At 32.3% G+C, this 271,748-nt stretch overlaps 14 protein-coding genes and 5 pseudogenes across 31 annotated transcripts; 8 read left to right on the forward strand and 11 right to left on the reverse strand.

Moving 5' to 3' along the window:
- The first annotated feature begins 10,480 nt into the window (after positions 1 to 10,480).
- LOC7487548 (probable L-type lectin-domain containing receptor kinase S.7) lies at positions 10,481 to 12,964 on the forward strand. The gene has a single exon (XM_024609975.2). It carries the CDS (start codon positions 10,746 to 10,748, stop codon positions 12,738 to 12,740), a length of 1,995 nt encoding a protein of 664 aa, XP_024465743.1. The 5' UTR covers positions 10,481 to 10,745; the 3' UTR covers positions 12,741 to 12,964.
- Positions 12,965 to 20,875: 7,911 nt separating this feature from the next.
- LOC7487549 (poly(A)-specific ribonuclease PARN) lies at positions 20,876 to 25,067 on the reverse strand. Its single transcript, XM_052450732.1, is given in 8 exon segments — positions 20,876 to 21,404; positions 21,407 to 21,918; positions 22,476 to 22,749; positions 22,826 to 22,952; positions 23,400 to 23,513; positions 23,893 to 24,206; positions 24,377 to 24,507; positions 24,598 to 25,067. Coding segments are annotated over 8 exon segments (2,121 nt in total). The 5' UTR covers positions 25,029 to 25,067; the 3' UTR covers positions 20,876 to 21,186.
- A 581-nt stretch (positions 25,068 to 25,648) lies between these two features.
- On the reverse strand, positions 25,649 to 33,889 carry LOC7485114 (uncharacterized). The gene is made up of 18 exons (XM_002300345.4): positions 33,722 to 33,889; positions 33,221 to 33,292; positions 32,898 to 33,052; positions 32,576 to 32,689; positions 31,776 to 31,841; positions 31,100 to 31,183; positions 30,893 to 30,979; positions 30,152 to 30,243; positions 30,005 to 30,065; positions 29,699 to 29,758; positions 29,220 to 29,280; positions 28,728 to 28,835; positions 27,576 to 27,694; positions 27,396 to 27,467; positions 27,130 to 27,215; positions 26,833 to 26,929; positions 26,326 to 26,601; positions 25,649 to 26,034 (listed from the first exon to the last, which is right to left on the reverse strand). Exons 1-17 carry the CDS (start codon positions 33,837 to 33,839, stop codon positions 26,470 to 26,472), a joined length of 1,584 nt encoding a protein of 527 aa, XP_002300381.3. The 5' UTR covers positions 33,840 to 33,889; the 3' UTR covers positions 25,649 to 26,034; positions 26,326 to 26,469.
- A 38,077-nt stretch (positions 33,890 to 71,966) lies between these two features.
- On the forward strand, positions 71,967 to 87,026 carry LOC18095379 (E3 ubiquitin-protein ligase UPL1). 3 transcript variants are annotated; one of them, XM_024589927.2, is made up of 17 exons: positions 71,967 to 72,344; positions 73,289 to 73,384; positions 73,475 to 73,681; positions 73,878 to 80,481; positions 80,647 to 81,788; positions 81,863 to 82,180; positions 82,609 to 82,810; positions 82,896 to 83,179; positions 83,364 to 83,650; positions 83,889 to 85,014; positions 85,111 to 85,257; positions 85,387 to 85,467; positions 85,615 to 85,840; positions 85,923 to 86,062; positions 86,267 to 86,373; positions 86,481 to 86,645; positions 86,759 to 87,026. In XM_024589927.2, the coding sequence occupies exons 1-16, from the start codon at positions 72,309 to 72,311 to the stop codon at positions 86,581 to 86,583; spliced, it is 11,106 nt and encodes a 3,701-aa protein (XP_024445695.2). In that variant the 5' UTR covers positions 71,967 to 72,308; the 3' UTR covers positions 86,584 to 86,645; positions 86,759 to 87,026. The 3 variants fall into 3 exon arrangements, with proteins under 3 accessions (XP_024445695.2, XP_024445683.2, XP_024445690.2); XM_024589915.2 differs by having other exon boundaries at positions 73,878 to 81,788; XM_024589922.2 differs by having other exon boundaries at positions 73,881 to 81,788.
- A 13,681-nt stretch (positions 87,027 to 100,707) lies between these two features.
- LOC127904931 (small nucleolar RNA R71) lies at positions 100,708 to 100,818 on the reverse strand (annotated as a pseudogene).
- A 9,296-nt stretch (positions 100,819 to 110,114) lies between these two features.
- Positions 110,115 to 110,225, reverse strand: LOC127904932 (small nucleolar RNA R71; annotated as a pseudogene).
- A 5,578-nt stretch (positions 110,226 to 115,803) lies between these two features.
- LOC127905736 (uncharacterized) lies at positions 115,804 to 151,462 on the forward strand. Of its 3 annotated transcripts, XM_052455567.1 has the most exons (4): positions 115,804 to 116,020; positions 116,423 to 120,012; positions 134,357 to 135,715; positions 150,019 to 151,462. In XM_052455567.1, exons 1-3 carry the CDS (start codon positions 115,804 to 115,806, stop codon positions 134,723 to 134,725), a joined length of 4,176 nt encoding a protein of 1,391 aa, XP_052311527.1. In that variant the 3' UTR covers positions 134,726 to 135,715; positions 150,019 to 151,462. The 3 variants fall into 3 exon arrangements, with proteins under 3 accessions (XP_052311527.1, XP_052311524.1, XP_052311526.1); XM_052455564.1 differs by having other exon boundaries at positions 115,804 to 120,012; XM_052455566.1 differs by lacking the exons at positions 134,357 to 135,715; positions 150,019 to 151,462 and adding an exon at positions 149,623 to 149,808 and having other exon boundaries at positions 115,804 to 120,012.
- Positions 116,277 to 116,387, reverse strand: LOC127904933 (small nucleolar RNA R71; annotated as a pseudogene).
- On the reverse strand, positions 132,883 to 132,993 carry LOC127904934 (small nucleolar RNA R71; annotated as a pseudogene).
- Positions 139,093 to 139,203, reverse strand: LOC127904935 (small nucleolar RNA R71; annotated as a pseudogene).
- A 6,266-nt stretch (positions 151,463 to 157,728) lies between the features above and the next one.
- LOC7487550 (pentatricopeptide repeat-containing protein At5g55840) lies at positions 157,729 to 163,415 on the forward strand. 11 transcript variants are annotated; one of them, XM_052447872.1, is made up of 9 exons: positions 157,729 to 157,951; positions 158,070 to 161,431; positions 161,517 to 161,677; positions 161,804 to 161,873; positions 161,942 to 162,010; positions 162,255 to 162,389; positions 162,495 to 162,685; positions 162,773 to 162,856; positions 162,936 to 163,415. In XM_052447872.1, exons 1-2 carry the CDS (start codon positions 157,786 to 157,788, stop codon positions 161,306 to 161,308), a joined length of 3,405 nt encoding a protein of 1,134 aa, XP_052303832.1. In that variant the 5' UTR covers positions 157,729 to 157,785; the 3' UTR covers positions 161,309 to 161,431; positions 161,517 to 161,677; positions 161,804 to 161,873; positions 161,942 to 162,010; positions 162,255 to 162,389; positions 162,495 to 162,685; positions 162,773 to 162,856; positions 162,936 to 163,415. The 11 variants fall into 11 exon arrangements, with proteins under 11 accessions (XP_052303832.1, XP_052303834.1, XP_052303837.1 ...); XM_052447874.1 differs by having other exon boundaries at positions 162,954 to 163,415; XM_052447877.1 differs by having other exon boundaries at positions 163,143 to 163,415.
- A 3,344-nt stretch (positions 163,416 to 166,759) lies between these two features.
- On the forward strand, positions 166,760 to 169,867 carry LOC7487551 (protein NOI4). 2 transcript variants are annotated; one of them, XM_024597610.2, is made up of 3 exons: positions 166,760 to 166,902; positions 168,570 to 168,755; positions 169,527 to 169,867. In XM_024597610.2, exons 1-3 carry the CDS (start codon positions 166,897 to 166,899, stop codon positions 169,569 to 169,571), a joined length of 237 nt encoding a protein of 78 aa, XP_024453378.1. In that variant the 5' UTR covers positions 166,760 to 166,896; the 3' UTR covers positions 169,572 to 169,867. The 2 variants fall into 2 exon arrangements, with proteins under 2 accessions (XP_024453378.1, XP_024453373.1); XM_024597605.2 differs by having other exon boundaries at positions 166,800 to 166,954.
- A 1,230-nt stretch (positions 169,868 to 171,097) lies between these two features.
- On the reverse strand, positions 171,098 to 182,124 carry LOC7485116 (transmembrane emp24 domain-containing protein p24beta2). Of its 2 annotated transcripts, XM_024586784.2 has the most exons (12): positions 181,817 to 182,124; positions 181,389 to 181,716; positions 180,635 to 180,775; positions 180,364 to 180,495; positions 180,060 to 180,272; positions 179,650 to 179,874; positions 179,210 to 179,557; positions 178,483 to 178,980; positions 173,711 to 173,920; positions 172,009 to 172,195; positions 171,812 to 171,919; positions 171,098 to 171,388 (listed from the first exon to the last, which is right to left on the reverse strand). In XM_024586784.2, exons 1-12 carry the CDS (start codon positions 182,086 to 182,088, stop codon positions 171,255 to 171,257), a joined length of 2,796 nt encoding a protein of 931 aa, XP_024442552.2. In that variant the 5' UTR covers positions 182,089 to 182,124; the 3' UTR covers positions 171,098 to 171,254. The 2 variants fall into 2 exon arrangements, with proteins under 2 accessions (XP_024442552.2, XP_002300382.1); XM_002300346.4 differs by lacking the exons at positions 178,483 to 178,980; positions 179,210 to 179,557; positions 179,650 to 179,874; ... (3 more) ...; positions 181,389 to 181,716; positions 181,817 to 182,124 and adding an exon at positions 174,380 to 174,548.
- A 13,415-nt stretch (positions 182,125 to 195,539) lies between these two features.
- LOC7485117 (WEB family protein At5g55860) lies at positions 195,540 to 201,419 on the forward strand. Its single transcript, XM_002298840.4, has 3 exons — positions 195,540 to 195,986; positions 198,562 to 198,776; positions 199,374 to 201,419. The coding sequence occupies exons 2-3, from the start codon at positions 198,606 to 198,608 to the stop codon at positions 201,159 to 201,161; spliced, it is 1,959 nt and encodes a 652-aa protein (XP_002298876.1). The 5' UTR covers positions 195,540 to 195,986; positions 198,562 to 198,605; the 3' UTR covers positions 201,162 to 201,419.
- A 5,047-nt stretch (positions 201,420 to 206,466) lies between these two features.
- Positions 206,467 to 211,438, forward strand: LOC7487553 (uncharacterized). The gene is made up of 5 exons (XM_002298841.4): positions 206,467 to 207,059; positions 209,636 to 209,721; positions 209,805 to 210,110; positions 210,260 to 210,343; positions 210,778 to 211,438. The coding sequence occupies exons 1-5, from the start codon at positions 206,667 to 206,669 to the stop codon at positions 211,223 to 211,225; spliced, it is 1,317 nt and encodes a 438-aa protein (XP_002298877.1). The 5' UTR covers positions 206,467 to 206,666; the 3' UTR covers positions 211,226 to 211,438.
- A 668-nt stretch (positions 211,439 to 212,106) lies between these two features.
- On the reverse strand, positions 212,107 to 217,728 carry LOC7487554 (phosphatidylinositol/phosphatidylcholine transfer protein SFH1). 2 transcript variants are annotated; one of them, XM_024593658.2, is made up of 11 exons: positions 217,427 to 217,728; positions 217,289 to 217,314; positions 216,020 to 216,103; positions 215,842 to 215,895; positions 214,718 to 214,795; positions 214,392 to 214,445; positions 214,152 to 214,211; positions 213,971 to 214,066; positions 213,297 to 213,398; positions 213,106 to 213,186; positions 212,107 to 212,637 (listed from the first exon to the last, which is right to left on the reverse strand). In XM_024593658.2, the coding sequence occupies exons 1-11, from the start codon at positions 217,485 to 217,487 to the stop codon at positions 212,323 to 212,325; spliced, it is 1,011 nt and encodes a 336-aa protein (XP_024449426.1). In that variant the 5' UTR covers positions 217,488 to 217,728; the 3' UTR covers positions 212,107 to 212,322. The 2 variants fall into 2 exon arrangements, with proteins under 2 accessions (XP_024449426.1, XP_002300384.1); XM_002300348.4 differs by having other exon boundaries at positions 217,289 to 217,317; positions 217,427 to 217,727.
- A 15,932-nt stretch (positions 217,729 to 233,660) lies between these two features.
- On the reverse strand, positions 233,661 to 239,458 carry LOC7485118 (uncharacterized). Its single transcript, XM_002300349.4, has 9 exons — positions 239,164 to 239,458; positions 238,591 to 238,776; positions 237,506 to 237,635; positions 237,299 to 237,379; positions 236,939 to 237,123; positions 235,592 to 235,687; positions 235,392 to 235,485; positions 235,121 to 235,240; positions 233,661 to 234,062 (listed from the first exon to the last, which is right to left on the reverse strand). The coding sequence occupies exons 1-9, from the start codon at positions 239,341 to 239,343 to the stop codon at positions 233,959 to 233,961; spliced, it is 1,176 nt and encodes a 391-aa protein (XP_002300385.2). The 5' UTR covers positions 239,344 to 239,458; the 3' UTR covers positions 233,661 to 233,958.
- An 8,904-nt stretch (positions 239,459 to 248,362) lies between these two features.
- Positions 248,363 to 254,361, reverse strand: LOC7485119 (26S rRNA (cytosine-C(5))-methyltransferase NOP2B). Its single transcript, XM_002300350.4, has 18 exons — positions 254,201 to 254,361; positions 253,805 to 254,095; positions 253,543 to 253,721; positions 253,355 to 253,418; positions 253,125 to 253,258; positions 252,921 to 253,004; positions 252,769 to 252,843; positions 252,616 to 252,687; positions 252,462 to 252,535; positions 251,947 to 251,999; positions 251,392 to 251,501; positions 251,076 to 251,144; positions 250,910 to 250,984; positions 250,496 to 250,588; positions 250,327 to 250,406; positions 250,145 to 250,244; positions 248,865 to 249,091; positions 248,363 to 248,710 (listed from the first exon to the last, which is right to left on the reverse strand). Exons 2-18 carry the CDS (start codon positions 254,088 to 254,090, stop codon positions 248,647 to 248,649), a joined length of 1,839 nt encoding a protein of 612 aa, XP_002300386.2. The 5' UTR covers positions 254,091 to 254,095; positions 254,201 to 254,361; the 3' UTR covers positions 248,363 to 248,646.
- An 8,686-nt stretch (positions 254,362 to 263,047) lies between these two features.
- LOC7485120 (oligopeptide transporter 1) lies at positions 263,048 to 266,738 on the forward strand. The gene is made up of 7 exons (XM_052452630.1): positions 263,048 to 263,425; positions 263,814 to 264,256; positions 264,396 to 264,493; positions 264,611 to 265,183; positions 265,279 to 265,546; positions 265,629 to 265,811; positions 265,894 to 266,738. The coding sequence occupies exons 1-7, from the start codon at positions 263,368 to 263,370 to the stop codon at positions 266,512 to 266,514; spliced, it is 2,244 nt and encodes a 747-aa protein (XP_052308590.1). The 5' UTR covers positions 263,048 to 263,367; the 3' UTR covers positions 266,515 to 266,738.
- The last annotated feature ends 5,010 nt before the right edge of the window (positions 266,739 to 271,748 follow it).

The raw sequence follows: 271,748 nt of genomic DNA on the forward strand, positions 1-271,748 counted from the left end.
ATCTTCCATGTGCATATATGATGAGTCTGCAACAGAAAATTAGAGATGAATTTTGACAGGGACGCAATAAAAGTACTGGTTCAAGAAAAATTCCGGACCCATCAAACAGTTTTTTATTTTTTATTTTTAACAAAAACAAGCTGTTATATGCATGGTCAATAGGAAAATCCATCAAGTCCTAACTTATTTCTTTAACTAATAAAGCTTTTATGATTAAAGTTTGTCTAAAACTACCTGGTTCAACCAGATAAAAGCAAACTTGAAAAGTTTCAATTATTGCGTCAGTAAATTTATGTGGCTCAAACACAAATATTTTTTAATCAAGAATCGAAAAACATCTCTTAATGACAATTTAAATCCCAGTAAGATTTGGTGAGAAAAGATTTCATCTTTTTTTTTTAATTAACGTGAGTGTCCGGACTAGTTTGCGTGTAGTTTGACTAATTATATAGGCCCTAAAGTTAATGATCATGTAAGCCTCCAAGTCCTGAGAGGACTCGAACTCGTGATCATTGGAAAACAAATCCAAAACCTGACCAATTGAACTATCCCTTATATTATCATTCTTTATTACATGCATGGTCAATAGGAAAATCCATCGAGTCCTAACTTATTTCTTCATTAGTTTCAGCTTCACTACTTCTAACACTAATTGTCTTAATTGAACATATTCTTCAATTGTTTTTTTTTTTTTATTTTAAAAATAATAACTAATGACAAAACAGATGACCACAGAGCCAAAAGGAAACAACTCAATAAAACAAACAATGAAATCTCAATCCTTTTCCCAGCTCCAAGGATGTGCCTAAACAACAACAAAAGAAAAACAGGAGCTCAACAAAAGATGTGATTCCGGCGAAGAGGCTATTGGATCAATTTATGGCTATTTCTCGAATTAATTGGAGTTGAAGTTGTTTTATTGTTGACATGATTTTCAGTGATCCATGTATAATACGATATCATTATGCCGTTCATAAATCTGGCTGCTCTGCGGAGTGCAAACAAGGTGCATAAAGTTCTTGATTTTGAAAGGCTTGAATTGCGATAACCTCTCTATCAAGCTCAATTCTTGCTCTTGGCCCAAGTGTTTTTTCAGAAATAAAAGGGATCTTTTAGCTGCTGAAGAATGCCTAATTTTATTATATACCACTTTGCAAATATCTTAGGAGTGCTCTCTCATTAGAATTCTGCACACATGATTTCAGTGATCAGTAATCTTTACACGCCATAGAGACTTGGGTATGAACCGATGATTAGTTCTCCTTCATCAGAATTCAGCACTGCCTACTATGGTTTAGGTTTGTGCATGGATACTCAACAGATGCTCAATGGATACCTCAACAGATGCTCAATGGATACCTAAAACTTGATCGGGTTAGATTTGGTTTATAACCAATCAGGTTTGGATAAAAATTTTGATTTCGGGTTCAAGTATTGATATTGCAAAACTTGATCTCTGAATATCCATTACCATCCATATTAATTAAAATTAAAAAAAAATTCACAAGATTTTCTCAATAACAAAACAAATACAAAAACAAAACAAACCCAAAAGACACTTATTACCCAAAGAAAATTTCAAACATGTATTGCATAAAAAAAAGACCCATAAATTTCCTGCAAAAAAAAATAAAAATCAAAGGACACAACTTTCAAAAGAACAAAATAAAAAAAGCAATGCAGACTAGATCTGTAATTAACAAACCTTAATCTTAAATGCGTTTCTCTTTCTTTTTTTTCTTTTAAAAACAAAAAACCAACACAACAAGACTAAATCAATAGTGTTTTTGTTTTTTCTTTGTGTTATGCAATAAAAAAGTTAGAGATTAAGAGAGTGGTGACAATGAAAAAAACAAATATAGTAGAGACCGAAGAAATATAAATTGTCAATTTTATGCCTATTCTTTCACCTCCCTCTACAACTTTCTCTTCTTCATCTCAAATTGTTGTTTCTTTTTTCTTCTTTTTTTCTTTCTCCTCTTTTACCTTTTAGCTCAAATAATCTTTGTTCAGCTCAAAACTCTTTTCTTTCTTCTCTCTCTCTTGATATTTTTCTCTATTTCGAGTCCTCTTTTGCCTCTCTTAGTCCTTCCATTTATAGATGTCAATTTTATCTCTTATTTAAATAACCTTATATGTTATTTCTTATCAAAAGATATTGATTATTCAGAACATTTTAGTTTAGAGCTTTTCTATAGCTTAAGGTTATAATTTGGAGGCTTGAGAAATCTTAGAGCTATACATTGCATCAAGATTAGAGATATCTATAAATTTTAATCCCGTCATGACTATTATTAATATTATTAGGTGTCGCTAAGTAAATAGATAACAAGCAATAAACAAGAAGTGGATTATATAATACTTGGAATCTGATGTGACCTAAAAAAAGAATGTCATTGCTCGGAATGTCTAGTCAAGTGAAGAACCTTAAATGGAAAATGAGTAGGAATTATATAAATTTAAGGTAATCTCCATATACCAATAATCATGGGTCGTAGTTGTTTAAAAGTGTATTTGGTATTGTGGTAGCTTTGGAGATTGTAGTTTGAAAAAAATTGTTTTATAAAAAGTACTTTTAGTTGAGGTTGGTTTGATATTTATATATGTTTAGTTAAAACTGTGGTTAAAATTGAGGTTGAACAAAAAGTAGTTTAATGTGTTTGGTTAAAAGAATGCTTTTCAAATTGAGGTTATAAAATAATTAAGGTTATATATATATATTGATGGTTTTTAATTTAAATATTGTAGATTTAACTACTGTTATTACATCATGAAATAAATAATACTTACATAAAATATTTTTTTATTGTTCCATTAAACTATCTACAATTCCATCACGTACGAAATCCATCCGACAAGGACTACAGTTTTCTTGGTTTCTTTAAGCGCGCAACAACATCAAGTAAAATATCATCAGGAATAAAATTGGGATTGCGATAAAATTCCACAAATGCTACGTCATCAAGCGATCTCTTTCTAATTTTTTGAATAAAACACAATTAAAAATAAAAATAAAAATTGATTTTTTTAACTGGGTTGGACCCGGTTCAATGCAGCTTTGGACCGAACCCGGTCCAGCCGGAATAGTGGATACTACAGTTTTCTTGGTTTCTTTAAGCGCGCAACAATATCAGGTAAAATATCATCAGGAATAAAATTGGGATTGCGATCAAATTCTGCAAATGCTACGTCATCAAACGATCTCTTTCTAATTTTTTGAATAAAACACAATTAAAAATAAAAATAAAAATTGATTTTTTTTAACTGGGTCGGAGTCGGTTCAATGCATTTAGCTTTAGACCGGACCCGGTCCGGTCGGAACAGTGGAGTCACTTTTCACTGTTCACTTAAGTAAATAGTGGAGAGTTAATTATAACTCTTCACTGCATGGGACGTTGATGCGGGGAAGGGGAAGCAACTGAGAGCTGTATGGTTTTGTCATTACCAAACATATAAATGGTGCGATTTGCTTTAAAAGCTACCGCAGCCGCGTAAACAAACGGACACTTAAATATTGAAGTGTTAATTGTATTATATTATATTATAAAAAACTAATAAAAGATTTTTTTACTCTGTTTTATTGAGCTATCTCACTCAATTGTATGATGGAGTGTTATAGTGTAACTGAGACAAACCCCTTTTTTTTCCTTTAAATATTATACAATCAAGGAAGCTAAACTTTTTTTCTTTTTAGTTTCATTCTCTTATATTATGATGTCATGGTTTAAATTTTTATAATTTATTTTGATTTGTGTGCTCTAGCATATTCGTATTGACATTAAACAATTTGACTTTAAGTTAAAGGTCAATATTACAAAATATAAATTTTATTTATAGTTTTTAAAAATAAAACAATAAGAACTAAAACTAACACTAAAAAAAGCCTTTTTGGTTTTCTTTACTATTCATGGATTTTCTTCAAAGAGCCTCTTTAAGGAATTTATCCATTAATTTCTTATGGTCCAGGATGATTTCTTTCAATTCAAACCGAGTTTTGTAAGTTTTCACTAAAGCAATTTGCTTTAGGTCGATCAAATTTAGTTTCATCGCCTTAAGTTGGAGCTGCTGATCGCTTTGGTTTTCAGTTTCATATCTATAAGGGCTATTGAGAAACATAATAAAAGTGTTTGGAGGAGACTTCATGGGTCATTTACCCTGTACCTTGACTATTTGGTCTACCTCGTTTGGGATGTTCGGTAATTGATGAATAAAATCCTCTAAAACTCTCTATTATGTTTATTATTATAGTTTTTGTTCTTTTTGTTATTGTTTCATAATACTATAACTTCCACTAATTGAGAAACTCAGGTTTTCTTTGTTATATCCCGCTAAGAAAAGTTGACTCTGATACCAAGTTGTAACAAACCGGTTATAATTTTTCTGTGAGAATGGAAAAGTCAAGTAAAGTAATGGAAATGAATTTTGTACAATCTAAAATTTATTGAATTGGGGACTTAATTACAAAGCAAGAAAAGAACTAAATTAAAATAAGAATTGGAGATTTATGGGCGGATTTGAGGTAGCTTAGGCCTTCTAATCTAGAACAACTTGTCTAAAACATTCTTTAATACTAAACACTTCTACCTTATTCAATTCAAAATGAAAATAACTGGGATTTAAAGTTTGAATAGTATTGAAATTGAAATTGAAAAGATCTTGAATTGGTTTATCTAAGTCTTCAAAATTATTCTCTAAAACACTGTTTTTTTCCTCCAATAATTGCCTAATACCAAAACATTACTATTTTCCCATGAGTTTGCAATTCAAAATATAGTTGTTGCTTCATAATTAATAGATAAGTCCACGTGTTAGTCATGCAACATCTTTTTGCATCTTCATTATCCATATATCTTTAGTTTCTTCCAAGTATCATCTCAACCGTTATCGATTGTCTTTGTGTATTGTTCTTCTATCAACTCCCAAAACCTTTTTTTTTATGTGCAGATAAGGGAAGGGGGTGGGGGGAGAGAATGAACAATTCTCTTATTCTTTAGTCAACCACCTTTAGATATGTTACAAATACCCACAAGTTAAATAACCTAAAATACCAACAAAAATTGATGTATTAAAGAAATAAAATGAATTTTATATGTAAAAAAAGTGATAAGTTCCTCTCTTAAAGGTTTATTCTTTAAAGAGTATTTTTAAAATTTTGTTATTACTTTATTGTGGTCTAATGGATTTTCATTAAAAAAAAGCCTCTTTAAAGGATTTCTTCCATTAATTTCTTATAGTCTAGGATGATTTCCTTCAATTCTTTTCTTATTTTGTTTTCTTTGAATTTTGACTTAGACTCTCGTTTTTCTCTCAATATTTGTAGCATATAGGAGACTTTAATTTTTCAAGGTTAGTAGATTTTGGAGTTGTTATATCAAGCATAATCAAATTGCAGTGTCAAGAAGGTTTTTTAGACTATTATATGTCTATGAAGAAGATATACCAACTATTTTATTTTAGAAAACAATTTCGAGTAATGGATACTTAAATAGATATCCGAACCAAATCGCATAGGATTTAGATATTAAAAAACCATAGTCAATTATGGATAATAAAAAACCATAAGGTAATGAGTTGGGTATGGATAGTAGTTTTGAGTTTGGATTCAATTATGAATTACACTAAAACCTAACTTGTGGATATATATGACCATCCATGGTAGCTCATCAAAGTAGTACAAATTGTTTGTTGGAACTGAAATCATGGATACAAAGAATGGTTCAACTAAATACCAAAGTCTTGTTTATTTATGATAAATATAACTAAATTATGGAAAAGAAATTTGTATTTCTTTAATCAAAATCGTCATTTCATATTTATATTTGTTTTTCATGTTTTGACGAAACATGTCTCTTTTTTTATTATTATTAATAACATGATTTTTCTAATAAAAAAAGTTAAGGTATTTAAAATGAATATCCACAAAAATTTTAATAATTTAAATTCATGAGAGAAAAAAATATTTATATAGTCAAAATGCCCTTTCTCCTTATTCTTCTAGTTCTTTTTTTATGAAAACATGTCTTTTTTATGAGGATCATATTTTTTAAAGTAAAAGCTTATCATGATTTGAAAAGAAAGTTTTTTAAAAAATGATCTCTTGATAATTTTTATACGCTTACATGAAAAAAAAAAATTAATTTGTAAACGTTACATAAAATTCACAATAAAAAATATATATATATTATTCTCATTGAATATTCATGCGCTATATTCTTAAAGAAAATTTGTATATTAAATTTATATATAAATATTCATAAAATAATTGTAAATATTACAATGAAAGCTTTAATCTTTTTTAAAGATAATAACATAATTGGATGATTTTTTAAATATCATTATCATTATTTATTTTTAAAAAAATATTTTAAATATAAAAAAAAATTAAGAGCTAAATGAATATGTGTCCGGGACTCAAAGAATGACCCAAATGTGTCAAGCTTGCAAGGACAAGCTTGCAAGCCTAGTCTTAAAAAAATGCTAGGCGCTGTTGGATGTGAAAGGCCAAGCCTGTGCACTTTGTTTTAAGCGAAAAGAAGACACCATGTTATATGTCAAAGTTTTTTTAAAATATAATGGATGACATATTGTTCATCTAAGTAAATGAAGTGTCATCTACTAGAAAATTAGGTTTCGAGTTTTTGGATAACCAAAACCAAAATTCTAACATGTTTTCAATTAAAAACATCTTAGAAACCTCAATAATTTCATTTTCAACCCTAAAACCCATCTAACCAATCTAAAAAATAAAAAAATCAAATCAAATAACAAAAAAACTTCAACCTTGATCTATTTTTTTTTACATGATTAAAGAGCAAAATCACCTCCATTGAATTTATCTCTTTAAGATGAACTCATTGACACAAATTATTTTTTTTATTGTTGAAATGTGGCTGATCAAAATATTTTTCTCTCCTCTCCCATTTCTAGCGACTTTCACTCTCCCCACACAACATTAAGGGACTAATGTGATTAAGCTTTTAAAATCAAACTAAACTTTTGCAAGAAAAAAAAAAAGGGTTCAAATTGAGCTTTTCATAATAACAAGGGACGAGCATGAGAAAAATGAAGTTTTAAGATCAAAATGTAAACTCTTGAAACAACATGGACAAAACTTTTATGAAAAAATTAGAGATCAAAGTTAACTTTATCAATATATAGGGATTGAAATGAAGTTTTAGTAATGAAATGTAAATATCTAAAACTACAAAGTCCATAAACTATAAAAGTAAAAAACTTTAGGTACTAGAACAAACTTTTGCAAAAATTTCAAGGATCAAATTGAACTTTTCTAAACATATGGGGATTAATACGTGATAAAAAATGAAGTTTCGAGATCAAATCATAACTACCTAAATCTATAGGGACTAAAAATGTAAGATTAAAAAATTAAGGGATCAAATTGAATTTTTTTAGAAACTTTAAGGATCAAATTGAATTTTTTTAGAAACTTTAAGGATCAAATTGAATTTTTGAAGATTGCAATATTCATAACAATAGTAAAGTCGAAGGGACCAAATTAAACTTCTGAAAATTGCACTTTTCATAGATAAAGTAAACGTCCAAGATGGCTGATTCTTTCACGAGATTAAAAAGGATATAGTCACCGGCAACATTTAGATCCATGCAACGGCTAACTGACGTGTAAGGCAACAATTTTCCATTATGAATTAATAAACTTGGTCTTGGACACCTCACTCGCCCTCCTCCTGCATTGGCGAGTCCTCCAAAATCACATTTCGGCTTTGAGTGTGACTCGCATTCCAACGCTATTATTTTATAATATTAAAAATAATTATTTTAAATAAAAAAATAATTATAACTATACTATTGAGATGTTTTAAATCCATGACCAAAAAAAAAAGTATGATTCCACCAAAGCCATAGACCTTTATGCAAACACCCATGGGCCATGGCCATGATTAACAACTTTAATAAAAGCTGCGTTACGAAGTACAACAAGTGGAGTTTAGTGCCTCCAAAAAAAAAAAAAAAAAGTAATCTACTACATAATTGGCCGATTATATTCTTGTTGAATATAAAAAAATATTCATAATATATCTTCTAACAAAAAAATTAATTATATAAAAATTAATTTGATGTAACATAATTGACTTCGTAGGTTTAAAAACAACTCGAACGATAAGTAAAAAAATAGCTTGACTGGAAAAATCAAGACAAAATAATTTTTTTAATATTAAAACGACAACATATTGAATCTACTTGGATTTACTCAGATTGACTCGAATTCACTTAGATCAACTCAGGTCAACCTATCAAATCTCCAACCCAGATTATGAGACATTAATAACTCTGTAGAAAGCAAATAAAAAAAATCATTATACCTAATTCCCAATCAAATCAATATTGAATGATAAAATTGAAAAAAAAATCCGATTATAAAAATGAGTTGATTCAACCCATGTTAACTTTCGAAAACTTTATCATGAGACTGAGATAATCGCTCAATTCCTACTAAATTCAATATTAAATGATGAATTAAAAAAAAAAATTGAGAACCAAATTGTAAAATGCCAAAGTATTTCACTATTAATTGCTAAAGTAAAATATCAAAGCCTTTTAGTAAACCTTGAGGATCAAACTGTAAAAAGCCAAAATATTTCATTGTTCATTGAAGCATTGAAATACCAATGTCTTTTAGTATATGTTAATTATATTTATTAAATTGTTATGATATAAATTTAGTCCTTCTATTTTAAATGAAATTATAATTTAATATCTTTATTTTTATAATTAATATTGTAGTTAATTAACTATTTTTTTTATTGTATGATGCTTTTAGTTTATTAACAAATATTCAAAATGACTTTGGATTCCTATTTTGTCATTTTATCTCATCACCAACATTGTATCGTAGTGTTGCCTTCTCTAATTTTACGAGACAATAATATCAAATATAAAAATCATTTTAAATGAAGATATTTTTTTCCAACAAAAAAATTATACACATAGGCTTTTTCGACATGTTTTTGTAGTTAAAAAAAGTCTAATGAAAATTTAAAAAATTATGCATACAAGTTATCAAATAAATTGAGAACTATATGTGTTAATAAATGAAAAAAAATTCATAAACCATAGTAAAAAATAAAATAGGAAAAATCAAAATGTAGATATAGATCAAGATATTTAATCTCGCAATATAAGATATTTATCCAATTTTGTTTGCTAAATTTTTTAACTAAAACAAATTTTTTATTCAATCAAACAATAAAAAAAATAAGCACATACATTAAATTAATTGAATAAAATAAAAGGAGAAAAAATATCATGCGAGGTTGCACATATTAGAAATATCATTTAAAAATAATTATTTTTAATTTTCAAAAATAAAGTTCATCTATACAAAAGATTAAAAAATATATAAATGAATTGAAAAAATCTCTTAAGAAATTAAATGCAAACACAATAACAAAAAATAATTGTTATTTATAAACAAAATAAAAGAAAGAAGATGTATTAATTTAAATATAAATAAAAAATAATTTTGAAAAGGAATATATATATATATCAAATTTAAAATAGAAAAAAATAATTTAGAATAAATAGGAGAAAAGACCAAGTGCTGCTGGGCCTCGCTAGCCCAGTTCATAAGGACCCACGCCTGGGCTTTTTTTTTTGTTTTATCATGTCATTTGCCCTAATGTTTTTTGAAAATAAAAAAAACAAGATGATATGTCATACTTTTCCAAAATCCATCCATTATTGTGTCTAGAAAATCAGGAAAAAATATTTTTTTACCAAAAAACTCATTTTCAACTTATTTGTTTTACCAAAAACACTTAGAAAACACTCTAAAAACCATCCAAAAACTTGAAATTAGCTCGAGCTCATATCTATTTTTCTAGGCACGTTCAAGATAAAAATAAAATCACTTAATATGAACTTCTCTTATTAAATGGAACCATTTGATACAAAGATTAACTGTTTTGATGACCGAAATCGACGTCAACAATATTTCTCTCTCTACGTAGGAATCGAGCAACCACTCTCTCTCCCCTCTCAAACCATGGACTAAAAAATAAAAAAAAAATTATACCAAAATTGAATTGAAAAAATATTGAAGTACCAAATATTTATTGTTTTTAAAGTATGGGGATTAAATTAAATTTTTTGTGTGAATTTTGAAACCACCATCAATTTTCTACTATGATTCTTTATCTTTCAATTCCATCCTTAGCTAATAAATTTAATTCAATTGCCCTTGAATTTGGTCCAAAAAATATAAAATTGCACCAAATTTTTTTTTTTAATGAAATTAAAAAAAAATGAAAAAATCTGCCATAAAATATGAGAAGATTAACAGTGAATTTATGCTAGTTTATTACTTAATTGCTGGCTTACATAAAGGCTGCAGCAATGACCAATTGGGCTGGGTTAGGTTAGTCAAACAAACAATTCAGTAGTAAGAGTCCTCTCGTAGAAAAACCACAATCAATGATCACCAAGAGCATCTTCGACATTAAAACAAAAGGTCCAGAAACTGAGACCCATTGTCAGTTATTATTATTATTTGTTTGGCCAATCGATGATCACCCACGCTCCCATGTCTTTCAACCGTTTAAACCCCATTTTCCCACGAACCCTCCTTCCTCCTCGTCAAGTCCTCTAGTCTTTCATCCTTCAAGAAAGCAAAACAAGTCTTTACTGTCTACCATTCTTCATTTTGTTTCTTCGTTGAACTCTCTCTTAAAACTTGGAAAACAATAGAGAATCAAGATTCAGTGGGTATGAGTCCAAGAAAGATACATTTTTGCATCTTCCTCTTCGTTCTCTTTAGCTTCAAAGACCCTCCTTTTGTGTTAGCAAGTACTAGGAATGTAAGCCTTGAGTTCCCTTCTTTCAATCTCCGTAATCTCACTCTCCTCGGTGACTCTTATCTCCGAAATGGTGTGATTGGCCTCACACGTGATGTCACAGTGCCTTCTTCAAGTTCAGGCACTGTAATCTACAACAACCCGATTTCATTTTTTGATCAAGAATCCAATACCACAGCTTCTTTCTCAACAAGGTTCAGTTTTTCTATCCGTAGTGCCAATGAAAACTCTTTTGGTGATGGTTTGTCCTTTTTTCTTTCACAAGATAACCAAACTCTTGGGAGCCCTGGAGGGTACTTGGGTCTTGTTAATTCTTCTCAATTGACCAAGAACAAGTTTGTGGCTATTGAGTTTGACACCAGGCTTGATGCCCATTTCAATGATCCGAATGACCACCATATTGGTTTAGATATTGGTAGCCTCAATTCAATCAAGACTGCTGATCCAATTTTGCAAGATATTGATTTAAAGAGTGGAGATTTGATCACTGCTTGGATTGATTACAAGAATGATTTGAGGGTCTTGAAAGTTTATATGAGTTATTCAAGTTTGAAACCAATAAATTCCTTACTAACTGTGCACATTGACCTCTCTGAGTATCTTAAAGGTGATATGTATGTGGGGTTTTCAGGCTCAACAGAAGGAAGCACTGAGCTTCACTTGGTTACGAATTGGAGCTTTAGAATCTCAGGTTTCCTTCCTCTGAGCCCAAATTCAGATCCTTATAATGTATCTGATAGTTCAGTGACGGTAACAACACCTGTTATTCCTATATCAAATGCTGCAAATAAACGTCACAAGAGCCTTGGTTTCGGTCTTGGGATTACTGGTCCGGCTATCTTTTGTACGTTCCTGGTGGCTTTTGGTTATATTTCTTTCAGGAAGTGGCAGAAGATTGAAAGAGTTAAGAGCCTGAAAGCAGAGCTAATGACAGGGCCAAAGGAATTCAGTTACAAAGAGCTGAAATTAGCCACAAGAGGGTTTCAGTCAAGCAGAATAATAGGTAGAGGTGCATTTGGGAATGTCTATAAGGCCTTCTTCAAATCTTCGGGTACCATTGCTGCAGTGAAAAGATCGAAACATTCCCATGAAGGTAAAACTGAATTCCTTGCTGAATTGTCAATTATAGCCTGCCTGAGGCACAAGAATTTGATTCCACTACAAGGTTGGTGTGTTGAGAAGGGTGAAGTGCTGCTTGTATATGAATTTATGCCTTATGGGAGCCTTGATAGGATGCTATATGAAGAAGGATCTGAGCGTGAAATATTTTTAAATTGGGCACATAGGCAAAAGACAGCAGTTGGCTTGGCCTCTTCGTTAACATATTTGCATCACGAATGCGAGCAGAAAGTCATTCACAGAGATATAAAGACTAGTAACATAATGCTGGATGGAAACTTCAATGCAAGACTGGGTGATTTTGGATTGGCAAGGATAATGGAGCACGACAAGAGTCCTGTGTCAACGCTTACTGCAGGAACAATGGGGTACTTAGCTCCTGAGTATCTTCATTGTGGGAAAGCCACTGAGAAAACTGATGTTTTTAGCTACGGAGTGGTGATACTTGAACTGGCTTGTGGTAAGAGGCCCATTGAGAAAGAACCAGTTGGCCAAAAAATGGTGAATTTGGTTGACTGGGTTTGGGGATTGTATGGTGAAGGAAAGATCATTGAAGCAGCTGATAGCAGGTTGAATGGAGAGTTTGAGGAGGAAGAAATGAGGAAGCTGTTACTTGTGGGTTTGAGTTGTGCTAATCCGGATGACACGGGGAGGCCTACCATGAGGAGAGTCCTTCAAATCCTCAATGGTGAGGCTGAGCCTATTGCTGTGCCGAGGAAGAAACCAAGCCTCACGTTCTCTTGCGGCTTGGCATTCACGCTTGAGAACATTGTTTCTGATTGTGACTAGTCTCATATGAGACATTATAGCTAACTCAAGTCTTACTGATTGTTTGATTCCTTCAATTTTTCTCCTTTTGTTAAATTTGTTAGTTTGTTTTCAGTGGTCAGAGACCGTAGGGTTTCTTTCGGCCTTAGTTCAAAACTATTGTATTGAACTATGCAGTCTCTGCTATATCTTGTAACGCTTTGAATGTGTATTTGATCTTTTCCATCATCAAACAAGTTTTTTCAGCCCTGAAATCTTCTCTCCCGCGTTAGCATAATATCCTAAGAAAAAGCAACACGGTAAGGTAAAGAAAACTCTGACATTTTGGTGCTGCGGTTCCATGAGTTTAGAACTGTTTTTCTACATGCTTCAATTCAAATACAGGTTAACCATCTACTTCAAAATTGTTTGCATGGAAACTTCATGAACTTTTAAGGTGGCAGATGGTGATTTTGATGGCTACACTGACCTGAATAGTGTGGGAAAGGGTTAATTGTAATCAGCATCCTCCCTTACCAACAAGGCCACCTGCTGGCTTTCCATGCCTATAGATTCATTTAAATCTCCGGAACTTATATTTTCCTTTGTTAATGTAACCACTTCTAGGCTGCAACCAGATATATTGATATACAACACGCTTAGATTGTATTCTCCAATACAAGAACACTTGATCCTTTCTTTCTCTTCTTGCAAAATATGGAGCAAGATCCATCATGATTCCATTGAAATACCGGACATTTAAACTTAAAGGAAAAGGCACACGTTGGATTTGCAGAGGCTTGGTCTGTTTGATGATGTGCAGAGTAGGGGTTGAAGTGTGAAGCTGTGAGCAAGAGATGGAACCATCTTCTGGGGCATTATAGGGAAATTATTATACACGGACATTTCATATCACAGACAACGTTGCATTATAATTACATTACGTTTACAAAATAAACTAAAGCAAGGTGTTCTTTCACGGTTGTAGTTGCTGTGGTGCTAGGACTCACCGCTGTGAACTGCTACAATTAATGAAGTTGGGTATAGTTTTTTATTTTTTATTTTATTCTTTAATGTTATGTTCACGGGATTGGAACACTTATGATATTTTTCAGTTTATGTGAAACTTTGTTTTCGTATGATTTTGCTATGATGCAGAAAACTAGAGTCTAGTCCCTATAGTTTTTAGTTTTTCATTTTAGTCCTTTTTTTTTAGTTTCACGTTTCAATACTAAATTTTATTTGTTTTACATTTCAGTCCCTAAACTTTAAGATGAGAGAGGTCAAAAAATAAAGGAGAAGAGAGGAAGTGATAGTTTGAACATATCCTAACAAAAAACAAATATTGATATGGAAGAGAGAAATATCGTTGAGGTGTTTTTGAGCTTCTATCTTACTAGAAGAAATTAAACTGGGGTTAGGTTTCTAGTTTGATTTTCTTTACCGATCTAGGGGTGTTTTAGAGTTATAAATTGGTTTATTGAATTTTTTAGTATATTTATATGGTGTTTTTACATAAAAATAGAATGAAAAATAAGTTTTAGATCCAAAAAACTCATGACCAATTTTTTGGTTATCTCTTCGGTTACTAGAATCTAGGTAAGCTGACAACGCGTCATCTCTCACGATAAATGACACGTCGTCTATGTTTAATGTTTTTTATATATAAATAAAAAGGTAAATAACATGTTGCATGCTCTCTTAGACATAAAAAAGATCAAATGTATGTTCCTAGTCTTGGAGGCCCACTCATGCCATGTTTTTTTATATTGGGCTAATCTCTTTGACCCATGTACTTGACTTATTTCTAATGTTTTTTTTTTTTAAGAATTTTGATTGAAATGCACTGTAAATAAAATACTTAACATAATATTTAAATTATTATTCAATTTTGCTATAGTTTTTAAATAATGTTATAGGTTGTTTTTATGGGAATGTTAATAGTTTTTTCCAATTATTATATACTTAATTTGCAGAAAATTAAAACATTTCTCATGAATATTCAATGAAAATAATTTTTGGTTTTTTATTTTATTTTCTTAATAGATTTTGATATTAGTTTATCACATTAATTGATTTTTTTCCATGCAATCATATAAAACTTATTGAGATATTATTTTAATATTTTTAAATTAAAAAATTATTTTTAGATCATGGTAGGTTTTTATTTTAAAAAACATTGTATGTTGTCACACTACGGTTGATGTCAGCCTAGACTAAATATATATCTTGGATAATTTGTGTCATCACCTGGTAATTAGAGAAAACTAGGAATCCTAAAAATTAGTATTGGTTCCAGAGATTCAACTAAGGGGTTAGTTGCGTTTAAGGGAAGAATAATATCACCCTTACAACACTATTTTTGACAAAATATTACTTTTATTATGTGTTTTTTCCTAAATTAATTGACTTTTTTGGCACACCAGCTTGAGTATGTAAATTGTTATGAACATATAAACTTTGGATTATAAAATGTAATTTTTGAAAGAACAGAGGGAAAGCGGAAAAATAAGCAAAATATAAGATGTATTTTTATATATATAATTATATTTTTAAAAATAAAAAAACTACAAGAAAACAAATGATAATTCATTTGTCATTTGAATTTTTATATTCATGTTGACACATTAATCTCTTTTTAGGGTGTTGGGATATATTTCCTTGATATGACGAAAAACATGAGTTGGATCTATACAATCCTATAGTGAATTGCCATTTTTAAACTCATTTTAGACATAATCAATTTAAAAGGGCCAAAGCTCAATCAGTCATGAGTATCTTTTTTGGTCCAACACCTATATTTCAAAGGTTATAATTAAGTCTTTTAGCTAGGCATAGATCTCCATAATCAATTTGGATGGGTCAAAGCCCAATTAACTATTACCATCTTTTTAGGTTTAATGCTCATATTCTAAAAGTGAGAATTATGCTCTTTATCCATACTTTAGTCGTAAACCACTATTGTAGGTCTATATAGATATTTTCTTAACATAAAAAACAAATGCACTCATCAATTTAGGCAAATTCTTAGTATGTAAGTACAATATATACATTCTATCATTAAAAACAAATACAAAACATCTTACCCTATATAGGATGTTTTATAGTGATTTCATCTTCTCTTCAACATAAACAACTCCTTACTTCGAACCTTAAAATATCAGTTAGGGTTCCTTTTACTATAAAATTAGGTGGTGACTCATTTTTTTATTTTCTCCTTTTAACCCTTAGCTCATATAGATATCCTCTATGATAGAATGACAACGCCATTGAAACCATTTTAGTGTTAAGCTTTTTCTTTTTGATTTTTATGATAATATGTATTTTTGTGCTTTAATGCAAGTTTTGAATGTATTTATCATACTTGTTTGCCTAAACTAATCAATAAGTCATTTTACACTTCTTGTGTGATTGTTCTTATATGCTTGCGTTTCATGCATCATTTTATTTATTTGTTTGTTTGTTTGTTTTATTCAACTAGATTGGATGTGGATTGATGCCTATACATACACTACACACCACTTTCTTATTAGTGTTGCTCTGATGGTCATTGATATGAGAAACACTTATAAACCACCAAATTCTTATGGACAATCTGCTCGGTAGTGATTGGCTTCACCTCGATCTATGCTTTTTCCACCTAATAAGCTCAATTCAGCCTAATAAGCTCAGTTCAGTCTATTAAGACCGGTTAACCGAGTAGTTAGTTAGCCTACCCTTATATGTAATGGCTATAACCTTCTTTTAGGATGTATCCCTATAATATCACTATATACACATGATTTGCTTGAAATGTTAACATGGTGACAAGATCTAACATAGAGTAACTTTAACATATTTCTAAATACAAACAATTATAGGGGAGGAGGGGAACAAATATAAAATACAATTTGAAAGCTTAGTTTTTCTTGAAAGCCCATGTCAAACCAAACCATGGGAGATTAAGAGAGAGCTCATGCTAAGAAAAATCACCAATATAAGATTAAACCCTTTTAAAATAAAACAACTCAATTAATTGGTTTAATTGGACAAACTCTTCGATCCAAACAATTAAAGACCTTAGTGTATTAGAATAACTATATCATAACTCATTATGACAATGCCATCCTTTTACTTTGTTATATTGGTTAAAGCAAAATCTTTAACGACTCTCCCACCGTGTCCTCTCAAGTATTCTTATCATGAGAGAGTCTTGAATGTTTATCCAATAGATTGAGGTGTGTCCCTCACTAATCTAAATGCTCCTATTTTATTAGAGGTTCTTGTTACCATGACATAGAATCGAACCCAAGTTGTTCTTGGCCATCTATCTGATGTCACCTTGAGAATAAAAGCAATTAAAAGATGAATCATATAAGTTCTATGAAATTGAGGAAAACCTTAGTATCATTAAAAGAGTAAACTTGGATGACCTTGTTTAAGTGATTTAAATGCGCCTATAATTAAAGTTTGTTGTTTTTAAAATATTTGAGTTTTTTAAATATAAGTAGAATCCAAAAGTATAAAAAAAATCCATCAATAAGGTTTGCTAGAAGATGGACTTTAATTGGGAAGCCTTAGACATCTTGTTATCTCAAGTATCATTGAGTTTTATAGTATCATCAAATTTTTAAGTATCATTACCTAGGATCGACATGCACCTTCTACTTAGCATGGTTTACCAAAACCTTTTGAATACTAGATACATTGCTCCATTACTTGACAAATCCTATACAATAACCGGTTGGGTGTGAAGTATAAAGTTCAAAAGTTGGTAAATTGATGTCATATTGCATTTACAGAAGGAAATGGTGCACACCTTATCATTACTAACCTATCATTAACACAATAGATGATCAACCAAGATAATAAAAATATCATATAATGAATGTCACCAAATATATATTTTTTCTGAAGAAATTTATGAGAAAATGGAAGGAGTGTTGCATTTTCAATTCATTTTTGTAATTGAACTTTGCAAATAAAATCATTTTTATATTCGGTTTTTTTTTAAAAAAAAACTTTGATTTGTTTTTTGTCAAACCATACCTTTTAATTAAGTACATATTTTTCTGTCTTATTTTTGTTTTAAAATCAAGAGATGTTCAATTAAAAGTAACATGACAAATTCATTCTAAATTGGTCAAACTTGAAGATATGTCTTACAGATGCTAGGGGAAATACCTCTTCTTAAATCCTAAAATCTCATTTTTCATTCTCAATAAACATTAAAAACAAAGTCTTGTCTATAATTCCCTTTTGAACCACCAAAGTATCCTTTATATTCCTAATAACCTTCAAAAAAGTAAATGTTACTTGGAATTATACAATCATATCCAAAATAGTTAAATGATTTGATACTTAAATAAAAATGAAATGTGTGCATTCGATTCATGGATTGCCTTATCCCACCACTTCTTTTCTAAGGTTAATCTCACGGTTTTCTTGATTAACGATGTTTTTTAATAAGACTAAGATTTATTAATATAGGCATATTTGAATTTGAGATAAGGAAGTCCATTTTTGATTTATCATTCACAAACAAAAATAAATCCCTTGCCACCCTCCTTTGAGCCTCAAATATTTATTGGATAATAATCCTGACTAGAATCACCCCTCATATTAGAGACATGCTTTGAAAGTTTTTCCCTAGATGAAAAGAAATAAGAAGAATACAAAAGGAAAGAAATGTGTTACAAAAAGGAGCAAGAAAATGACCGAAGGAAAAAAAATGAAAAGCTCTCTAAAATATCTCTGATAATGATGCAAAAAGGATAAAATGTCAATGGCCAAACACGATGTACGGTTTGGAAAATTAAAGTGAGATCAATAATCAAAATGATAAAATTAAGGTGATAAGCCTACAAGATCTTCATAATGAATAAGTAATTCTATGTCTTTAAATCCTTAAACACCTTTTGAACCTTATATATCATATTCTTTCATAGACATGAACCTTAGTTTAAATTACATGCTTTTAAAAACTCTTTCTAATAAAAGATAATTTATTTATATTAATAAGTTTTAGCCTCTAAAAAGGAACAATATGCTTTTCAAGCAATATCATAACTTGTTTACGTGTTGTATATTATTTTTTATGACATTAAATCATGGGTTTTTATACATAACACGAAACAAGATGCTTCTTTTTGAAAACAAAAAGTTTCATTTTTAAAATTAGCCTTCCACTGCTGGAGAATCAATTTAAGCCATTTTTATCAAAAATAAGTAAAATTTTAGGGTAATTATTCTTTTTTTAAAAATAGCCTTCCACTATCAATTTTTTGTTCATTGTATGTCATTAATCACTTCATCCTCCAAGAAAACTTTGTAAAGGTTTTTGGGGAAATCAATCACCATGTGCAAATAGATAACCATCTTTCAACATAAAGAATCTGCATGTTATTATCTATTAGATGACTCAATTTCGATGAGTTTTTGTAAGTGACTAGCTACTTGACCCGCACTTCGTCGTGGGTCAGATATTTTTTTATCCAACAGAAACAATTGTATGCACAAGCTTTTTTGACATGTTCTTATAGTTAAAAGAATTCTAAGTGAAAATTAAAAAAAAAAATTATGTATACATGTAATCAAATAAATCGAGAACTATATTTGTTAATGAATGAGAAAAAAAAGTCATAAACGATAACTAAAAATAAAACTGGAAAAATCGAGAGATAGGTGTAGATCAAGATATTTAATCTCACAAGACAAGACATTTACCCGGTTGTGTTTGTTAAATTCGTTTATTAAAATAATTTTTTATTCAATCAAACAATAATAGAAATAGACACATACATTAAATTGGTTGAATAAAATAAAAGTGAAAAAAAATATGATGCAAGGATGCTCATATCAGAAATATTATCTAAAAATAAAAATAATTTTTTAATTAATCAAACAATAATAAAAATAGACACACACATTAAATTGATTGGATAAAATAAAAGGAAAAAAATATTATGTAAGGGTGCACAAATAAGAAATATTATCTGAAAATAATTTTTTTTTATTTTCAAAAATAAAGTTCATCTATACAAAAGATTAAAAAAAATTATAGATGAATCAGAAAAAACTTAAATTAAATGCATAACAAAAAAAAGCAATCGTCATTTAAAAAAGGCTCTATAAAAAAAAGAAAAGAAAGAAGGGGCAGTAATATAAATATAAATAAAAAATAATTTAAAAAACATAAGAAAAACATTAATTTTAAAAAAATAGAAAAAAGATAATTAAAAAAAAACAAAAGAAAAGGCCAAGCATTGTTAGACCTAGAAAGCCAAGCCAGCCCGTCTGGCCTATTTCGTTAAGACTTGTTCGGCTGGGCCCTTTTTTTCTTTGCATTGTCGTCCACCCCAGATTTTTTTGAAAAAAAAAAATAGATAACACATCATCTGTATTGTCCATTTTTTGACCACTATGATGGCCGAAAAAACAGGTTGATAGCTTTTTAGACCCAAAAAATTGAATTTTCAATTCATTATTTTTACCCAAAACACCTAGAAACCATCATAAGCAACTTGATAAACTTATTTTTGGCCTAAAAAAACAAAAAACCATCATAAAACTCGAAATCAACCCGAAATCAAAAATCTTATTAAAATCAGATCTATTTTTCTTGGCAATTTCAAGATAAACAAACCTCTAATGTAAGCTCCCCTCATTAAAAGAAGCAATTTGACACCAACTTCAACCTTTTTGGTATCCGTAATCGGTGTAAACGAAGATTTTCCCTCTCTAACGTTGGATTATAGTGACTTTCTCTCACCTCTCTTATGCCAGGAGCCAAAAAATAAAGAAATTAAAGTTTGGGACCAAAATTATTTTTTCCCTATATTTTTGGAAACTAAAAGGACCCAATATCAATAAGTTGTAAAGTATAAGGACTAAAATAAACATTTTACCTAAACTTTTTATTGACACTCATTCCCGTGTTTTTTAGTTTGGTCCCCCGTTTTTCAATCACACCTCTCCCAATAAATTAGTTTATAATTTGATCCAATAAGGATCAAATTAAAAAAGAACAAAAAAAATTAGCACAGTAAACCATCCATCGACAATGTCATGTGAAAGTATCCACAATGTATTTTGCACAATGAATCCCTTGCACCATTTAGTTTTTTAGTTAATAGTTAATAAAGGTACATGATATATAAAACAAATTTGGTGAGAAGGAGGAACTGAAGGAGCAGTGCTTTAAAAAAAATTACACTGGCATTGCACATCAACGACATAATTTGAATATACAAAGATGCCATTTGGCTGTAGAAATAACAATAAGAATACGGATATACAATTTAATTTCTTTTGCTACTTAACTAACATTTCGTATACAAGAAATCTCATTCTTAATGGCCAGTTTCCCTTGAAAAGTAATGCTGTAACTTTGAACATGCTTCAGGCCAGAATAAAAAAAAAAAATAGTAGCTCTAATCTGTTAGACTTCTGCAGCACAGAAAGAATCAATAACCTAGTACTTATCCTTTATTATATGTTCCCTTCCAGTCTAGTTCTGTTCCACATAAACTGATATAGTATTTGCTGCATTTTCTTCGTGAAAATTGTCTTGCTCTTCGGTTTCTAACTCTTCCTTTCTTTCTACCAACTTGGTCTTCCATCTGATACCAACTGCCTCTGCCTGATCTGCAAAGAGAAGTTTCGATGTAGGTGAACTGCAGATATCTTTATAAGTTTCATAACTAGCAGCACAAGTATTTCCTCCTCCAATATTGTTGACAGAGGATGCAAAACAGAGAATGCATCATTACTTCTCTCCAGGGTTTCTTTCACAACTAGAAAATCAGCGACCAATTTTAATTTACTGAATTGCACGAAAACTGCAGTTTCATCCAGACGACATATTGATGTAACAGATGTTGGGCCAAATACTTTGGAGATGCGATCTTTTATCACAGCTGTCTTGAGTTTAGATGGAAATCCCCAGATTAAAACAATGTTCTCAAACAGAATCCCTGTCTGCGACTTCTTTAGGTCTCTGCATCTCAAAGACTCTGCAGTTCTATGTCCGGTGCTTAAATCAATAATGTCTCCATTAATCCAACTGAGATATAGAAGGTTAGCATGCTTCTGGAGCCTCTCATTACAAGCCAAATTCTCAGATGGCGAATAAAGTTTAAAATCAATGCCTAGAAGATTGCAAGCCTGGGCAAAGACACACCCAGTCATGAATGCATCATATCCAGCTTCATGTTTGACTCCAGAAATCCAGCTGGAAGACCTGAAAATAGATATTCAATCTTGGTTAAAAGAGCAGCTTCTCCTCAGTTATAAGCACAAAAACAAAGAGCAGAGCAGTCAATTCATTCTTTTTCCATGTGAGATGCAAGACACAATTACTTGTGTTAACTTTTACTAGAACGTGATTTTGACTTGAAGACAAAACAGGCACCAAGTAGATGCATAAGTACATTGATCCCATAGAATAGACATTTTTGAAAGTTATCTTTCTAACAAGACAAAATCCCGTCGCAAAGTGATTCTGGCACTTACATACTAGAAATGGCAGGTGTTCATATCATGGGTTGGTAGGGGGATGATACCTTGTGCTTTTAACACCAAATTATCAAGTACTATAAACTCAATGGGGTTTTATTTTTGAATCGCTTCACTTAACATACATGAAAGACACTTCTTTTGTATGAGACAATATACATTTACAGAGTTCAAAAGTAAAAAGGGGAGGCAGCTTTTGCAACAAAATGAATCATGCAAGATCATTTTATAATTTACAGATAAAAAAAAAAGATAGAAAGAGAGAGATAGATAGAAAAAGACCTTATATCATCCACTTGAACCTCCACTTTAACAGATGAGCTAAAAGTCAGATTACAACTTTCCTTCGAAGCAAAAGCAATTTGTGGACAAAGTGATAAAAAGGCCGAGGAGAGTGATGTCTTTGATTTCTTCATCCTTTGCTTGAGTATATTGTTAGTATTCAAGAGTATTTTAGTGTCAATGATGTATGGAAAACATTTGTTAACAGAGTAGACAAATTCTTCAGCTTCCAACGGAAGAGGACCCAAGAATTTGCTGTGTATATGTGCTAAATCTGCATCACATAAAGCATCTTAATTAATACTGAATCAAGATGACACCATCTTGAAATGCACAACCAATATTCATACCCAAGAAGCAATTGTGACCGACAATCAACTTCTTTTCAGAGGAAAGGAGGTCAATAACATGTCGAAACCCAATTGCAGCTTTGATCTTCATCTCTGCTTGTCTACGATAGTCATCCATTACTTCTTTCTGGAAAAAAGAAAAGAAAAAAGAGGCTAAGCACTGAATTGTTGAGAGGGTTCAAGTGATGGCACTAAAGATACAGATTTCATATTGGTATTTTTATTTTGGCAATCTCCCTAACCAGTTGCAGCAGCAACGTGCTAACATATATGGTGGGCATTCTCTGTGCATAAGTACTTTTTTTCCCTTCTCTTACTTGGCATTTGTATCAGCTTGTGCTCCTTTCATCCATCAAAATTATTACTCAAAAACAACAGCCAATGTAAACTCAAAAACATTAAGACCTCAAGCAATGGCAGAACCACATTTGGACTACAAAGTAAAGATTAAAACTATTTTATCCAAAATCAAATATCAAATAATCTTCTAGGCAAGAGCAACTTTAGAAAACTCAAAATTCACATGAGTGATCTCATCAACCGATCTTTCTCGAAGTGATAGAATGTACTTTACCTTAAGCAAGTCCCTATCACTCTCTGAGTCCGTATACACAACTAGCTGCTGGGAACAAGAACTTTCACCTTCAACACGAACAGAAGCAAGATCTTTAAAATGCTTCTTTGTGACCTACATGTTTTGATTTTCATCAGTTACCATGCTTCAGTCCTCACCTAGTGTAGTATAGAACCATTATTCAAAAAGAAATAGTGGTATCAAAAGGATAACAGAGAATTTTTCTGCCCTAAGGGGAATAAAGAGCTTAGACTTCTACAGGGTAAAACATAAAACCCACATAAGGAACAAGCAATTAACAGCGTAAGAGATGAGAAAGATGCATAAGAGATGAGAAAGATGCATTAGAATCATCAACAAATTATTGCAGGTACATGCTGCTTATGTACTTAGCATAGTCAACAACATAGTTCCTCCAGTTCAATAGGTAAAAGCACCTTTAAGCGTGACAGACATCTGCAACTGAAATTAAGAGAAGATAGAGCAAACTTACCGATTGAATCAACCTAAGCTGATGGGAAGTGAACCCATTCAGAGAAAGAGCTGGACGCATCTTGTAAAAAATGTTCTGAAATTGTTGATTCGAGTCATTTAAAAATGACCCTTCCAACTGAGACCCCCCGCTAGTATCTTTCAACAACCCATCACGCCATTCTCTCAACCTATTCTTCATTCTTTCACTGAACAGGATATCCGTAATGCTGACCAATGGCACATCTCTAGCTTGTTCTGATAACTCATTCTCATATCGCAAATTCAAGAGCCTTAACGCTTCATCTTCTTGCCCTCTAGATAAATAAGACACTCCTGAGATTAACCAGCATGGAAAGTTCCCAAATTAATAAGACACTCCTGAGATTAACCAGCATGGAAAGTTCCCAAATTTACATACATATACATATGAAGTGCTGGCAAATTAAGCAGGAGAAGAAGAAGAGGAAGAAAGCAATCCATGATAGGAAGTTGCAAAGAAAAACCTTGGCGAATGCAGACATTGAAATCAAAATGATATTTAGCCAAGAAATCTATGGACGTCGTCTGGCAAAGGAACTCATACGAGGAAGAATCAATTGGAACCTCTTGACGCGGAAATATAAAGAAATTATGCCTGCACAACACAACACAACATTCTTCACTTCACTAAACATGGTTATTACAATGTTGCAAATCGAGAAATGTAAATTAAATATCTACTTACGGGTGAGCAATGAAGGAGAGACGAAGAGGGTCCCAACGAAAGGGGCAAACACCCAACTGAACAACAGCAAATTTCTCGGCAGAATCTTTAACTTTAAGGTACTTGACATCGAAGCGGTCAAACTCCAAGGACTCGCGCCATGGAGCGCTTGTGACTCCGGTCATTTCCAAGTCGATGGCCACGAAATCGGCGGCTTTCAGGTGGGTTTTCAGGTCAGCGACTGCGGTCTCGAAGTTTGATTGGGTCACGTGCTTTAGAGGGAACGAAGAGGAGAAGGTGCAGTAGTACGCACGTGAGAGTGCCGTCCTTAGCCATTGATGCTTTCTCATTCTCATTGTTTGGTTTGGTTTGCTTGGTCTGTGTAGGTCACAAGGGTTTTTGTTTTTCAAGGGTTTAAGTGTGGATAGTGGTGTGGAGGAGAAACAAAACATGAATCAATTTTTAGAGCTAACCCTAATATCATATTTACATAAAAAAAAATTCTATTAAAAAAAACTCATCAAAAATATTTTTGTGTCTATAAAACCCTAATATCATATTTACATATCAAAAGGACCCAAAATCTAGCTCTCACTTGACACTTTCAATCCATTTGACTTTTTTGGTATAAGAAATCTTGTTTTAGAGCCTTGTAGATTCAAAAAAAAAAAAATCGTCTTTGATTTGGATAATTTTTTGAATCATATTCATCTTTACAATATTTACATTGTATTACAATTGCACTATATTATATCACATTGCATAATTGTATAAGTGGATTATCAAATATAATTCAAATATATATATATAATGTTTAATGGCGCGCCTTACACAGATTACACATGAACATCATACAGATACTGGAATCATTTCCCGGCTGAATTCTTTAGTGCACGATTTTTTGTGCAAAATAGCATCACGCTTTCTATGGAACTTTTCCGAGTATATTTAGCACTAAAAATGGTGTGGTGGTGTTGGCCAAACCACCAGCCTTGTTGGGTTACTGCATTTTTTACTGCAACAGTGAGTTGATTAAGGAATCAATGACAACGACAGCTAAGATCATGAAGGATATGTAACACACAGCTTGCACCATCTTTTGGCTTTTGCACACAGCATAGGTTGGATATAGTTACAATATTACTTCTGTAAGGGCCACAAGCTTCCTTATAATACATGTTACCTATGAATTGTTTCAAGTAACACAAGAAGCCTGCCTTTGCACAATTAGGCAGACAAATCTTTCCAATGATTCCATGATCTGGTTAATGTACACAAACCGCTGCTGTGCCTCCTGGTCAAACTGGATTAGTTTGCGTTCTTAGTGGAGCTTCTCAAGCATTTCTCAAATGGCATCTCCTGGTGAGGTATTTCTGAAGTCTGAAGCAATAAAGCCCTCTGTATCAAGGTGGACTTTCACTGCCATGGTGGACCGACCATTCAAACACCAAGGACATCCTGTCAGGCAGGTAAAAGATAAATCAACAAAATCATTTAAGAATTGTCTGTCCCTAAATTATGCATATTTTTTCCCCTTGTAAAGGTGCATTCCAGAACAACTTCAAGCTGAATGGGACTTGTGGTTTAGCAATCATTATCAAACTTGAATCTAATGATTTCCGCATTCAATATATGCCAAGGCAGTGACATCATAATCCTACCGAACCAGGAATGACATGCTTTGTGGACATGATCAGAAAGGGCTTATTGTTGAAGGATAAATTCCAGCAATGCAGCTAAATTACTTACCAGATCTCCATATTTCCAAAGTTCATTGTGCTTCCAAGAATCAATGATCTGAAATACAACATTAGAAATCATAAAGTGAGGTCCCATGCAGGTTGCTCACTGAAGTGGCCTCACATTGCAATATTTGCATATATTAAAATTTCTTCACAAGGTCCGAATTAGGCGAGCTGCAAAGGCACCGTCCATTGAATGTTTTACAGGATCAGAGGAATAGAAACCACGTTTTGTTACAAAATCAGGTGGCACATATCTGTCAACAGGATCTATACGAAATTCCTGACACAAAAGATTGAAAAACTATTAAGACTTGACCAAAAAGCTTCAAGCCAAAATAAATTCTTTAATGCTATTTGTTGAGTGAGAAGTTGTCCAGGGGGATTAGTGCAGAAGAGTTGAATATTATCTTCTAATATCTCCAGATTATAAGAACCTTCCTATCTCTCCTTCTAATTAGAATGCAGACAAAAAAAAAATCAGACATGATAGCAGATGAGATTGAGCTCTTACAGGATGCCTGAGAAGAAATGCATCCACCCTCTCTTCATTCTCTTCAGGATCTATGGAACAAGTACTGTATACTAAAACTCCACCAGGCTTTACCAATCTGCAAATGCACAGCAAAAATTGTCAAGGAAACACAAGAAATAAGACGTTTGATCAAAAGGAAAAGTCAATGAGTATTGTTTTCAAAAAAAAAAAAAAGTGAATCAAGTATCCAGGATAAGCAACGGAATGTGTTAATAAAATTCTCTCCCAAAACAGATGATGTTATAGTGGTTATTAGAGAGAGAATTCTAATCTCACATGGAAGCCGCATCAAGAAGCTCCTCCTGCAATTTCTTAAGTTCTTCCAAATCCTCCAACCTCCTATTCCATCGCAAGTCCGCTCTCTTTAACAAAAAAGAAAAAAGCTTGCAACAATTATTGTGTATATCTTGTGTTCCGGATTAAGAAATGAATAGAGTAAGGAAAACATCAGATGATAAAAACAAACACTAAACAAAGTCCTTAGTATTATCAAAATTCAATGAAACTAATATTTTTATAAATATTAGTTAATAGACAACTACCTTGGACAGAACACCAAGCCCAGAACATGGAGCATCCAGCAAAACCTTATCAGACTTCAACTGATAACTTTCCTAAAAATTTAAGAAAAGAAAAGGAAAAGGAAAAGGAAACAAAAACCGATCTATAAAGGCTTTTATCTTGATGACATTACAGCTTTTTACAGTATGACAACAACTTACAGCGAAGGTGCGAAGATCAGAAGGGATGGTGGTAATGACACCATCGACTTGGTGCAACTTGGCTGTCTCTTTAACAATTCTCAACCGGCCTTTGTTTATGTCAATTGCATATAACATGCCTATAATCCATAAGATATTGCCACGCTATATAATATTACTTCACTAGAAAACTGAAGAATTAAAATAATCATCATAGCAGAACAGTTTAGTCGTTTTTTTTTAGCTCAGTCAATAACAATCAGAGAAAAAACACTTGGGCCACCGAGTTAAGGAACTTGATTTTTAGAGAGGAAAGGCTTGGTTCAAGAATTTAATTACAGATTCAAAATGGAAAGTAATTGTCATTAAAAAGAAAAGGCAAACCCATGGGATGGTGATGGTGGTTGGCATATTAATTGTAGAAAAAATGTTTTGTAACCGAGAAATTTTTGAGTTGATGGCAAAACACAATCACCTAAAAGATGCAGTCTACTCAGTAAAATTGTGTAAATGCCTGGAGGACTAAATGTTGTTCTAAATCCTTACAATTCTAAATTATCTTCAATGACAGCATTGGAAGTTCAGAAACATAATGTGTTTTTGTGTGAGTGTGTACGTGCACAAGGCTTCCAAGAGAGAGAGAGAGCAAACACACACACAGTCACACACAGGGGCAGACTTGTATGCAAGAGAAAGGGGGTGTAATTGCCCCAATTAAATTTTTCAAAATATTCACCATAGTCCTTAGTAATTTTGCAAGTTCAAATTTATCCTTCTTTGCTCAGACATTTTCTAATTTAAATGGATTTTTTTTTATGATTGCTTCAATTTTATTCTTAATCTAATAATTTTGTTCAAGTACAAAATTACTTGTTTAGAATAATATTGCTATTACTGACAGAGCTCGATTGGATAGAGTAACAAAAGGAGAGAAGCAATAATGTGGAACCGAAGGACATGTATATCTCACCTAGAAGCCAACTGCAATTGGCTTATAATGTAAAAGTAAGGAATAAAAATGCATGCTGATGAGATGAGGCAGTTGCTTTAAGCAATGAGCAGGTGCGAGAAAGATGTGATGCTGAAATGGCATAATAAAGGCTAAAAAGCACCAGAAAAGAAAGCAGTAACTCTTAGAACTAGCATATACGACCTTTCTTGGTTTAAAAATACCTTGGCCATGCATTTGTGATGCCATATAAAGCGTCTTTCCTCCTGGAGCAGCACAACAATCAATGATGCTATCGCCAGGTTGAGGATTAACTACAGAAACTATCAAACCTGCAATAAACTTGTGTCAAAATACTCTACGACATGTTGAGTACGCCAATATCAGTTGAACCAAAATTAAAAGCCAGGTCAATTCCAATTTTACTCGGCCTGTAGTTGAAAATGCAAGCAGGTTTAAACATGAACTTGACAAACACAGATTCAGTTATCACAGTGGTTGACCTTAGCCTTAATGTGATCATCATATAGTTTAGACATGAGAGCAGGCCTAGAAAGCAGAAAACTACAAATGTTTAGGATGTTTTATCACCGTATCCTACTGCATTCCAACACACAATTTTCATTTTCTTATATATTTTTCTTCTTCTTTGTTTTCATGCAGTGAATACCTAGTTTTTGTTCCAGGGGTAATCAGAAGGTAAGACAAATATCAACCTGCACTCTCATCCTGAACTGCACATAGACCTTGTTTCAGCAATCCAGCTTGAATGACAATCTGAAGCAAGGAAAAGTATCAGTATTCTGTAAAGTGATAGGTGATCTGAAAAGAGAAATGTGTTAACAACCATTAAATGTGTTCACATGTTCATGCACATGTTTGTGTGTTTCTGATAACAGATTGCATTGTTATTGAGTTTTTTACAATTGGAGAACTACAAAATAACAGACATCAAGGTCGAAACCAATTAAGAAAAAACTATTATAAAGGCTTATTATTCATTGATGTAAAAATCAGTTATCTAATGAATATTTAACAATAGCAGCTAGTCTCTCTACATGCATGCCTTGTGTTGGCCATTGAGTAGGGTTGATGTCTGCAACTTGCTACTGGATAGAACAATTTTCACTGTATACCTACTATGAAACAGTCATACCTTTCTGTGTAAATATGACTGAAATATCATAACTAATACCTGCAGTCCAGTTTTAACACGGACAAAATGGTCCAAGTGCAAAGAAAGCTCGTGAGGAACCTGGAGTTCAAGTAAAAGATCATTGATGTCAGCATCCCATGACATGTTCCCACATGTGTGCATGTGTGTGTGAGAGAGAGAGAGAGACCATAGTTCCAAACAATTGGGAAAAATGCAACCCCACTAAATAATGCCAATTATCCCATCCCATCCCATCCACTGAGGATCCATGAATAACCTTGATCTTTTCTGCACTAAAGGAAACCCAAAAAAAACCAAAAAGGAAAGAAAGAAATCATCATGCACCTTCAACATATTGAACTGCATCACAAGGTCAGCTCTTGTAACTCCTTTCCCGCTGTTTGCCCTGAGATCAGTATTGGGAAAGAAGCATCTGAGAACCATGCGATTTAATTTATAGAAAAAAAAAAAGAAAAAGGTTTAGCTGAAAACCTCAAGCTGAAACTGGGGTTATCGTTGTTCCACATCATCAGCTTAATTGCTTTTTCTTGCCCTAAAAGCTTCGTCCAACGCCTTACCATCCACTGAAACATTATAAAAAATCAAGAAATGGTGAGCATGAATGCCGCATGAATTAATTTATTATGTTTCCAATCTATGAATTACCATACTTCATTTTGTTTAAGAAAATAGAAACTCATACAATAAAATGCATATTTTACTATCACAACTAAATCAAAGGAGATCCTTCCCGAGTTAGTAAAAAGTGCACAGGAAGCCTAATAAACCCATTCATCTTGCAGATTCTGTTGCTTATCATATCAAACAAGAGATGTTGCAAGACAGGCATCTATCCAGATTTTGACACAGCCAAGGGGCAAGGAATTTGTGTACATGAATGAGGTTTATGACCACGATTTTGTTATTGAATTTCAGCTGAAACTGGTGGATTTTCTTGAGTATAAATTAAGGCTTATGCAAGTTTAGTGCATAAATGTCAAGTAGCATACAGAAGCTAACTCAAATTTCTGTTCTGCAAGTAGAGCTAGCTCCTTGAGTTTTTACAGAAATCCACAAACATCTCATGGGCTCAATTTCTTAGGAAAATGTAGATCATCAATGACTGACCAATTGATTTAAGAGGTTTTTTATGTTATGTCAACAATCACAGTGGCAATTTAACTTATCTTACGCTGACAACAAGGAAGGGCAACAGTTGCAATATGCACTCACCACAGGATGAGAATAAAGGGTGGCAAGGGCGCGTGCTTGGGCGCGATCATCACCTTCCAATTTAGGAAGGGGGAGTGAGTTACTTTCCTACATCCAAAATGTTTGTAACACATGATACCCTGATGCTTGCCACTTGATTTAACATATGATAAGATAAGTAACGAATCTTCTTTTCCTTGTCCTGGATTTGTGAATAAAGTGGCAAACCTTAAGCAGCACTAGCTTCCGGAGAATCCCATTGACCATGTTGCCAGCACCGGGCCTGAGGGAAACTTTTGCAAGCCTCACATTCTGCAGTCATGACATGCAATATCCAAAAAAAACTCCTCACTAAACAATTTCAATATACCAGATTATAAAATCCAAATATTGAAACATTAGATGAGAATTTAAGCCAGAATCTGACCTCAGGCCAGACCACTTGAATTAAAACTAGTACGTATGAAGTTCCTCTAAAATGAAGAAAAATTTTGATTGGTTCCTATAAGCCATATAGTTGGCCATGCTGTCATAGGAAATGCAACGTCTACCTAATCATTTTTCCCTTTTCAAAGAACATGAATATAAAATTACCTGGAACAACTAGTTTGCATATGACACTAACAATCTATTTCCAACTAACACGAGTTTTAAATAAAAGATTGATTAACATGTCCATCCTGAAAATACTTTCAAAATATGAGAGTTACTTCACATCAACATGTGTTTTATCTATTTTAGCAAAAATTCTGATTAACCTCTCCAAAATGATTACATACACCAAAAAGACACCTGACCAAGTAAAAACCGGTTTTATCTTCATGACCATAGGAAGATAAGAAAAATCTTGTAAGAAAAGAACTCAAGAGGAAAAGAGCAAAAAGAAAAGCTCTAACAAACTTACCTCATCAACAACAGCATATGATGGCATGTCTAGCTTCACAATCTCATAAAAGCCAATCCGGAGAATCTAAGAAAATGGGAAAAGAAATGTGAGGAAAGACCCAGTCCCAAATTTAAATTATTACATATTTTCCCTTAATTGTTTTTTATAAAATGAAACACTGAGTTTATATTCACCAAAAAAACAATCTTATACTTTATCTAAACATCAACAAAATAATTTTGAACACAATTTAATACTAGTTTATGTAATTCTTTCATTTTAAGATAAAATAGGTAGTAATAAATTGATAGTAGGCAAATGCATATACAGCTATTCTGTAAACACCATTGGATACTATGATGGCAGCATAAAGCTTGGATATATTTGTTACACTTCAGACCATGACAGTAAACCATTAGGTAGACAAGTCTGGCTGGTGTTATTAGTGTGATTACTCTCAGTCATTCCTGGTCCACTTTTTGTGAGCTGTGTTCTACACCTTGCACTCTCACAACCTCCTTTAAATGGACTAGACCACACATCTAACTTCCAAAGGTAATCTTACCATCTTGTGTCTACTGATGTACTCAGTCTTACACCTTCCACTCTCATGGCCACTTTTGCATCGACTAGTCCACACATCTTAAACCCAACGACACGCTTTCATGGACTAGATCATTCATTTTAAACACAGAAAAATAAGAAAATAACTTCCTTGTATATCTCAAAGTGCCAGCTAGCTATTATATTGCATTCCATGCTGCTCTAGTAAAAAATATCACACATAACAAAAAACAAAGTACACAATCCAAAACTACCTGCAAGAGAAGAGGTTCCATGCTCCTGAATGCTTTCTCATCATGGCACAATGATCCGATTAGATAATCAAGATATCTTCTCCAGCGAATGGTGCCTCCAACAATGTCCGTAACCTATGTTTCATAAGTGAATGAATAAAGAAAAGAAAATAGATGAGTTTACTGCAATCAAGTAGGATGCATTCCCTTAATCATAATAGTGACAACTGAATGTATAAACTATACTATGTTTTGAACCCATACACAGGTTTAAAATTCTTCCAAATAATACAGTGAAGGCCTTGAAAACCAGCGAAAATGGAAGCGCACAAAATATTAGTACCAATCTAAGATCACGATCATCCAGGTCCTTGGTTCGGAACCCAAGAGTTCTTTCAACGTATCCCATTTCATTATCACCAGACCCTTTCCCTTTATCATTCAAAAGATCAGCAAATGCACCACCCATCTCTATTCTCATCAACCTCACTGCAGAAACTGTATAAAACATGGGCAAATCCACATAAGTTTCAAAGTACTAAAAAGTAAATGAGTCCTATAGCATACACTATTAAAGCGAGCTAATCTTTCCAGCAACAAAAAGAGTGTGCACGGAGTGACATGTACAAGGCATTAAGTTTCGAGTTAACACAAGAGAGAGAATACCAGCTCGATGAGGCGAAACCTGTAAATTCAACTTCTGGGTTTTGCGCAAGGGACTCTGAGGACTCTGGGTTGCTGTTTAATCATGGGCAAGGAAACAAAACCAAATCCCATTAAGATCACATACACTAATAATGAACTAAAACAGCCTGAAAAAACACAATCTTTCACTTAACATCATAAAATGAAGCTATAAACTAACACAATTTCAGTTTTGCATACAGTTTTCTTTGCAGAAATGTAGCATTCTGTATTGCCGTGCAATGGTATAATTCCCATTTGGTTTCATTTTTATAAATGAAATTTCATTCATCAAAGAAAAAAAGACTAACACAATAAAGAAACACACCAGGATATATATATATATCGGATAAGGTAAATATTATATAGTGGCATAAGCTTGGTTGAGAATTTCTGAAATTGGGTGCTTAAAAAGAACAAAAAGTTGAAAGCTTTTTTCCTGTATTTTCTTGGCAACCAAAAAGAAAGTGATAGAGAGCTTACCTTTTCTACGGGTGCTAAGAGATGTTTTGGGCTTGTGAATCCTCTTCAGTGGCTTAGAAGGACCAACCTTGTGTATTTCTGCAGAGAAAAAAACATGGAGGGAAAGCACTTGTGCCATTGCTATTAACACTTGAGAGTGAGACTTCCTTTTTGCTAAGATATCTAGAAGGAAGCTTTTCTTAGATAGCAGCAAGCCAAACGACAGATCATCTAACTGACAGAGGGTAGGCTTCGAAATAAACGACAGTCGTCATTTTGGGTTCGACTTTGGTCTTTGAGACTCTTGTTAAATTTCTTTTTTGTGAATGTCCCTTTAAATATTTAACAATTTTAGTTTTTATCCTTACTCTTAAGAACTATGTTAGATTTTAATCTAAATATTGTTTGGGGAAGGAACCAAGATACAATCAAATTAATTTTTGTCATTTAATCTAAAAATTAGAAAATATAATAGCAAAAGTCATAAAAAAAAATGTTAGATTTTAACCAAAAAAAAATACAATATAGTTTTTTTTTTGTTTTTTTTCTAATTTTATCAGTTTTTCAGTTTTTTTACCTAACCCCGTTAGAAACCTTACTTTTTTTTTCATGATTTTGAATAGTTTTTGAAAAAAGAATAAAAAAGAGCGCAATGCTTCTCTATCTAAAAAGAGACTTGAACAAAAAAAATAATGTTAATTTGCAAAAACAGTCATCAAAGATAAGTAAATAAGCTAATTAAAAAGGTAGGGTAAGGAGTGTTAAAGTTTTCCTTTTCTTCACTATTTCTCTCTTTAAGAGAAAACCCTAGTCATCGCTGCCGGTGAAAGAATCAATGGCGGCAGCCTTTTCACTTCTCTCTCCTCTTCTTTTTCGTTGTAAACAAATCTAGATCCAGTTCCCACATGATTCGAGATCTATTTTTGTTTTTTGTTTGTTTTTACTACATGTGTGAGCTACAATAACCATCCTGTTTTAGAAAGCTCTTGTGCTTGAAGGAATGGCTAACAAGTGCTATGGAGGTCTATTTCCACATCCCAGTAAGGGTTTGTGTTGGTCCCAAAGGCTAGGGGTTAATTGGCTTGTTAAGACTTAAAAAAAAATTAATCAAGTTTAAAAATATATTAAAATAATATTTTTTTATTTTCAAAAAATAATTTTTAATAGTAGTTCATTAAAATAATTTTAAAATATAAAAAAATAAATTAAAATTTAAAATTTCATGGCAGATAACTTGCATAACATTGTTAAACAGAGGCACAGACAAACAGGTTATGTACTTCACAATGCCGTATGCGGTGGAAAGATAGCTTTAAACACAAAGGTGCATGTAATAGGCTAGTACTGTGAAAGCAGTGCTTCTGACAAAATTTACCCAACATAACTTTTTTTTTAAATCATATAAAAAACTATTAAATGCAAAATTTTTCACATCACGTAAAAATAAACATAATTATTCTTATAACAATATAGTAAATAATTCAGTGATAAAAACTTGGGATTAAAAAGTTTGTTCTCCCTGTAATCTCAAATTCGAGCCCTGTAATTACTAATATGATGGCCACTAGAGACTTACATGGTCATTAACTTCAGGACCCGTGAGATTAGTCGAGTTACGTGTAAATTGGCCCGAATACCAGTGTTAATTAAAAAAAACATTATTATTATTATAGTCAAACCTCACTCAAAATAAGACTAGAATCATAGTTCATAAAGTTAGCCTGATTAACCTTAAATTCATTTTTTAAAAATAAAAATAAATTAACATGTTTTAATTCAAAAAAAATAAAATATCATGAATCAATTCAAATTTTTTATATGATCAGACCAAGTTAATATTGTTTTTTTAAATCCGGAATAATTCAAGCCAAGACAAAGTTTTATAACTAAAATTTTTATTACTAAATAATAATATATAATTATTTTTAAAATATATAAATTGAAAAATAATATATAATAAAAATAAAATAAATTATTTTATATTTTATTATATCTTATCTATTATAAATCAAATAGGATACATCCCTATCACTATCCAGTACAATTTTGTTTTTATTTTTCATTTTGTTTCCACTGTATTATCTTTTCTATGTCGGAAGAGTAATTAAATGCTAAATAATAAAGGTTTGAGTGTGACCAACTAGAACTCTCTCTCTTGTTCACGAGTATTTTTCATGTTACAAGGAATGGACAGATTTAAAAAAGGACTTCCTCAATGTAACTTCAGTCCTGTTCTCATTGTCATTTTATCGAACAGCTTGTAGCTACAAATAGTCTTCTATAAAAATAGTCTATTGAAATCTCAACACTTGAGCTTAATCTCTGTGCTGATGTACTTGCTCCGTTTAGACAGAAAATAGTTTTCGAGACCATATCGGAACATTGTTCTCTAGAGAGGAAGGAAGCAGAAAAATCCGTGGTTTAGTTGGACAAAAATATTGCCTTCATCATCTGGGCTCGAAAACTTGAAGGAGATCGTTTGAAAACCCTTGATTTTGGCTGGGTTTTAAGTGATAACGATCTTTGGGGAGAATTACTCTGGGAAAAAGATGGAAGGAATCTTATGCCTCGCTTCGTTTGTTATTTATTTGATGGAAAATAATTATTTTATTTTGAATTTTTTATTTTTTATTTCACCTCTTAGGCTTTGATTTAATATAATTTTTATATTAACTTTTATCTTTATTTTTATAATTATTATTTGTTTTTTTCTTATTATTTTTTTAATTAAATTTTTTTATTTATCAAATTTGGTTTTCATTATTTTAATTGTTACTTATTTTATTTGAAATAATTTATAAAATTATAATTATTATTATTATTATTATTTCATCATCTTTCAATTTTTTTATCTATTAGATTTGATCTCCATTATTTTGATTGTTATTTATTTTATTTGAGATAATTTATAAAATTAGATTTTTTTTCAATTTCATTCTCATTCAACTTTTTAATTTGTAAGATTTGTTCATCATTATTTTAATAAACTTGAAAAAAAAATTAATAACTTATTTTTCATGACATAACCAAACACTGAAAAGTGTTTTCCAACTTTTTTTCTATGACACTACCAAACATCGAAAAATAATTCACTTTATAGGAATTTATTTTTTAAAAAAACCACTTAAACAGGGTTTTAAGAGGATGCTAATTTGCTTATAGGATAAAAGCTATTTACTGAGAAACTAGAATAGGAAAGAGTCGTTCGAAAGCAACAGTGTTTTTTATTGTTCATCAAGATTCATTAGAGTTCTCGCCAGATTATTCATAACTAGTTTTTTCTTTTCTTTTCTTTTTTGTCTTTAATTTTTTTTTCCTACTATCACTATAAGTTTTGTTGGCATAATTTTATATCATGAGATATGTTAGACTTTGCATGCTCTCACTTATACCATATGTCAGATGTTATTCTAGCATTATAATAAATTACAAAATAAAATATTAGATCATGGTGAAAATAATAAATTGAAAAACAAAAATCAAAATTAAAATTAAACATATAAAAAGAGACATTTTCCATTTTTATGGTTCATTGGCATGAGAAACTTTAGTTTGGTCCCTTAAGTTCTCAATTTTGCATTACTTGGTCCTTATTCTTTTAAGTTTTTATATTTTTGTCCTAAACTTCATTTTTATTATATTTCAATCTCTGAATGTTGAGAGATGAGAGAGAAAGTATCTGGTTGGCTATAAGGATGACAATTTAATCTAAACCCGATGGATACCGATTAATCCAACCTGAATTGGTAGGTTTTTTTAGATAGTTACCTTACTCAATTGGTAATGGATATGGCATAAGTATTGTCAAACCTGATTCAAAACCCGATACGAACCTAACCCAATATATATATATATATATATATATATATATATATATATATATATATATATATATATATATATATGAATTCAATATAATGTATAAATATCTTATTTTGAATAATAAATAATAGTCGGATAATGAATATCCATATGAATATCTAAAACTCGATGGATAAAGCATGAATATCTAAATTTCTTACACAATGGATAATGGATAGAATATGTATATCAAGAAGCCTGACCCATAGATATCTATTGTCATCTCTTGGTAATAAATATAAAAATCAATCTTGGTGTCAATGAGTCATCTTTGCTAGAAGAGTTAAATGGAGGATGGGTTGCCTTTTCCATAGATTGAGACCTGTTAAGTTTTTTTATTCGATTTGATTTTTGTTTTTAGAGTAATAAAATGTTGTTTCATGATTGAAAATGAGTTTATTGAGTTTCCAATGATGTTTTCAGAGTGTTTTAGGTGAAAACAAATTGAAAATTGAGTTTTTGAACCCTAAAAACTTGGACCTTACTTTTTGAGTTACCAAAAATAATCAAAAATTGTAATAGTGGATGACACAACATCTACCTAAGCGAATGACTTATCGTCCAATCAATTAAAAAAAAACAAGATATTAGATGAACGATATGTCATCCACCCATTTGTTTTCTTAAAAAAATAAAACAAGTGTGATGTTGATGCGAACTCGGAGTGTTAAACCTTATAAACCACAATAAAATTTGGAATACTCACCTAAGAAAGATAAAATCAAATTAGAGAATCCCCCAACCCAATGATTGTTTGAACCAAAAACCAACTTAGAAACCACGATCAAGAGTTGGAATACTAACCCAAGAAAGATAAAATCATATTAAAGAACCTTGACCCAATGATTGTTTGAACCAAAAACTAAAGGTACATGGTTAGAATGCCACAAAGATAATATCTTCGATAAGTTGTGGAAGTTCAATAAAGAGCCCAAAGAAGAAGAATATTAACGTTGTTTAATTCATAATGATGATAAAAAAAGGTATAATTTCTATGTTATTTCAGTTGTTTATATAAGATGGCTATCAAAATAAACACTACTTGGTTAATAAGCTTAGATTAAATCCACATAACTAACTAATTTGAAACCAAAACAAGAATAGAGTACAAAGTCCATGCTTTGTATATAATGAAGTCCAATTCGTACAAGTCATGTATGCTTTGTATATAATAAGGCCTGATCCGTATAAGCTAGGGGTGATTATTTTTGGTTCGGTTCGGTTCGGTTTTTACTTATAAAAACAACCAAACTAAAATTTTGTAAAATACAAAAAATAAAACCGAAACCGAACCGAAACTGGTTCTAACCGACCGGTTTCGGTTCGATTATTTTATATTAAAAACCAAAACCCAACCGACCGGTTTTGGTTTGGTTCGGTTATTTTATATTAAAAACCAAAAGCTATAATGTTTTTTGGGCTTTTTTATGGAATTTCTGATGGGATTGGTTTCAGATCGGTTCAGTTAGTTTTTTAGTTCGATTCAATTTATTTTTAACTAAACCGGTTCGGTTCGATTGAGGTTTTTTGATTTCAGGCTTATGAAACCGAAACTAAACCGAATATTTTTAAAAAATATTCTAATTGGTTTAATCAGTTTTTTTTCATGGTTCAGTTTTTTCAATTATTTTTTTTGTTTTCTCGGTTTGTCAGTTTTTATTCACCGCTAATATAAGCCTTGTATATCCAACCCTATATGCGGTATATGTTAAACAACCTTATCTTTTATTTGGATCAATTGATTAAAGCTTGATCTTTTTTTAAACTCAACTTTATGCTTGACACCATCTTAGAAAGAATTCTTAAAGCTTACTCAACCCAAATATCATGAATCAACCCATTGAATATCTCTTTGATCATTTTAGCTCTTGCCATTATAATAGATCCAATCGGCACATGTAATGGATCTTGTAGTGTTACTTATTGATTCTCATCACTCCCCTTTTCTAAAAAAGATTCAACCATAAATCATTACCTACATCAAAAAAAGAAAAATTAGAAACATTAAATATAACACTAACATTATACTCACCTAGAAATCTCAACTTGTATACAATGTCATCATTCCATTCAAGGACTTAGAATGGATCATCCATTCTAGGATGCATCTTAGATCACCTATGGGTTAGGAATTTTTCCTTTCTCGTATGCACCTAAATCAAATCACAAGGTTCAAAGATAACACACCTACTATTCTTGTTGGCTTAAGATGTACATTGATTATTCTTTATTTCTATTTGCTTTCAAACACTCTTATAGTGTTTCTTCAACATTTTAGCCTTTTTATTTCAATCAAAACAAACTCTTTCACCAACATATAAAGGCAACAAACCCAAATGAGTTAGAGAATTAAAACCATAAATAATTTTAAATGGTAAATGATTAGTAGTAGAATACAAACTCATATTATATTTAAACTCAAGAAACAACAAACACTCCTCTCAAGTTTTCAAGTTTCTTTTAATGATAGTACGTAATAAAATAGATTAGGTCTTATTCATTACTTACGTTTAACCATCTATTTGTAGATGACAAGTAGCTAAAAACAATATTTTAGTTCCTAACTTTTCCCATAAAACTTTCCAAAAATAACTAAGAAACTTAACATCTTGATTTGAAACAATACTTTTAAGAACACCATAGAACCATATTATTTATCTAAAGAACAAATTAACAATATCGTTTACATCATTGGTCTTACGACAATGTATAAAATATGTCATTTTAGAAAACCTATCTATAATTATAAAAATTGAATCTCTACCCCGTTTTGACCTATGTAAACCTAAAACAAAATTCATGGAAATATCTATCCAAGGTTCATTAGGTACAGGTAAAAGAGTATATAACTCATGCGATAAGACTATATATTTGGCTTGCTTATAAGTGATACATCTATTACATATCTCTTTTGTATCACATATTATCTTAGGCCAAAAGAAAGGTTAATGTAACACTTTTAAAGTCATTCTCAAGCCAAAATAGACCACCAAACCACCTCTCATGGGCTTCATGCATAAGCACCTCATACATAGAACAATCAGGTACATAAAGTTTATTCCCTCTAAATAAATACCTATCAAGCCTATAAAATTTCCCATAAGTTAATCAACAAAGTCATTATCATTAGCATACAGATCTTTAATATACTCAGATCTCAATAATCTTACATTTAGATTAAAAATAAGAACATATCTTGTAGATAGAGCAACAACTACAATATTATCCTTATTTTGCTTGTATTTGATGACATATGAAAAGGTCTCAATGAAATCCACTCATTTGACATGCCTTTTATTCAGATTACCCAATTCTTTTAAATGCTTCAATGATTTGTGATCTGTATCGATAATAGACTCTTTTGACCACAAGTAATTTTGTCGTATCTTTAAAGTTTTAACCAACGCATAAAACTTCTTGATAAATTAGGGTAATTCAAAGTTGTCACATTTAGCTGTTCACTAAAATAGGTTATTGGTTGCTTTTCCTACATCAAAACAGCTTCAATACATATCTCTAAGATATCACATTCAATCTCAAAATATTTTAGAAAATTTAGGCAATACTAATAAAGGTACGAGATATAACCTTTATTTAACTAAATAAACGCATGCTTTTATTCACTGGCCCATTTAAAACTAACAGATTTCCTTAACAATTTAAAATTGAATGCATACTCTTATTCACTTTCTCATTTAAAACCAACAAATTTCTTAACAATTTCAGTGAGTAGTGCAACTAATGTACTAAATTCTTTAACAAATATCCTATAAAAACTAGTTAGACCATGAAAACTCCTTATCTCGGTAATTGATTTAGGCATTGGCCATTGTTCGATAGTCTTTAACTTTTCTTCATCTATTTTTATACTTTTTGCATTGACAACGTAACCAAGAAAAACAACTTTATTCATGCAAAAATTACACTTTCTTAAGTTGGTATACACTTTTAATTCCTTAAAATATAAAACACACAACACAAATGGTTGATATGCTCATCAAACTTTCACTATACACCAAGATATCATTAAAATGGACTATAAAAATTTATTTATAAATACTCGAAGTAATGATTCATCAATCTCATAAATGTGCTTGGTGCATTAATAATACCAAATAGCATAATCAACCACTCATATAGCCTATATTTTGTCTTGAAGGTAGTTTACCATTCATCTCATTCTTTTATCCTAATTTAATAATATTTATTTTTTAAATTAATTTCTATAAAGATATATGATCCATGAAACTTATTTAACATGTCATCTAGCCTAGAAATATGATATTTATAATTTACCATAATATTGTTGACAACCTTGCAATCAACATACATCCTTCAATACTCATCCTCCAATACTTATCCTCCTTAGCGCGAGTAGTATTGGAACTGAACATGGACTCATACTATATCTTAAGTACTCCTTTGCCAAAATATTCTTAATTTTCCTTTGAATCTCTTTTGTGTCTTCTAGATTACTTTTATAAGATGATCAGTTAAGAATTATGGCTCTAAAAACAAGATCAATTTAATGTTTTATTCTTTTAATGAGCTGTAAACTATTAGGAGCATCATTAGAAAATACATTTTCATAAAATAAAATAAATAAATAAACAATAACACAAAGAAGAGATTGGTCAAGATTATTAGTATAAAAAATGCCTCATTGTATAAAAGTATAAACATAGGCTGGTTTGTATAGAAAATACTTTTTACATCACTCTCTTTTGCATAAAAGCTCACTTACTTATTTTTTCCCTCAACACCTCATTTTATTTCCTCTCATGTAGCTCATCTCTCTTTCTTTTTTATTGATCACCTTTTTCTTTTCACTCCTCTCACTCTTTATCTCTCTCGGTTGTATAAAGATAATGGATTTATTATCTTTTACAAAAGAGTAATTGTTCTTGAACCCATCATGAAGGGTTTTCATATTGAATTGCCATAGTTTGCCTAATAATATATGACTTCTATGCATGAGAACAACATTATAAAGTACCTCATCATTATACCTCCCAATTGAAAAGGAAAATAACACTTATTTGCTTACCTTTAATTCATTACACTCATTCAACCATTGCAGCTTATATGGCTTATGGTTTTTAGAAGTAGGTAAATTAAGTTTTTCAACTAAAGTAGTGCTAGCTATATTGGCACAACTTCCCACATTGATAATCATATTATATACCTTGTTATTGATGTAATATTTAGTATGAAAGATGTTTTCCCCTTGCTGCTCCAACTCATCCTCATTAATTTGAGCACTCAATGAACTTTTAACCACAAGTGACTCACCCTCAACTAGATACTCTAATCTATCATCAATAACATTATCAAGTAGCAATATTTAATTATCCTTAATATCATTTTTGGTTTCTACTTCCTTATTATCACCAAGATCATAGATTTGTTTTTTGGATACTAAGAAGCTAAATATCCTATTTCTAAATAATAAAAATATTTTATGTCATGATTATAAGGTGGTTGAGAATAAGAGTTATCTCTAATGTTGGTGGAGACGTCTTTCTTGCCCTCAGGTGGTTTGGTTTTGCCTTTAGAAATAACCCTATCATCCTTCTTTCAATTTAGTTACCATGAAGAGAACAAACTAAAATTTTGGCTTGGCTTTGAATTGTCTTTTTTATTAAGTTTTCGTTTCACTTTCGTAGCCATATATACCATGTCTTTTAATTCTATATGGTGTTGTAACTCTATAATATTTGTTATCTCTCGGTTCAGATCATTCAAAAATTTTATCATAGTAGTTTCCCTATCTTCCTCTATTTTTACTCAAATCATAGCAACCTCCATCACTTTAAAGTAATCCTCTATCATAGCTAACTTTTTTTTTTCCTCGGAGCAATCATGGCAATAAAAAATCAGCTTTACTTTTATTTTCCATTCTAGAAAGGTTTTTGGATCATGCTTTCAATGGAAAAGGGAATATTTATTTTAATACTCTTAAGATTCTAGTCTACACCATCATGACCTCTAATATCCCTTTTAAACCTTTTATCATGCCTATCACCTTTTTGCCTAAATCTACATATATTAAGCATTGATGTTTAATCATTTTTATCTTTATCTTTATCTTCATTCTCAACATAAAATCTTTTTATGGGTATGAGAGCATGTCTCTCTTACCCTCCAACCTTAGAAACCCGTCAGGGTTGTCCCTATTACAAGTTAGTAATCATAATGTCTTATTTATTCACCTGATCCCTTATATCACCAAATACAATATTCATACACTCAAATTATTGTTACATTACCTGTAACACAAAGAATTTGTTCTCCTTTTCTCATTGGGTGTTGACTTGTTTTTGAAAGACTTATTCAAGAGCTATACAATATGTTAGTAATAAACCTCATACACTCTTTTATGTGTTTGCACTCAATGATATATCATTTCGCTCGTGTTTCACTTTTGACTCAGCTTTTCTCGATATTAATCTCACACCTTCTTATCTTTTTTCCACTTTTAACTTCCCCTTTTTAGTTCTTTATTGAACTAAATGAACTTAAGCGGGAAAAAAATGATCATAATGTTCAAACCCTAAGATTTAAAAACAAATAAAATAAATAAGAAACAAAAAAAGAATTTAAGAAGAAAAAGAAAAATAAACAAAATTAAAAGGGAAAAAGGCTAGGTCTAAATCAAATAGAATATGGAATGACAAAAGTTTAGCACTAATAACTATTTCAAATGGAAAATTAAACACTAAAGATCAACAAATTTTTATTTTATTTTAAAAGTAACTCAAAAACATAGATTCAAGATTAAACTTCTTGACTGACATTTATTTAACTTTTTTAATCATTGTAAAATAGAATTGAAGAAGAGAAAACCTAAAATTAAGAGCACAAGTTAGAATAATTTGTGCTAACTATTTTGATGAATGCGTATATCATGAATTTTAAACCTAATTGGTGCAATTTGATGTAAACAAAAAATATTTATATTCTAATTTTGAAACAAAAGAAAACATTAAATTAAAGATATTATTTCCAAACGAAAAATACTTTGAAAAGTAACATTATCACATTATTACAGTATCATTCGCTACCAAAATAGGCCAGACAACTTGTGTTTAGGAATTCTTCAATACGGTCCACTTTAGCTTAGGGACTTTGCTTTTCATTACACCAGGACATGGATGACTCTTTAACCAAAGAAATTTTTTTCTTGTGCATTCAATATCCCCCCCCTTTTTCCCTAATCAAGAAGACCAGCACAAAGTAACATATGATTTGGTAACATAAAAATGATAGTTTCGAGTTTTTTTTATATAATTATTAAGTAAGCTTTAGTTTTGACCCAGTAATTCTTTAATGTTCCACTCTTACTCTTAAATTAAAATTTTTCCAACGTTACCTTTTTATTTTTCAAAATGATTAAATAGGCTACATTTTGAATTGATTTTTGATTTTTTTTATAGGTTCTTAAGTGTATTGTGAGATATTATAATATTTATGTAGATTTAAGAAGAAAAAAATATGAAAAAAGTGAACTTTTCATTAGTCATTAATAGTAAAGAGCATTAAAAGAATTTAGATTGACTGCACTATACTATAGGTTAGATGAATTGTTTTAACATAAAAAAATATCTAGGTGTTACTAACATGTTTTCTAGTAGAAAAAAAATATAAATCATGTAGGGGTTTGTCCAAGTGACCCGATCAACCTGAAAGATCAAGAGACAACCCGGAAAACAATTAAAAATATAGGTAGTTTTTTAATTGTTTTCCAACGTTACCTTTCTAGTTTTCAAAATGATTAAATAGACTACATTTTGAATTGATTTTTGATTATTTTTTTATAGGTTCTTAAGTGTATTGTGAGATATTATAATATTTATGTAGATTTAAGAGGAAAAAAAATATGAACAAAAGTGAACTTTTCATTAGTCATTGATAGTAAAGAGCATTAAAAGAATTTAGATTGATTGCGCTATACTGTAGGTCAGATGAATTTTTTTAATATAAAAAAATATCTAGGTGTTACTAACATCTTTTCTAGTAGAAAAAAATATAAATCATGTAGGGGTTTATCCAATGTGACCCGATCAACCTAAAAGATCAAGAGACAACCTGGAAAACAATTAAAAATATAGTTTGACTACAACAAAAATTCAAGACAACATGTTTTTTAAAAGAATATTGAGACAAAAATATATTTAATTGACCTCGGGTTAACCCGGATTAACCTTTCAAATCAACGACCCAGATCATGAGAGCAAGATAACCATATAGGAATCAAATCAAAATCAAATATGAAACCCAATTCCTAATTAAACCAATGTTAATTGATGAAATTTTAAAAAAAATCAATTAAACAAAGAGACTAAAAAACAAATAACTCGAGTTAATCTATTAAAGCTGTAACCCAGATCACGTGACTGAGAAACTTCATATAAAGTAAATTGAAATAAATTATCAAACACAATTCTCAATTAATCCAATGTTGAAGGATGAAACTGAAAAAAATAACAATTAAAAAAATGATAAAAAAAACCCTAGTCAACCTGGGTTAACGAGCTAAAGTCTTGACTCGGATAATGAGACCAAGATAACCTCATAGAAAGAAAAACAAATATGAAGCCTGGTTCCAAATTAACTAAATGTTGAAGGATAAATTAAGAGAAAAAAATTCAATTAAAAAAAGAACAAGAAAACCCGAGTTAACCCGTAACTTAGGATAAACAACTCTAATGTTAAATGATGAAATTAAAAAAAGATAAAAAAAGACTCGAGTCAACCTAAGTTATCTTACCAGGCTTGTGAACCGGGTAATGAGATCGGGATAACTTTATAAAAAGCAAAACAAAAAACAATTATGAAGTTTAATTCTAAATCAACCAAATATTGAATGATGAAATTAAAAAAAATAAATTTAAAGATAACAAGAAAATTTGATCTGAGTTAACCTATCATGCCCATGACTTGGGTCATTTGATCGGGATAACCTCATAGAAAGTATACAAAAAATGACCTAAGTCAACCTAGTTAACCTATCAAACTCGTGACCAAGGTCATGAGACTGTTATAACTCCAGAAAAAGTAAAATCAAAGCAAATTATGAAACCCAATTTTCAATAAACTCATTGTTGAAGGTTAAAATTTAGAAATATTCAATCTAAAAATATAACACAATAAAACGACCTCAGTTTACACAGGTTAACATGCAAAACATGTGACTTAAGTCATAAAATCAAGATAACCTCATAGAAAGCAAACCAAGATAATTGAAAAAATACCAATTAAAAAAAGACAAAAAAAAACTTGAGTCAACTAGGTTAACCTGTCAAACTTGCAACTTGAGTCATGAAACTGAGATAACCTCATAGAAATTAAACCAAAATAAATCATGAAGTTTAATTCTCAATCAACCTAATATTGAAGGATGAAATTGAAAAAAAATATCAATTAAAAGAAGACAAAAAAACTTGAGTAAACCAAGTTAACTTACTAAACCTGTGACACGAGTTATGAGACCGAGGTAATCATGTATAAAGCAAACCACAATAAATTATGAAGCTCAATATTCAATAAAGTAAATGTTGAAGTATGAAATTAGTGAAAGAAATATAGATTTAGGAAAAAAAAAAAACCAAGGGAAAAAAACATAATTGAAATAAATAGTGTTTTGTGAGGTGGTAAACAATAAAATCATCAACTCTTTTAGTTTATATTAGTTTATTGGCCCGCACTCTGCCATGGGCGGAACTATTTTTTTTTAAATGCAAAAAACTAAAAGCATGGGATTTTATTGCAATGCTATTAAACCCAAGAAAAAAGATAAATCTTGAAATCCCTTAACTTGGATCTTTGCCTAGCACGAGTTTCAATAAAACTATATAAGAGTTAATTCGATGTGAATTGGTTTATTTAATAAATCAAAGAAAACCTAGATGACTGGTTTTTATTTAAAAAAACTAATGTTGAACGATGAAATCAGGTAAAAAAAAAAACAACGAGGCAAAATATAAAAGAGGACGTTGGGTCAAATAAACCTTTTCAAACCTGTAACCTAGGTTATTAGACTGAAAATACCATATATGAAAAAACAGTGAAACTTAATATGTGGCAAATCTAACGTCGAAGGATGAATTATCACTATTACTATTATCATCTTTAATGTTATTATCGCTACTATTATTACTACCATTACAACAATTACTATCACTATTATTATTAATAAGTAATAACATTATTACTATAATTATTACTATCAGTATTATTATCATGATCACTATCACTATTATTATTGCCATTATTATTATTATTATTATTATTATTATTATTATTATTATTGTTAATACAATTATTGTTGTTGTTGTTATTTGTATCACTATTATAATTATTATTATTATTGTTGTTGTTATAACAACTATTATTACTACTATTATTACCATCATTGTTATTGTTAATAGTATTATTATCAGTATCATTATTATTACTACAATTAGTATCACTATTATTAGTGCTACTACGACTATTATTATTACTACTATCATTAGTGTCATTATTATTATTATTATTATTATTATTATTATTAGTACTACTACTACTACTACTACTACTACTACTAGTATCATCATCATTGTTATTATTGTTATTGTTACTGCTGCTGCTGCTATTATTATTATTATTATTATTATTATTATTATTATTATTACCGTTATTATTATTAGTCTTATTAGCATTATTATCATCATTACTATTATTATTACTATTACTATTACTATTATTATTATTATTATTATTATTATTATAGCATTGTTATTACTACTAATATCAATATTACCACCATCACTACTACTATTATTATTGTTATTACTGGAGAGAATCAGTCATCACATTTGGTTTTGTCCTCATCCTATCCAAAATCAAAGCGGCCAATGAGTGGATTTGTTAGCTAGGATGATTCTTGGGATAACAATGGCAGAAAAACTAGCGATGATTTGTCATTGGTGATTTACTCTCTGGATTGTAGGAAGATGGGTTATGATTTGAATCGATTGGGGGAAAAAATGAGAAATTAGAAAGTTTGAGCGTCGTTTTGTTACACTGAAATTCAGTTTGGTCCCTCAAATATCCTCTCATTTGAAATTGGTCTTATTTTGGAAGTATTATAAACAATCTCAACTATCCACTAATAAAAGAAAAATTCACCTGTTTGCAAATTTATTGGACCTTATTTATCTACTTTTTTATGCAAGGATGGTAAACTAATGTATTTCCATGGCGTCTAGCAGAGAATTTGCAAGAGCAATTCACCTCAGTGTCGTCAACCCAAACTGTATGAGCTAAAAGTAAGTTGTTTTGAAGAAAGTTCATTTTCTCCAAAGTTGTGTTTGTTTTCTGGAAAGTAGTTTCCAGGAAACCACTTTCCAAACTTTCCTGTGTTTGTTTGTCATTAGGAAAGTTGGTCAACGGAAAACATTTTCCGGTCAATGAAAAACACTTTCCAGTCAAAGGAAAATTTGGTTTGGTTTCCAGGAAAGTGTTTTCCTTTTATTTTGAGCGGAAAACACATTCCAGAAGTTGTGAAAAATTTAAAAATATCATATTATTTGCTGATTATATCAAATTTGGTCCTCAAACTTTTAATTGGTATATCATATTTTGTTTTGAATATTTGTTTTTCAATTTCATCCCTTAGAATTTAATTTTTATATTAATTTTGGTCCTCATTTTTATAATTGTTATTTGTTTTTCCCTTATCATTTTTTAATCGAAATTTTTTATCTATCAAATTTGGTCCTCATTCTTTTGATTGTTACTTATTTTATTTGAAATAATTTATGAAATGTTAATTATTATTATTTTAATTTCTTCATTTTTTAATTTTTTAATTTTTTTAAATTTGATCTCTATTATTTTGATTATTATTTATTTTATTTGAGATAATTTATGAAATTTTATTTTTTTTCAATTTCATTCTCATTCAACTTTTTAATTTGTAAGATTTGTTCCTCATTATTTTAATAAACTTGAAAAAAATAAAACATTAATAAGTTATTTTCCAGCTTATTTTCCATGACATAACCAAATACTAGAAAGTATTTTTCAATTTATTTTTCATTACACTACCAAACATCAGAAAATAATTTACTTTCTCGAAATTCACTTTAAAAAAAATATTTTCCAACAAACAAACGAGCCCAAGTACGTAACAGTCTCGTGTTCAACTTTCCGATTACCCTTCACGGATTGATTCTCATAAGGTATCTCTGCAACATGCTAACAATTGGAAAGATTATCCCAACCTATTTCAACATCTTCTTTCTTTGGCAGGACTTTCGACTTCTGAACCAAGTAACGTTTCTCATGACGGAAAAGGAATTAACAATATTTTTCATTGCCTTTAATTTATCATCATTATTATTATTTTGGAAGGAAGGAAGGAGAAACATTGTCATGATTGTTTCAAACAGAGCATTCTCCTTGCAGTTGACAGCTGACTTGAGTGTTGCATCCTAATTTGGATGGGATATATCCACAGGATCACTATTAATTAGACAAGCTACCTTGAGTAATTGTGGCATAACATCAAGGAGTCTTGTCACGCTAAAAATTGCTGTTTATTTGGCAAATTCCAGTGCATCTATACTTCCAATTACTCACTGGATTGTAGGAAGATGGGTTATGATTTGGAAAAATTGAGAAATCAGAAAGTTTTAATATTGAGAGTTTCAAACAACGAAGTCGTTTCGTTACACTTAAGTTCAGTTTGGTCCCTCAAATATCCTCCCGTTTAAAATTGGTCTTATTTTGAAAATGTTTCGCTTTAGTCCTTATTGACTTCAATCTAAAACTTTTTTCTTTCAATTAAGCCCTTATCTGACCTAATTAAACCCTCGTATTAGGCGTGTTTTGCACTTACACCATTATTTTTTCAATTTGTGCAATTTCAAATACATTGGCTTTTAATTCTAGATTTATTTTTCAATTAAGCTCTTAAATGACTTAATTGGACCCAGATTCATCCACTTGTACATATTCATTCTTAATCTCCAAAATTATACAGTTTTGATCAATTTGACTTTCAATTTCAATTTTATTTTTTAATTAAACCTCTAATTGATTTTCTGATTTTGTTATTTATTCTAAAATCATCCTCGATTCCCTAATATTTCAACCTTGGAAAAATTAAACCATATTAAGCCATTTTCCTCAATTCATCTATAATTAAATCCCAAATTGAAATCCAATTCATTCATGAATTTTTTTAAAAAACTTCAAAAACTCAATCTTCGACTTGTAAAACTCAATTATAGGTCCAATTTTGCCCCAGTTATATATTTTTTTTGTTTTTATCTTTTTTTTTTTTGTACTTTTATGATTTTTAACTTTATTTGATAGACAAAATTAAATAAAAGTGACAAAATTAATGAAATAATTAAATTTGATTAGATTTATTGAAATTTAGTGTAGATACTTGTTAATCTAGGATTTGAGTCGATGTTTGAGGAGTAGAGGAAATCTTTCTAGCTTTCTTGGATTAACAAGGTGACGAGGGAGCTCACAAGTACTCTAATAGTTTTTACATTTATAGTAATAATTTCAATAAAGGTCTTTGCTTGACATTTATAGCCAAATGTTGATACCTTACTTGCAATTTTATTGCCACGTGGCAACTTTCTTTTTGCCTTTAAATTATTGCTAAATAGATTATAGTTTCATGAAAGTAAAAATAATCACAGAGAAAGTTAACTATCATGTATTTAATATCTCATATAATTGATATCGAATTTGATTAGAGAATTATTGTGGTAAAGTGCAATTTCCTTGCCTCAGCTTTAGTTGCAAAATCATGTACCTCTTCTTCTCCTCCCTATTAAACTATCTATAATATACAAAATAATAACAATAATACCTAATTGAAAAACTTATTTTTTTTATTTGATAAACCTATTTTTAACGAGCTTAAAAAACCCTTATGACTCTCCTTCTTTAAGCATGCTCAAGATAATGAGTATGCTTTTAAGTGGGGGCCAAGCCAAGTCACTCTGGGGCTTGGTAGTGTGTCAAGCCCCAGGCAATTTGGGTTTGACGTCAGCCAAACCTAGATGTCTTTTAGGTTTGGTAATGTACCAAGGTCAACACTTAGACTTGACAGTCAGCCAATTTCAAGGTAATGTGGGTTTGTCAAACATGCTAGACCCAAGACACTTGAACTTAATATTCCGCCAAGTTCAAAACAGATGAATTTGACAGTCAGCTAAGTCCAAGGTAATGTGAGTTTAGCAAACATGTCAAATCCAAGGCACTTGGACTTCGCCGTTAGCCAAGTACAAGGTAACGTAGGTTTGACAAACATGCCAAACCTAAAGCACTTGGACTTAGCGGAACCAATTCCAGAGCAGTTGGACTTGACAATCAGTTAAGTGCAACGTAACGTGAGTTTGACAAACATGTTAGACTCAAGGCTCGTCAAAAGCATAATGATTCGGTTTTCAATGTTATTGCAATATAATAATTAAAAAATCATATTAATATGCTTGTTAGCAAGAGTTAGACTTGGACATCTGATGATGTTTATAATAATATTTATGTTTTAGTTGTGACTAAGATGGTGGTGATTATTTGTAATATAGATCATGTTATGGAGGTTGTTGAGATATTATATAGAGTAGAGAGCAATATAAATGTGCGTTAGATTTAATGGTTTGCAACACCTTGCTTATAAGTGAGGGGAGGATAATGAAAGTTGATCATGATTTATCAAACAAAATGGAGAGAAAAAAATGTCTCTTAATATAGAAACCTATAATACATTTATTTTTTATTTTAAACTTAGTTTTTTATATATATATTTTTAATGATATACAAACATTTGGAACAAATTGAGATTTTATTATATCATTTGGATATTAATCAAAGTTTAGTTTTTAGAAAGTAGGATGTTGAAGCTGGGTTAAATATCTTAAGAATGAATATGGAGAAGATTAAAGGGGTCATGACAGTAACATTAGTTATTATAACTTTTATATTTGTCATCATCTAATTTTGACTTTATTTTTTAATATATTTTCAAAAAAATACAAAAATTTCTAAAAAAGTGTATTTTTTCAACGTGATTCGGCCAATTACCAATCATTTCATAATTCTCAATCAATTTATCTATTGTTTTATGTTTACAATTTTTTTAAAAATAGAAATTAAAAAAATTAAAAAAAAAACAAGATGTACACAATGCATTTAGTGGCAGTCCCTTAACCACGGTGCATTAAGTGCACTTTGATATAAAATAAAAGAAGAACACATGAAAAAAAAAAAAACCTAATGTATTATGATTGTGAATGTATTAATTTGTCACTTTTAGTATATTGATGTTTTTAATCAGGAAATCTTAGTGTGCTGATGTTGCTATTAAACTATTGATTTAATGTGTTTGATGTTTAATCGTGAAATTTTAATATGTTGATGATACACTAAACTATCAATTTTGCTATGCTTGATATTTCTTAATTGTAAATTTTTAACATGTTGTATTGTCTTTACACTATCAATTTGAACAAGTTTGTAAGTTTTAATTGTGAAATTTTTATGTGTTGATAATTTTAAAACTTTTAATTTTAATGTGCTAATTTTAATTGTGAAAGGTTAATATATTGATTTTGTTTTTTAAAATTATTAATTTTAATGTGTTTGAATTTTTTAAATTGTAAAATTTCAATGTGTAACATTTTAGTTGTGAAATTTTAATATGTTTTAATTTTCAATTATAAAATTATATGTATTGATGAACTTCATTGAGGCTCCTCCTTTTATGGACCTTCCATAGGATTTGGACCAGGTTTAATGAGTTTGTCGTAAGCTCAATGGGTTAACTCACTGGCATGATTTGATTGATAAAAGTCACAGGTTGAGATTAGAAGGGCCCAACTTTGGAACTGTCAATTCAACAGTATTATCTAAAGGTAGTAACTGAGGACGAAAAAAACAAATCAGATCATAGAATGGAAGACAAACTCTATAAGTAGACCATCAGTATAACAAACTCTTAGCAATGAAAGATAACCAATGCAACTTACTTTAGGTAGAATGCTTTAGGGTGATAGTATATTCTCTCTATTATAACTAGTCTCGTACCCAAAAACTTTGAAAGACCAAATAGGGTTTATAATTACCATAAAAATAGGTGGTGATTTTTTTTTCATAATTTTATCCTTTCACACGATTCAGCTCGCTGCGATGTCCACTGAGGTGCGACAATATCGTTTATATAAAAAAAATAGAATGAAACACTTAGTTTCTAATGAAGGTCTTGTTTATTTACTAGATCTGTTGATGGGTGACACAATATGTGGTGGGATAAGTAGAGTCTGTTAGTTCCTCAAAACCCTAAAAAATAAGAACAATATAAATTTATAAAGCAAGTCTCAAAGTCTATAGATTATTATTCAAATATAAATTAGGTTAAAAAGTTATTTAAATAGCCTATCCTATAACAAATATAATAGAAAAATAAGAAAGAAATACATGACCAACAAATCTAAAAAATAATCAATAACCTAAGAAATAATAAGAAAAATAATAAATATGAAAGCTATAATTCATAAACAACAGCAATTTAGGCTTTATATACGAGTTTGAATCATAAAAAAGCCTAAATTTTGGTCTTTAAAGTAGTTTTTTTACCTTAAAAATGATCTTTGACAACTTCACTATCACCATTAAGATACGAGCTTTCGAATCAACATTCTCGATTGATGAAATTTAAATTAATTAGACATATAGATCAAAAGTTATGGCTCATCAAAGAAGTAATGTGCATTTTCCCTTTTACATTTTCTTATTTGGCTTGGATTTATTAATCTAAACCATAAACCACAAACTAATCAACTAGGCATCCTATATTACTAGGATCTCAAAGATAGTATGATTATGTTGGGAGGATGCAATTGAGGATAAAAAAAAGAATTTAAAATCAATTAAGGGTAAAGATGGAATTTCAATTGCTTTTGTTTATGGATGCTAAATCCATGAATTTTGACAAAAAAGATATTATGCCTAAGAAATAATAAAGTTGATGAAGAGATTGTTTTTACTTGTTATTTTCATCTAGTCTTAACATCCAAGACTTTAAAAGGTGAATTTTGTAAGCAAAGAAATATTTAAGTGTTTTAAAGCCATTTAAGGACATTAGTAAAAAAGAATGTATGTCTGGTATAAGAAGTTATAAACCTCTAATAAATATTTTTTAATAGAAAAGAAAATATAAAAAACAAACTATAATTTTGTTCAAACAAATTGTAGAAAGGTTATAAATCCTAGTCATTTAATGTTAGAAAGCAAGAATTTATTTTATGTACATAATCTAATAAGCAAATTTATTGAGATTTGAATTATTAACCCAATTATGAGATATTAGTGTTGACTTTAAAAATATTAATATCTAAAAAGGTTCATCTACATATTTAATTACTCATGATCTGTAACAGCCCGGCCCAACTTGCCATATATTGTCCGCTTTGGGCCTTACCATCCTCACGGTTTTGTTCCTGGTGACGCGAGCCCACTTCTGAGCCTGACGCCCCAAAACGCATATGACAAGTTAGCAACCAACACTCTTAATAAGGCTAGCCACCACTCCCTCACCCGTCGATGTGGGATATTACAATCCACCCCCCTTAAGGAGCCCGACGACCCCGTCGGCACAACCGGACAGCCAGTGAGGTCGGCTCTGATACCAAATATAACAGCCCGGCCCAACTTGCCATATATTGTCCTCTTTGGGCCTTACCGCCCTCACGGTTTTGTTCCTGGTGACGCGAGCCCACTTCTGAGCCTGACGCCCCAAAACGCGTATGACAAGTTAGCAACCAGCACTCTTAATAAGGCCAGCCACCACTCCCTCACCCGCCGATGTGGGATATTACATGATCCATTAAAAGTAAAGGTGCCAAAATCTGTATACTTAGATATTTGATAAAAACAAGCTATTTGTTGGATTTTTCTCATAAAATAATAATAATAAATAAATCTTATTCATTGCCCAAAAATCTTATAAAAAAATATATGTTGACTTTGGTTACTTTTGCAAGAGAGGAATTGTATATTGTATTTATGCACTAGTAGTTCTTAGTGGTTTAGCTAGTATATTGAGAGGGATTATGTTCGATTATGTAAATGACATCTCAGTTAATCAATCAAAGACCTTATATTTTATTATATTAACTAAAATAATGATGAATTATAGTTTGTTAAGCATCAAAGGTAATTTATTAAAAGGGTTAAATTCATCATACTCTTTATATTAATAATTCTTCCGACCAATACATAATAAAGGCAAAATGGAATAACAATGAGAAATTATACTACAAATAAGAAGATTGGAAGCTTATTTATAACAGCTTTTTCTACTATAATAACAACAAAGTTCAGTTGTAAGAGCTTAATGTTTGTCATAACCAAGGTTGTCAATTCCGTTCCGTTTTGTTCGAAATGGCCGAAATATTTCATACCAATTCAAAAAACGAAACAAAAAGAAACAATTTTCATCTCATTTTAAATCTCAGTCCGTTCCGGATTTTTCGGCTAAATTTCGACCGGAATGTTCCGGTTTCATTCCACATGTTCCGTTTCGATCTTGAAAAGCCATTGAATCAAATTGAACCTAGTTCAATTTAATTAATTAAACCACCCAAGTATAAAAGGCTCTTTTTCATTGCTATTTTCAATAACAGTGATATTAATAATAATATTAAAAATTATTATTAATATTTTCATTAACAATGATATTAATTTTTTAAAATTAAATTTATCACTAATATATATGGTTTATATTCATGTTTTTTTTTTCATGTTTATACTTTGTAGGAATTTGAGCAAAACAAGGTATGCTTTAGATCCCATTAACATTGATAACATTGACCTAGCTTTATATTTAAAATATTTGTGTTAAAACATTTTACTTTCATAATATTTTGTTTAAATTGAATTACTTTAAGTTAAAGATCTATTTAATCTAGACTATTTAGAAATATTTTAAATTTTAAAATTATATTTATTTGACATTGTGTTTGTATTGCATAATTTATAATTAATTTATCTTAAATTTGAATTATGTTTGTTGAACATATATGTGTGTGTGTGAACAGTACAACCCTGAAACGGCACGCCGAAACACTCTGAAACTGAAACATTCCATTCCAATTGAAAAAACAAAACACCTACCAAGACGGAATTGCAAACCTTGGTCATAACCTAAGGTTTTTTTTTTTGTAAAAAAATGTTATTAGTTGAGTTGCCATCATTACTACTTTTTTGTTGACCATTTGATTCTTGGTCTAGGTGTTGGATTAGCTAAATTGGTGAGAACATTTTATTTTTGTATCATTAGCAGAGATTAAAGGATGCTTAAGGATTGTGCATCCATTAGAAATTGCAAGTGATAATCTGATTGGTGATGTCAGTAATTATGTAGCTCAATATATAAAGGCTAAAAAGGTTAGGAAAATATTTTAAGATTGCATGCAATCTTACTCTTCATTGTTTTTTCTTCATTCCTCAAATCTTCATTTCCCTTATTAAGAAAGGATGTTTGAAGGAGGTAAAAAGTGCATTACAGGAGATCAAAAAGAGTGTTGATGTTAACGAGGAGTTCCAAGATCTAATTAATGCTAGTGAAGCTACAGAGTGAGCTCATCATACTTGGAGGAACATGTTCTTACTAAGATACAAACCTCAACTCATCATGTGTACTTTGGTTCCTTTATTCCAACAACTTTTCAGGATATGCACAATCAATCTTTATGCATATATATTCTTTAAAGCTTTAGGTTTTTGTGTCGATGCCTCCCGACGACCTATAATTATATTAGATGGCGTGAATATCCTAGCCATTGATGTCGTCATCTTTTCAATTGAGAAGTTAGGTTAAAAAGTTTATTGCTTAGAGTTGGAATTCAAATGATCATATTTAGGACAATACAAGTTTTATAATTTTTATATGTTTATATTTTAACATTTCCAATTCATTTATTTTATTACAAATCATTGTTGGGATTTTAATGGACATTCCTAGAACGGGTCATATGTCATATATTGAAGGCTATATCACTTTAGATCTTAGATGTCTATCATCAATGCCTTTCACTAAAATATATATATCATGTATCTAATTATTTAGTTACATATGACACTAACTTTGTTCATGCAAAAATATATTTATTATTAATAAGGGCTTTCTTTATTTTTAATGTTTATTTTTGTTTGATTAATAAGTCTAGAGTAAAAATAAAGACTTTAGGACAAAAAAGCTTTGCAAAGAAAATATAAAAATGGTTATAATTATGAGAATTCTTATTACATCAAATCATTGTTCTTAAATATTCATGGTCAATGCTCAACTAAATCAAGACATTAATTAGAGTTGTTAAGACTAATACATATTATGTTATTTTCTTTATGAAAGAAAGCAAATCTTCTTATACAATGAGGTGTAGAGGATACTTAGAACTAATATGTAAGTATTTGTCAGTTGGCATGCATACTAAATTGACTTGCATAAGGATTCAATATGGAGAGATTATCCATATTTATGGAAAAATTCATATGTTACTTGTGTAAGTAATTTTTAGACTTGAAATCACTAGTTGTGTAAGTGATTCTTAGACTTGAGATCACGAAGTTATTTTATTGATATAATAAAACTAGTTTCAACGAGTCATGTGATTTCCTTTTTTATACAACCAATCATACTCGGATCCATTCTTTACGGAGCCTATTTGTATGAATTAAATGTAGGTTTAATTGGTAATAGATGTTCAACCAAATTTTTATCTAAATTAGACATTTCATCATAATTCTAAACAAAAAAAGTCTATAAATGAGAAGTAACAATACAATATCTATTTTATAAACTTATATAAGTTGGTCTTGGTTTGTCTTCAGTCCCTAAGTTAACTTCAATTATAGGTAACTAAACTTCATCCTGTTAATCATTCAATTTAGGTGGTTTTGGAGGAAGCCTTGTCATGCTAGACACAATTGATAAATAATCTTGATCTAGTTCCATTAAAAAAATTATGTTCTTATTCTCAATATGTATGTAGACTTCATTAAAAGCCTCAAAACATATCAATAAAGTCTTAGTGCCTCATTTTTTTCCATGTCTTAAATCTCTATACCTTTTAGTTGCAAGTCATTTGACATAGCAAAGTCTACTATTAATCCTCTCTCGTGCACTATTTTCTTACCAACTAAAAAGATAATTAGGCAACCCATATTATATACGTCTATGACTTAGATTAGACCTACATCATTGCTATAAAACCATGCATTTGTTATCTTTAAATTCATCATAAATAGCTTGTCATCTACTTCAACTGTCTCAGTTGACCTATGCTCATTTAGTTATTGCATCAACATTGCAAATTCACTAACTTTTCCTATTTTAAGGTGTGCACTATCATTTAAGAAGGGTGCAATTCCTACTTTTATTGTATCTTTATCTAGAAAATCATTAGCATCAACTATCATATTGTTTTGTTCTTTAAACTTATCTTCCTTGTTAATAAAGTTATCTGTTAATGCCATTATTGGTTTAAAAAACACTAAATTGAGTTATTGGATAACTATAGGTTCTAACTGAATGATCTCGATAATTTCTATATTTTTCTATGTTATATTCATAACCATTATTGAGATAAAGCAATTGGCTAGCTTGGCCCTCAAAGGCCTAGGGAAGAGCAAAAACTATGTTCATTGATACAACATTTTTGTGGTTTGTCATCTCTATTTTAAAAAGATTTTCTAATCCATGTGCTTTTAATATTGCATTTTGTCCATCAATTTGTTACATCAAGATTGCAAATTCATTAATTTCTCTTTTTTTAGGAAATGCACTATCATTAAAGAGGGTGTTAGTATCTTTTTCCATTATGTCCTTATCTAAGAAATCATTAGCAGCAATTATAATCATTAATATCAACATTTACAGTATCATTAGGTTTTTCTTAACTATTATTAAGTTTTCAACAAGTTATGGTTGTTTTTATATTTAGGTGGCTTATTTAGGTTTTTTAATAGGAATGTCCCATTTTTATTCCTTTTGAACACATGAATATCCTTTTCCTTTCCTATTGCTTTACGATCAGTCTTTTTGGCCAATATTGTTTTTTTATTTATTTAAGTTTCTTAATATTGCCAAATACGATGGACAAATTTATCTTGCTTCTAAAGGGCCATCATTTTATCATCATTAAATCTCTTCAATGTTGATATGAGGGTCATCTAGATAGAGATGGAGAACACAATGAACATACCCTATTATAATAATATTACAATGGTTAATAGGATCATACATGTCATATTTGATTAATTAAATTAAATATATAATAAGCTATGACAAAGTAGATCTAGAACTTCATGGACCCATAAACTTAAAGGGTAAGTCCTAATAAGTTTTGTAGTCACAAGTTCTCTATCATGGGTGTTTGGAACTACAATGCTCTGTTCAAGGTATCACATACAACATATCGGACGTTACAACAACCATAACTAAGCCTGGGCATAGTTGTGCCTATTACACTAGTTGTCTCATAAATGTATAGGAAACTACAAGCAATTACATAGCCTTACAACCTTATTACCAATTATAGCAACTTGTCACAAGGCTTTAATGACCCACAAACTATTTTATAAAAAGAGAGCCCTAATCCTCATGTGTAACAACCCCCACTATCGATTAGTAAGCTAGGAAAAAGATAAATAAGGTTGAACTAGCCTAGCACTTATAAGAAATGAGGCTACGAATTAGACAAATTGCTAGATTTACATATAATCATTCATGTCCAGGAAGGGTTGATAGGTTGTAATTGATTTATAAAGGTGTAAAAATTAATGGTTTTAAATAGTTCTCTAGGAAAACAACCAATCCATAAAAAAGTTCATCGTTAAAAATTCACTAACTAATATGGTAACTATACAACAAATCCCTTTGTAAAGTTAAGATTACTTGGTTCATCATTGATCAAAATACCCTTTTATTTATTTTTTATGTTTCCATCCAACTTTATCAATAGTTAAGAAGAGATGGAGACTTGTTTTCATGAGCACTTCTATAAAATAGAGCTAGAGATGACATTGGCTAACTTAGCTGGGACAATTCAAGATCTATAATAGTCTATTTTCTTTTCATTTTAAAACTCCAACACTATATGTAGTGCAAGTATAATGGAGCAAGGGTGCATTAAACTTATTTTGAAAATGAAGCAGTGGGACATCAAGAAAAGGTTTGTGCGAACCAAACACCAAGACATACACACCTTTACAAATGATGTTGATCATTATAAAAGAATAAGAAAATAAGTCATTAATAGGGATTTACCCAATTAGCTATATGAATGATATCTCAAACACTCACTCAATAATTGAATCAGACTTTAATAAGAAGTTTAACAATAACTCATATAAGTTACAAAACTTAAACAAGGAAGACCATTTGAAATTGCTTCATTAAAAAAGCTTAAAGTTTTGAAAACAATGCAATTAAACATCATATAGAGGTTTGTAGGAACCAAACACCAAGAAATATACACCCTTATAGATGGTGTTATTCATTATAAAAAGATAATAAAAGAAGATAAAAATAAGCCATTGAAGGGAATTTATCTAATTTGTTATATGAATGATGTCTCAAACACTTATTCAATTGCTTAATCAAGTTTCGATAAGGAGTTTAATAACAACTTATATCAGTCACGATGCTTAAGGAAGACCCTTTTAAATTACTACATTAAAATAGTTTTAATAAGTTAACAAACCTAGTAACAAAAAAGCAAAAGTTACAAAGGTGGTCGATGATAACAAGAAATACTCTTTTAACATAAAAAAAGCTGAAGAAACCTGACTAGTTAACATACATGGAGGAAATCAAGCTTTTTAGCAATATACATTCTTTATTGTTGATTAGATCAATAGAAGAAGCATTACAAGTGACATGAATTATGAAGACATGACACTAACAATTGTGTTGTCGTCAGAAACAAGATTCAGGAAGTATTAAAAGTTAGTCGCATTTTATTTATAGATAAAAAAAAGATGAAAAGTAGATAATAATTCATTCCTTAAAGTAATAACAATAATGGATGCCCTCAAGTTAGAAAGACTTATTGGGAAAAACAATTATAAATGATATAGCCTAATTGATTATGATAGAGGCTAGGACTAGTCACAATTACCATTATTGGAATGATATATATATTATGGTAAGATATACCTCTTGTAGGTGCCTTACCTAATACATATCCTTCAAAATGGTGAAGACTTAGAGCACAAAGTTGAGTAAGTTATAAGTCAGTTATAGGCTAACACATTTAAACCTAAGAGAATAACTGATACTGAGGAGCATAAACACAAGCCAAAATAAAAATCACCAACATCTCCTAGATTTAGAAAAGATATAGAAATAAGGATTATGGTTCAAGTTGTATTTTAGGAGAATGCAATGCCTAAACATATCGGTAAAGAAAGATAATGAAAGAACCATACTTTTTAACAAAGAAACAAGCTTTGGATGATAAATAAACTAGTAAATTGGTCAATAAAATAGCCCCAAACACTATTCAATCCACTAATAAAAAACATATAAGATAGATTTAAACTAGATAAGTTGCACTTAATCTTATTCAAACTAATAATAATGATTGGTGCTCACTTTTTATTAAGGATGGAATCACATAACAACCATAAAACATTGGTAAAATAAGTAAAGAATGTTCCTACCTCAACACCTTCATCATTTTAAAAGGTTACATGAGACAAATTATTGAAGAAATCTTTAAAAAGGTAGATAAGGCTATCATAATGATAATTAAAAAATCTATAAAAAATAATCATCTTAGAGTTAAAGAAATAAAGACTAAACTTAATGCTAAGGTAAGATTTGATGTCAACCAACAATAACAAGACTAAGTTATCTAGCATGTTAGGCTAACACCTAAAGAGATTAAACAAAGGAAATAAGCAACATAACACTAGCAAGCTTTTTGGTTTAGCAATAAAAAAAATAAAGGTTGCATCAACTAGTCATAAAAAAAGAAGATTTAACTCCAACAATTAACACAACAAGGAACAAACCACTACATGTGATGAAAATATCAATAGTGGTAAAGACTGTCGGAACTTGATTTTTACCTCTTGTTTTGATCATTTTTTTCTACTTTGTTTTAAAATAGAAAAAATGCAAAAATATGAAAATTTCTAAGAAAATACATTTCCGATGCAATTTGACTAATTCACAGTCATTTCATGAGTTTCTAACTTTTGTGTTTATTATTTTAATGTTAATGAATTTTTAAAAAACACATTAAGCATTGAAAAATTCCAAAGAAATGGAAGAATAAAGAGACAAACGACCATGTTTTTCTTTTTTTCTTTCTCACATCCACAATAAAAATGAAAAAACCTTCCCTTCGCTCTATCATGTTCATTTTTTCTTTCATCAAAACAAGTCAAAACATTGTCCCTCTCACTCTCTGATATCGTACACTAATCGTGGTTGTAAACTAACCTTTCATACCTATAGAAATTACTGAAAAATCAATCCATAAAAACACACATTAGAATCCAAGTTTATACATGTAAAAGACATAAGAACACACCTTTTTATTTCATTTTTCTTGCTGCAAACCTTGTACGAACATGCTAAAAAAACACATTTTACACCTTCAAACTAATTACCATTCTAACAAAAACTTCAATTTTTGCACCTTTTTTATGCCACATGAACATGTTAAAAGATACATTATTGCAATCCATGCAATTTTTGTATAATTTTTTTTATATTAGAAAAGCCCTGCAAGCCTTATTTCTTGTTACAAATTTCATACACCTAGCTATAAAAAACCACAATATTTTCATAACTTATTACAAATATTAAAACAAGCCAAGAACACCTTTATTTCATCCTAAAACCAATTGCACTATCACCATAAAAAAAACTCTCTAAGTTAGTTGTCATACTACCATAAAAAGGTATAGCCGTTATCATAGTTTTTAAACCCGACCCGGTATAATGATCGGGTCACGGGTCACGGGTCAGATGAGTTGACCCAGGTTAACAAAAAAAAATCTAAGCATACGTTCCTGAGGCGTGAATTAAATTAACTCTTTAACTGTTAAACACATATCAACTCTTTAACACAAAAACCCAACCAATAAAAAAAATCTTCTTGACCTATTGGCACCATTTAGCAAGGACATTGACTGTTGAGTGTGAACCAAGTACTTCAAAAGACTAATCTTCTTGTTAGAATCATATTGTTGGGTGGATTTGGATTTGTCCACCAATTCTTTCAAAGAAAGAAATGAATCCTCGGCAGCTCAACTCATGAGAATTGAGAATTACACAGTTTGTTGCCCTAACTCAGCCATTCCAGGTCTTTAAGAGTTAGGGCTTTATTTCTTCTTTTGGTTTATTACTGGATCTGCGTATACAATTATTGTTATGAAGGCATAATAGAAGAAGCAAGGGTTTTTGGAGACAGAAACAGAAGAATAGGTTTTGTTTTCTTTTACTTTTGTGTTCTGTGTTATTTTTTAGGTTTTGGAAGGAGAGAGAGATGGGGACTTACCTGGTATGGCTTGCGTGTGGCTTAAACTAATCTGCAATTGATATGGCTGCTGTGAACTTCGAAGAGAGACGGGGATTAGGTTTTCTGCTAAAGCCAAAAACAGCTGATATATATATATAAAAACAGTCGGGTTTACTCGGGTCGACCGAGTTTTTCCGTGCCAATTCCCTTACCGGTTTTTTCATCAACCCGACCCCGTTCTAGTCCCGGGTCAGCCGGGTCCCGGGTCGACCCACCGGGTTGGGCCAAGTTTTAAAACTATGGCCATTATGCCATTTTACTACTGTAAAATACAACAAAAAGACACTCTAAGCTAGTTGTTATTTTTCTCTAAAACAACCATAAAAAGATATATTTTTCACACCTTATTCCCTATTACAAAACATTATACAAGAACAAATAAGATAAAAGAGCTATATGACCGAGAATTTTGTGGAAAAAGTGAGAGCCAAGATAGAGAGTTAAATGAGATATTATATGTCCCTCTTTGGGTCTTATAAAATAACACCAACTAGAATGAGAAAAGGGGCTAAAAAAGACAGGGGAGATGATACATATTAAAGGAGATTTGATTTGGAAGAGATAATTTAATCTAGTCACACTAGAATATTATTTGGTGTTTTACTTTAACTAGAGCTAAATGACTTGGTTTTAGACATTCTTTAGCTTGATGGAATGATAAGATGTAGGCATAAAACTTTTATGTAGATTCTAAAACTCAGTTCTATAGTTTTGAAGCTCAAAATATAAAAGAAATAGAAAAGCCCAAATTTGTCCAGAAACCCACTGTAACTCATACCTTATTTAAGTTTTTAGCCTGTATATAGAGTTATAAAAGTTAGAATAAAGCAAAATTAAGTGATCTGGAAAGTTGAGAATAAGATTTAAAACTTTTGTAAAGGCCAAACTCCAAACTTTATCGTTTTGAGGCTCTAAATCTATAAACAATAACATCTCTTTTCATAGTAGCAATAACAACTTCATAAAGGTATAAACCCATATCCTATTTGGAATAAATATCTTTTTTCATGTCTAATCTTTCTTTTTATAATATGCATATACAATAACATACTTCATTTTTTTTATTTTTTTTTATTTTTTCCCCTCATGACAACCCAAATGGTAAAAAGTTTAATTAAGTTGATTGGTTATGTATTGATGTTCTTCTGAACATGCTTTAAATAACTTTTTTTTTAATTTTAACAATTAGGTTAATGAGTCTCGTTTAGGGATCAATACATAAGCCTATTTATTAGTTTTTTACTAGTATTATAAGCTTTGACTGCTATAACTATTGACCTTACTACTGAAGAAACCTAGAAGATTAAGATGGTAGAAGACTTTAACTCTGAAAAATTGTTTGAAATAGAGGAATGATTTTGAGCAATAGAAAGAGTAGACTTTTATGACCTAGTAAAGGTAGTTAAAATATATCTCGTGCCTAGTATCATAATTACTAAAAAGTTCAAGGTGCTAAAGTTTATTAAGTATAGTGGCACATAATGTCTCATACCATATCCATAGGGGTATTGTAATAAAATGGTTGCAGTAGTCTATAACAAGAAGATTTTAATCCATTATTTTCATGAAAGCTTGAACAAACCTGCTTCTAGTTGGTACACGAGTCTTGATATAACCAAAATCAAGAAATGGAGTTATTTGGTCAAAGCTTTTATCAAACAATACCAACTAAATCTAGAATTGGTATATGACCGAATAATCTTTCAAAGAATAGAGAAAATAGCTAACAAAATTGTTAAAGAATATGTTCAAAGATGGCGAGGAATCGTCATTCAAGTTAATTTCTTTCTTTCTAAAAAGAAATGGTCTTCATTTTTATGAACACCTTTAAGGATCAATATTTTAAATACATGATTTGCAATACTTCAAAACAATTCTAAGATATGGTAGTAATAGAAAAAAAGCCAAATGAACTCTAAAAAAAAAGAGGAAAATCCAGGATGAAAGGATTCCACCATCTGAAACAAATCCACTAGTTGATGACATTCAAGGAAATGGCCATAAAATTAAATACCATGAACAACCATCTGCCTTCTTAGTTCAACTCATTAATATTTATTAGCACTTTATGAATGCTTGTTAGATAATACCTCGACCTTAAAACCCAATCCAACTACCTTTTTCTTAAATAATATAACAAAAATACTATATGTGAATATCATGAAGGAGCCATGGGTCATTCCATTAACTATTATTAGGGGTTTAAGAAACAAATCAACAATTTGATTCAACATGGATGGTTATTATTTGAAGAGAACAATAGTGAATACAACATTATCATAAAAATATTTAGGGTCACATGAAGAGAATAACCAAAGCATGATGTTAAGCAGATCATGTAATCGATGTATGAATAGAGAGGTGCGGTTTGGCCTTTGATGAAGTGAACAAAAGAAATCATGACTATTAGAAAATAGGTGCTCGAACCTCACAAATACAGTTATATTACTCTTGTTATACATATTTAAATTTTTGTTATTTTTTTGTATGTTTTAGGACTACATTGCATCTTTTAATGAATTGTACTTTTTTATATGTCTTATTGTTGTTTTGAAATTAATAAATGTTTATATGAAAGTAATATTTAGAATTTTATTTTCATCAATTATTAAGGCAAATTCATTCAAAAAACTTTCAAAATTGGTCAAATTTCAAGGCATCCCATGCAAATTTTAAGGGGCAATCTCTCTTTTTGAAACCTAAAATGTCACATCTACTCCTAATAAACCTAAAGAGGTAAAGCCCTACTCCTATATATTTTGAAACCTCATTTTCATTTCTAATACACCTCGAAAATTAAAAATTTTACTTAAAATAATATAGTTATATCCAAAATAAAATAAAATGATTTGATAACATAAATAATGATAAAAAAATATATGAATTCAAGTCATGATCTTACCGATCCAACCCCTTTTTTTTTCCAAGTTAACCTAATGATTTTTCTCATTTAATATAAAAAGGCTATGAATCTACCAACTTGAATAAATTTTCCTCTTTAAATTTTTAGTATAACAACAAGGAATAAAATTTAAATTAACTTATACCTTTTGCTATAATATCATGCAACTACTTAAAACTAAAATTCATTTTTAGATTTTATATTGTATCTCTATATTTGTTTTAACAAATGATGCTTTTTCTCTACTTTTATAAAAGTAACCATAGGTCTATTTGGTGTGGTTGTGTTGTGTTCTTTAATGTTGTGTTTCGGGGTAAAAGCAATGTTTGGTAATTGATTGCTATATTGTGCTTATAAATTTTTAAAGTAGCTAAATAGTATTTGGTTAAATTTTATTATTATGGTTCGAAGATATAAAATAACTAATAAAGATTATGATATCGTAAAAATATTTTAAAAAATATATTTTTAAATTATTTATAACTTTTTAACTTACATGACTTGTACGTTTATATTTTTTGTGAGGGTAATTCTTAAATTTGAAAAGATTAAAAAAAATTATAAAATCAATTACATAAAATATTATTTTGAAAATAGAATTGTGTAAGAACTAACATCAAATGTGTATTTCAAAATAATGAATAAAATTGTCATTTTAGTATAAAAAATTGGATCCCACCATGAATAGTTATGCTTTTGAATCAAAAAGTAAAGATACTGTATTTTATTTTAAAAGCTAAACAATATATACTTGCTTTGGTTTTAAAACAGAGTGGATCAAACATCAATTTATTTATTTTTAAAAAAACTAAAAGTAGTTGTGTTTCAAAAGCATAAAAATACTAAATTATTAATTAATAACCTGTAATTTAAATGGTGTGGGATTTTCACTATGCACTCTTTACTATTCATCCTCTCACATTTTATTGTGGATGGACTATGCAAAATTTTGTTTTTTTTCAATTTGATCATAAAATTTTTTTTAAATGATTTTGTCCTAATTAAAGAGCAATTGATTTTAATTTTTTATGAAATAGTAGAATTGGAAGAGGAGGGACCGAAATGAAAAATGTGGCAAACATGAGTGGCAAGCTATAAGTTTCAGAAAAAGATGCACTTTTGTCCTCCAACTTAAAAATCATGCAAATTATACAATTTTGGTCCCTCAAAATTTTCCCAATTCTTTTTTGGTATAAAAGTCTATTTTTGTTATTTTTTGATCCCTGGTTGAGAGAGGAGAGAGAGATTGCTAGATTTCGGCAGTAGAGAGAGAACATGTCGTTGACATCAATTTAGGACACCAAAATAGACGATATTTATGTCAAATTGTTTCATATAATGATAAGAGTTCATATTAGGTGTTTATGGACCTTAAAAGTTTGTAAAAAAAAAAACAGATTTGAGATTGGGTTTATTTTTAGTTTCGAGTTGAGTTTGGTTTTTGGGACGATTATTTAAGACCATGAATAGGTTTATCATGATTTCTAAGGTGTTCTGGGTCAAAAACGTGTTGAAAAATAGGTTTTTTGGTAAAAAAAACATAAATCCTAATTTTCCAGCCACCATAGTGGCCAGAATCCAGGGAAAACAACCAGACGGGTTAGCCTGGCTTACCAGGCCCAATAGCCTTTAGCCCTTTATTTTTCTAATTTTTTATTTGAATTAATGCTTCTTTTTTATTTTTTAAAACTTAAATATATTTACATTAATACTCATTCTCTCTTTTATTTTGTTTAGAGAGTCTCTTTTAAATGATGATGATTTTTTTGTTATACGTTTAATTTTCAAAGAGATTTTTCTTATTTATCTATGATTTTTTTTAGTCTTTTGTATAGGTGAACTATATTTTTAGAAATAAAAAATATTTATTTTCAGATGATATTTCTAATATGTGTAGCCTTGCATATTATTTTTATTATTATTTTATTCAATCAATTTAATATGTTTGTTTATTTTTATTATTGTTTGATTAAATAAAAAAATATTTTAATAAACAAGAATTAGCAAACATGATTGGGTAAATGTTCCGTCTTGCGAAATAAAATATCTTAATTTACATCTATCTCTTAGTTTTTCAAGTTTTATTTTTAGGTGTTATTAATGATTTTTTATTTATTTATTAGTGTACATAGGTCTTAGTTTATTTGATTACATATGTCCATAAACGTTTTGATTTGCACTTAAATTTTTTAACTACAAAAATGAGTTGAAAAAAATTACATGTAGAAATTTTTTTATGGAAAATAAAAATATTTGACTCGCGACGGGGCGCGGGGCGTGGGTCACAAAACTAGTAAAATACTAAAGGGTGTAGTTAAATCATTATGGCCACACTCATAAAATGTTATTCATTAGAATAGTGTTCTGGTGTTTTTTTTTTTTTTTTTAGTTTCACCCTTCAACAACCTTTTTTTTTTTAGCTTTTTTTTTAAAAAATTTATCCTTTAATATTAAGTTGTTTTAGGAATCGTGCTTCATAATATTTTTTGTTGGGTTAAATATCGGTCTCATAGATTTAGTTTTTTTTACAATTAATTTTAACCATTAACATTATATCTATCGGAAGTGGGGCTTCATGATTTTTTATTTGATTTTTATGAGTTTATCTCGATCTTATAATTCAGATCGTCAATTTAATAAGTTATCCCAAGTTGACTTGAATTATTTATTTTGCTATCTTTCTAATTGATTTTTTTTCTTGATTTTATCCTTCAACCTTGGTTTGTTGGAAATTGTGCTTTATAAGTTTTTAACTTGTTTTCTATGCGGTTATTTCGATCTTATTACTCGGATTACAAGTTTGACAGATTGAATCAAATTATTTTTTGGGTTATTTTAAATTTTTTTATATATAATTTTATCCTCCAATAACTCAATCTTCTTTTTGGCATTTAGTTTTTTTTTTCAATTTTATCGTTAGGTTATTTGGTAATTAGGCTTTATAATTTTTTTCTATTTGCTAACTATGGAGTTATCCTAGTCTCAGGGATTTAGTTTTTTTGTTTTTCTCGATTTCAACTTTCAACATTGCATCTGTTAGAAATAGAGTTTTGTAAAAAAAAATTATTTTGTTTTTATGAATTTATCCTTTTCTTATGACCTAGGTTGCAGGTTTAACAGGTTAGTCCGAGTTGATTTGAATTATTATTTTTTTCTTTTTTAATTGATTTTTTCTTGATTTCATCCTTAAATATTGAGTTAATAGGAAATTAGGTTTTGTATTTTTTCTTAATTTATTTTTCATGAGGTTATCTTGATCTTATAATTTAGGTTGCAGGTTTATCGGGTTAACTTAGATTGACCCAAGTAGTTTTTTTATTCTTTTTTAATTTAATATTTTTGTTTTTAATTTTGTTCTTTAATATTGAATTGGTTAGGAATTAACACTTATAATTTATTTTGATTTACTTTATATAAGGTTATCACAGTTTTATGATCTAGATCAAAGATTTGACAATAACTCTAGTCAATCCAATATATTGCTGTTTTATTATTTTAAAAAAATCTCATATAATATATTACCGTATTAATATTTAAAAAATATATCAACTAATATGTATTATATTTTTATTTCATGATTAATTGTTTTTATTAAAAAATACATTAGACTAGAATATTTTTTTTTAAGTTAAAAGAATCTGACCCGTAGTGTGGGCTAATGATATAGTTACCTAAACACTCTATGAGAAATAGGATTCCTTATGATGCTTTATAATTTAGTGTCGTAACTCAATTGATTAGCAGACGAGACATACCAGAAGTCGCAGGTTCTAGCACTAAGGGCACCAATATTTTCTACATTGTAATAACCGACTTGCCATTTGTCTTTTTTTTTCTTAAAAAAAATTAAAATAATAAAGAAGGGCTAGGAGCGCATGCATGATTAGGCATGTTTGAGAGTGTAGTTGTGGTTGCTTTTCAAAGTGTTTTTTACTTGGAAATATATTAAAATAATATTTTTTTTATTTTTTAAAAATTATTTTTGATATGAGCGCATCAAAATAATTTGAAAACACTAACAAAATATTAATTTAAAGCAAAGACAAAAATAAATAAAATTTAAATTTTTCAAAAACACTTTTAAAACATAAAAATAAACAGAGTTTTATGCGCTTAGACTAATGGGCTAGGCATTGAACCTGACTCTTTGTTATATTCTTTTTTCTTTTCCTTTTAGAAAATAAATTACTATATTTACTCCCTGTTTATTTTTGACATGGTTTAATAAATACTATTATAATTGATTTTCTAATTATTATTTATATAATAATAATAATAATAATAATAATAATAATAATAATAATAAATTGTTCATGAAAATTCGATTCAAATTATTGTTTTTAAAATTTTTTTAAATAAATTTTAATCATAATTTTATTATATTTGCAAAGATAAACAAGAGATACTTTAATAAAAAAATTTATCTTAATAGAAAAAAATAATTCAAAACATTGTACTTTAATATTTAATAATAATACTAAAAAAATCTTATTTGTAATTTTTTTTTGTTTAAAACTTTTTTAATCCTTGAAACATAGCACGCAAACAAAAAATTATATAATTTAGTAATTTGTAGTATTACTCATTATAATTTAATTTTTTTAAAAATAAATATAAAATATAAAAGAACATAAGATTTTTCATTCATTAAAAATAAAAAAATATCTCCACTTTAATTTTTTTTTCTAATTATAGATATCTGTAAATTTCTAGTTACTAAGATAAAATTACTTGCACGCAAAGTAGTACACAGTATACACTAAAATACATAATTTCTTTTTTGTTAATAAAAGTCATTGTTCCTGTTAATTAATGTATGGATTAAAAAAAGAAAAAGAAAAAGAAAAAGAAAATAGAAAGCAACACCCTTTTTCTTTTTAGCTTTCATCTCCTAGTTAGTATCCTTCTCTACTTCTCTCTCCTTCTCTCTATATGAAAACCTCAAACCCTCTCTATCTTTCTATCCGATAATAATACTTGCAAATTCTATACGCATGCGATCTCACATAAAACCCTAGTCTTCTATCGGAAACTCAATTCCATTCCCAAAATCAAATAATAATCTCTCTCTCTATAGGTAATTTTGGGATCCGATCATTTTGAATAGTGAGTGAATAGAAGACAGCCCTAGCTTTTGTTTTTCTTCAATTTTGGAGAAAGCTGCTCGATCGATCCTCGATTATAGAGAATTGATCAATTCTTGATCGGTCGCCCCGTGCAAATGCTTGTCTGAATCATGACGAAGCTTAAGAGGAGGAGGTCTTCAGAAGTGGTCAGTCAGTGTTTTGTTTCACCATTTATTTTATCGATTCATGTATTTATTTTTAATTTGATTTTGTTATGGAGTATAGTTATGGTTTCTATGCTATTGATTGGTCAGAACTTGACTTTAGAGTAATTGGCTTCTAAGCAGTAGAATTTTATGCTATGATTTTTGGGTAATGATTGAAATTTATTTGAGACCAATAACTTTATGCTTGTGCCTGTGTGTTGGTTTTTGTTCGTTTGGTTATTATTATTTGAAAGGGTTCCGGTTTCGAATTCTTTATAACAGCTGTTAAATGATGGATATAGCTGAGGAACTCGATTTGCCTTGTTTTTCCTCATCCTCTTTTTATGTTTTAAATTCGGTATTAAAAAGAATGAACTTACAATTACTTTAAAGAAAACTTAATTGGGAAAAGTTGGTTACCCGAGTGCTTTTTTGGGTTAAATGGGGGTAACTACTAAAATGATAGACATTTGTATGTCCCTTGCAGTTGAATTTAAGACGCACTTTATTTTTTTTTCTCTTCAAATTTTTGTATAAAATGTTGTAAGTTACGAGCATTTTAGTCTGGAAAGATGAATTACTTGTTGAAGACCTATATGAGGAAGGTGGATAATAGTGTTAGAATATGATAGCTGGAGTACTCTTTTCAGTTAAATTTTTTAAGTTAGTGTGTTCCCTTCAGCAGTCGAGTCATATCACAATATTTACCAGCATCATGGTACATTGTCAACTCAATCACTAAAATCTGTTTACTTACTGTATGTGGTTGCTAAATTTGAATTGTTTCTTTCTAGAGAATTTCATCTCTCTTGTATGGAAAAGTAAATTTGTTGGTTTGCAAGTCCAGCTTCCTTTGTGTCTGTACATTAAAATTTTGTTTGAGTTTGATTTCCCATACTGTTTTCACAGTGTTATATAACTTTGTGTCCTTTGATTTGTATCAGCCTCCCAAAATTAAGTCCTTCATCAACAATGTTACTACTACTCCACTTGAGAATATAGAAGAGCCCCTAAAAGGTTTTGTTTGGGAGTTCGATAAGGTAACTTTACAGCCTTTTTCTTGCAAAGAATAATGATTGCTTTTGTGGATTTATGTGTGGTTTGATCTACTCTATTTCATGATGATGCAGGGAGATTTTCATCACTGGGTTGATCTTTTTAATCATTTCGATTCATATTTTGAGAAGCACATAAAGCCAAGAAGAGACTTGCAGGTTGAGGACAACTTTTTGGAATCTGATCCTCCCTTTCCAAGAGAAGCTGTTCTTCAAATTCTCTGTGTTATCAGAATAATTTTAGAGAACTGCACAAATAAGCACTTTTATAGTTCTTATGAGGTATTGTTGTTCCTATACAAAATGCGTTGTGCGTATTGGCATTACTTTTGTTTTATCAGTTAGGCTTTAGTCTCTATGCAGTGTCTGTTGTATATGTTTTTAGTGGTGATAAACTTCAGTATGGGCGCTCTTCTTTGACCTTTGTCTTTTTTCATCATCACATTTCTAAAAGTTTTGGTTCTCTATTTCCTCGCAGCAGCATCTTTCTAACCTTCTTGCTTCCACTGATGCGGATGTACTAGAGGCTTGCCTACAGACTCTGGCAGCTTTTTTGAAGAAGACTCTCGGAAGATATTCCATTAGAGATACGTCTTTGAATACAAAGTTATTTTCTCTTGCACAAGGCTGGGGTGGAAAGGATGAGGGTCTTGGATTGATTGCATCTACTGCACAAAATGGGTGTGACCCTGTTGCTTATGAGCTAGGCTGCACCCTCCATTTTGAGTTCTATGCATTGGATGAGTTGTCAAGTCAGGTCAGTGCCACAGAACGGTCAACTCAGGGCTTACAAACTATCCATCTACCTAATGTCAATGCTTGCCCAGAGACGGATTTAGAACTTCTGAATAAGTTAGTTGTAGAGTATAAAGTACCTCCCAGCTTAAGATTTTCTTTGTTGACGAGATTGCGGTTTGCAAGGGCTTTTGGCTCTTTGGCTTCTCGACAGCAGTACACATGCATTCGTTTGTATGCTTTCATTGTTCTTGTTCAAGCAAGCAGTGATGCTGATGATCTAGTTTCTTTCTTTAACTCTGAGCCTGAGTTCATCAATGAATTAGTTTCACTTTTGAGCTATGAAGATGAAGTCCCTGAGAAAATTCGAATTCTTTGTCTGTTATCATTGGTTGCCCTTTCTCAAGATCGGTCCCGCCAATCAACTGTCTTGGCTGCTGTCACATCTGGTGGGCACCGTGGTATCCTGTCCAGCCTCATGCAGAAAACCATTGATTCTGTTATCAGTGATACATCTAAGTGGTCTGTTGTTTTTTCTGAGGCTCTACTATCTCTTGTCACTGTTCTGGTGTCATCATCATCAGGTTGCTCAGCCATGCGTGAGGCAGGGTTTATTCCTACTCTTCTACCCCTCCTCAAGGATACAGACCCTCAGCATTTGCATTTGGTAGCTACAGCCGTGCATATTCTAGAGGCATTCATGGATTACAGTAATCCTGCAGCAGCATTATTCAGAGAGTTGGGTGGTTTGGATGATACTATCTCTCGACTGAAGGTAGAAGTGTCTCATATTGAAAATTGTTCAAAGCAACAAGGTGAAGATTCTGATTTGAGGAGGAATTTGCGAGTAGTTGCAAGTGCTTCCTCAGAGTTAGATAGCATGCTCCCGCTGTATTCTGAAGCATTAGTTGCATATCATCGACGTTTACTGATGAAAGCTTTGCTACGGGCTATATCCCTTGGAACATATGCTTCCGGGAATACTTCTCGTATTTATGGATCTGAAGAGAGTTTGTTGCCCCAGTGCCTATGTATAATCTTTAGAAGAGCGAAAGATTTTGGTGGAGGGGTGTTTTCACTTGCAGCCACCGTCATGAGTGATCTAATTCACAAAGATCCTACGTGTTTTCCTATCTTAGATGCAGCCGGTCTTCCTTCTGCATTTTTGGATGCTATAATGGATGGTGTTCTATGCTCTTCAGAAGCCATAATGTGTATACCTCAGTGTTTGGATGCCCTGTGCCTGAATAATAATGGTCTTCAGGCTGTAAAAGATCGGAATGCTCTGAGGTGCTTTGTGAAAATATTTACATCTAAAACATATTTGCGTGCCCTTTTTGGTGAGGCACCAGGGTCCCTGTCTAGTGGACTGGATGAACTCATGCGCCATGCTTCCTCATTAAGAGGACCTGGAGTGGATATGGTGATTGAGATACTAAATGCCATTTCAAAAATTGGGTCTGGGGTTGATGCTTCTTACTCGCCCACTGATCCATCTTGTTCTGCTCCTGTTCCAATGGAAACTGACGCTGAAGAAAGGAGCCCGGTTCTGTCAGATGAGAGGGAATCTTTCAGGATGGAGACCTTGGAGCAGACCACTGAGCAGTCATCTGATGCCTCTGTAGCAAATGTTGAGTCACTCTTTCCTGAATGTTTAAGCAATGTTGCTCGTCTTCTTGAAACAATTCTTCAGAATTCTGACACATGTCGTATTTTTGTTGAGAAGAAGGGAATTGATGCTGTTCTGCAGTTATTTACTTTGCCCCTAATGCCTCTTTCAACACCGATTGGTCAGATCATATCTGTTGCATTTAAGAACTTCTCACCACAGCATTCTGCTTCCTTGGCCAGGTCAGTATGTGCCTTCTTGAGAGAACATTTGAAATCAACAAATGAACTATTAGTTTCAATTGGAGGGGCTCATCTTGCTGTCGTTGAATCTGCTAATCAAGCTAAGGTTCTGAGATATCTTTCCAGCCTTGAGGGTATCCTTTCTCTCTCCAATTTTCTGTTGAAGGGGAATAGTACTGTTGTCTCTGAATTGGGCACTGCAGATGCTGATGTGTTGAAGGATCTTGGGAATGCATACCGGGAAATAGTTTGGCAAGTTTCTCTGTATAATGACTCCAAAGTAGACGAAAAGAGATGTGCCGAACAAGAGACTGAGAGTGCAGATGTGTCTTCATCAAATGCTGTTGGAAGAGAAAGTGACGATGATGCAAATGTTCCAGTAGTGAGATACATGAACCCTGTTTCTATTAGGAATGGTTCTCAGTCCCTTTGGGGTGGTGAACGTGAATTTCTCTCAGTCATTCGTTCAGGTGAAGGCTTGCATCGTCGTAGTCGACATGGCTTGGCACGCATACGCGGCGGGAGGACTGGTCGGCACTTGGATGCTTTAAGTGTTGACTCTGAGATCCCATCAGACGAACCAGAGACATCTTTGCCGAAGTTGAAAAGGAGAACTCCTGATGAGATTCTTAACAAGCTGGCTTCTATATTACGTACTTTCTTCTCTGCCCTTGTGAAGGGATTTACATTACCAAACCGTCGAAGGGCTGATGTCGGATCGTTGAGTGCAGCTTCAAAGACATTGGGAACCACCTTGGCTAAAATATTTCTTGAAGCTCTCAGTTTCTCTGGGTATTCTACTACTGGACTTGATACATCACTGTCAGTTAAGTGCCGATATCTTGGAAAGGTAGTTGATGATATGGCAGCCCTCACATTTGACAGCAGGAGGCGTACTTGTTATGCAGCAATGGTCAATAATTTTTATGTACATGGAACCTTTAGGGAGCTGCTCACCACATTTGAAGCTACAAGTCAACTGTTATGGACACTACCTTACCCTTTTCCTACACCCTCAGTTGACCAAGAGAAGGCAGGTGAAGGAAATAATTTGTCTCACAGTACATGGCTACTTGACACTTTACACAGCTACTGCCGTGCACTCGAGTATTTTGTAAACTCCTCTCTACTTTTATCTTCAACCTCTGCATCCCAAGCTCAGCTACTTGTTCAGCCTGTTGCAGTTGGTTTGTCAATTGGGCTATTTCCTGTTCCTAAGGACCCTGAAGTCTTTGTTCGCATGCTGCAGTCTCAGGTTCTGGATGTCATATTACCTGTCTGGAACCACCAAATGTTTCCAAGTTGCAGTGCTGGCTTCATTGCTTCTATTGTATCACTTGTTACACACATATACTCTGGTGTTGGAGATGTCAAAAGGAGTCGCGGTGGCATTGCAGGAAGTACAAACCAAAGGTTCATGCCCCCACCACCTGATGAAAATACAATTGCAACAATTGTTGAGATGGGCTTTACAAGAGCAAGAGCTGAAGAGGCATTGAGACGGGTGGAAACAAATAGTGTTGAAATGGCTATGGAGTGGCTGTTTAGTCATGCTGAGGATCCTGTGCAGGATGATGATGAGTTGGCTCGGGCACTTGCGCTGTCACTAGGAAGTTCATCAGAAGGATCGAAAGTTGGCAATGTGGATAAGTCTATAGATGCCTTGACAGAAGAAGGACAAATGAAGGTGCCTCCCATTGAAGATATTCTTGCTGCATCCGTGAAGCTGTTCCAGAGTAGTGATACGATGGCATTCTCGTTGACAGATTTGCTTGTGACCCTTTGCAATCGGAACAAAGGAGAGGATCGTCTAAAGGTGGCATCTTATCTCATTGAGCAACTAAAGCTTTGCCCGTTGGATTTTTCAAAGGATTCCAGTGCATTGTGTATGATATCACATATTTTAGCATTGCTCCTTTTTGAGGATGGAACTGTTCGAGAAATTGCTGCACAAAATGGTATTGTTGCTGCTGCAACAGATGTCTTGATGAATTTCAAGGCTAGTAATGCATCAGGGAGTGAGATTCTTGTCCCAAAATGCGTAAGTGCTTTACTGCTCATCTTGGATAACATGTTGCAATCCAGGCCCCGAATCTCCTCTGAAACCATGGGAGGAACCCAGACAGTATCTCCACCTGACTCATCAGTTCCGGCATCAGGTACAGAAGAAAAAGTGACTTCAGACTTCACCGAGAAAGAATCTGGCACAGCACTTGAGAAAATATTGGGGAAGTCCACTGGTTACCTGACTATTGAAGAGAGTCATAAAGTATTACTTGTTGTTTGTGACTTGATGAAACAGCATGTTCCTGCTGTGATCATGCAGGCTATTCTGCAGTTATGTGCTCGCTTGACAAAAACTCATGTTTTAGCATTGCAATTTCTTGAAAATGGAGGGTTAACTGCTCTCTTTAATCTTCCAAGAAGTTGCTTCTTCCCTGGATACCAAACTGTTGCATCTGCTATTGTTCGACACCTCCTTGAAGATCCTCAAACCCTGCAAACTGCTATGGAATTGGAGATACGGCAAACTTTGAGTGGAAATCGCCATGCTGGGCGTTTTTCCCCTAGGACATTTTTGACGTCTATGGCACCTGTTATCTCCAGAGATCCTGTGGTTTTTATGAAAGCTGCTGCTGCAGTTTGTCAGTTGGAATCATCAGGAGGGAGGACTTTTGTGGTGTTATCGAAGGAAAAAGAGAAGGAAAAGGACAAATCAAAAGCTTCAGGTGCTGAAGAATCTGTCCGGATTTCTGAGAGTAAGATGCATGATGGTTCTGGTAAATGTGCCAAAGGCCATAAAAAGATCCCAGCCAATCTTACTCAAGTAATTGATCAGCTTCTTGATATAGTTCTGAAATACCCTTTGCAAAAAAGTCAGGAAGGTTGTGTTGGTGACTTGAATTCTATGGATGTGGATGAACCTGCTACCAAGTTAAAGGGAAAATCCAAAGTTGATGAGGCAAAGAAAACGGAGTCTGAATCTGAAATATCTGCTGGACTGGCGAAGGTGAATTTTGTTCTCAAGTTGTTGAGTGATATTCTTCTTATGTATGTGCACGCAGTTGGGGTCATACTCAGACGAGACTTGGAATTGTGTCATTTGCGGGGATCTAATCAAACAGGTAGTTCAGGGCTTGGTGGGATAATTCATCACATCTTACACCAGCTGCTTCCAATAGCTACAGATAAATCTGCAGGACCTGATGAATGGAGAGACAAATTGTCTGAAAAAGCTTCTTGGTTCCTGGTGGTTTTGTGCGGTCGATCCGGTGAAGGGAGGAGGCGAGTAATTAATGAACTTGTGAAAGCTATGTCCTCATTCTCAAACTTGGAGAGCAATTCACATAAAAACATTTTGTTACCTGATAAAAAAGTTTTTGCTTTTTCTGATTTGGTATATGCAATTTTGTCTAAAAATGCATCCTCCAGCCACTTACCTGGTTCTGGATGTTCACCGGATATAGCAAAAAGCATGATAGATGGAGGAATGGTGCAGTCTCTCACCGGCATTCTTCAAGCAATTGATTTGGACCATCCTGATGCTCCTAAAATTGTTAATCTTCTACTGAAGGCTTTGGAAAGCCTGTCAAGGGCTGCCAATGCTAGTGAGCAAGTTCTTAAATCTGAGGGTCTGAACAGGAAGAAAACTACAGGGTCAATTGGCAGGCACGATGAACAGACAGCTGCGTCAGCTGCAGAGACCGTAGAGCATAATCAGAATGTGGGGGGCACACAGGAAGTCCCAGATGAGGAGGGGACTGACATTCAGCAACAAGAAGGAACTACTCATGTTGACGGTAATCATGCTGTACATCAAAATGAGTCAGCAGAGCAAGACATGAGGTTAGAATCGGAAGACACAATGGCAACCAACCCATCAATGGAGGTTGGACTGGATTTCATGCGTGAAGAAATGGAAGAAGGTGGTGTGTTACACAACACTGGCCAAATTGAGATGACTTTTCATGTTGAGAACAGGGCTGATGATGATATGGGTGATGAGGATGATGACATGGGAGATGATGGTGATGAGGACGAGGACGAGGACGAGGACGAGGGAGAGGACGAGGATGAGGATATTGCTGAAGATGGTGCTGGCATGATGTCTCTTGCTGACACTGATGTGGAAGATCATGATGATACTGGCTTGGGAGATGACTATAATGATGAGATGATTGACGAAGAAGATGATGATTTTCATGAGAATCGTGTTATAGAGGTAAGGTGGAGGGAGGCCCTTGATGGGTTAGATCATTTGCAGGTACTTGGTCAGCCTGGAGCTTCAGGTGGTCTCATTGATGTTGCTGCCGAGCCATTTGAAGGGGTGAATGTGGATGATCTTTTTGGTCTTCGCAGGCCTTTGGGTTTTGACCGTCGGCGTCAGAGTGGCAGGTCTTCCTTTGAGCGTTCTGTCACAGAAGTAAACGGATTTCAACATCCTCTTCTGTTAAGGCCATCCCAGTCAGGGGATCTGGTTTCTATGTGGTCATCAGGTGGGCATTCATCCAGGGATTTAGAAGCTTTGTCATCTGGGAGCTTTGATGTAGCTCATTTTTACATTGATGCTCCTGTTCTTCCATATGAACATGTACCTAGTAGTATATTTGTTGATCGTTCGGGTAGTGCAGCACCCCCACCTTTGTCTGATTATTCTGTAGGTATGGACTCGTTGCATACACAGGGACGAAGAGGGCCTGGTGATGGCAGGTGGACAGATGATGGTCAGCCGCAAGCAGGTGCCCAAGCAGCTGCAATCGCACAAGCAATAGAGGAACAGTTCCTGTCACAGCTGTGCAGTGTACCTGCAACCAATGTTCCCACTGAGAGGCAGTTCCAGAATTCAGGAGTGCAGGAGAATCAACCATCTGATCCTCTATCCAATGATGGTCAAGTTGTGGTGGATGGCGATAACACCAGCAACCAGCAACTTGAAGTTCATCAAGAAAATGGCAATGAAGATACCCGCTATCAGCCTAATCCAACAGTTGAAACCGTTCCTTGCAACGAGCAGGTTGATCCTCGGCCTTCATTCAGTGGTGCAGGTGAAGGTCCACAGGTGGATGAGCCTATGTTAGTTCAACCAATTTCTCTGAATAGTACACCAAATGGTCTTGATAACATGGAAATTGGAGATGGTGATGGCACTGCATGTGATCAAGTTGAGACAATGCCGGAGCTTGCCAACTCATCTGCAGAACAACATGCTGCTTTGCATTATGAAGGGGTCCCTGAAGTACCTGCAAGTCTCAATGAAGTGCCTATTCAGGCTGTGGGATCCGCAATAGGTGGTCTGTCCGATAATCCTCTGTTGGTTGATTCTGTTTCAGCGATGCCTAATGTGGATCATGTGAATGCTGATGTTGAAATGAATGGTGCTGATGCTGATGGAAATCAGCTCGAGCAATCCACGCTTGCTTCTGAACGAGGTGCCGACGAGCCATCATCCAGGCAAGAGACATTGGTTGCTCGGGATGCTGCCCAGGCTGACCAGACTGGTTTAGATAATGGGGCTCCTGCTACAAACGCAATTGATCCAACCTTCCTGGAGGCTTTACCCGAAGATTTACGAGCAGAAGTTCTAGCTTCCCAGCAGGCTCAGTCTGTTCAACCTCCAACTTATGCTCCACCTTCTGTTGATGATATTGATCCTGAATTTCTGGCTGCCCTTCCTCCAGACATCCAAGCAGAGGTTTTGGCACAACAAAGGGCACAGCGGATTGCACAGCAGGCTGAAGGACAGCCTGTTGACATGGATAATGCTTCAATAATTGCGACTTTTCCTGCTGATTTGCGTGAAGAGGTTTGTGCTTTTTAATTTAGCCTTCAATTATTTCTTGAGTTATGATAACCATTTTGTGATTGCTTTTGTTCCAGGTGCTTTTGACATCTTCAGAAGCAGTATTATCAGCATTGCCTTCACCATTACTTGCCGAAGCCCAAATGCTAAGGGACCGAGCAATGAGTCACTATCAGGCTCGCAGCCTGTTTGGTAGCAGCCACAGGCTAAGTAGTCGTAGAAATGGTTTGGGGTTTGATAGGCAGACAGTGATGGACAGGGGTGTTGGAGTTACAATTGGAAGGAGGGCTACTTCTACTATTGCAGATAGCATGGAGGTGAAGGAAATGGAAGGCAAGCCACTTTTGGATGCAAATGCATTGAAAGCTTTGATCCGCCTCCTAAGGTTGGCACAGGTAATTTATGGTCTATAAATATCATGTTTCACTGGGAACTAATCTTGCATCCTTGCTATTTGGGAAAAGTTGAACTTTTTATTGCGTGCATGTTCTTTTAACTTGGCAAAATGGCTTAGAATTACTTGATTTGTAGTTTCAATTAATTCTAAATTTTAGTTTTTTGATTACTTCTAGAAGATTAATAGCCTGGTTCTACATCCATAAATTTTCAAAAGAATGAATTAGCTTCCAAAATGGCTTTCTTTGTTGTTTCACACAAAAGGTCCAGTAACATTAAGGATATGTTTCTCTTAAAATTTATAGAATTTGTGTATAAAAATGTCTATTGTTCAGAGTGCAGAATGCCAATTTTTTTATTTTTAGATATATTTTTAAAGTTTGTTCTGCTAACCTGTTGATTTTTTTTTTTATTTCTATTATGTTAGCCTCTTGGGAAAGGTCTTCTACAAAGACTTCTGTTGAACCTTTGTGCACATAGTACCACAAGGGCAACTTTGGTTCGCCTTTTGCTCGATATGATTAAACCTGAGGCTGAAGGGTCAATCAGTGGATTGGCAACAATTAACTCCCAGAGGCTTTATGGCTGTCAGTCAAATGTTGTTTATGGTCGATCACAGTTGTTGGATGGTATTTCTTTTTTCTATTTGTTGTAATCATTATTTTCGTATTGGCTTTTGTTTTAAATTATTAATTTTGATTATTTGCTTAATAGGTCTTCCTCCCTTGGTTTTGCGTCGAATTCTTGAAATCTTGACCTATTTGTCTACAAATCATACTTCTATTGCCAATATGTTGTTCTACTTGGATCCCTCAATTGTTTCGGAGCCTCTAAGTCCAAAATATCTGGAAACCAAGATGGATAAAGGCAAGGAGAAAATTGATGATGGAGGTGATTCATTAAAACCTCTGGGTGACACTGATGATATTCCTTTGATCCTGTTCCTGAAGCTTTTGAACCGACCACTTTTTCTACGCAGCACTGCTCATCTTGAGCAGGTATGAGCAATCTGGTTCTGAAGTGGTTTTACATCTCTTACCTTTCTTGATTTAATTCAATGTGTTTAGAAGTTTGGCTCATATTTCTCTGTAGCATGTTTTCCCCATATTTGTAGTACAACCTTGATCCTTTCTTCTAAAGTGCTCTTGAATGTATGCATGAGACAAATTCCCTATGGTGCAGGTCATGGGATTGCTTCAAGTAGTAGTTTTTATGGCAGCGTCAAAATTAGAGAGCCAGGCTCAATCTGGACAGGCGAGGGAGACTTCCCAAAAACAAACTGTTGGTGAAGCTTCTAGTGATGTTCCAAGTGTTCCGCCTGTGGTTGCAGAGTCAAGTGAAGAAGACAAAGCTGCCAGTGCTGGGTTATCCGTTTCTGATGGAAAGAGGAGCATTGATGCATCCAGTGTTTTCTTGCAGTTGCCACAAGCTGATTTGCGCAATCTGTGCAGCCTTCTTGGTCGTGAAGGGTACTTTCAGTTTTTCACTCTTGTACATTTTGAAAGTTCTGTTTTATCAGTCAACTTTCACACTATATTTTGGTCAATCCATCATTGGCTATCTGCCATTCATTTATATATTATCTTCTACCAAAAAAATCTATTTTCTATTTCCTTTTTAGTCATCTCCATTTTCCTATATTTTTGTTTCCCCAGCAGCTGTGAATTGGACAATGAATCACTAATCTTTTCCATTGATAAATTTCAGGCTGTCAGATAAAGTGTACATGCTAGCTGGAGAAGTGCTTAAGAAGTTGGCCTCAGTTGTTGCAACCCATCGTAAATTCTTTACTTTGGAGCTTTCAGAATTAGCTCATGGGTTGAGCAGTTCAGCTGTCAGTGAGCTTGTTACCTTGAGGAACACACACATGCTGGGTCTAAGTTCTGGCTCCATGGCTGGGGCAGCAATCCTACGTGTGCTACAGGCACTCAGCTCACTTACCTCACCCACTGTTGATGAGAATATGAACGTGGAGCACAATGGGGAACAGGAGGAGCAAGCTACCATGTGGAACTTAAGTATTGCACTTGAGCCATTGTGGCAGGAATTGAGCGAATGTATTAGTGTGACAGAGATGCAGCTCATTCAGAGCACTTTTGGTCGGACTATGTCAAATATTACTGTAGGGGAGCACGTACAGGGGAGCTCTTCTTCATCCCCTCTTCCTCCAGGAACCCAGAGACTCTTGCCCTTCATTGAAGCTTTCTTTGTTTTGTGTGAAAAGCTACAGGCAAACCAATCCATTGTGCAACAAGATCACATGAGCATAACTGCGAGAGAAGTCAAAGAGTCTTCTGGGAGTTCTTCCTCAACCACAGCATACATGGGGGATTCTCAGAGAAAACTTGATGGTGCTGTCACATTTTCCAGATTTGCAGAAAAGCACCGCCGGCTTTTGAATACTTTTATTAGACAGAATCCTGGCTTGTTGGAGAAATCACTTTCTATGATGCTGAAGGCTCCCAGACTTATTGATTTTGATAACAAGAGAGCATATTTCCGCTCCAGAATAAGGCAACAGCATGAGCAACACCTCTCTGGCCCTCTGCGGATAAGTGTTCGGCGGGCATATGTTTTGGAGGATTCATACAATCAATTGAGGATGCGACCTACTCAGGATCTCAGGGGAAGATTGAATGTGCAGTTCCAAGGTGAAGAGGGTATTGATGCTGGGGGTTTGACAAGAGAATGGTATCAACTGCTGTCGAGAGTTGTATTTGACAAGGGAGCATTGCTTTTCACAACTGTGGGGAATAATGTGACTTTTCAGCCAAACCCTAATTCTGTCTACCAGACAGAACATTTGTCTTACTTCAAGTTTGTGGGCCGTGTGGTAATGCTCCAGAACTTGGTTTTTCTGAACTAGATTTTACTACTGTTGTTGAAATAGGCTGTTTTCTGAATTTATTGCTTGTGAGCTTCTGTGTAGGTTGCCAAGGCATTGTTTGATGGGCAGCTTTTGGATGTTTACTTTACTCGGTCTTTCTACAAGCACATTCTAGGTGTAAAGGTGACTTACCATGACATAGAGGCTGTTGATCCTGATTATTACAAGAATTTGAAGTGGATGCTGGAGGTTAGTGAATTTAATCAGTCATGCCCCCTCTTCTGAATTCATTTGTGCTTTTACCCACATGTTGCTATGTAGCAAGTTTTTCCTCCAGCGAATGACAGTATAACTTCTTCTGTATCTTGTCTGTTTCAGAATGATGTGAGTTGTGTACCTGACTTGACATTTAGTATGGATGCTGACGAGGAGAAGCACATCCTTTATGAGAAAACTCAGGTACTCCCAGCAATTTGATACCATGTATTATTGTTAGTAGTCTTGTTATTATGGACGGGGTTTTCCTCTTCCGGGGCATGAACATTGTCTTCCAAGTTTTATCTGGCTCCCAAGCTTGCATTTATTAGTGCTGTTGTGGTTGAAAAGGTTACTGATTACGAGCTTAAACCTGGAGGAAGAAACATAAGGGTTACTGAAGAAACAAAGCACGAGTATGTGGACCTTGTTGCTGATCATATCCTGACAAATGCTATTCGTCCTCAAATCACTTCATTCCTCGAAGGTTTCAATGAATTGGTCCCAAGGGAACTTATTTCCATTTTTAATGATAAAGAGCTTGAGCTACTAATCAGTGGACTTCCTGAAATTGATTGTGAGTTGGCTTTCTTTTTATCTCGTTCAATTTGTGGTTTGTTTTTCTTTGCAATTCCCGAACAATAGCATGGATGTTGCAGTGGATGATTTGAAGGCCAACACTGAGTATACCGGCTATACCTCAGCATCTAGCGTTATTCAATGGTTTTGGGAGGTTGTCAAAGGTTTTAACAAGGAAGACATGGCCAGACTGCTGCAGTTTGTAACTGGAACATCAAAGGTGATTGGTTGTACTGTATACTTGGCTATTCTATAAATATATTTCATATGTATTCTAACTGATACAAAATTGGTTACTTCATTGTATATTTTGCATGATATTGTTGAGTTGGTCTCTAGGCTTAGGCATGGTTATAGTGTTTTAGCAGTTTAACCATGTAAAACTTATTTGGAATTTAGTAAAAACTAACTTGTGGGTTTTCAGGTTCCATTGGAGGGTTTCAAGGCTTTGCAGGGTATCTCTGGGCCTCAGAAGTTTCAGATTCACAAAGCATATGGGGCTCCCGAGCGTTTGCCTTCAGCTCACACATGGTTAGTTTAGAATACATGATACCCGATGCTGTTATGGTTACTTTAAAGCCCAAAACTTGCTCCTGATATTGGAATTTCTGTTTCTGTATGCTCTTTTTTGTTTCCAGCTTCAATCAGCTAGACCTTCCTGAGTACACCTCCAGGGAACAGCTTCAAGAACGCTTGCTGCTTGCCATTCATGAAGCCAGTGAAGGCTTTGGCTTTGGCTAACCTAGTTGAACACATTGGCGGCCTGGGATTGTCAACAATTTGTCTTAAGAGATGATGTACATGTCAGTCACCTTTCTTTTTCCCAACTTCTTTTTTTTTTTTTTTTTACATCTGTTCATGTATTTTAGTATCTTATTATCACTGACGATTTGTTCCTGATTTGATTTGCACGCAGACAGAGGAGGATTGACTAAAAGTGGATAAGGATTAGAATAATTTAAAGCCAGGAGTCGCGCATCAAAATTGCATTAGCACAGCAAGTGAATTCAGCTGGGAAATAGATAATTTTTTGGGTAACTTGCCATGTCAGGGCACATTCTCGCATACAAAATATTGATGGATGAATCTCTCGTTCCATTGTTTATATAGAGTTTCGTTAGTTGATACTTGCTAATATTCCCCGCTATCTATTATAATCTTGATGGAAAATTACCTTTTATCGATTTCCTATCTAGAAGTTTCATGTCTTTCTTGATTGCATTTTTGTTTATGCGGGCAGGTGCAAGTCTGAATTTATTTTTATTTTTTTTCCATTTAATGACCCCATGTTGGTAGCTTATTTGCTCTCAATTTGTTATACAAGTCTAAGATCTTACCAGCTTCTTTTGCTAAGAATAAAAAGATTTGACTAGTTGCAAAACTCGGTCAGTTGGTAGTCGACCATAGTCGAAGGCAAGAACTACATCCACCTAAAACCAGTCATTTAGGGGGCCTTTGATGTTTTCTAGAATTGGATGGCAGATAATATACCTTTTTGCTTTTAGTGTTTGGTTCATCTTTACAGATTCATGAAGAATTTAAACTAATTTATCATTTTAATCTTAAAACAAATAGTATCAAATTTGTAAATATTAATATTTGGCTTTTGTTTTGATGCGTACACACAAAAAATACATGCTACTTGTGTTAAAAACTAATATATTGGAATGGATCCAACAAAAAAATTAACATAAATTATTTTTTAAAAAAATTTAAATTAATTAATAATACATCTTCCATATTATTATTATTATTAAATTCTATTTAATTTTACTTTATACATGAATATAATAGAAATTTTTTGCACAACCCATTATATTTCTTTTGTTTTTTATTTTGCTTGGTTACTTTATTGCGACCATCTATTTTTGCTATCATATAATTAAATAAAAAATATTTAAAAAAGATGAAGTTATTAAACCCAATACATGAAATGCAAAAAAGAAATGTTATAACTCCTCCACCAAATATGAAGACATATCCATCGGTAGATTTTAAATCCTTAGAGTTAGATATCTAATATGCATCATTATACATTTCTAGTATTGTTGGGTAAGTAGTATAATGAAACTCATTGTTCAAGATGTAACTTAAATATTTAAGCACCCTATTTATTTTTTCTAATAATTCATACTTATATTATTTATAAATCTATTCATTTTACTAACCGAGTCAACAATATATGGTCTTGTTTATAATATATATTAAGCTCCTAATTATTCGAGAATATTTCAATTTATTTATTACCTTCCTTTTATTTTTAGATAAATGAATACTTATGGCCATTAGTGTTCACTGTGCTATTGTCACTTTTAAAAAAATTATTTATTTATTACAAATCTAGTCCATCAATTGTCCTAGTGATTTTTATTTCTGGTATGACATTTGCAACTCTCAAATATTTCATGTCAAATTTGTTATTAATTTTGACCTCTATTTCTAAAATATTTTTCAAAAATAAAAAAAAAAGCAAAAAAAAATCAAAAAAGTGTTTTCAACACATTCAAGCCATTTACGCACCCATTTATCCTTTTTACATCTTTAAAAAATATTCAATCCATAAAAAAAATGATAAAATAAGAAATAATATTAAAAAAGAAGATTGGTGGGTGAAACGCAAAACAAAAAAAAAAGAACCAAAGTGAAATTTGGTTATTTGCTCCCCACATAATAATATTAAGAGGAAATGAAAAAAAATTACTATAAATAGAGAATAAATTTTAGAAAAGAGGGAGAGGGTGTTGATCTCAGAAGATTTGAACAATAACTGTGTACTTTCATTAAGAGAGGATTGGCTATTTAATAGCCTTACAAACAGAAGCAAAGCAAACAGAAAGAAACTGAATAAGCTAAAAACGTGCCCACTCCTTTTGTGACGTGGAGAGCAACGTGGACAGTTAAAGACAAAGACACACTACAGCTAAGCAAACTACAGCTAAGTGTTCCTATACAATAGGAATTATTAATGACCCAGTTTAACTGGTAAATCAAATCCTAATATTTAACATCCTCTCTTAAACTGAATGCCAAGTGCATCAGTTTACACTTGACACAGAACAAACTCCCATCAGACCCCGTAATTTTACAAAGGCATCATTCTTCAATGGTTTGGTCATTATATCCGCAACTTGACTTTGAGTTGGACAGTGTGTTACTTCTATGATACCCATGCTAGTAAGCTCTCGAATAAAATGAAACCGAACATCAATATGCTTACTACGTCCATGTAAGACTGAATTTTTGCAAAGCTTGATGGCAGAGCTATTGTCACAAAGAATTGTCGTAGGACCTTCTTGATTATGTCCCAGCTGCTGCAAAATTCTTCGGAGCCATATTGCCTGACAAGCACAAGACGTTACTGCTATAAACTCAGCTTCCGTGGTGGACAATGTCACTATGGGTTGTTTCTTTGAAGACCATGAGACAGCTCCTGAGTTTAACATGAAGACATAACCTGACGTGCTTTTCCGATCTTCAATATCGCCAGCGTAGTCACTATCAGAATACACATTAAGCCCTTCAAGTCCTCCTCTCTTATAGAATATCCCATAACTGACTGTCCCCTTTAGGTACCTGAAAACCCTTTTTGCAGCCATTAAATGAAGTTCAGTGGGGCTTTCCATGTACCTGCTGAGAAGACTTACAACAAACATCATATCGGGTCTAGTGGAGGTCAAATACATTAGACTACCCACAATTTGTTTGTATAGTGTGCTGTCTATTCTTGATCCACCATGATCCTTGCAAAGCTTCATACCAGGAACAATCGGAATGTTAACAGAATTGCAGCCATCCATCTTAAATTTCTCAAGAATTGATTGTGCATATTTCTTTTGCCCAACAAATATTCCATTTGAACTTTGCAAAACTTCAATACCCAGAAAGTATTTCATCCTCCCCAAATCAGTCATATCAAATTCATTCATCATGGATTGCTTAAACTCATCAAACATATTCACATCATTACCGGTGAATATTAAATCGTCAACATAAAGGCATACGATCAAGATATTACCTTCATCTCCTGTTTTTATAAACAATGTATGTTCATAAGGACATTTCTTGAAGCCTTGATCAGCAAAGTATGATTCGATTCGGCTATACCAGGCGCGAGGAGCCTGTTTGAGTCCATACAGTGCTTTCTTTAGCTTGTATACCATTTGCTCTTTTCCTTTCTTCTCATATCCAGGAGGCTGCGCAACATAAACTTCTTCATTTAACTCCCCATGCAAGAAAGCCGATTTCACGTCCAATTGATAGATAACCCATCCCTTTTGAGCTGCAATTGAGATGACTAATCGAATGGTATCCAACCGAGCTACCGGTGCAAAGACTTCAGCATAGTCTATTCCATGTTGTTGCGTATATCCCTTTGCTACGAGACGAGCTTTGTGTTTATCCACCTCACCGTTCTCATTCAATTTTGTCTTGAAAATCCATTTAACTCCCACTACTTTTCCTCCTGCAGGCAGCATGGTGAGCTCCCATGTGTCATTCCTTTCAATAGCATTCAATTCTGCTTCCATAGCTCTCTGCCATATGTCACTCTTCACTGCTTCTGTGTAGCTTAATGGATCATTATCTGCATACAAAGCAAAAAATGCAAAGTCATCTGTATCAGATAGTTGTTCACTACCAATGTAATCTTGCATCCAGCGTGGTGGTCTTCGCACTCTTCCTTCTTCTGTGTTGGATTCTGTGGCAGTGGGCAAGATGGTTTCTGCATGCACACCATCATGCACACGTCTCCCAGCATTCACACTTGATTCGGCATGCACACCACCATGCACACTTTTCCCAGCATCACTTCTCCCTGCATTTACACGTGATGCAGGTACTGATTCTTCAGCAGTAGCTTCATCAGCAGCAGCGACTTCAACACCTTCATGCGTGTTGATTGGATGAGTACTAGTGGCAGCTACATCACTGTCACTTTCAGGAATTGCATTGTCTCCGTGACTGTCAAGTGCATGAACATGAACATCATCCCAGTCTAAATCAGCCATAACAGCCTCTGCATAGCCATGATCCCAATCCCAGTGGCCATCTTCTTCAAACTTTACATCCCTACTGATGATAATAGTTTTGGACAGTGGATCAAATAGTCTATATGCCTTTGCTTCCCCACTAACACCAAGAAAGACACATTTCAAGCTTTTGTTATCTAACTTGGTTCTTTTCGCATCAGGAATATGGACATAGGCTGTGCACCCGAAAATCCTAAAGTAGGATACCGAAGGCTTAATGTGACTCCAAGCCTCTTCGGGGGTTACATTTTTGACAGCTAGTGTGGGACTTCGATTTAGTAAATGAACAGACCAATTTACAGCTTCTGGCCAGAAATTCTTGGGAAATTTCTTCTCATTCAACATACTACGAACCATATTCATAATGGTTCTATTTTTCCTTTCCGCCACACCGTTTTGTTGAGGTGTGTATGCTGCCGTAAGTTGTCGTCGTATGCCATGTTCATTGCAAAAATTGTTGAATTCATTTGACGTGAATTCACCTCCACGATCAGTCCTTAGCCCACTCAAATACACCCCTGTCTCCTTTTCCACAAGATTTTTAAACCTTTTAAAGGTATAAAAAGCTTCCGATTTTTCTGTCAAAAAATAGACCCAGACTTTACGGCTAAAATCATCTATGAAACTGATGAAATACCTCTTGTTGCTGTTTGAAATAGGTTTGATAGGTCCACATATGTCCGAATGCACCAGTTGAAGAATTCGGGTGGCTCTCCAAGTACTGCTCTTCGGGAAAGGATCTCTCGCTTGCTTTCCAAGCATGCATTCTTCACACAGTATCACAGGAGGCTTGATATGTGGCAGTCCCTGCACCATGTTTTTCTGTTGAAGAGTCTTCAATCCATCATAGCTTAAGTGACCATATCGACGGTGCCAAATTCCAGCTGAGTCATCTGTCAAAGAGCTATAGCAAATCTGCTCTTCGGATGGACGTTGATCAAGTAGAACAAACATTCTATTTGAGGACATTTTAATTTCAATAATCAGCCCTCGATTAGGATGATAAACCTTGCATTTTCCATTTTTTATTAGAATTGCAAGCCCCTTCTCTTGAAGCTGCCCTATACTCAGCAAATTACTCTTTAGCTCCGGTACATAAAAAACACCAGTGAATACCTGAGTATTTTCGTTGACTCTGATCCGTATGTTGCCTTTCCCCATTACTGTCATGCAAGAGTTGTTCCCCAGTTTTACCGTCTCTCTGAAAGTCTCATCAAGATCAGAAAAAAGTTCCTTCTTCCCGCACATATGGTTGCTGCATCCTGAGTCCAAAAACCAAACTTCAGCAGTACTGATTTGTTGCTCTTCGACATAGGCCATCAACAACATTTCTTCACTTGTGTCAGCAAAGTTTGCTCTCAGTCCTTTCTTTGGACATTCATACTGAAAATGCCCAAGATCATGGCAATTGTAGCATTCCACAGTGGACTTATCAAAGCTTGGCCTGTGACGTCCTCTTCCTCTTCCTCTGTAAACTCCACGTCCCCGTCCTCTTCCTTCAAAGTTTGCTTCATAAGTTATCTTCAAGGCGTGTTCTTCTGCAACCGTATGATAATTCATACGTTGCTCATGCACCAGGAGGCTACTTTGCAATTCATCTATGGACATGACTTCCACATTATTTGATTCCTCAATAGCACAGACTACATAATCAAATTTTGGTGTCATTGATCGTAAAATCTTTTCAATGACAACAACATCATTCATCTGTTCACCATGAATTCGTTTCTTATTTGCTATCGTCAAAGTCCGAGCAAAATAATCATTCACGGATTCACCCACCTTCATCTGCAGAATCTCCCATTCCTTTCGAAGTGCTTGTAACTGGGCACGTTTGACCCTAGCCGTGCCTTGGTATTTTTGTTTCAATGAGTCCCATATATCCTTTGCTGAGTCTTTCTTGAGAATCGTTTCCAGGAGGGATCGATCTATTGCTTGGAACAAATAGTTCTTAGCTTTTAGATCCTTCAATTTCTGATCTTGAATCACCTTCATTTGGGTCTCTGTGAGAGGTGCTCCTTCTACTGCTGTAGGCACTCCTTGTTCGATTAAAGACCAATATTCTTTCGAGCGAAAGAAATTTTCCATAAGCATGGACCAATGATCATAATGCCCATCAAATTTTGGAATTGATGGCTGCACAAAATTCCCTTCTGACATTTTTCTCTCTGTCTCTCGTGTTTCTCTCTGTCTCTTGTTTTCTCTCTAATTCTTTGGTTTCTCTCTAACTCTCGTGTGGATAGCTGCTGCTTCTCACAATTTCAACTGCACACCCTGTGACACAAATTGAAAAGCTCTGATACCAAATGTTGATCTCAGAAGATTTGAACAATAACTGTGTACTTTCATTAAGAGAGGATTGGCTATTTAATAGCCTTACAAACAGAAGCAAAGCAAACAGAAAGAAACTGAATAAGCTAAAAACGTGCCCACTCCTTTTGTGACGTGGAGAGCAACGTGGACAGTTAAAGACAAAGACACACTACAGCTAAGCAAACTACAGCTAAGTGTTCCTATACAATAGGAATTATTAATGACCCAGTTTAACTGGTAAATCAAATCCTAATATTTAACAGAGGGGTGGTAAAAAAAAAAAAACTAGCCTCCATTGAAGGAGAGCTAAAAAATACAATTATGAGAGAAAAAAAATAGATAAACTGTTAAGAGCTACAAAATGTGTTGAAGAGAGAGAAAGAAGGAAAAAATAAAAATAATAAAAATATGCCACAAAACAAAACCTAGCATACCCTTCTTCAACCTCTAACCATAGCTCCAAAAAAACCTTAAGCATCTTTAACAAAAGCTCTGGCCCTCGCCATATCTCCTATTCATTTTCTTCATTAAAATTCATCTCATCATGTTCACACATAATTCCCTGCTTGAATCTAGACCAAACCACCTTCATTTTTTCACTACCACAACAACACACATTCATCAATGATCCAAATCATCTAATGCAGACCTTTTGATCACATGGTCAAGCAACCCTCAACGAAGTATATAACAACTAAAAAAGCTGAAAATCAGGTTTGATAGAACTTTGACATAGAGATAACCTTGACATAGAGATAACCTTATAACTAAGAACCGAAGGTATTAAAAAAGACTTAGACTTAGAGATAACCTTGTATCTAAAAATCCTATGCGAATGATGCCACAAAGCCAGATAATCTTTGATAAGTCAGTGTATGATCTTTGTCCCTACAAAGAAATGTTGTTTTGCCACAAACAAAGAAAAGAAAAACTCACGTTTATTCTCCAACTTGCTCTTAAAATTTGAAGTAAAAAAAAAACATAATAAAGTCTTCTTTAACTAACCCAAATAGACTCCTTTTAGGTTGCAAGCTAATTGACCTAAATTAGTAATCAACTAACATAAGTCCAATAATGAAATAAACCTTTAAACAATATTTAATAGGTTAGAACAAACCCAAATTAAAAATAATTATTCAAAATTAAATAAATAAATAAAATGGAATAATAAAAACAAAGTCTTCATCATGCTAAAATTCCTCCATATAGCCTGAATCTCCAATTTTTGCATATTCTTGGCAAATTTTCATTCCTAACTTCAAACACATTGTTCTTTCTTGTCTAGATGAATTAATGGGCCTATCATATATGGTTGAAAAGCTTGAGATATCTAGTTTCCAGAACAACCTGAATCACAACAAAAGTCCACCTTTAGGTCCAAATATGTCCTAAATAGTACACTAAAGGTCTAGTCTGGCAGATTTGACAAGATTTATCTAGTAAATTCAACCCTTTGAAATAAAATGTTCTTGAACTCCATTTGACCTGAAATTTTAAAAAAAAAAACATATTTCCATATGTCTAGTATCTCCCTGTAAAATTTTAGCTCGTTTTGATGTATAGTTTGAGAGATATGCTCAGTCTTGCAAAACTGGTTAGGAAACATTTTAAGGTTAAATCCAAACTTGACTTGGTTTGTATCATACTTTCCTTTTTAAAAAATATTTAACTTCGAATCTGTATTATCAAAAACATCTTATAAGGTCAATAAATCAGTATCAAACCGAAGAATAACATCACCATCAAAACCAAGAAGAACCTTGTTACCAAAGAAGGTCCCCCTGATATACAAGCTCTACTCCTCGACCATCTTCTCCTTCTTCAATTATAGTTGCTCATCATATATTTACTTAGGTGTCAAAGATACAAGATTTACAGGTCTTCCATTTATTTTAAAGGAATACCTATTTTTCACTCCATCATGCATAGCTCTGCTATCATACGGTCATGGTCTACCAAACACAAATGACTAGCTTGCATTGTCACAACATCACATAACACCTCATCACAATATTTATCAATATAAAAAGCAACCAAAACCTGCTTATTCACATTTACTTCACCACCATCATTCAACCACTATAATTTATAAGGTATGAGATGTTTGGTAGTGTGCAAGCTCAACTTTCTCACCAATTCAGTATTAGCTATATTAGTGCAACTACCATTATTTATAATTAAACTACATACCTTATTATGAACATGACATCTCATGTGAAATATGTTCTCTCTCTCTAACCTTCTAAATCATCCACCTTGACATGCATACTCAGTGCTCTCCTTACCACAAGAGCCTCTCCCTTAATCGGATACTCAATATAAACATCATTAAAATCCTCCAATGGTGGCATCTTCTCTTCATCCTCCCCATCGGTCTCAACCTCATTATTAGCTTTCATAAATATGACCCTTTTGTTTCGATATTATAAAGCAACATGACCAAAACCTAGACAATGAAAGCATTTAATGTCACGGTTATAAAAAGTAAGAGTAATATTGCTAACTTTAACAGTGATCGAGGTGTCTTTCTTCTCTCTAGAGTATTCGACCTTGCCGTTCTCATTCTGCTGTGATGGATCACCCCTAGTATTAGCCTTCCAATTAGGTTTCCAAGGTTTCAAAGGGCTTAATGGTTGTGTTTGCCAAATGGTGCCCTTTCATTTATGTTATTTCTTCACTTTCACGGTCATATGCACCATCTCCTCTAACTCTACATAATGATACAACTTTATAATATGAGTTATATCATGATTAAGGTCGTTCATGAATCTAACTATAGTATCCTACCCAACATTAGCTTGAATCTAGCTATAGTATCCTCCCCAATATTAGCTTGAATCATAACAAGTTTCATCTCGTTGAAGTACTCGTCAACACTCTTTGTTTCTTGACTCAAACTTTGCAACCTTTGATACAATTCTCTATAATAGTGGTTTGGCACAAATCTCCTTCTTGTAAAGGATTTCATCTCATCCCAAATATCAACTTGCCTCTCATAATTCCTCCCGCAATTTGTCACGAATTAATCCCACCACACAATGACATAGTCAGTAAGAGCAATCACATCAAGCTTGACTTTCTTGGGCTCTAGATAATTATGACACTAAAAATCCACTCAACATTCTTCTCTCATTCTAATTAAACTTTTGGATCATTCTTCTCTTGAGAAGCTAATATTTTCAACTTAATTTTACCAAAATCTCCACCTAACTTAGCAATATGGTCTTGGTACCTATAATTACCTATCTGGCCAAAATTATCACCATATATTTCCCTTACAAACTAACAATTCTGCTATTATCCAAAATGTTCCCCATTTCTCACAGACACATTTTCAAAATAAACATCACGTATGTCTGTATTATCAGCCACAAACTCATCTACATTAGTGTTAACTCGCCTAACAGCCCTTCTAACATTAAATTATCTTCGCTCAAGCCTAATTTGAACCCCACTATGATCATTAAAATGTTGTCTCTCCAATATATTCAACCTATCTCTAAATTAATTGGTCAGTCGACCCATTGCTAATTTATAATGCGTAACTAAGTTACAATTTCATTATCTCCTCACTATGGTGCTATGTTGTTACTTGCCTTTGACATCTTTGAATCTAAAAATTAGTTAGTTGACAAGAAATATATATATTTCTCACTCACTCCCTCACGTGTTTACACTCCTCTCATGTTTCACTCAAATATAGACTCTTCACTCAAATATAATAGCCTTGGTAGCATATCCAAATATTTGTATATAACTCAAGAAGAAATAAAAATATGAAAAGAAGCAAAGACAAAACTATGATTATAATTTCATGAGTAACAAACAAAGTTGTACAAAAAATAGATGTTTTTGAAGACGCGAAAGAAAGAAAAAAGATGCCAAGGTTATATAAAAAAAATTAAATAACACCTAAATATATCAATTATGATGTTATTATACTGTCATAATTGAAAAATAATAGCAGCAAAACAAGTTTGAATTACTGACATGAATTAGACCCGTTACGACAAGTTTCAATCCTGAATTTAGTTCCTATAGCAAACAAACTTAAAATGATCTAAAGTTTTATTTGGGGTGCTATTAGAATATTAAAACTAATTATATAAAATTTGAGAGTTTTTGAATTTATTTGACACAAAACTCCCTTCTGATATAAATCTGACATGTTATGACAAGTTTAATCCCAACCTTGGTTGCTATAGCAAACGATCTCTAAATGAGTTTGAATATTATACGGGGTGCTATTAGGACTCTTAGAACCAGTATACAAAATTTAAGCATTGTTTGAGTTGTTTTAGTCTAAATTCTCCCTTGTTTGTGTATTGTGGAAGATTCGATGAAAGTGACTTTTAGACGTTCTTTTCTTATTTTTTTACTCTTTATTCTTTGGATATATTCTGAGACAACAACAAACTAAAATAATATCTTTTTTTAAGGAACCCTAGGTGCAAACTACTAAGCTCTAGACATGAAATAATTAAAAATTGAATCAAAGACAACTAAAGCTAAGAAAGCTAAAACTAACAAGAAAAAAAGAAGGATATAACCTGATTTTTAGAGCCTAGCTTTGATACCAACTAATATAGACCTCTTGATCACATGGTCAAGCAACCCCTAACGAAGTAAATAACAACTCGGAAAGCTGAAAATCAGATTTGATAGAACTTTGATCTAGAGGTAACTATATACCCAAGAACCAAAGGTATTGGAAAAAAACTTGGACCCAGAGATAACATTGTATCTAAGAACCGTAAATATGCGAATGACACCACAGATAATCTTCAATAAGTCAGTGTACGATATTTTTCCCTATAATGAAAGGTTGTTTTGCCATAATAAAAAAAAAAACAAAAGGAAAACTCACGTTTATTCTTCAACTTGCTAATGAGATTTGCAACTAAAAAAAACATAATATAATCTCCATTAATTAACCCTAATAGACCATGTTTGGATTGCAAGTTAATGCGCTTAAGCTAGTAATCAACTAACATAAGTCCAATAATGAAATAAATCCCTAAAAAATATCTAATGGGCCAGAACAAACTCAAATTAAAAATAATTATTCAACATTAAATAAATAAATAAATAAAATAGGATAATAAAAATAAATTCTTCATGCTAAAATTCTTCCATTTAGTCTGAATCTTTAATTTCCATTCTTGACTTCAACACGTCATTCTCTCTCGTTTGGATGAATTAATGGGCCTACCATATATGGTTGAAAAGCTTAAGATGTCTAGTTTCTAGAACAATTTGAATCACATCAAATTTCGACATTTAGCTCCAAATATGTCCTAAATAGTACATAAAAGGTTTAATTTTAACAGATTTGTCTAGTAACTTCAACCCTCTGAAATAATATGTTTCCGAACTCCATTTGACCTGAACATATTTCTATGTATCTAGTATCTCCTTGTAAATATCAGCTCGTTCTGATGTACAATTTGAGAGATATGTCTGATCTTGCAAAACTGGTCAGCAGACATTTGAAGGCCAAATTCGGACTTGACTTAGTTCGTATCACTATCTCCTTAAAATTCATGTCATCCACTCTCATCTTTCTCTCCCTCAAGGTCTTGCCCCTCTTTTTAGCACTGGATGTTGTCCATGGCAACACAGACCACCACAACCATCAATGTCGGCCCCTATAGCAACAATAATATCCATCTAAAAAAGAGAAAGAAGAAGTCACGATAAAGAGAAGAAAAGGGATAAACTGATGAAATTTCTATGGCTTGTTCTCTCACTTTAAGTGGCAATAGTCAACATTATCGATATAAAAAGGATGCTGAAAGGGCAGAATTTATGATAAACTAGGTTATGTGACCTATAAATGGTGGTAAGTGGGTCCATGCACCAATATTGCCCTCTCTATTCCGGGAAATTCTTTTCCTGAGTCCAGCTGCTCTCATTGACTCCATGCACTCTAAAAGGTCAATATCGAACCCTAAATTGGCTTTTGAATAATTTTAACATGTTGTTGAATATTGGATTTGTTATTTTTTTTTATGATTTTACTTGTTTGATATTGTGTATATGTGCCGATAATTTTATGCATGGATGTGATTTGTGTGTACATGTTTGATTTTTTTTGTGTTTAATTTTTCAATATAATGTGTTTTTGCGTATAAATGTACATTGTGAATGTGTTCATTGTGTTTTTTTTTAAAAGGATGGTAGGAGCATTTTCATATAAAAAAACATAAAAATATAAAAATAATTACATATTATTTTGATAAATTACAGTTTTATTTTGTTAAGCATGAACATGAATCAGATAACAATACCCTCTAGATTTATTTTTTCATCATACACTAATTTTTTATCCTATCAACGGGGTCACTCTCAAAGTGATAACATATGATTTAAAAAAAAAACTTCCTTTTTGTTATCTTTATTTGTAAATATGTTTTTGATAACTTTTATGTGTTACGACATATTATTCCTTGTTCTTGCGAGTATACCCGGGCTAGGTCAACATGATTCCATATTGGCCCAATGAGTATAAGTGGCACCCATAGATTTATTTTTTTCATCATACACTAATTTTTTATCCTATCAACGAGGTCACTCTCAAAGTGATAACATATGATTTTAAAAAAACTTCTTTTTGTTGTCTTTATTTGTAAATATGTTTTTGATAACTTTTATGTGTTACGACATATTATTCCTTATTCTTGCGAGCACCCATACATAGGGTCTATTTTGGATATTTTTAAAAAGTGGAGCCAAAACCTTAGTTTTACCATCCATACAAATTCATTACCCTTTTTAGAAATGATCAATTTAATGAGTCTCATATTTTTAAGAATAGACATTGGTTCGACCCCGGTCTTGCCGGGTTATTTATTACTTCGACACTCCTGCACTTGGGAGAAGACATCAATCTTTTGGTCGTGTCAAGTTTTTGGCGCCGTTGCCGGGGAGGTAAGTATTGTATCAATTTTATATTTCTTTTATTTTCTTTTGTTTTTTACTTTTATTTGTTTTTCTAATTTTGTTCCTTTTCTTTTTCTTTTTATTTTTCTTTTCTTTTCTTTTGCACTTGCATGAGAGTTTGGACACGTACATTAAGTGGTAGACTTTCTAGGAAATCCTCATTTTCTTTACAAAACATGGCCGAAGAAGATAACCAGTCAATTCATAATGAGAATAATGAGAATAATCATGTGAGAACACTTAGAGATCACATGAATCCAACAAGAACAAGTGCACCATCATGTATAGTTTTTCCTCCTGATGCTTCTCATTTTAATTTTAAGCCAGGTATTATTCAACTTTTACCCACTTTTCATGGCTTAGAATTAGAAAATCCATATTTGCATTTAAGAGAATTTGAAGAAGTTTGTAACACCTATAATGACTTAAATTGTAGCATGAACACCATCAGATTAAAGCTTTTTCCTTTTTCATTAAAAGATAAAGCTAAAACATGGCTACAAAATATTAGGTCAGGATCCATTCGTGCTTGGGATGAAATGCAACAACAATTTTTAAAGAAGTTTTTTCCATCTCACAGAACAAACTCTTTCAAAAGACAAATCACCACTTTCACTCAAAAACCAGGAGAAACATTTTACAAGTGTTGGGATAGATATAAAGACTTGCTTAATACCTGTCCTCATCATGGTTTTGAAACATGGAGATTGGTCTCACAATTTTATGAAGGGTTAACACCTAAAGATAGACAAATGGTGGAATTGATGTGCAATGGAACTTTTGAAGATAAAGACCCTGATGAAGCAATGGAGTACCTAGACTTGCTAGCTGAAAATGCTCAAAATTGGGACACCACAGGTACGTGTGAGGCACCAGGTAAAACTCAACCTCATACATCTAATGGAGGCATGTACAACCTTAGGGAAGATCATGACCTCCAAGCCAAATTTGCATCTTTAGCTAGAAAAGTTGAGGCACTAGAATTAAAAAAGAGTGGTCAAATAAAATCTGTTCAAGAAATTGTGTGTCAAATTTGTGAAACTAATGAACACTCAACCAATAATTGTCCAACTTTGCCTTCTTTTAAGGAGTGTCTCCATGAACAAGCCAATGCTTTAAATAGTTTCCAAAGGCCAAGTCATAACCCATACTCGCAAACGTACAACCCTGGTTGGAGAAATCATCCAAATTTCAGTTGGAAGAGTGGTAACAATAATGCACAAACTTCACAGCCACCATTTCAAGCACAACATAATTTTCAAAATTCTCATGGATATGCACCTCCTTATATTCCCCCTCCTAGAAGAAATCTTGAGGAAACACTGCATGCATTCATTGAAAAGCAAGAGACAATCAACTCTCAAAATGCTCAAACCATGACAGATCTAAAAGATACTCTTGCAAAGTTCACATCTGCTCTTAGTTTTCAGGAGAAAGGTAAGTTTCCATCTCAACCCCAGCAAAATCCCAAAGGGCAATACAATTCAAGTGCAAGTGGTTCCGGAAGCCAACATATGGATCAAGTCAAATCAGTCACAACTCTCCGCAGTGGTAAGGTTATTGAAAAACCCGTTCTTGAACCTTGTGAGAAAGAAGATGAGTTAGTCTCTGAGGGTAAGGAAAGGGTTGAACCTGAACACTGCAAGGAGGAGACTGATTCCCCACCAGCACTTCCATTTCCTCATGCCATGACCAAACAAAGGAAAGTCAATCATAATTCTGAAATCTTTGAAACTTTCAAACAGGTAAGGATCAATATACCTTTGTTAGATGCTATTAAACAGGTACCGTCTTATGCTAAATTTTTGAAAGATCTGTGCATTGTGAAGAGAAAACTGAATGTGAAAAAGAAAGCCTTTTTAGCCGAACAAGTAAGTGCCATTCTTCAGAATGATAATGCTTTGAAATATAAAGACCCTGGTTGTCCTACAATTTCTTGCTTTATTGGAGAACATAAAATTGATAGAGCTTTACTTGATCTTGGAGCTAGTGTGAATTTACTTCCATATTCGGTTTTTCAAAGTCTCAATCTAGGTGAGTTAAAACCTACTTCTGTAACTCTTTTACTTGCCGATAGATCTGTAAAAGTGCCTAGAGGAATAATTGAAGATGTGTTAGTACAAGTTGATAAATTCATCTTTCCTGTGGATTTTATTGTCTTGGATACACAACCTATTGAAGCATGCAATTCAATTCCTGTTATTTTAGGACGTCCATTTCTTGCAACTTCTAATGCATTGATTAATTGTAGGAATGGAGTGATGAAGTTATCTTTTGGAAACATGACATTGGAGATGAATGTTTTTAACATTTGCAAGCAACCTGGAGATGATAATGATTTACAGGAAGTAGATTTTATTGAAAAATTAATTTGTGATCAATTTGAAAACACTTCCAGTGAAACTGAGTTTAATGAATCTGATGATTTGCAAATGGTTTATTTTCAGGAAGAATCAAAGGCAAATAGTTGGAGACTAAAAATTGAGGAATTGCCACCACGATCAATTGAGTCCATACCTTCAAGTGTTCAACCACCAAAACCCGATTTGAAGCCATTACCATTTAATCTCAAATACTCATTTTTGGGAGAAAATGAAACTTTTCCGGTAATAATTTCTTCCAAACTTAATGTTCATCAAGAAGGTAAGTTATTACAAACTCTGAAAATGCACAAAAATGCATTAGGATGGACCATAGCTGACATAAAAGGAATTAGTCCTTTGATTTGCACACACAAGATTTATTTAGAGGAAAATGCTAAACCCTCTAGAGAAATGCAACGAAGGCTTAATCCTAATATGAAAGAAGTAGTGAGAAATGAAGTCATTAAGCTTCTAGATAATGGAATCATTTATCCTATTTCTGACAGCAAATGGGTAAGTCCTACCCAAGTTGTACCTAAAAAGTCTGGAGTTACTGTGATAACAAATGAGAAGAATGAGTTAATTCCAACTAGGACTATTACTGGTTGGCGCATGTGCATTGACTATAGAAAACTTAATTCAATGACTAGAAAAGATCATTTTCCTTTACCTTTCATGGATCAAATTCTAGAAAGAGTTGCAGGTCATGAATTTTATTGTTTTCTAGATGGCTATTCAGGTTATAACCAAATTGAAATTGCATTTGAAGATCAAGAGAAAACTACTTTCACATGTCCATTTGGTACATTTGCATACCGAAGGATGCCTTTTGGATTATGTAATGCACCAGCCACGTTTCAAAGATGCATGCTTAGCATATTCAGTGATATGGTTGAACGTTTTCTTGAGATTTTTATGGATGATTTTTCTGTTTTTGGTGATTCATTTGATGATTGTTTAACTAACTTGGAAAAGGTTTTGAACAGGTGTGAAGAGAAGAATCTTGTGCTAAATTGGGAAAAATGTCATTTTATGGTAACAAACGACATTGTACTTGGTCACATTGTTTCATCAATAGGAATTGAGGTTGACAAATCTAAAATCGAGTTAATTGCTAACTTGCCAACACCAAAATCTGTTAAAAACGTTAGATCATTCTTAGGACATGCTGGTTTTTATAGAAGGTTCATCAAAGATTTTAGTGTAATATCTAAGCCATTGTGTAACCTTCTAACAAAGGATAATGTTTTTGAATGGACTGAACATTGTGAAGAAGCCTTTGTTAAACTTAAAAACTTGCTTACTTCTGCTCCTGTCATTCAACCTCCTGATTGGTCATTACCTTTTGAAATAATGTGTGATGCTAGTGATTATGCCGTGGGTGCTGTTTTAGGACAAAGAAAAGATAAGAAACCCTATGTGATTTACTATGCAAGTAAAACTTTAAATAGTGCTCAAATGAATTACACCACCACTGAAAAGGAATTACTTGCAGTAGTATTTGCATGTGAAAAATTCAGATCTTATCTTGTTGGCTCACCTGTTATTATTTTTAGCGATCATGCAGCGTTGAAATATCTTCTTTCTAAGAAGGATTCTAAGGCTAGATTGGTGCGGTGGATTTTGTTACTTCAAAAATTCGATATCACAATCAAGGATAAGAAAGGCACCGAAAATGTTGTCGCGGATCATTTGTCAAGATTGACAACTGATTCGAGATCTGACATCACACCAATCAATGACTACTTTCCTGATGAATCTTTACTTTCTGTCTCTACGATGCCTTGGTTTGCTAATATAGTTAATTTTCTTGTTTCAGGACATTTGCCAGCTCATTGGAGTACCCAAGACAAAAGAAAGTTCTTGAACGAAGTGAAGAACTTTTATTGGGATGACCCTTACTTGTTCAAATATTGTCCTGATCAAATATTTCGAAGATGCATTCCCGACAATGAGGTAAGTAGTGTCATTAAATTTTGTCATTCTGAGGCATGTGGGGGTCATTTCTCATCAAGAAAGACAACTGCAAAAATCTTACAATGTGGATTTTATTGGCCCACCATGTTCAAAGACACGCATGCATTCTGCAAAACTTGTGAAAATTGTCAAAAGCTAGGATCTATTTCAAGACGTCACATGATGCCTTTAAATACTATTCTTGTCATTGAAATCTTTGACTGTTGGGGTATAGATTTTATGGGTCCATTTCCTCCATCATTTGGTTTTGTGTACATATTAGTCGCAGTAGACTATGTTTCAAAATGGATAGAGGCAATTCCAAGTCGTAACAACGATCATAAAACAGTGATCAAGTTTTTGAAAGAAAATATTTTGAGTCGATTTGGAATCCCTCGGGTCATGATAAGTGATGGTGGAACACATTTCTGTAACAAGCCATTTGAGTCTTTAATGAAGAAATATGGAATCACACACAAAGTTGCCACCCCTTATCACCCTCAGACAAATGGACAAGTAGAACTTGCTAATAGGGAGATCAAACAAATCTTGGAAAAAACAGTGAACCCTAATCGGAAGGACTGGTCTTTAAGACTTAATGATGCACTTTGGGCTTATCGCACTGCTTTTAAAACATCATTAGGTATGTCACCTTATAGGTTGGTTTATGGAAAACCTTGTCATTTGCCTGTGGAACTTGAACACAAAGCTTATTGGGCTATTAAAGCTTTCAATTCAAACCTGGATGATGGTAGCCATCTGCGTAAGTTGCAAATAAATGAGCTTGAGGAAATAAGAAATGATGCATATGAAAATTCAAAAATTCATAAAGCAAGAATCAAAGAGTTTCATGATAAGAGAATCTTGAGAAAAACATTTGATGTTGGTCAAAAAGTTTTGCTTTATAATTCTCGACTCCATTTATTTCCTGGAAAGCTAAGATCAAGATGGAGCGGTCCATTTATTGTGAAACATGTGTATCATTATGGGGCCTTTGATATTGAGAATCCAAAGAATGGCAATGTTTTTAAGGTAAATGGACATCGTTTGAAAGCTTACTTTGATAATTTTCCTAGTGAAATTGAATCCATTGGTTTGAATGATCCTGTATATAAAGGTTGATTATATTATTTTTTTCACATTGTTTTTGTGTTTCTTTTTATGTGACTCTTGTTTTGCTAGTCTTTCTCCAACCCCGGTCAAATGGCGGATAACGGTACTCCGTGACTCTTAAGTCGGTTCTTTCAGTTTCCCATGATAACTGATATCTGTGTATATATTTGTTCAATTTCTTGTTCCTTCTCTTTTCTTTGCATCTCTCATCCACTTCTCTTTTGAAAAATGGACACCACTCTTGAAAAATTGAAAAAGTATTTTCCCGCCCTGCCTCAGAATGCGATTACAAAAATTTACCGTGCTAGGTGTGAAAGATTGAGGTTGTTAATGAACCATGGAATTCCTGAAGATATTCGATGGCTGATTGAAGCAAAGGTCCGATTGTCAGGTGGTTTGGGAACTTTAGAAGAGATATTTCATATTTCATCTTGGGCTCAGCTGAACATTCACCAGAAACCTATAGGTTTGCTAAATGTTAATGGTTTTTATAATACTTTACTGTCTTTTCTTGATCATGCTGTGGAACAACAATTTCTAACATTTTCAGCGCGACAAATCCTCATCTCTGCTGCTACTGCTGAACAATTGATTGATGAACTTCAATCTTTCATCCCTGTAGTTGATTCCTCTATGAGTCGACTTAATTGGTCAATCACGGAACGCCGTAAAAAGCTTAGATTGGATTTGAGCCTTAGTTTGTGAAATATTGTGTCTTTTGGTTTTATTAATGGTATAGTATTTGTGTTTTGTTGTTTCTTGTATTTGTTTAAGTGTGTTTCAGGTTTGTCAGTAGTCGCTGTTTCAGGTGATGTCTTCTATACTCTATCTTTCTACCTTACAACATTGAGGACAATGTCTCGTTTTGGTTGGGGGGAGAGGGTAGTAGTTGATATTACAAAAAAAAAAAAAAAAAAAAAAAAAAAAATTATTAACTAACTGTGTTTTCTATTATTACAACCATTTGCAAACCTGTTGTTACTAGGATGGCAGAGTAAAGGATGAACTTTAGTGACTCTTGAGACGCATCTTAGTAAACATTCTTAACAAGGTCTATTATAATACTTCTTGAAATATTCAGATTTACAAACTCTCGCATTGTTATCACTTAAATTCTGCTCATATACTTATTTAACAAGTATTCTTAAACCTTCATTTTCACACACACACTTTAACATATGATTGTGGGTTGCATATTGGATTATTACATTATTTATGTTCTTTTGTTAAAGGTAACAACTAAGGGAAAGGGACAGTATATATATAAAAACAAAAAAAAAACAAAAAAAAAACAAATAAATAAATAAAAAAGTAGATAAGTTTGGTTTCGTAGCCTCCTTGACTTAAGCAATTAAGCCCGAAGGGGTGTTTTAACACCTAGTACCCTAAAGTCAACTGACTTGGGAGCTATTGGCCTAGTGCTTGTTACATGGGTTAAGGAGAAAAGCTTAAGGGAATCAAACATTGCACTATCTACGTGTCAGTATCTGCAACCCGAGTTACTAAGCTCGTAGGGGTGTCTCAACACCTGATGCCCTAAGACCAACTGGTCTGGGAGTCATTAGCTAAAAGCTCGTTACATGGGTTCAAGATACATTGTATTATAAATTCTTGCTTTCAAAAAAAAAAAAAAAAAAAAAAAACAAAAGAGATAATAATCCCAACCCAAGGAAGTTAACCTTAAACATTGGAACAAAAATTTTGTTTTCTTCCATGAAAAGCTCCATAGCTATGTTTTGATTTACTGAGCACAAAAAGAAGGTTTATTAATATCTTGTTTAAGAAGTATGAAGCAGATATATAAATTTAATGAGAGTTTGTTTATTTGGATAGATTAATGGAAGTTAAATGATGAATACCTTGCTTTGTGGAACTTGCAAATTGTTTTTGTATTTTAACGCTTTGATTACTAGGGACTAGTAATAAGCTGGTTGGGGGGTGTGATTAGTACTTAAAAGTGCATTCTCATTAAGGCTTTATATCATCGTATTGCACTAAAGTATCGTTAAATTCCCTAACTAAAGCATGTTTTATAATAACAAGTCTAATAATATAATATATCTTTAATTTATGGTAAATGCTTGTTTTGAATGCAGGTATATCTCACAATTCAAAGGATTGATTGCTGTGATTAACAATTGAAAGTGAAGAGACAAAAAGAGGACTAGGCTAAGAGAAGAGATGCTGGTTCAATTCCAAACTGGAACACTATTCGGTTATTTGATCATAACTGGAGTTGTAGAACTCGGATTTAGGTCCACTTTATATGGATGGAAAGATAAGACATAGACCTAAAACGTTCATGAAGGGTCCAAAACTCAATTCTGCCATTTTCAAGTTCAAATATTAGCAACAACGGAGAAGTCGGAACCTGTCCTGCAGCTCAAACACTGTTCGGTTTTCAGCTCATATCTTGAGTTCTAGAAGTCCAAATGAGCTCTGGTTTTTTTTGTTGGAAAGCTGAGACAATTGCCCACAGCTTTCATGGAACAAAGGGCTCAAATTCTGATGTTAGCAATGACGTTTTGGCCAGCCAACAATATCAAAAATCTGCCAACAATTTCAAGAACCAGCAGCCAATAATGTCAAAAACCAGCCACCAAATCAATGGTTGGCCACCAACTATTTTCTTAGTCCACCAATCAATAGTTCTGAATCTTAGCCTATAAAAGGAGGCATTTGCCATGTATTTAGATATATTATTTTTCAGATCAAAATCATGTTCTTGTTTTCTCTCTTTATATCTTTGTAATGTTCAAGTTTTATTTCATGTTATATTAATCTCTTGTTTATGCTTTTTCATTTCCTTTCCTATAATTAGTTAACTTATATCATGTTTATGTTCTTATGTTGTTTATTTATGTTTTTCTTCTTCATTATGTTTAGCTAAGTTAATTATGTCAAGGTAAAAAGGTTTTACTAATGGTGTTAGAATATGTATAATATAAACTCAACATGGACTTTAATGTTTATATTCAAGAAAAATTGTTATTAGCATGTCTTATCTTTTTATCTTAATAATCCTTAATACCTTGCTTGTTAAATGGTTAATCTAGATTTGTGTTGTATAACACTTGGTACATCAAATGCTTGATCCTTCATAGTTTTCGGCCGACATCGTTGTTATGATAGGAACTTGATTTGTTGTTAACATAAGCTAGCAACATGAATGCCTGATGATATTTATAAGTATGGTGTTACTTAGACAAGATAATTAATATGATCATGTTAATACTTTATAATGAGCCATTAATGATAAATCATCCGATTAGAACCTCCTTTGTGTGTGGTTTCTAGTTGAGTAATAAAAATAGTTTATATTATATTTATTTGAAATACCATTAGTGAATTCTCTAACCTTGACATTTGTTTTTATCATTGTTTAATCCTTACATTAATCTCCCATCTCAAAGTTCTCATTAATTTCTTCCTCTTCTTCTTTTTATTATTATTATTACTACTACTACTACTACTACTACTACTATTAATATTATTATTACTATTATTATTATTATTATTATTATTATTATTATTTACATTCTTGTTATATGTTATGTACGTTAAGTATGCTCTGTGTTTGATCAAGGATCCTGACATTGTTGGTCTTGCCTTATTCATTCACATCAGAAATCTGTTTATATTATATAATATATCTCTTTGATCTTTTCATAAAATCAGTATATAGGCTGGAAACCTGTGACCCGATCTTTTAGATCATTCTCAGGTATAACAACGCCACGTACTGAGTATTATTATTATTATTATTATTATTACTATTATTACTATTATTGTTATTATTGTTGTTGTTGTTGTTGTTGCATTGTTATTTATAATTTATACAATTAACCTCTCTGTGGTTCGACCCCGGTCTTGCCGGGTTATTTATTACTTCGACACTCCTGCACTTGGGAGAAGACATCAATCTTTTGGTCGTGTCAAGTTTTTGGCGCCGTTGCCGGGGAGGTAAGTATTGTATCAATTTTATATTTCTTTTATTTTCTTTTGTTTTTTACTTTTATTTGTTTTTCTAATTTTGTTCCTTTTCTTTTTCTTTTTATTTTTCTTTTCTTTTCTTTTGCACTTGCATGAGAGTTTGGACACGTACATTAAGTGGTAGACTTTCTAGGAAATCCTCATTTTCTTTACAAAACATGGCCGAAGAAGATAACCAGTCAATTCATAATGAGAATAATGAGAATAATCATGTGAGAACACTTAGAGATCACATGAATCCAACAAGAACAAGTGCACCATCATGTATAGTTTTTCCTCCTGATGCATCTCATTTTAATTTTAAGCCAGGTATTATTCAACTTTTACCCACTTTTCATGGCTTAGAATTAGAAAATCCATATTTGCATTTAAGAGAATTTGAAGAAGTTTGTAACACCTATAATGACTTAAATTGTAGCATGAACACCATCAGATTAAAGCTTTTTCCTTTTTCATTAAAAGATAAAGCTAAAACATGGCTACAAAATATTAGGTCAGGATCCATTCGTGCTTGGGATGAAATGCAACAACAATTTTTAAAGAAGTTTTTTCCGTCTCACAGAACAAACTCTTTCAAAAGACAAATCACCACTTTCACTCAAAAACCAGGAGAAACATTTTACAAGTGTTGGGATAGATATAAAGACTTGCTTAATACCTGTCCTCATCATGGTTTTGAAACATGGAGATTGGTCTCACAATTTTATGAAGGGTTAACACCTAAAGATAGACAAATGGTGGAATTGATGTGCAATGGAACTTTTGAAGATAAAGACCCTGATGAAGCAATGGAGTACCTAGACTTGCTAGCTGAAAATGCTCAAAATTGGGACACCACAGGTACGTGTGAGGCACCAGGTAAAACTCAACCTCATACATCTAATGGAGGCATGTACAACCTTAGGGAAGATCATGACCTCCAAGCCAAATTTGCATCTTTAGCTAGAAAAGTTGAGGCACTAGAATTAAAAAAGAGTGGTCAAATAAAATCTGTTCAAGAAATTGTGTGTCAAATTTGTGAAACTAATGAACACTCAACCAATGATTGTCCAACTTTGCCTTCTTTTAATGAATGTTTCCATGAACATGCCAATGCTTTAAACAATTTTCAATGGCAAAATCATGATCCATACTCACAAACGTACAACCCTGGTTGGAGAGAACACCCAAATTTCAATTGGAAGAGTGGTAACAATAATGCACAAACTTCACAACCACCATTTCAAGCACATCATAATTTTCAAAGTTCTCATGGGTATGCATCTCCTTGTGTTCCCCCTCCTGGAAGAAATCGAGGATGAAAAAGGCACCGAAAATGTTGTCGCGGATCATTTGTCAAAATTGACAATAGATTCGACATCTGACATCACACTAATTGAGAAATACTTTCCTGGTCAATCCTTACTTTCTCGTAGTCCGATGCCTTGGTTTGCTAATATAGTTAATTTTCTTGTTTCAGGACATTTGCCAGCTCATTGGAGTACCCAAGACAAAAGAAAGTTCTTGAACGAAGTGAAGAACTTTTATTGGGATGACCCTTACTTGTTCAAATATTGTCCTGATCAAATATTTCGAAGATGCATTCCCGACAATGAGGTAAGTAGTGTCATTAAATTTTGTCATTCTGAGGCATGTGGGGGTCATTTCTCATCAAAGAAGACAGCTGCAAAAATCTTACAAAGTGGATTTTATTGGCCCACCATGTTCAAAAACTCACATGCATTCTGCAAAACTTGTGAAAAATGTCAAAATGTGGGATTTATTTCAAAGCATCGAGAGTCTTTAGTTAATCTTCTATTGACTCTTAAGTCTCATCATAGTGGAGATATGCATCGTGCAATTCATGATTTATGGCCTCATTTTCATAAAGAACATGATCGACTTAGTCTTGGGAATCTGACTAAAAAAGACCCTGTTTGTCAGTTTTTAAGAAAACTGGATGGGAAGCCTATCCCCGACCCATAGAGGGCGTTTAAGCCGTTCTTGGACGTAAAACCAAGGGAAGATGTGAGCCACAATCACAGCTGCTTGTACATACACATGCTTTTTCAAAAAAAAAAAAAAACAAAAAAAAAACAGAGAGAGAGAGAGAAAGTGAGACTCCAGCTAGCCTACATATAGGTGGTATGATTGCATTTTCAATTTCTCATCTATAAAATCTTCTCTTCCTTCCCATCATTTCTACTCTACCCATTCATTTAATAGATATAGAAGTGTGTAGAAATGGCCAGTTCCTCTGTTCCTAAAATAAAAACTATTTGTGTTTTTTGTGGATCCAATCCTGGGAAAGAAAAAGAGTTTTTAGAATCAGCAAATCATCTTGGTCGGGTACTAGCTGAGAGAAAGATTCATTTAGTGTATGGGGGAGGTAGCCTTGGGTTAATGGGGAGTGTTTCAATAGCTGCATTTTTAGGAGGCAGTCAAGTTTTGGGGGTCATCCCCAAAGCTTTAGCCGAAGGGGACATCATTGGAAAAACAGTCGGAGAGGAACTACAGGTCTCCACAATGTCTGAACGACTATCTGTAATGTTTAACCATGCTGATGCCTTTATTGCTTTACCAGGTGGTTTGGGAACTTTAGAAGAGATATTTCATATTTCATCTTGGGCTCAGCTGAACATTCACCAGAAACCTATAGGTTTGCTAAATGTTAATGGTTTTTATAATACTTTACTGTCTTTTCTTGATCATGCTGTGGAACAACAATTTCTAACATTTTCAGCGCGACAAATCCTCATCTCTGCTGCTACTGCTGAACAATTGATTGATGAACTTCAATCTTTCATCCCTGTAGTTGATTCCTCTATGAGTCGACTTAATTGGTCAATCACGGAACGCCGTAAAAAGCTTAGATTGGATTTGAGCCTTAGTTTGTGAAATATTGTGTCTTTTGGTTTTATTAATGGTATATTATTTGTGTTTTGTTGTTTCTTGTATTTGTTTAAGTGTGTTTCAGGTTTGTCAGTAGTCGCTGTTTCAGGTGATGTCTTCTATACTCTATCTTTCTACCTTACAACATTGAGGACAATGTCTCGTTTTGGTTGGTGGGAGAGGGTAGTAGTTGATATTACTAGTTGATATTACAAAAAAAAAAAAAAAAATTATTAACTAACTGTGTTTTCTATTATTACAACCATTTGCAAACCTGTTGTTACTAGGATGGCAGAGTAAAGGATGAACTTTAGTGACTCTTGAGACGCATCTTAGTAAACATTCTTAACAAGGTCTATTATAATACTTCTTGAAATATTCAGATTTACAAACTCTCGCATTGTTATCACTTAATTCTGCTCATATACTTATTTAACAAGTATTCTTAAACCTTCATTTTCACACACACACTTTAACATATGATTGTGGGTTGCATATTGGATTATTACATTATTTATGTTCTTTTGTTAAAGGTAACAACTAAGGGAAAGGGACAGTATATATATATAAACAAAAAAAAAACAAAAAAAAAAACAAATAAATAAATAAAAAAGTAGATAAGTTTGGTTTCGTAGCCTCCTTGACTTAAGCAATTAAGCCCGAAGGGGTGTTTTAACACCTAGTACCCTAAAGTCAACTGACTTGGGAGCTATTGGCCTAGTGCTTGTTACATGGGTTAAGGAGAAAAGCTTAAGGGAATCAAACATTGCACTATCTACGTGTCAGTATCTGCAACCCGAGTTACTAAGCTCGTAGGGGTGTCTCAACACCTGATGCCCTAAGACCAACTGGTCTGGGAGTCATTAGCTAAAAGCTCGTTACATGGGTTCAAGATACATTGTATTATAAATTCTTGCTTTCAAAAAAAAAAAAAAAAAAAACAAAAGAGATAATAATCCCAACCCAAGGAAGTTAACCTTAAACATTGGAACAAAAATTTTGTTTTCTTCCATGAAAAGCTCCATAGCTATGTTTTGATTTACTGAGCACAAAAAGAAGGTTTATTAATATCTTGTTTAAGAAGTATGAAGCAGATATATAAATTTAATGAGAGTTTGTTTATTTGGATAGATTAATGGAAGTTAAATGATGAATACCTTGCTTTGTGGAACTTGCAAATTGTTTTTGTATTTTAACGCTTTGATTACTAGGGACTAGTAATAAGCTGGTTGGGGGGTGTGATTAGTACTTAAAAGTGCATTCTCATTAAGGCTTTATATCATCGTATTGCACTAAAGTATCGTTAAATTCCCTAACTAAAGCATGTTTTATAATAACAAGTCTAATAATATAATATATCTTTAATTTATGATAAATGCTTGTTTTGAATGCAGGTATATCTCACAATTCAAAGGATTGATTGCTGTGATTAACAATTGAAAGTGAAGAGACAAAAAGAGGATTAGGCTAAGAGAAGAGATGCTGGTTCAATTCCAAACTGGAACACTATTCGGTTATTTGATCATAACTGGAGTTGTAGAACTCGGATTTAGGTCCACTTTATATGGATGGAAAGATAAGACATAGACCTAAAACTTTCATGAAGGGTCCAAAACTCAATTCTGCCATTTTCAAGTTCCAATATTAGCAACAACGGAGAAGTCGGAACCTGTCCTGCAGCTCAAACACTGTTCGGTTTTCAGCTCATATCTTGAGTTCTAGAAGTCCAAATGAGCTCTGGTTTTTTTTGTTGGAAAGCTGAGACAATTGCCCACAGCTTTCATGGAACAAAGGGCTCAAATTCTGATGTTAGCAATGACGTTTTGGCCAGCCAACAATATCAAAAATCTGCCAACAATTTCAAGAACCAGCAGCCAATAATGTCAAAAACCAGCCACCAAATCAATGGTTGGCCACCAACTATTTTCTTAGTCCACCAAGCAATAGTTCCACATCTTAGCCTATAAAAGGAGGCATTTGCCATGTATTTAGTCATCTTGGTTTTCAAATCAAGATCATGTTCTTGTTTTCTTTCTTTATATCTTTGTAATGTTCAAGTTTTCTTTCATGTTATATTAATCTCTTGTTTATGCTTTTTCATTTCCTTTCCTATAATTAGTTAACTTATATCATGTTTATGTTCTTATGTTGTTTATTTATGTTTTTCTTCTTCATTATGTTTAGCTAAGTTAATTATGTCAAGGTGAAAAGGTTTTACTAATGGTGTTAGAATATGTATAATATAAACTCAACATGGACTTTAATGTTTATATTCAAGAAAAATTGTTATTAGCATGTCTTATCTTTTTATCTTAATAATCCTTAATACCTTGCTTGTTAAATGGTTAATCTAGATTTGTGTTGTATAACACTTGGTACATCAAATGCTTGATCCTTCATAGTTTTCGGCCGACATCGTTGTTATGATAGGAACTTGATTTGTTGTTAACATAAGCTAGCAACATGAATGCCTGATGATATTTATAAGTATGGTGTTACTTAGACAAGATAATTAATATGATCATGTTAATACTTTATAATGAGCCATTAATGATAAATCATCCGATTAGAACCTCCTTTGTGTGTGGTTTCTAGTTGAGTAATAAAAATAGTTTATATTATATTTATTTGAAATACCATTAGTGAATTCTCTAACCTTGACATTTGTTTTTATCATTGTTTAATCCTTACATTAATCTCCCATCTCAAAGTTCTCATTAATTTCTTCCTCTTCTTCTTTTTATTATTATTACTACTACTACTACTACTACTACTACTACTATTAATATTATTATTACTATTATTATTATTATTATTATTATTATTATTATTTACATTCTTGTTATATGTTATGTACGTTAAGTATGCTCTGTGTTTGATCAAGGATCCTGACATTGTTGGTCTTGCCTTATTCATTCACATCAGAAATCTGTTTATATTATATAATATATCTCTTTGATCTTTTCATAAAATCAGTATATAGGCTGGAAACCTGTGACCCGATCTTTTAGATCATTCTCAGGTATAACAACGCCACGTACTGAGTATTATTATTATTATTATTATTATTACTATTATTATTATTATTGTTATTATTATTGTTGTTGTTGTTGTTGCATTGTTATTTATAATTTATACAATTAACCTCTCTGTGGTTCGACCCCGGTCTTGCCGGGTTATTTATTACTTCGACACTCCTGCACTTGGGAGAAGACATCAATCTTTTGGTCGTGTCAAGTTTTTGGCGCCGTTGCCGGGGAGGTAAGTATTGTATCAATTTTATATTTCTTTTATTTTCTTTTGTTTTTTACTTTTATTTGTTTTTCTAATTTTGTTCCTTTTCTTTTTCTTTTTATTTTTCTTTTCTTTTCTTTTGCACTTGCATGAGAGTTTGGACACGTACATTAAGTGGTAGACTTTCTAGGAAATCCTCATTTTCTTTACAAAACATGGCCGAAGAAGATAACCAGTCAATTCATAATGAGAATAATGAGAATAATCATGTGAGAACACTTAGAGATCACATGAATCCAACAAGAACAAGTGCACCATCATGTATAGTTTTTCCTCCTGATGCTTCTCATTTTAATTTTAAGCCAGGTATTATTCAACTTTTACCCACTTTTCATGGCTTAGAATTAGAAAATCCATATTTGCATTTAAGAGAATTTGAAGAAGTTTGTAACACCTATAATGACTTAAATTGTAGCATGAACACCATCAGATTAAAGCTTTTTCCTTTTTCATTAAAAGATAAAGCTAAAACATGGCTACAAAATATTAGGTCAGGATCCATTCGTGCTTGGGATGAAATGCAACAACAATTTTTAAAGAAGTTTTTTCCATCTCACAGAACAAACTCTTTCAAAAGACAAATCACCACTTTCACTCAAAAACCAGGAGAAACATTTTACAAGTGTTGGGATAGATATAAAGACTTGCTTAATACCTGTCCTCATCATGGTTTTGAAACATGGAGATTGGTCTCACAATTTTATGAAGGGTTAACACCTAAAGATAGACAAATGGTGGAATTGATGTGCAATGGAACTTTTGAAGATAAAGACCCTGATGAAGCAATGGAGTACCTAGACTTGCTAGCTGAAAATGCTCAAAATTGGGACACCACAGGTACGTGTGAGGCACCAGGTAAAACTCAACCTCATACATCTAATGGAGGCATGTACAACCTTAGGGAAGATCATGACCTCCAAGCCAAATTTGCATCTTTAGCTAGAAAAGTTGAGGCACTAGAATTAAAAAAGAGTGGTCAAATAAAATCTGTTCAAGAAATTCTGTGTCAAATTTGTGAAACTAATGAACACTCAACCAATGATTGTCCAACTTTGCCTTCTTTTAAGGAGTGTCTCCATGAACAATCCAATGCTTTAAATAGTTTCCAAAGGCCAAGTCATAACCCATACTCGCAAACGTACAACCCTGGTTGGAGAAATCATCCAAATTTCAGTTGGAAGAGTGGTAACAATAATGCACAAACTTCACAGCCACCATTTCAAGCACAACATAATTTTCAAAATTCTCATGGATATGCACCTCCTTATATTCCCCCTCCTAGAAGAAATCTTGAGGAAACACTGCATGCATTCATTGAAAAGCAAGAGACAATCAACTCTCAAAATGCTCAAACCATGACAGATCTAAAAGATACTCTTGCAAAGTTCACATCTGCTCTTAGTTTTCAGGAGAAAGGTAAGTTTCCATCTCAACCCCAGCAAAATCCCAAAGGGCAATACAATTCAAGTGCAAGTGGTTCCGGAAGCCAACATATGGATCAAGTCAAATCAGTCACAACTCTCCGCAGTGGTAAGGTTATTGAAAAACCCGTTCTTGAACCTTGTGAGAAAGAAGATGAGTTAGTCTCTGAGGGTAAGGAAAGGGTTGAACCTGAACACTGCAAGGAGGAGACCGATTCCCCACCAGCACTTCCATTTCCTCATGCCATGACCAAACAAAGGAAAGTCAATCATAATTCTGAAATCTTTGAAACTTTCAAACAGGTAAGGATCAATATACCTTTGTTAGATGCTATTAAACAGGTACCGTCTTATGCTAAATTTTTGAAAGATCTGTGCATTGTGAAGAGAAAACTGAATGTGAAAAAGAAAGCCTTTTTAGCCGAACAAGTAAGTGCCATTCTTCAGAATGATAATGCTTTGAAATATAAAGACCCTGGTTGTCCTACAATTTCTTGCTTTATTGGAGAACATAAAATTGATAGAGCTTTACTTGATCTTGGAGCTAGTGTGAATTTACTTCCATATTCGGTTTTTCAAAGTCTCAATCTAGGTGAGTTAAAACCTACTTCTGTAACTCTTTTACTTGCCGATAGATCTGTAAAAGTGCCTAGAGGAATAATTGAAGATGTGTTAGTACAAGTTGATAAATTCATCTTTCCTGTGGATTTTATTGTCTTGGATACACAACCTATTGAAGCATGCAATTCAATTCCTGTTATTTTAGGACGTCCATTTCTTGCAACTTCTAATGCATTGATTAATTGTAGGAATGGAGTGATGAAGTTATCTTTTGGAAACATGACATTGGAGATGAATGTTTTTAACATTTGCAAGCAACCTGGAGATGATAATGATTTACAGGAAGTAGATTTTATTGAAAAATTAATTTGTGATCAATTTGAAAACACTTCCAGTGAAACTGAGTTTAATGAATCTGATGATTTGCAAATGGTTTATTTTCAGGAAGAATCAAAGGCAAATAGTTGGAGACTAAAAATTGAGGAATTGCCACCACGATCAATTGAGTCCATACCTTCAAGTGTTCAACCACCAAAACCCGATTTGAAGCCATTACCATTTAATCTCAAATACTCATTTTTGGGAGAAAATGAAACTTTTCCGGTAATAATTTCTTCCAAACTTAATGTTCATCAAGAAGGTAAGTTATTACAAACTCTGAAAATGCACAAAAATGCATTAGGATGGACCATAGCTGACATAAAAGGAATTAGTCCTTTGATTTGCACACACAAGATTTATTTAGAGGAAAATGCTAAACCCTCTAGAGAAATGCAACGAAGGCTTAATCCTAATATGAAAGAAGTAGTGAGAAATGAAGTCATTAAGCTTCTAGATAATGGAATCATTTATCCTATTTCTGACAGCAAATGGGTAAGTCCTACCCAAGTTGTACCTAAAAAGTCTGGAGTTACTGTGATAACAAATGAGAAGAATGAGTTAATTCCAACTAGGACTATTACTGGTTGGCGCATGTGCATTGACTATAGAAAACTTAATTCAATGACTAGAAAAGATCATTTTCCTTTACCTTTCATGGATCAAATTCTAGAAAGAGTTGCAGGTCATGAATTTTATTGTTTTCTAGATGGCTATTCAGGTTATAACCAAATTGAAATTGCATTTGAAGATCAAGAGAAAACTACTTTCACATGTCCATTTGGTACATTTGCATACCGAAGGATGCCTTTTGGATTATGTAATGCACCAGCCACGTTTCAAAGATGCATGCTTAGCATATTCAGTGATATGGTTGAACGTTTTCTTGAGATTTTTATGGATGATTTTTCTGTTTTTGGTGATTCATTTGATGATTGTTTAACTAACTTGGAAAAGGTTTTGAACAGGTGTGAAGAGAAGAATCTTGTGCTAAATTGGGAAAAATGTCATTTTATGGTAACAAACGACATTGTACTTGGTCACATTGTTTCATCAATAGGAATTGAGGTTGACAAATCTAAAATCGAGTTAATTGCTAACTTGCCAACACCAAAATCTGTTAAAAACGTTAGATCATTCTTAGGACATGCTGGTTTTTATAGAAGGTTCATCAAAGATTTTAGTGTAATATCTAAGCCATTGTGTAACCTTCTAACAAAGGATAATGTTTTTGAATGGACTGAACATTGTGAAGAAGCCTTTGTTAAACTTAAAAACTTGCTTACTTCTGCTCCTGTCATTCAACCTCCTGATTGGTCATTACCTTTTGAAATAATGTGTGATGCTAGTGATTATGCCGTGGGTGCTGTTTTAGGACAAAGAAAAGATAAGAAACCCTATGTGATTTACTATGCAAGTAAAACTTTAAATAGTGCTCAAATGAATTACACCACCACTGAAAAGGAATTACTTGCAGTAGTATTTGCATGTGAAAAATTCAGATCTTATCTTGTTGGCTCACCTGTTATTATTTTTAGCGATCATGCAGCGTTGAAATATCTTCTTTCTAAGAAGGATTCTAAGGCTAGATTGGTGCGGTGGATTTTGTTACTTCAAAAATTCGATATCACAATCAAGGATAAGAAAGGCACCGAAAATGTTGTCGCGGATCATTTGTCAAGATTGACAACTGATTCGAGATCTGACATCACACCAATCAATGACTACTTTCCTGATGAATCTTTACTTTCTGTCTCTACGATGCCTTGGTTTGCTAATATAGTTAATTTTCTTGTTTCAGGACATTTGCCAGCTCATTGGAGTACCCAAGACAAAAGAAAGTTCTTGAACGAAGTGAAGAACTTTTATTGGGATGACCCTTACTTGTTCAAATATTGTCCTGATCAAATATTTCGAAGATGCATTCCCGACAATGAGGTAAGTAGTGTGATTAAATTTTGTCATTCTGAGGCATGTGGGGGTCATTTCTCATCAAGAAAGACAACTGCAAAAATCTTACAATGTGGATTTTATTGGCCCACCATGTTCAAAGACACGCATGCATTCTGCAAAACTTGTGAAAATTGTCAAAAGCTAGGATCTATTTCAAGACGTCACATGATGCCTTTAAATACTATTCTTGTCATTGAAATCTTTGACTGTTGGGGTATAGATTTTATGGGTCCATTTCCTCCATCATTTGGTTTTGTGTACATATTAGTCGCAGTAGACTATGTTTCAAAATGGATAGAGGCAATTCCAAGTCGTAACAACGATCATAAAACAGTGATCAAGTTTTTGAAAGAAAATATTTTGAGTCGATTTGGAATCCCTCGGGTCATGATAAGTGATGGTGGAACACATTTCTGTAACAAGCCATTTGAGTCTTTAATGAAGAAATATGGAATCACACACAAAGTTGCCACCCCTTATCACCCTCAGACAAATGGACAAGTAGAACTTGCTAATAGGGAGATCAAACAAATCTTGGAAAAAACAGTGAACCCTAATCGGAAGGACTGGTCTTTAAGACTTAATGATGCACTTTGGGCTTATCGCACTGCTTTTAAAACATCATTAGGTATGTCACCTTATAGGTTGGTTTATGGAAAACCTTGTCATTTGCCTGTGGAACTTGAACACAAAGCTTATTGGGCTATTAAAGCTTTCAATTCAAACCTGGATGATGGTAGCCATCTGCGTAAGTTGCAAATAAATGAGCTTGAGGAAATAAGAAATGATGCATATGAAAATTCAAAAATTCATAAAGCAAGAATCAAAGAGTTTCATGATAAGAGAATCTTGAGAAAAACATTTGATGTTGGTCAAAAAGTTTTGCTTTATAATTCTCGACTCCATTTATTTCCTGGAAAGCTAAGATCAAGATGGAGCGGTCCATTTATTGTGAAACATGTGTATCATTATGGGGCCTTTGATATTGAGAATCCAAAGAATGGCAATGTTTTTAAGGTAAATGGACATCGTTTGAAAGCTTACTTTGATAATTTTCCTAGTGAAATTGAATCCATTGGTTTGAATGATCCTGTATATAAAGGTTGATTATATTATTTTTCTCACATTGTTTTTGTGTTTCTTTTTATGTGACTCTTGTTTTGCTAGTCTTTCTCCAACCCCGGTCAAATGGCGGATAACGGTACTCCGTGACTCTTAAGTCGGTTCTTTCAGTTTCCCATGATAACTGATATCTGTGTATATATTTGTTCAATTTCTTGTTCCTTCTCTTTTCTTTGCATCTCTCATCCACTTCTCTTTTGAAAAATGGACACCACTCTTGAAAAATTGAAAAAGTATTTTCCCGCCCTGCCTCAGAATGCGATTACAAAAATTTACCGTGCTAGGTGTGAAAGATTGAGGTTGTTAATGAACCATGGAATTCCTGAAGATATTCGATGGCTGATTGAAGCAAAGGTCCGATTGTCAGGTGAGTCTTCCAATACTTTTATTTCATACATGCCTGGAACAGGTAAAAGCACTTTTGCAAAGAAACGTCGTGCAAAACGACTGAAAGTCTGTCACCGATGTGCCAGATGGACTTGTAATGCAAAATGTCGTTCTTTAGGAATGGTATCTATAAACCGTGAAGATAAAATACAATTCATTAAGGATGGCCTGAGTAAGGAGTCTTTAGATAATCTTCTATTAACTCTTGAGACGCATCCTAGTGGAGATGTGCATCGTGCAATTCATGATTTATGGCCTCATTTTCATAAAGAACATGATCGACTTAGTCTTGGGAATCTGACTAAAAAAGACCCTGTTTGTCAGTTTTTAAGAAAACTGGATGGGAAGCCTATCCCCGACCCATAGAGGGCGTTTAAGCCGTTCTTGGACGTAAAACCAAGGGAAGATGTGAGCCACAATCATAGCTGCTTGTACATACACATGCTTTTTCAAAAATAAATAAATAAATAAATAAATAAATAAAAATAAACAAAGAGAGAGAGAGAGAGAGTGAGACTCCAGCTAGCCTACATATAGGTGGTATGATTGCATTTTCAATTTCTCATCTATAAAATCTTCTCTTCCTTCCCATCATTTCTACTCTACCCATTCATTTAATAGATATAGAAGTGTGTAGAAATGGCCAGTTCCTCTGTTCCTAAAATAAAAACTATTTGTGTTTTTTGTGGATCCAATCCTGGGAAAGAAAAAGAGTTTTTAGAATCAGCAAATCATCTTGGTCGGGTACTAGCTGAGAGAAAGATTCATTTAGTGTATGGGGGAGGTAGCCTTGGGTTAATGGGGAGTGTTTCAATAGCTGCATTTTTAGGAGGCAGTCAAGTTTTGGGGGTCATCCCCAAAGCTTTAGCCGAAGGGGACATCATTGGAAAAACAGTCGGAGAGGAACTACAGGTCTCCACAATGTCTGAACGACTATCTGTAATGTTTAACCATGCTGATGCCTTTATTGCTTTACCAGGTGGTTTGGGAACTTTAGAAGAGATATTTCATATTTCATCTTGGGCTCAGCTGAACATTCACCAGAAACCTATAGGTTTGCTAAATGTTAATGGTTTTTATAATACTTTACTGTCTTTTCTTGATCATGCTGTGGAACAACAATTTCTAACATTTTCAGCGCGACAAATCCTCATCTCTGCTGCTACTGCTGAACAATTGATTGATGAACTTCAATCTTTCATCCCTGTAGTTGATTCCTCTATGAGTCGACTTAATTGGTCAATCACGGAACGCCGTAAAAAGCTTAGATTGGATTTGAGCCTTAGTTTGTGAAATATTGTGTCTTTTGGTTTTATTAATGGTATATTATTTGTGTTTTGTTGTTTCTTGTATTTGTTTAAGTGTGTTTCAGGTTTGTCAGTAGTCGCTGTTTCAGGTGATGTCTTCTATACTCTATCTTTCTACCTTACAACATTGAGGACAATGTCTCGTTTTGGTTGGGGGGAGAGGGTAGTAGTTGATATTACAAAAAAAAAAAAAAAAAATTATTAACTAACTGTGTTTTCTATTATTACAACCATTTGCAAACCTGTTGTTACTAGGATGGCAGAGTAAAGGATGAACTTTAGTGACTCTTGAGACGCATCTTAGTAAACATTCTTAACAAGGTCTATTATAATACTTCTTGAAATATTCAGATTTACAAACTCTCGCATTGTTATCACTTAATTCTGCTCATATACTTATTTAACAAGTATTCTTAAACCTTTATTTTCACACACACACTTTAACATATGATTGTGGGTTGCATATTGGATTATTACATTATTTATGTTCTTTTGTTAAAGGTAACAACTAAGGGAAAGGGACAGTATATATATATATATAAAAAAAAACAAAAACAAAAACAAAAAAAAAACAAAAAAAAAAAACAAATAAATAAATAAAAAAGTAGATAAGTTTGGTTTCGTAGCCTCCTTGACTTAAGCAATTAAGCCCGAAGGGGTGTTTTAACACCTAGTACCCTAAAGTCAACTGACTTGGGAGCTATTGGCCCAGTGCTTGTTACATGGGTTAAGGAGAAAAGCTTAAGGGAATCAAACATTGCACTATCTACGTGTCAGTATCTGCAACCCGAGTTACTAAGCTCGTAGGGGTGTCTCAACACCTGATGCCCTAAGACCAACTGGTCTGGGAGTCATTAGCTAAAAGCTCGTTACATGGGTTCAAGATACATTGTATTATAAATTCTTGCTTTCAAAAAAAAAAAAAAAAACAAAAGAGATAATAATCCCAACCCAAGGAAGTTAACCTTAAACATTGGAACAAAAATTTTGTTTTCTTCCATGAAAAGCTCCATAGCTATGTTTTGATTTACTGAGCACAAAAAGAAGGTTTATTAATATCTTGTTTAAGAAGTATGAAGCAGATATATAAATTTAATGAGAGTTTGTTTATTTGGATAGATTAATGGAAGTTAAATGATGAATACCTTACTTTGTGGAACTTGCAAATTGTTTTTGTATTTTAACGCTTTGATTACTAGGGACTAGTAATAAGCTGGTTGGGGGGTGTGATTAGTACTTAAAAGTGCATTCTCATTAAGGCTTTATATCATCGTATTGCACTAAAGTATCGTTAAATTCCCTAACTAAAGCATGTTTTATAATAACAAGTCTAATAATATAATATATCTTTAATTTATGATAAATGCTTGTTTTGAATGCAGGTATATCTCACAATTCAAAGGATTGATTGCTGTGATTAACAATTGAAAGTGAAGAGACAAAAAGAGGATTAGGCTAAGAGAAGAGATGCTGGTTCAATTCCAAACTGGAACACTATTCGGTTATTTGATCATAACTGGAGTTGTAGAACTCGGATTTAGGTCCACTTTATATGGATGGAAAGATAAGACATAGACCTAAAACTTTCATGAAGGGTCCAAAACTCAATTCTGCCATTTTCAAGTTCCAATATTAGCAACAACGGAGAAGTCGGAACCTGTCCTGCAGCTCAAACACTGTTCGGTTTTCAGCTCATATCTTGAGTTCTAGAAGTCCAAATGAGCTCTGGTTTTTTTTGCTGGAAAGCTGAGACAATTGCCCACAGCTTTCATGGAACAAAGGGCTCAAATTCTGATGTTAGCAATGACGTTTTGGCCAGCCAACAATATCAAAAATCTGCCAACAATTTCAAGAACCAGCAGCCAATAATGTCAAAAACCAGCCACCAAATCAATGGTTGGCCACCAACTATTTCCTTAGTCCACCAAGCAATAGTTCCACATCTTAGCCTATAAAAGGAGACATTTGCCATGTATTTAGTCATCTTGGTTTTCAAATCAAGATCATGTTCTTGCTTTCTTTCTTTATATCTTTGTAATGTTCAAGTTTTCTTTCATGTTATATTAATCTCTTGTTTATGCTTTTTCATTTCCTTTCCTATAATTAGTTAACTTATATCATGTTTATGTTCTTATGTTGTTTATTTATGTTTTTCTTCTTCATTATGTTTAGCTAAGTTAATTATGTCAAGGTGAAAAGGTTTTACTAATGGTGTTAGAATATGTATAATATAAACTCAACATGGACTTTAATGTTTATATTCAAGAAAAATTGTTATTAGCATGTCTTATCTTTTTATCTTAATAATCCTTAATACCTTGCTTGTTAAATGGTTAATCTAGATTTGTGTTGTATAACACTTGGTACATCAAATGCTTGATCCTTCATAGTTTTCGGCCGACATCGTTGTTATGATAGGAACTTGATTTGTTGTTAACATAAGCTAGCAACATGAATGCCTGATGATATTTATAAGTATGGTGTTACTTAGACAAGATAATTAATATGATCATGTTAATACTTTATAATGAGCCATTAATGATAAATCATCCGATTAGAACCTCCTTTGTGTGTGGTTTCTAGTTGAGTAATAAAAAGAGTTTATATTATATTTATTTGAAATACCATTAGTGAATTCTCTAACCTTGACATTTGTTTTTATCATTGTTTAATCCTTACATTAATCTTCCATCTCAAAGTTCTCATTAATTTCTTCCTCTTCTTCTTTTTATTATTATTATTACTACTACTACTACTACTACTATTATTATTATTATTATTTACATTCTTGTTATATGTTATGTACGTTAAGTATGCTCTGTGTTTGATCAAGGATCCTGACATTGTTGGTCTTGCCTTATTCATTCGCATCAGAAATCTGTTTATATTATATAATATATCTCTTTGATCTTTTCATAAAATCAGTATATAGGCTGGAAACCTGTGACCCGATCTTTTAGATCATTCTCAGGTATAACAACGCCACGTACTGAGTATTATTATTATTATTATTATTATTATTATTATTATTATTGTTGTTGTTGTTGTTGTTGTTGTTGCATTGTTATTTATAATTTGTACAATTAACCTCTCTGTGGTTCGACCCCGGTCTTGCCGGGTTATTTATTACTTCGACACTCCTGCACTTGGGAGAAGACATCAATCTTTTGGTCGTGTCAAGTTTTTGGCGCCGTTGCCGGGGAGGTAAGTATTGTATCAATTTTATATTTCTTTTATTTTCTTTTGTTTTTTACTTTTATTTGTTTTTCTAATTTTGTTCCTTTTCTTTTTCTTTTTATTTTTCTTTTCTTTTCTTTTGCACTTGCATGAGAGTTTGGACACGTACATTAAGTGGTAGACTTTCTAGGAAATCCTCATTTTCTTTACAAAACATAGCCGAAGAAGATAACCAGTCAATTCATAATGAGAATAATGAGAATAATCATGTGAGAACACTTAGAGATCACATGAATCCAACAAGAACAAGTGCACGATCATGTATAATTTTTCCTCCTAATGCATCTCATTTTAATTTTAAGCCAGGTATTATTCAACTTTTACCCACTTTTCATGGCTTAGAATTAGAAAATCCATATTTGCATTTAAGAGAATTTGAAGAAGTTTGTAACACCTATAATGACTTAAATTGTAGCATGAACACCATCAGATTAAAGCTTTTTCCTTTTTCATTAAAAGATAAAGCTAAAACATGGCTACAAAATATTAGGTCAGGATCCATTCGTGCTTGGGATGAAATGCAACAACAATTTTTAAAGAAGTTTTTTCCGTCTCACAGAACAAACTCTTTCAAAAGACAAGTCACCACTTTCACTCAAAAACCAGGAGAAACATTTTACAAGTGTTGGGATAGATATAAAGACTTGCTTAATACCTGTCCTCATCATGGTTTTGAAACATGGAGATTGGTCTCACAATTTTATGAAGGGTTAACACCTAAAGATAGACAAATGGTGGAATTGATGTGCAATGGAACTTTTGAAGATAAAGACCCTGATGAAGCAATGGAGTACCTAGACTTGCTAGCTGAAAATGCTCAAAATTGGGACACCACAGGTACGTGTGAGGCACCAGGTAAAACTCAACCTCATACATCTAATGGAGGCATGTACAACCTTAGGGAAGATCATGACCTCCAAGCCAAATTTGCATCTTTAGCTAGAAAAGTTGAGGCACTAGAATTAAAAAAGAGTGGTCAAATAAAATCTGTTCAAGAAATTGTGTGTCAAATTTGTGAAACTAATGAACACTCAACCAATGATTGTCCAACTTTGCCTTCTTTTAATGAATGTTTCCATGAACATGCCAATGCTTTAAACAATTTTCAATGGCAAAATCATGATCCATACTCACAAACGTACAACCCTGGTTGGAGAGAACACCCAAATTTCAATTGGAAGAGTGGTAACAATAATGCACAAACTTCACAACCACCATTTCAAGCACATCATAATTTTCAAAGTTCTCATGGGTATGCATCTCCTTGTGTTCCCCCTCCTGGAAGAAATCTTGAGGACACTTTATATGCATTCATTGAAAAGCAAGAGACAATCAACACTCAACTTGCTCAAAGCATGACAGATTTTAAAGATACTCTTGCAAAATTCACATCTGCTCTCAATTTTCATGAGAAAGGTAAGTTCTCATCTCAACCACAGCAAAATCCCAAAGGGCAATACAATTCAAATGCAAGTAGTTCTGGAAGCCAACACATGGATCAAGTCAAATCAGTCATTACTCTCCACGGTGGTAAGGTTATTGAAAAACCAATTCTTGAACCTTGTGAGAAAGATGATGAGTCAATCTCTGAGGGTAAGGAAGGGGTTAAACCTGAATATTTCAAAGAAAAGACTGATTCCCCACCAGTACTTCCATTTCCTCACGCCATGACCAAGCAAAGAGAAGTCAATCACGATTCTGAAATTTTTGAAACTTTCAAACAAGAAGAAATCGAGGATGAAAAAGGCACCGAAAATGTTGTCGCGGATCATTTGTCAAAATTGACAATAGATTCGACATCTGACATCACACTAATTGAGAAATACTTTCCTGGTCAATCCTTACTTTCTCGTAGTCCGATGCCTTGGTTTGCTAATATAGTTAATTTTCTTGTTTCAGGACATTTGCCAGCTCATTGGAGTACCCAAGACAAAAGAAAGTTCTTGAACGAAGTGAAGAACTTTTATTGGGATGACCCTTACTTGTTCAAATATTGTCCTGATCAAATATTTCGAAGATGCATTCCCGACAATGAGGTAAGTAGTGTCATTAAATTTTGTCATTCTGAGGCATGTGGGGGTCATTTCTCATCAAAGAAGACAGCTGCAAAAATCTTACAAAGTGGATTTTATTGGCCCACCATGTTCAAAAACTCACATGCATTCTGCAAAACTTGTGAAAAATGTCAAAATGTGGGATTTATTTCAAAGCATCGAGAGTCTTTAGTTAATCTTCTATTGACTCTTAAGTCTCATCATAGTGGAGATATGCATCGTGCAATTCATGATTTATGGCCTCATTTTCATAAAGAACATGATCGACTTAGTCTTGGGAATCTGACTAAAAAAGACCCTGTTTGTCAGTTTTTAAGAAAACTGGATGGGAAGCCTATCCCCGACCCATAGAGGGCGTTTAAGCCGTTCTTGGACGTAAAACCAAGGGAAGATGTGAGCCACAATCACAGCTGCTTGTACATACACATGCTTTTTCAAAAAAAAAAAAACAAAAAAAAAACAGAGAGAGAGAGAGAAAGTGAGACTCCAGCTAGCCTACATATAGGTGGTATGATTGCATTTTCAATTTCTCATCTATAAAATCTTCTCTTCCTTCCCATCATTTCTACTCTACCCATTCATTTAATAGATATAGAAGTGTGTAGAAATGGCCAGTTCCTCTGTTCCTAAAATAAAAACTATTTGTGTTTTTTGTGGATCCAATCCTGGGAAAGAAAAAGAGTTTTTAGAATCAGCAAATCATCTTGGTCGGGTACTAGCTGAGAGAAAGATTCATTTAGTGTATGGGGGAGGTAGCCTTGGGTTAATGGGGAGTGTTTCAATAGCTGCATTTTTAGGAGGCAGTCAAGTTTTGGGGGTCATCCCCAAAGCTTTAGCCGAAGGGGACATCATTGGAAAAACAGTCGGAGAGGAACTACAGGTCTCCACAATGTCTGAACGACTATCTGTAATGTTTAACCATGCTGATGCCTTTATTGCTTTACCAGGTGGTTTGGGAACTTTAGAAGAGATATTTCATATTTCATCTTGGGCTCAGCTGAACATTCACCAGAAACCTATAGGTTTGCTAAATGTTAATGGTTTTTATAATACTTTACTGTCTTTTCTTGATCATGCTGTGGAACAACAATTTCTAACATTTTCAGCGCGACAAATCCTCATCTCTGCTGCTACTGCTGAACAATTGATTGATGAACTTCAATCTTTCATCCCTGTAGTTGATTCCTCTATGAGTCGACTTAATTGGTCAATCACGGAACGCCGTAAAAAGCTTAGATTGGATTTGAGCCTTAGTTTGTGAAATATTGTGTCTTTTGGTTTTATTAATGGTATATTATTTGTGTTTTGTTGTTTCTTGTATTTGTTTAAGTGTGTTTCAGGTTTGTCAGTAGTCGCTGTTTCAGGTGATGTCTTCTATACTCTATCTTTCTACCTTACAACATTGAGGACAATGTCTCGTTTTGGTTGGTGGGAGAGGGTAGTAGTTGATATTACTAGTTGATATTACAAAAAAAAAAAAAAAAATTATTAACTAACTGTGTTTTCTATTATTACAACCATTTGCAAACCTGTTGTTACTAGGATGGCAGAGTAAAGGATGAACTTTAGTGACTCTTGAGACGCATCTTAGTAAACATTCTTAACAAGGTCTATTATAATACTTCTTGAAATATTCAGATTTACAAACTCTCGCATTGTTATCACTTAATTCTGCTCATATACTTATTTAACAAGTATTCTTAAACCTTCATTTTCACACACACACTTTAACATATGATTGTGGGTTGCATATTGGATTATTACATTATTTATGTTCTTTTGTTAAAGGTAACAACTAAGGGAAAGGGACAGTATATATATATAAACAAAAAAAAAACAAAAAAAAAAACAAATAAATAAATAAAAAAGTAGATAAGTTTGGTTTCGTAGCCTCCTTGACTTAAGCAATTAAGCCCGAAGGGGTGTTTTAACACCTAGTACCCTAAAGTCAACTGACTTGGGAGCTATTGGCCCAGTGCTTGTTACATGGGTTAAGGAGAAAAGCTTAAGGGAATCAAACATTGCACTATCTACGTGTCAGTATCTGCAACCCGAGTTACTAAGCTCGTAGGGGTGTCTCAACACCTGATGCCCTAAGACCAACTGGTCTGGGAGTCATTAGCTAAAAGCTCGTTACATGGGTTCAAGATACATTGTATTATAAATTCTTGCTTTCAAAAAAAAAAAAAAAAAAAACAAAAGAGATAATAATCCCAACCCAAGGAAGTTAACCTTAAACATTGGAACAAAAATTTTGTTTTCTTCCATGAAAAGCTCCATAGCTATGTTTTGATTTACTGAGCACAAAAAGAAGGTTTATTAATATCTTGTTTAAGAAGTATGAAGCAGATATATAAATTTAATGAGAGTTTGTTTATTTGGATAGATTAATGGAAGTTAAATGATGAATACCTTGCTTTGTGGAACTTGCAAATTGTTTTTGTATTTTAACGCTTTGATTACTAGGGACTAGTAATAAGCTGGTTGGGGGGTGTGATTAGTACTTAAAAGTGTATTCTCATTAAGGCTTTATATCATCGTATTGCACTAAAGTATCGTTAAATTCCCTAACTAAAGCATGTTTTATAATAACAAGTCTAATAATATAATATATCTTTAATTTATGATAAATGCTTGTTTTGAATGCAGGTATATCTCACAATTCAAAGGATTGATTGCTGTGATTAACAATTGAAAGTGAAGAGACAAAAAGAGGACTAGGCTAAGAGAAGAGATGCTGGTTCAATTCCAAACTGGAACACTATTCGGTTATTTGATCATAACTGGAGTTGTAGAACTCGGATTTAGGTCCACTTTATATGGATGGAAAGATAAGACATAGACCTAAAACTTTCATGAAGGGTCCAAGACTCAATTCTGCCATTTTCAAGTTCCAATATTAGCAACAACGGAGAAGTCGGAACCTGTCCTGCAGCTCAAACACTGTTCGGTTTTCAGCTCATATCTTGAGTTCTAGAAGTCCAAATGAGCTCTGGTTTTTTTTGCTGGAAAGCTGAGACAATTGCCCACAGCTTTCATGGAACAAAGGGCTCAAATTCTGATGTTAGCAATGACGTTTTGGCCAGCCAACAATATCAAAAATCTGCCAACAATTTCAAGAACCAGCAGCCAATAATGTCAAAAACCAGCCACCAAATCAATGGTTGGCCACCAACTATTTCCTTAGTCCACCAAGCAATAGTTCCACATCTTAGCCTATAAAAGGAGACATTTGCCATGTATTTAGTCATCTTGGTTTTCAAATCAAGATCATGTTCTTGCTTTCTTTCTTTATATCTTTGTAATGTTCAAGTTTTCTTTCATGTTATATTAATCTCTTGTTTATGCTTTTTCATTTCCTTTCCTATAATTAGTTAACTTATATCATGTTTATGTTCTTATGTTGTTTATTTATGTTTTTCTTCTTCATTATGTTTAGCTAAGTTAATTATGTCAAGGTGAAAAGGTTTTACTAATGGTGTTAGAATATGTATAATATAAACTCAACATGGACTTTAATGTTTATATTCAAGAAAAATTGTTATTAGCATGTCTTATCTTTTTATCTTAATAATCCTTAATACCTTGCTTGTTAAATGGTTAATCTAGATTTGTGTTGTATAACACTTGGTACATCAAATGCTTGATCCTTCATAGTTTTCGGCCGACATCGTTGTTATGATAGGAACTTGATTTGTTGTTAACATAAGCTAGCAACATGAATGCCTGATGATATTTATAAGTATGGTGTTACTTAGACAAGATAATTAATATGATCATGTTAATACTTTATAATGAGCCATTAATGATAAATCATCCGATTAGAACCTCCTTTGTGTGTGGTTTCTAGTTGAGTAATAAAAAGAGTTTATATTATATTTATTTGAAATACCATTAGTGAATCCTCTAACCTTGACATTTGTTTTTACTATTGTTTAATCCTTACATCAATATCACTTCCCAAAACTCTCTTCAACTCCTTTTCTGTTATTATTATCTTCAAATCTTTCTCTTTATTTGTAATTTATACAATTCACCTCTCTGTGGTTCGACCCCGGTCTTGCCGGGTTATTTATTACTTCGACACTCCTGCACTTGGGAGAAGACATCAATCTTTTGGTCGTGTCAAGTTTTTGGCGCCGTTGCCGGGGAGGTAAGTATTGTATCAATTTTATATTTCTTTTATTTTCTTTTGTTTTTTACTTTTATTTGTTTTTCTAATTTTGTTCCTTTTCTTTTTCTTTTTATTTTTCTTTTCTTTTCTTTTGCACTTGCATGAGAGTTTGGACACGTACATTAAGTGGTAGACTTTCTAGGAAATCCTCATTTTCTTTACAAAACATGGCCGAAGAAGATAACCAGTCAATTCATAATGAGAATAATGAGAATAATCATGTGAGAACACTTAGAGATCACATGAATCCAACAAGAACAAGTGCACGATCATGTATAATTTTTCCTCCTAATGCATCTCATTTTAATTTTAAGCCAGGTATTATTCAACTTTTACCCACTTTTCATGGCTTAGAATTAGAAAATCCATATTTGCATTTAAGAGAATTTGAAGAAGTTTGTAACACCTATAATGACTTAAATTGTAGCATGAACACCATCAGATTAAAGCTTTTTCCTTTTTCATTAAAAGATAAAGCTAAAACATGGCTACAAAATATTAGGTCAGGATCCATTCGTGCTTGGGATGAAATGCAACAACAATTTTTAAAGAAGTTTTTTCCGTCTCACAGAACAAACTCTTTCAAAAGACAAATCACCACTTTCACTCAAAAACCAGGAGAAACATTTTACAAGTGTTGGGATAGATATAAAGACTTGCTTAATACCTGTCCTCATCATGGTTTTGAAACATGGAGATTGGTCTCACAATTTTATGAAGGGTTAACACCTAAAGATAGACAAATGGTGGAATTGATGTGCAATGGAACTTTTGAAGATAAAGACCCTGATGAAGCAATGGAGTACCTAGACTTGCTAGCTGAAAATGCTCAAAATTGGGACACCACAGGTACGTGTGAGGCACCAGGTAAAACTCAACCTCATACATCTAATGGAGGCATGTACAACCTTAGGGAAGATCATGACCTCCAAGCCAAATTTGCATCTTTAGCTAGAAAAGTTGAGGCACTAGAATTAAAAAAGAGTGGTCAAATAAAATCTGTTCAAGAAATTGTGTGTCAAATTTGTGAAACTAATGAACACTCAACCAATGATTGTCCAACTTTGCCTTCTTTTAAGGAATGTTTCCATGAACATGTCAATGCTTTAAACAGTTTTCAATGGCAAAATCATGATCCATACTCACAAACGTACAACCCTGGTTGGAGAGAACACCCAAATTTCAATTGGAAGAGTGGTAACAATAATGCACAAACTTCACAACCACCATTTCAAGCACATCATAATTTTCAAAGTTCTCATGGGTATGCATCTCCTTGTGTTCCCCCTCCTGGAAGAAATCTTGAGGACACTTTATATGCATTCATTGAAAAGCAAGAGACAATCAACACTCAACTTGCTCAAAGCATGACAGATTTTAAAGATACTCTTGCAAAATTCACATCTGCTCTCAATTTTCATGAGAAAGGTAAGTTCTCATCTCAACCACAGCAAAATCCCAAAGGGCAATACAATTCAAATGCAAGTAGTTCTGGAAGCCAACACATGGATCAAGTCAAATCAGTCATTACTCTCCACGGTGGTAAGGTTATTGAAAAACCAATTCTTGAACCTTGTGAGAAAGATGATGAGTCAATCTCTGAGGGTAAGGAAGGGGTTAAACCTGAATATTGCAAAGAAAAGACTGATTCCCCACCAATACTTCCATTTCCTCATGCCATGACCAAGCAAAGAGAAGTCAATCACGATTCTGAAATTTTTGAAACTTTCAAACAAGAAGAAATCGAGGATGAAAAAGGCACCGAAAATGTTGTCGCGGATCATTTGTCAAAATTGACAATAGATTCGACATCTGACATCACACCAATTGAGAAATACTATCCTGGTCAATCCTTACTTTCTCGTAGTCCAATGCCTTGGTTTGCTAATCATATCAATTTTCTTGCAACAGGAGATTTGCCAGCTCACTGGAGTACCGAAGACAAAGGAAAGTTTTTGAGCAACGTGCAGAAATTTTATTGGGATGACCCTTACTTATTCAAATATTGTCCCGATAAAATATTTCGAAGATGCATTCCCGACAATGAGGTAAGTAGTGTCATTAAATTTTGTCATTCTGAGGCATGTGGGGGTCATTTCTCATCAAAGAAGACAGCTGCAAAAATCTTACAAAGTGGATTTTATTGGCCCACCATGTTCAAAAACTCACATGCATTCTGCAAAACTTGTGAAAAATGTCAAAATGTGGGATTTATTTCAAAGCATCGAGAGTCTTTAGTTAATCTTCTATTGACTCTTAAGTCTCATCATAGTGGAGATATGCATCGTGCAATTCATGATTTATGGCCTCATTTTCATAAAGAACATGATCGACTTAGTCTTGGGAATCTGACTAAAAAAGACCCTGTTTGTCAGTTTTTAAGAAAACTGGATGGGAAGCCTATCCCCGACCCATAGAGGGCGTTTAAGCCGTTCTTGGACGTAAAACCAAGGGAAGATGTGAGCCACAATCACAGCTGCTTGTACATACACATGCTTTTTCAAAAAAAAAAAAAACAAAAAAAAAACAGAGAGAGAGAGAGAAAGTGAGACTCCAGCTAGCCTACATATAGGTGGTATGATTGCATTTTCAATTTCTCATCTATAAAATCTTCTCTTCCTTCCCATCATTTCTACTCTACCCATTCATTTAATAGATATAGAAGTGTGTAGAAATGGCCAGTTCCTCTGTTCCTAAAATAAAAACTATTTGTGTTTTTTGTGGATCCAATCCTGGGAAAGAAAAAGAGTTTTTAGAATCAGCAAATCATCTTGGTCGGGTACTAGCTGAGAGAAAGATTCATTTAGTGTATGGGGGAGGTAGCCTTGGGTTAATGGGGAGTGTTTCAATAGCTGCATTTTTAGGAGGCAGTCAAGTTTTGGGGGTCATCCCCAAAGCTTTAGCCGAAGGGGACATCATTGGAAAAACAGTCGGAGAGGAACTACAGGTCTCCACAATGTCTGAACGACTATCTGTAATGTTTAACCATGCTGACGCCTTTATTGCTTTACCAGGTGGTTTGGGAACTTTAGAAGAGATATTTTATATTTCATCTTGGGCTCAGCTGAACATTCACCAGAAACCTATAAGTTTGCTAAATGTTAATGGTTTTTATAATACTTTACTGTCTTTTCTTGATCATGCTGTGGAACAACAATTTCTAACATTTTCAGCGCGACAAATCCTCCTCTCTGCTACTACTGCTGAACAATTGATTGATGAACTTCAATCTTTCATCCCTGTAGTTGATTCCTCTATGAGTCGACTTAATTGGTCAATCACGGAACGCCGTAAAAAGCTTAGATTGGATTTGAGCCTTAGTCTGTGACAACTTGTGTCTTTTGGTTTTATTAATGGTATAATATTTGTGTTTTGTTGTTTCTTATATTTGTTTAAGTGTGTTTCAGGTTTGTCAATAGTCGTTGTTTCAGGTGATGTCTTCTATACTCTATCTTTCTACCTTACAACATTGAGGACAATGTCTCGTTTTGGTTGGGAGGAGAGGGTAGTAGTTGATATTACAAAAAAAAAATTAACTAACTGTGTTTTCTATTGTTACAACCATTTGCAAACCTGTTGTTACTAGGATGGCAGAGTAAAGGAGGAACTTTAGTGACTCTTGAGACGCATCTTAGTAAACATTCTTAACAAGGTCTATTATAATACTTCTTGAAATATTCAGATTTACAAACTCTCGCATTGTTATCACTTAATTCTGCTCATATACTCATTTAACAAGTATTCTTAAACCTTCATTTTCACACACACACTTTAACATATGATTGTGGGTTGCATATTGGATTATTACATTATTTATGTTCTTTTGTTAAAGGTAACAACTAAGGGAAAGGGATAATATATAATATGAAATTAAAAAAAACAAAAACAAAAAAATAAATAAATAAATAAAAGTAGATAAGTTTGGTTTCGTAGCCTCCTTGACTTAAGCAATTAAGCCCGAAGGGGTGTTTTATCACCTAGTACCCTAAGGTCAACTGACTTGGGAGCTATTGGCCCAGTGCTTGTTACATGGGTTAAGGAGAAAAGCTTAAGGGAATCAAACATTGCACTATCTACGTGTTAGTATCTGCAACCCGAGTTATTAAGCTCGTAGGGGTGTCTCAACACCTGATGCCCTAAGACCAACTGGTCTGGGAGTCATTAGCTAAAAGCTCGTTACATGGGTTCAAGATACATTGTATTATAAATTCTTGCTTTCAAAAAAAAAAAAAAAAAAAAAGATAATAATCCTAACCCAAGGAAGTTAACCTTAAACATTGGAACAAAATTTTGTTTTCTTCCATGAAAAGCTCCATAGCTATGTTTTGATTTACTGAGCACAAAAGGAAGGTTTATTAATATCTTGTTTAAGAAGTATGAAGCAGATATATAAATTTAATGAGAGTTTGTTTATTTGGATAGATCAATGGAAGTTAAATGATGAATACCTTGCTTTGTGGAACTTGCAAATTGTTTTTGTATTTTAACGCTTTGATTACTAGGGACTAATAATAAGCTGGTTGGGGGGTGTGATTAGTACTTAAAAGTGTATTCTCATTAAGGCTTTATATCATCGTATTGCACTAAAGTATCGTTAAATTCCCTAACTAAAGCATGTTTTATAATAACAAGTCTAATAATATAATATATCTTTAATTTATGGTAAATGCTTGTTTTGAATGCAGGTATATCTCACAATTCAAAGGATTGATTGATGTGATTAACAATTGAAAGTGAAGAGACAAAAAGAGGACTAGGCTAAGAGAAGAGATGCTGGTTCAATTCCAAACTGGAACACCATTTTGTTATTTGATCATAATTGGAGTTGTAGAACTCGGATTTAGGTCCACTTTATATGGATGGAAAGATAAGACATAGACCTAAAACTTTCATGAAGGGTCCAAGACTCAATTCTGCCGTTTTCAAGTTCAAATCTTAGCAACAACGGAGAAGTCGGAACTTGTCCTGCAGCTCAAACACTGTTCGGTTTTCAGCTCATATCTTGAGTTCTAGAAGTCCAAATGAGCTCTGGTTTTTTTTGTTGGAAAGCTGAGAAAATTTCCCACAGCTTTCATGAAACAAAGGGCTCAAATTCTGATGTTAGCAATGACGTTTTGGCCAGCCAACAATATCAAAAATCTGCCAACAATTTCAAGAACCAGCAGCCAATAATGTCAAAAACCAGCCACCAAATCAATGGTTGGCCACCAACTATTTCCTTAGTCCACCAAGCAATAGTTCCACATCTTAGCCTATAAAAGGAGACATTTGCCATGTATTTAGTCATCTTGGTTTTCAGATCAAGATCATGTTCTTGCTTTCTTTCTTTATATCTTTGTAATGTTCAAGTTTTCTTTCATGTTATATTAATCTCTTGTTTATGCTTTTTCATTTCCTTTCCTATAATTAGTTAACTTATATCATGTTTATGTTCTTATGTTGTTTATTTATGTTTTTCTTCTTCATTATGTTTAGCTAAGTTAATTATGTCAAGGTGAAAAGGTTTTACTAATGGTGTTAGAATATGTATAATATAAACTCAACATGGACTTTAATGTTTATATTCAAGAAAAATTGTTATTAGCATGTCTTATCTTTTTATCTTAATAATCCTTAATACCTTGCTTGTTAAATGGTTAATCTAGATTTGTGTTGTATAACACTTGGTACATCAAATGCTTGATCCTTCATAGTTTTCGGCCGACATCGTTGTTATGATAGGAACTTGATTTGTTGTTAACATAAGCTAGCAACATGAATGCCTGATGATATTTATAAGTATGGTGTTACTTAGACAAGATAATTAATATGATCATGTTAATACTTTATAATGAGCCATTAATGATAAATCATCCGATTAGAACCTCCTTTGTGTGTGGTTTCTAGTTGAGTAATAAAAAGAGTTTATATTATATTTATTTGAAATACCATTAGTGAATCCTCTAACCTTGACATTTGTTTTTATTATTGTTTAATCCTTACATCAATATCACTTCCCAAAACTCTCTTCAACTCCTTTTCTGTTATTATTATCTTCAAATCTTTCTCTTTATTTGTAATTTATACAATTCACCTCTCTGTGGTTCGACCCCGGTCTTGCCGGGTTATTTATTACTTCGACACTCCTGCACTTGGGAGAAGACATCAATCTTTTGGTCGTGTCAAGTTTTTGGCGCCGTTGCCGGGGAGGTAAGTATTGTATCAATTTTATATTTCTTTTATTTTCTTTTGTTTTTTACTTTTATTTGTTTTTCTAATTTTGTTCCTTTTCTTTTTCTTTTTATTTTTCTTTTCTTTTCTTTTGCACTTGCATGAGAGTTTGGACACGTACATTAAGTGGTAGACTTTCTAGGAAATCCTCATTTTCTTTACAAAACATGGCCGAAGAAGATAACCAGTCAATTCATAATGAGAATAATGAGAATAATCATGTGAGAACACTTAGAGATCACATGAATCCAACAAGAACAAGTGCACGATCATGTATAATTTTTCCTCCTAATGCATCTCATTTTAATTTTAAGCCAGGTATTATTCAACTTTTACCCACTTTTCATGGCTTAGAATTAGAAAATCCATATTTGCATTTAAGAGAATTTGAAGAAGTTTGTAACACCTATAATGACTTAAATTGTAGCATGAACACCATCAGATTAAAGCTTTTTCCTTTTTCATTAAAAGATAAAGCTAAAACATGGCTACAAAATATTAGGTCAGGATCCATTCGTGCTTGGGATGAAATGCAACAACAATTTTTAAAGAAGTTTTTTCCGTCTCACAGAACAAACTCTTTCAAAAGACAAATCACCACTTTCACTCAAAAACCAGGAGAAACATTTTACAAGTGTTGGGATAGATATAAAGACTTGCTTAATACCTGTCCTCATCATGGTTTTGAAACATGGAGATTGGTCTCACAATTTTATGAAGGGTTAACACCTAAAGATAGACAAATGGTGGAATTGATGTGCAATGGAACTTTTGAAGATAAAGACCCTGATGAAGCAATGGAGTACCTAGACTTGCTAGCTGAAAATGCTCAAAATTGGGACACCACAGGTACGTGTGAGGCACCAGGTAAAACTCAACCTCATACATCTAATGGAGGCATGTACAACCTTAGGGAAGATCATGACCTCCAAGCCAAATTTGCATCTTTAGCTAGAAAAGTTGAGGCACTAGAATTAAAAAAGAGTGGTCAAATAAAATCTGTTCAAGAAATTGTGTGTCAAATTTGTGAAACTAATGAACACTCAACCAATGATTGTCCAACTTTGCCTTCTTTTAATGAATGTTTCCATGAACATGCCAATGCTTTAAACAGTTTTCAATGGCAAAATCATGATCCATACTCACAAACGTACAACCCTGGTTGGAGAGAACACCCAAATTTCAATTGGAAGAGTGGTAACAATAATGCACAAACTTCACAACCACCATTTCAAGCACATCATAATTTTCAAAGTTCTCATGGGTATGCATCTCCTTGTGTTCCCCCTCCTGGAAGAAATCTTGAGGACACTTTATATGCATTCATTGAAAAGCAAGAGACAATCAACACTCAACTTGCTCAAAGCATGACAGATTTTAAAGATACTCTTGCAAAATTCACATCTGCTCTCAATTTTCATGAGAAAGGTAAGTTCTCATCTCAACCACAGCAAAATCCCAAAGGGCAATACAATTCAAATGCAAGTAGTTCTGGAAGCCAACACATGGATCAAGTCAAATCAGTCATTACTCTCCACGGTGGTAAGGTTATTGAAAAACCAATTCTTGAACCTTGTGAGAAAGATGATGAGTCAATCTCTGAGGGTAAGGAAGGGGTTAAACCTGAATATTGCAAAGAAAAGACTGATTCCCCACCAATACTTCCATTTCCTCATGCCATGACCAAGCAAAGAGAAGTCAATCACGATTCTGAAATTTTTGAAACTTTCAAACAAGAAGAAATCGAGGATGAAAAAGGCACCGAAAATGTTGTCGCGGATCATTTGTCAAAATTGACAATAGATTCGACATCTGACATCACACCAATTGAGAAATACTATCCTGGTCAATCCTTACTTTCTCGTAGTCCAATGCCTTGGTTTGCTAATCATATCAATTTTCTTGCAACAGGAGATTTGCCAGCTCACTGGAGTACCGAAGACAAAAGAAAGTTCTTGAACGAAATGAAGAACTTTTATTGGGATGACCCTTACTTGTTCAAATATTGTCCTGATCAAATATTTCGAAGATGCATTCCCGACAATGAGGTAAGTAGTGTCATTAAATTTTGTCATTCTGAGGCATGTGGGGGTCATTTCTCATCAAGAAAGACAACTGCAAAAATCTTACAATGTGGATTTTATTGGCCCACCATGTTCAAAGACACGCATGCATTCTGCAAAACTTGTGAAAATTGTCAAAAGCTAGGATCTATTTCAAGACGTCACATGATGCCTTTAAATACTATTCTTGTCATTGAAATCTTTGACTGTTGGGGTATAGATTTTATGGGTCCATTTCCTCCATCATTTGGTTTTGTGTACATATTAGTCGCAGTAGACTATGTTTCAAAATGGATAGAGGCAATTCCAAGTCGTAACAACGATCATAAAACAGTGATCAAGTTTTTGAAAGAAAATATTTTGAGTCGATTTGGAATCCCTCGGGTCATGATAAGTGATGGTGGAACACATTTCTGTAACAAGCCATTTGAGTCTTTAATGAAGAAATATGGAATCACACACAAAGTTGCCACCCCTTATCACCCTCAGACAAATGGACAAGTAGAACTTGCTAATAGGGAGATCAAACAAATCTTGGAAAAAACAGTGAACCCTAATCGGAAGGACTGGTCTTTAAGACTTAATGATGCACTTTGGGCTTATCGCACTGCTTTTAAAACATCATTAGGTATGTCACCTTATAGGTTGGTTTATGGAAAACCTTGTCATTTGCCTGTGGAACTTGAACACAAAGCTTATTGGGCTATTAAAGCTTTCAATTCAAACCTGGATGATGGTAGCCATCTGCGTAAGTTGCAAATAAATGAGCTTGAGGAAATAAGAAATGATGCATATGAAAATTCAAAAATTCATAAAGCAAGAATCAAAGAGTTTCATGATAAGAGAATCTTGAGAAAAACATTTGATGTTGGTCAAAAAGTTTTGCTTTATAATTCTCGACTCCATTTATTTCCTGGAAAGCTAAGATCAAGATGGAGCGGTCCATTTATTGTGAAACATGTGTATCATTATGGGGCCTTTGATATTGAGAATCCAAAGAATGGCAATGTTTTTAAGGTAAATGGACATCGTTTGAAAGCTTACTTTGATAATTTTCCTAGTGAAATTGAATCCATTGGTTTGAATGATCCTGTATATAAAGGTTGATTATATTATTTTTTTCACATTGTTTTTGTGTTTCTTTTTATGTGACTCTTGTTTTGCTAGTCTTTCTCCAACCCCGGTCAAATGGCGGATAACGGTACTCCGTGACTCTTAAGTCGGTTCTTTCAGTTTCCCATGATAACTGATATCTGTGTATATATTTGTTCAATTTCTTGTTCCTTCTCTTTTCTTTGCATCTCTCATCCACTTCTCTTTTGAAAAATGGACACCACTCTTGAAAAATTGAAAAAGTATTTTCCCGCCCTGCCTCAGAATGCGATTACAAAAATTTACCGTGCTAGGTGTGAAAGATTGAGGTTGTTAATGAACCATGGAATTCCTGAAGATATTCGATGGCTGATTGAAGCAAAGGTCCGATTGTCAGGTGAGTCTTCCAATACTTTTATTTCATACATGCCTGGAACAGGTAAAAGCACTTTTGCAAAGAAACGTCGTGCAAAACGACTGAAAGTCTGTCACCGATGTGCCAGATGGACTTGTAATGCAAAATGTCGTTCTTTAGGAATGGTATCTATAAACCGTGAAGATAAAATACAATTCATTAAGGATGGCCTGAGTAAGGAGTCTTTAGATAATCTTCTATTAACTCTTGAGACGCATCCTAGTGGAGATGTGCATCGTGCAATTCATGATTTATGGCCTCATTTTCATAAAGAACATGCTCGACTTAGTCTTGGGAATCTGACTAAAAAAGACCCTGTTTGCCAGTTTTTAAGAAAACTAGATGGGAAGCCTATCCCCGACCCATAGAGGGCGTTTAAGCCGTTCTTGGACGTAAAACCAAGGGAAGATGTGAGCCACAATCATAGCTGCTTGTACATACACATGCTTTTTCAAAAATAAATAAATAAATAAATAAATAAATAAATAAATAAAAATAAACAAATAGAGAGAGAGAGAGAGTGAGACTCCAGCTAGCCTACATATAGGTGGTATGATTGCATTTTCAATTTCTCATCTATAAAATCTTCTCTTCCTTCCCATCATTTCTACTCTACCCATTCATTTAATAGATATAGAAGTGTGTAGAAATGGCCAGTTCCTCTGTTCCTAAAATAAAAACTATTTGTGTTTTTTGTGGATCCAATCCTGGGAAAGAAAAAGAGTTTTTAGAATCAGCAAATCATCTTGGTCGGGTACTAGCTGAGAGAAAGATTCATTTAGTGTATGGGGGAGGTAGCCTTGGGTTAATGGGGAGTGTTTCAATAGCTGCATTTTTAGGAGGCAGTCAAGTTTTGGGGGTCATCCCCAAAGCTTTAGCCGAAGGGGACATCATTGGAAAAACAGTCGGAGAGGAACTACAGGTCTCCACAATGTCTGAACGACTATCTGTAATGTTTAACCATGCTGACGCCTTTATTGCTTTACCAGGTGGTTTGGGAACTTTAGAAGAGATATTTTATATTTCATCTTGGGCTCAGCTGAACATTCACCAGAAACCTATAAGTTTGCTAAATGTTAATGGTTTTTATAATACTTTACTGTCTTTTCTTGATCATGCTGTGGAACAACAATTTCTAACATTTTCAGCGCGACAAATCCTCCTCTCTGCTACTACTGCTGAACAATTGATTGATGAACTTCAATCTTTCATCCCTGTAGTTGATTCCTCTATGAGTCGACTTAATTGGTCAATCACGGAACGCCGTAAAAAGCTTAGATTGGATTTGAGCCTTAGTCTGTGACAACTTGTGTCTTTTGGTTTTATTAATGGTATAATATTTGTGTTTTGTTGTTTCTTATATTTGTTTAAGTGTGTTTCAGGTTTGTCAATAGTCGTTGTTTCAGGTGATGTCTTCTATACTCTATCTTTCTACCTTACAACATTGAGGACAATGTCTCGTTTTGGTTGGGAGGAGAGGGTAGTAGTTGATATTACAAAAAAAAAATTAACTAACTGTGTTTTCTATTGTTACAACCATTTGCAAACCTGTTGTTACTAGGATGGCAGAGTAAAGGAGGAACTTTAGTGACTCTTGAGACGCATCTTAGTAAACATTCTTAACAAGGTCTATTATAATACTTCTTGAAATATTCAGATTTACAAACTCTCGCATTGTTATCACTTAATTCTGCTCATATACTCATTTAACAAGTATTCTTAAACCTTCATTTTCACACACACACTTTAACATATGATTGTGGGTTGCATATTGGATTATTACATTATTTATGTTCTTTTGTTAAAGGTAACAACTAAGGGAAAGGGATAATATATAATATGAAATTAAAAAAAACAAAAACAAAAAAATAAATAAATAAATAAAAGTAGATAAGTTTGGTTTCGTAGCCTCCTTGACTTAAGCAATTAAGCCCGAAGGGGTGTTTTATCACCTAGTACCCTAAGGTCAACTGACTTGGGAGCTATTGGCCCAGTGCTTGTTACATGGGTTAAGGAGAAAAGCTTAAGGGAATCAAACATTGCACTATCTACGTGTTAGTATCTGCAACCCGAGTTATTAAGCTCGTAGGGGTGTCTCAACACCTGATGCCCTAAGACCAACTGGTCTGGGAGTCATTAGCTAAAAGCTCGTTACATGGGTTCAAGATACATTGTATTATAAATTCTTGCTTTCAAAAAAAAAAAAAAAAAAAAAAAAAAAAAAAACAAAAGAGATAATAATCCCAACCCAAGGAAGTTAACCTTAAACATTGGAACAAAAATTTTGTTTTCTTCCATGAAAAGCTCCATAGCTATGTTTTGATTTACTGAGCACAAAAAGAAGGTTTATTAATATCTTGTTTAAGAAGTATGAAGCAGATATATAAATTTAATGAGAGTTTGTTTATTTGGATAGATTAATGGAAGTTAAATGATGAATACCTTGCTTTGTGGAACTTGCAAATTGTTTTTGTATTTTAACGCTTTGATTACTAGGGACTAATAATAAGCTGGTTGGGGGGTGTGATTAGTACTTAAAAGTGCATTCTCATTAAGGCTTTATATCATCGTATTGCACTAAAGTATCGTTAAATTCCCTAACTAAAGCATGTTTTATAATAACAAGTCTAATAATATAATATATCTTTAATTTATGATAAATGCTTGTTTTGAATGCAGGTATATCTCACAATTCAAAGGATTGATTGCTGTGATTAACAATTGAAAGTGAAGAGACAAAAAGAGGATTAGGCTAAGAGAAGAGATGCTGGTTCAATTCCAAACTGGAACACTATTCGGTTATTTGATCATAACTGGAGTTGTAGAACTCGGATTTAGGTCCACTTTATATGGATGGAAAGATAAGACATAGACCTAAAACTTTCATGAAGGGTCCAAAACTCAATTCTGCCATTTTCAAGTTCCAATATTAGCAACAACGGAGAAGTCGGAACCTGTCCTGCAGCTCAAACACTGTTCGGTTTTCAGCTCATATCTTGAGTTCTAGAAGTCCAAATGAGCTCTGGTTTTTTTTGCTGGAAAGCTGAGACAATTGCCCACAGCTTTCATGGAACAAAGGGCTCAAATTCTGATGTTAGCAATGACGTTTTGGCCAGCCAACAATATCAAAAATCTGCCAACAATTTCAAGAACCAGCAGCCAATAATGTCAAAAACCAGCCACCAAATCAATGGTTGGCCACCAACTATTTCCTTAGTCCACCAAGCAATAGTTCCACATCTTAGCCTATAAAAGGAGACATTTGCCATGTATTTAGTCATCTTGGTTTTCAAATCAAGATCATGTTCTTGCTTTCTTTCTTTATATCTTTGTAATGTTCAAGTTTTCTTTCATGTTATATTAATCTCTTGTTTATGCTTTTTCATTTCCTTTCCTATAATTAGTTAACTTATATCATGTTTATGTTCTTATGTTGTTTATTTATGTTTTTCTTCTTCATTATGTTTAGCTAAGTTAATTATGTCAAGGTGAAAAGGTTTTACTAATGGTGTTAGAATATGTATAATATAAACTCAACATGGACTTTAATGTTTATATTCAAGAAAAATTGTTATTAGCATGTCTTATCTTTTTATCTTAATAATCCTTAATACCTTGCTTGTTAAATGGTTAATCTAGATTTGTGTTGTATAACACTTGGTACATCAAATGCTTGATCCTTCATAGTTTTCGGCCGACATCGTTGTTATGATAGGAACTTGATTTGTTGTTAACATAAGCTAGCAACATGAATGCCTGATGATATTTATAAGTATGGTGTTACTTAGACAAGATAATTAATATGATCATGTTAATACTTTATAATGAGCCATTAATGATAAATCATCCGATTAGAACCTCCTTTGTGTGTGGTTTCTAGTTGAGTAATAAAAAGAGTTTATATTATATTTATTTGAAATACCATTAGTGAATTCTCTAACCTTGACATTTGTTTTTATCATTGTTTAATCCTTACATTAATCTTCCATCTCAAAGTTCTCATTAATTTCTTCCTCTTCTTCTTTTTATTATTATTATTACTACTACTACTACTACTACTATTATTATTATTATTATTTACATTCTTGTTATATGTTATGTACGTTAAGTATGCTCTGTGTTTGATCAAGGATCCTGACATTGTTGGTCTTGCCTTATTCATTCGCATCAGAAATCTGTTTATATTATATAATATATCTCTTTGATCTTTTCATAAAATCAGTATATAGGCTGGAAACCTGTGACCCGATCTTTTAGATCATTCTCAGGTATAACAACGCCACGTACTGAGTATTATTATTATTATTATTATTATTATTATTATTATTGTTGTTGTTGTTGTTGTTGTTGTTGCATTGTTATTTATAATTTGTACAATTAACCTCTCTGTGGTTCGACCCCGGTCTTGCCGGGTTATTTATTACTTCGACACTCCTGCACTTGGGAGAAGACATCAATCTTTTGGTCGTGTCAAGTTTTTGGCGCCGTTGCCGGGGAGGTAAGTATTGTATCAATTTTATATTTCTTTTATTTTCTTTTGTTTTTTACTTTTATTTGTTTTTCTAATTTTGTTCCTTTTCTTTTTCTTTTTATTTTTCTTTTCTTTTCTTTTGCACTTGCATGAGAGTTTGGACACGTACATTAAGTGGTAGACTTTCTAGGAAATCCTCATTTTCTTTACAAAACATAGCCGAAGAAGATAACCAGTCAATTCATAATGAGAATAATGAGAATAATCATGTGAGAACACTTAGAGATCACATGAATCCAACAAGAACAAGTGCACGATCATGTATAATTTTTCCTCCTAATGCATCTCATTTTAATTTTAAGCCAGGTATTATTCAACTTTTACCCACTTTTCATGGCTTAGAATTAGAAAATCCATATTTGCATTTAAGAGAATTTGAAGAAGTTTGTAACACCTATAATGACTTAAATTGTAGCATGAACACCATCAGATTAAAGCTTTTTCCTTTTTCATTAAAAGATAAAGCTAAAACATGGCTACAAAATATTAGGTCAGGATCCATTCGTGCTTGGGATGAAATGCAACAACAATTTTTAAAGAAGTTTTTTCCGTCTCACAGAACAAACTCTTTCAAAAGACAAGTCACCACTTTCACTCAAAAACCAGGAGAAACATTTTACAAGTGTTGGGATAGATATAAAGACTTGCTTAATACCTGTCCTCATCATGGTTTTGAAACATGGAGATTGGTCTCACAATTTTATGAAGGGTTAACACCTAAAGATAGACAAATGGTGGAATTGATGTGCAATGGAACTTTTGAAGATAAAGACCCTGATGAAGCAATGGAGTACCTAGACTTGCTAGCTGAAAATGCTCAAAATTGGGACACCACAGGTACGTGTGAGGCACCAGGTAAAACTCAACCTCATACATCTAATGGAGGCATGTACAACCTTAGGGAAGATCATGACCTCCAAGCCAAATTTGCATCTTTAGCTAGAAAAGTTGAGGCACTAGAATTAAAAAAGAGTGGTCAAATAAAATCTGTTCAAGAAATTGTGTGTCAAATTTGTGAAACTAATGAACACTCAACCAATGATTGTCCAACTTTGCCTTCTTTTAATGAATGTTTCCATGAACATGCCAATGCTTTAAACAATTTTCAATGGCAAAATCATGATCCATACTCACAAACGTACAACCCTGGTTGGAGAGAACACCCAAATTTCAATTGGAAGAGTGGTAACAATAATGCACAAACTTCACAACCACCATTTCAAGCACATCATAATTTTCAAAGTTCTCATGGGTATGCATCTCCTTGTGTTCCCCCTCCTGGAAGAAATCTTGAGGACACTTTATATGCATTCATTGAAAAGCAAGAGACAATCAACACTCAACTTGCTCAAAGCATGACAGATTTTAAAGATACTCTTGCAAAATTCACATCTGCTCTCAATTTTCATGAGAAAGGTAAGTTCTCATCTCAACCACAGCAAAATCCCAAAGGGCAATACAATTCAAATGCAAGTAGTTCTGGAAGCCAACACATGGATCAAGTCAAATCAGTCATTACTCTCCACGGTGGTAAGGTTATTGAAAAACCAATTCTTGAACCTTGTGAGAAAGATGATGAGTCAATCTCTGAGGGTAAGGAAGGGGTTAAACCTGAATATTTCAAAGAAAAGACTGATTCCCCACCAGTACTTCCATTTCCTCACGCCATGACCAAGCAAAGAGAAGTCAATCACGATTCTGAAATTTTTGAAACTTTCAAACAAGAAGAAATCGAGGATGAAAAAGGCACCGAAAATGTTGTCGCGGATCATTTGTCAAAATTGACAATAGATTCGACATCTGACATCACACTAATTGAGAAATACTTTCCTGGTCAATCCTTACTTTCTCGTAGTCCGATGCCTTGGTTTGCTAATATAGTTAATTTTCTTGTTTCAGGACATTTGCCAGCTCATTGGAGTACCCAAGACAAAAGAAAGTTCTTGAACGAAGTGAAGAACTTTTATTGGGATGACCCTTACTTGTTCAAATATTGTCCTGATCAAATATTTCGAAGATGCATTCCCGACAATGAGGTAAGTAGTGTCATTAAATTTTGTCATTCTGAGGCATGTGGGGGTCATTTCTCATCAAAGAAGACAGCTGCAAAAATCTTACAAAGTGGATTTTATTGGCCCACCATGTTCAAAAACTCACATGCATTCTGCAAAACTTGTGAAAAATGTCAAAATGTGGGATTTATTTCAAAGCATCGAGAGTCTTTAGTTAATCTTCTATTGACTCTTAAGTCTCATCATAGTGGAGATATGCATCGTGCAATTCATGATTTATGGCCTCATTTTCATAAAGAACATGATCGACTTAGTCTTGGGAATCTGACTAAAAAAGACCCTGTTTGTCAGTTTTTAAGAAAACTGGATGGGAAGCCTATCCCCGACCCATAGAGGGCGTTTAAGCCGTTCTTGGACGTAAAACCAAGGGAAGATGTGAGCCACAATCACAGCTGCTTGTACATACACATGCTTTTTCAAAAAAAAAAAAAACAAAAAAAAAAACAGAGAGAGAGAGAGAAAGTGAGACTCCAGCTAGCCTACATATAGGTGGTATGATTGCATTTTCAATTTCTCATCTATAAAATCTTCTCTTCCTTCCCATCATTTCTACTCTACCCATTCATTTAATAGATATAGAAGTGTGTAGAAATGGCCAGTTCCTCTGTTCCTAAAATAAAAACTATTTGTGTTTTTTGTGGATCCAATCCTGGGAAAGAAAAAGAGTTTTTAGAATCAGCAAATCATCTTGGTCGGGTACTAGCTGAGAGAAAGATTCATTTAGTGTATGGGGGAGGTAGCCTTGGGTTAATGGGGAGTGTTTCAATAGCTGCATTTTTAGGAGGCAGTCAAGTTTTGGGGGTCATCCCCAAAGCTTTAGCCGAAGGGGACATCATTGGAAAAACAGTCGGAGAGGAACTACAGGTCTCCACAATGTCTGAACGACTATCTGTAATGTTTAACCATGCTGATGCCTTTATTGCTTTACCAGGTGGTTTGGGAACTTTAGAAGAGATATTTCATATTTCATCTTGGGCTCAGCTGAACATTCACCAGAAACCTATAGGTTTGCTAAATGTTAATGGTTTTTATAATACTTTACTGTCTTTTCTTGATCATGCTGTGGAACAACAATTTCTAACATTTTCAGCGCGACAAATCCTCATCTCTGCTGCTACTACTGCTGAACAATTGATTGATGAACTTCAATCTTTCATCCCTGTAGTTGATTCCTCTATGAGTCGACTTAATTGGTCAATCACGGAACGCCGTAAAAAGCTTAGATTGGATTTGAGCCTTAGTTTGTGAAATATTGTGTCTTTTGGTTTTATTAATGGTATATTATTTGTGTTTTGTTGTTTCTTGTATTTGTTTAAGTGTGTTTCAGGTTTGTCAGTAGTCGCTGTTTCAGGTGATGTCTTCTATACTCTATCTTTCTACCTTACAACATTGAGGACAATGTCTCGTTTTGGTTGGTGGGAGAGGGTAGTAGTTGATATTACTAGTTGATATTACAAAAAAAAAAAAAAAAAATTATTAACTAACTGTGTTTTCTATTATTACAACCATTTGCAAACCTGTTGTTACTAGGATGGCAGAGTAAAGGATGAACTTTAGTGACTCTTGAGACGCATCTTAGTAAACATTCTTAACAAGGTCTATTATAATACTTCTTGAAATATTCAGATTTACAAACTCTCGCATTGTTATCACTTAATTCTGCTCATATACTTATTTAACAAGTATTCTTAAACCTTCATTTTCACACACACACTTTAACATATGATTGTGGGTTGCATATTGGATTATTACATTATTTATGTTCTTTTGTTAAAGGTAACAACTAAGGGAAAGGGACAGTATATATATATAAACAAAAAAAAAACAAAAAAAAAACAAATAAATAAATAAAAAAGTAGATAAGTTTGGTTTCGTAGCCTCCTTGACTTAAGCAATTAAGCCCGAAGGGGTGTTTTAACACCTAGTACCCTAAAGTCAACTGACTTGGGAGCTATTGGCCCAGTGCTTGTTACATGGGTTAAGGAGAAAAGCTTAAGGGAATCAAACATTGCACTATCTACGTGTCAGTATCTGCAACCCGAGTTACTAAGCTCGTAGGGGTGTCTCAACACCTGATGCCCTAAGACCAACTGGTCTGGGAGTCATTAGCTAAAAGCTCGTTACATGGGTTCAAGATACATTGTATTATAAATTCTTGCTTTCAAAAAAAAAAAAAAAAAAAAAAACAAAAGAGATAATAATCCCAACCCAAGGAAGTTAACCTTAAACATTGGAACAAAAATTTTGTTTTCTTCCATGAAAAGCTCCATAGCTATGTTTTGATTTACTGAGCACAAAAAGAAGGTTTATTAATATCTTGTTTAAGAAGTATGAAGCAGATATATAAATTTAATGAGAGTTTGTTTATTTGGATAGATTAATGGAAGTTAAATGATGAATACCTTGCTTTGTGGAACTTGCAAATTGTTTTTGTATTTTAACGCTTTGATTACTAGGGACTAGTAATAAGCTGGTTGGGGGGTGTGATTAGTACTTAAAAGTGCATTCTCATTAAGGCTTTATATCATCGTATTGCACTAAAGTATCGTTAAATTCCCTAACTAAAGCATGTTTTATAATAACAAGTCTAATAATATAATATATCTTTAATTTATGATAAATGCTTGTTTTGAATGCAGGTATATCTCACAATTCAAAGGATTGATTGCTGTGATTAACAATTGAAAGTGAAGAGACAAAAAGAGGATTAGGCTAAGAGAAGAGATGCTGGTTCAATTCCAAACTGGAACACTATTCGGTTATTTGATCATAACTGGCCAAAACGTCATTGCTAACATCAGAATTTGAGCCCTTTGTTCCATGAAAGCTGTGGGCAATTGTCTCAGCTTTCCAACAAAAAAAACCAGAGCTCATTTGGACTTCTAGAACTCAAGATATGAGCTGAAAACCGAACAGTGTTTGAGCTGCAGGACAGGTTCCGACTTCTCCGTTGTTGCTAATATTTGAACTTGAAAATGGCAGAATTGAGTTTTGGACCCTTCATGAACGTTTTAGGTCTATGTCTTATCTTTCCATCCATATAAAGTGGACCTAAATCCGAGTTCTACAACTCCAGTTATGATCAAATAACCGAATAGTGTTCCAGTTTGGAATTGAACCAGCATCTCTTCTCTTAGCCTAGTCCTCTTTTTGTCTCTTCACTTTCAATTGTTAATCACAGCAATCAATCCTTTGAATTGTGAGATATACCTGCATTCAAAACAAGCATTTACCATAAATTAAAGATATATTATATTATTAGACTTGTTATTATAAAACATGCTTTAGTTAGGGAATTTAACGATACTTTAGTGCAATACGATGATATAAAGCCTTAATGAGAATGCACTTTTAAGTACTAATCAGACATTTAGATTTTTCTTGAATGGCTAAGCCAATGAGTCTCCTACTTTTACAGATGAACGTTGAATTTTTTGAATGGCCTAATTGATGAGTCTCATATTTTTAGAGATGGATGTTGAATTATTTGAATGGTTTAATTGATGAGTATCCTACATTTTAGAGATGGATATTCAATTTTTCACGAATAGCTAAGTCGACGAGTTATTTATTTTTAGGGATGGATGTTGACTTTTTTGAATGACCTAATTGATAACTCTCTTAGTTTTAGAAATGAATGTTCAATTTTTCATGAATGGCTAAGTCGACAAGTCTTTTATTTATAGGGATGAACGTTTAGTTTTCTATGAATGGCCAAGTCAATAAGTCTCCTATTTTTTTAGGAAAAACATCAATTTTTTTTGAATTGTCTAATTGAGGAGTTTTCTATTTTTTAAGGATGAACGTTTGATTTTTCATGAATGGCGAAGACAACAGGTCTCCTATTTTTATGGATGGACATTAAAATTTTCACGAATGGCCTAATCAATAAGACTTTTATTTTTAGAGACCGATGTCAAATTTTTCACAAATCATTATAAATAAATTAAAATAAATTGTGAATAAGCTTAAGAAATAATTTAAACAGATAATGGCATGGATGAGATAAATTTAGAAGAAAACGCATAGCTAAGGTAACATTTTGTTTGAAAGGGTAGTAAGAGTGATGTTTATCTTCCCTTAAGCATAACTACTCCCTTACATGAATATCTGAAACCAGTGCATAATTTTGAATTCATGGTTGCCTTTAACTTCTAGGTGCGACTTTATTTTTTCCAAGTTTCCTATTAATTTAGGAGATCCTAATGTCGTGCCAACTACGACACTTGTTAGTTAGCATTTTCTTAGTATACTTAATTATGTACCCATTGCTGTCCAAAATAAACATATTGTCTACATAGACATACAATAACAAAATCTTTATATTTGTGTTTTACATAAATACATTTATCAATTTCATTGATTTTAAACTCGTTTAACAACATAAATTTATCAAAATTTTCATACCATTATTAAGTGTTTGTTTTAAATCATATAATGACCTGACAAGCTTACAAACTTTATTTTCTTTCCCTTTAATCATGAACCCTTCAGGGTGTTCTATATAAACGTCATTATCAAAGTCAGCATTTAAGAAAGTTACTTTTACATCTATTTGATACATTTTAAGTTTTTTAATAGTTACAAAGACTATAAACACTCATATAGAAGTTATTCTTAAAACAAGTGAATATGTGTCAAAATAATTCACACTTTCTTGTTGTTTGAATCTTTTAACAACAAGTCTTGCTTTGTATTTGTCAATAGTTAACATTTATATCCTAATGGTTTAGTTTTGGGTAGAAGTTTCACTAGTTTTCATGTATGATTATTCATTATGGATTCAATTTCACTATTGAATGCCTCATTTCAATAGAAAGCTTCAGGACAAGACATTACCTTTGAGAATTCCAAGGTTCATTCCCTAACAAATATGTTAGAAAATCATGACCAAATATTTTGGTTGTGTTTTCCCTTTTACTTCTTTAGGATCAACTTCATCATCCTTTAAATGATGATAACTATATGAGCCAGCTTCAATCGTTCTATTAAATGAATAATCTTCTTGTGCTTTCTCAAATGAAAACACATCTTTTAAAAATATAGCATTCTTTGATTCTATTATAGCATTAGGATGAATGTCCTTGAAATTTAACTTGTGTAAAAGAAAAATATACACTACTATTGTAACCATATCTGATAAAAACATACTCCATAATTTTAGGTCATATCCTGATCTTTTTTAGATCAAGTACTGCCACATTTGCAAGACACTTCCACACTTTGAAGTATTTATAGAAAAGTCCTCTGCACTTCCATAATTCATATGAATGTCTTTTCTTATATAGTTGGTTGTTAGAATTGAGATCTCTTATAAGTCCTTTGGTGCTCTTAAACTTATCAATATGACATATATTGTTTCTTTTAAAGTCCGGTTTTTATAATCCACAATGTTATTTTATTGTGGTGAATAAAAAGTAATAGTTTGGTGAATAATACCATTTTGAGAATAAAATTCACCAAAAAGTATTTTATATTCCCTAACTCTATCACTTCTTATTGCCTTTACTTTTTTATTGAGTTCATTTTAATTTTATTGTTGTAATGTTTAAACTATTCAAGAGTCCTATCTTTGCTTCTAAATAAATATGTATAACAATACTTTTGTAATTATATATAAAAGTAATATAATGTTTTTTTCTACTTCTAATATGTATAAAATTTAAATTATTGATATCCGAGTGAATTAAATCTAGAGGTTCACTACTTTTTTTAATTGTTTTAAAAAAAGGTTTTGTGAATTTTGATTCTATACAAACCTCACACTTATGATTTTTCTCAAAAATCATACTTGGTAATAATTCAATATTAATTAACCTTTATATAGAATTATAACTCACATTATCTAATTTGTCATGCCATAATCATAAGACTCGAGCAAATAAGAAAAAAAAAAAAGGAATCATTGTCATCATCATTATTGGTTACCACAATCATTACATTTATTTTGAAGATGGTATTACTAAAATACATTTTCCCCTACAAATATACCACTTTTAGAGAGTATAAACTTATCACTCTCAAAGACTATCTTGAAATCTTTTTTTATCAACAATGAGTCAGACACTAAGTTTTTTTTAATGTTAGTAACATGAAGTATATTTTTTAGGGTAAGAAGCTTTCTAGAAGTTATTTTTAGTATGACCTTTCTAACAACTAGTACCTTGGATATTGATGAGTTCCCCATATATAGGTGTTCTTCATCCACTTTTTTGTAAGTCAAAAACATCATCTTCTCAGTACATACATGTCTTATGATACAAATATCAACCTTCTACAACTTAGAATTATTGATTAGGTTGACTTTTGAAACAATAACAAACATAATGAGGTAATTAACCTCGATAATATTCACTTGAGTAGTCCTTTTGTTTTTTAGGGTTCCCTTAATGAGCCTTATTTTTGCAATCATAGTTCAAATGTACAGTCTTATTATAGATAAAATATTTACCATTGAATTTCTTAGCAATTCTTTTCCCCTTCACAACAAATTTTTTATATATATTATTATTATGAGACTTCACCAATTATTTCATAATGTCTCTCTACAAGAACTAAACTTAAGCTCTAGATTGAGAAAAAAAAATGAAGAAGGAAATTAAGTTTAAAATAGGAGAGTATATGTTAAAATATAGAGCAAAAACAAAGGTGAATAAGAGTTATAAAATTTGTAAAAAAAGAAAAAAGAAACTATGTAGACAACTCTTCCTTAAATCCCCCCTTCCTTTTATACTGGATTTTAGAATCAAAATTGATAAAGAATTGATTATGATAATTCCTTCCATTATCAACTTTAACTACCCTCCATAAAAATAAAATAGACTTGACAGTTTTGACTTTAAATCATACATTTTTTTAGGCTAAAAAAATTGTTTATGTGATGAAGAAACAATTTTAGAAAAACTGATGAAATTGATCAAACTTTATTCATGAACTTTATAAAACAATGGGCTAACAAAAAATAATTTTGCATGGACCCAAGCCCGAATTAATTTGGTATAAAATAAAAAAAACCTTTTATAGTCTAAAAAAATTTCACAGCAAGCCCAAGCTCAGACTTATGAGTTGAGCATGCATGTGTGATTAAATTCAAAACTCACTTTACTTAGAACCTCTCTCCTTTAAAAGCTTAGATGTTTTTTTGTTCTAATTTTAACATGCATTATATCAGTATAAAATTATATAAACAAATTACATAATCAGCATGAACATGTTATTTAAGATAGCAAAATTACTTTTATGAATTAAACAAAGATTAGAAAGTAGATTTAAAAATAGATTAAATGTTTTATTTCAAAGAATTTATGACATGTATCAAATATAAAAAAAATATTCATACAAATTGCATGAATATGACAACAAGTTTAAAAGTTAAAGTTAAAATTAAAATTAAAATTACAATTAAAGTGGTTAAAATCCTTCTTCATAATTAATCAAATATTCACAAAGAATTGTAAACTAAACAAATTGTAAGCAAAATAAAGCTTTAAGATTGTTGTCCAAATTACTATTGTTGAGCATGAATTGTTTAGTGTATCAATACAACAAGAGCATATGGATTAAATTATATGTCCAAATATAAACTAGAGATCTTGCAAGTTTAGATAAAAGCTTGTAAATTTTATATATCATGACAAACTTGCAATCAAAACTAAAAACATATAAAGATTTAGTATACATACTTGAGCATATATCCAAAGTTCCATAAGAAATTGAAACACTATCTTAGCATGCATACTAATCATATAACATATGTGTTTAAACTAAAATAAAGTAGAATATTTACTTGTTGAAGCAGTTTTTAATATAATGAAGTTCTGTTGTTATTAAGGATATTAATCCTTTATTTTTAAGGTTTTATTGTTCATGACTTGCTGCAAAAGAGATGTATACACAAGCCCACCACGATCTTAACACCACTTTCTTATTTAGATGCACTTCTAAATAATATCTATGAACAAATAAAATACAACTCAAATGTCTCTCTATAAGAATTGCACTTAAGTTCTAGATTAAGAGGAAAACAAAGAAAAAAATTTTGTTTAAAATAGGAGGGATAGGCTAAAATAGAGGTGAAGAAGAGTTGTAGAATCTATATATAAAAAAAAAAATTGTGTAAAAAACTATTCATTCAGTCTTTTTATAGTGCATTCGGAGCCAAAACTGATAAAGAGTTAATTCGGGTAATTCTAGCCATCATCAGCTTAATTACTTGCCATAAAATTGAAATAAATTTCATAGTTAAATATTACATTGATTAGGCTAAAAAAACTGTCCACATTATGAAGAAACAATTCTGAAAAAATCAATGAAGCTTATCAGACTTTATTCATGAACTGGACAAAATAATGGGTTGATAAAAAAATAATTTTTCATGGACCATACCCAAACTCAAATTATGTTGACAAAAAATAAATAATCTTTTGTAGAATAAAAAATTATTTTACATCAAATCAAACTCAAACCTAGACTTAAGCGGTACATGTGAGTTTAAGCTCAAACTCACTTTGCTTTTGACATCTCATCTTTAAAAGCTTGGATATCCCATGCATTTTCTATTAAACTTGTTTATTTTTTATATGGAATAAAAGTTTTATTGGATTTTTGAGTTTATTAAAATCATGCCAATCAAAATCACTTAGATCAATTTCTCATTTATTCATTAATTATTTTAATCAAATTAATATTTTATGTTAAAAAGTTTATATTGAAGAATAAAAATTAAAAAAAAAATTAATTGTACAAAGTGAACCTTAACCCCCACTGCAAGATCATTTGAGATCAATTTTTTATTTGTTCATCAATTATTTTAATTAAATTAATATTTTATATTAAAAAATTTATATTAAAAAAAAATTAACCGTACAAAGTGACCCAACAATTGAAATAATAATTGGGAAATAAGAAACAACTATTGATTATTAGCAAATCTTAAGACATTAGGATTAAATATGTTGTTCTTGAAACTACAAGGATTAAGTTATTAATTTAGATAAACTAAAGAACTAATATGTAAATAATTTGCTTTAGATAGTTCTTCCCTTCAATATTGAGTCTTGAGTTGAAACAGAAACAGAGCCTTGTTCTGCAAACGATGATGCCCTGTTTTATATCTTCTTCAACGGCCAAAACAATCTCTAAAATCCCACTTCAGTTATCAAGATTTAGACCCTTTTCCCACATACCCTTCTCTGATTATACCAAACAAAGTTTCACATATGATCACAAAAACTCTGCTTTCACCCACCAACAATCCCCAGGTACCCTCCTTTCCTCTCTCCCTTCTTCTCTTTCTGTGTGTGTGGTGGTGGTATTTTCTCGTTCAAAGTTTGTTTTTTTGAAACATTTTCTCATTCAAAGTTAGAATTTTTGGAACAGCAGAAATGGAAAAGAGCATATACATAATGCTGACTCTAGACCGCTGGGACTCACTAAACCACATGGAATACAGGTTAGCTTCACTGAGGCCAGTCCATGGGAGGCTAACTTTGAAATTTCTCAACTGGGTCATTAAGCAACCTGGTTTGGAACTCAATCACCTTACTCATATACTCTCCATCTCTACTCATATACTTGTGAGAGCTAGAATGTATGAAGCTGCTAAGTCAATTTTAAGGCATCTTTCTAAATTGGGTGTTGGTTCAAAATCTGTTTTTGATGCTTTAATGAACACTTACCCACTTTGCAAGTCCAACCCTTCAGTTTTTGACCTTTTGATTAGGGTTTATTTGAGAGAAGGAATGGTTATTGATGCTTTAGAGACTTTTTATTTGATGGGTTCTAGAAGGTTTAACCCTTCTGTTTATACATGTAATATGCTGCTTAGTTCAGTGGTAAAGGAACGGAGGGTTGGGTCGGTTTGGTCTTTTTTTATGGAAATGCTAGCTAGGAGGATTTGTCCAAATGTTGCTACTTTTAATATATTGATTAATGTTTTGTGTGTCGAAGGGAAGCTTAAGGAAGCTGGTTATCTTTTAAGAAAGATGGAAGGGAGTGGTTATGTTCCAACTATAGTTACTTATAATACTATTCTTAATTGGTGTTGCAAGAAGGGGCGATATAAAGCAGCCTCTGATTTGATTGATAGAATGGAATCTAAGGGTATTGAAGCAGATGTCTGCACATATAATATGCTCATTGATGATTTGTGTAAAAACAACAGAAGTGCAAAAGGGTATTTACTGTTGAAAAAGATGAGAAAGAGGATGATAGCTCCTAATGAATTCACTTATAATACTCTAATTAATGGACTTATGAAAGAAGGAAAGATTGGAGGTGCTACTCGAGTTTTTAATGAGATGTTGATGCTTAACCTTTCACCAAACCGTGTTACTTACAATATTTTGATTGATGGGCATTGTGATTGTGGTAATTTTGAACAAGCTTTGAGGCTTTTGGATGTGATGGAAGCAAAGGGACTAAGGCCTGATGAAGTTAATTATGGGGCTCTTTTAAGTGGGTTGTCCAAGCTTGCGAAATTTGACATAGCCAAAAGCCTTATGGAGAGAATAAGAATGAGTGGGATGGTTGTTGGCTACAGAGCATACACAGCCATGATTGATGGGTTATGCAAACATGGATTGCTTGATGAGTCTTTGCAATTGCTTGATATGATGTTCAAGGATGGTGCAAGTCCAGATATTATTACATTTTCTGTGCTCATAAATGGATTTTGCAAAGCAGGAAAAATTAAAAATGCAAAGGAAGTGATATGTAAAATGTTTAAAGCTGGACTTGCACCAAACTATGTCATATACGCTACTTTAATTTACAATTCCTGCAAGAAGGGTGATATCACAGAAGCATTCAGGAACTATGCAACAATGACTCGCACTGGCCATGATGTGGACTATTTCATCTGTAATGTGCTGATTTCTTCTCTTTGTAGAGCTGGAAGGGTAGCAGAGGCAGAGGATTTTATGCGTCATATGAGCACAATTGATCTTGCCCCTAACTCCATTACTTTTGATTGTATTATAAATGGATATGGAATTTTGGGTGATGCCCTGAAAGCATTCTCAATGTTTGATGAGATGATTAAATTAGGTCATTGCCCTAGTCATTTCACATATGGTAGTCTGCTTAAAGGGCTATGCAAGGGTGGAAATTTGAGGGAGGCAAAGAAATTACTGTATAAACTTCACCATATTCCTGCTGCTGTTGACACTAATATCTACAATACAATTCTCACTGAGACATGTAAACGGGGGAAGTTGTCAGATGCAGTGGCCCTTTTTGGTGAAATGGTCCAGTTTAATGTGCTGCCTGATAGTCACACATATGCTATCATTCTTGCTGGGTTAAGTAGGAAAGGCAAAATGGTGCCTGCTCTTCTTTTCTTTGAAAAAGCACTGGCAAGAGGAACTCTGTCCCCAAATAAGGTCATGTACACTAGCTTGTTTGATGGTTTGTTCAAGGTTGGTCAATCAAATGCTGCTTCATATATTTATGAAGAGATGGAGCACAAAGGCATAAACCCAGATACTATTGCAATTAATGCAGTACTAGATGGATACTCAAGGATGGGGAAAATGGAAAAGGTTGAAAAGCTCTTCATAAAGATGCAGAGTGGTAGTCTGACCCCTAGCTTGGCTACATATAATATTCTCTTGCATGGGTATTCAAAGAAAAAGGATTTGTTGAAATGCTCTAAATTCTACAATATCATGACAAGGATGGGTATTTCACCTGATAAACTAACTTGCCATTCTATCATTCTTGGGCTTTGCAAGTCTGGTATGCTGGACGTTGGTTTTAAAATGTTAAAGAAGATGATCATGGAAGATACTTTAGTTGATCAACTTACACTTAACATGCTCATCACGAATTCATGTGAAACTGATAAAATGGGAAAGGCATTTGATCTGTTGAATATTAAGAATTTACTTGGAATTATTCCTGATGTAAATACTTACAATGCCATCTTTACTGGACTCAACAGAGCCTCTGCTCTCCGAGAATCTCATCTTCTTTTGCATGACATGTTGGAGAGGGGTATTACTCCTACAAGCACACAGTATATTTCATTAATTAATGGTATGTGTAGAATGGGGGATATACAAGGAGCATTCAGGCTAAAAGATGAAATGGAAGCAATTGGTGTCAGTTCCTGGGATGTTGCTGAGAGTGCTATGGTAAGAGGGCTTGCCCAGTGTGGGAAGGTTGAAGAAGCCATGCTGGTTCTTGATTGCATGCTTCAGAAGCGGCTCATTCCAACCGTCGCTACTTTTACAACTCTAATGCACATGCTCTGCAAGAAAGCTAAACTGTCTGAGGCTTTAAAGTTGAGGGGTAAAATGGCGCTTTATGGGGTGAAACTCGATGTTGTTGCATACAATGTTCTCATATCAGGCCTTTGTGCTGATGGTGATGCTTTGGCTGCATTTAATCTGTATGAAGAGATGAAAGAAAGGGGCCTTTGGCCCAACACCACAACCTATTGCACTCTCATTGATGCTATTTCCACCAATGAGGTTAGTCTCGTAAAGAGTGGAATTCTTTTGAAGGATTTGCAGGAGAGGGGAATGATATCTTGGAATTTTAATGGAAGCACAGATGAGGGTTTGATAACTGCCATGAAGAATTTGAAGTCCTTGAGGCACAACAGAAGGAAATGATGCAAAAATCTAGTGGAGTAGTAATGTAATTGGGCTGGGAAACAAAGATTTAAGCCGCTTTATGGAGAGCAGAAGAGGCTGGAATGAACCTCCATTATCTATCAGTTGTGCTACTCATTATTGGTTTGTCTTTTACTCTTGAACAATTCGGTACCTTTTCTTTTTCATTTTTATTGCCTATATAATCTACTAGTTTCTGCCTTTTCAGGTGAAATACATTGGTCACACTCAGATATAATGGTAGTCACATAATAAATATCCTTTAAGACAAGCTCTTAAACTATGCCTTGACATGTGGAATGTGGTGCCTTTTAGAGATTGGGGGCGTTGGTCTTAATGTTTGAGGCTTTTAGCAATGCCAACTTGAATGTAGGTGCTGTGCAAGTCCATTCTTTATTTGTGCTAGTGTTTTCTTGTATCATGTTTTCTTTAATAACCAAGGCCTCAAAAGTTTCATTCTTGACCTTTCTACCCCTATAATTCTCTTATTAGCAGGTGCTTGTAGTACAACATGCCACTGGAATTTATTGAAAATGTTCTTACTTGATTGATTAGTTGGCGGGAGGTGCGTTTGTATCGCCTCAAAGTTTCCAGTCTCTACCTTTCTACACCTAATATTTCTCTTATTAGCAGGTGCTGGAAATTGGAACTTGCAGAATCAACTTGAAAATGCTCTCATGTGGTTTATTAGACAGTTGACAGGTAATTTGCAATTTATTTATTTTTTTGTATTAAATTCTTTTGTGTATGTTTTTTTTTTCTTGAACAATTCTTCATAGAGAGCTTTGATTGTCTCAATAGAAATGAAAATGAAAACAGGGGCACATCAATGTGCTAGATGATTTGCACACTATTGCAGTGATTGCAAGTGACAGCATTTGTTTTTCACTAACCAATTAGTTAATTTATATCACTGCTGATTAGTTCTTATTTTGTTTTCCTGGAGGGTGAGGTAGAAGAAAGATTGCTAGTGTATCTTGAGCAATTTGAGAAACTGGTGGGCATATTAAAGCATAGAATGTAATTTCTCAAAAAATAAAAAGAAGAAGAAGAAGAAGAAGAAGAGGTTAGAATGTTACAGGTGTTCATCCAACCATGGTCAATATATATCTTCTCTCTTAGTTTTTCTTAAAATGATCCAGTAGAGTAAGTAGGTGGCTGGTTCATGCTTGTTATCCATTATCAGGGTTGGAACAAAATTGAAGTTGAGGGTGGAGCCATGTCCTCCCTGCATGTGGGTGTCATTAGCAACTCTCTGGCACATGCAGAATATCCAACATAAATTAGCAGGTCAGGATTTTCTAATCAGCACGGCCATGTGGCCTGCAAATCATATCAGGATTGGTGATCTATGCCACGGCAATAACCAACCAATTTGTGAGTGGCACTGATACTAAGAAAGCCATGCCTTTGTTTAAACTTCTCTTAAGGATCTTCCTTGTTTAATTTATATCTTCTGTCCAGATCCCGGGAAGAACAGCAAAGGTGGAGGAAGCAGCATTTTGCCAAGGAGAGATGAAGATGGCTTTCGAGGGAACCAAATCAAAGGTGTCTGAATCATTTTCTTCAATTTGCATCATATAATGGAATCATGAGGAGGAGATTTTCATAAAAAAATTGTTGACAGGGTACACCTTTCAATCAGGCAAAATACAAGTATTGTTACAGGCGTGGCAGACAGAATCTAGCAATATCAAAAGGGATAGAGTTGCTATGATTGACTTTGTTGACATTAATTGCACTCGTGTTGTTAATTTGAAAGGCATATTTCTCTATATTATTAACACCCCCCAAAAAAAAAATTTATACAGCTCTCTTTCACGTTCTCCTACAGGTTCCATCAGAATGAGGAGTAAGAGAAGAACATCTACAGAGGGTTATGCTTGATAGGAGTAGAAATAGGAAAGCAACAGGGTGGCTCTGAATTCTGATGGAGAAAACCATTATTATTGTTATTTAAATAAATTAAAAGCATATCCCCAAAAACACCAAACTTAGAATTGTTTATCAGATCTATAGATCACAGTTCACATTCTGATGGAGAAATATATGTTGTAGGTATCTATGGATTATCACTGAGCACCATGAAATCTTTCTATTTTGTCTATGTATTTGTTTCACTTATTCAAAATTGCTTTAATTGATAATTATTTTGTGTTTTTAAAATTCACTCAATTATAATCAATTGTTATTTGACATCTAATTGCCTTGTTAATGGGGATTGACAGAAACAAATAATTTTCATTTAAAATGAAAATTGGATGTTACATTATAATTATAATATATGCTAAAACAGTTAGGTAAATTATTGTAGCAATTCACAATATCATAGTTTTTATTTTTAATTTTATCTTTGATTGTAGCTTTTTATGGTTAAATTAATGATCATTTTTTAAAAAAATCTGTCAAGAAAATAAAAAATTCAACAAAAAAGAATCAAAACGTAAAACAATGAGAAATTTCATGAACAAGCTTAAAGTTGTGTGAAAAAAGTATGTTTCTAGTCTATCTATTAATCTTTTTCTTTCTTTAACAATCCCTACAATTTTTAAAATTTTAGTTTTAGTATAAAAAATTATTTATTTATGTTTCTAGTCTCTACCACAGTTATTAAACCCGGCCTGGCCCGGCGGGTCGACCCGGTGGCTGGACCGGTCCGGGTTTAACAAAAGACCGGCTGTGGCAACAGCCCGGCCAAACCCGGGTGACCCGGTGGGTCGACCCGGGACCCGGGCGAACCCGAATGAGACCCGGTTTTTTTTTTTTCTTTTTTCTTTTTCTTTTCTTTTCAAATGTGGGATTTGAAACACATTAGTATATATACTCTATGTTCCCAAGAAAAAAGTCATGTTTTTTCATTGTGGGATAAAAAACATTTTGGTTTAAATACTTCAACTTAAAAGGATAACATAATATTTTTTCAATGTGGGATTTGAAGCCCTTTCATATATATACACTATGTTCCCATGAAAAAAACCATGTTTTTTCAATGTGGGATAAAAAACCTTTTGGTTTAAATACTTCAACTTAAAAGGATAACATAATATTTTTTCAATGTGGGATTTGAAGCCCTTTCATATATATACTCCATGTTCCCATAAAAAAAGTTATGTTTTTTCAATGTGGGATAAAAAACTTTTTTAGTTTAAATACTTTAACTTAAAAGCTTAACATAATATCTTTTTAATGTGGGATAAAAAACTTTTTAAAATATTCTTTTAAACTTCATAATATGTATAATTTATATTTACATGGATTTTTTCATATGAAATATTAAAACTTTATTTTTTTTTTAATTTTTCCGGGTTAATCCGAGTTGACCCGAGTTGACCCGGGTTGACCCCTAAAACCCGGGACCCGGCCCCTTGGCCGGGTCAACCCCCGGGCCGGGTTTAATAACTATGGTCTCTACATGTAAGAGAGGAAAGAAAAAATCATTGGTTAGTTATAATATTACAATAAAAAAATTTGATCTTAATATCAACAAGTTCTGTTTGATAATGAAAGTTTTATTGGGGTGGTTTTAGACCTTAATCTTGCTTGAAAATATAGATTGAGACTTAAACAATTTTTTGATTTAGGTTGATTTTATGTTTTTTAAACTGGTTTTGTGTTAATTTAATGCCACAAATAGATTTATTTAGGTATTTAGAGGGTTTTTTAATGAAAAATATTGAAATTTAGCTTTTTTTTTTTCCTAAAAAGCCAAAGTCCTGACTTTTCAGCCAAGGAAACTGGCTAAAGATATACTAGAGATAATATTATTTGCATCTCTTTTAAAAAACAAAATGAGTGTAAGACCATTTTATCCATTAATTTTGAATAGGTCTTCATAATTTAATTTGTATTACTTTATGTAGGTTTATCTTAGTCTCAAATAAACGACTTGATATTTGATTAATATTCAATTTTGCGAGCATTTATCTTTGTTCTCATGTATTAAATAAAAATCAGTTTAAAAAAATAAAATTATTAAATATAGTAGAGTCCATGACCCGAATAGAAAGTTTGACAGGTGAACTTTGGTTGATTGAGAATTAAACTTTATAATTTGTTTCAATTTGCTTTATATTGAGTTATTACGATCTCAAATAAACATTACGACATTGAGTTGGTGCTCGATTTTTTAAGTGTCTATTTTTGTTACGTATAATTAGATAAAAATCATTCAAAAACAAAGTTATTAAACTCAATGGTCCATGACCAATGTCGCGGATTTAACAGGTTAAGCTATGAAACTCTCAATCCAATATATCGTCATCTCAATATTTTAAAAAAATAAGTTTTCTAGATTTTTTTAAGTCAAACCATGTTTTGTTGGTTGTCCGTGTTGTTTTTGGACCTGTCAAGTCAATTGAGTCACGTCGAGACAATTCCTACATAGTTTAATTTGAAACCCAATTTAAACAAGGAGCCAAGTTAGGAAATTTTAAAATTAATCTGCTATGACAAATTTAATAACACTATTAAAAATTTTCTTCCCGCGTTTATATATTTTTTACATTTTTTTGGTTCGACACGCCATGTGGGCAAAATATATACTTGGATGAATAATATATGTGCACTAAGCTATAAGGCTAAAAGACCATAAAATCAAAAGGGATTATTTTCCAATATCGTATAAATTTGATTAGTATTATAATTTGATAAATATTTGAAAGGATTTCTAATTATTTTAGCGAAAAAAATATTGTGAGCTGTAGGTACCTTTATTTAAATATTGGAATAAAGGTACTAGAGAGAGAGAGAATGACTAATCATGTGATTAGCATATGATCACAATCTCTAATTTTTTTATTTTATTTTTATTTTTGGTCATGGCAGGTCGCGTGACTGACACCATCTATTTGATATATGGGTTTTGTCTTTATCGAATGTGAAAAATTGTTTGTCCATATCCTTACTGATTAATGAGGCAATCAAATGACATTTAACTATTGATTTTAATTGAAATAAACACAAGAAATGGGTTAAGCGCTCTTAATCACCTCTTTAATTAAAATCAATCTTGATTTTTCATAATTTACATTTCCAAGACTTCCTTATTTTAATCATGTTTACCACAAAAGCATATCAAGAGTAATAAAAATATCATAATTATTAATTTTAAGACCTGTAAAATTAATTAAGGTGTGCGCAAACTGATCCAGAGATCCACTTTAATAAATAAAAACAAGAAAAAATAAAAATCTAAAACTAAAAATATATATAAATTGTAAAAGACATCGATGGTTTAATTATTGGCTAAAAAAACAAAAAATATATATAAGACAAAGCAAAAGGAGTGCCAGCAAGTCAATTGTACAGATTGCCTCCAAGCAGCCCAACATCTCTCCCAATTACGCCGTTTTCCAGCTCACTACCCGTGCCGTTCTCAATCACTCTTGCCACGTCATTGATGACGACGGACTAACGGCAGCCTTTAACATCTCCGTTACTCTCACTCCTTTATGTTTTATAATACAGACAGGCCCGCTTCAGGCCCATTTTACACTCTCTCTCTAAAAAAGGAAACTCTCTCTTTCCCTGTCTCTCTGCTCTCTCTGATTAGTATTTTTAGCTGAAAAGTCTCTCTCTCTCTCGAATTCATGTCGGTATGTAGTTTCTCTCTCTGTGGAACATATGTATACTGATTCCTGTGTGCAAGTATGTGCGTGTTTTTATGCGTTACAGCTTCTGTCTATATTTGTTTCTTTTTTTTTTTTTTGCTGGTTTTTGATTGATTTGTGTCAGATTTTTGATGGTTTGGCCTTTTCAGTTGGTTACAAATTTTTTTTTTTAAAAAAAAAAAATTATGTTGGTTTGATCTCGGTTCTTATTCTTTTTATTTTTAAAGGATATAATCTTGATCAACTCATTTTGTGTCCCTTTTTTTCTTCATTTCCACTAATTTTCTTTTTGTTAGAGCTGTTTATGAAATTATATTTAATGTGTAGAGAAGTGGAGTTTTTTTATTATTATTTTTTGGTTTATGTTTATGACTTGTAATTAATGAACTATACATGTTATGTGATGCCCAGAGCATTTAAAAAAAGAGTAAGTATGTTGGATTGACATATTTGTGTCTGTAATTGCTTATTTAGAAAATTTTCATTTTTGCTTATCCCTTCAATATCATTGTGTTAATTAAGAGAGTTACAAGCTCTAAGAGCAATATAGGAGATGGGGAAGCTATTCATAACTTTCATTAGGGGGTGATTTTAGAGCCTTTTTGTTTTTGTAAGAATCAAGAAAGGTCATTTTGTGATGTAGAGGATTGCTGTTCAGGTATGCTGTTGCCTTACCAACATAAACATGCATGTAGTTAGGAAGCGACTAGAATTTTGGAAGTGTGTTGAATGATCGAAGGCGATGAGTTGAATATGTTAGCATTGCTTAAGAAATGAGCCATTTTTATCTCATGTCTCATCCATTATACTACATTTTTTTTTTCTTTTGTGGCGATCATCACCGGATCTTTCCAGTATCTAAGTCATCACCCAATGTTTGAGTGATTTGGTACGATTCGGCACACACACTCACTTAAATCCCCCAAGGCCCAATAGGCCATTTAGTTTCTGTTTTTTTTTTCATCCTTGCCCTTTTCTGTATCGATATAGAATTGAAATAACAATGCAAGTTGCATTTTGTAGAACCCTTGTGAGATTTGACATTTCTTACTGACAATTACAGGATAATTACTTGGAAGGTTTTGGCTTATATGCACGTGTTTTTAGCCATGCATATCTGTCCCTTGCCAAGTTTTGCATGCTGTAGCAGATAATCAAAAGGTGTTGACTGTAATGGGCTATTTGAGCTCTATCAGATAGATAATAGAGTTCTTGATCCTAAGTTATCTAGAGGTGGTGTTCATGTATATGACAATGGGCATTAAGAATTATAAATGTTTGCTGTTAAGCTTCTTCTGCTCCTGCATATGTGATGGCATACTAGATCATTTGAAACCTGATTTGTGGTTTCCTCATTATCATTTATTTTAGTACTGTGTTTTCAGTTCTGGTGAATTATTTCTATAGAACAAGAGCACATGGTTTGTTAGTTTGGTGGTTGTGTTTATTATTTGTTGAGATTCCTTTGACTTCATTGGACCACAGTGAAACTATGATGTTATTGTACTGAACATCTGTAGTTGTATTTCTAAATTTTTGTAGTACTTGATGTTAAATTTAAAACCACTGCTACTTGATGTATGGCTCTCCCCTGATCTATACAACTGTGAGGGTCTTGACAGCAACTCTCTTCTTGTCTTTCTTCCCACCAGGACACAGGTCGGCCACTGCCAAAATTTGGTGAATGGGATGTCAATGATCCTGCATCAGCTGAGGGATTTACTGTGATATTTAATAAGGCAAGGGATGAGAAGAAGACAGGTGGCAAACCGGAGTCACCAGGAAAGGTTGATGATTCTCATGTTAAGTCTGGAGTAAATCCTGCCAAACCTCAGCCTGTAAGTTTTAATTTTATCACACAACCACGCATTTTCTTCTGCGACAGTGCAGGTATGTGTCTCGCAAATGACACATGCATTAGGCAGCCAAGATATCATGTCCTTTCCCAGTAATGTATAACAGCTTGCTTGAATGGCTATTTTTCCATGCCTGTGTGTGCGTCAGTTTTCAACTGTGAGGAATTTACCATTGCTTTCACCTACTAAAGAAAACCCGGTTGAATATGCAACAAAATAGAGAGAAAAAAACTGATGTAGCCTATCAGGTAGATATTGGATTGGATTTTGTTGAGTTTCATGTGGCCAATCATATTGTGTATGTCATTTTGCATCAGAATTCAAAGGATATCATTTTTAGCTGTAACAGAAGTTAGGATGATTGAGGAAAGTTGCAAAATTTATGGCCACATAAATCTGGGGGAAAAAGGTCAGATAGTCTAACCATGTCATCTGAGCAAGCGATCACTGCTTGGAAAACTTGTGGGAATGGAGCATGGAACTCTCTGATCTGGTCTTTCTCCCACTTGGATGCTGCTATCATCTTATCAACTGTAATGCAAACCCCACCATCTAGATGGTTGGAAATGGAAAGATAATAAATATTGTGAGATATTATTCAGTGCTGCATTTCAAGTTCCGTCTAAAATTATCAGCATAGAAATGTCACATATAATTCATGGGTGGGCTACAGTTTTTTTTTTTTTTTTCTAACAAGCTCATGGGTGTTATGTTTATCATTCTTTCTAACGCGGATAATTTACTGATTTTCAGAAAAAATGGTTCTGCTGTATCCAAAGTCCTCCTGCGGACTCTTGACGGTGCCTCTCCCACGTCAGAGCTTCAAGAGAAGTGTATGTTCATCTATCTGTGGCCCCACAATGTATTTACCAAAGAAGATAGGAGCTGTAGAGTGTCGACGGGTACTCCTGGAATTTGTTTTTTGTGTTGTAAAACTGAGTTGTGGTGGGGGGGGAAGAGCAAATACACAATTATTGTATCTATCATGCATCGACATGTTTTTCTTCTCTTTGCTTTCTCTCATGTTGTAAGCTGTAGAGCTTTCGTGTCGTTTTGTTTCATGTACAATTATTAAATGGGCTTTGTTTGTGAAATACATATTTTTTGAATTCTTTTCTGAAGAGCTTTTATAACTTGGCAACACAGGAAGGTGGTGCATTGAAGATCTTAAAGCAGAGTTGCAGATGTTACAGCAAAAAATAATTGAAATTATAAAAGGTCAGGCTTCAAAGAAATGGTTTTAGAGAGCAAAGAAGAGTCACCAAGAACCAAATTGATTTTTTTTTTTTAATTCAAAATGAAAACCAAATTGAAACTCGTTTAAACCGATTGATTTTGGTTCAGTTTGGTATATGTTGTTAAAAACCAACAAAACCAAAAAAAAAAATGTTCATTAAAGACTTTTAAGATAACTTCATTACTTTGGCTGTTGGTTTAATAGCATTTTTTCAATGTACTCTCGATGATTATCTAAAAAAAAAAAACCTTTATTGCTCGAGCTCTTGATCCAGAGAAACTAATACCTTCAATCAACAACGTAAATAGTTTTATTTGATTAATAACCATTTTCGATCATTGTTGCTAACATTTCAATAGCATCATCAACTATATATGCTTTGCATAACCTAAGAATAATTTTATAAATGACTATATTTGGCTATAACCTTCCATTTAGAATGTTTGCCAACAACACAATGGTTTCATCTACCATTCCAAACATGAAATAGATGACTATATTCAGATGTTGAGAATTACTTTTGGATTTAATTAAAATCAAACCAAATTGGAATTGTTTTAGATTTTTTAATCAGTTAATTCAATTTTATAAACTAACAGATATTATCAATTATTTTTTTTAGCTTTCTCAGTTTAATCAATTTTTCAATATTTTTACTCATCTATATTTTAAATTTGTTAACTTGACTCTCAGATTATTAGGAAATCCTTCACCTCCCTTGTTCCAAGGCACTTGGTCATTCCTCCATCATTTGCTACTAGTACTTTAGATCTAAACCTTGAAACAGTTTTGGAGGATTGGATAAAGAAAGCAAACCCTTGCGATGCATTAGGTTATCCTTCTGCTCTACTGGTTAGCTGGCCCGTAGCCAGTTGTGGGCTTGCTTTTTATAAACTACGGAGAAAATATTTCTGGATGGCCGAAGAAATCCCACTTCAGTTGGCGGCCGATGGTGAAAATGCAAAAACAGTTTTAAGACAACATATTCTCTAAAGAGAAGGCCAAGTTCGAATCCCGTTTCCACAAGTAAAAAACTTGTGGGCCTTGCTCAAGGGCAAAGATTGCCTGAAGAACAGCTAAAATCATCTGAAAAACCATAAAAGTTAATTCCATTATCAAAAACAGTTTTAAAAGGCGGTGTCTACAGGTGCTCTTTTCCCGCTAAAACATCAAAATATAATAAAAAAAAGTTTGAAATCCTGCTCAGCTTGCACTTGGTACAAGTAACATGCAGCATGCCCAATCTAAACTCTGGACATCCCAAGCTTTCGCTCAAACAGGCGGCGGAGCAGGTAAACTTGCAGAATACTAGCAGCGACAAGCGCTGCAGATTCAAAGAAGGCCTTGTGAATCGTCCTCCGGCTCATTGCATCATTTACTGCATCCACAACCAGTGAAATTTGTTAGACAACAAAATGATTATAGGAAATTCATTCTTTTGTCTAAAAGGGTTATATATGCTTTTGGAAGCTTGGGAATACAAGAATCAAGTGTATTTGGGTGTGTTAACTAATTTTTATTTCCACCAACAGCAACCCCAGCATAAAAGGTGAGAGTGAGGGGCAAGGAAATTACAAATTTAAAAGTTTTTGACAGTTTAGGTAGTAAGAAAATCTAGCTATGCAGCATATCTTATTCAGATTGAAGCCAATAAAATGTCCTACTAACAAGACTGAAGAACCGAAGAAAGATAGGTAAGTGTGATTAGTGAAGTCTCGGCATCAAAAAAGGAAAGAAAAAGTGAAAAAAACAGACCTTACATCAATTAAATAACAAAAAAGGGAAAAGATCTTGAACATACTAATTGCCTGGCGATCAGTCTGAGCCTCTAGCCAATGTTGTTCAAACTGAATGTTGTAAAGAGCCTCCTCTAATTTAGATATCTGTTCCAACAATGGTTGAAAATGCTCTGCAAATATACAACAAAACAACACCACCTCACCATTCTCAGGATTCAGTGCAAGTACAAAACATGAAGTACACCAAATTACTGCTTACCATCCTTTGCATGCTCGTCATAGTATGAAAAGTGACCAACATGGACATCAAAGTCAATGGTTTCATGGTAAGGAGACTTGTTAGTGAAGCAAAAACGGTGGACTCCTTTCTGATGTGCCACAAACTCAATTTTCTCACTTATCTTGTCACGGAAATCATGAATCTGATCACCAGAAGGTCCCTTCACCTGCAATTTCAAAACCGTTGATGGGTCAGGACAGGAATGATTGACAATATAACAATGTATCAACTGTTACCAGCCTGATAAGACTTGAGACATATAATAGTTGAAATCTCATCATTGAAAGCCATTAAAATCTAAATATAGAAACATGAAAAATCATCCTACTTCCGAGAAATCTGTTAGTTTGGCTATATCAATCTAGAGAAAGCCTTCTGAGTTAAGACAACTGTGTTCCAACTAAATATCCGAGTGACAAATAAGAGAACATGGGATTTCTGGTCATTTGTAAGTTTGTGTTCCTGGCAGCTTTCAATATTCTACTCCATCTACATAATATGGAAGCAAGATGCCTGTTGTAAGCTTCTTATTAACTGCTGTTCTCCAACGGTGTGCCTTAAGAATTTAGGCTTCTTTCCTGTAAAAGTAACCAAAAAACTCCAAAAATGATTGTCATATAATCCTTGTCCATTCATCTGATGGCATCCATCCAACATACCATTATTCGTAAATCATATATGAATGGCTCTACCTCCATGATTTCTATCATTCCAATCACTTTTGCAAGCACTTATAGATGTCAAAATAAAAAAGTAAAGGGAAAGCCTTATTCCAAACATGTTTATCAGATATAAAATCTCTGCAAGTATCAACTATGTAAACCTTCTCCTCAAAATAAATTTTTTCTAGACTAATACATGATATTGCCACACATGTCAGGTATGCTGGTTTAACCTTTAGCCTTCATGGCTACTAGTCTAACCATTTCTCCTTGTGAACACCAATGATGGTTCGTATAACACATTTAAGTTGAAAGGGATACAAAACACCATTTTGCCAGTATTTAGAAGATTAAAAAAAAAGAAAAAGGTTTGATTCCAGAGAACTACAAGATGAGGAAAATCTTTCCAAAGCAGAAATAAATAAATTGTCAGGCATGGAACAGAAGAAACATGTCAGAATCAGCACGCATCCAGTGCCTTATTGAAATGATCTAAGTGGATTATAGACTAGCTTCATAAACATTGCTGCTTCTACCATAACATAATAACCTCAAACATGCTAAAGATACCAAGCAAAAGGAAGTGATCCTTTGTTTTACATTTCATATGACACGGAAAGATGATGAACTGCAGCCCAGAAGCAAGCCTCACTTAGGCCTTTGGATTTTTTACCAGTAAGAAAGAAGAGCAAGATGGGGTGAGGGGAAGGAAGGGGACATGTTTAAGAGATGCAGAACTACTGCTAGTACAAGGAGGTCAAGGGATTGGGAACAATCATGCAGATTCACGGAAAAAATAAATAGTAGGACAAAAGGTTGCTAGAATAGTTATCTTCACATTGCTTCAACTGCCAAAAACTGAAAGGCCAAATTATATCTCACGCAGTTGAATTGAACTTCAAACAGTGATGCCTGCTTATGCATAACGCAAATCAAAAGATAGTCCTAGGAAATTAATCTACCTAGGAATTAAAAAAAGAAGAAAAGAACCAGCTGTCAGAAAGATAGAGAGGGCTTACCACAAGATCAACACCATCATCGCTGTAATGCCAAGACGAATCAACCTTAACTACAACAAAGGAAACATGAACTGTATCTCCTTCATATTTAACATCATGAGAGAAGCATTCTTCCCTATCAATCACAAATCTAATTCCAAACACGGCTTCTGGGCTTGATAACAGTGCCAGCAATAAAACAACAAAATATCCTTTTAGCGCAATTCCCATCTGTGGATCGAAAGGAGAATTTCTAAGTACAGGGTCTGTAACTTATGCAAATCATCAAAATATACAGAATTAAATAACCCCCAAATTGTAATGAATAATACACAAACGTAAGACACATAATTAACTGCAGAATAAAAAAAAAAACATAAAAAAACGAGGAGGAGTTGTAAACGAAAAAAACTAAAAAACCCCATAATTAAATTTAGCTCATAAAAATAAAGATTAGATGGTGTTTCAAAGAGAAAACAGAAAGGAAGGGATCAAAATAACCTAACAATCATAGCAATAATTTACATTAGATCTTATGATTGCTTGCCAAGAGAAACAAGGAAATGAAAAGGGTTTTCTTCTTCTGAAGCTAAAACAACAGCAACAATAATAATTAAAAAGAAAGGGATCAAATCACTCCTTCATTAACAAATCGATCAAAGAAAGAAAAGATAAGTGAAGGTAATTTACCATTGAATTATTGGAATTTAAAGGATTGGATTTGAATCGATAAGCTGAATGATTAATAAGTTTATCGAAATGTAAGAGAGAGAAAACCCTTCGACTTTTGAACCAAAGAGGACACCAAAGTACTTCTCTTCTCTTCTGCTCGAGGATTTGGTTTGTCTCCGTCTAGCCTTGATTCCCTGTGCTTGAGTACACTATAAATCTTTTTCTATCTGCGTGGCATGTTCTTACAGGCCAAACCAACTACTCTGTTGACCTTTATAAGGCATTGGACTGCCAAAGAGGGGGTAAATTACACCTCTAATCCCTCGCGTCCTTGTATAAATAATTAATTAGTAATTGTTGATATTAAAATTAAGTAATCCCTTGATTAATGTTGACCATTCTCTAAATTTTTGTAGTAAAAGGACCTTCTTTCTTGGTCAAATTTCCTTATTTACCTAATTCTATTTTCTTTATTATATTTGTCAAAGGAAAACAAATTAAAAAGAAACATGAAATTGATCAAAGATAGAGAATATTTGGAAGTGTGATAGTATTTGTTTTTTAAAGTGTTTTTTATTTGGAAATAAATTAAAATATATATTTTTTATTTTTTTAAAATTATTTTTTATATCAAAACGATCTAAAAATATAAAAAAATATTTTTTAAAAAAACAAATTTAATTTTGTTTTAAAAATGTTGTTTGGAATGAATTCCAAACAGCTTTTAATCGCAAACAAATTTAAGAATACTAGTTATATTTATTTTTGTGTTTTAAAAACGTTTTTGAAAAAATTTAAAAATTTTTATTTTTTTTTACTTTAAATTAATATTTTTTTAGTATTTTTAGATCATTTTGATGTGCTGATGTCAAAAATAATTTTTAAAAAATAAAATAAATATTATTTTAATGTATTTTCAAGTAAAAAATATTTTGAAAATCAACCATAACCACATTTCTAAACAAGCCCTTAGATGTATAGATTCTAAAACCACAAAATAAATTATTAATTTTGTTAAACTACAATGAATAAGTTATAACTTACTATTGTTCAACTCCGGTCAAGCCTTTCATATTTTTAGTTTTTGGTAACACGTGCTCTCTGCATATAACTCAAATATGCATTACAGATACACGTGGCAAACATATAATGAACACAAATGGTATAAAGGGCTATCTTTGACTTAGGAATGTCAAATAATCCTTGTTTATATACCCTTCTCATTAACTAGACATATATTCATTTATATTATTCAAATAGAATATTGTAATTATGTTTTTATTCTTGTAAAAAAATCAAATGCTTTGATTTGGAGGGTATTTAGATCTTTTCTCAAGATTTATTAGTTACTAAAGGATTGACCAGGTATGTATGTGTTTTTTTTTTAAGTGTAGTAAAATGACTCAATTACCTTTTAAGTTACAATCTTTGAAACTAACAGACAAAGATATTTATATTTTTTTCACTTTTTAAAACACGGTAAAATGGCTACTTTACCCTTAAAATAAAAAATAAATAAAACATGTGTCCAGGGGTCTTTTGGTCCTTTCACTTTGTTTTTTTTTATTGTTACTTATTTCATAAAGAGCAATTTGATCTTTTTGCATAGATTAAATATTATTTAAATGGAAAAAAGATGTCGGTGCGTGTGACACAAGCGCATGCTCATAGAGGAGCCCGCGCATTACGAGTTGCATGTGTGATGCCTCTCAACATTCAAAAAATACCCTTCCATCGTGTTATTGAAAGCGTTGTCATGTCCTTTTCCTGTTGGTATGGCGCGTGTCGACGACGGCGAGGCATTTTGTTGCCAATAGGGCTTTTTTTTGTTTTTTTCTCTCTCCTCCCTTAAAAATTGCAACTTGGTCCTCTTTGTTGTTGGTATTTCAACTTCAGTCCTTATTCTTTTGATTTACTAATTTTTGTTATTAGCCCTATTGTAGAAGTTTATTTGTTTTCAATTTCATCATTCAATCCTAATTTGTCATATATATTTTTTTTCAATTTGGTCCTCATTCTTTTTATTTTTTATAGGTTTTTTGTTAAATTGATTTTTCTTTTAAGTTTCACCATTCAATCAAAAATTTGTTTGTATTTCTTATTTCAATTTTGATCTCCATCCATTTGATTTTTTTGTTATTAAATTGATTTTTTTTTCAATTTCACCCTTTAATTAAAGATTAAATTTATTTTGTATTTCAATTTAATCCTCAATCTTTTAATTGCTTTTTTTTAATCCTTTTGTATAATTAAAATTATTTTTTTAGTTTCATCCTTACAATAAAATATTATATATGGGCTTTGTATATCCTAACTATCAATTAATTAAAATTTGGTAAAAACTATAGTTGAATAATTAAGAAATACTCTAAAAGGCTTAGGGGAATTACTGTTCCCCACACCACTGTTCAACTAGAGACAAATCACTGTGGATTGCCACAATAATTTGTATTTTTAGTCTTTTTTCTTCTTCTTCTTTTTTTTACCTAATCACACTCCTAAGACCTAAATTGATGGTCAATTAAAGCACATCTATTAAGGAAGGGCAAGATTCAAATAAATGAGACTAAAATAAAATAAAATAAAATCAAAAGCAGCAAAAAATATGGTTTTTCTAAACTTGTAGCTGTTTACACTTTGTTCCTCCAACTTTTCAAATTATATACTTTTAGTCCCTAAAAATTCATGAAAACCAATTTTGGTTACAAACTTTCTTTTTTTTTTTTGATCCCTGATTTAAGAGAGGAGAGAGAAAGTGGTGGGATTTCGGTGGTAGAGAAAGTTTTGGTTGAGACCGATTCTGGCCACGAAAACGGGTTATTTTGGTGTCAATGAGTTTCTTTTGATGGGAAGAGTTTATTCAAGGTGTTTTTATTTCCCTTAAACTTTCCTAAAAAGGTAGATCAGAACTCGAAAGGAATTTTCGTTCCGAGTTTATTGTGGATTTTTAAGTCAATTTTTGGATTGTCAGAGGCTATGAATATGGTTGAAAAAAGATTTTAGGGTTTGTTTTTTTTCAAGTCAAAATACGGTTGAAAAAATAATTTTCTTTGTCTGAAACATATTAGCTTGGTTTTTCAGCAACCCAGAATTTGAGCAAGGTAGGCGACGCGTCATCTACCTCGGTGACTTTTTCAAAGAATTAAGGAGCGGATGACAGGTCGTCCGTCCATTAAGAAAAATTTTAAAAATAAGGCCCAGGCGTGTGGGCTGCTCTAAGCCCTCGCGCCTGGGCCTTTTTCTGGAGGCAGAAGAGCTTTGGGGCTTTCTAACTCGAGAGACTGAGTCTTTTTTTTTCTTTCAAATTTTTATTCATTAAAATTTGATTTTTTTAAAATTTACTTATTTTTTTTCAATTTCATCACTTAATATTTGATTGATTATTATCTAGGTAACGTAATTTGTTTCATTTTGATATTTTTTTCTTCCAAATACCTTGATATTTGATTGGTTTTTAATTTTATAGATGTCTATTATAGATAAAAAAAAAATAGAAAAAAAAATTGTTGAATCCAGTTAATTCCATGACCTAGGCAATGAATTTGGCTGGTTACCTTTGGTTGAATAGGGATCAGGTTTTATAATTTTTTTCTTAATTTATTTAATTAAATATATATATAAATTTTTTGAATTTCACTAGAGATTTTTTAATATATAAAAACACGTCGTAAAAACCTGTTTATATATTTTTTTAAAAGAAATATTCAATCCATAATAAAACACTCTTTAAATAGCAAGTTTTTCAATGAAGCATCATTCATATCACACAATAAACAGCAGCATATAACATGTATCCATCAAACCAATGGAGATAGCGAGCAGCCACTAAGACCAACAATCTCATCAAGCATACAAAGTATAATTTTCATACCCAAGTAATCTTCGATATCAGCCTTCGCAATGAAGAAAGATGATTCTTCCCATTTACTTTTTGCTTGGGTATTACTGTTAAAAAAAGCATGTATGAATGAAATATGGGTAGGAGATATTTCTTGCAAGCACATCTTATTAATTCCTTAGATTGAACTTGGAAATTATAATATAAAAAAAAAAGGAAGAGGAAATTATTATAGGAAAGAAAAAGTGGTACAAACAAGGAGAGCTGCTAAAGAAGATTTAACTGCAACAGAGCATGGCATCCGGCCCTTGTCCTTCCTTAGAAGAAGGCCTTGATACAGAGGCAAGTTGACGATGACCAAAACCCCACAAAGTAGAATTTGCAAAGGCATTGTCTCATGAAGTCTATCAATGCTGTCATTCATGATCACCTTTTTCACTGTTCCGGCAAGGCAAAATAAATTGAGCATCGCAAGCGTGGATAAGATTTCGAACATTGGAGAGGTGGCTCCAAACTCCATCATCTCTTTCTCGTATCTTTGCGAGACGTCTTCATCTGCTACTTTGTCTGTGATTACAAATGCTGTTTCACCAAATCCTAGTGTCTTTAAAATGGTGTCGATAGTGGCGAAGAGATAGGAGCTTGTTCTTTTATATAGCCAAATTCTTTGGTCGTTCCACCAACCTAGGACTGTCCCGTCAGCCCAGAGAAACTCAACTAGGCTGTAAATGTATTTGGCAACTATCACATATGCAAATGGTAGGAACCATGGGCTTGAAACCTGGAGCAGTAGCAGCAAAATATAGTCAAGCTCATCTTCTACGGAAAAAGTAATTCTCCTATATATTCAAGGATCTCCCTTAAGAGTCCTCCTAGCTAAGCCAACTAGTGCAGCTGTTTTTAGAGGGTCTTTTTAGCACTAGTAAGAAGTCAATCGTGTAACTGCGGAATAGGGATATTAGGTGAAGGCACGTTTGATAGGAAATGGGATAAACAAAAGAAGAAAATACCTGGGGAAACAAGGATATGCCTTTCAGGAGAAAAAGCGAGGGAACGATGGAGTAGTACAGAGTTGCGAAGCAGTTAGAAGCCCAGAAACAGTAGCAGCAATACCCCAGTTGAAGGCCAAGTCTGATCCTGCCATGTGCATACCATGCAGGGCTGTACTTGGAGAGCAAAATCTGAAAATCACCTTCAGACCATCGTTTGTGTTGCACAAGTACCTGAGGTAAGGTGGTTGGTGCAAGACCTAAGAATGCTTTCCTTTCTGGATTGAAATATGCTGATTTCCATCCTTTGCATTGGATAGACAACCCTGTAATCACGTCTTCCACTGGACATCCATATTTCAACCCCGTCTGTAATCAAACATTCATTTCATGAAATTTTAACTATGTTTCTTTTACTTTTATAATTTCAAATGATAAAAGCAGGCAGGCTGTATGTTTACCTCATTCCCCCATTTTGTATTTTGCTCATAAGTGCAGCTTGCAAGAGTTTTTGTTTCTTCTACTAATTCGTGAACACTTTGTTGTCTTCTATGATCGTTATGTTTTTTCCATTCAATCTTAGAATCCTGACTGAATTCCCTTCCACAGAGAGTATCTCTCCTGTGAAAGCAGCCAGTTCCAACATAAAGAGGGCCTCCATAACCATCCGTACCATGGAATTCCACCTTCATGATCAACATGTGAGAAAGAAGTGAAATAATTAATGACATAACATGAAATGAAAGGTAGCTCAGCTGGCATTAGATCCAGCTCCTCCTAAGAGATCTCTGAGTTCGAAACTCGAACCTCTCCTTTGAAATATTAAAAGATTGAACAATGATGTACATACAACGTATATACTACTACTCACATTGGTGATTACACGCAAGGAACTGCTGTATAGGTCATTCTTAGTAACGTTTGCGAACCACTGTGGGAACTGCACAAAAGCAATGTCATGGCTCTTTTCTTCATCCATGAAGAAGCAAAGTGCATCCCGCACAGTTAGTGGATCGTTTGAGTACATATCACAGTCTAGACTGAGAACGATCTGTCCATTGCTAATCTTTGATGACACTCTTATCTGCACATTTATTTTCGTAAATGTGTTAGTATCCTTGCTTGGGGGTACTGCCCACGATAAGCATGTAAACGAACAAGCATATACAGCTTACCAAAGCATTCATAGCCCCAGCTTTGAAATTGTGGAAATGTTGGGGTCTCTTTTCTCTAGCCAAGTATACTAAAGTAGGCAATGCACTCCCATCAGTATCCGTGGAACATGGATCTTTCCCGTCAATCAAAATCTGGCAGCAAGAAGAGAGAAAATAAACAATTATCAAACAGCTAGTTCGGAGAAATTATCTGGTCGAGTTTCTAGCCATAATTATATAAATTGAAATAAGAAAAATAATGCTAGCATATACTGGTGTCAAAAGTTCTTGCTTTTAGAATGGTGTCATGATCTCTTTTCGATGAGTAAGAATCCCACTGAGAAAATCCCTCATGTTCCAGGCGTGCTTCTTCAGGGATTCTTCCTAACATGGTTGCTGTTTCAATTCGATCCGCCATTTCTTGGTACAAATTCTAGGAAGAAGGATAGCAAGCTATATTAATTATACATGACTAAATATATATATGGATTCTATCAATTTAAATGATTGGTTGTATGAAAAATCAATTTACATGCTTGATTATATGAAATCTGTTTAAAAAGTTTTACAGCATTCCTCTATTTATATTAATCACAGCATCTTTTACTTTTAAATTTTTTTTAAAAAAAAGGCTAAGTGTCACACATGAAGTATATATGAAACATATTTGTAAGAAGTTGTGATCACTTCCAACGGTCTAGACAATAATTTAAGTGGTGAAGAAAATAATTAAAACAAAAACATCAGCAGAAGCTGCTCAATTATTCATCAATAATGCAGGCAGGAAGTTTATTTGTACAGAAACAATTAACTATTGCACATCAACTGCAGATTCATTGGAGCAAATCTGTTCTTGCTTATCCGAGTGCGTCATGGATGACCCAGTCCTCTGTTCCTTCTTCTATTTTAATCCTAATTAATTGGATAAATTATATGTCAATCCCACTCTCAGCGCCTTCGGACACCCGCAAGTCAAGAAAAAACAAGAAAGATTATAGCACTCAAGGTTTAATTAGGTAAATAGGGGCGAAAAGGTTGACTTTTACCTTGATTGCCATAAAGTCCATAGTCTGACTCTGACCGCCACCGTCTCCTGTAGGAGACTCGGATACAAAATAAGCAGCTGGTGACCTTGGTTGCACGTTGAACTTCTTGCAATATGGTAGCCATTGTTTTGCAAATCTAGATGCCTCCAAGAGAGCATAGAAAGTTAGATCCGATCCGGCATCATCCGACAGGTAAATGGCAAGCTTCTCCGGTGGGTAATCATAAGCCATGACCGATAAAACAGTGTTCATCACCATTATCGGTGGCTCTATCACGGGGTCTGCCGTGCACACAAATACGTCCACCCGAGGCAAGTCTTTCTCATATCTGTTCGGACACAATAGAAACGAGAACATTAATGTGAGCTCCGTAGAGCTATTCTTTTCCCCTTTATTTCCTGCACGAAGAGAAAAACTTTGTTGTTTACCTTAGAGAGAGCCTGTCCTTGAAGGTGAGCCTGTAAACCTGGTTCCACCTGAGAGCTTGTGTGAGGATCCAGTAAAAACCGAACCAGAGCTCAGCTCCAAGCAACCCAATCCAAACCCATCTCCCTTCTTCTCCATCTCTCGGTATGTTGCTTACTCTGTAAAACAATATCAAACATATGCCCACAAACAAAGTCACTGCAAAGGACCTAAATAAGACCAGACCCCTAGCTCTCTTTGTCTCGAACAGAGGAAGATACTTCTCACTTCTCATCTCTCTATAATTCACAAACAGATCAGAATCACAAATGACCCTCAAGTTAATACCTCGACATATATAGATAGATATACTTTTGTCTGAATATGGACCCATGCAAACAGGGGCGGAAGGAAGAGGGGCAAGCATGGGCCCGGACCCTCCCTGAAATATTCCACTGCTGTAATATATATATATATATATATATATATATATATATATATATATATATATATATATATTATTAGGTAATTAAGTGTGGAGGAGGTTTTTTATTCTATAAAAAAGAGTTTTCTTACTATAATTAAGTGTGATTTTTCAATTTGATTTTTTAAAAATTAATTTACATAGTCCTAATATAAATCTTGTAAATATAAAATCATTACTTTGCACAATAAATTATGCAGCCGGTCAAAAACAAAAATATAAATATAAATCATAAATACAATTTTTCAACATAAATATTAAAGCAGAGCCATCAATTAATTTATTTTTCATCAAATAAAACAAGGTAATTTAAATTTAAAATCTATTTTTATTTTGTTTTGAGATGTTTGTTAATAATTTGATGAGGTTTTTTTATATAATTCTATCATTTTTGCTTTATTTTTTTCTCAGATCTGCTAATTTTACCAATTGTTTTTTGAATTCTTGTTATAGTGCTTTTTTTTAATTAATTAGATATATTTTATTAGTTTGTTTTGATTATACTTTGATTTTTTTTATGTTTTGTTTTTAGCAGAATCACCAAAATTATCAATTTTTTCTCACGATATATGTTTTGATTTTAGGTTGAACCATGAACAAAATAAGAAGAATTTGATTTTTTTTCAAAAAAAAATATTGATAACTCGCAGCCTAGTGAACCAACTCCAATGTGTAATGTTAAAGTTATGGTTGAGTAACTCCAATGCGCCTCAGTTTACAAAGAACCTGCGTTGACTAGTGAGAATAGTTCTTTATTATATTTTTCTTTATTTCAAAGTTTATCGAACATAAATAATGTTTCGTTTTAGCTAATGTTTCTTATATACTTTGTATGTTTATATTTGATAGATATAAAGACCAACAACATTAAAGTGATGAATATATTATGAAAATGAAATTAACTTCGTTGCTTTGACTCAATTTGGTATTTCTTCGAACCTTTTACCCTATACAAAGATCATTATATGTTTATAGTAAGTTATTTGAATAAAACTAAATTATACAGGTTTTTTTATAACTCATATATAATAAAATAAAATAAATATTATATTTTATTATATTAATTATGACCCTCCTAACAAATAATTCTAGCTCCGTTCAAAGTTGTTAAATGAACATGCTTGGTTTGGGTGACAGGTTAGGTAGGTTATATTTTTATTTTAATATTTTATTTAAAAAAAGTTAAATTAAATTATTGATTAATTATTTAAATCGATCAAATGATTACATTATTTAATTTGAAATCAGACTCAGACTGGCTCACCGAATTAAGCTGCCACATCACGCTGAATTTAATAACAATATCCAGTGATAGCAATGTTTGTTCCACAAAAGATTCATAATAGCCAGATTTATCTTTGAGTGGGAAAAGGGTGATGGAGGGTTGGTGCTCGAAAAAGGAATATATTGAAGCCAAAGTTTTCACGCAATTCTAGGAGTTGAAAAATTGAAAAGTGAATCCATGCGCGGATTCCTTGAACGGAGTGGTGCCGTGAGAGGAGCCGGAATGTGATCTAAATACAAAATAATTTGGTAGAAGTTTGAAGGGAATAATATAGGTTGAAAAGTATTTGAAAAATAATATAGTTTAAATATAATTGTGCTTTTTAATATTATTTTTGTATATTGTTGTTATTTTTAATAATGGTTGTTTAGTCATGTTTCAAAATACATGTTTTATTTGTAAATTAATTAATTTAAACAAAAATCAACATAAAATTTTATAAAAATTCAATGATTAAAAGATGAGATTTAAGATCCACCGATCAAGAAAAAAAAATGAGATAAGGTAATGTGGTAAAAAAAAGAAATGGAGAAAAAAAAAAGAATAAGTCACTCGTGATATACTAGAGCTTCGTTTTCGACACACCTGATACCTTTATAAAGACCTTGACAATACAATTCTAACTACATACTAGAAAACCATCAAACGAGGTTGTAATTAACCCTAACTTACCCCGAACAAAACCCCTAACCAATCATGATTTTTGTTTGGTGGTCTTTCAATGTGTGGTTAAAATCATCTTGTCGAGATATTTTTAATGGGATCATGTATGTCGAAAACAAAGTCCTGGTGTGTTCCCGGTGACCCATTCTTTCTTTCTTTCTTTTTCCCTCTTTCTCTCTAATGCTACATGAGTTTATCTCCTCTCTCTTTCTTAATTATTAGATCCTGAATCTCATTTCGTGGTCATTGAATCTTCATAAAATTTTGAGTTGATTTTTGTACAATGTTAATTAATTTAAATGAGACATGAATTTTAAAATAACTATTATTCTCAATAGCGGTTGTATTCATGACCTATGTTATTTTCCCAAAAAATTTATCAAACTATATTAGAATGGTAAAAGACCCTAAATTATTTTCTTTTTCCCACCAATTCAAAAGTGGCATGCCCTTGCTTTTTTTAAAATGATAACGATTAGTTTTTTTCTACTATTAAAATGAATAGTGTTTTATTAGGTGGCACACAGTAAAAAGACCATTTCTTTTAGTGTTTTGTTAAATGACCCTATTTATATTAATACATAGTTTGAATTATTAATACATAGTTTGAATCCTATATAAACATGTACCAACAATTTTATACAAATATTGTTATCAAGTAAAGACACTTGATTTAATTCTAATACAAACTAAACTTCTCTTTTATTAATACTCGTGTGAATCCCAAGTTAATATGTGACTTTTGATTAGTTATTTTATTGAGAACTTCTTTTTTAAATAGAATTAAGCTTTATAGTTCTTTATGTGTGTTCAAACTCTTATGGTTGATCGCTCTCCCTTAGTCGATCATGACCTCTAGTCACTGGGTTCTTTAATTATCTTAGCCAATTAAGACTCTTTTAATGTCCATTTTACTAGATTGATTTCAACTTCTTTCCCATGTACTTTCCACATTCATTTTTCTTTTACAATTTACATATGCATATTTAAAGAGGTTAGGTGACAAGTTGGCCATATACTACCAACATATTTATACTTGAAATTGATAAATTTAATTGGCCTTATATGGCATGTCAAGTGATAGTGTTCACTAAAAACTATGAATCATGTTTTTTTTTTAAGATATGTTTAACATGTCAATAACTTTATATAATCAGTTAAATTTTAAAACATAATGTACATTTGTCTTTAGACGTGATACCTAAGACTCTATAAATTATACTTGATCTTTCATTTCCTACAAAAAAAATCTATAATCCCTCTTTCAAACTCAAAGACTTCTTCATGAAAAAAATTAATCAAGAACCTTAAGCATTGTTTTTTTATTTGAAAAATAGCACTCTCAAACTCTATTTCAATAAAATTTACACTCATAACTCGATATCAAAATTAAATAGACTATATGCCCTTTATTAATTGTTTCATAATTAGTGTCACAAAGAATACAGAAGAGGAACACCTTAGTCTATTTTTCAAGAAGGTACCTAAAGAAGAAGAAAATCATCACTTTACTCTAGACATTGAAAATGAAAGACTTCACCTTCAAGATAATCACATCAATTTAAGCACCTAAAAGAAATCCATTCTATTATGGTCAAGTGTTTCTTTTATTGATTACAATAAATGGCAAAATAGAATGCAACACCATTTTGGCGATCAATGGAGGCATAAAAGGGTTTTTGACTTGATTTAGGTATCTAGAGTTTTTTTAAAGCTCAATAAGAAACTTTTAACCACCCTTTATCTATTTTAATTAAAGTCTAATGTGTTCTTATTAAGATATTGAATACATATCATCTCCTTATATGATTTGGTTATAATAAGTGGCCTTGACCTAGCTGATAAGGAGATTTATGCTTCCATACAAATTGATACAAGTTCATTTGAGAACTTAGTGGTGGACATACCTGAATTCAACTTGTTGATGGAAAAGAAAGAAAGAAAAAACCGATCTTTCTACTTTTAAAAAACTTTTGGCTTTTATGCTATATTAGGTGTCATAACTCAATTTTTAAATTTTAAATAATAGTAATAAAAAATAAATAAAAAATAATTTGATAATTGGATCAAGACAATACAAATTAAAAGTTTAAAGACTAATAAGGATGAATTATAAATTTGGAAGTCAATTTGGTCAAAATTGAAAGAAATGATAAGTTTGGGAACTTAATTAAACTTTGATTTAATCAATTAATGCAATCAAGGGCTTAATTGAAGAAATACCAAAGTTTGAGGCTGATTTTGGATCGAAATCGCAAGTTAAAAGTCCAAGGAGCAAATTGAATAGGTGGTGATACCATAAGGGAGTTAATTGATTTTTTTATGGGTAATTTTGAAAGAATTAAAAGTTGAAGAGCCAATTAAGGAATAAATTGATTAAATTGGAAATTAAGGACTGTTTTATAAATAGCATTGAAATCCAGGGGTTCAATTGCAATTGATCCAGGGGTACAATTAAAAAAAAAGATTTTTCCAAGAACAAGGGCCCAATTGCTAAATGTCAGAAGTTCAGGGGCAAAATTAAGAATAGCCATTTTAGTAAAAACAAAAAAAAGGCACCATTTCTAAAGCCACTGTTCATCACCTTCTTCATTACCCCAGGGAAAACTGATTCAGTAGGAAGAAGAAACGATTTGTCTCTGCCAGCTGCCCACGATGCATCTCCCAAATGCCATTACCAGGGAACGAACTCATGGCATTCTCTGGCTTTATAAAAGCAAGAGAAAGGCCAGGAGGACAGAAGAAGAAAGAAAAAGACAGAACACACAAAACACAACAGGGGGAAAGAAACACACAGAACACAACAGGGGAACGAAACACACAGAAACACAACAGGGGAACGAACAGGAGAAAAAAGCAGAGGAACGACAGGAAAAAAAACAAAGAAAAAAGGAACGAAAGACAGAGAGAGGAAGAGGGAGAGACGGAACCCAGAGAACCAAAGAGAAAACAAACAACAACAGAAGCAGAGGAAAAAAGTAGCATCGGGCAGCCAGCACGCCACCATCATCCATTTCGTCTCCAACAGCGTATGAAGCAGGTAAGTCACTTTCCTTCCCTCGCTTGCAAATTTAATTACTCTGGCACTGTTGCAAGCGTGCGTGAATAATTCACGCTTGCCTGCAACAGTGGCCAGCCCAGTGACTAGGCTAATTAAACTGGGTTCAGCCAGCTTGGATGAGCTGGGCTAGATCTAACCTAAAAACAGAAAACAAAAAAATTAAGACTGGGCCGGGTTTAGACTCAGCCGGCCCAAATTATTTTTATGCTAAGGGTGTGTTTGGTAAAACACACCCTTATACCTTCTCCTTTTATTTCTCATCTCTTTGTTTTGATATTTGACCAAACGAGTTCTTTTTGAATATCAGAAAATTCTAGAAAAATTTAGGGGTCTTCTTTGATTTATTTATGGGTCCCTCGCATTTGTTTTGTTAGCTTTGTTGTATATTTGATTTATAAAGTTTTACTGTGAAATGCGAATCTGAAATGCGATGCATGTCTCCTTTTTTTTCTTTCTAAAAAATAAAAAAAAGTAGTTTTCTTTTCTTTTAATCCAAAATTTATGGATTTATTCATTGGCGCCAGAGTTGGGAATACCGTGTTTTTTGGGTTACGTAATATTTATTGACGCCAGAGTTAAAAATATTCATAGGTGAATATTCACTAACACCATAGTCATGAATATTATAGGATGACTATAAGAATGGAACAATAAAACAAACTCTTAGCAATTTAAGATAAGATTAGCAATGCAATCTACTTCAGGTAGGGCGCTTAAGAAGTAACAATATCTATCCTTTCGCGTAACCAGTTCTGGACCATAAAATCTTTGTTGACCAGTTAGGGTTCTTACTAACCAATGATTTGCACTTTAGGTTGATAATTAATCCCATTCCAAAGAACAATTACTATTTATACGAACCATATAACCCTCACTTACCAGTTATACAACTAATGTTCCTTTAGTGTATTCAATTCTTCATGCCCTATGTTGTAAATAAAACTTGTACAAATAAAATAATCTTCACTAGTTTAGAGAAAGTAACAGGAGTTTCTGAAGCAACGAAGCATTACTTTATAAATTTATATACCTTATATATAATTCTTAATTAGAAGAAATGGAAATAAAGTTTTTTTTATTAAAAGTTACTAGGTAAGGAAATTAAAAGAAAGATATTTGAAATCTATATCATCAGGCCTACCAAAAGACATGTACATGAAACTTCAAGGAAGAACTTTTGTCCTTAATTGTTTGATTATTATCTTTTATTTTATCCAATGTTCTGATAACACTTTTCTTATATAGTTTATTAGCCTGTGATTGATCCTCAACCTTAATTAATAGTCAATCATGCTAATTCGTAACTTTTTTCAAAATTTGATAATAAGAAAACAAGACTCCTACTATTAAGTTAAAGATCAAGCTAACCCTGAGGGGTGTAGCTCAACTAGTCAGACACTGAGTTTGCTTTCTAGAGATCATCAGTTCGAATCCCACAAACCTCAGGGCTACTGGAGGCTTACATGGTCGTTAATTTCAGGGCCCGTGAGATTAGTTGAGGTGCGCGCAAGCTGACCCAAACACCCACGTTAATCTAAAAAAAAGTTAAAGACCAAGCTTAAGGTTAATTAAATCACCTATAGATCTATCAAATCACATCAAGTCAACTCTTATATAATTTAATTGAAGCTCAAGCCAAGTAAGGCAGCGAGTTAGGGAATCTTCAAGTTGGCTAACTAGAACAAATTTAATGATAATATCAAAGAGTTCCCCAAATAAACCCACGAACAATGTATTGTTCTTATATTTTTTAATACATTCGCATCAAAATTATCATAATGTTAATTTTTTAATTAAAATTTTCTTTTAGGATTATGATAAGATGGTGTCTAAAAAACAAATATTTTGGTTAAATATTTTTTTTTTAAAAATCAGATGTTAATATGACAATGGATTTTTAATTAGAGAGATTTATTTATTTCATTCTTATTTGAAATCATCCAAATCTATTTTGACATGTTGTGATTGTTTTTTATTTTGATTAAATAAATAACATTGAAAAAATCAGATTTTTTAGTAAAGGTAAAAATATTAATAAGAAAAGGTACTATCAATTATATTGTTTCAATGGAATTTAAATTATTATTATTCTTATAAAAAAATATTATCATATAATTAAATTAAAAAAAATTGAAGGGCTTCCGTAGCATAAAATCAAATATCTTAATTAGCATTAATAATTATTTTTAATATTTATCGGAGTATTTAATCTTCGATTAACTTTATTAATTTTCATTGCGTTTCAAAAGAGTTTTTGAAAAAAATTGAATTTTTTTTTTTGCTTTAAATTAATATGTTTTTGATGTTTTCAAATTATTTTAATGTACTGATCTTAAAAATGATTTTTAAAAATAAAAAAAATATTATTAATATATTTTTCTGAGTAAAAAACACTTTAAAAAACAATTAAAAAAAACGCTCGAATTCACAATAAAGCAAATTATTTCTACTAAAAAAAAAACACGTGATAACTTCTGCACATTTTTTAACTTATGTTAGATCCAACCTGTGATAAAGCCAGACTAATGGGCTCGTTGTTTTGGATCATGGGGCTCTCCTTGACTTTCTCGAACAATGTGCTACTTAGAGATAAAACATGTTCGCCTGTATTTTAAAAGTTCATTCTGTTTGAAAAATAATAATAAATTGATATTTTTTAATTTTTTTATGATTTTAATATGTTGATATTAAAAATAATAAAAAATATGAAAAAAATTATTTTAATATATTAAATAAAAATTACCTTAATATTAAACACACAATTAGACATTTCTGGGAAATGTATTTCACTTTCTAAACTAAACCTCATTTAATATTTCAAATCCAATAATGAACAATATTTTGAACTATGACTTGCTTTGGTCACAAGCAAATAATAACACTTATAGCACTCAAGTAACTATGAGATTCCATGCCAATACGTTCCAAACTTGTACCTAATGAAGGTTTGAAAGTGTGATGCTTTTTATTTTGGGTAATGTTTTAAAAGTATATTTTATTTAAAAAAATTAAAATAATAATTTTGTAATATTTTTTTATAATTTTAATATATTGATATAAAAATCTAAAATAAATATACTGATATATTTTCAAGTAAAAAACATCATTCACTACACTATTAAACACATAATTAATCCCAAACTTCATATGGTAGAGAATAGTTATATTCTTATAGAAATTAATATAAACAGTCTAACAAAGTTACTCTCGTAACTCTAACATCCTTCTCATAAGGAGCTTCAATTTTGTTAAAAGGTTTTTTTAGAAGAAAAAAAAAAGTTTGACCTTTAATCCATTTCAGGATCTATATATATTACATCATAGGAGTATTATTACTTAAATAAAATTGTAATCAAATCACTCTATGCCTTTTTATTTATTTATTGGAATCTAATTTTTGGATGCTCAATTTTATTTTTTATTATTAACGTAGGTATCCGGACTAGCTTGCGTGCACCTCAACTCATCCCACGAGTCTTGAAGTTAATGATCATATAAGCCTCCAGTGACCATCATATTAGTAATTATAGAGCTCGAACATGAAATCACAAGGAAAGCAAACCATTTAGTCCTAAGCTCTTACCACTCTATTTCTCGGTAGAGTGGTGGCCATATAGATGAATTTATTTCCTTTGTGCTTGGTCTCATGTTCTTAATGTATCATCCATTCTTTTGACTTCAGTTAAAATAAATATAATCTCACATATAAAATACAATTACTCAATTGATTAGGAAACTAGCACTTAAACAACAATAGTGCTAATATAAGACGAGCGGTTTGAATTTTTTTTTTTTTTCTTAAGCTAAGAGGAACCCAATAAACCAAACTTCCATAGTAGAGAGATAAGATTATTTTAATATATTTTTAAATAAAAAAATACTTTAAATTATAATAGTTATCCCCACTGACATGCAAATCTAAAGCAAAATAACATTTTAGTGCGTGACAGACACATCACACGTGTGAGAGAGAGGAACAGCTAGAAAGGCCACCCGTGAATACTGATAAACAAGCTTGAAGTCGTTGTCACTGGCCGGTGGTGATGACCTTTGCTGACCAGCTGGTACTTCCCTGTCGTCTTCCTAGGCTTCCTCTTCTTCCTCATCTTCTTCTTCCTCATCTTCTTCTTTCATACATATATATAAATTGAAACCTCACGCTATCTCGTTGTACGTACATATAAATTGCCTTTCCCTCTGCCACTGCTTGCCAAAACCACGACCTAGGAAAATAAAGACTGAAAAAAAGAAAGAAAAAAAAGAGAGAGACTGGACTTCACGTAGGTACCTGTATTCTTTTCTCAAATGCTAATTGCCATTTTACATATAGCTAGCAGCTCTAAACAGCCCTCCCCTTGACAATTTCATTTTCAATTATTCTACTTCTATAGACAAAAAGTCCCATTTTCCCACTCCATTGTATTAGAATAAACTATATATATATATATATATATATTTTATCTTTATAGTTTTATACTAGGTTGGCGATCCAGGTTAGGCCTGATCAAAAAAAATTCAATGTAAAAAAGATGCTTAGACGATTATAGAGTTTTTTTAAAAGGTACGAGAAATTCAAGAGTTAGGTTATTGTTGGATTTAATAAGCTTAGTTAATTTAATAATATGATTTAAAAAAATATGTAACAACAATAGATAAATTAAACAAACTAAAATTATCCCGTGTTAATCTAGGTTAAGCCATAAAACTCGAGATCTAATAGATAAGATCGAGATAACCCCATAAAAAAAAAATTAAAAAAAAATTAACTAAATTAAAAAGAAAAGTTTCAATAAAAAATAATAGTAGATAACTATTTCAATAAGGTTGGATGGGTTTGGACTCCAATATTGATAGCTTTTATGGCTACGTACTAACTCCAATAAGGCTTCTACTTTTAGCATTTATTTATTCATTGAAGCTTGTTAGGTAAGCCATAATGCTCTCATTCTCTCTTTCTCTAGACGATGATAATTAATTTTATGAAGCTCTTCTTTAATAGGATGCTCGTTTTGAAGTGAGCCGTAAGCTTTACACATGTATCTTCATTATAGCTAAGCATAGAACCAAATTAAGGTCCAAATTGCGGTGCCATGCATGCTCAGGCTGCCCGTAATTAAAAAAGCTGTGGACATGATTTTAAAAATGGCTTTTGAATCTTGCATTAGTAGCTTTAAAGTGTTGTGCATATATTATATTACACGTTCTTTTTAAGGTTAATCAATGTATTGTAATTATTTGAGTGTGTCCATGAGGGATAGAGTGGTTAATGTTTTTGTCACCTATCATTTTGTACTACTTGAAAACACATATCTCTAGAGTGACAATAAGTTAACGACCATATAAATTTTTAGTAGCTTTGAAGTTTGTAAAACTTGAACTAGTAATTTTTAAAAAACAAACACAAAATCTAACTAATTAAATTATACCGTTAAAAATTCATTTCACCTTATTGAACTCAATAGACAGCACCCCAAGACGAATTTGTAGACGGGTGTTGGGTCAACAAGGCTACTAGAAAGCTAGACCGAGCATCTTGGATCCATTGGAGCAGTGGATGGCATGATATGCCTGTGTTTGAAGAAATGCGATCTATATTCAGACCTTAAATGTCCCTGTTAGCTCCAAGATTCATCAGGGCTTTAGGTATGTGTCTTGTATTGGTCATGCCTTGGATTCTGTGACATTGACTACGTGGGCGGGAGTGTAAACCCCAACCTATCATTAAAGTCAGCAAATTGTACTCGTCTTTGAAAGACAGCACCTCGGACGAAGATCAGAATCAGATTGGGGCCTCGGTTCGTCAGGATTCAGACGACTGAAACTTGAGTAAATCCTCATTAAAGTCCAAGGTTCAAGGCTGCACAAAGGGTATAATCCGAGTTTGTCTGTGTTCCTGGTCTCTTAAGCCATGCTCTTAATTTGTTTCCTTGTGTTCTTGGCGTTGAGAAGAAAAGAGTGCGTGTGCATGATTAGCTACAAACTTGAATATTGACTTTTTCACCTAGTTGGAGGAGTTTCGTTGGTTTCTTTTAATAATCAGGTGGTTAAATTAAGACGGTTTGCTTGCATGGTGTTTGTGATATAGACACTCGGCCCCCTCCTATGGAATTAAAAATAACGGTGGTTTGAACCATTGTCCTGCTGCCAACTGAACCATGACCGACCATCTCCAGCATAATTGCCATGAGTAAGATAGCGAGTGGACTTGTGTTTGGAACCAATGATGTATGAGAATGCCACTCTTTGTTTTTAACATTGAGCCGAAAGGTCCTGCGAAGGTATAGAGATTGGGGTGGAATGCAGCTCGGGGTGAGGAAAAAAATTGATAAATCAATTAAATTAAGAAAAAAAAAAAAAAACTGGAAAAATCAAATCATGAAAAAAAATTAATTAAAATATTTTAAAAAATATTCGATTCGGTTTCATAAGCCTGAAATAAAAAAATCTCAACCGAATCGAATCAGTTTAGTTAGAAATAAACTGAACTAAACCAAAAAACCTAACCAAACCGAAACCCATCAGAAAGTAAAAGAAAAAACCCGAAAAACAATATAGTTTTTGGTTTTTAATATAAAATAATCGAACCAAACCGAAATTAACCGAAACTGGTCGGTTGAGTTTTGGTTTTTTATATAAAATAACCGAACCGAACCCGGTCGGTTCGAACCTGTTTCAATTTTATTTTTTGTATTTTATAAAATTTCAATTTGATTGTTTTTAGAGGTAAAAACCAGATCGAATAAAAAATAATCACCACTTTATATTCCAAATGAAATAATAGGTTACGAAAAAATAATTGTTTTTTAAAGTATTTTTTTATTTAAAAATATATTAAAATAATATATATATTTATAAAAAATATATTTAATATCAACACATAGTCTGTAATGACTCATGCTGCACCTGGTTTTTATAGCCACTTTTGTTTTATAATTTTTCCAGGCATTGCAGCAATTATTTTCATGCGTAGTGCGCAATAATAGCATGTTTAGTTGGCAATCTTGGATTTTATTTTGGTTGTAATAATAATAAGTAGACTCGATTTCTATTTATGAGATCCGCTGATGTAGGGTTCATGAGATTTCACAATGGATCTCATCTAATTTAGTTTGCCAAAAATACATCCCCATTTATTTATTAGGAATATTTCTATTTCTTTTATTGGACTTCTTGTTTAATAAACTAGATGTGCCCTTTTGAGACCCGACTATTTGAAGTGATACCACAAATAATTATCTTTTTTTTTTAATTTGTCAATTCTTTGGGATTTTATTTTTGTAATGGTTATTTTTGTTTTTTAATTTATTTTATATTTGGCTGGTTTGTCGCAAACCCATTTAAAAATAAATAAAACCAGGCATTTGAGCTTCTTTTTCTAACCTTGGATTCTAGAGATCTAAACAAAATAAATTATATGAAACTCATAAATAAAACTAGAAAATAATTCAACTTGTGCTCTCCACTAGTCTAATTTCTTTTCATTTTTTTTATATTTTTAGCTATTTTTTAATCTATCCTTTTAAAAAATATTTCTAAACAAAAATACTCTCACTTAAAAAACTCGAACCCCACCTAATTTATTAAGAAAGTAAGTGTAAAAAGATAATAAAATATCCATCAAATTAATTTTCTCACTCCTATTTTCAAAAATAAATTAGGTTAGATTAAGTTTCTTAATCAAATATATTTTTATCATTTTAGATAAGATTGAAGAATATTATAAAATCTTAAGATAAATTGAGAGCAAATATATTAGTAAAAACTTTGTAGACTATATATAAAATATAAGGATAAATTGACTTTATTTTTCAAAATAAAATTCAAAAAATAGTTTATTAAGGGTTGGAAGTGACGTGAGATTTTTTTTTGGAAACTAAAATATACATCGGAAAACTTCAAGGGTAAAAGTATAATATTGGTGAATTTATAAGGACAGAAAAGAAGTTTTACCCATTAAACAACTTCTTAGGCATCCCTTGTGGCAGTAATGAGACTATTCTTTAGTTTGGGTGTTTCAAAGTAGAGTAATTGTATTTTAAATACCTTTTTATTTTAAAATATATTAAAATAATTTTTTTTATTTTAAAAAATTACTTTTAATATTAATATATTAAAATAATATGAAAAAATTTTAAAATTTTTAAAATATATTTTTAAAATTCAAAAACAAATGACCGTGTCCCTGTGTTTCGAGTGAAAAGACATGACTGCCACTAAAGCACAACATTAGAAAGCAGCATGATGACTTCGCCCTGTCTATCTCTGTCTGGGAAAGGAAAAAAAATAAAAAGTCTCTCTCTACAGTAATCTCTGATATAAAATTTGTCTTTAAACAGCTTTGCAAATTTCAAACTCTCTCTCTAAACTGCGACTGCTACCATTTAGATTCCCAAAAAAGGACATCCTTTTTTGAATCTTGATTCAAAACAGAGATTTTTTATGCAAAAAAGATTACTACTTTCTTGGTTAAGAAAATCATTTGAAGAAGTTTCTTGGAGATTCTCACTCGAAGTTTAGAATTTTCTTGGTGGGTTTTTGTGTTTGTATCGGAAGGCTAAAAGATTTTTTTGGCTTTGGATAAGATCAAGAAGGAGATGAGCAAGAATCTTTTATGGTTGTGAATTGTAGATGTCAAGTTTGTGAAGTTTGACTTTTTTTGGTTTAGTTTCTCTTCTAAGCTTGTCTAGGGTTTTATGTTTGGTAAGTAATTTCGGTATTCCTTCTGTTATTTAGTTGCTTTCAAGCTCATAATTTTTTGTCTGTCTTCTACTTTATATCTGTTGTTTTCTAGCGTTCTGTTCATTTGTTTTAAAATTAGTTGATGATTATTTGATGCTGAGGCTTAGGGTTTGAGCTTGAATTTGTGAGAAAATTGTGGTAATGTTGTTTATGTCGTGATTATCTGGATTAAAAAGTTATGTTTGCATAATAGGATTTTTTTTAGTGTTTGCATTGTGAGAATTTAATTTATCAACAAGTAAAAGATCAATTGATTGCTATTGGGGTCAGATTCAGCTAGAATTGATAAGTATTAATTGTGTAAGCCCTGTCCTAGTGTGAGTTAGCTGTTTTGAAGATGGATTTTGTTCATAGTTTGTTAAAAGAACTAAAATGTTCTCATTTTTTCTTAAGAAAAAGTTGACAATGTTACTATGTAAAATGCTTGCCACAAACTTGTGAGAGATGCAGCATCAGCATCGCTTAGAATTGTAAGGGAAAAACACAGTTTAACAAGAAAGAGAATGTTAACAATGCTGGGATGATTAATTAAGTTGCAACTACTGGAGCATGGATAGAGAAGGGTAAGAAGAATTAGGTAGAGACAACTCATGGATTTTTTGAGAAGTTTCTTTGTTGGCAACTGAGCTCCTATTTATGGTTGTAGATGACTCATCTCTTCATTTGGCTAGATATGTCACTCCTTTGCATAAATTCAACGTCAAAAATTATATTATGAAATTGTTCCATCATTGATTACATTTATTTTTACTGTTTGAGAAAATAAACATGTACGCATGGGAAATGTTGGTTTGCTTCTGTTGGCGGTTCATTTTCTTCTGCCTTTTATCTTCTAGGCCTTTCGTTGACAATCTTGTTTCATGCATCTCTGTATGTTTGTTAAAGGCTTCAGAGGAGATAGAAGTTCCCTTATAGGAGAGTACATTTATATGGTGGAAATTCAAGTCATAACTAGCAGTTGTTCTATCCTTTTCTTATACTTATCTCAATTTTGAAAGCTTACAGTTGGTCAAAAGTTGAAGCTGTTTTCTGTGGAGTTTTCTTAGGATCGTGAAGTTTATGATTTAAATTACATCCCTTTGGTACAATTTACTTGGGGAAGAACAAGGGAGGCTCTCTTGTATGTACTTTTTAGGCTTCAGTTAGGTTTTGACTACTGTTATGGTAAGGCCTGTTATCTTCTGGAGTTTTGTCATGCCAGTGCAAGTGCACAAGAAGTTTGCAAAATTTAAAGAGCTTGTAAAACCCATTTCTGGTGCTAGATGAAATAGGTGCATTGTCTATAGAAACTTGGTACCCTGCAACTTGTATAATAACACTGGTTTGTGTAGCAAAGTTGCTACTGATAATGCAGTAAATTGCAATTCCATGCTTTATCTGGTTTTTATTTTCCCTTGTTTTAATGACAAGTAGCCTTCTTGGACAAGAATTTGGATAACTTTTGTTGAAGGTGAATGGCTCCAGGCTCTAAGTCCTTGTGCCTATCTATGTGTTTGTCACTCAGGAATAGTTGTCATATGTGGCTAGGGGATGCTAGAGTGTTAATATAAAACCATTCTTGGGGTCTCACCTAATAACTTAAGCTTTTGGGATGAATGGTTTTTTAACATGACATCGGAGCTTTAATGACCAAATGGTCATGATTTCTAATCCTACCATCCCCAATTTTCCTTTAGTTAAAATTACAATTTCAGCACAAAATAGTGTTGGTCCTTGCAAGTTTCAGGGATTTCATTTGAGAGGGTTTATTAGAGAGTTAATATAAAACCATTCTACAAGCCTTACCCACCAACTTAAGCTTTTGTGTTGAATGGTTCTTTGACAGGGATAACTCTCTTAATACATGTTTTGAAGATAGGCTTAGTGAGTTTCAAATTAAAAAGAAAGAACCAGTCTTCTCTTTTCATATATGATCTAGTTTCTTGGCATGAGGTCCTGTTATGAGTTTGTCAAAGCTTGATTTGATTTTTGTGATTCTGATAACCCAAATTTTATCTGGTTTTGTTGTGTTTTATTATATAGCTTTCTAGGTGTCAAAACCTTGAACACACAGCATTTTTTGTACATACATAGTTAGGGAGAGAGAAGATAGTTAGGAAAGTGTTTTCATTCAAATACCGCTAGATCGATAGTCCCTAGGGCTCCCATTGATTTGGGAAGTCATTTGTTTGTGCTGTTTAGGATTGAGAGGGCATCTGTAGACTATGAAGTATAAATCAGGTAAAGGAACACAGTGGCTGTGGGTAATGAGATGAAGTTGTTCTATTGTGCCCTTTGGTTTCGTCCATGATTGGTTTGCAACTTTTCTAGGATGAAAAACAAAAGCCTATGTTTGGGTTGCATATCTCCCTATGTTTCTTCCATTTAGCCTTGTAAGATGCATATGGCTCTTTACGTTCTGTGGATTGCAGGTTCACACACTATCTGCCAAGGCATGTTTTCAGTGTTGTGAACTCAGGATGACAATCCTTTCATGTGTCTGTTTTCTTTTTTTCTGAAGCAGTTATAAATGGTTGTCTTTTTTTGTTCCTAACAGGTGGATTTTTGAGAAATCAGAGGAAAATAGATTAATAAAGCAATATGGGAGCAAAAGAATGCCAAAATACTACGGGCTCTCCTAAAGTGGAGGTGGGAGAGATAGATACCAGGGCACCATTTCAATCTGTCAAAGATGCCGTTACCCTCTTTGGTGAAGGTGCATTCTCAGGGGAAAAACCTGCCATCAGAAAGGCAAAACCTCATTCTGCTGAGGTAATTGTGATTCATCTTTTTTGGCTCTAAACAGTACTGCCTCGTGTTTTTGGTTTTCTTAAACTTTATCCAACCTGCCTTCCACAGGCTAAACTTTACTTGAGTAACTATATGATGTATATAACACTGTCTTCCCTATAGATATCTATCTTGTTGTATGGATCCATGAACACTTGCAAGCAATGTTTAGTATTCCTAAACAAATAGATTCAGGTGAGTCATATTTGTGTAGCTTGGAGTAACACAAAGGTTAGTAGTAGTATTGTTCCTCAAAACATGGTTTGATAAAACCTTACAAATAGGTTTGAGTTATTCATCATGATAGTTAAGGCATGCTTATCTTTTCCCCTCTTTCCCTGTGCATTCATCCTCTAAGGTTAGAAATAGGTAAAAGACAAATCATAATGTATCCCTTTCTATTGCTGCTCAAGATAATGAATATGCAAACTAAAGTTGTTGTTTGATGAAAATATTGATAATTATTCTGATTGTATTTTTTAACATCATCTACTGTGAATTTTTAATGTGCAGAGAATTTATATTTTCAGTGTTGCTCTTGTTTGCACAAGTGACTAACTTATTGTTTCTTTACTGCAGAGGGTATTGGCCAAGGAGACACAGCTTCACCTGGCCCAAAAGGAAATGAACAAGTTAAAGGATCAAGTAAGGAATGCTGAAACAACAAAGGCCCAAGCACTTGTAGAGCTTGAAAAGGCTAAAAGAACAGTAGAGGACCTCACTGATAAGCTCAAAACTGTCACTGAATCAAAGGAATCAGCAATTAGGGAAACAGAAGCTGCAAAGAATCAGGCTAAGCAAATTGAAGAAACGAGCAATATTGACCTTCCTGGATCTGATGGTGCTAGGAAGCAGGACTTGGAATCTACAAGAGAACAGTACATGACTGTATTTACTGAACTTGATGCCACAAAGCAAGAGCTAAGGAAAATTCGTCAGGAGTATGATACATCCTTAGAAGCAAAGCTTGCTGCCTTCAACCAAGCTGCAGCAGCTGAACATGCTGCCAAAGCAAATGTGGAAAAAGTCAGTGAGCTCTCCAAGGAAATCTCAGCCCTTCAGGAATCAATTGGGCAAGCAAAGCTTGTGGCTCTGGAAGCACACCAAGAGCAAGCAAAAATATTTGCTGAAAAAGATGTTCTGAGGCAATCATATAAAGCTACCCTGGAAGCATCAGCAAATAAACTTCTTGTGTTGAAGAATGAATTTGATCCTGAACTGGCCCGGAATCTTGAAAAACAGCTGGCTGAAACAATGAATGAGATTGGTGCTCTGCAAAAGCAGATGGAAAATGCCAAGGCTTCAGATCTGGATTCTGTGAAAACTGTCACTTCAGAGCTAGATGGTGCTAAGGAGTTCCTACAAAAAGTATCAGAAGAGGAAAACTCCTTGCGAAGCTTGTTGGAATCTCTTAAGCTGGAGCTGGAGAATGTGAAGAAGGAGCATTCTCAACTGAAGGAGAAGGAAGCAGAAACTGAATCCATTGCTGGGAACCTGCATGTCAAGCTCCGCAAAAGTAAGACTGAGCTAGAACAAGCACTTGTAGAGGAATCCAAAGCAAAGGGTGCTTCTGAAGAGATGATCTCTACTCTCCACCAGCTATCATCAGAAGCAGAGAGTGCACGAAAAGAAGCTGAAGAGATGAAAAGCAAAGCTGAAGAGTTGAAGAACATAGCTGAAGCCACCAGAATTGCATTAGAAGAAGCTGAGAAGAAGCTGAGGGTTGCTTTGGAAGAAGTTGAGGAAGCAAAAACAGCAGAAACAAGGGCTCTAGATCAAATTAAGGCATTGTCTGAGCGAACTAATGCTGCACGTGCCTCAACTTCTGAATCTGGTGCCAAGATCACAATATCAAGGGAAGAGTGTGAGGCTTTAAGCCGGAAAGTTGAGGAGTCTGACACATTGGCAGAAATGAAAGTGGCAGCTGCTGTGGCTCAAATAGAAGCTGTTAAGGCTAGTGAAAATGAGGCTCTCAAGAGGTTAGAGGCAGCGCAAAAGGATATTGAGGATATGAGAGCTGCAACTGAGGAGGCTTCGAAGAGAGCTGAGATGGCTGAAGCAGCCAAGAGGGCAGTGGAGGGAGAACTTCGAAGGTGGCGTGAACGAGAGCAAAAGAAGGCTGCTGATACTGCATCGCGGATTCTGGCAGAAACACAGATGGCTTCAGAATCATCCCCGCACCATTATAGGAATCAAAAGCAGAACCCGGCAATTCAGACAGTTATTGAGGTTCGGAAGTTGGACAAAGAGAAGTTCTCTCTCTCTAAAAAGGCACTTTTACCTAATCTGAGCGGTATCTTCTATAGAAAAAAGAACCAAATCGAAGGTGGGTCTCCTTCTTATCTGCCTGGAGAGAAGCCTGTTTGACATTTGTGTTTGCCAGACTCTGTGATTATGAATGGTTGAGAGATACGTTTCATGAAATGGTTGGTTGTGTATAAAATTTTCTCTGGGAAAAACGAAAGCCCGAATGTCTCTTGCTCAGTTTGAGAAGATGAGATAGGCGATAATATGATGAAACAAGTCAGGGAAGTGTGCCTTTTGTATATGACTAGTTATTAGATTAATGATCGAACAAGTTCTGCTGTAGAAATGAGTTTGTCTTCAAGAATGGACTTTTTTTAATTTGATGTGACCAAAACGCTGGTATCTTCATTTGAGGCATGATTTTCTGGTTTTCCATTTCAAGTGAAAATATCATTACCGGTTTCCGAGTGTGATTTCTTTGTTCTTGGGATTGCCAGGTTCCCCTTTCCGAGTGAGCTTCAACATAATAGAGAAACAATGAAAACTCGCGCAAATCTAAGCCGCTTTTGTCATCCTTTTCTATTTTCTGATGGATGCACAGTACTTCAGCGAGGACAATTTGGCTCCTGAATCTCGCTGGTGGAAAACCTCTATTAATGAGTTTGTTCCTTGTAGATTGATCGGACTGGTTTCATAAAAGGGTTGTTCGTGCACCTGGATGGAAAAACCTGCAAAACAAAGGGAAGTCTTTAGAAATAATGAAGGATCTTATAATGGTTAAGGTAGCAAACATGGAGGAGGCCCTTCGAGGCTGAGAGCCCAAACGGTTGTTCTGTGTGTGTTCTTGAGGAAGAAAAGGATGGAGAGAATCAAGGAAGAGATATCTTTACCTTGGAGCTCAAGCTCCTATATATATAGATTTGTGTCCATGTGAAACTCATTTACAATGGACATCTACGAAAAGGAACTCCAATATTTATCAGTACATTCATCATGAAGGTGAATGCCTTGTTGCCTTTCGGATCTTCCTCAGACGTTCACCAATTGTTAGTTGGGCACGTGGGAATGTCTTCTAAATAATTGTTTACTGGATAGGAAGCCCATATTACTATGCTGGTCAAGTTAAAAGAATTTTTAATGTAAAAAAATGAAGTGTTTTTAAAAAAATTAAAAAAAATTATAAAATCTAGATTATCAACTTGATTGAGATTAATAAGCCTAATTAAATAAATATTAAGAGATGAAACCGAAAAAAATATAAGTTCAAAAAAAATTAAGCAAACTTGTGAGAATTTTTTAAACCTGTTTTATTCTTTTAATTTCGTAACTCATGAAATCATAAACGGTTAAACTTCCAACCAATCAATCAACTCAACGTTGAAATATAAAATAAAAAAATCTATGAAAAAAAAGAGCAAGAAAAAATTCAAGTCAATCCGGATTAACCTGTTAAATTTACGATTTGGTCATAAAATCATGATAACTTCATAAAAAACTAATAAAAAAAATACAAAGTTTCATTTCTATCAGATTCAATGATGAAGGTTGAAATCAAGAAAAACAAACTAAACCTATGAAATCAAAATAAACTCTATGGAAAGCAATTTGAAGAAAATTACAAACTCTAATTTCCAAGCAACATAATATTAAAGGATGAAATTAAAAAAAAAACTAAAATAAAAATACTAAGTTGTTGGAGAATGAATTGAAAAAAAAATCCCATTAAAAAATTACCCAATGAGAACATAATAATAAAATAAAATTATGAAGCCTAATTAAAAAAATATTTAATTTAAAAAAAAACCCAAACAAAATGAATAGAGTCAATCCAGATCAACATGTCAAACTCGCAACCCTAGTCATGAGATCAGGATTACCCTATAAAAAACAAGTAAAACAATTATAAAAGAAAATCTCCAACTAATCCAATATTGAAGGATAAAATTGAAACATAACTAAATTAAAAAAAAACAGCCCAAAAAATAACTCGAGTCAACTCAAGTTAACCCGTTAAACCAATGATTTGGATAATGAGATCAGGATAAATTTGTAAAAAGCAAACAAAAAAAAATTATGAAGCTCCACTTCCAATAAATCTAATGTTGAAACTAAAAAATAAAAATTATATCCATGAGACCGACATATAACTCAATAGAAATAAAATCAAAAGAAATTATGAAGTATAATAAAAAAAAACATAATATTGAAGGATGAAATTGAAAAAAAAAATACACAAAACACTATTCTAGTGAATAATATTTTGTGAGTGGTTGTAGTAATTTAGTCACATGCTTTAGTATTTTGTTAGCTAGCTAGTTAGCCAACACTATGCTACAGGTGGAATAAAAAAAATTAACACAAAAAAAATGTATAAGTTTTGTCAACATGTTTTCTAGAAACAAAAATAATTTTAAATGTGAGTTTAAAATTACATTTAATAAAATTGATTGAGGATTAAATATGCCAATAAATATTAAAAAGAGTTGTTAATACTAATTAAAGAATAAGTTGAGAACTTGAGAGATAGATGCATATTAAAATATTTGATCTTATATAGCGGGGAGCCCTCAAAATCTTATTTATTTATATGGAAATATTTTTTTAATATAACAAGAGGTAATTGAAATTATATCAAAAAAAATTAATTTTATAGTATAATTCCTCCTTTTTTAATCTCTTAAAAAAATTATATTTATTGTTCTATGTATTTATTTAATAAAAAAAAAGCAATTAGGCGAACACCGATAAAAATGGATGATTTAAAATAAGGATAAAAAATGTATTTGTATAATAAAAACTTTTTTATCTTATCAGAGCGTTCAATTTGTTTGGCAATTTTTTACTATAATATTTAGTTTTTAGACAACATCTTATCATAATCATAAAAGTAAGTTTTTATTGAAAAAATAATATTACAATAATTTGATGTGAAAGTATTAAAAAAACATAAGAATAATACATCGTTTATGCATTGCCATGAGAAACTATTTGGCAATTATTAAATTCAACTTGACCTAGCAAGTCAGCCTCGAGGCTCATTGCCATGGTTGATTGGTTAGATCAGGTTTTAAGTTAAACCATATAAGAGTTCATTTCATGCGACCTGATCAATTTAACAAATTCAAATACAACTCATTCGACTGAGTTAAAATCTAATTTAACTTTTAAAAAAATCCATGACATCACCGTTCTTATTTTTTAAAATATTGAGATAAACATCATTTCAGATCGATTCAAGTCTTCAAAATTTCTTTGTTTAATTTTTTTTAATAGTTAGAGGAAGATGTGTTGGGTTGACCCACATCAACTCAAGTTCATCACCAAACCAACAACCTAGATCATGGACCTTGTTTGGTTTGTGGGTTAGTGCACTTGCCCCACTTTAAAAAAGGCCACGTCAGCCGGCGCCTAACCTTCTTCTTCTTCTTTCTTTCTTAAAATGGATGGACAATGGACAATGTGTTGTTCACTGGTTGCACTCTAGCCATCTAAGGTATCTGGAAAGTTACCGAAAAATTAAGTAACAGCTATCTGGACAAAAAACACTCATTTATAATTTATTTTCACATGAAAACACCTTAAAAAATCCACAAATATCAATCAACTCATATCTAACCTCAAAAAAATATTTTATCCATCAAAAAGTTGAAAATTCACCCTTATTAATAAAACAAACCTAAGACCATATATGTTTTTTTTGGCAAGATTAGGGATAAAAAAACACCTCAATGAAACTCCTCTCATCCATTGGATTCCATTGACACCAAAACAATTTTGTTTATTGCTGGAGTGCAGTGAAGGAACCTCTCTTTCTTTGGTGATTCTCTCTCTCATCTCTCAAGTTTTGGAACTAAAACGTGAACAAAAAATAGTTTTGGATTAAACTAAAAAAAATATATCAAAAATGAAAAATAAAAAACTTAGGGACCAAAGTTTTAAAAAAACACGCCTTATGAATAGTAAAAGAAAAAAGCCAAAGTTTTAAAAAACACGCCTTATGAATAGTAAAAGAAAAAAGTATGCATTTTGTTTCAAAATCAAATCCAATCCCTGAAGTTTTAGCAATAAAATTGAACATTATCTTGCTAAATCGAGCATCAATTTGATACCAGGATGTTTTTAACATCATAGGAACCTGTAACAAACTAATTGAAATAAATTATCAGCCCTAAATCCAAGTCAACTTAATTTGTAAGGACAAAGTTGAAACAAAAAGTTAAGTGATCCAAGTATAAGAAAAGAAAGAAGAGAAAACACTGTTGAAATCCATCTATTGTGTTTTCTTTCACAATGTAATGTGAAGTGTGTTTCGATGGTATGAAGATGCATAATACTTTTCAAAAGTATTTTTCTCTTGAAAATGCATAAAAAATAATTTTCAGATTGTTTTTATTTTTATTTTTAACATTAATACATTAAAACTATTGAAAAATACTAAAAAAATATTAATTTGATATTTTTTTAAATGAAATATACTTTTAAAACACAACAAAAAAAGAGGTCACTAGACTCCCGGAATCAACAACTCATTTAAGTTTCTTTTAATAAACACCTCCCTTTTATCATTCTTAATCTATATGAAAATCTAGTCACTTGAGAACCCAACAATATATCAAATTAAACCAAACACACAAAAAAACAGGGAAAAAGAAGGAAAATAGATAATATTACGAAGAGGAACACAATCAAGTGATTTTTGTTAGATTTAACTTAGGAATTTATTTTCAAGAGGTTTGTTTGATATTTTATTTTATTTTCCTTTTGTTTATGTTTTCGAATTTTTGAGAACAAGATGTGAAAAATTATTTAAAAAAAAAATAAAACCTGACAAAAAGTTTTAAAAACTCTTAAAAATCATTTTTGGTTTGAAAAAGTTTTCGCAACTAGTTATTTGCATTTTTTATTAGGCTATTAACATATATTTTCAGGCTTAGGTTGGATTTAAGAACCGGGAAATGGACATGGATCATGATTAGAATTCAAGCTGGGCCTTGGTTCTAGTGCGATGGGCTCAAGATGGGGTGTTGGGCTAGAGGGTCTAACCATTCTTTTATTAAATTTTATTTAAGATTAATTATTTTTTTTATATATTTTGAATTATTTAAAAATAAAAATAAAAAAGTTATTTTAATATATTTATATAAAAAAATATTTTAAAAAATTATTATTATTACGCGTTTATAAACATCAAGGTACAGAAAGAAAGTAATGATAACTGGAATATCTTATTATTGAGATTAAATATATTTTATAAAAGAAAAAATTAAAATAAAATAACTAACTTTTTAATATTTTAAAAAGAGCTCAAAAAACTGGAAAAAGAAGAAGAACAGAAACAGAAAACGAAAATGATATCAAAAGTGTCTACACAAATTAAAAAAATTAAAATTGAAAAGCATGAAGAGTAATCCCTGCTTGGATGCTGGAAGCTTTCACAGTTGAAAAGAAAAGAAAAGAAAAGAAAATAAAAATGATGACATGATTGATAGACGCAGTTTGAATAACTAAAAAGAAAAAAATGTCTTAGTAATTAAGAAAAGGAAAGGAAAATAAAAGGATTGAAAATATTTTATTTTGCACTGGAAACTTGAAAAGCCAATCTGGAGTGGAAAACACAATCGAAAAATGGCAAGCAACAGAGACGACTCGCTTTCATACACCAACAACCTCTCATTACCTTGCTCTCCAATCACAGCTTCTGACCTTCTAGAGCCCTATTACCTCCCCGACCCTTCAAGCTCTCTCTTTGGCAGTGCTTCCAATAGCTACCAAAACGACTCTGTTTTGCTCATTGATCCTACTACGTGCAGCGGCAGTGATGCGGAGTTTGGGTTCTCTAGACCTGATTTCAGACAAAGCCCACTTGCTGGGACTGTACAGTTGTATCACCGCCACGTCTTCTTGTGTTACAAGAACCCTTCTGTTTGGCCAGCTAGGATTGAGGCTGCTGAGTTTGATCGTTTGCCTAGGCTGCTCTCCGCTGCTGTCATGGCTAGGAAAGGAGATATGAAGAACGAGGTGTGCTTTTCGGTTTCATTCTTGAAATGGGTTGCTTTTATTTTTTAGTAAACTGAAGTGGGTTTTGTTTGTTTTAATGTGATTTCTTAGCTTTCATTCTGATGGTGGGTTGTTTGGTTTTGTGGGATTTTTGAACTGGTTTTTGTCTTCTTGTTTGCGTTGTCTCTTTGGTCTTCATGTGGGTTGGTGTATTTTTAGTGGATTGAAGTGGGTTGGCTTGTGAATTGGTTCAGATTATGGCTGACTTGAGCGTCTCTGATTCGGGGCTATTTTAGTTAGCTTCAACGTGATGTGGTTGATTTAGTTTTAGTGAATTGAACATGCATTGAAGTGGGATTTTTGGTGGTTTGTGGATTGGTTCGATTAAATAAAGTGCGTGATTTTGTGGTATTGTTACTTCAAAATGATAGGTTTGGTTTAGATTAGTAGACTGCAGTGATTCTGCTTCTTGTGGATTTTTCAATCTATGGCTAATTTGAAGGTGAGGTGTTTATTGGTATTTTTGCTTCAAGTTGATGCATTAGGTTTTAATTTTTAGTGTTGTTGAATTCGATTATGTTTGGGGACCAACCACAGCTCATTTAAATTTTGAGGACTGTTTTGGTGGTGGATGTTTGGATGTCTACGAATTCTTGTAGGGTTGGGTTTGTTTTGAGTGAACTGAATTGAGGTCGGTGAAGGTAGTAGGTGCTTTAGGGATTTGGAGATCTGCAATTTAAGCTTCACTGGACTGAGGTTTTAGGCGTGGGTTTGTCAGAATGCCATTAGATTGAAGGTGTGTTATTTGGTGTCATTCTTGCTTCAGGTTGATGTGGTCGGTTCTAGTGTTAATGATTTCAGATGAGGTTATTTGCAGTTAGAGGATTGCCTATGAGTGAAGAGAAATTTTGGATTGACTTCAAATGAGGAGGATGGCCCTTATTTTAATTTTAGGGGATCAATAAAGTCTCCTTTGAGTTGCTTGGTATTTTAGAAGTTTGAAGGTTTTCTTTTTATCCATTTACTAGATTGATTTGATGATGATTTATGCTGTGCTTTGGCCTCCTATTGATATAATTTCATAGTGGTTGGTCGTTCTGGTATTTAATTGACTTGTGCTCTGGGTGGTTTATGGACTGGCTGTGTTTGGTGGTGGTTTGGAGTAGTACATATGATCAATTCTATGAATTTTAGTGTATGGTGGTTCAGTTTTTCAAAGTGTACATTTGGTGTGCCATCATGCCTTGTGCGTTGGTTTTGTTATTGAACTAATGTAAGGATTCCCATTGCGGGTGAAGTTGTAAATGGGGGCTGTGAGTTGATTTTAGTGCTTTGGAGACATTGGGGGATGATCAATAGTACTTTGGGTACTTCCGTGGAAAGTCAATCATGATCTGGATGGCGCATATAACTATGTTATGATGCCGTTAACTATGTTAGATAGCTCTGTTTGAAGATCGATCTATATTTTCAAAGTTGAAAGGTATGGCTTTAGAAGGAAATGATGCTTTTGGTTCTTGAGTTGCCTCCCTGGACTATATACTTAAAAACTTGGATTGCTAGACACTTATCATAATGCTTTACTCTATCAGTCGATCTGTTTCTGGCCATTTTGCTTTATCTCTATATTTTTATTGTTGTCAAATTGCAATCTTGAGAATCTACCTGTTATTTATATGATCCAGATGGCTTGTTCATCTGGATTGTAGACAAATTCACATGGCTTGTTCATCATATCACACAGCTGTAATTGTGAAGTTTCTGAGATATCTAAACAGTATCCTCAGGTTCATTGGTTTTCTAAATTTTATGCTGTGCTACATCTATAATTTAGGTAGACCTAGACTGGAAGACAAATGGTTTGGTGCTTTGTATTGTAAATCATAAAGGGGTTCCATTTTTGGCTGTAGGAACCCTTGGCTATATGGATGGCTAACATTCTTGTTCTGCATAGGAAAAGAAAATCATGGAAGTTCCATTGATGAGTGGACATATATCATTGATTTAGATTGACATGACTTTTTCACTGGCCCTTGCTGTCAACTGTCATATCATAGTTTGCTGTATAATGAATTTTTTTTTTAATAGCACAACTAGCCAACTAGCAAAAATAATTTGCAAACTAGCACTGCTAAGAAAAAAATTGGGGAAATAGCAAAATTCAATTGGTTGCACTACTTGGTTGCGCTATTGAGAGTAGCACAACCAATTAAAATTTAATAGGCCATAACCAAGATGCACTACTGAGAGTAGCACAATTCAATTTCAGCGCAACCCATTGAAAATTTTGAAATTTCAAAGGTTGCGCTATTGGAAGTAGTGCAACAACTTGAGGTGTGCTATTTTCCAAATTTTTTTCAACTGTGCTACTTTGCAATTTTTTTTCTCGTGTGCTATTTTTTTTTTTTTAAAAAAAAACTTCCTAGAGAGATGTAAAAACTTGCATGTGGGTGCACACTTACATGTATGTCCATGTATTTGTTTACACATGTTTGCTTAAAGTGAACTTCTAGCCTTGTGTCCTTTGCAAAAGCAAGTTAAAGAAATCAACTGTTAAGCTTCTTACTTTCCAAGGTTTTCCTGCTTTTGTCTTGTAGACCCGCTTAACAATATGTGAGGGGCATGATGGAACTGAGACATCAAATGGAGATGTGTTAATCTTCCCAGATATGATCAGATACAGGTCAACCAGTGGCTCTTTTACGTGGCTCTAGATGCTCTTGTACTTCTCTACTTAAACACTGATATCCTTATCAAATGATGCAGGAGATTGACACATTTTGATGTCGACACATTTGTTGAGGAAGTGCTTGTGAAGGATGGTGAATGGTTGCCTGGAACTCCTGAAAAATTAAAGGGTTCTTATGTTTTTGTATGTTCTCATGGGTCCCGAGATCGTCGCTGTGGTGTTTGTGGACCTGCTTTGGTTAGTAGATTCGAAGAGGAGATAGAATTACATGGTCTCCAAGGTAAAGTATCCGTCAGCCCGTGCTCACACATTGGAGGGCATAAATATGCAGGAAATGTCATTATATTGGGATCAAGTTTCAAAGGAGCTGTCACTGGACACTGGTAAGCAGGGAAGCTGTGTCCCCCCCCCCCCCCTCTCATTCATGATTCTCCTTTTGGAATAAATACTTTATTATTTTGGTAGTTGCAGTACCAAAACATATTTCTAGATAACGAAATCTTTTCGGGTATATGTTTTAAAATGCTGACAGGTACGGGTATGTCACCCCAGATGACATACAAATATTACTCGAGCAGCATATTGGGAAGGGTGAGATTGTAGACCGGCTGTGGAGGTATTCTTAATTTATAATCTCTAGTTTTATAAAGCTATGAATGATGGTTGAGGTAGTTTTTAGTTTCCTGCACTAATTTTTGTTCTCCAAAAACTTTGGTTGGTTGCCTTGGCGGGGATTTTGTGATATAGATGCTAGCTGTACAATAGGATTGTGGAGGAAGTTCCCTTGATTCCTTAGATGTCACAATGATGAAACTGGGGAACTGAAAGTAGAAAGTGGCTGTTCACCAAGTTCAAGATGTGCGACCGAGAATGCTAGATGTCTAGTAATTTTACAGATTTTGTTTAGGACGTGATTTAAGCATATGCCTTGTAGACTGTTAGAGAATAATATAAATTATATCCTGGGATCTTACCTAATAACTTAAGCTATTGGGTTGAGATAGTTCTATGACATAGGTTTTAATGGAGCATTTGCTTGCTCACTTTCAGGGGCCAGATGGGTTTATCAGAAGAAGAACAGATTAAATCCCACGAGCTTAGGCTCCAACAGAATGGCGGGACTACAGAAAACAGTAAAGAGATTACACAAAGACCGGTAGACAAATCAAACACTAGCTCGAGTAGGTCTGAAGTTGTTTCTACAGGCTGTTGTCAGCAAAATGGAAGTTCATCCTGTTGCCAAAACCCTGTCTTACCAGAGAAGGATGTTGTAGATGCCAATGAGAGGACAGCCAAGGTGACACCTGAAAAGAAGAAGAGCAACAACAAGAAACCACTATCCCGGATCAACAGCAGTAAGGGATCATCTGCACGGAAGGTTTGTGCTATGCCAACATGGTTTGAGAGCTGGGAGCGTGATGATACATATGCAGCTCTTGCTGTTGTTTGTGCTGTAGTGTCAGTTGCCGTTGCTTACAAGTGCTACAGACAGCTGTGATAGAACTTCAAAATCCAGTGTGTGGCTACTTTCCCCTTTCTTGTATCCAATGTTTGTAATATCTATTTCAGGGGAGAAGGAATTCAGCCTGAACCCCGCAGGACCAGATGTGTACAGACGTGTGAATTAATTTTCTTCTTCTCCATTCCCAAACTTGAATGTTTATGTTGAAATGTGCATATGATCAATACAAGGTCTTTTAGCTTCGAATTAGCACTCGTCCACCGAACACCTCTTACCATTTTTTATTTTTTATTTTTTATAAATCAAAACAATGATGCTTATAAATAAGTTATTTGATAAATAAAAGTTTGTTTTTTTCGTGTTCATCCATCATTAATTTTTTCCAAGAAAAGTAGGGATGAGATGTGAAAATACTAAAATATTTACATGATTCTTTTAATTACATAAAAAACTCATAGAAAAATATCAAAGTACCCCAAAAAACAAGATGTTTTTTTGTCTTTTCTAATGCTAAAAGCATTATTTACTTGTACTTGAAAAAAACCTAGATATCTTGTGCAAGAAAGTTAAAGAAATGCTTTTTCGCTCATAAAAAAATAAAAAATAAAAAATAAAACTATTATTATAATCTATGATAAAATATCTTTTATCTATAATGATTTCCCCACAATATTTATTATAATTGCTCATTTTTTATTTCTTGAAATTTATTAAAATTAATATTTTTGACAAAATAATGATTGTTTGTTAGAGTTTTTCAGAATCAAAATAACATTTTTTTTTATTTTAAAAAATTTATTTTTAATATAACATATCATAAAAATTCACAAATATATATAAAAAAAATTAACAAAAAAAATTCAAAAGCATTTTTGACAGCAAAAATAAGAAAGTGAAGTATCAGAATGGAAACCACATTGTGTGAAGCAATAAAAGTGCTTCCTGATATTTGAAACTGGAATATAATAATCCACTCGAAGGTGGTTTTGTCAGCCTACAGATTAGTTTCGTCTTTATCAAAACCTGCATCGAGCTTGATACAGCAATGACATAATAACTGAATTACACAATCCTGCTTTCAAAGTAGGCAGGCATGAATATGCAACGAGTCAAAGCTGCCCCTTCTCCATCTGTTAGTTACCATCAACTTTAAGGCCATTTACTGAGTTAGATAGCCCATTCAGATTCCTGAGCCTGTGGAACTCAGATTCTATTGTTCTAGCAATCTTGGCATCTTCGGGGTCTGGGTCAGGGAAACCCACATGGACTGACCCCTGTTTGATTGGTGAAATTGAATCCAGAAGTTCAGCTTGCTGTTTGATATAACTGTATAGCTGTTGGTGGAATGCATGGTCCGGGGAGAAACAATTGCTTCCATCCTCAGTGTTCTTGGATGAACCAGAGCCTTCTTTTCTACAAAAATGTGGCAGGGAAGAATAATCCATAATCTGCATGCAAGTGATAAATCAACCTGGTCAGACATCTTTAGTTGCTTGTGTCATGGAGGAGGTATACGAGACTGGCATTCTTCAATAAGTGGAAAGTACACCAGAAGAAATGAAACAAGAGCAACTCAGTTGGCTTTGCCTTGCAGAAACACAACGTAAGACAATCACAGCCCATAAGAGTGATTAGAAGTCAAGGCCATCATCCAGTAACTAGAGTCCCAATTCCTATTTGCCATATAAAATGCAAAATGAAGGGAAGACAATGAGGGAGGAGCTGCTATGAATACTCTCTTTCTCAGTAACATGCTTTTGTTTTTTAAAGTACCGGTCCTCTATCAGGAAGCTATACCAAAGCGTTAAGTGGCAGGAGTAAAGGTGCATTAGAAGATAAAAGCCATAGCTGATATTAGAAATGAAATGCAAGCTTAGAAGAAAGTTCAGAATCAATGCTTTGTTACACCACCTAACCTTTAACAATTCATCTCTTCCACAACCTTGCAGCACCTGAATTTTCTTCCTTGTCCTTTCTTGTAAGAGAGGCTTCACAACCTGCCAAAGTATTCCAAAATGTTTTAAGCTGCTGAAGAGGGTCCGTGTAACGTATTCCTGAGACAACTATTCTAAAATTCTTCAAGACTAGAAAAAAAGCAAACACAAACCTTCCAACAAGCTGAAAATATATATGGGGCATTGACAATATAGTATGTTTCCGTTTTTTCTGGATAATTCAAGTCATCAATTGTGGACATGGTAGTCAATAGCTGCAATAGAAGATTAAAATATATATATATATCAGAACTTGGGAGTTTCAGAAGACTCCCAAGAGTAAATAAGCTAATTAGTCGATAAAATATGAGAACAAGGCAAAACCTTCTACCTAGACAAGCTCTTTAGAGAAACATAAAACAAAAAGAACCACAGAACTGCAGATGCATCTACATAAAAATAATAGTGCAGATTAAGTGGATATCACCAGCTGAAAACAAACACTGGCGAACATTGTTCAACTTAAAAGTTTGCCGTGATTGTGTGATAATTCCACTCACAAGTAGCTACAATTACATATGCTATTCCCTTTCTGGAAATTTTCAAAGCTTCAAATTACCATTTAGAGATCACTCTTCATGTTAAACTGCTGGTAAACAGTACAATAAACGAGTATAAGATGCCTTTAAATGATTCTAAATACAATTGCATAACATGAAAGTAATACAGTACAATGAACGCACCTGTATAAATAAATGCAGCAAATTCATGCAAGGATAAATAAGAAAGGAGAGCTGTGTAGTTGAAACCAATGACAGATTAAAAGTATGCTTAACATAAAAGATACCTTTAAATGATTCAATGCTGAAAGCTTTAAGCCAGTCATATCTAAAACCTTCAGACAGGTGCTAATATGTCGTCCATACTTCTTGGTTGCAGTTGGCTAAAAGAAAAACTAACCAAATTCAGCTATGCAACAAGAAAAAATGATAATTATTTGTCATAAACACAGAAGAGACTTAACCCACCAATATCACACGATCTCTATATTCATTTATTTGGATGTGTGACTGCACATAGTAATGTACCTAAAAGCAATCAAAGGCAGTGATGAAGTGAATACAACCGAACAGTAAATTGCATACAAAAAAAAAACATGTGCACGTAGCAGTGTTCAAAGATACTAGTCAATATTATCACCACTGCAGTAACGCAAATTATTAACCTTCATATTTAAATAAAGATGTAATAAAATGAAAAATCCTTACAGAAGCTTTATCAAATGTACTGAGCCCAGCACCAATGGTAATTATAGGAAGACCCTGAAAGATCAGCATAAAAGGGGAAAACACTACGTTAAAAAATTCTCAGAAATATTTGCAGCTATAAGATCTTATGGGGGATTGCATCAGAAAAAAAAAAAAAAAAAAAAAACAAGGTAAATCATAAAGAAGCAGAATTTTCAAATTGTTACAGAAAAATGGATTTCAATCACCAGCGCCCCCCCTCTCCCTCCCCTTCCTCTTCAGCAAGCTGGCTACAGCAATGATATCTGTTGGATGGCAAAACTGAACTTGGAAAAATCAATGCATACCTCTTTAGAGTAGCCTGATAATCCTAAAAGTTGAGAATCTCGAACTGCTCTATACAAATTGGAGGGAATTATTGGTTTCTGAGACAGAAATAATCAAATCAATAATAATATGAAAGATGTCCAACAGATGGAATGCACAGCTGTTTCACTAATGTGCTATGAACCATTATAAACTGCTAGAAAATTAACCACAAGTACAATGAGTGGTGCCTCGTTCTATTTGCAATCTTATACAAAAATTGTGTTATCAAATATGCAAGCTATGCAATTGTTACATAGATTTTGAAGAGAAGCACTGAAGGTCAAGTATCTACAGCACACGTTTGGACGGAAGCACTGAAGGTCATACAAGTATCTACAACATAAGTTTGAACAGAAGCACTGAAGAAGGTCATACAAGTATCTACAACATAAGTTTGCAAAATATAATTTATATATTTAGAAAAGAACTGGGCATGCCAATTTCTGCTCCAAAAACGAAACATTGTGCCGGATTTAATGAACTGTACACAAAAGACAGCAGGCATATCTTTTTTCAGTCAATTCTTAACAAGAGAACAGTTTGGAACATTGCAGCATGTTCAAGTAGCTGACATTAATTTTCACTTGGGAGGTTTATATTCCAGTTTGTGTGGTAGAGTTTACATCCTGACGTTGCTGAGAAATGCAGAAGGCAGCAAACTACAAAGAAATGCATAACCAGCTGGTCTACTTCAAAGAAGAGAGGGCAGTTTGAGCAACAGCTATCCTTCAAAGTCCAGAGACAGACATTTTTATTCAGCATCTCATTCCAGATGAAAGCATCATCTTGCATGAGCATATAGGTAAAACAGGGAAGCTTTGTGGAGGGTTCTCTTTCTAGTTTTACCACATGTAGAGGGTTCTCCTTCATTTGCTTCATTTATTTTTAAAAGGTTGTGGATCATTGTACCTGTTTTCCTTCTAACATACACTAAATATGTTAAAACGGATCAGGAAAAAAACCTACATATCTAAATGTAGAACCCAAGTAGAACATGATCAGACTTTTTAATCATGTCAAGATGAATCAGAGAAAATCAGGTTTTGCATTGTAAAGAACAAATAGCAACCATCCGAAGAATTATAGGAAAAAGAAAACTCACCGCTAACATGTCATCGATCTTGTTTTGTATCCTCCATTCTAAACAATCAACCAACTGGAACAATAAAGCAACCACAGCAGGAATGAGGCCCAAAGACAAATGACTATGAAGAGGATATTTAATTCCTAGGGACTAGTAAATTAAATCACATTCTTCTCTGTAAGTAAATGGATCTAACCATTTTATGAGCCTTGGCAACATTCCAGTCCCTTGCTTTGAGAAACCGAACCAAAGTTTCTGTTGGATAGCCCTGGTGCATATTCTGCAGATCATAGGACAAGATTAAAGTAGAACATTTGTTTATTAGAATACCTTTTCTTGATACAACAAATATTGGAAGGGGAAACCGCAAATGCAATAGGATAATGAAGATATAGAAATAATCGAAAATGACATCAAGTATTCCTCAAACTTTCTTTTGTCCTTTCCTTGTAATCCTCCTACAATGTAGGAAATCTTGAATGAAGAACTGTGCAACTAGCCACAGAAATGGTCTCATCACTCATGTAATCCAGACTTGGAAGGAAATTGTAACTCTCTAGATGATTGTCCTATTTTGAGATCATTTCCATCCCAAATTATGAACTTAATGCTAGTTTCTGATGCTGCCATATCTTTTGGACCTATTTGTCATTTCATTCACTTGAAAGAGTCAAGACAATTCCTTCTTCATCAAATTTACCAAAAGGAAAAGGAAGTTGAATTCATACAATTCAATACACCTATTTTGAGAAAGAATGATGAAACGAGGCCATTCAAGCATCTGAAGACTATAGGCAACATGCAGTAAATACGATAGGTTTTTGCTACTCGAATAAAATAAGTTTACAAAAAAAAAAAAGTTGTATATTTCAAACATAAAGATCATGAAATCCTAATATCTTATGGTGCTGTCCAGGATATTTCATCAAATTGAGTTCAAAATTTTTTTTAAAAAAAAAAACGGCTCCAAACTTTTGCTCCGACAAAGAAAAGAAAAGAAAAATAAAATTTTCATGGAAGTACAGTAAAATCATTAGAGCCTATTCCAGTATCAACAACTAGTATAAAGATCCAGCAAATATAAGTGCAATGAACATGCGTTGGCATTATCTTCTGAACCAGAAAAGCATAAAGGAGATCAACGAATAGTATCCAATAGCAAAATAAATTGCTTCGTACACAAAAGAACTTCACAATACAGCAAACACCAATCTTTTTACATATAAATCAGACCATGTAACATGCAAAGGCAGTAACAAAGAGAACACTGCAAATCATAACAAACCCAGATCAAATCCAAACGAAGCGGAACTGTATATGTATGATTATCTTGTTTATGTTTGATTGAAACAATAAAAAAAATCTATTTTTAGTAAAACAAACAGTCAACTAAACCAGATAGTTCAATAACTATAAGAATCAGTCAAAAATAAATCAGATCAACAAAGTTCCAAGAGAAACTAACCTGATATGTGTTCTTCATTGACTCATCTACTGCAAAAAAAAAAAAAAGCTTTTTGTTAGTAATTTTAGATCAAATTTTCACGGGAAAAAGTAAAAAGAACGATTTAAAAAGAATATGAAGTGGGTTTTGTGAGCTGACTTTGGTCCATTATGGACTGCAATTGTTTGATTGCTTGATCTTGATTAGCAGTGGTGCCCATATCTTGTTTTTCTCTTTCAAGTTGTTGTTCTTCTTTTTTCTTTTTAGGACACCAAGACAGAACACAGATGTCTTCTGCTGTTTTAGACACCCGCTTCAGTCCTCTCTCTCTCTCGCTCCCTCTCTCTCGCTCTGCGTGTGTCTTTTGAGAGCTCAAAGTCACCAAATTTAAACTAAAAAACCATATCCCACAGAGAGAGAGAGGAGAGAGTGAACAATTCCTGATTTCTGGTTTTGCTTTTATTTTTTTTTATTTAAAATTAACGAATTGTTAAAAATGGAAAGATGTTGACTTCTTTTAAAAAAAAAAATAAAATTGAAAAGAAGTATACCATGGAGCATTATATTTTTTTCTCTTCCTTTAAAAAACAATTAATTTTAAACAAAAAAAATATTTTAATTTTATAAATTTTTGTTTGCGCTGCAGGGACGAAAATTAATTCAAAGATTATTTCAGTCAGGGTTAGGCTAACAAATGCATTTCGGATAATTATTAAGAATTTATTAAAAATCTTAAATAAACTTAATTTTTTTAATAAAATTCATTACAACCAATTAAAGAGATTTCCATATCATTTCATTTAATATATTAACATTACTAGAATAACACAGCACCCAATTAGGAAACTTAATATTTTACATCGATTCAAATGCTAAGCACGCGAGGGTGATTTTTTTCCTTTATAAGAAAGAGGAAATCTTTATTTTTATATTTTAAAAATATTTTTTAATTTCAAATTAATTTTTTTTAATGTTTTCAAATTATTTTGATGTGATAATGTCAAAAATAATTTTTAAAAATAAAAAAATATTATTTTAATGCATTTCCAAGTAAAAAACACTTTAAAAAATAACGTAATCACACTCCCAGACAAATCGTTAACACTTTGAAAATGATTTTCTTTGCATTCTTATACTCACAAAAAAAAAAAAAAGTATAGTAAGCCAAATGATATCCTAACAGCATGTATGATTAGATATAATGAATCTTATAATATAATGATATATTAGATTGAGTAATATTTAAAATTATACTGTAATATATCATTGCAATTATGATGATTTATTACATTACAAGCAATAAAGACTCTGTAACGAACAATTACATGATCTTGAATAGTCATACAAAGATCTAATTATAAGAAGTTTTCTTTATTATAAGAACTAAATTGTAATTTATAAAAATACATAAAAGTAAGATTTATAGACTAAAATATTTAAAAAAATATATAGGGACTAGAATGAAAACATTTGTACAAGTTTTTCATCATATTACTAAGAGTATTTGTAACCAAATGATGAAATGTAATGCAACAACTCATTGCATTCCATTACATTATAAATTACACAAAGAATAATTAATTTATGAAAACCATATGAAAATTAACAATCTAAAAATTATTTAATTCTCATTGAATATTAATGTGCATTTTTTTGTATAATTTTTTGCATACTACACTCATGTATAATTGTAAAAAAAAAAAGAAGTGATTGCAAATATAAGCTCATTTCATTTGAGAAGTATGATATCATCATATAGTTTGTTAAATAACATTGCAATTATTAATTTAAATTTATATTTATTTTCAATTAAGAAAAGAAATCATGGGCCTAGCCTAAACACCTAGCCTAAAAAAAGAAAAATGCGGGCCGATGTCAGCCTAGTCCAGATCCGCATGCCTACATCTAAAAAAAATATAGCAGACAATGCATCAATTGCTGTAATAATTTCTTGATCATCCTCATCTAAAAACAAATTAGAAACATAAATTAACTCATTTCAAATCCTTGAATACATTGAAAACACCCTAAAACTTGAAAATCATATAAGATTTAAAAATACTTTATATGGACCTGATCTAATTTTCATGTATTATTGACAGGCAAAACTATTATTATTAAATTTTTTCTATCTAAGACCAACTTATTAACATCAAATTTAATTTTTTTTTATAGTTAGAATATGGCCAACTAAACATTTTCAATTTTTTTATTATTTTCTAATGAATTTTTTTTTTGAAAACTTAAAAACTAAAAAATGATGAAAATAAATTTTGACAACCGACACGTAGAACAGCAAAATATCAAGAATTAAAATATAACAAAAGGGAAACGCGAGGACCGAAGTTACCATTTTCATGTAACTGTAGGGCTACAATGATGTAAATAGTGCTTATGTTTCCGGAGGCACCGTAAAACATCGTTGCAATTTAGTTTTTTTTTTTATATAAATAAATTTAAAAATTATAATATATAATATATAATATATAATATAATAAATGGTTAAAGACAACCCTCCTTATATAATACGGGGCTGGAATTATTGACCTTCCGATATTGTGGCTGCCAACTAAGGAACCACATTCAACAAAATACAAGGGTTCGTTTGGTTGTTTTTGTAAAGGACCGATTCAAACCCCAACCAAGGCATATCTAGAAGAGCCACCTCAAAAAAAAAAAAAAAAAAAAAACAATTTTATTTTGAAAGCTGGTCAAATTAGTTGAAAAAGGGAAATTTGAATTACTAACGGGATATAACAAATCTCATTAGTCAAATATCAATCCAATACGTAGAAGTTGGACCGCTCAAATTCAAAATTTCTCACCCCTATCGTCTAAACAATGAATATATATATATATTACTTTATTCTGCATTTAATGATAAAAGATATTTTTGAATTAGCTTGTATGTTACTCATCACAAAGATTTTATATATAGTTTACTGGGTTGAGCTATGATGCATCTCGAATAAAAAAAAAATTAATATTAGAAAAATATTTAGGTCATAAAAAATTATTTAATATTGTTATTAAACTTGGTTCAATGAATTAATCATAAATATTTTTAACCTGACTTTAATTAGTTAATTTGGGGGTCTAAAGGTAACTCGGGTGATTGGTTAAAAACATTAAAAAAAATTAAGTTGATTTTTTTTAATATTAAGACGATAATATATTGGATCGGCTCAAGTTTCACGACTTAACTTGTTAAATTCACAATTTGGGAGATGAACTCCATTAGGTTTTTAGATTTTTTTAATTATTTTTTACTTAATTATACGATAAAAAAACAAACGCTTGTAAAATCGAGCATATATTTTTTAGTATAGAAAATATATTCTTATAATTTGTGTTTTTTTTTTCTTTTCCAGAAAAGCATGCTATAAACAAGTTGAATATTTTTTTCTTTTTTCTGAAAATACCATAAGTTTTCTTAGATTAAATGTCATGTTTGTCTTCTAGATGAATATTAAACAGTCATAAAATATAAATTCCGTGAGAACTATAAAATATAAATTTATTAGAAACAGGCAGGAACGGTTCAATTTTCCAGGGTCATTTCGAAATGCTAACTAAGATCAACATATCACACACACTCAAAAGTTTTCTTTATATATATATATATATATTAGAATTATTTGAAGTGTCATAAAATCATCCAAAAATTTTAAAAAATATTAAAATAAAAAAAAAAACTCCTTAATATTAAATGGAATGATTTTAGAAACATCCAGACATATTTAGTATAGAAATTAAATATATATATTTTTTAAATACAACGATTATTTCTATCTTTAAAATTTGGCGGTCCATTCATACACACGCACACGATAGACTCATTTGGTTGACAATAGAGATACCGACTATCCCTTCCAATATTTTATGTTCTATGCTTTGAAAGATTTATATTCTATTCTTTGATTTTTTTTTCTCCAAGTATATATTCTACCAAACAAGAGCTTTTTTATTTTATTTTATTTTATTTTTGCACATAGGTAATAAGAACCGATAAGGGAAAAAGATGCTGAATTATTTTGTTGGCTGCTATGCACCATGCCACTTGCACTGCTTTCCAAAAATAAAACACACGGCTCGAATTTCAAAGTGGCAAGAATGTTCTGTTTGAATTGCGGTAGAAGTGAATTTAAAATATATTTTTTTAGAAATATATTAAAAAAAAATTTAAAAAAAATTTAAAAATTATTTTTAACATAAATATATTAAAATGATATGAAAATAACAAAAAAAAATTAATTTAAAAGAGAAAAAAATAAAAATTTTTGATAATTTTTTAAAAACACTTTTAAAATAAATAAAAAAATAAACCTTTCATGGCCTCTCGCTTTCTCAACCTGAAATAAAATAAGAATTAGTTCAAAAATATTTGCTTGCATGTGTCGTGAGTCAATTCAAAGATTTTGATATTGTAAGGTTTCCATGTTAGTATATATATTATATAGTCAATTAATTAATTATAAGTGATATTAATTTTGTTTATATAAACATATTTAATTATTAATAAAAATTTATGTATTTTTAATATTTATTAAATATCTGATTAATAAATTTAATATTTGATTAATAAATTTTTAGTAAAGATAAAGTTTCAGCGACAAAAATATTTTACAAAGAAAATTATAAAGTTGTTATAATATTGATGAAAAAACGACTATATTTCTGGTTTTAATAAAAATACCAAATAATTCCTAGAATATTCCAAATAAGAATGCAAAAGAATTCTCAGAACATTTTGAGGATTTTTTTTTACATTTCAATTTTTTTTGGTCCCCCAACCTTAGCACGAATATGCAAACTAGAATACATTCTATGTGTCTTCTAAGTGTCGTAACTAAATTTTCACCCTCCTAAAATCCTCAAAATATTCCAAATTAATTCCCAAATTTTCTAAAGAAAATTTTCCAAGAAAATGTCATTTTCAAGAAAAATCATAAAAAAAGATTCAATTTACAACCAATCAAATTAATAAGGACATATAATTTGGGTTTGATTGAAGAAATTGAAAAAATGGTTGAAATTGATTATAATCACACAAATAAGAAAACTAGGGATCAAAATGAACAAGTTAGAAAAGTTTGGAAGTCCAGGTCAGTTAATTATGAGTTTAATACTTTAATTGAAGAGAACAATTGAAAACTATGGCTAAATTGCATAAATTAGAAATTCAAGGACTAAATTAAGTTGGTGAAAACATAGAAGGTCTTAGTTGAATTATTGAACAAAAAATTTGGAATTAAGAGTCAATTTGACAAAAATTAGAAGACTTGAAGGTCCAGTGACTAAAATAAAAAAGGCACTAAAATTATAAGGGCATAATTGGTTTATTTTGGGTCTCAATTGAATAGAATTTTAAGACTTAAAGTCAACTTGGACTGAAATTGCACAAATAAAGGATCCAGGGACTATATTGATCCACACATTTAAATGCTAAGACTAATTTAAGAAGGATCAAGGGTACAATTGAAAAGGATTTTGTAATAAGGAGTCCAATTCATGCCATTTTAAGAGTTTGGCGAAACCAAGGCATGAAGTCGAAAGCAATTAAAATGACAGGATCCAGTTGTTTTATCCAAAACGACGTCGTCGGTTTAATCAGAAAAACCAAATTGAAAAGGAAAACGACAATGTTTGCTTTAATTAGAATCCCTAATTGAAGATGGAGATGACACGTCATTTAGCTGTTTAGCAAGGAGAGGGATGACACGTCGTCCAAGTTCTTCTTCTCTAATGTGAGGTTCTTCGCTGATAAGATATGGCTTAAGTTCCCCTATGAACCACCCCTTTTGCTCCTCATTAAAGATAACCACCATGCCCACCTTATATCCCTATCTTCATACCTTAATTACAACCCCTTTCGCACTTGTTCTTAACTCCTAAAAACCTGCAAAACACAGTAAAAAACACTACCCAAATCAGTTAAAATTGTGAGCAGCTTGTACATGTACCTTTGGCCAGCTTGCAAGATGGACAAGGGAGGAGCGTGAGCTGCGAGGAATGGTTGTGAAAAGAGGCCACCATTCTCCGATCTTTGCCTATAAAAGAGGCTTTCAATACCCATGTTAAGAGGGCTTAAAAAAAAAGATAGAAAGAAGGAACATCAAGAATAAGAGAAAAAAATAAAAGAAAGAAAGAGGAGAGTGACAGTAGAGAAAAAAAGAGAGAGGAGAGTGATAATAGAGAGAAAAAGAAAGGGAAAGGCAACAAAGAGTAACAAAACCTGAGAGAAAAGATCAGTGGAGGAAAGAATAAAGGTTTTTAAAGGTGCATCACAGTCCTTTCAAGAGACTCAAATCATATAAGGAGTTGTCATAAAGGAACCTGCTTCTTTAAGACATCGACTTCAAAAGAAAAGAGAGATTTAGTGGTGTTCTTAGGGAGAAGAGACACAAAACAATCACTACCATTTTATTTTATTTTGAACTATGGGTGTTCGGATAAGCTTACATGCACCTTGACTAATCTCTTGAGATCCTAAAGTTAACAACCATGTAAGCTTCCAGTAGCTTCAAGGTTTATGATACTCGAACTAATAATCCTTGAAAAGTAAACTCAGATCCTAACCAGTTGAGCTACACCTTTTAGAGTTTGCAAGTATGGCTCGTGTCTTTTCCCTCATCTTGATGTGACAATTATTTGGGTGTTGTTGATGCTTTAAATGTGTAGGGCTAGACCTTTTATTTATTCTTTTCTTGTGTTGGAAAAACCTCAATTTAACTTTTGAGATACTTTCAGCCTCTATCTGTTAGTTTCGTTTCCTTTACATGCCATTGTTTTGTTTCATGAGTTTTTATGCCTTTATTTTATCCTCTCCTATGCGTTGAAATGTTTTTGTTCCCTTAAGAGATTAGAGAGAGGGAGGAAATGACAAGGTTGAGAAAAACAATGAATGTGTCTTGTGCTTCTTTAGTTCTTTCGCTCTACTTGCTTGTTGTTCTTTCATGGACAACTTTCTGAGGTTGGTGTGTTGACAAAAATAGAACCTTATGTTTCTTTCGTTTCATTTAGTTATTGGTTGTCTTGTGGGCTATTTTGGAGAAGGAAGTAGACAAATAAACGATGTAGGCACTAATGGGAGGCTGTTGTGATGTGAAGTCTTTTCTTTTAGATGCTGGTCATGCATTGGACCTTTGGGAAGAACGTAAAGACATAACTTGCAATTCTATGTTTCTTTGTGAGTAAAACAAAAGCTGTTTTTTTTATTCTTCCTCAAGAGCATGCAAGATTTCCCTATTCAATCTAATATTTATTGATTGACATCAAGAGTCTTAATTTTTTAGGAAGTTTTGAATGTCTCCCACTATCTAATATATAGATTAACCCAAAATGATTAATGCTTAGATATTTTGGAACTAGAATACAAATCCTCATTTAGCAAAATTTGTGAATGTTGACCCTGGTGTTACATGATAAATAAAATAAAGGTTATTATCCATATATCATTGCTGCATAAACAAAGTGTTTAGAAACACCTCCTTCTAGGATTTGGGTCTTAATGAATCCAATAAAAACCTACCCAATTATTTATTGACATAGCTTGATAAACTATTAATATTCTTATGTCATGATCAAGAGTGAGTAAATGGGCATAAAAATATCAATTCCCTAACAAATTAGGAATGGGAAAAACAACTGGGACTTTAGAATGGATAAACATAAAAGCTATCCTGGTTTAACTTATCGCAGTAAACCCATGTAGATAGACTACTGGTAAATTAGACATAATAGACCATTAAAAATAAAGGACAAGTATCAAAACAACCTACTTCAGGTAGGATGCTTTAGAATGACAATATATCTTTTTCGCATAATGAGTATCTTATTTTAAAATTCTAAAGAGTAGTTAGGGTTCTAATGACTATAATATTATATGACAACTTTTCTTTCCATTTTTTTTTGTTTAGTTCACCGCGATATCAGGCCAACACTATCTATATGCGTAAATGTTTGTCCTAACATTGTCATGCTAGACTTTCTTTCTTCTTTTTCTTCTTTTTATTTTCGGTGAAAGTAACTTTAGTAGAAAAAAGATTAATGGGATCTAAAAAAACAATGTTGATAATTAATGATATATATTCTTTGCAACAGAATGCAAGATTTTTTTTCACCTCTCAAAGTAGGGTATATTGTTCATGGCAAAGAAAAATTCACCATGATACCCAATGTCAAATGACATCATAAAATGTTACTAGTCCACTAAACAAATTGAACATAAAGGAATGAGCATAGAATATACCTCTTTATCTTTGGATTGATGGGTTCTTCTTCTGTTCTTCTGTCTTCCATAAAATATCATAATAATTTAACTTTCATAACCACAAATCTTTCCTTTTTCTTGTTCCCATGGTCCATGGATTGGTTAATTGATTCGACTTGCTTACCATTTTACCTAAATTAAAATTTATGTTTTTACTTCTACGACCTTAAGCACTCATAACCTTGGTCAATTTTAATTTTCTTTTGTAATTGAATTACGTGAACAAAAACAATTTACTTACTTTACGAAGGATAAAAAAGAAAAAAAGAAGTAACCAAAGACTTGAAGTCATTATAGCATCAACATCCTCGTCCTTTTAAGCAATCCAAATTGACTTAAGTAATGGTTACTTCACTTTTTTTTGTTATAAAAAAATAAATAGAATTTTTTTTAATGTAATTCAATTAAAAAATAAAATAAATTTAACTTAATGCTTCAAGTAAAACAGAGGAAAATTATGAATGTTTAACTAATCATTTTTTTTTTCATGGAGAAAAAAAAGGAGCCACTTCTTGTTTTTATTTCTAGGATGAATTGTGTTCTAAACAGTGTTTCTAAAAAATTGATTTTGTTCTGTTTAAAATTTTTTTTAATGTTTTTGGATCATTTCAATATGCTGATATCAAAAATATTTTTTTTAAAATAAATAAATAATTTATTTTAATATATTTCTAAATAAAAAATATTTTAAAAATAATCACTATTATATTTTCATACACCCCTAAAATATTTTTTTAATCTTTTTTCCAGCCTGTTGTGGCTCCCGGTCATGCTTAACACAATATACAAAGACAAGGGCTTAAGCCCAACCACCATAGCCGAACAAACATTTCATAATTCTACGTGAGTAGCTATAAGTATTATTATCACTCATTAATTTATTTTTAAAAATATAATTAATGGGAATATTTAAGGTAAAATTAAAAGTATGGTTTAAAATTTTATTGGAAATAATTATTCAACAAAAGTTGTTTAACATGAAATATTAATATTATTAAAATAAATTGTAAGTGAATGAAAAATTAATCTTAAAGAATCATGACTGATTTTTTTTAAAAAAAAACTCAAAATCTCATGTTCCACGTTGAAAACATACAAAATTCTCTTGTAAAATATAACATTGTAAAATATAAAAACTAAATACTAAAAGAAATGATGAATTTTATATTGATAAGTTTGAGAACACCTTGGAACTTGTAGGGGAAAACAATTCTAATTGACAATTATATTCTTAATAAAATATCCTATAAAATTTAGAAAATACACCATAAGAATTATAGAAAAGTAGAAGATCTTTATATAAATATCTTAAAATGTAGGGGTGTTTTGTAAAAGTGACAGTGTCTAATCCTAAAACTATCAAGATAGAATCTAAGACTGTGAATTGTGTTTTTATCATATATGCTTATAAAAGTAACGCATAGTGTATATTAATTTCTTGTATATAAATCAAATATTAAAAACATTTATTTTAATACTATAATAAAATCAAGGAATGCTACATTGTTTAAAGATGTTTTTCCATTTAATAAAGCACAAGAAAATTATTTACTTAAGAGACCGATTAATTTTATCTCAAGTAGTCATCATTAACGGAAGATGTTGAATTCAAGTTAAGACTATAATAAGTAAATGGAAAAAACAACCAAAAGACTTGGTCTTAATTTTCTAACATACTTGTTATAAAATAAATCTTGAACCTACTCTATGGTAGTGTCTTATCATGAAGCTTTCTATTGGAAAAAGGTAGTCAATATTAAAATCAAATCCACTATGAATAATCATTCATGAGAACTAGTAAGTCTTTAACCTGGATGTAAACCATTAGGATATAATTGGATCTTAAAAAGAAAGATGAAAGTTGATGGAACTAATGACAAATATTAAAAAAAAAAACTTCTTGTTAAAGAATCCATATTAAGAAGTGTTAAAAATAAATTTCATATGAATATTAATAGCCATCTTAACTATTGACGAACTTGAAATACATCAAATGAATATAATTTTTTTTTCTTAGTTGGTGACCTTGACAAAAAGGTTTATATGGAAAACTTGAGAGGTTTGTTGTTAAAGGATAAAACAAAAAAATCTATAAGTTTGTCAAGTCATTATATAATTTGCAACAAGCACATAAACCATGGTATGAAAAATTTAATAAAGTTATGTTTTCAAATGAGTTTAAAATCAACAAAGTTGATAAACATATTTATATAAAAAACAAAGATAAAGTTTATGTCATTATATTTCTTTGTATGGATGATATGCTAATTTTAGATAACAATGATCATATGATCATGTCTATTATGAAAATGTAACTAATAAGTTTGACATAAAAAAATTTTGGTGTGTTGTAGATGTCATATTATGAGTAAAAATTACTAGGATATTTGATGGTTAAGTATTGTTCCAATCTTATTATGTTGAGAAAATTCTCGATAAATGTTCTAAAGGTAGCAATAGCACTGTCAAAATACTAATGGACATAGTTGTACATCTGTCTAAAAATAAGTTAAGAGAATAAACTAGCTAGAATATTCTGTGATAATTGGAAGCTTGATGTATGTTATGAACTGTAAAAGACTAAATATGACATACTTAATTAGTAAACTAAGTTGTTTTATCATTAATCCAAATATTAATCATTAAAAAACAATAAATATGATACTCAAATATTTAAGATAAATCTTAGACTATGTGCGATACTATACTGGATACCCAATGATATTAAAAGAGTACAGTGATAAGAATTGAATATCCAATATTAAGGATTTCAAATTCATTAGTGGATATGTCTTCACTCTCAATTGAGTAGTTGTATAATGAAAATATTTTAAGAAAATGTGTATCATAAGATCCACAATAAAATAATAATTTATTGCTCGTGATAAAGCCGGAGATAAAACCGAGTGACTTTGGAATATCTTAGAGGATATTTCATATTCATCAAGGTAGTATGTATAATGATAAGTCTAGACAAATACATCATAGGTATAATGTTCTTAAACACTTACTCTCGAATGGAATAATTTTTATTGATTATGTAAAGTCAAATGAAAATATTACAGATCCATTAATTAAAAGTTTGTTAAGAGAGCTCGTGCATAATTTCTCAAGATAGATAGGTTTAAAGCCTTTAAAGATGAAATGATATAATGATGGTAACCTTGCCTAATTGATTAGAGATCTTAAGATCTAGGTTCAAAGGGAAAATTAGGTTATTAATATTCTCAATAACACTAAAAAATTATTATTTTATACTTATTCCTATGATGAAAAAGATGTTAGTTGCAGTATGATAAATAGTGAGTTATGCTCTTAGTGATTTTCATATCTTTGTATACTAAATGGAGTATAGTAGAATATAATTAATGAAAGATCACCTATATAAGTGAAAAATATGATTGTCTTCTTAGAGTTTATAAAAGTTTAAATTCTTTAAAATACTCATGAATTTGTAAGTTATTCAGAGCCAAAATGAACATAACATAAAGAATCAAAGAAAATCTCTAGATAAAGAACCATGTAAGTACTATTATCTTGATTTACATAAAAGGCTGAATAATTTAAGACATCATATTCATTATTTAACCGAGAAAATCCAATAGTATTTTACCAAGAATGGCTCAAAACTAAAAACTACCTACCTTGATGTAGTGATGCACCAAATAATTATCCCTATATAAATCTTTGAGTTTTTATATACTAGTAAGAAAATTTCTTTTCATGTGGGAAATTTTTAAGAATTTATTTTTAAAATATGGTTAATGAGATTATTTGATGCCAAATTAAAAGTGGAGTCCACTTACTTTTAGGGTTAAAACTTCATGGTAAATTATCCTCTAATGATAATTTTTTTAACATGGAATATTAACATGATAAAAATAAAATATGGATGAATAAGAAATTAATCTCCAAAAATATGTTTAGGTGAGATTTAAAACCCTTTATCTCATATTAGAAAAATACAATATTTGTTCTATAATTTATACAGTGGAAACTTGAAGAGTTATAATTGAGCCTACAAAAAAGTATATTTTGGCTTAAGCATAGTCACAAGCTCAGGCCTCGGGGCTAAGGTTTCCTTTTTGCAACTTATTTTGGACTTGAGTTTAGGTTTGTTATAAAATATTTTTTTGGTATATATAGAGTTATTTTGCCAACTCATTTATTTATCCCTCTCGCTTGACTTGGCTTTGCTCAACATGGTTAAAAGATCAGACATTGGGCTTCGGAGCTTGAATTTTCTTTTTGCTAACCTATTTTGGCCTTTGGTTTGAGATTTTTTTCCTAACCTATTATGAACTTTATTTTGGGTTTGTTATAAAATAATTCTTTGGACCATAAAGATTATTTTTTGCTAGCCCATTTATTTATTCAGCCTATGAATTAAGGAAAGAGAGAAAATAAAGATTTTTGATTTTTTTGTGTGTTTGATTTTGACATGAAGAGAGAGCACGAGGGAGAGATTGCTTTGTGTCTTATGTGAGGTCTTTTTTTTTTTTTATGTGAGGGTGATGGCTTGTAAAAAAAAGTACAAGGTTTTTTTAGGTGTGTGTGAGATAGAGTTCTCTATTTTTTTTTATATAGTTTTTTAATGGTTCCTCTCTAGGTTTGTTTTTCACGCTCCTTCCTTCTTTTGATATTTTTTTATACTATTTATAGGGAAAGTAATTTTATCTCTTCCTCCTAATTGCTTGGTCCCCAAGCAATTTGGTGACCAAGTAACTTGGTTTTATCTTGGTCCCTCCATTTTCTTGCTTTGCGCTTTGATCCCTTTGTCCTATTTTTTAATTTTTTTAACCTTTTGTATTTTGATTTTTTTTAGAAAGGCAATGTCAATGTTAATTTGATGAAAAACAATTAATCAATGATTTTGAAATGAGTGTGTTAATAGTTTAACACATTGAAAATAATTTTTTTAATTTTTGGATTCTTTTGAAAAGACATTGAAGATGACAAAAATGACGCAAATGCATCAAAAAAGGCATTTTTTATTCTTATGTTGTTTTTTTTCACTATTTTTGGATTTTTTAAAAAACATTTTGAAAATAAGGTAAACAAATTGGGTTATGATAATGGGGAGAAGATTTATGGTCATGGTGTTGGTTTGTTTAGCTAGAGAAAGGGTATAAAAATGAACAACTTGACTAACTATTAGAGAACTAGTGTGAATTGGTTTGTTGGTTCGTTTAAATCAAGTTATAAAAAGAGGTGGGGTTATTTATGGTGGTGATGTGGAGAAAAGAAAGGTGGCGGTTGTTGTGATACCGGATTTCAGTGAAAAAGAGGTTGTGGATAAGATAGTTGTTTTTAAATAAGGTTTTTGATGCAATCTTTGTGGATATATACATCTAGAAATCCACTGTCAAATTAATTATTTCTAAGAAAACTAAAATCAGGGTTGAAATTGAGCTTTACATAACGATAACTTATACCAAGATATAAAGACTATAAATAATTGAACCCTCACTTAATGCCTATAAAGAGACGCAAATGAGAAGTATAAAAGACATCATGAACCTTAGTCAATTCTTTGATAAGTCAGAGTAGTTTAATGAAAAACCAAAAAAGTATGAGCAAAATGCCACACACACAATTATAATTATTGAAATCAAACTATGTAAAAACAAAATAAGCACAAATACAAGTTAAATAACCCTATTTATAATATGTAAAAGCGTCTTAAACAATACTATAAAAATAATAAGAGTTTAAATAAAATAGAAAAAAGAATCCTAAATCAACTAGGAAACTAATACAATTCCTATACAGTAGCTTCTATACCTTATCGCAAGGCCTTCCCGATGTAAATTTTAGTCCAATATAGAATAAGACCTTTGGAAACCTCTGATGAAATTTTAGCCTGTTCCAACAATCTGATCGAAAATTATACTAGTTAGAGTAAGACCGTGTATTAGAAAAAATAAGCCTCTAACTGCCAAAATTAGTCAGCTCATGAAATAGATGGATTAGGCCCCTCTTGTGCATGAATTAATTTGAATAAGGTCTGATCATCACTTATTGAAGTTGTAGTCTCCTTGAAATTCACCTTAGTCTAGATACTCTAAATAGGCTCATTGAATGTATCTTTGATTATAATTGGCCCAACTTGAACTTCTTATAGATCCTTTGGTGTAGTTTGGATCGTACCATCCCTTCTTTCCTAAAAAAGATTTGACCTCGAATCATCACTTATACCAAACAAAGCAATAAAAAAAGGCATTAAAAGTAGCATTAACACCATACTCATCTAGTAGATTCATTTTATAAGTATTATCATTAAATCTTCAAGAATTTGGAATGGTCCATCTCTTTTCGGTATCAACTTAGATCTTTTTTGTTTAGAAAACCTTTTTATTTTCATATGCACTCAAATTCAATCATCTGGTTAAAAAAAATAACTTTCTTTCTCCTTTTATTAGCTTTGAATTCATATTGTTTATTCTTTTTCTTTTTCTTTTTGTATTTGTCTCCTGACATTCTCATGGAAAGCCTTTACTACTTGTGTTTTTCTATTGTCATCAAGACTAACCTTTTCATCTATAGATAAAGAAAAGAAATCCAAAGGATTAAAGTCAAACAATTTCAAAATGAGAATAATCAGTAGTAGAATACTCATTTCAATGGTGCAAAGGAAAAAGATGCTTGTACACACAATAACTCAATTAGCCCTGACTATCTAGATCAGGTTTCCAATTTAAGAAAGCTGTGAGAATGACCTAACTTCTATTATAAACAAATTCAATAAATGATTGACAATCTTCCTAATTTTTTAAATTCTTTTGAATGATAGTTAAAGTCTTATTAACTACTTCAGTTTGACCATCTATTTGTGGATGACAAGTAGTAAAAAATAACAATTTTGTTCCTAATTTCCCGAACAAAACCTTCCAGAAATAGCTTAAAAATTTATCATATTCAAACATGATGCTCTTAGGTACCTCATTGAGGTGAACTATCTCAGTTAAAGATGCGGCTTGAGTACTAAAACCCTTAACAAATCTCCTTTAAAAATTAGCCAAACTGTTAAAACTTGTTGTCTCAATGATTGACTTAGGTGAAGACCATTCTTAGATAACCCTAACCTTTTCTTTATTCATCTCAATACCTTTTGCACTAACAACATATTTAAGAATTACAATCTTTTCCATGCAAAAGTCACACCTTCTCATATTAGCATATAAACATTGTTTTCGTAAAATAACCAATCAATTCCTTAAATGTTTAACATGCTCGTCTAAATTCTTATTATAAGTTAAAATATCATCAAAGTAAACCATAAAACACTTACCTCTAAAATTGCGCAAAACATGGTCCATTAATCTCATGAAAGTATCAGGTGCATTAGTAAGTTTAAAAAGTATAACTAACCACTCAAACAAACCATATTTAGTTTTAAAGACAATTTTTTATTCATCTCCTTCTTTCATTCTTAGTTGATGATATCCAATTTTCAAATCAATCTAAAAAAAACTACAAGACTCAAGCAATTCATCTAACATATCATTAAGTTTACGAATTGAGTGCCTATACTTTACCGTAATATTGTTGATAACTTGACAATCAACACACATCCTCTAAGTTTCATCCTTGTTTTTGGTAGTAACAATACTAAAACTACATATGAACTCATGTTTTTTTTATGTATTCTTTTATCATTATCAATTCTTTAACTTGTCTTTAAAGTTTCTTGTCTTCACATAATTACTTTTATAAGATGATCGATGAGGTATAGATATGGTTTGGATCACTTTAAAATATAAACATTACACTCCCGAATATATAAAAATATGATTTGGATCACATCAACTTTCGTATTTTTCTTTTTTCTTTACTCATCTCTTTTTTCTCCTTTTTTTCTTTTATCCCCCGTTCCTTCCTTCATATCATTTCACCCACTAAATGTTTTTTTTTTTGTTTTGTTTTCTCTTTCCATGTTCAAAAATCAAGGGATCTAAAATGCGTTATTATAACAGTAATTAATGGTGTTATTTTCATTTCATAAATGGAATTTTGTACTCCATAACATAAATTAATGACCAAAATTAATTATGAAACTGTTGATGGAGCTGTATAGTTTTTCCGTCTTAAACCTGTTATGATTAGGCACCAAGAAGCTGCTTCAAGTAAATAGGATGCATTCAAGTAAAATCCCAGCTATACATTGAAACTCGGCCACGGAATTCAATTAAGCTTGGCCTTGAAAGAGTTCAGTTATTCAACATTAACACTGCATAATCATGTGTTATCAGTAACAAAGCTTCTATGCAGAAACTGAGGCTTTTACGTAAAAGGCTTTGCAAACGTTTCGAATTCCAAAATTGAGAGAGAGAGAGAGTAATCAAGCTTGGTAAACAACATTAAATAACACCTCTTCATCAGCATCTACTCCAGAAAAAATGGAAACGAGAAGAAGGCCTCAAGAGAGCTCGGTAATTACACGTTCACACTTGGCTTCCAAGATCTTCACAGCTTCAGTAAAGAGAACTTCAGGAGGTAATGCTCCAGTTGATTCAATAGTAACTAGTGGGAAAGAGCAAGCAAAATTAGTACAGATCTTCTCAAAATTAATAAATTTCAAATTCAAGCAATTTTATCCACCTACAATGAAGGTTAAAAATAAATACTGATAAACAAGAGGGACAATTTCATCTGCCTTGTACAAGAAATTGACAACAGAAACTCTACTCAAAATTGGTCACAGACGAACTTATGTATCATGAACCACGGTAACAGAACTCCAGTAAATGGATAGTAGGAAATAGCATGCACAACTTTTTCTCCTGAGCTGCTTAGACAGCATAACGCTCAAGCAGCCTTTCAGGCTCTTGGTTGCAGAATTATTTATAGGCTTAGCACTGGAAGTTCAAAATATTTTATTTAGCTAAAGTGATCAATTCAAAACATATTCGCTACTATAGATTGCAATATATAAAAAACCTCTCTATCCAGGGGACTATATCAAAAACCAGTGAGTTGAAAACGGTTTGGCAACATATAAAATTTGGTCTATTAAATTCAAAACCATGACCATCTCATGACATTATGGATCTTTCCAAATCTGGAAGCCAGGATCTTCAGGACAATTATTGTAAAATTGACCAGTTTCCTTCTTTGGAGTTCTAATTCAGTTAAAAGAAAGTTCTCTGAATATCACAAGTACAGGATCTTCAATAAAACTATGATAGAGCTAATATATTTAGTCCGTTGTCCTGCAAGGACAAGAGCTGGAGACTTAAGCTTGTTTCCAATTGAGCTTGAACTTTAACGAGAAATATTTGATCTGCAATCTGAACTCAAGTAATAGAATATTGATTTTCCACCAGAAGGTGATGTATGTCGTTATACCTTCAAGCAACAATTAATCCACCGAGGCAAAGCTCCTGAGGTTCTCTAACTATTCTTGTAGAAAAAATATTTTGCAGTAAATTTAATTGGTATCAACCCAATCAGAATAGTTTACTTTGTTTTGATATTGCTTATAATTTCCCTCACTACATTCTTCAAACAATCACAAGAAACTTATATTCACAGTTTAATGGTAATTAGATTGCTAAAAGCATGTACACCTCATCACTTACATATGAAATGATCCTTAACACGGTGCAGTGCCACACGTTTCTCCCACTCTTCATCCCCTCTTATGCATTCCCTACACAAAGTGCAGGCTCGTGAATCAGCTACAATTGCCTTCTTCTTAGCTGTCAAACAACCAAATCATTCATCAGGGATACTCAAGAAAGCAAAAACAGAGATGGAAGCGTTATTTTATATTCTAAGAAAATTAATGGAAACTATGCAGCACAGAAAGTTGTCCAGAAAGAAAGGATAAAGAAGACAAAATCACTTTACCATTGCCAGTGTCTTCAATATCAAATACACCACTTGGACACTTCCTTATAAGTTCTTCAGCATCCTCACCTTTAATGTTTTCCAGTAATACAACCTACAAGGAAGGAAGAAGTGTTCAAAATGTTACAATAATATGCAAGGGGAAAGGGGGGAGGAGGTTGCATTGATAAAAACAATCAGAGAACAAGATATCTTCACACCTCAGGAAACATCCGATACCAAGCAGTCCCCACAGGAGACCATTTTGCATGTGTTTTTCCCATTCCTTTAACAGCATGAGCTTCTAGTTCAATTTCCTGTAAAATGATCAGACATTTCAGTATTTGCACCTGCAATCCAGTAACAGGCAAGAACGACCTTTGATAGAAAAAGAAACAATATGCAAAAACTTCCAGAAACTCAAATATGTTGTGCTCACCAGCATATGTGGATTCCAATGGAAAAGGAAAGAAAGAGGGAAGTGCATCAATAGTCATGTGAAAAGCTTTATATTACATAAATCAATTGGTCTTTGTCAGCAAAACATCAAATCCGAAAATATTTAACCTAGGTTGGTAGCTTGAAAATGTTTCTATCAACAGAATGCACCAGCAATTAAAATTTTAAAGTTATCTTGGATTTGTAGGAAATCAAAGAATGAACCACAAATGGCTGAAGAAGACCAAACCCAAAAGACCACAAGCATCCAAGAAACCAGTCTCATTTTAAAGCATGCTCCTATTGGGATCCTTAGTATCGTAGATAAGTCGCTAACAAACCCCTCCCACTTTCAAACTATATTTGGATTAGAATGCTACTACTTTCTGTTTATTCAATCGCTTTAGAAGTCTGGATATGCTTACTGGAAATGTAATCTAGAAAGGAAGCACCCACTGATCATATGCTTGGTCTAATAGGATTGTTGAAATGCAGTTCTTGGTTTTAAAAATCTTTTGTGCTATGCCTTTGGAAGTTCAATAGCCAAATAGAAGTAGGGTGGGGAGAGGAAAACAGTAGAAAACAAAAATCACAGCAGAATAATGGCTAAAAGTAGAAGAAAATTGAAGCTAGAACAAGATAATAGGGTTTAGGGTTCTTGAGAAACCTCTAGAATCCGAATAGATTGATAAAATAGCAAAACAAAATGTCCACAAAAATAATCCTAACATCCTATTTGCGCTAGTTAAAACCCTAATACTAATGATTGCAGGAAAAGTAACCTCTTACTATATGTCACATACTAATCACATAACAGCTAAAACTCTAACTAACACAAGAAATCCTAAATTAAATAAGAAAACCAAAACTGATAAGAAAATTATTAAAAAGTTCCTGCATCACAAATACCACAGTTACCAAGCTCAATATCATACTTTATTCCACAAACCACAATAGCATGTATCCAATCCGTCAATCACACATCACTTTGTTCTTTCAGCACAATCTGCCAGAATTTATACCCTTTGGGCTTTCAGCATTGAAGTTTAGACAACTTCCTTTCCAAATATGTTACATGAAGATGTAAAAGATAAATTAACACCACCCAACCAATCATGAAAAAACCTTACTTGTCCAGGGCCCAGTTTGGCAAGTATAATATCTTCTACCGTGGAAATTGGATTGCCTGCAAATTCTGGCAGGGAGTCTTGGCCGCAACTAAATGAAGTATAGGTACTTGGTTTGGAATCAGGTTTTTCAGATTCTTTAGCAAACTCACTTCCATTTGGTAACCACTTCAATTCTTGAGAATACACTGCATTATAATGACCATAATGGTACCAACTATTATACAAAGTAATCACTGGCTTTATATCATCAAGTTAAGCTACCAACTATTGGAAAGAGGACAACTAATTATTAATCAATTCACTACAAAATATTGTAAGAAAATCACTGGCTTTAATTGAAATAAACAAAGTACCACTTACCTGAACAGCGAGGCTGGCCCCGATTGCAGCGAGCATGGAGTTTGAGGACAATAGTGTTCTTTTCATTTGGTGTATCATTTGCTTCAGGTGAGAAGAAAAGGAGAAAAAAGAAGGAGAGTCCGTTAAGTTCCTAAACAATGCAGAGGTTAATTGTTTCCCTCTTTTGTATAAAAAAAATTTATCATGTAAATGAAATACGAGTCAAACCTGAAAGATATTCAAACAGCCTAGGGTCAACCTTGATGGGAATGAGACCCAATCTGTGGGCAAGCACTTCATCTTGGATCACAGATGTATTATTTGCAATGAAGACTTTTTCAATAGCCATTGTGGGAACCTACATAAAGAGAATAAAACCAAAATCCATCATTTCCATCAATCGACAAGCTTTACACACAAGAGATAATGAACAAGACATGAATTTACAAACTATCAATATCGTAAATCAAAATTCAGACAAGATAGATGGGGAGAGAGAGAGAGAGTTAACTCCATTCCTTCAGTTAGGAAATTCAAATTTCTCAGCAGGGAAACAACTAGTGAAACCAAAAATAGAATACAATGAAAAAGGTGAAAACTATTTTCCACAATCCACTACTACTCATGATATAACTTTATCCATTGACATGAATGTAAGGAGAGCTTCTCATGATATAAGGAACTGTGCTGTTTTAAACATTACTAAATGTTCCATTTTGTTCGTGGATGGCTTTAATATCCTTATAAGTCAAGCACATTTCCAGGAACCATCTAATCTAAGAGTCTGTCTAAAGTTATAATTTTTTAGGGGTACCAAGTACTGCAAGCAAGCACCTATCAACAACAAATCTGAGGATAACTTTATCCATTGACATGAATGTAATGAGAGCTTCTCGTGATAGAACTGTGCTGTTTTAAAATTACTAAATGTTCCATTTTGTCCGTGGATGGCTTTAATATGCTTATAAGTCAAGCACATTTCCAGGAACCATCTAATCTAAGAGTCTGTCCAAAGTTATAATTTTTTAGGGGTACTAAACACTGCAAGCAAGCACCTATCAACAACAAATATGAGCAAATGCAGATTAGAAGAAATTTGCAATTTTCGTCACACCAACATGTTCAGACAAGAGTTTAAGAAACTTTGACAGCTGATCATCCCCCAATGTGCAAAAACAGAAAAGGATAAATGATCTATAAAAGAGGATATCAATTATTACAAAAGAACAGCAGAATAACTAACTAAAAATCAAGCTTTCATCACTGTTTATCTACAAGAATATAATCCCCAGAACTAGGCATAGCGTACACACCTCAGATATGAGAATCCTCCGAAAAGCGTTGGCAACTGCTGCATCAATACCAATCATATCAAACTCCATTTTATCCTTATCCAGTGCAATTACCTTAATTCTGAAGTTTTCACGGAAAGAATCTAATCGTAAACTATTATCTACTCCCATTGACGCATAGGAACCAGAATATTGCAAAGTTTCAGTCTGCAGAAACCAAAATCCTAAAAAATATAAGCACTTAAAGAGACAAATAAAACCGAAGAACTCAATTAAAATAAACTTAACCATTCCAATTTTCCCTCTTTTCCTTTCCAAATCAAGTGAGATAACAAGATAAACGCACTGCAAATAGTGCTATGTTCATTAAAAGCAATAACCATCAATTTCCCATCTCCAAACATAGCAGCAACAAAGTCCAGCAACTGGGCTGTAGTTAAAAACTTCATAAACTTCAAGATACAAACATGTGAGCTAAATTAAGCTATAACAAACTGTATTAAGCTCAAACTAACTCCTATCCTATAACGATGATTATTTCTACCAAAGCTTGAGTCTTTAGAAGAAAGGATAAAAAGGGTGAGTTAGAAATACATTAGTAGGAGCATCAGGTTTGCAATAAACACGAGTTCCTTGTTTTCGGATATGTGGTGGCAGTTGACCCCTTTCCACATCTTTCAAATTCCAATATGAAAATCCCTCCTCCTTTTGTTGTTGTTCTTCTTCTTCTTCGCTGCTCATTCTTTCATCACTGCTGCTTTCTTGTTCACTCATTCTTTTATTTTATTTTATTTTATTTCCCTTTCTCTTTTTGACGACTTACTGGTTAGTTTCTCTCCTTTTGGGAGGAAGAGGAGAGACAGACTGTGGATCTTTTTTAGGGTTCTAACAGCCACAAGGGTTTATACTTTATAAGGGGTTTGTGACGCACACAGTACACACACGGTCCCAATTCTTAAAATTATAAATCCTTCTTGGTAATTTTATATAATTACGTATAATACCATATTCCGTTATTCCATTACAATTATACCCCGATCCTAAATACTACTATTTTCTTTCTAGCTTTAGCTCTTCAGTTGAGACATGACCATGATTTTGAAACTTGACTACAATAAAAAATGAATACATAAAGGATTAGTCACATATATTTTACTTCCGGTATAGTTTTAAAACTAATTTGTATGCTTGTATTATGTCTTGGAGGATATTTTTTTTAATATAATAAAAAATATTCAAGTCTCAATAAATTCTTTGATAATATTATTAAAAAAAAATATGATGTTTTTAAAAAACATTTCAAGATAAATTTTCTTATTTATTTTAGTGAATATAAAGTTTTTAACTGAAATTATTATTTCTATTAAAAAACATCTTTTGATTATTAAAACAAGTTAAAAAATCAAAATAATATGTTCATATTTTATGAGTGATTAAAAACTAAAAAATAATAATTGTGATAAATCATGATCAAAATATAATTAAAAATTTTAAAAACAAAAAAAAAATTTGAATTGAATTTTCATGAACAAAATTTATTATTGGTATTATTATTTTTATATCAAATACATAATAATTAAAAAAATATTAAAATCTTAATAACAAATTATAATATTATTTAAAAATCAAATCAAAATTTAAAAAATAGGTGAATCTAGTAAATGTTTTTTGAATATAAAAAAAAGGAAAAAGGAAAACGACTATAAAGGTAGCATGCCACCCTTTTTTATTTTTTGACCAATCAATCCAATTTTAAACCAATTTTTCATATGCAAATACCTAAGAAACACACATCAAACCTCAATCAACCCATTTGTACCTTTTTAGTAACAAAAAATCAAATTGAGACAAAAACTCTTTTTAAGTTTGATTAATTTTTTCCGACAAAATGAGGATCAAAAACCACCATCAAATACTTCTCATTGAATAGAATATTTTAACACCAAACTTGACCATTTTAGTTGTCATAATCACAACAACTAAATACTTTTTTTTTTTTACTGTCATTTTATGGTAAGTCACCCTCTCTCATTCAGGAACTGAAAAAAAACAAAAATAAACTTAGTATCAAAATTAAAAATATAAAAAATTAGGATTAGGCATATATTATCTTTGTGTCTTATATTTCAGTTTTTTATCTTTTAATTTTATAGATATGCCATAATTTCAAGACTAGTCCCATCCAATTAGGTTAGAGTGTGATTAATTAAATTTAAAAAAAATCAAGAGCTTCATTCTTTATATAAATAGTGAAATTTCATATCAAACCTATATATTTTAATTGTTCAAGTAATAAATATTTTAACTCTATTTGTTGTGTTGATTTTTTTCTTCTTATTCGGTAATCAAGTTAGTTGATTCTTAAGTTTTTTCTTTAATAAAAGGACTTGAAGCATTGTCCAAAAACAAAATCAACTTAATAAATCACCATACATTGCTAATAAGTTTATTCTAGTTGTTCATACTTGTTTATTAATAATAACAAAACATTAAAGAATGTGGTTAAATAGCTGTACTCACACCTATAAAATACTATTAACTGGAATAGTATTTTGTATGTAGGTGCAGCTTTTTGGATTTTTTTATTATTTAGTTTTTCTTTACTTAACATAATACTAAATGGTGTAGCTAAATCAGTGTAGTTAAATCAGTGTAGTCACGCCTACAAAAACTATTTATTCATCGGAATAGTTTTTAGTGTGTTTTTGTTTTTGCTTTTTTTAGTAGTTTTTTTTTCTTAATTTTACCCTTCACCAACCTATTTTTTTTTTTAATTTTATCTTTCAATATTAGATTATTTTGAAAATTGTGCTTTGTAATTTTTTTATTTTCCTTTTGTATTGTAGTCACACCTAGAAAACACTATTAATTGGAATAATTTTTTTTTTTGTGTGTTTTTTTTCTTTAGTTTTTTTATTAACAAAACACTAAAGGATATGACTAAATCATTGTAGCCACACATATAAGACATTATTCATTTGAACAATTTTTTTTTCTTATTTAACCCGTCACCAACCTAGTTTTTTTTAGGTTTTTTTTTTCAATTTTATCCTTCATTATTATGTCGTATTGGGAATTGTTATTCATATTTTTTTTATTTTCTTTTTGTTAGATTATATATCGGTTTCATAGATTTAGTTCTTTTTTTCAATTTCAATTTCAATCTTAAACATCAGATCTATTGGAAGTGAGGTTTGTTTTTTATGAATTTATCTTGATTTCATAAGATAACTCGTGGATTTAACAAATTAATTTAGGTTGACTGAGGTCATTTTTTGGGCCACCTTTTCTAATTAACCTTTTTTTTATTTCATCTTTTGATATTGGGTTGATTGAAAATTAGAATTTATAATTTGTTTTTCTATCAATGGGTTATCCCGATATCATGACCCGAGTCGCAGGTTTAACAGGTTGACCCGGGTTGACTTTGTTTATTTTTTTAATTGAATATTTTTTTTAATTGGGCTTTATATTTTTTTTATTTACTTTATATGGTGTTTGTTATCTTGATCTCATAACCCAAGTCATGAATTTGGCAAGTTAACTGGATTGACTCGGTTTATATTTTTTGGTCTTTCTTTAAGTCAATTTTGTTTTTTAATTTCACCCTTCTACAAATCAATTTTATTTTTATATTTAGTTTTTTATTTTAATTTCATCCTTCAATATTAGGTTGTTTAAGAAATGAGCTTTGTAATTTTCTTTTAATTTGTTTTCTGCGGAGTTATCCTAGTCTCATGGATTTAGTTTTTTTTCTCGATTTCAACCTTCAACATTGAATTTGTTGGAAATGGAGTTTTGTGATTTTTTTATTTGTTTTTTTATGAAATTGTCTTAGAATCACAACCTAGGTCGTGAGTTTAACAAGTTAGCTCGGGTTGACTTGTGTTTTTTTTCTTTTCTTAATTAATTTTTTTTTCATCCTTCAACACTGATTAGTTGAAAATTGCGCCTTGTAATTGTTTTTTATTTTTTTCTATGGGTTTATCCTGATCTCATGACTCGGGTTCCTAGTTTGACAAGTTAACCTAAATAGTTATTTTTTGTTCCTTTTTAATTTAATATTTTTTTTTCAATGTCATCTTTTAACATTAGGTTAATTAGGAATTGATTTTCATCATTTTATTTTTATTTTTTTATGTAAAGTTATCTCTCATGATCAGGGTAAAACTTTTGACAGGTTAACCAAGATCTATTCAATATATTGTCATTTCAATATATTTTTAAAAAAACATGTCATCCAAATATGTCATCATATTAGTATTTTTTTTAAAATATATCGTCCATATGCAATATATTTTGAGTTCATAATTAAAAAAATATTATAAAACACGGTAGCAACACTTAAATATATTTTGTTACGTTAAAAATTTTTTATATAACTTGTAGCATAGCGTAAACCAATAATATAGTAGGCTACTAAAACATGTTAAATTTTAATACACACACATATATTCTAAAACAAGAAATTCCACCACCTATTTTATTTTGCTAATTAAGAAGTGATATTTCATTAAATTTAATAGATTATTACATTTGTTCAATCTTAATTATCTACAAATTTTATCAAATCTCATAGATTAAAATCTATAAAAAATTACCCTGTAAGTTTGAATAATAACACCTTTTATTTTTATTTTTAAGTTAAAGCATATTAATATTAATATGTATTTTAAAATTTACAAATATATTTAATATCTTAATCCCACTATTTATATCCATTTTTCCCTTTTAGATCCTTGAAGTTTTTGTTATTTTTACTTTGGTCATTAAACTTTATTTTTTTCTATTACAATCCTTTCAAGTTATGTTTTCATGTTTTATGCATTGGATTTTGTTTCACATTGCATGCTTTCACATCATATATACCATGTGACATAGATTATTCTTACATTGCATTAAAAATTCATGTTACCAAATGTAATTATGGGGTTAAGTTAAAAAAAAATAAAAAAAGGGACCATATATATAGAAAAATACTTCCAAATTATGTTGTCGTGTTTTATATGTTGGGTTTTATTTATCATTTTATACTTCCTCATATGCAATATGACAAAAATTATTCCTATATTACATTAAAGATTCATATTCCTCAACATTTGAAAATATAAAATTAGGCATTCTACACTCTGGTCCCTATAGTTTTTTACATTTTTATTTAAGTCATTAAACTTCATTTGTTTTTTTTATCTCATTACCTGAATGTTGAGAAATGAGAAAAAAAGTCACTATTAAATAAAGAGGAAAGAGAAAGTTTACGAGTAACCAATTTCCATGCACCAATAATTTTGATTTTGGTGTCTATGAATTTGTTCTTAAGAGAGATTTAATGGAGGTGATTTATACATTTAATGACGCCAAAAAAAGTACATCAAAGTTTGAAATATTTGTATGATTTAACTTTGAGTGTTTATACCAATTAATTTTATTTTTTTCAAAAAATAAGTTTTAGAGATCCGTAAGATCTTTTTATATATATGTTTTTAGGTGAAAATATGTTGAAATTATGGTTTTTAAGGTTCAAAAACCTCCATACAAGAACAATTTTATCTCTTCAAATTAGCCAACAAAAATAATACACAATTAACCAAATCACAAGTAAATTGAGATAGATAGATAGATAGATAGAGATAGATAGAGAGAGAGAGAGAGAGGTAAACACATCGATTTTTATAGTAATTCAAACAATTTCCTACTCCACTCTTTAATCTTCGTTCAAGTATTCACTATTACACTTGACCTTCTAACAAATAAGACCTTTCTGATTACATAATATTTTTTCAGGTTCAAGATTAAACCCAATTATTTTACGGACTTACAATCAAACCTTTCATAAAATTCTTTTTATGGATTCAATATTAAACCCAATCCTTTTAGGGGTTTAGTCACAGGTTCAAGACTAAACCCAATTCTTTTACAAGCTTATGATCAAACCCTGTACAACAATTTTTTATGGGTTCAAGATTAAACTGAATCATTTTGTGTGTTGAGGATCAAACCTATCTCAATAATTTTTTTCAAATAAAAGATTAAAATCTCTCCTTGGCCCATAACTAAATAATGATTCAAATATCATTTACACTTTCACAAATAGTTTATCTCTCACAAGAGAATAATTACCCATTACACAAAAGAATATTATAAATATTAAGCTTAAGTTTTTATAAAAATGTAATCTAACTCAAAAAAGTGAAATAAGAATTTTCATGCAATTAAAATTCAAAGTTTTTTAAAAAGAATAAGAGAATAATCAAAACCTTTTGGAATGAGAAATTTCAAAGCATCAAATAGAATTGTAAGCTTGTTAATTGTTATAGAGTGTACGAGAGGGTTTTATTATAAAATCAAAAGAGTATTTATAAGGGAAAATTTACCCATTTAGTCGTTACTCACACAAGTAAAATGATACATAAAAAAATTGTTTATTTTTTTGTGTTCTTTCAATATTGAAAACATTTAGCCTTTATATGTATAGAGAAACAGAGTTGTTACAAGAACAAGAGAGATAAGGTGATTAGACAATTTGAAATTGGTGTGTTAAATACATTTCTTTTAAAATTACAAGTTTGTCATCTTATAAAAATAATATGATGATTACAAGACGATCTTGCATTTTACTAAAATATATGATTTCCAATAATTTTTGTGACAATACCAAGACATATGATAAAAATATATTCAAGACATATGAATTTATTTTGACAATGAAAGCATATTTTGACGATGAATTTTGACAATAAAAATACTTTTAAATGAAATTTATTTTTATGATGTTAACTTAAATTCCATAAAGACTTTATTATATTAAATGATTTTAGGTATCTTCAAGTCCATATAGCATATAAAGAGTCCAAATAGATTCAATTTGATGTATAGAAATTCCTGCAATATTAAAAACTTTGACAAGCATTTTAAATCCATTAATTGTTGTTAACATCAAAATCAATAAGCCATAAGTGATTATAGACCTATGGGCTAACACAACGATGACTAGAAACTATTTGGAACAAGTAACGTATCATTTACTATGACAGACAATGCATCGTCTGATATCAAAAAATTTCAGGCCTACGATCCAAAGCCCAGGCAAACATAGACATGATTCTCTAGGCCCTCTTTCAATAAAATCATATTTCAATAAATAATTATAAATATTATTTTTAAAAATACTATATTATGCCATGCTTTTTAAATAAGATTTTGGCTTTTATAATAACATATATATATATATATATATATATATATATATATATATGAAACTAGTATGTATAAGTTTTCAAAATAACTAAAGATGAATATTCAATGAAAATAAAATACAAGCTCTTTATTTTTTATTTCTTTATATTATATTATTTAATTAATTATTTTTTATATTTTTTAATATAGTTACATAAAAATAATCAAAAAATTATTTTTTTTCTTTTTTTTATAGTAAAGAAATATGTTTTTTCATACTGAATTTAAATTATTTGATTTTATGCATATATTTATTTTAATTGTTTTAAGTTTTTGTTCAAATAACCATATTGTTAATAAAACAAATTCTCTTGAGCCTTAAGCTTCAAGTGATGTTAGTAAAGAGTTTTTATTGAAAACCAATAAAGGTACATCTAACACATAATTCAACTATTGTATTATCATAAACTCTTAAAAAAATTTAAATATTTTTAATAATGATTGGTACAACATAGATACAAATTCATTGTATTTTTTATAGTTTTACTACTCAAGAAAAAAAAAACTCAATATACACTTCAAATTAAAGCTCACAATACAAATTCTTATTTGTTTTAAATGAAAATAATAAAAAATAAATATATTTTTAAGAAATCTTGATTTAAAGTTTATTTGTTTATTTATTTTTCTATCTCTTCAAAAGCTTCATCAATCATGTATTTTTTATATGTACACTTGACATAAAAGGCCCATTTTACTTTATAAGTTTACATGCCACATATAATATAATTAGTAAATAAAGAGTTTCATGAGTCAAAAGAAAACTTTTATCATAACACTATTATGATGGCTATCATTTTACATAGATATGTGTTATACACTAAATTGATCAAAGTGTTACCAAGTTTGGATCATAAAAAATATGTCAATCATAATTCATTGCAGACCAGACTCGATAAAGTTTAAACTTTATTGTGAGTTATGAAAAAAAATATATAAAAAGTCTACAAGGAGCAACATCCTTAAAATAATAAATATAATAGGATGAGTGAGTAATTACTAGAAATTATCTTGAGTTGCTTGAATAGGGTGAATGAGTAATTATTGACAAGATACATCATCAATACATAACAACTCAAGAAAGCAACAACAAAAATTGATTTGTAATTCAACCAAGTTCACAGGATTATCAAAACTTGTTTATCAAGTAAGCATGTAATTGTGAGCTAATAACAGTAGGCTTGTAACAACAAGCTTGTTATTTTCATTGTAATTCAGTATACTTGTAATTTTCATTACAAAAAAAATCAAAAATACAAAAACATGTTTTCACAGATCAAGAACAACTCCATAATTAATTCAAAGCCCTCTTAGTTGAGGCATGCACAAAAGAACTTGAAATAATTGGCAACCTCAATGAGAGTGTCATATTTGTTCTTTGAAACTATGACACCACAAAGATTAAAATTACAAGAAAATTTAGAAGAAAGAGAAAAAAATAGTGGATGTTCCTGTTAAAAAAGAAAATAGAGAATTAATCCTAACAGAAGTAGCAGTAGAAAATGAAGAAAAAAAAATACAGATTTATAAGTAAAGAAGAGAGATATACATTTTTTAAACGAAAGGTGGAAGAAGCCAATAAAATACTTTAAGAGAGATATATGTTTTTTTAAGAAATTAAGGGTAAGATTTGTAATATCTTAACAAGGCCTTTACTAAACAAAGAGCCTAGAATAAAGAGAAAAGTCTCTCCCACGAATAGATTAATAAAAGAATGAAACTCTAAAGCATTCCAAACTACTATTCAGGCGTTAAAGTTTTTACATTGCTCATTTATTTTTAATTTGGGAAACAATTCAGTCATTAATAAATTGTTTGAGATGGAAATAAGTGTTATACACTAAAATCAACCAAAACGTTACTAGGTCTGGACCAACAAGAACATGTTAAATTTTATAAAGTCCAAACTTGAACGTGAATGGTGAAAAAAAGATACAAAGAATCCATATGGTTCAAGATCCTTAAAATAATAAATGAAATAGGGTGTATCAGTAGTTACCAGAAGTTACTTTAAATAAAATGATACTGAAAGTTATCTTGAACTTTTTTATTTAAAGAATAATGCAAGGAATATCATCAATACACACAACTCAACAAAATAACATCAAGAATTGCTTTGCAATTCAACCAAGTTCGCAGAATATTCAAAACGTGTATATCAAGTAGGCCTACGAGACTTGTAATTGTTGGTCGATAACAGTAGGCTTGTGATAATAGACTTGTAATTATAAACTTGCAATTTTTATTATAACCCGATTCTCTTATGTCAAGTTTAATCTGAAGCCCTCTTAGTTGAGGAATGCACAAAACAATTTGGATATTGATAGATATGCATCCAACATTACATATTCTGAACTCATGGTTTAGGACCTAATAACAATCATAAACTTTCTGTATCGAAAGGTAATTCAGCGTTTCTGGGTAACATGTCCGTATTTTGGGTTGTTCTGTCACAATACCATTTTCCTTGTTAAAAACTGTGGACAGACAACGTCCACAGGGCACAGATCTACCACTACTATTCCTGGAAAAAGGGAAATAAGATACAGCAGGAACATGCTCGAATAACTTGTTTATGATTGTTTGCAAAATCTCGACTGAAATGCTTTGGACTTATTAATAGCCCATTGATTGTGTTTATAGTAATAACAGCAACAGTTGAACCAGTTATGTAACCAACAAAATTTTCTGGACTTGCAGTCCACGAAGGGCAACCCAACTTAACTAAAAAGTATACAAATAACTAAAGCCAGACATTATGCTCCAGATAACTTGAACTTGATCAGCAGGCAATTATGACTTCACCATGTCGTACAAGGCTGGAATTGTAGACGTCAGTCCTCACTTCCTACTGTTCTTTGCAGCATTCCGATTAGCCTCTCTATAAGCTGCTCTTTTCTCCTCCCTGCAGTATGCTAAAGATATTAGTTTCTAATTACAGAACAAATGTTCCTAGTTAAAAAAATCATAATGACTCATCCACATTATTCTATTTCAGAGTTGAATACATTGAACCTTCATTCAGTAAAGCTGACCACATTTCTGACAGATATATTTACCTGGATTTTGAAATTTCCTCTCTAGATGGAATTTTTCGTTTCATTCCCCGTTTAGCACTGGATGGATTCTCTGGAGTCCCATCATTAGGAAAACCATTTGTTAAGCTTTTACCCTTTTCTGTGGAAGTACTCTTTTCCCTATCACTCTCATTCAGTCCATAGGCTTGCTCCACAGATTCTGACGGTTCGGTCCCGGCAGAGGGTATTGAGTTACTCAGTTTCTTCAACTGCAAAAAGCAGAGTGGCAATGTGAGTTTTCTAAAACTATAGTAGCACCTATTATCACAAGATTGTAGGTAGGGTGGAGGATCCATAAACCAGATAACCTATAACAAATAAAAACATTGTGCCTGAGACTATTTGATCTATAATTCAAAATATGAACAAAAACAAGCACACCCCCCACCATATCAATCAATGGTGAACCTGCAACAGGTCTGGGCAGAGGCAGCATTTCCAATCAACAGAATCTATTTTAGGACAGTTAGAGAATACACCATAACAATATAATGTGAAAAAAATTCCCCCATGAAATCAAAATAAGTATTTCTCAATTAAGCATTCTATTACTCAATATAATAGCCACATCATCAATTCACCGATTAATCTTTTTATTTGAAAAAAAAAAAATCAGTTGCCTAAGAAGTTTACTATAAGTAGAATAAATATAATCATGGTTGAGGAATACCAGGGGTGCGCATCATCATGCTCCCACCCTGTCCCAATATCCTATTGAGGAATTAATTTCATTTGGAAAAAATATGTAAAGAATCTTTACAGACCCGATAAAAATCTTGAACAAGACACTAGTGGCCTGGTTCATTACAGGTATATGTACTCAATATTAAAGAGCTTGTTCCTTGGTGTTCTGCATCATTAGAAATCCAACCTAAACAGCTATTGACGCCTTGATCGCATGCCCTCCATGGAATGCAGTAAAATAAAGATGATATCTGGAAAGTGCAACCTAGATGTTTCAGCCTTAGATTTTTAGGTGACTTCTAGGAAAGAAGAGGTTCGATCCTCTTGAGAAAATTAGCTGCCTAGAAGCTAGAACAGCTAGTATATCAACATATCAGACAAATACTTTAGTGGATGTACCAAGTATATAAGCTTGTGAGATACATGAATGAAGGAAAAACATTTAAGTTGCCATAGAGAGGAAAATATGTCCAACTGCTTTTGCAAGAAAAAGAAAGAGTTCAAGAAAATAAACAGTCAGGAAACGCTTATGTGCATTTTCAAAATCATACGTCGCTATTTCCCAGTTCAAGATATACCTTTGCAACAAAAAATCCATCCATGTTGTGAACATGAGGGTAGAAACGTCTTGTCTTTTCCAAGGATGGGTGAAAACGGTGCTGCCTAAAGCGGACAAACCTATGAAGATGAGAAGCAATGTTGTTACCCAAGAGAGAAAAGTTCATGAGTGATAGAACATGTGTGAAAACAACAGCATTACCCTGGACGCCCAAAGTCAAGTCCACACGGCACGAGTTTAACATTTCTCTTCTTGAGTGCATAGTCAACAGCTGCCTCGTTCTGCAAGAGAAAATGAAGAGTGGCAAAAAGTAAGCATGGCAAACAGTAAAAGTAACATGGATTAACACTGTTTAAGCTCATGAACAAACCTCAGCAACCATTATGGAACATGTGGAGTAAACAATGTATCCACCAGATTTTGAATTTGCATCAACCATGTCAATCGCAGCAAGTAGCAATTGCTAAAGAAAAAGGATGGAAATGTTTCAGAAAATGAATTTGATTGAAGAACAAATAACAGCATAAGAATGACACTTTTATGTGAACCAGTTTACAAAATATTGCAAGCTTCAATGCTGTAGTTGATAACTTTTGGAGAAAAAAAGAGTGTTAACTCGTCTTTCAACCCCAACCATTTGATGTTGCATAATCCCATTTCTAATTGTAGAAATGAGGGGATAGGATGAGAGCACAACCACCTCTATTTCCCTGTAACCTTATTGGTTAAAACTTTGAAGACCCAGTTATTCCTAAATACACCATAAAGGCCGAACTGAACATACCTTCTGTAAATGGGCACATTGCTCTATGTCTTCAGAGGTTTTAGAAATTTTAACAGACTCGTCTTTAGATATAACCTACAGAAAATAAGTATAACCATGCAGTTTCATTTGTAAAGCAAACAAAGAAAAGAAGCCAATATTTGGGTGAATTCTGCAAGTTGCTTACCCCAGTCCCACTGCAAGGGGCATCTAACAACACTCTGTCTACAGTGTTGAGACCTAAAGTCTTGGGAAGCTGTGATTGAAAAAGGCAAAAGAAAAGAAAGGCATAAAACATGTAACAAAACCAAAAAAAAATTAGAAGTTTGATTCTATTTATTAAAATAAAATATATGTTTAGCATTTCGCATGTCCATTGCCATATGAAACGTAGCATCAATTTACAAGGCAACTCCCTTCAACCAGAATTACAGATGGAAAAACCAGCCAGCTAACAACAAGAAAAAAGGTCCAATTGTTAGGAACTCCAACAAGACACTAACCTCCCTTCCATCATAGTTACAAACTATGGTGTTTGTCACCCCCATGCGATGCAAATTTGCAGTGAGAGACCTAAGTCTTTGGGCCTTTATCTCATTTGCATAAATTATTCCTGGTGACATTTAAAAATGGAGACAATTCAAATCATAGAAGAGCAACATGGTACATTATGCAGTAATGTTGTCTGATAATAACATTCTGCAATCATTTTATTTGAACAATGTTTAAGAGAAAAAAAAGGATTAAACCAACACATGAAAGGCCTAGTCCATAGCATAAAAATTTTGCAGGCTTAACAGATGATAGCTTAAATAGAAACATAGAATTTCTATTGACATGGAAACCAAGCAAACAACTACCCTTCGCATCTCTATGATGCAAATTATGAAAAGAACGCAATAAAATTACATCAAAACTCAAAAGTTTACTTCATTGAGTACAATAGTTGCGGAGTGAATCATGTAGTTGCAGGACTCTTCAAAACTCAAATTTTTTTTCCTTTGGAATGTTGGATAAAAACAAAAGAAGAAAAAGAATCAAACAAAATTTCCACTTACCACTATTTTTCATCAAGGCAGCGATGTATGTTGTTTTACCACCTGGCGCAGCCCTGTGACATGCATAAATAGTTTATCAAACAAAAATAACTTATCCTAATCTTACCACCAGGTTACATTGGAGCATGGATATACTGTTACCAAGTGAAAAGCACAATAATATTTCTATTATTTTTGTTCTGGATTCTTTTACTTTTTGGGGGTGGGAGGGGGCCATTTATGAACTATATTTCTTTGTTGATAATGGCCCGATTGAGAAAACTCGCTGTCTAATAATTAAGCAAACTGACAAGTCTCAGTAATGTCATTGTGATAAGATGACCACTAAGTTACAATAACACTATAAGAAAGTTATATGATGATAATTTCAGGATCAATATCAGCTCATCATTAATATGCGTTACAAATGAAATATTCTTAAACCATAAACTCGCAGAAGATCAAAGCATCACACAGTGACAAGAAAGCTAGCACATAATTATTTTATACATAGGAAAAGAACCAGCAGTACTTACGCCATATCAACAATCCGTTCCTTTTCTTGAGGTGCAAGGGCCATCACAGGCATGAACGAGCTTGCACTTTGGAGCTGAACAAAGTGCTGAAGACTAAATACACCATAGAAATTTTACATAGTCGTAGAACATGATGAACTAGGAAAAAGCTTACCATATAGTGACCAGCCATATATTCAGGAGTGGCACCAATTGGTACTTGTGAATCATACACAACTAGTCCAACCTACAAGAAAATTTCAGAGTTCTTTGGATATTTGCATTAACAGAGAATACATGATGAAATAGACAGAGAAAACAGTGATACCTTAGACCACTTGCTTAAAGGATCAAGGTTTACTCCTCTGTTTAAAAGCACATTGGCTAAATCCCGTCTTCGTGTCTAAGCACACAAGCCAAAATAATGAGCGAAAAATTAGAGAACACAGCATAAAATCAAAGAGTCTTAATTAATTTTACCTTTAAGGTGTTGGTTCGTAGACATGTGGGTCTTGGCTTTTCAAAAGCTTCAATAAGCTCCATAAGTTCATTAACAGGAAACATCTGTAAGTTAAAATGCATGTTATTTATAACACAACCCACAGTATTTCAATTAAAACAAAAAATTTAACACAGAAGATAGCTGTAGTGGATGATATAACAAATTAAAGACTGATGAATCACCTCCACTAGAGCTCCAATCAGGAATTCATTATAGCCATAGTATTTACATAAATCAATCTTAAGCTGGTGAACGTAATCCTTCCTTGAAGAACCCTCTTGCTTCAAGTCTTTTAAATTCGAAAGCACTCGAACAACTAAACAAACTCAAAACTTCAAAATTAATTACACAAAAGTGAACCAAATTAACTCTTAAAAAAGTTAAACCTCGAAGAAAATACTATACTACTCACTCTCATTAATCCTCCTTTGGAGACTTTGAATATCAGGGGGGCGGAGGGCTTCCTCTTCAAGTTCCTACATTATAAAGCAAATCTTTTTTAAAAAAAGAAAAGACTTAAAAGAAAAGTTGCAAAAACAGAAACACGTTCAAATTTTTTTTATAATAGAGAAAAATAAAGCGCAAACAAAGACTGCACACCTTCTGAGTAGGTAATCTAAACTCATCAGATTCTTCAGCAATATTTAGCTTCATTTCCTCCTCAGCTTCTTTCTGTTCCCTTGCCCTTTGCTCATCGATAGCTCTTGACTTCTTCTCAATATCCTCTTCATCAGAATCTTCATCAGAATCGGAATCGGAATCGGAACCTGAACCTTTCTCTACAAAAGCACAAACAAACCAATACCATATATCAGTGAAGAACTAAACCATAACATAAAACAACAAAAACACAAAAACCCACCTTCATCATCACTTCCTCCTTGTAAAAAATCATCAGCAAGGGGGTCATCATCACCATCAGAAAGAACATCAGACCCAGAAGCAGATTCTTCTTGCTCGTCATCTTCACTAAACTCTAACTGATGTTCTAATTCTTCATCTGGGTTATCCGTATCAGAATCACCCAACACGTCATCCTTCTTTGGGCGGCGTTTTTCAGTAAGAAGATCGTTCTTTTGCTTCTTTTTGGGTGGTGGTCTTTGTGTTTCTGAGCCCTTTTTCTTGTTAATCTTAGCAGCAGGTGCCATTAAAGCTGAGAAAGCAAAGGAAACAAAAGATTTTTTTTTTATCTGGACACTTGCAGAAAAACAACTGAAACAGATTCTACCAAAAAGAAGACTGAAAGAAATCGACTTACTGAGTACGTTAGATAGAGAAGCTAAAAGGGATTTGCTCGTCTCTTTCTTCTTCTTCTTCTTCTTGAGTCGGCTGGCTAGGGTTTAGGGTTTATTAGAGAGAAAGAAATACGGTACGCCGGGGCCCAGCAGTGCTGGGTTTTTATTTTTCTTCCCTCGTCTTAACTTAGAGTAAATTGTGAATTAGTCCCTATAATTTTGTAATATGAATTACACAGTCCCTATGGTCTTCAGAATAATTAATTATTCCCTTTTATCCATTTTGTGTTCTCTTTTCATTATTTTTGTTTGTTTCGAAAAATAGAAAAATAAAAAGATAAGTAAGTAATTTGCAGGGATTTATGAGTAAAAAAAGATATTATTTTAATTAAAATAATTCTAAATGAAACTTAATCAACAGAGATTAAAAAATTGATTAATTAGTTCTTAAAACTAAAAGAGCTATTTGTAAAATTAAAAGGACTGATTTATAATTTACTCTACACTTTATTATTACATCAATAAAGATTTGTGGGCTTCATGTTTATTATTTGGGCTTAGGTTTTCTTCAGTGTTGACAAAGGCCTCAACTTTTTATAGTTGAGCCTAGGCCCAGCCCAAAATCATATCATGTAAGAACTTTTTTATATTTGAAAAAAAAAATCATATTTGAACACAAAGTCTGAGCCTTTTTTAAATCTTTTCCCTCCATGTGCCTTTATATATTCATATTTTCATTTAAAAAAAATATTTTGAAATCCAAAACTAATTTGCAATAAAATATTTTAAAAAACACGAAAATACCTAGAAAAAACCCATAAAAGATAAAAAAAAAACTAGAAAAATCTCATTTTTTCTAATAATACTAATATGTCATATATAAAAAATGACAAAAATTATTTCCATAAATTCTTGTAAATAGAAATATTTATATAAAAAAATAAATTTTCAGAACATGGAATTTTTAGATTTTTTCATTAATTACAAATGTATTTTTTTTTTATTTGTTGCTATCAAATTTGTATTTTCCTGGTTAAGTGATTTTTGTGTGCTTTTGAAAATTTGGGGTATTTTTGTTCAAAAATAGAAAAAAGGTATAGAAGACAAAATACAAGGACATACGAGAAAAGAGTTCATGAGAGAATTATAAGAAAAAAAAACTAAGAAAATCAATGATGGACGGTTGCATGCGATGTTATTTGTTATGTATTAGTACAGTGAATTGACTTTTTTATCATTCTCTACATAAAACAATTGTCTAGCTTATAGTATAAAAACCTTTTTTTTAAGGGAGTCAAAGGTCATTTGCAAATTAGATTGATACAATTTAGTCAATTTACTTTTTTTTAACAATAAAATCATATTTTTGCCCAAGATATTTTTTTTGTTATTTTTATTTTATTTGTATAGTAAAATGACATTAATACTCTTAAGAGTTTAAAAATATTGACTTTGAGAATATACATATTTTAGTCTTTTTATATTTTTTACATAGTTAAATAACAAAGTTTATCTTAGAATAAAAAATATAAGGCTGGCTGGAGATTGCGTTTTTGTTTTTGCAATATTTTTTTTAATATCAGGATGGTATTAGGAGTTGTTTAATAATTTAAATTATGAAAACATTAATAAATTAATAAAAATACTAATATATATATATAGAACACATTAGAAATTTAGAACATGATAGTCCCCGCGCCATTGCAGAAGCACGTAGAGAGTCTTCTAATAGCCAAAAAACTACCGGCTATTGTGTTGGACACGTGTACTATAACTACCTTATTGAAAAACATGTACAACCTTAATTATCCATTGATTCTACATGAAGACAAGGAATAAAAAATAAGGGGCGGGCGGGGGTGGTCGTTTGTACATGCTGGATCAATCCTATAATTGGAGGGAGGCAAGAAAACAAAAATATCTGATTAAATCAAGAAAATTAAAAGAAATAATTGAAAAATCAAACCGTAAAAAAAAATTGATTAAAACTTTTTAAAAATTAATTGGTTCGGTTTTGGTTTTATAAGTCTGAAACCGAAAAAATCAAACCGAATCCAAATAAAAAAAAACCGAGTCAACCAGAAAAAACCGAGCCAAACCAAACAGGTATTGTCCGACCGGTTTCGGTTCGGTTCTGTTTTTTTAAACCGGTTTAATTATTTTTTAATAAAAACCGAACCGAAAATGATCACCCCTACATGATATTATGTATAGTCTTCATACATGAAAAGTTATAAAAAAAATGATTAAAGTAAATAAGAATTATAAAGGAAAGTAATCCATCCATTTTAGAGGGAACTAGTTACATGACCCGCGCGATGCCGCGGGTCAATGGTTTTTGCATAAAAAATATCAAAAAAAGCTAAGATCTAAAAGTATTAGGTTTTTTTGCAAAGCTATATCCAAGAGTCTTGGGTGTGGCTGCAACGCCTGACCCAAAAGTAATATTTATAATATTAATAATAATATTAAACTTACATGACCCAAGTTTAAGTGGGTCTGACTGCAATACCAGACCCAATAGTCTTGGATGTGGGTCTGACTGCAAGGTCGTGTCATAAAAGTGTGATAATTAAATATATTAATTAAAAAGAAAAAAACCAAAAGGAAGAAAAAAAATTAATGAAGAAAAAGAAAAAAAATCTGAATTAATTGGGTTAACCCTTCAAACCAGGTTAACCCGTCAAACCTGGGATCCGTGTCATGAAAGTTTGATAACTAAATAGAAAAAAATTGAACATTAACAAACTAAATTAAATGAAAAAAATTAATTAAAAAGGAAAAAAAACAAATAAAAAGGCATCAGCCTTTTCACTGTGGACTCCAGTGTGTAGTCCACAGTCAAAGGTATAAAAACAGCAAAAAGAAAAAAAAAACTAAAGGCATCAGTCGATAACTAAATAGAAAAAAATTTAATATTGATGAACTAAATTAAATAAAAAGAAACAATAAAAGAAAAAAAACTTATAAGAAAAAAAAACTAATGAAGAAAAAGAAAAAAAATCTAAATTAACTGGGTTAACCCGTCAAACCTGAGATCCGTGTCATAAAAGTCTGATAACTAAATAGAAACAAATTTAATATCAACAAACTAAATAAAAAAAATTAATTAAAAAAAATAAAGCATTAGCCTTTTCACCGTGGATTGCACTGTGTAGTCCACAATGAAAGGCATAAAAAAAAGCAAAAAAAAAAAGAGAAAGGTTTTAGCCTTTTCACTATGGACTGCATACAATATTAAAAGATGAAATTGGAAGAAAAAAACTAATGAGGAAAAGAAAAAAAATCTGAATCAACTGGGTTAACCCGCCAAATCAGGTTAACCCGTCAAACCTGAAATTCGTGTCATGAAAGTGTGATAACTAAATAGAAAAAAGATTTATTATTAATGAAATAAATTAAAAAAAAGATTAGTTAAAAAGGAAAATGCAAAGAGAAAAAAACCTACAGGAAGAAAAAAACTAATGAAGAAAAAGAAAAAAAATCTGAATAAACTGGGTTAACCTGTCAAACCTGGGATCCATGTCATGAAAGTCTGATAATTAAATAGAAAAAAATTAATATTAAGAAACTAAATTTTAAAAAAATAATTAAAAAAAAGACAAAAAACAAACTAAAGGCATCAGCTTTTTCACTGTGGACTGCACTGTGCAATCCACAGTAAAAGACTTAAAAAGGAAAAGAGAAAAAAAAAACAAAGGCACACGCCACGGGTTAAATTTTTTTTCTTGCATAAAAAATATCAAAAAAGGCTAAGATCTAAGAGTGTTAGGTCTTTCTGCAAAGATATGTCCAAGAGCCTTTGGTTTAGCTGTAACGCTTGACCCAAGAGTAATATTTATAATATTAATAATAATATTAAACTTACATGACTCAAGTTTAAGTGAGTCTGGTTGCAACACCGGACCCAAGAGCCTTGAATGTGGGTCTGGCTGCAAGGTCGTGTTATAAAAGTGTGATAATTAAATAGATTAATTAAAAAAAACAAAGAAAAAAAACCAACATGAAGAAAAAAACTAATGAAGAAAAAGAAAAAAAATCTGAATTAACTGGCTTAACCCTTCAAACCAGGTTAACCCGTCAAACTTGGGATTCGCGTCATGAAAGTTTGATAACTAAATAGAAAAAAAAAATTGACGGGTTAACCCGTCAAGCCCCGGATATAATGTAATAAAAGTTTGATAATTAAATAGAAAGAAATTTAACCTTAAAAAACTAAACAAAACGAAAAAAAATTAATTAAAAAGAAAAAAAAGCAAAAAAAAAAATTCAAGGTTAACTCGTCAAACTTTAAAAAAAGCAAAAAAAATTCCGGGTTAACTCGTCATACCAAGTTAACCCGTCAAACCCGGGATTCGTGTCATGAAAGTCTGATAATTAAATAGAAAGAAATTTAACATTAAAAAACTAAACTAAACGAAAAAAATTAATTAAAAAGAAAAAAAAGCAAAAAAAAAAATTCAGGTTAACTCGTCAAACTTTAAAAAAAGCAAAAAAAATTCCGGGTTAACTCGTCATACCAAGTTAACCCGTCAAACCCGGGATTCGTGTCATGAAAGTCTGATAACTAAAAAAAAAAATTAACATTAACAAACTAAATTAAACAAAAAAAATTCATTAAAAGAAAAAACACACAAAGAAAAAAAGCAAAAAAAAAAACCATAAAGGCAAAAAAAACAAAAAAATAAATAAAATAAAAACAGAAAAAAAATAAAAACAAAAAAAAAACAGTTTAGTGTTTCACTGTGGACTACACAGTGAAACACTGAACAGTTTTAGTATAAGTTATTAATTAAAAAGAAAAAAAGCAAAAAAAAAAAATTCAGGTTAACTCGTCAAACCAGGTTAACCCGTCAAACCCGGGATCCGTGTCATGAAAATCTGAACTAAATAAAAAAATTAACATTAACAAACTAAATTAAACAAAAAAAATTCATTAAAAGAAAAATACACAAAGAAAAAAGCAAAAAAAAAAACCCATAAAGGCATAGAAAACGAAAAATGAAAAAAAAACAAAAACAAAAAAAACAAAAAAAACAAAAACGAAAAAAAAGAAAAAAAAAAGAATAAAAAAGAAGAAGAAAACAGTTCAGCGTTTCATTGTGGACTTGCATAGTGAAACACTGAACAATTTTAGTTTATTATTAATAAAAATACAAATATAATATAAAGTCATGATGTGTGAGGTATTCAAGAAAACAAATGAAAATATCATAAAATAGTTGTGATGTGAGATTTGCCGAGCACCGATTATGAAATAGAAAGGACATCCATGTTTGATAAAATTAAAAAAAGCTAAAACCCCTTACAAAAATATTACAGCTACTTGCTAAGAAATAATATTAACGGGACGGTATAATAATGATTATTTTTAAATACTTAATACTAGCTATTAAAGATGTTGGAATCTTTTTATATGATTTATTTGTTATTACTAAATTGATTGATGATGAATCTTTTCTCAACTTATTTGCACAATTAAATGACTAAAACATCAATGGAAGAAGAAAAAACTGGTCTCAAAGAGTTTTTTATTATTTGCACAATAGTTTTTTTGTTATTATAATATCAAATAGGGGACAAAATAGTATTTGACCGACAATAAAAATAATAAACAATTAAGAAACACAGTAAAACAATCTGAATAAAAATTTTAAAAACTAGAGTCAATGGGGTTTTTTTATCTTTTCATAATGATTTTATGTTATTATTAAGTTAGTTGAGGGAAATTTAGTATTTGACTAAATAAGATGAAAAACAAAAAAAAACAGGCATGTGTAGGACACCAGGAGGCACGTAAGAAGCACCCACTCACTTTGAGCGTCGTCTCCCAATATCCAAAAATGCTCATCGTTCGTGTTGTTAGAAGCTCTACCATATTCTATTTCTTCTAGAGTGACATGTGTTGGGATTGATGATTCAATTTGTTGTCAATGAACTCCGAATCTAGTGTGTGAAACTATTTATCCAATGTAGACAAGATATCAAATATATAATTTTATTCATTTTGAATACTCATTTTGTTAACCGTGGGTGCCCTATACCAAGATTGTTAAAATCGCGAGTTAACTCGTAAAATCATAAGATTTTATGAGTTAATATGTATCTAACATGTTAAATCGAACTAAAAACTCAAAACCAGTAAAATCGAACTTAACTTATGCAAAATCGGTAAAATCAATAAACTCGGTCTAATTTTACAAGTTTACTAAATTTGTGATATGAATCAAGTCAGGTCCAAATTTGGCCTTAAAATGTCTGCTGACTAGTTTTGCGAGATTAAGCATATCTTTTAAACCATATATTGGATAAAGCTGAAATTTTATAGGGAAATATTAGATACATAAGCATATATTGTGGTAAATTTTCAGATCAAATAGAGTTAGGAAACATAATATTTCAGAAAGTCAAAGTTAGTAAACTAATATTGTCAAATATGTCAAACAAGACCTTCGTGTACTGTTTGTGACATATCTAGAGCTACCGATGGAATTTTGCATCGATTAAAGTTGGTATAGAAACTAGACATCTGAAACTTTCCAACTATATATCGTAGGCCCAATAATTCATTAAAACGAGAGAGAACGACATGTTTAAAATCAGGACTCAAATCTGCCAAGAATATGCAAAAATTGAAGATTCAGGCTACATTGAGGAATTTTAACATGAAGACTTTTTTATTATTCTATTTTTTTTATTTAATTTTAAATAATTATTTTTAATTTGATTTTTTTCTAGCGCATTGGACATTGTTTAGGGGTTTATTTCATTATTAAATTTATATTAGTTAATTACTAATTTAAACTCATTAGCTTGCAACCCAAAAGGGATCTGTCAAGACTTATTGTGATGGAAACAACCAGGTTGTCACTAGGTTTATGTGTGTTTCCTATCTTTCAGTTATTCTCCTGTATTGAGAAATTTTATTCTGAGACTTTTTATTTCTCTATATCATTAATTTATTGATTTATACTATCTATATCTCTTATTTTATTTAGATCACTCATTGATTATAATATTATTGACTTATTTTATCAGATTTTAATGTAATTTAATTTTTTAACTAGAATTATTAATATATAATTAATTAATAAAAATATTTATGATTTTACGATTAGTTTAGAATCCGAATTCATATTATATTTTGATGGTTTAAGTATTTTTGACAACCTTGCCATATCCTTATCTACTTTCATTACATTCCAATTTTGCCTTAAAGGTTGCCCGATGGTGAAGGAGATTACCTCCTTTCAAGCCTTCCTTGACAATCTTGGAGCCGACATGTAGGAGAATTTATTAAATTCATTATTAGTTGACCGGCAAGATGGATCGAGGAGTCGAATAAAAAGAATTATATTTCCATTTCCATGTCTTCTTAACTATTACATATTATTTTTCTATCCTAATATTATTTATTTCCATATTCTCTTCACGGTAACTCTTTGAGATTGGTTTGATGGTTAGAGAGGTGTGTTTCTTTGATTTTATAGATTTAAACCTTAATTAGAGCCAACATCCTGAAATTTTTTTATTAAATTTATCCAAAACATCAAATTAATATTTGGATGGTCCTTTAAGCCCCTGTTTTGGTACCAAATGAAGGGGTGAGCACTTTTTTTTTTGATTGATTTGATGTATTAATATTAAAAATTATTTTTAAAAATTAAAAAAAATATTATTTTAATATATTTTTAAATAAAAAATACTTTAGAAAACAACATTTACCACACTTCTAAAAACCATCTAAAATTACTTGGAGATAAACTCAGTCTTGGTTGACCTTGGTTAGAGGACACCTTTACTATCAAATAAAAAACAATTCTTAATCCTAATTTTTTTAAGGGTGTGTTTGAGAATACGGTAACGGTTCAAAGTGTTTTTCGCTCAGAAATACATCAAAATAATACTTTTTTATTTGTTAAAAATTATTTTTGACATCAACATATTAAAAAGATTTGAAAACATTTAAAAAATTAATTTTAAACAAAAAAAATTAAATTTTTTAAAATACAGTTTCAACCAAATTCCTAAACATAACCTAAATCATATACTTTAAAAATACTTACCTTTAGAGGTCAGAAATTTGAGAATAATAAAAATAAAAAAATAAAAAAAAGTCAACAATAAACTATTATTTAAAACTATTAAATGGAAAGAAATATTATCAGTGTAAATAAAAAAGAGAAATTATAGGCAACAATGAAGAGGAAACAAAAAATTAAATCACCATGACAGAATATATCTATTATTTAAAACTATTAAATGGAAAGATATCCATCCACTTACAAAGATAATATTTACTATTAGTTTTACACATTCTGTCAAATTTCTTTGCAATATATTTTATTGTTTCCATTTTTGCTTCCTCTTGATTTGCTGTCATTTTCCTATCCTCACAATCTCTTTATTCCATATTTTTCATACAACCAGCCTAAATTATTTAAAAAAAAACATTTAAAAATATAATAATGGTTACTTTTTAAATTATTTTTTACTAAAAAAAAATTATATTAAAATAATATTTTTTTTATTTTTTAAATTTTTTTACCACCCTCCATTTTTTAAATGCAAGAGCAAATAGCGGTGGAATTAATACTGAAATAGGGTTTTCAGCCAACCCAAACAATTATCTTTTTGAAAAAATGTCCAAGCTTATAGTCAACATGAAGACAATGTGAAAAAGGTAAATAATTAATGTAGATGGGACGGGGATCCATTTTAAGATAAAATAAATACAAGTGTGTTTGCGCGCGTGCCTTGTTATAGCGGTGCAGTGTACGTTAGTGTGCTTGTACACATATTACCTGGTGTATTTACAGCTAGCGCTTTAATTATATCTCTACTGGTGCAAGCTAAGAACATATACACAGTGGAAATTTCATCCTTCAAAGCAGGTAAATCCTCCGTGGCCCAGTTCTCAGTCATTATTATTACTATGCATCGATTACCCTAATTAAGAGAAGAAGAAGAACATGGTCAGAAAATGATGCAGGATTCATTTCCTGTTCATGTACAGTTATGGCATGCATGAGTACATAAGGAAAGAAGATCAGAGCGGGATGTGAATGAATTGTTATTACAGAATAGGCAAGGCATTTTGGAGAATCTGTATAAATAGGTTTGAAGTGATTTGCTAGGAGCCTTGGACTATTCTCTTCCTCTCCCTCCCAGCAAACATAATCAAGGAGAGATGAGAAATTTGCCTGATGATCATGAGAAGCATCATTTCGAAATCGACAAAGCTGCAGGTAATCTACCATGTACATCTCCTCTTCTCTCTCAAATATTGGTTCAATGCATCTGTTCATCAGCTCTTCTCTCAAATATACATGTATAGATGATCAAATCATGCAGTTTTAGCCTTGTTTTGTGGATGCGTGTATGAGAAATTATTAGTTAAACAAAAAGTTGTAGGCTTCTCTTTTTACATGAAGAAGAAATCCATCATAAAAATTATTTATGTACCTTGACTTTATGAAAGAGAGGAGATTAGAACAACTCTGAATATATCAACAATTACGTGCAAAAATCTGAAAGAAGATGCTTGCTTTGGAAGCATTTAGTGTTTTTAGCATGCATGGTTAAGCCAGGTACAGTTTGTAATGAATAATATTTTATGGCTTGTTTATGTAGAAGATGAAGAAGGGAACGATAATCCAATTGAGGAAGTCAGGCTCACAGTTCCAATCACCGATGACCCCACGCAGGCAGTCCTGACAGTTCGAACATGGGTTCTTGGGTTGGCAGCGTGCATCCTTCTTTCCTTTGTGAATCAATTCTTCCAGTATCGTTCTAATCAGCTATCTATCGGTTCAGTTACAATACAGATTCTTGTTCTCCCCATAGGAAAGTTCATGGCTGCAAAACTCCCAAAGAAACAAGTCTCGATCCCTTTTACAAAATGGTCATTTTCATTGAATCCAGGGCCTTTCAGCATGAAAGAACATGTATTGATCACCATATTTGCCAACTGTGGAGCCGGTGGTGTATATGCAGTGTACATTATTACAATTACGAAAGCCTTCTACCACAAAGGGCTTCATCCTGTCGCTGCTATGTTGCTAGCACAAACCACTCAGGTATAACATATATAATTTGGATTTTAATTTTTAATCATGCAACACACACAACACACAGATACACACACACACATACATACATACATGTCAAGAAATGTTTTCTATCTATCTTATAATGTTTCGTGGCACTTGATGCAAGTTGCTTGGTTATGGATGGGCTGGCATGTTCAGAAAAATTCTCGTGGATTCGCCTTACATGTGGTGGCCTGCAACCCTTGTCCAAGTCTCTCTATTCAGGCATGTACTACTGCGATCTCTCTATATCTTTCTTCCCTTGTATTGAAAAGACTTGTATGGAAAGTCTGTTAATTAAACACTGGTGTAATGGTGCATATATATTTATGCAAACTGCAGGGCATTGCACGAGAAGGAAAGGAGAAAAAAGGGAGAACGTACAAGGCTGCAATTCTTTGCCATTGTCTTCGTTGCAAGCTTTGCTTACTATATTGTTCCTGGCCACTTTTTCCCTTCACTATCAGCTCTCTCCTTTGTTTGCTGGATATGGAAGCGCTCGATCACCGCTCAACAGATCGGTGCAGGGTTAAATGGTCTTGGAATTGGCTCCTTTGGGCTTGACTGGGCGACTGTTGCCTCTTTCTTGGGAACTCCTCTAGCTTACCCTTTCTTTGCCATTGCCAATACTATGGTTGGTTTCATCTTGGTTATGTATGTCCTTGTCCCCATAGCATACTGGTCTAACTTTCGTGAAGCCAAGCGATTTCCCATATTTACCTCTCACACTTTTGATGAAGATGGTCAGATATTCAACATTACCCGTGTTCTTAATGAGAAAACATTCGACCTTAATCTAGCGGAATATGAGAATTATAGCAAACTCTATTTAAGTATCTTCTTCGCCTTCTTATATGGATTGAGTTTTGCATCTCTAACAGCTACCCTTACTCATGTTGCTCTTTTTGACGGAAAGTACGCCATCTTCCTCAACATTAATTTTATTTAATTCCAGCCTAATTAATTGTTTTTTGTTTGTTTGTTTTGATATAGAATTTTCTTTTGAGCAGAAATATCATAAAAATGTGGAAGAAGACGACAACTGCAGTGAAAGACGAGTTTAGTGATGTGCACACAAGAATTATGAAGAAGAACTATGCAGTAGTCCCTCAATGGTGGTTTACTGTTATCTTGGTTATATCACTGGCTCTTTCGCTTCTGGCTGTGGAAGGTTTTGACCGACAGCTTCAGCTTCCTTGGTGGGGACTTCTCCTAGCTTGTTTCATTGCTCTAATATTCACCTTACCCGTTGGAGTCGTTCAGGCGACAACAAACATGGTATGATCTTGTCTTTTGGGAAGCAATAGACACACACACACACACACTCCATCACTCATGAACTGTGTAAACATCTATGCAGCAAATCGGCCTGAATGTGATCACAGAATTGGTTATTGGGTACATGTACCCAGGGAAGCCTCTTGCTAATGTGGCTTTCAAGACGTATGGCTACATTAGCATGACACAAGCACTCAGTTTTCTCGGTGACTTCAAAATAGGGCACTATATGAAGATCCCCCCCAAATCTATGTTCATTGTACAGGTAAATCTTTATGCTGAGCACCCTCTAACTAGTCTATTTCATTTGGATATAGGATACTAACTTGGTTTTATTGTGTCTACAGCTAGTTGGAACAGTAGTTTCTTCCACTGTTTACTTTGCCACAGCATGGTGGCTTCTCTCATCTGTTGAAAACATCTGCAATCCAGACTTGCTTCCTGATGGGAGTCCTTGGACCTGTCCTGGAAGCGATGTCTTCTACAATGCTTCAATCATCTGGGGAGTAGTAGGACCTCTCAGAATGTTCACAGACAAGGGAGTCTACCCGGAGCAGAACTGGTGGTTCCTCGTTGGTTTCCTTGCCCCAGTTCCAATGTGGTTTCTCGAGCGCAAATTCCCTGAGAAAAAATGGATCAAGTTGATTCACATCCCCCTTATCCTTAGTGCCACAGCATCCATGCCAACAGCAAAAACTGTGCACTACTGGTCTTGGGCATCTGTTGGATTTATCTTCAACTACATTATTTACAGGAGGTACAAGGGATGGTGGGCTAAGCACACCTACATCTTATCAGCTGCTTTGGATGCTGGTGTTGCCTTCTTGGGAGTTATCCTTTATTTTAGCCTTCAATCCAAGGATATCTATGGCCCAGCTTGGTGGGGTGCTGACAATTCTGACCATTGTCCATTGGCGAAATGTCCTACAGCACCAGGGATCAAGGTCAAGGGATGCCCCGTTCTCTAAGAAGATTGCGAAATTCTACATCTTTTAAACTATAGGAATTTGCGCAAGGAAACTATAGAAATTCCCCCATTTCTCTACCCTTGTTCTGTAAAGTTTTAACTACGTTCTCCCTTTCAATCCCTGTTTTCTTTGTTCCATCTCGTTGCTGTTGCTTTGAATCTTGTTAATAAATTTACAAATGCTGGCCGCTGTGTGGTGCATTGCAAATTATGTTAGCTTCTCTATGAATGTTTCCAAAAAGGATACTGAAGCACTCATGCTCCAGCACAAACAGTCGTCACTCTCATTTTGTACAGTCCTGATGCCATCAAGAGCAGCTCCTTCAAAATAGCAAACTGTGTCAAGCCACCTGGAGCATATTCGATTGCATAACCCAGGCAGGCAGCTCTGATCTTTGCTTCTGCCAAAGCTGAGTCTTCAATATTTTGGGTCGTGCGAGGCACATTTGTATAATGGCATTTTTTTCAGGTGTCGCCTTGAGGTTATACTATTATTAATTAATCTTGATCAATTTTATTCTTGAATTATTATATTTTAGATAAATACTATCTTTTTATTTGATTTGACCATTAAAATTAATAAAAAAAATATCTTTTAAAAAATTCATTATTTTGGTATTTGTCATTGAGATTTTTTTATAAATATTATTGAAAATTCAATCCATTTTCATAAATAATTTCAAAAGTTTTGAAAGTTAAAAAGCATTTTTTTTTTAATTTTCTAAACAATAAAAATGCAATAAATTATGGAAAAATAGAAAACAAACTAAAATTATATCAATTGTTTTTGGAGTACCAATGATGCAAATGAATTTATATAAGTAATTTTAGTGTGATTCTCAAAACTTTGCATATATGATTTTAAAAATTAACCTTTTTTTTCAAATGCTTGCAAATATTTTGAGAGTTTTGTTATTCTAGAATTAAAGCAAATTAAGTGTGTCACTAATATAAACAAATAATGTAAATTAATTCAAATAAATATAATAACCAACAATATAATTAAAATGCTTAAAATAAATAGGTAAGAGAAATAATTTGCAAACTCAATTTTTAACGTGATTTAACAAGTCTACATTCACACCTGAACTTAACATTCACTTCTTCCATGAGAAAAACATCCATTTGGAAAAGTGTAAAGTTGGCATGACAAGCATATGCTAAAAACATCCTTATTGATTCTAGTATAGTTACCGGTACAAATGTTTCTTCATAATCAATAGCTTCTTCTTGATTATATTCTTTGACAACTAGTCTAACTTTATTTCTTACTATTATCCCATGTTCTTCAGCTTTATTTCTAAACACCCACTTAGTTCCAGTAATTGAATGGTTGTTAGGTTTATGGAACAATTCCCAAACATCATTTCTTTCAAATTAGTTTAACTCATCTTGCATAGATAAAATCCATTTTTCACCCTTTTCGGCTTCTAAAAATGATTTAGGCTCTATATGAGAAATAAATGCATAATGACCACTTATGTTTCTAAGAGATACTCCAGTTTTAGTACCTTAAAAAGGATTACCAATAATTAACTCGGAAGGGGGAGAGCTTACATACCTTAGCTCCTTTAGTGGCAAAAAAAAGTTACTTACCATTTTTTATTAATTGTTTGTGCTTGGTTGGTCTTTGTCAATTCCTTCATTATTAGCCTCTAAGAGGGTCTTATCATTAAGACTCAAAAGTTGAACACTTTTATTAATGCAATCTAGAATCTCAATAATTTTTTTCATTTTGAGTTTCCTCAAAGGCAATATGTATGGATTCTTTAAGAAAGTGTTTTATTATTGTAAACTTTATATGCTTTGCTTGAGTAGTAAAAACCAAGAAAAATTCCAAATGGACCTTGAATCAAATTTGTCTAAATTATCCTTGGTGTCGAGAATAAAATATTTTGAACAATTTTTTTTTGAAATATGAGATGTTGGGTTTCCTCCCTCTACAAAGCTCATAAAGAGTCTTTTTCAACTGCAGTATCAAGGTAACATGATTTAAAACATACCAAGAGGTATTTACAGCTTTTAGAAAAAAAACTTTAGGAGTATCAAATTCATTTAACATTGTTCTTGCCATTTCTTGAAGAGATCGATTTTTTCTTTCCATAACCCCATTTTATTGGGGAGTTCTAGGTGTTGAAAAATCATGGTGGTATCATTTTTCTTCATAAAACGATTCAAACAAATCACTTATAAATTCACCCCTATGATCATTCCTTATGTTTATGATGGAAAAACCTTTTTCAATTTCAGCCTTCTTTGAAAACTCTACAAATTCATAAATAGTTTTATCTTTTGATTTTAAAAATAAAATCCATGTATATCTAGTTAAGTCATTAATAATCATAAACACGAATCTATTTCCACTTATATTTCTAGTTCTAGTTGGTCTAAATAGATTAATGTATAGAAATTCTAAAGGTTTTTCGATTGATATGTGTTCTTGCTTTTAAATGAAGTTTTCACTTGTTTGTTTTTTTGGCAAGTATCATTTAACTTTTCTTTTTTAAAGGCTATATAAGGAAGATCTTTAGTTAGATCATTTTTAACTAGTTTAGAAATAATATTCATGTTTATATGACATAGTCTTCTATATAAAAAAAACTATTATTAATGTTAGAAATAAGACAAATTTGTATCCTCATGCATGCATTAATCTTAATTTTGTAGGCATTGCCTTTTCTATTTCCTACGTAGATTACTTTGTCATTCTCAAGAATGAAACAACATGCATGGTAAAAAACAATCTTATAGCCTTTATAACATAATTGAATAGTACTAAACAAATTATGTTTTAAGCTATTAATAAGAAATACATTTTCAATTAAAGGTGAAGATTTCCCTCCAATATTACCAACACTAATGATTTTACCTTTTGAGTTGTCTCTAAAAGTGACATTTTCTCCATTAATTTTGGTAATGCTTGAAAACAATAAATCATCTCCAGTCATATACCTTGAGCAAATACTAGTTAAAAACCATTCACTATACTCTTTTGATTACTACGTAGAAAAATCAAGATGAAGCTTTTGATACCTATACCTTCTTAGAACTTTTGTGGTTAGAAGTGGTTCCTTTTGGAACCCAAGTTATATTACAAACTTTGTCTTTCTTAATAGGACATGCATAAATCAAATGACCTATAACTCTACAATAATTGCACTTATGGTTAGGTTCATATGATTGCTTGGCTTTAACAAAATATTTTTTTATTCACTTTTAATTCTTTTTAGGTTGGTAACCTAAACCTATTTAAAAAAAAAAAACACATATTTGGCTAGAAAGCATGGTTTCTAGAATCTTAGAGCCTTATATGAATTTAGCTAAGGTAGTATTCAACTTGTCTACTTTTTCTTTCAAGGATTTATTTTCACTCTCAAATTGATTCACCTTATCAATATCATCAATGAAAATGCAAGCTTTATTTTCCAAAGTTTTTTTTCCAACAAGTAATCATGCATAGTTCTATTTCAATATATTATATTTTGAACTTAACTTTTTTAAATTCATCATATAAAGATTCAAATGTATCATGCAATTCATTGTAGGTAGGGTTAGATTCATCATCTAAAGATTGTACCTCATTTTTGCTTTCAATTGTTTTGAAGCGCATGTTTGTAACGTGCTATTCTTTATCACTTGAACTAAAGTCTGAATCATCACTCCATATGGATTTCATTGCTTTTTTTGTGATGATTGTTCTGCCTTTTGTTTTGAATAAGTGGACAATCTACCTTGATGTGTCCTGTTTTGTTACATTTGTAACATTTAAGAACTTCCTTACTTAATTCTTTCTTGTTTTCATCCCTCTTGAAGTTTGAGAATCTTTTATTCCCTTATTTTTTTTTTAGAAAATTTCAAAATTGCTTTGTAATTAGAGCAATGTCCTCTCCAATGTCTGTATCATCATTTTCATCATCATCATCAACTTCAATATAATGAACAATTTTGAATGCCAAATCCTTCTTTGGCTTTTCTTATTGTTCTTGTTTCTCTATTGCAATTTCATGTGTCATCAAAGAACCAATAAGCTCTTCCAATAGAAATTTAGTGAGATCCTTGGCTTCTCGAACAACCATCACCTTTTCTTCATAAGTTTTCAGCAGGGACCTAAGAATTTTGCTTATAATTTTGGCCTTAGTATAAGTCCTACCAAGAGCATCCAAACTATTAGTTATTGTAGTCATTCTAGTAAACATACTAGTTATAGATTCACTAGGAAACATTTTGAATAATTCATATTCATGAACTAACATATTGATTTAATTAGTTAAAATCTTTAATTTTAATTGGTTTATGAGAACCATTCTCTATGGATAACCATAAATCATAGTTAATAAATTGAAGATAAATGATAGTTCTAGTTTTCCAATAAGCATAATCATTACCATCAAAGAAAGGTTTCCTAGAGATAGATGATCCTTCATTTTAGAGATTATAGCTAGTGATTATAGATAAATAATAGTTTAAGCTTTGATGCTAATTGTTGTTGTAGGATTTAAGGCAATTATATCATCTAAAAGGGGATGAATTAAGTGTATCACTAATATTAACAAATAATAAAAATTAATTCAAATAAACACAATAATAAAAAATATAATTAAAATATAATTAAGGTTCTTAAAATAAATAGGTAAAGGAGAGAATTTGTAAACTCGATTTTTAACGTGATTTAGGAAGTCTATATTCACACCTTAAGTGCCAAACCATATTTGAGTACAATAACAACTTGATGAATTTACACCAAGATTTTACACTACTTGAAGATGTTCCATGTTCAAGATTTTTCTTCCACTTAAAGATATATCCTCTTCAAGATTTTCTCTTGATGAAAATACCTCACCAATGCCAAGAGTTTTTCCCTAATTCTCAAGTATCTTTATATCTCAATAGATAACACTTATAGGATTAGAAAATGTTTAAGTGTATTGAGAATGACAATGTTTATGAAGGCTTAATTGCACAAATATGAGTATAATTAAGGATTGATGATTTTGAAGTTGTTTTGCTTTTAAAATAGCTTGTATATGATATATGTTTGGATTTTTTTTAAAAAATTTTACAATTATAAAAGCTATATATATGTTTTTTTTTGTAAAAACTAGTCGTTTATAGTCGTTAAAGTCTCATTGACGACTGAAACAATTGAACGGTTTAGATTGGTCAAGCCAATCGGTCAACCAATTCCTATAAAATTCTCATGTGTTCATTATTGATAAATAAACGGTCGACCAATTT

Source organism: Populus trichocarpa, chromosome 1 (genome assembly GCF_000002775.5).
Source record: "Populus trichocarpa isolate Nisqually-1 chromosome 1, P.trichocarpa_v4.1, whole genome shotgun sequence".
NCBI classification, from domain to species: Eukaryota; Viridiplantae; Streptophyta; class Magnoliopsida; order Malpighiales; family Salicaceae; genus Populus; species Populus trichocarpa.

Coding starts and splice junctions, on each gene's coding strand:
- LOC7487548 (XM_024609975.2), top strand. CDS start 10,746: ATGAGTCCAAGAAAGATACATTTTTGCATCTTCCTCTTCGTTCTCTTT.
- LOC7485120 (XM_052452630.1), top strand. CDS start 263,368: ATGAGAAATTTGCCTGATGATCATGAGAAGCATCATTTCGAAATCGAC. Junction 264,494..264,610: donor GTCCAAGTCTCTCTATTCAG/GCATGTACTACT, acceptor TGCAAACTGCAG/GGCATTGCACGAGAAGGAAA. Junction 265,812..265,893: donor AATCTATGTTCATTGTACAG/GTAAATCTTTAT, acceptor TTGTGTCTACAG/CTAGTTGGAACAGTAGTTTC.
- LOC7485117 (XM_002298840.4), top strand. CDS start 198,606: ATGGGAGCAAAAGAATGCCAAAATACTACGGGCTCTCCTAAAGTGGAG. Junction 198,777..199,373: donor CAAAACCTCATTCTGCTGAG/GTAATTGTGATT, acceptor TCTTTACTGCAG/AGGGTATTGGCCAAGGAGAC.
- LOC7487550 (XM_052447864.1), top strand. CDS start 157,786: ATGATGCCCTGTTTTATATCTTCTTCAACGGCCAAAACAATCTCTAAA. Junction 157,952..158,069: donor CACCCACCAACAATCCCCAG/GTACCCTCCTTT, acceptor TTTTTGGAACAG/CAGAAATGGAAAAGAGCATA.
- LOC127905736 (XM_052455564.1), top strand. CDS start 115,804: ATGAGAGTTTGGACACGTACATTAAGTGGTAGACTTTCTAGGAAATCC. Junction 120,013..134,356: donor GATGCATTCCCGACAATGAG/GTAAGTAGTGTG, acceptor CCCGACAATGAG/GTAAGTAGTGTCATTAAATT.
- LOC7485114 (XM_002300345.4), bottom strand. CDS start 33,839: ATGGCACAAGTGCTTTCCCTCCATGTTTTTTTCTCTGCAGAAATACAC. Junction 31,184..31,775: donor CATATGCTGTTGTTGATGAG/GTAAGTTTGTTA, acceptor TCATGACTGCAG/AATGTGAGGCTTGCAAAAGT. Junction 30,244..30,892: donor CCCTTTATTCTCATCCTGTG/GTGAGTGCATAT, acceptor ATAATGTTTCAG/TGGATGGTAAGGCGTTGGAC.
- LOC7485116 (XM_024586784.2), bottom strand. CDS start 182,088: ATGAGAAGTGAGAAGTATCTTCCTCTGTTCGAGACAAAGAGAGCTAGG. Junction 180,776..181,388: donor TGGACTTTATGGCAATCAAG/GTAAAAGTCAAC, acceptor CCTTCTTCCTAG/AATTTGTACCAAGAAATGGC. Junction 178,981..179,209: donor GCATATCCTTGTTTCCCCAG/GTATTTTCTTCT, acceptor CTACTGCTCCAG/GTTTCAAGCCCATGGTTCCT.
- LOC7487554 (XM_002300348.4), bottom strand. CDS start 217,487: ATGGGCACCACTGCTAATCAAGATCAAGCAATCAAACAATTGCAGTCC. Junction 214,796..215,841: donor AGATCGATGACATGTTAGCG/GTGAGTTTTCTT, acceptor TTTCTGTCTCAG/AAACCAATAATTCCCTCCAA. Junction 212,638..213,105: donor GAAGAGATGAATTGTTAAAG/GTTAGGTGGTGT, acceptor ACTTGCATGCAG/ATTATGGATTATTCTTCCCT.
- LOC7485118 (XM_002300349.4), bottom strand. CDS start 239,343: ATGAGTGAACAAGAAAGCAGCAGTGATGAAAGAATGAGCAGCGAAGAA. Junction 237,380..237,505: donor GCTGTTTGAATATCTTTCAG/GTTTGACTCGTA, acceptor TCTCACCTGAAG/CAAATGATACACCAAATGAA. Junction 237,124..237,298: donor GGGCCAGCCTCGCTGTTCAG/GTAAGTGGTACT, acceptor ATTATAATGCAG/TGTATTCTCAAGAATTGAAG.
- LOC18095379 (XM_024589915.2), top strand. CDS start 72,309: ATGACGAAGCTTAAGAGGAGGAGGTCTTCAGAAGTG. Junction 81,789..81,862: donor CTGCTGATTTGCGTGAAGAG/GTTTGTGCTTTT, acceptor CTTTTGTTCCAG/GTGCTTTTGACATCTTCAGA. Junction 85,258..85,386: donor ATTTGAAGTGGATGCTGGAG/GTTAGTGAATTT, acceptor TGTCTGTTTCAG/AATGATGTGAGTTGTGTACC.
- LOC7487553 (XM_002298841.4), top strand. CDS start 206,667: ATGGCAAGCAACAGAGACGACTCGCTTTCATACACCAACAACCTCTCA. Junction 207,060..209,635: donor AAGGAGATATGAAGAACGAG/GTGTGCTTTTCG, acceptor TTTGTCTTGTAG/ACCCGCTTAACAATATGTGA. Junction 210,111..210,259: donor GGAGCTGTCACTGGACACTG/GTAAGCAGGGAA, acceptor AAATGCTGACAG/GTACGGGTATGTCACCCCAG.
- LOC7487551 (XM_024597605.2), top strand. CDS start 166,931: ATGTATACTGATTCCTGTGTGCAA. Junction 166,955..168,569: donor ATACTGATTCCTGTGTGCAA/GTATGTGCGTGT, acceptor TCTTCCCACCAG/GACACAGGTCGGCCACTGCC. Junction 168,756..169,526: donor ATCCTGCCAAACCTCAGCCT/GTAAGTTTTAAT, acceptor ACTGATTTTCAG/AAAAAATGGTTCTGCTGTAT.
- LOC7485119 (XM_002300350.4), bottom strand. CDS start 254,090: ATGGCACCTGCTGCTAAGATTAACAAGAAAAAGGGCTCAGAAACACAA. Junction 253,259..253,354: donor CCAAAGGAGGATTAATGAGA/GTGAGTAGTATA, acceptor GAGTTTGTTTAG/TTGTTCGAGTGCTTTCGAAT. Junction 248,711..248,864: donor GAGGAAATTTCAAAATCCAG/GTAAATATATCT, acceptor AGCATACTGCAG/GGAGGAGAAAAGAGCAGCTT.